Source organism: Cervus elaphus, chromosome 7 (assembly GCF_910594005.1).
Source record: "Cervus elaphus chromosome 7, mCerEla1.1, whole genome shotgun sequence".
NCBI classification, from domain to species: domain Eukaryota; kingdom Metazoa; phylum Chordata; class Mammalia; order Artiodactyla; family Cervidae; genus Cervus; species Cervus elaphus.
The window spans coordinates 9,630,435-9,917,956 of record NC_057821.1 but is presented as its reverse complement, the minus strand read 5'-3'; the positions used below and the strand labels follow the sequence as shown (position 1 = coordinate 9,917,956).

Below are 287,522 nucleotides of genomic sequence, written 5' to 3'. Positions count from 1 at the left end.
AACCAAGACTGAAAGTCTACAAGACTAAACAAGTCCAACAAGACTAAATAATAATCGTTTAGGCTTTAAGCAAAGTCAAAATCATATAGCTCCCCCTCAAGGGCTATAGATAACACTCTGAGCCATATCCTGTGAGCTGTCTTATAGACACTCACTGCAGCCATGACCTAAGCTGCCGCAATTCCAAGAGCTGGCCTCGAAGAAATGGGAATAACCTGACCCTGGTACTGAAGATTAATTGTACTTAAAACAATCAAGATGACAGTGATCAGACCACCACATGACCAACTTCAAGATGACTGTCAGAGCTGCCTGTGTTGTTTCTGCAAGCAGCCCCCTCCTTGCACCTATAAAAGCTCTTCCCCACTGACTGTCAGGGAGTAAGGAGTCAGCCTTTGGATAGGAGTCTGCCCTCCCTGCCAGTCTGCCGGCTCTGAAATACGGCAACCTTTCCTTTCCACCAATCTTGCCTCTTTCCTGTCTTTAGAGCAGCAAGCAGCCAGACCCCTACGTTTGACAACAGTTTTTGGCACCCACTGCGGGGCCGCTGCACTCACAGTGCCTGGCTCCCGGGGGGTCCTCCCACGACCACATGCTGGGGCGGCTGTGAGGAGCCCGCTGCTTGTGGTCAGCTGGCCCCAGGAGGTGGGTTTGGGGGGACATTCCTAGCAGCTGCCGAAACCATTTGTTTCGGGGATCTGCCCTATTTCTCCCCTGCTCGGCATAACTGGCTGCCAATGTACGTTTTTCCTTGGTGGAACGGAAACAGGCATCTAGACCCGCTGACAGGCTCCAAGACTGAGTAAGTCCACCAGTATGCACCCAGGCAAACTTCTCTTTTCAGCTCGAAGTGCTATTTGGACATTTTGCCAATTGGTTCTGACATGTGTCTGAAGCTGAGGACAATTTGTGTTGGGAAAGTATTTATTTGGGACTCCATGCCATCCTCTTGGAAGATTTGTGAAGTTCTGGTGTGTGAGTGCATATTCCATGTGTGTGAACAGAAAAGTTTTAGCAATGAGGTCACTAAAAGAAAAAGGTAACTTTTTTTGTTCATTTTAATTTGTATTTTTAGGAAAAAGATAAATTATTTGGCCACACCGTGTGGCATGTGGGATCCCAGTTCCCCAGTGAGGAATCAAACCTGTACCCCTGTAGTGGAAGCACAGAATCTCAACCACTGGACCACCAGTAAAGTCTCAGAATCGTTCAAGAGATGGGAATACCAGACCACCTTACCTGCCTCCTGTGAAACCTGTATGCAGGTCAAGAAGCAACAGTTAGAACCGGACATGCAACAACAGACTGGTTCCAATTTGGAAAAGGAGCACATCAAGGCTGTATATTGTCACCCTGCTTATTTAGCTTATATGCAGAGTACATCATGAGAAGTGCCAGGCTGGATGAAGCACAAGCTGGAATCAAGATTGCCGTGAGAAATATTAATAATCTCAGACACGCAGATGACACCACCCTTATGGCAGAAAGCGAAGAACTAAAGAGCCTCTTGATGAAAGTGAAAGAGGAGAGTGAAAAAGTTGGCTTAAAACTCAACATTCAGAAAACGAAGATCATGGCATCCAGTCCCATTACTTCATGGCAAATAGATGGGGAAAAAATGGAAACAGTGGCAGACTTTATTTTCTTGGGCTCCAAAATCACTGCAGATGGTGACTGCAGCCATGAAATTAAAAGACGCTTCATAGAAGAAAAGCTATGACCAACCTAGACAGCATATTAAAAAGCAGAGACATTACTTTGCTGACAAAGGTCCCTCTAATCAAAGCTACCGTTTTTCTAGTAGTCATGTATGGATGTGAGAGTTGGACCATAAAGAAAGCTGAGTGCTGAAGATTTGGTGCTTTTGAACTGTGGTGTTGGAGAAGACTCTTGAGAGTCCCTTTGACTGCAAGGAGATCAAACCCATCAATCCTAAAGGAAATCAGTCCTGAATATTCATTGGAAGTATGGATGCTGAAGCCAAAACTCCAATACTTTGGCCACCTGATGTGAAGAACTGACTCCTTGGAAAAGACCCTGATGCTGGGAAAGAATGAGGAGGGAGGAGAAGGGGATGACAGAGGATGAGATGGTTGGATGGCATCACTGACTCGATGGACATGAGTTTGAGCAGGATCTGGGAGCTGGTGATGGACAGGGAGGCCTGGCGTGCTGCAGTCCATGGGGTCGCAAAGAGTGAGACTGAGAGTCAGACTGAGAGACTGAACTGAACTGAAAGTCTCAAAGCTAATTTTTTAAACAATATATGACAATAGTATTCTTTAGACTCTGGAGAAAATTGGTTGAGATGAAACTCTTCTGAAATTCCAAAAGAATTTTGAAATTCTTCTTGTTCTTTTTGCATATGTAGTTAGAAAAAGCTAGCTTGGTAAAATACTGTTTTCAGAATTCTGACAAAATTCTGAGAGAACAAAAATACGCCTGGGAGAAAACTTGAAGTTAACTCTCATCATGTCCTTGAAATACAAACAAAGTCCACTTTGCCTGAGACTTCAGCCTTGGGTTAATTAGCAGAACTTCAAAAGATGTTGGGTTTATTAAACATGCATCTTGTACCATATTAAAGAGAAATTAGGTTATGAGAAAAATGTAAGTTGTTAGAGGTTATGGAATATGTTCTTAAGTTTGCCAATCAGTAAATGCTGGCCTAACAGTTCAATTACTTGTTTCTTGGCTTTGTTAAATTTTTTATGGGTTAAAAATTGAAATATGTGATGAAAGCTACTAAAAATGAAGCATTTCAGTCTGTAAAGCAAATAGGATATCTGTTGTCAATGAGAAAAAGTATAAAGAATGCAGATATTTTTGTTGAAGAAAAAATTATGATAATAGTTTTGTCCTAGAGCTAGTTGTTTTCAGATGGAGAAAAATAAGGGATGAATCATATGGATACAAAAAGTGATGAAAGATTTGCAGAAAAAAGTGGAGGGGGGACTCTGAGAAAAGAATTTTGTATGCTGTCAGGAGTGATTTAAGATTAGATTGGATTTAAATAAATCTTTGTTATTAATAGTAAGCTGGTATAAGACTAGAATTTGGTTTTTGTTCTCCCCCAAAGTTTCCTAGAATATCGAGCTGCTTTGGATAACAGACTTCAAGTTTCTTTCTCGAGCTAACTTTGCGTATTCCAAAGGGCTCCCAGACACTCAGAAGAAATAGTGAAGTAACTAGGATTTGTCTTGCTTAGTTGCTCAGTCAGGTTCAATTCTTTGCAACCCCATAGACTGTAGCCCACTAGGCTCCTCTGTCCATGGGATTTTTCAGACAAGAACCCAAGAATGTCCATGGGTTGCCATTTCCTCCTCCAGGGGATCTTCCTGACCCAGGGATCGAACCCATGTCTCCTGCGTCTTCTGCACTGCATGTTCTTTACCTGCTGAGCTATCAGGGAAGCTCTAACTAGGATTATTTGGTAAGTTAAATAATATGGACAACATTTAATAACTCTCAGATCCTACTGCTGAACTAGGTAAGAAATTTAAAAAATTCTAATGGAAAGCTGGGATTCCCGGATGGCTCAGTGGTAAAGAATCCGCCTGCCAATGCAGGAGACACAGGTTCAATCCCTGGGTCAGGAAGATTCCCTGGAGTAGGAAATGGCAAATCACCCCAGTATTCTTGCTGGGACAGAAGACAGAGGAGACTGGAGGGCTACAGTCTGTGGGGTTGCAGAGAGTCGGACACTACTGAGCACGCACAATGGAAAGTTATTGTTTTGCTTCAAACCATATTTTTGACCCCAATGCTTAGGATGGAAAGAATTTTCTAGTGAAGTTATCATAGAGTACAATTATTTATGATGTGTATCACTGCTGGCTTTAAGTTCAAACTACCACATAATCACACTCATTTCACATGCTAGCAAAGTAAAGCTCAAAATCCTTCAAGCTAGATTTCAACAGTATGTGAACCAAGAACTTCCATATGTTCAACCTAGATTTAGAAAAGGCAGAACCAGAAATCAAATTGCCAACATCCACTATATAATAGGAAAAGCTAGAGAATTCCATAAAAACATCTACTTCTACCTCACTGACTATGCTAAAGCCTTTGACTGTGTAGAATCACAACAAACTGTGGAAAATTCTTAGAGATGGGAATACCAGACCACCTTACCTGACTCCTGTGAAACCTGTATGCAGGTCAAAAAGCAACAGTTAGAAATGGACATGGAACAATGGACTGGTTCCAAATGGGGAAAGGAATACATCAAAGCTATATATTGTCACTCTGCTTATTTAACTTATATGCAGAGTACATGATGAGAAATGCCGGACTGGATGAAGCACAAGCTGGAATCAAGATTGCTGGGAGAAATATCAATAACCTCAGATATGCAGATAACACTACCCTAATGGCAGAAGGCGAAGAGGAATTAAAGGGCCTCTTGATGAAGGTGAAAGAGGAGAGTGAAAAAGCTGGCTTAAAACTCAACATTCGAAAACAGAAGATCATGGCATTTGATCCCATCACTTCGTGGCAAATAGATGGGGAAACAATGGAAACAGTGAGACACTTTATTTTTCGGGGCTTCAAAATCACTGCAGATGGTGACTGCAGCCATTAAATTAAAAGACACTTGCTCCTTGGAAGAAAAGCCATCACAAACCTAGACAGTGTATTAAAAAGCAGAGATATCACCTTGCCTACGAAGGTCCATCTAGTCAAAGCTATGATTTTTCCAGTAGTCATGTACAGATGTGAGAGTTGGACAATAAAAAAGACTGAGTGCTGAAGAACTGATGCCTTCAAACGGTGGTGCAGAAGACTCTCGAGAGTCCCTTGGATGCAAGGAGATCAAACCAATCAATCCTAAAGAAAATCAACCCTGAATATTTATTGGAAGGGCTGATATTGAAGCTGAAGCTTCAGTACTTTGGCCACCTGATATGAAAAGCCGACTCACTGGAAAAGACCCTGATGCTGGGAAAGATTTTTGAAGGCAGGAGGAGAAGGAGATGACAGAGGATGAGATGGTTGGATGGCATTATTGACTCAATGGACATGAGTCTGAGCAAACTCCAGGAGATGGTGAGGGACGGAGGCCTGGCATACTGCAGTTCATGGGGTTGCAAAGAGTCAGACATGACTGAGTGACTGAACAACAAAAAAAAACTAAAAGCATATGTACAATGCTTGTGTTACAATTGAGTATTAGTGCTAAAATGGATAGCCTATCAAATGTTTCCCCGTGAGCACACCTCTGTTCTTGTTTGTTGGATCTGATTAGTTTCCCCTATCATGGAAAACTAGGCCAATAAACAAAAAATAGGCCTAGCACCGAGGGACCTGACAGGAGCCAGTGCAGGCAACTGAGCAACAGCTGGCAATGCTGGAAAAATATATTGATTATCAGTGCTTTCTATGGAAAGATTTGTCATTAAAGGGGGAAACATACATTGTATGTCTTGCAAACAAACACTGTATATATGTTTGATATACAAACAAACATTGTATATCTGCTTTAACCACTAAGGGGGAAACAACACATTCAAAGAATAATACAAGATGCATTTTGATTATTATCCTCATTGTAATATGTCTACTGATTTTCAAATGTTTGTCCAGGTATTATGACCAAGTAATCAAAGAGAGAGGTAATGTTTTCACAATACAAAATGTTGATGCTAAGTTTGGAAGTTGAGATTATTTCCAACTTTGTGTCCATTCCCAAAATTATGGAGGACTATGCCTCACTATGCCACTCCAGTACTCCTGCCTGGAAAATCCCATGGGCGGAGGAGCCTGGTAGGCTACAGTCCATGGGATCGCAGAGTCGGACATGATGGAGCGACTAATGCTTTTACTTTCACAATGCCCCACTTCAGTAGAAAGTTTCCATAGCAGATGTTGGCCCATTCCCTCAAAGCTTTGGGGAAAACTGGAACAGAAATGGAACTAAAACAGGGTTCCTCTACCAAGTCTGTGATTAACCTCTTTGTCCAAAACTTTATTCTCTTCTTCTGTACCTGTCCCTCCTCAAGACTGAGGAGTATCAAGGAAAAGGGGGTACTGAAATGGAGCAGAAACCTGTGGTCTTTGTCCCTCATGTCCTCAGCCTGCCTTTTGTCTTCGGAAAAACTTCCAATGAGTAAGTTTAATCAGAGAAATAAATGAGAAAATGCAGAAACAACGGAAAACAGTCAACAAGACTAAATAATAATGGTTAAGTCATTAAACATAGTCAAGGACCATTAGTTCCTCCTCAAGGACTATAGATAATATTCTGAGCCGTATCCTGTGAGCTGTCTTATAGACGCTTACAAATAAAACCCCCACCAGGTGGGAGAAGTTAACTACATGGTGACTGACTATAGCCATGACAAGCTGCCACAGTTCCAAGAGCTGGCCTCAAAGAGAGGGGAACAAACTGATGCTGGAACTAAAGATGAACTGTGCTTAAAACGATCAAGATGCTCTATGTCAAAAAACAAACAACCCAGTCAAACAATGGGCAGAAGATTAAAATAGATATTTCTCCGAAGAAGGCATACACATGGCCAAAAAGAACACAAAAAGATGGTCTACATCACTAATTATCAGACAAATGCAAACCAAAACCACAATGAGGCGTCATCTCATACCGGCCAGAATGACATCATCGGAAAGTCTACAAACAATAAATGCTGGAGAGGGTGTGGAGAAAAGGGAACCCTCCTACACTGCTGCTGGGAATTGATACAACCACTAAAGAGTGTGGAGGGTCCTTAAAAAAGCTAAAAACAGAACTACCATATGGCCCAGAAATCCCACTCCTGGGCATATATCCAAAGAAAACCATACTTCAGACAGATACACGCACCCCTGTGTATCTGTATCACAGCACAACGTACAGTAGTCAGGACATGTAAGCAAACTGAATGTCCATCAACAGGTGAATGGATAAAGAAGACGTGGTCCATATATACAGTGGAATACTACTCAGCCATAAAAAGAATGAAATAATGCCATTTGCAGCAATATGGATAGACCCAGAGATTTTCTTACTATGTAAAATATATAACTCATATGTGGGATCTAATTTTTAAAAAATGATACACATGAACTTATTTATAAAACAGAAGCATACTCACAGACTTCTAAAATAAACTGAAGGTTAACAAAGGGGTAACATGAGAGGGAAGGATAAATTAGGAGCTTGGGATTAACATACACACACTACTATACATAAAATAGACAACCAGATTCTGGCAGTCCAGGGGTTAAGAATCCACTTGCCAATGCAGGGGACACAGATTGGAACCCTGGTCCGGGAAGACCCCACACGCTGTGTAGCAACTAAGTCTGTGCGCCAGAACTGTGGAGCCCGTGTGCCCCAGAGCCTGAACGCTGCAAGGAGGGTCGTGCCCGCTCGCCACAACTAGAGAAAAGCCCGCCTGCAGCAATGAAGACCCAGAACAGCCAACAAGTAAAACAGAATCAAATTTTTAAAAAATAAAATAAAAAATCATTATTTAAAAAAAAACAACCAACAAGGACCTACCATAGAGCATAGGAAACTATACTCAACATTCTGTAATATGAGTGAAGAATCTGAAACAGAATAAATATATGTATAACTGGAGCACTGTGTTGCACACCTAAAGCTTGCACAACACGACAGTAAATCAACTATACTCCAACAGAAAATCAAAAAATTTTAAAAAACCAAGATGACGCTGATTAGACCACCGAACGACCAGTTTCAAGATGACCGTCAGAGCGGACTGCACTGTTTCTGTGTGTAGTCCCCTCCCTCCGTCTATAAAAGCTCTTGCCCCCCTGATTGTCGGTGGCGGGGAGTTGGCCTTTGGACAAGCGTCTGCCCTCCCATCAAGGTTGCCAGCCTCCAAAATAAAGCAAACCTTGGGCCAACCTTGCCTCTTTAGTGGCTTTAGAGTGGCAAGCAGCTGGACCCCCCCCCCTTTTGGTAACAACCATATTAGCAGCTGTGAACCTCGAGCCGGGCACACCTCCGACACTAGGAGCCTTGGCCAGTGAGGACGCGGGCAGCGCGGGCAGGGCGAGGCCAGTCTCTACAGGCTTCAGCGCTGGGTGGCCCTCCCCTTCCGGGGCCTCAGCCTCCCCATCTGTCCAGAGCTGGGTGCTCTTTTCCCAGTAACCACCCAGTACTGCCTCCCCACTCCTCGCAGGCACTAAATATATCTTGTTCCTCTCACCTTGGCAAAGCCTCAGACACACTTTCCCACACTCATGCACAGCAGTGGTGGGTGGGCGGGAAGGCAGCTGAATTCATCAAGGGAGAAAGAAATGAGTCTGAATTTTTTTTTTCTTAATTTGGCACTTTTCAGTTAGAAAGCAATACTTGCTTCGTAAAGAACATTTTGAATTTAGGTTTGGAGCAGTAAAGGGCAGGGATGTTTAATGAAGGACCCCCAAGGGGGTAGGTAAATAAGTATCCTGGGGTCAGAGCCCACCCAGAACCCTTGGAGTCAGCAGCTGGAGGTGGGGGCAGGGACATCCCCATCACAGGAGCGGTTGGACCCACCCCTGGTGGTGGGGAAGGGACTCAATACAACCTTGTTGGAGGGAAATGCACCACCCCTGGGAATTTTACCTTCCAGCTAGCTAGGTGACCTGATGCCGCTCAATTTTGTTTACTGCAGCCCTGCTTATAGGAACCAAAGGCTGGAAACAATGCAAATGCCTGGCCACAGGGGACCGGTTAAGTAAATCACGACGCAGGCCTGCAACGGAATGCTCTGGTATTGAATGGAAGGAACCCTCCAAGCCATGTCACTAAAGCGAAACGAGCCTGGTTCGGCACCGTGCGCCTGGATGCTTCCATTTCTATGGGGGGAAATACAGGAGCAGAGAGTATTTTTGGAAAGCTGAGTAATGGTGGTTGCCTTCGGGGAACTGGGTGGCTGGGGGATGGGAGTGGGCTTTTTCACCATGGGTCTTCTTGTGCCTTTTAGGTTTTGCCTTGCATAAACTGCATGTTCTTTTTAAAAAGCCTCCAGCCTTGCAAGGGAGGTGCAGACATAGAGAACAGACGTGTGGACGCAGGAGGGGAAGGAGAGGGTGAGACGAACGGAGAGTAGCATGGAAACATACACTACAAACGTAAAACAGACAGCCAGTGAGAATGTGCCGTATGACTCAAGGAGCTCTGTGACAACCTAGAGGGGCGGGATGGGTGGGAGGGAGGTCCAGGAGGGAGGGGACATATATATATACCTATGGTCGATTCATGTTGATGTATGGCAAAAAACCAACACAGTATTGTAAAGCAATTATCCTGCAATTAAAAAAAAAAAAAAGCCTCCAGGCTCCAGGTGTTGGAGGAGCGCTGAGTAAGCTGGAAGCCAAGACGAGGTTGTACTTGAAGTGTGGAGGGAGGGGACAGCAGTCAAGACTTGGCAAGTCAAGCTAGGAGGGAATGAATGAGAGCAAAGGCCACTCTCCACCCTGTCCAATCCAGGGAGGGTGGAACTGGCTGTGGTCCCACCCTGGATGCAGGCAGGGTCTCCTGGCTCCCGGCTGAGGCAGAATGTGCAGTGGAAATAGCTCTAGCCTTGGGATTCCTGCTCTGCCACCAAGATGCTGTGTGATGCCGGGCAATTCACATGGCCTTGCTGGGCCTTGCTGTCAAATGGGAGTGATGCAACCAGACTGAAGGATTAGATGAGACAGAGGAGAGGGCCCAGCCCACTCTCACCCTGGGACGGACGCGCAGAGGTGGCCCAGGAGGCCAGGCAGGCAGCATCGGGATGGGGAAGTGGGAGGAGGCATGGGAGCCTCCAGCACCGCGTGGCCAGACACACCACCCCAACTCACCCCTGCCTCCTCCAAATGGCCTCATGCCCCCACCCAGGGTGCAGGCGGGCGGCCTCACTCTGGCAAATGCCGGGGCCTCCCTGAACGGCGATCAGGGGCTGCCGTCACGGAGCGTGGCTTCTCTCAGGTCAGGAAGCCAGTGTGGCCGGAATCCACTGCTCCCGGTGGGTGAGCCCCATCCGCGCTCAGCGCTCCTCAGCCCATCAAACGGGCACAGCGCCCATCTGACCTTCCTCGATGTGGCTGTAAAGCTGTGAGGCCCAGAAAGCCCTTTATCCCTAATGACAACAGTTGGCATTTGTGGAGCGCAGACTTGGGGCCAAGGCCTGTTCGCACGTCTTGACGGCTCTAACCCCCACCGCAGCCCTGGAAGGCGGGGGCCGTCGTCGCCCCGACAGCACAGAGGAGCGCCCAGGGGCTGAGACCCGACCCAAGGAGACTGCCAGCTCTCACTAGGGATTTGTCACCTCTGTTGCTGGAATGGGGGTGGGGGTCCCTTTTCAGCGTGGACCCTCTCTATCTGCATTGCAGGAGACCCGGGTTTGATCCCTGGGTCAAGAAGATCCCCTGGAGAAGGGCATGGCAAACCACTCCAGGAATTCTGCCTGGAGAATCCCACGGACAGAGGAGCCTGGCAGGCTGTGATCCACGGGGTCACAAAGAGTCGGACATGACTGAGAAGCTAACACCAACACTAACCTCTCTGTGGAGCCAGGGGAGGTGCCAGGCCTTTCCGGCCCGTAAGGATGGTGCAGCCCTTGGCACAGGTGTGGCATCAGCGGTGCGGAGCTCTGGCCCCAGCTTGAGTGCTGACCAATCAGATCTAAGCAGCTTGCACCTTGGGGGTCCCAGTTTTCCAACTCGTATGATGAGAAAACAATACCTGAGCCTTCAAAGATCTAATAATAAAAGGGCAGTAAGCTCTTTTTGAAAAACACAGACCCCTCCGAAAATCTGAAGTTTCAATGCTGGCCTTGACCTTGCCTTTAGAGAGAAAGGAGCCCCAGCGTGAAAGGTGTCCCCCCTCAGGCCCCAAGCCCACTGCTAGCTGCCTTTAAAAGACCTTGAGGGCAGAGGCTGTGGTCATGTTCCCTCAACCCCTGACCTGGAGAAGGGACAGAAGAGTTAGGAACATGAGCCTCAGGGGTGGAACGGGGAGGGCAGGCCCGGTGTGGACGGCACGGTGTGGGCTTGCACGGCTTTAGCCACTAAAAACCACAGGCCTCGGAGTCATCCAGCTCCGCTTTCTCCTCCCACCCTCTACCCAGCCCATCAGCAGGTCCCGAGCTTTACCCTCGGCCACGCTGGCCCCAGCGCCCCCACCTCCCCTCAGTAGCCTGGTCCTCCTGCCTCTGACCTTGTTTGTCTCTCCCCAACCCTGGTCTGTTCCCCAGGCAGCAGCCAGGAGGAAACTGGTAAAAGCTAAATCTGACTCTTCCAGCGCACTACTCACATTCCTCCCATGGCTCCCCATTTCTGCTGAGGAGTCCAGTTCCTTGCCAGGAGGCCCTGCATGACCTGCTGGCCCTCCCCTCGCCCCTCTGGCCTCACCTCCTACCATTCTTTATCTCCTCCAGCTCCACTGACTTCCTTGCTGTTCTAACCCCAGGGCCTTTGCACCTGCTAGGAATGGTTCCCCACCCCCCACCCCCAGATTTCCAGTTCTGCTCCAATGTCCTGACCTCCCCCCATTTCAACTCTCAACTCTTTTTCCGCCCCAGCTCTCCTCCTTTCTCCCTTTCCTCCTCACTTTTGCAATCTGCATAACACTTGTCACCATGCGACAGTCTCTCAACACAGTAGTCATCATGCTTGCTGTCTTCCTCTCCCACTTAAAACATCAACTCTGTAAGCCTAGCGATTTTGTCTGACTCTCTGCTTATTTTATCAACATCCAGAGCAGTGCCTGGCACATAGTAAGTGCACAAGACTTATTTATTGAATGAATGAAAAAAATGTCAACCTTTTGGAACATTCATTCAGTAAATAGCAGAAACACTGAATTCTGTACTCTAGAGTCAAACACAGTCACCTGCACAGTCGATGTCCAATAAATGCTGATAAAGACAGAACCAAGAGCCAGCATCCCAGAAGAGTGGGGATCCCAGATTCCTCCTGTCCTCTGTCTCTGGGCCCCTTCCTCTCCTCCTGGTCAACCCTTAGGGTCCAGTTCCACGGTCTCTTCCTCCATGACTCCCCGTGATGTTTCTGCCCTTGGGGAGGTGCCCTCCCTCCTCAGGGACCCGAAGTACAGACAAAATAGGTGTCAACAGCCTCGGCCTGTCACCCCCCTGCTTCACTCTCCCTTCACATCAACCACAACCATTTCTGAGTACCCACTGTGTGCCAATCTCTTCATACACTCTATTTCTAATCCTCATAACAACCCATTAAATATATAAATGAATCATAACAACCCCAAAATATACACAATGGAATATTACTCAGTTATGAAAAAGGATGCATTTGAGTCAGTTCTAATGAGGTGGACGAAACCGGAGCCTATTATACAGAGTGAAGTAAGTCAGAGAAACACAGTATAAATAGAGTATATTAACACATATATATGGAATTTAGAAAGATGGTAACAACGACCCTATATTCAAGACAGCAAAAGAGACACCATTTTAAAGAACAGACTTTTAGACTCTGTGGGAGAAGGCGAGGGTGTGACGAGATGAGAGAATAGCAGTGAAACATGTATATCACCGTATGTAAAACAGATGACCAGTACAAGTTCAATGCATGAAGCAGGACACTCAAAGCCGGTGCTCTGGGGTGACCCAGAGGAGTGGGGTGGGGAGGGAGGTGGGAGGGGCGTTCAGGATGGGGGGCACATGTACACCCATGGCTGGTTCATGTCGAAGTATGGAAAAACCACCACAATAATGTAAAGTTAACTAGCCTCCAATTAAAATAAATAAATAAATTTTAAAAAAACCACATTGAAATAGGTGGTGACTTCTCTGCCTTCTCTGAGACTCAAACACGTTAAATAACACGTCCAAGGTCACACAGCAGGGGGGAGGCAGGGTCAGAGGCAGACCCAGGGGTGAGTCCCTCCCCTGCTCCGGTGCCCAGAGTCATTCCACGGGTGTCACCCTAGCCCTCCTGGCCGAAAGGACCAGCTCAGCTCAAACCTGGACGGGGCCCCGGGAAGCCAGAGCTGCGTGCCCTCACCCAGGGCGGGCCTCAGCTTCCACAAACGTTCCCACAGCTCCCCAATCCTCAGGTCACCCAGACATGAATGAGTTCACTGTGCCTGGCCTGGGGCCACACAAGGACCCTCACCAGCCCCTGCTGGGGCTTCCGAGGCAGCAGGAAGGGTCCAGGTCAGCTGGAACACACTGTCCTCTCGGCCCTCCCTGTGACATACCGCCAAGCTGACTCCGGGTTCTGTTCACACATTCCCTGCGGCCTGGGGTGCACGCCGTCCTCCTTCCCACGGATCGCCTCTCCCCAAAACTGCCCTGCTTCCCTTCGAGGGCCAGCTCAGTGCCCCCAAGACGCCCACTTCACCCCACACCCTGGTGCAGCTCCTCAGCACGCCCGCCTTCAACCACGCCTCGCTGTCTCAGGAGGCAGCCTGCTCTCCCCCAGGTCAGCCCTAAGAGCAGCCGGTTACGGCCCTGCCGTGGGGCCGGACAGGGCAACCAGGTTCGAATCCCAGCTTTGCCACTTTACGGGTGGTGTGACTTTGGCAAATGGCTTAAATGCTCTGTGCCTCAGTTTCCTTATCTGCAGAATAGAGGTAATGCTACCCCCAACCCCACGGAGTTGGTGTGAGTTCACCGTTATTATTACCGTGGGTATTATTACACACACTCCCCAGAGCTTCAGAGCTTTCAAAACAGGAGGCTGTCTGGGTGATCTCCCTGGTGTTAGTCCTGCAGCTGTGTCCGACTTTTTGTGATTTCATGAACTGTAGCCCGCCAGGCTCCTCTGTCCATGGAATTCTCCAGGCCAGAATATTGGAGTGGGTTGCCTTTCCCTTCTCCAAGCGATCCTCCCCACCCAGGGACAGAACCCGAGTCTCCTGCATTGCAGGCAGATTCTTTACCCTCTGAGCCACCAAGGAAGCATCTCCCTGGATGCCCTCACATCTCCTTCTCCCCTCTATGGACCAACATTCCCGCAGATGTTTGCTAAGGACCGAACCGTGTCCCCTCAAGTTTATACAGTGATGCTCTATCCCCGCGAAGTGACTGCATTTGGAGACAGGCTTTCAGGAGGTGATTAAAGTTAAATGAGTTCACAGGGTGAGGTCCAATCCAACAGGATCAGCGTCCATGTTAAGAGGAGGAAGGGAGGGACGCGCCTTCTCCCCAGGCTCCAGCAGATGGGGGCGCCGGGTGAGGACACAGCAGGGCCGCTGTCGACAAGCCCGGAAGGCGGGTCTCACCAGGGCCCCAACAGGCCCTCGATGTCGGACTCCCAGCCTCCACACTGTGAGAAATCAGTGTCTGCTGTTTAAACCGCCCAATCTGTGGCGATCTGTTACAGCACCCCAGCTAGGACCGCTTTCCATGAGATGGCTGGGCTTCATCTAGAACCCCAGGTCTCCAGGTACCCTGGAAAGAGAAAGTCCCAGACCTGGCTTCATCTTGCCTTCTTCTCACTGGATCTAAAAACCAGACTACCCAATCTCCATCTCCTGTGAGGTGGGTGACCCGGACAGTCCCCAGAGGCCCTGCCTCCAGAAACTATAAACCCCAAGGCAGGGAGGCAGCAAAGGGATGGAAGCAAATGGGGAGATTGAGCAAGGCAGACCTCCGAGAGACACAGAGCTGAAGGAAATGGGTGGGCCCATCCCAGGAGGAAAGGGTGGAAGGGACCCTCCCCTCCCCTCCTCCCAGCCGCTCCTCAGACCCCAGACTTCAGCTCCTCACCCTCCCCAGCCTTTCCCCTCTTCCTCCAGCTCCACCAGGCCCCAGGCCCTCCCTTCTGCTCTGCGCTACCCCGTTCCCAGGCCAAGCGGGTGGGGTGACATCTCATTAGGCCCACCCACCTCTAGGGAGCCTGGAAGCCCGTTCTGGGTGCTGCAGGCTGAGCAGGGAAGGAGACCAGGCTTCCCCCACGGGGCCTACACTGCAGCGCAAGCAGGAAACCAAGCAGTGGATAATATCACTCATTAGATGATAAACGTTAACAACAGCTAAAGAAAATCAAGCCGGGAAGAGGGAAGTTGGGGCAGCCTCAGGTAACGACCAGCTGACCTGGTGGACACACACCCCGGCTCCCCACCTTCCTGGGGGCTCATCTGGGGCGTGTCCTACACTGCTTCTCTGAGGGGCCCGCTGGATGGAGACGCCGCTGCCCACAGCGGGAACCTGCTTAATCAAGAACGCTTCCTGCCTCACCTCCACACGCTCAGTGTTTCCAGGGACCACCTCCCAGTGACCCACTCTAACCACAGCCCCGTCTCAGGCTCCACAGACGGGGTGGGAGCTGGTGGGAAGACAGGGCCCTGTCCTCTCTGCTGTGGGTACGTCTCCTCGAGACCACTCATCCCACAGGCGGATGCTCTGTCCTGACAAGGTGTGTCCTGTCCCGAGCCCTCTGCATCTCCAGTCTGGAGGGGCAGGAACCAGGTCTGCCTGCCCTGGGGGCGATGCTCCTGGGGCGTGCACCGCAGGTTTTCCCGAAGGCACAGAACTCTGAGCAGGGAGGAGGGGCCCCCCCACCCCGAGCAGCACTCACTCTCTGCCCCTTCCTGGCTGAGGAGACCTCTGGGGCCACGGCTAGGCAGAGAAAGGCAAGAAGCACGCACTCGGTCTTTGAAGGACATCTTGTCCCACTAGATGCCCTGGGGCAACTGCACAGTCCGGGGTTGGCGGGGAGAGTGGGCACTGCATCCCTTCCCTTGTGAGGCTGAAACCCACCTGCCCGTTACCCTGCAGAGGCAGGGGGGGCAGCCACTGAGCCAGACACTCCTGGCTTTAATTGCAGCCCTGATCCTTCCAGTGCAGCTCCGTGCTACAGTGTGAACAAGCCAGAAAGCTCTCTACCTCGAGGAGCTGACACTCTAAAAGGCTGGCAAGACAAGAAACTGGCCAAAAAAGTAAATGATCAAGTGTGTTAGAAGGTGACAAAGGCTCTGGGGAAGAACAGGGAAGCGGGGGGAACAGGGAGGGATGGTGGGGGCTGAGGAGTGGTTTTGTTTTACACAGGCTGGTCGGAGAAGGCCGTTCTCAGAAGGTGGGATTTGAGCAGAGTCCTGAAGGAGGTAAGGAAGGGAGCCATGCAGATATCTGGAGGAAGAGTGTTCAGGCCACGGGAACAGCCGGTGCAAAGGCCCTGGGGTGAAGCCCAGCTGCCAGGGTTGAGGAACAAGGGGGCCGCGTGGCTGGAGCAGGGGGAGTGAGGGGGAAGGCTGAAGTCAGGGAGGCTGACTGGGAGGTAATGCAGACACGTGGCAGCTTGTAGGTCAGAGGGGGGCCTGTGACTTCCCCCCGCCCCCCATCGAGTGAGTCAGGAGCCACTGCAGGGTGTGAGAAGAGGTAGGGTGTGACCTGACTTAGGTTTCAAAAGATTCCTGGCTGCTGGGGGAGGTGAAGGGGAGCGTGTATTACAGGGGGCACCTACTGGCAGGCAGCTGCAGCCCCCGCCCTCCCCCCCAACTGAGGGAAGATGGGAACTCGGAGCAAGGCACTAATGCCGGAAGCTGGTGAGAGGTGCTTAGAGTTGGAAGATACTGACTTTGGGGCCAAGAGGATTGGCTGATGGTTTGGATGTGAAAGCGAGGAGTCCAGGTGGTGCTGGGGTTTGGGCCTGAGAGCCTGACACGGGGGTGCTGCTTCCCGAGATGAGGAGCACAGCAGAAGGACCAATTTAAGGAAGCCCGGAACTCAGCTTTGGAGCCCTGAGAGACAAGTGGAGATGCTGCTTCCTCTCCCCAGACCTCCTACACCAGGGGCACGCGGGGAGGGCCAGCCCAGGCCAAACTGCTCTAGTCCTGGGGCCTCTGATGCTCCTGCAGCCGCCCTTCAGCTCCAGCCGATGCAGGGAAGGCTGCGGGGGGTGGGGCCCAGGTGCCCTGGGCTGTGAGCCCACTGGTGGGGCTTCCGTTCTGGTGCAATGACTGCCCCAGAGTCTGGGGGTAACAGAGGAGACAGAGCGAGCAAACGCAGAGCCCAGGACGCGTGGGACGGAGAAAATGGTGGAGAGGGGGACTGTGGCCTAGAGAAGGCCAAACAGGAGCAGGAGTTCTGGGGAAGGGTCTGCTCTTTCCAGCTTCTGCCAAAAGAGTCTGCCCTCCAGGCCTCACTGGCCCCTGTCCTGGTGGGGATGGGATGGACGCTGGTCGGAAGGAGAGTGCCAGGACTCGGAGACAAGGGGGCGGTGCACACCGGTTACTGGGTTGCTGGCTTCTGAGCAAATCTGCACCTCCCCACCCAGTTCCTGCCACCCCCAGGCCCACCTTCTCACCTGGGCCCTTAACCTCGAAGTAGGAGACCTCCGTACCTATATTCAGCAAGTGCAACTACGGCTTGCAGAAATGAATGAACGGAGCTACGTCAGCTTCTCAGCACGCATCCCCTGACCCCATCACCTCGGCCCTATACCAGGGCCCCCGAGTGCCCAGGGAAGGGGGAGCTCCAGTGTGGTGCCGAGACCCAGCCAAGGAGCCAGCCCAGCTCTCAGGGGCTGCTGGGGATGGAGGGCAGGTGGGAGAATGGGGCAGACCCTTCGGGTCCTAAGCCCCCTGGGCAGGCTGGAGGTTGACACACCACCCCCTGTCCCCCTGGGCTGGGATCTCCCCCCACGCTGGCCGAGGCCCTTCAGCTGTGGCCCAGGGGCCCCCGGGCCGGTGCTCTGCGCCCACTGCTCTGCCACAGGCCCTCATGCCCGCTCTGTGCCCACAGCCAGGCAGTGCTGCCCAGCTCCTCCCCAGGCCCGGCCCCACCCCCTCCCGGGCAGCAGCACAGTCTCCTCTGCAGTGCCCTAGCTCCCCCAGCAGCGTCTGAGTCCATCCCGGGGGCCACGCTGCAGAGGGACAGAGAGGGGAAGGGAGGGCCTTGGGCACCCCACCCCATCAGGGCGGGCCCCCACCCAGCATGGAGACCCTGGGCTTGCGAATGGGCCAGGTGGGACAGGGCCCTTTGGGAGATCTGGGGGAACTGGGTCTACCGGGAGAGCAAGGAGGGGAAGGGCCAGAGCCTGGGGGAGAAGAGAGAGGTCTCCTCCCTGACCTGGGGTCTAAGCCCAGGCCCTGAGACCACAGGGGGGCCAAGCTGGTGTGGGGGTAGGAGGTGGGCCTGCTGGTTCCCGATGGCCAGGGCCTGGGACTGCCCCTAGCGGGGGTGGGCGACATCCTCCCCCCCCCATCCCCACTGCCACCCCCCTCAGCCTGGGGAGCAGCAGTACCACGGGCTCCTGGAAGCTCTGGCCCCTGGGGCCCACTCTGCGAGGGAAGGGTCACTTCTCTGGTAAGGACCTGTGGCAGGAGTGCAGAAAGGGACGGAAGCGCAGAGGGGCAGTAACGGGGACAGTCCTGATGGGGAGGACCCAGCTTCTGCAGAGGGCCTCTGGGGACTCAGGCTGCGTCCCACCAGGCCCACTGGTCCCAGGGCTTGCTGCCGGGTCCTGCCGGTAGGAAGGCAGGAGCGGACGCCGGCCGCAGTCTCCGGACAGCCTCTTCCGGCTGTCCCCACCGAGATGCCTACCTGGGCCCGTCTGGGCACCAAGCCCCGGGCACGGAGGCGCGCGCGGCCCCCGCTGGGCCAGGCCGGGGCCGAGGGGCCGGCTGCCCTCCTCCTGCTCCGTGGCGGCGGGCGGGGAGAGGGCCTGGCGCCCGGGCCAGGGGCTCTGTCCTTCTGGGTTCCCTCCACCACTCGCTCGCGAACGCAGCGGCTCCAGGGCTGCAGACGCCGGCTCCCCGCCCGCCGCCCGCCGCCCGCCGCCCGCCGCCCGCCGCCCGCCGCCGCCTCCTCCCCGTCCCTCCTCCCGACCCGCCTCCTTCTCCCGCCTCCCACCTCCGTCTGCTCGTTTCCATGGCAACTGGGCAATGCTGGCTCAGACAGCCTCCCTCCCGCGGACACCAGGGGACGCCCGCCTCCCGCGCGGTGCCCGCACCTCCAGGCGGGCACGCGCACGCTTCACCTTGCCGGGCTCCGGCAGCCACGCCCCACGGCGGGGCGGGGCAGGGGTCCCCAAGACCCTGCCTCCCAAAATGCCTTCAAGAATTTGGAAGTTGCATCTTTCCACATGCTTCCCTCAGGTCCTTAAAATGTTACCATGTGTCGCTCTGCAAAACATTTCTACTTGCTTAATCACTTATTATCATTCAGTCACTCCTCAATTTCAGACTTGATTTTTCTGGGTCAGGCCAAGTGTGAGATGCTCCTCTACGATCTCATTCCAAGAGATTCCATACCCATTTTACAGATTGGAAACTGAGGCCCATAGTAGTAAAACAACCTGTCTGGGCATCCAAGGCTCCTGGGCTCCTTATTGGCAGCGAGGCCTTGTGATTCTAATTCTGGTGTTGCTCCCAAGGCCAGAGCTGTCCCACACACCCCACAGCAAACATGTACTCCACATGTATGACCCATCCACACCAATACTTGTCCATGCACATGTGCATGCCAATGACATATTTACACATACAAACACTCATTATATGTATTTGCACATGTGCATTTCCACAAGTCTGTGTACTTACCTATATGTGTACAGATAACACACACATACATATAACTGTAACACTAATATCAATGTACACCTATCTTTGACATGTGTACACCCATCTACATGAATCCGGAACACAGAATGCACAAACTCTTCCCCCACAAAATCGCAGCTGTACACACAAGTCCCCAACCTTGGCCTCGTGGGAGGGGATTGGTGACACAAATGAGTGTCCCAACCAGGGGACTGAACAATGAGCTCCTTCCTAGGAGGCTCTGTCTGCTCCTCTGGACACTAATCTGCCTGTGGTCTCTCAGTCTGCTGCTGGGGGGCCTGGAGGGGACTGTGGGAGGGTGGGGAGACGGGTCCGCCTCCCCCACTCCCTCTCCCTCATTCTGAAAGTCCTCTGTCTGGTCCAGACTAGATCCCATCTACAGCCCCTCAGCCTAGGCAGCTCACAGATACCCCCCACCCCCTAGTTGCTGTCCAGTCCTGGTACCTGGAATTAAGACAGGATTGAACAAAATAGACCCCCTTCCCCAAAAAGAATCCCAGACTTCAGAGAGCCCTGCCACCAACCAAGAAGGATAGATAACATCCAGTGGGGGCCAGGGGAGGGGGTCTTTAGGCCAAGAAGGGTCTTTAGGTCAGTGTTCCCCACGGGATGCGCTACCCTCAGCCCAGGACAGCCTCAGAAAGACCTCAGGCAGGGTCACTGAAGGCCCTGTGCCCCAGGGCAATACTCAGGGATCCCGCACAGCCAGAGAGGGCACATGCAATCAGAAAGAAGCGGAGGCCCATCAAAAATTAAGCCAATGCCCATCAGCAGATGAATGGATAAGGAAGCTGTGGTACATATACACCATGGAATATTACTCAGCCGTCAAAAAGAATTCATTTGAATCAGTCCTAATGAGATGGATGAAACTGGAGCCCCTTATACAGAGTGAAGTAAGCCAGAAAGATAAAGAACATTACAGCATACTAACACATATATATGGAATTTAGAAAGATGGTAACGATAACCCTATATGCAAAACAGAAAAAGAGACACAGAAATACAGAACAGACTTTTGAACTCTGTGGGAGAAGGTGAGGGTGGGATGTTTCAAAAGAACAGCATGTATACTATCTATGGTGAAACAGATCACCAGCCCAGGTGGGATGCATGAGACAAGTGCTCGGGCCTGGTGCACTGGGAAGACCCAGAGGAATCGGGTGGAGAGGGAGGTGGGAGGGGGGATCGGGATGGGGAATAAGTGTAAATCTATGGCTGATTCATATCAATGTATGACAAAACCCACTGAAATGTTGTGAAGTAATTAGCCTCCAACTAATAAAAAAAATTAAAAAAAAAAATTAAGCCAAAAAGTGCCTGTTAATACAGTGACAGCCTCTTCCACAGTTCATCCCATCTACAACCCTCTCGGTCATAAGACTGCTGCCAATTAAACCAAGACATGCTATTAATAAAGAGCGTATGTAGCATTCTAATATCAGTGATGTCAAATGTGAGGGGGAAATCATCTTGGAACAGATGAAATGGGGCACTTCATTCATTCACCGGATATTGACTAGGCACCCACTATGTGCCTGGGGTTCTACATGCTGGGATGCGGGCCACCAGCAAAACAAAGTCTCTGCCCTCAGGGGTGACGGGCTAGTGGATTTACTGGACCCTTGTTCTCTTGCAGCATCTCTGTGAGGCTCCAGGACTGATGAGGAAAGAGGCTCTGAGTGGTTAAGCAATTTCCCCAAGAGGACAAAGGCAGAAAATGCCTGGGCTGGGATTTGAACTCCCTGCCTGCCAAGCTTATTCCATGGGTTCCATTAGGAAAGATCTGATTGGGCAACATGGTGACAGCCACCCATTTTCTAAAAGGATGCTTCTCATCCTTAGATCAAGGCAGGACAGGGTCACATGTACTCGAAGTCAAATAGTGGGCATGAGTGAGGATCCCCCCAAACGACCTCAGAGGTGACTTCCAGCCTGGCCTCCTTGGTCCAGAAGCCTGATGTTGTGTGTCCCCAAACCTGGAGGTCCTCAACAGTCAGTGAGGTCCACACCCAGGCCAAGAGTGTGGGGATGCCTGGTGCCTGAGAGCAGAGGCTCCCAGGAGAGCTAGGGGGCAGGGAGGGATTGAGTTCCCAGGAGGCCCTGTAAGCAAAGCCCCCGGCCCGCCTGCCAGCCCCCAGGCTCGGATCATCTTTCTCCTAAACAGCCAACTCCATCCAGGGATATCAAAGACAGCCGCCCCCCCCCCCCCACCTCCATCAGCCTGATCCAGCCCCATCTGCTGTTGGGAGGGTCCCCAAGAGAGGTTCATGAGGGAAGAAGACAACAAGATTGGACAGACTTAGTTTCTGTCAAAGTTGACATTGATAAGACACCCCCTAAACCAGCAAAAATACCGGTAACAGGTTACACCTGTCAGCCTGTGCCCTTCAAAACTACTCCATCTTTATCTCCTACCTTCCTCGTCTCCTTCTTCCCATGTGGACCCCCATTCAGGGGAAAATCGTCCTCTGCCAACTTTTTTGTCTTTTGGTGTTTTTTTTTTTTTTTGGCCTGTGGGATCTTAGTTCCCCAACCAGGGATCGAATCTGAACTCCCTGCAGTAGAAGAATGGAGTCTTAACACCTGGACTGCTGGGGAAGTCTCCTCTGCCAGTTCTGTGGCAACTTTCCTCTGCATGTTACTTGAGCTAGAAAAACATCAAGGAGTTGCCATCTGCAACTTGTAGGCCCCAGACAGGCCCAGGGACACTCCCTAATCCACACACACACACACACACACACACACACACACCCCCTGTGCCCGACCTCCTGGACCTTAATCGTGTTCCAGTCCCACAGGTTGGATCAGTCTACAAATAAGGAGGGGGCCTCGCCCAGGCCACAGGGCAGCTGCTCTCGTGGCCCCCAGAGAAGCCAATCCCTTTTGTCACTGCCTCCTTCCCCAACCCAAAGAGCATCATGGTCCCTATCCCCCACCCCAGCCCGGCAGTAATCCTCCGCGTTCCCCAGTGCTGCGCAAACACAATCAGGGCTTATTAACTGCTGCTTTGCATCTCATTTGCATAATTCCCCACGACTGTCAAAGTACCAGAATCCTCCCCAGGCCCCTGCCCATGACAGGTGGGGCTGGCCAGCAACGGAGACATAACCTGGACAAGGCTCTGCTGAGGGTCAGTGGAGGGGACCAAACAAGGGGGAATGGAGAGGATCAGAGGGAGAAATTCAACAGCTGCTTCAAGGTTCAGACCCTGAAAGCCCCCAGAGGAGGGGCAGTTGAAACTTACTGAGAGTGTGCTAAGGCCAGGCACCGTGCACCGTGATTTACACACATCACCACTTGCTTTCCACAACGAACAGGTGTGGAAACCAGTTTAGAGCAGTAACGGCCTCACTATTCAAAGTCTGGGTCTCAGAACCCACAGCCTGGGCATCCCCTGGGAGCTGGGACGACAGCCAGCATCTCGGGTCCCAACCCAGACCTCCAGATCAGAGTCTGCCTTGTCACAAGATCCCAGGAGATTAGAGTCGTGGGGACTCGCCCTGTGATGGAGCCTGAAGATCACGCTGGTGTCAGAACTGAGGCGTCCGCCCAGATCCCGTCTTAGTGTCTTTAACATGTTTAACAAACATTTCCTGAGCACCTACTATATACAGCACAGAACCACGGGATAACCCCGTGGATGTTTCATGCCAGAGTGGGAGACGCACAATAAATACAGTAAGAGCTCAAGTGGCTCTGGGTACCATCAAGAAAAGTAATGTGGGTAAAGGAATAGAGGATGAGTGGGGACCATTTCAGAATCCTTTTTTTGTAATACTTGACTTTTAATTTTTTTATCTTTTAATTTTTTATTTTTTGGCCATGCCATATGGCATATGGGGTCTTCGTTCCCTGACCAGGGCTCAAACCCATGCCCCCTGCCGTGGAAGAGTGGAGTCTTAACCACTGGACCACCAGGGAAGTCCCTAGAATCCCTCTTTGAAAAGGTAACATCTGGACAGAGACCTGTATAAAAGGGAAAGGGGGGTATGTGATGATTTGGGGGAAGAGTGTCTCTGGCAGAGGGAACAACACGGGCACATTGTCCTGAAGTGGGAGTGAGCTCAGCACAGTGAATGGATGGGTGGACGGGTGGGAGGGCAGGGGCAGGAAAGAGAACATGGTCCACAAGGCCCATGGTGAGGATGGATCTGGATTTTATTCTAAGCAAGAGAGGAAGCCACTGGTAAAGCAAGGGTGGGGAAGAGATCCCGTTAATGTTTTCAGAAGATCACTGTGGCTTTGACGTGGAAAACTGACTAGAAGGAGGCAACAGCTGAAATGAAGAGACCAGTTGAGAAGCTTTTGCAATATTTATTCCCAACAGAAATGAGTGTTTGTGGCCACTGAAACCTACGACCAAGAGCACTTGTAGCAGCGTTGCTCATAATAGCTCCAAACTGGAAGCAACCCAGATGCCCATCCACAGAGGGACTGATCAATAAATCATGGGGTTATTGCATGCAGTTGAGATCATTTGCTTTTTCACTGCTGTCTAGGACTCCACAGTGCAAATTCTACTGTGCGGTTTGCTCGCACAGTTGAATATTATACAGCAATGAAAAACATCCAGCTACACACAATTACATGAAAAACATCTCAAGACATTATGATGAGCAAGAGAAGCCAAACTTTACAGAGCATACTAAACGGATTCTATTTATATGAAGCTCAAGAACAGGCAAATCTAGATTTCTGGTTCCTGGCAAGATGGAGTAAATGTGCTTGTCCCTCCAAAGTCCAGCTAAAAGTCCTGGACATAAACAAATATAAGACGACTCTAAAAGGGGAGAAAAGATGACCGGCTGACTACTAGAGACCTCAGAACCCAAAGAATGACAGGGCAAAGAGTTCTCTGGGTTTTCTTTTCACCTGATATACCCCAGGTGTGTGGCTGGAGAAGTCAGCAACCCAGAAAGACCAACGACTATGAACAATGACAGCTCTTAAAAAAGCCTCTTCTCTTTAGCCAAAGGACTAGAGGAGGTGCAGTTTAGCAAGATAAAAACTTTTAAAACAAGAAATGCCCTACTGTAGCCAAACACCGTGGGAAAAAACTGCAGCCCTAGCCCTTCCCACCCCCCATGAGCAGGGGTCAAGTGGGGAGCCTTGCCTGGCAGTAACCAGCACCCCAGCCCCTGACAGGCTGGGGTCCGGGACCGTTTGCTGCGGCGCTGCAGTGCTTGCACCTGGACACACCTCTCCTTGGGCGACAAAATACAATGAAACTGTATGGGACTTGGGGCAAATTCTGGGCCCAAAAGATACAAAGAGACCAAAAACCCACCTGTGACTTTTGAAGAGCCTGAAGCAAAAACAGGGTGTTGGGAGCAAAAGCAGTTACTATGCATGCTCCCTGCACACACCACCACCTAAGGGTGGGCAAAACACCTAAGTGACCCCTCTGGCCAGACCCCTGGACACACCCCCACCCTCACCCCACATAAGGAACAAGCTCGCCGCCCTCAGGAAGCAAACAAGCGAGGAACCTGCTGTTTGTTCTTGCTGCCCCTCTCTGCTGCAGCAGAGGTCCCCATGAAAGCCTTGTCTGAATTTCTTGTCTGGTCGCTCGTCAATTTCCATTGGTTGGGGAAGGTCAAGAACCCTGGTCATTAACACCCCACCACCAGGGTGTGGGTTGGCTGGGTTCTGCTGGGTGGTTCATTTCCATATGCCTCAGCTGGGACTGGAATGTCCAAAGCAGCTTCTTCATTCACAGGACTGGGATGCTGGGGTGGCTGGCAGCTGGCTGAGTACCTGTCCCTCCCCCTCGCCCCCTCCCCTCCCTGCCCTTATCCCCACGTGGTCTCTCCAGCCGAGTACCTGGCCCTACTTAATGTGGTAGCTCAGGGTTCCAAGAGCATACAGTCCAAAAGGACAAGTTCCAATGTGCGTGTGTGTCGTGTCCGACTCTTTGTGACCCCATGGACTGTAGCCCGCCAGGCTCCCCTGTCCATGGAACTTTCCAGGCAAGAATGCTGGAATGAGTTGCTGTTTCCTACCCCAGGGAATATTCCCCACCCAGGGATCGAACCCGAGTCTCTTGCATCTCCTGCACTGGCAGGTGGATTCTTTACCACTGAGCCACCTGGGAAGTCCTCCAAGGTGTGAGCATTTAGCTCTCAAGCCTCTGCTTCCATCCTGCTGGCCAACATCTCACTGGCCAAAGCAAGTCAATGGCCAAGCCCAGGGCCCATGCAAGGAGGCTGACGAGGGTTACACCAGGGTGTGAGTAACAAGAGCTGGGGTTTCCAGATGGGGGTAGGGAGCACCAGGGCACCAGGATAGGTCTATGATGGGACCCAAGACTTCGCATTTTTTTTTATGACCTTCTTTCCAGGTAGTTCCCCACTGTGATACAATCAGCCCAGGGAGCACACCTGGAGCACTGCTCCTAGCCCGTAATACCTACTCTATGACACTGTGATCAAAGAGGCTGTTAATCTCCCTAATGTCTGCGCAGCCATCAGAGGGAATGCCACACAGTCACAATCACTGTTCGGGGGCAGACAGCCCAGGGCAGACACACACACACACTGGGCCACAGGAAGGCTGCTCAGACACTGGCCTCTCCCATCAATCTCAAGCTACAGCTTTTAGTCCTAACTTGGCCCCATTCCACCTGGGTCTCCCTTCTCTCCTTCAAAGTGAGGGTGCTGGACTATATTAGCAACATCTAACCTCTACACCACTCCGGGACCTTTTACGTATTTTTTGACCAAGGAAATCCCCGTTTTAGAAAGATTTTTATCTATCAAACAGACTGCACATGTTTTTCAATTGGAAAACAAATTTACTTTTTACTCAGTTATCAGGTCGAGTTCCTGACGGGCGTGGTATAATCAACAATTCCATGCTAAACTGAGAAAATTCTCACCAGAAGCAAAGAGCTCTGAAGTACTGGATGGGCTGGGTTGCCTCAGCTGGGAAATGCTCAACAAGGTGACAGGTTTTTGCAACATTTAAAACACTGGAGCCTCAGGAGTTCCCTGACGGTTTAGTAGCTAGGACTCCGCGCTTTCACTGGCAAGGGCCCGGGTTCAATCCCAAGTTGAGGGAACTAAGACCCCACAAGACTCACTGCAAGGAAAAAAAAAAAAAAAAAAACCCAAAATAACCAAGCCTCAGGACTTCCCTTGTGGTCCAGCGGTTAAGAATCCGCCTTCCAATGAAGGGGACGTGGGTCCCATCCCTGGTCAGGAAAGTAGAGCCCGCGTGCCGCAGGGTAACTAGGCCCACATGTGGCAACAAGAGAAAGCTCGAACACCACCATGAAGACCCAGCACAGCCAAGATGATAATAACTTTTTTAAAAAGAATTATGTTTAAAAAAAATAACCAAGCCTCTCTCTGGAACCTGGGGCTGGGGGGCGGAGTGCCAGCTGAGATGGGCTGGATGGGAGCCCTCTAAGTACGAACCCGTCCAACTCCAAGCAAGCTGTATGCTCAGTACCTCTTGGAGCCGCCACGAGCCAGCACACTGCTGAGCACCATGGGGACAGCTCAGGGCATCTAAGGTAACACGGCTCATGACAGTGGTCACTGGTGCCATTTGACTATTCAAATTTAAGTTAAATGGAATGAAATACATTTGAAAATACTATTCCTAAAGCAACAACAAAAAAATAATTCCTTAGCTGTACCAGCCACATCTCATGTGTTCAACAGCCGCATGTGGCTAACAGCTACCGCCTTAGTGCAGAAACTGATCACTTGCACCATTACAGAAAATTCAGACAGAGCTAGAAGGTCTGATTCATACAAAATCAGGGGTGTCCAGTGTCACACACTTGATTGAGGCCCCCCCAAAAGGAATTCTCTACACATTACAGTCTAGTTGCTCCCCTGCTCCTATGACACAATGGGGCTGCATTTCTCCGACAGAAAAAAATAAAATTGGCTCCAAAGTACTGCAAAAATCACACTCAGGGATGCAGCCAACCTTTAAAATCATGTGCTACGTTTAGAGAGAGATGATTAATCTCCTGACAAAACTGCATTACCAATAATATTTGGAGTAAACCACCAAGCATGATCCCTGTCAACATCCCTCCACCAGGATTCTCTACCTCCCCCCAAAAAAAGGAAGGGAAGGAGGGGCTGGGTGTTTGCTCACCCTGACATATGGAAACCTCTTTGACCCTGCCAGCCCCATACTTGGCATTCTGTAGTATCTCTCTATTTCTAAAGATCGAGCCTCTCCACAAGGGGGTAGGGTGGGAAAGATGGAGGGGATGTCTGATTTATTGTGAAAGTAATTTCCAGGAGCAGACACTGTTGGTTGTCTAACTAACAGCCATTCTTCTTTGGCTCATGCTGACCAGAGTCCTGATTACATAACAAGTGACTCAGAAGAAATGATGATCGGCCCAAGGCAGGGGCCCTCAACTTCAACACTATTGACATTTGGGGCTGGATCATTCTTTGCTGGGAGCTGTCATATACATTGTAGATGCTGGGTAACATCCCTGGCCTCCACCCACTAGACATAAGTAGCGTCTACACTCCCCCCACCCCACCCCCGGCCATTATAACCACCAAAAACCTCTACAGACATTGCTGAATGCCCTCTGGGAAGCAAAATCAACCCAGACTGAGAACCACTGGTCCAAGATATAAACTCTAAGCCAGTGGTTCTCAGTCTTGAACATTCATCAGAATCACCTGAAAGACTCATTAAAACACACATTGCTGGGCCTCACCCCCAGAGTTTCTTTCTCATTCATTATGTCCGTGGTGGGGCTCAAGAATGTGCCTTTCTATTGAGTGCTGAGGTGAGACTGATGCCCTTGGTCTAGGGACCCCACTTGAACAACCACTGGTCTGGGACTTCCCTGGTGGTCCAGTAGTTAAAGACTTCACTTTCCAATGCTGGCAGTGTGGGTTCAATCCCTTGTCAGGAAGCTAAAATCCCACATGCCTTGTGGCCGAAAAACCCAAACATAAGACAGAAGTAATACTGTAACAGATCCCAACAAGACTTTAAAAATGGCCCACATGAAAAAAAAAAAAAACTTTAAAGGTAAAATAACTCCCCACTTCCCGCCTTCCCTCCAGACCCTGGCCACCACCATTCCACCTTCTACATCTATCAATTTGCCTAGTCTAGGCACCTTGTATTAAGTGGAATCTCCAATGCTCGTCCGTTTGTGCCTAGCTTCTTTCACTCAGCATGATTTCCATGTTCATCCATGATGCAGCATGTATGAGAATTTCATCCTGTTTTTTGTTTGTAGGGCTATGCTGGGTCTTTGTTGAAAGCTCAGGCTTCCGTAGTTGCGGAGAGCAGGGGCTCCTCTTTGCTGCGGTGCGCAGGCCTCTCACTGCGGTGGCTTCTCGTTGCGGAGCACGGGCTCTAGGAGCATGGGCTTTGGTAGTTGCAGCAGGTGGGCTCAGTAGTTGGGGCACATGGGCTTAGTTTCCCCGAGGCATGTGGAATCTTCCCCGATCAGGGATCAAACCCATGTCCCCTTGCATCGGCAGGCAGATTCTCATCCACTGTACCACCAAGGAAGTCCTTCATTCCTTTCTAAGGCTGAATAATTTCTTGTCACATGGATTTACCACACTTTGTCTATCCATTCATCCATCAATGGACACTTGGGTTGTTCCCACCTTTTGGCTGTGGTTAATAATGCTGCTATGAACACTGGCGTTTCAGTATCTGTTTCAGCCCCTGCTTTCAATTCTTTTGAGTAGAGACCTAGAAGTGGGAATTTTTTTTATTATATTTTGTGTTTAATTTTTGATGAACCATCAAATTGTTTTCCACAGCAGCTGTACCATTTTATATTCCCATCAACAATGCAGAAGGGTTCCAATTTCTCCACATCCTCACCAACACTTGTTATTTTCTGCTTTTTTTGATAATGGCCATCCTAATGGGTATGAAGTGATATCTCATTGTAGTTTTGATTTGCATTTCCCTAATGATTAATTGGGGAATTACTGAACATCTTTTCATGTGCTTATTAGCCATCTGTATATCTCCTTTAGAGAAATGTCTATTCAAGCCCTTTGCTTATTTTTTAAATTGGTTGTTTGGTTCTTTATTGTTGAGTTGTAGGAGTTCTTCATACATTCTGAATATTAATCCCTGATCAGATATATCATTTGCAAATATTTTCTCTCCTGCTGTATGTTGTCTTTTCACTCTCTTGATAGAGTTTTAAATTTTGATGAAGTCCAATTTGTGTATTACCACCCTGGTAGCTTAGCTAGTAAAGAAACTGCCTGCAATGCAGGAGACCCGGCTTTGATCCCTGGATTGGAAAGAGCCTCTGGAGAAGGAAATGGCAACCCACTCCAGTCTTGCCTAGAGAATCCCATGGACAATCCATGGGGTTGCAAAGATTGGACTGAGCGACTAACACTTTCACTTTATGTATTTATTTTTTCTTTGGTTGCCTGTGTTTTTGGTATCATATCCAAGCAATCACTGCCAAATCCCATGTCATGAAGACTTCCCCCTACATTTTCTTTCAAGACTTTTATCACTTTAGTTCTTACATTTATGCCTTTGATCCATTTTTGTACATGGTGTAAGGTAAGGGTCCAACTTTATTCTTTTGCACGTGATGTCCAACTTTCTTACCTAGGACACTTTTAAAACTCGTCAAGTCCAGCCTCACCCTAGACTCTGTGGTGGGGCCCAGGCATCAGCAATCCCAAGGTCCTCAGGTGGTGCCCAAGGGCATCCCAGGCTGACAGCCATGGTCCTAAGGCTGAGAGCTCCTTAGTCCTTCTTAGTCCCAGGTCATCTCGTATTGGTCTTTCTTCCCACTTTCTAGCACAAGGCATGGCCCATGAGGTATTCAATGGGGTTTATGCTGGGCCTGGTATGGGAGATCATAGCCTTGGAACTTTTCAGACACATGGGTTCCATTCCCAGGGCTGTGACAGGTACATCTGAGGAGATGAAGCAGAATCAGCCGGAGGCTCAGCCTCAGGGAGCGTGGGTGGCCTTGGGAGAGGTTACAGAGTCTGATAGTAACTGACTGCTGGACAATGCGGGACAGGCCGTCCAGGCTACGAAATCAGAGAAGTCTGGCTGCTGTGGGGTGGGCTGTTGGGGACAGGGCTGGGAGGGCCCAGGAGGAAAGGGTGCTCGGAGGAGGAAAAGCCTGACTGGAGGTGCAGAGGTGAGCACACACGGAGCAAATGGGGGAGCCTCGCTGGAGAAGCCTCCCAAGGAGCATAGAAGGAGCACCCTTAGGGGAATTCCCTGGCGGTCCAGTGGTTAGGACTCCACACTTTCAGTGCCAAGGGCACAGGTTCAGTCCCTGGTCAGGGAACTAAGAGTCTGCAAGCTATATGGTGTGGCATCAAAAATTTAAAAAATAACAAAGAAAAAGTTTTTGAAAAGCAGTAAGCTTAGCAGCTGCGGAAGATAGAAGGCAGAAGGAGAAGGGGATGACAGAGGATGAGATGGTTCAATGGCATCACCGACTAGATGGACACGAGTTTGAACAAGCTCCAGGAAATAGTGAAGGACAGGAAAGCCTAGCATGATGCAGTCCATGGGGTCACTAAGAATCAGACATGACTGAGTGACTGAACAACAAAAAGGCTTAGCAGAAGCCTATGGCTATTAAAAACACGTGTCTGCTTTCCATTACGTTTACTCATCTTAAACTGGGGATGAGGGCAGCAGCGACCTCACAGGGCAGCTGAGGGGGAAAGAAAGTCCCTGGAACCATACCAGACACAGAGGAAGCACTCGGTTATGTCAGAATCCATTGCCACAATAGTCTTTAATCTCAAAAATAACACTAAGAGACATCTACCATTACCTCCATTTTTTTTTTTAAAGAGGAAAACTGGGGGTCAGAGGAGTGAAGTGAGCAGTCCAATGTCACACAGCAGGAATGAGCCACGATTCAAACTCCAAAGCCCATGCACAAATCTTCCATAAACCTAGGGGTTTTGGCCAAAGGCTAGATTCCTGGGATCCAGATCTAAGAGGGCCTCCCAAGGCCATTGTGCCTGGCCCAACTCCTTTGTTCTGCAGAGAAAGACAACCAGAGCAGGGAGGTGACAGCACAAAGCCCCACGGCATGTCAGGGCAGAGGGGTCTGGCTGATAAACCGATGGGCAGAACGGGTCGCAGAGGCCTACAGCAGTCACTGCTCAGCAGGTCAACGAGTTCTGCGTGCCCGTTCCCAGCCAGCTCAGCGGGAGAGCGCCGGGGAGCTGGAGCACCAGCCGGGGGTGGATGGGGGAGGCTGCCACCTCCTGCCTCTCCCCTCGGGCTGGCAGAGATCACCCGAGTGGCTCTCAGCCCCCAACCCCCTCAGTGCGGGCCCAGAGCCCAGAAACCCCCTGACAGGCCCCCACTGCAGCCTCGTACCCACCACAGAGAGGAAACCAGGCAATTATAGATGACCTTTGCAGGGAGCAGAATGCAAACTGGAATACATTTGCCTGAGCAGTCTTTATCATTACCACAGTAATTATTCACAAGCCTTTGTGAGCAAGGCTTCAGCACAGGTACTGAGCCCCCAACATGCTCTGGCCCCTGGCATCCCCCTCCCAGGCTGTCCTTTGTCCCACGGCATAATCTCCTGCATCTGCATAACCTGCTGCCTCTCCACTCTCCAGTTACAACCGTAGAGTGGGCGAGCAGTCAATCATTGACCCAGGTTTGGGAAACGTTAAGGGGTACAGTAAAGAATTCCTGAATATTTCCTGTTCATTCCCTCATTGCCAACTTTTCCAACAACTAACAGCTCCTCCCCCCACCCCCACATCTAAATAACCACTGGAAGAGTTAAGGGATGAGATGTGAGTCATTCACACTTTAGTATAAATATGTTTACTCAACCAGCTTTCTGCCTGATGCCTAGCTGAGATCCTGCCCATTTCGGGGTTGGGTGGGAATTAGGAGTGTTGATAGAAGAGGAAAGAAAAGAGAGCAGGAAGAGGGAGGGGGAAGAGGTGCTCCCGAGAGAGGTGTTAAGAGTAAGGGACTGTGAACTAGCCAAATGGCTTGAATGGTACATCTCATAACAAGAACTGGAGAGAGGCTTGAACTTGTAGTAACTAACACTCATACCAGAATCCAGACAGTAATGAACCAGTGTTTGCCCGAGTTCCATGGGACGTATCAAGCACAGCAGAGAGACCTGCCTATACAGCCCTCAGCTGGGTATCGGTCTGAATCCTCACTACTCAAAGTGTGGTCCATGGACCAGTAGCACTGGCATAACTGGGAGTTGATGAGAAATGCAGAATTTGGGCCCATAAGGCTTCTTAACTCAGAATCTTCAAGCAAGGTCCCCAGAAGACTGCTGAGCCCATCAAGGTTGGAAAAGTTAGGCCCAGAGAGTCCCTGGAATACCTGCTTCTAAGAGTACTTTGATGGACAGCAGGCTGGGGGCCGGGGTGCTGAGGTGCTGGTCCTGAGGTGCTTTCTAAAGGAAGGGAGGAGCCACAGGCCAATGAAACTAAAGTAAACTGGGGGCCCTGGACTTGGAATCCACCACTGGGTTCATGGTCACTTTGCACTAACTTGCTGCATGACTTGGAAGAAGTGACTGGCCTTGATTTCCCCTTCTGTCCTGGGGAGCTGATACTATGTTCTCTTGCTGTCTTTGGGGGCAGCAGTGAAGCCCAGAGGAGTTCAGATGAGAAGAATTTTGGAAACCGTGAAACACTGGACAGGGTGCATCCCTGCGGCTGCTTCCAGCTGTCCTCATAAGATTCGCAGAAGGTGGCCTCGTGGGCAGCAAAATGAACCTGTTTCCTTCCACAGGCCTTTGGAGCTGGTCTCTCATGCTGAAAGGAAATGGCTAAACCAAGTCACATGAGGATGTTACTGTCTGATAACCTTCCAATGTATCCACCAGGATTTGGTTTTGGCAAAGACCCTTGGAAATGGATATCAGGTACAGTCAAGCAGGGGTGATCCCAGGATTCCCCAAATCTCACATCTACCCACATACCATGGAGCAGCGGTTTCCCACCCTGACTGCACAAAAGAATCACTGATGTTTCTGGTAAAGCTATGAATTTATATTGCCATAAAATACTTCCATAAAAACAACACTATGTTCATTTGAAAAAAATAAAACAACAACAAAAGACTATATACCTAGGCAAGGAACAAGATTTTAAAAATAAAAAAGTCTGAGAAAGGAAAAAAGAAAAAAAGAATCACTGATGCCTGGACCACCAGAATGGCTAAAATAAAAGGAAAGACAATATCAAGTGTTGCTGAGGCTGCAGAGCAACCAGAACTCTGGAACACTGCTGGTGGGACTATAAAAAGTGCAGCCACTTTGGGAAACTATTTGGCAATAGCTACTAAAGTTCACCAACCCTGCCACTCTCAAGCGGACCCCCAACAGTAAGGAGTGCTCACGGCCACCAAACGGCATGTACATAAGGGGCTTCCCTGGGGGTCCAGGGATTAAGACTCAGTACTTCCACTGCAAGAGAGGGAGCGCTGGTTCGTTAGATCCAAAAAAAAAATAAAACGGGGGGAGGCATGTACATGAATGCACAAGGCAGTGGGATTCACACTAGCCCCCAGACAACCCAAATGTCCACCAGTACGTGAAAAACTAAATAAATCGTGTGCTGGGCTGTGTGCTACACAACCCAGAAGCCCTGCCTCAAGACAAAGGTGTGCCCAAGCTGTGGGGAATATTTACTGCTGACAAGTCTGAGTCCATCCCCAAGGACTGTCCTCTACCTCACAGCCCCCTCGCAGGGGAAGCTCACATCCAATAACTGGTTCATACAGGCCTGGATCCCTGGATCTTTAATGCAGGACAACCCTGACATGCCATCTCAGCCTTAGCACTCCTCAGGGGATCAAGTGAAGCCGGTGTTAAAAGTGCACTGTCAGGGACTTCCTTGGCGGTCCCGTGGTTAAGATTCCACACTTTCAATGCAAGGGGCATGGGTTCAAACCCTGATTGGGGGAACTAAGCCCCCAAGTGGTAAGACCAAAAAATAAATAAAGGAAAAACCTAGGAGCACTTAAAAAAGAAAAAGTGCACCATCGATTCAACCCCTCCTTCTCCCTGCCCTGTTCTGCTTCCCTCACCTCATACAAGGAGAACAAGACCCTGAGACCTTCCTGCACAAAAACCATTTCAGAGCCTGTCACCCCAGGAACCCACCCTGAATCAGCAACAGGAGCGGCTCTCTCGGAAGCAGCCCCTGAGCCCGGGGATGGAGCTGGGTCACCCACTGCGGGCCGGCAGTGAGGACCACAGCTGGGGCAGCACTGGCCACCGGCTAGCACAAGCAGTGAAGGTGCGAACCCCTTTCCAGGTTGGACGGGCGGGGAGCACACTGCGGGGCTGGGCAGTCTCTCCAGAGTTTGAGACTTGAGGGAGAGGGGTGGTGATTAATGATAAAGCCCACGGAATGGGCCGGCACTGGAGAAAGACGATTCTAAAAGGCTGAGAATGATTAATCACTAATTTAAGGCCAAGTGTGGAAGCCAAGGGCCTCCTTAGCTGCATATAAATCCTCCTCTCCTGCAGCTGGAGGGGAGGGGAAAGCTAAGGAGCCGGCGCGGAGCTGAATTATAAGCAGGGCAGAATGTCAGGGAAGGCGGAAGTCTCAGCCCAGGATGAGTCTTCAGCACCAAGGTCAGGTCCTGCTCTTTCCTTGAGCAGTGACCCCTTGGAGTGCAGAATGCGCCGTGCTGGAGGATGACGCTGGGATCCTGCCTTAGAGCTAGCTTGTTCCTCTCCTGACCACCGGAGCAATAGCTAAGATAAGTCACACCTCAGAGGGCTGCCGGAAGGAGCCCGGTGCTGGCAGAACCAGGAGAACACAGCAGATGCCATTGGGGGGGGGGGGCGGGGCGTAGAGTCCGATAAGGGAGAGTTAATTCCACACACACACACTGACAAGGACCCCGAAAGATGGTACCGGCATGGTGCTTGGAGAAAGCGGTATCACAGGCAACTCCCTGGTGGTCCAGTCGTTAGGACTCGGAGCTTTCACTGCCAGGGGCCCCAGGTTCAATCCCTGGTCAGGGAACTAAGATTCCAGAAGCTGCATGGCTCAGCCAAAAGAAAGTGATATCCTGGCACAAGAAGTAGAAATGCCCGGGCTGCAGGCAGTGGAAGAGAAGTCAAAAGGCTCAGAGAGGGGAGCACGTCGGGTGAATACGGCTGGAGAACCCACCAGGTGTCCGTCTTCTGCAGGACAGCCTGACGGAATCTCTGTTTGCCAAAGCTGTAGGAACGTGCTGGCCACGGCAGCCTGACAAGCTCAGGGGTGTGTCCTCTGAGGACCTGAGACTAGGAGCCGCCGGGACAGAACTGGGTACCCTGACGCAGTGAAGGTGAGAGGGTCCCCAAATAAGAGGCCAGGTGATAGCACTGACTGGTCAGAACAAGGTGGGTGCTGTTATTACAGCTCTTGGGCAGGTCAGAGGGCAGCTGGGAGGGCCTGACCCGCAGAGCTTTGGAAATGGGAGATGGTTAGCAGAACCAGGTGCCTCAAGGGGCAGCCAGGACATGGCCCACTCTCTGTAACCAAAAGAAACTAAGGTGTGATGACCCCCAGGTTGCACCCCAATAAAACGTCATGATCTCTTGCCCAGTTTCCAGACTTGAGCAAGGTTTCAGGTCCAGCTGATGGAAGGAGAGGCCAGGTGCCTGGGAGCAAGTGCCCTGCGGCCCCAGAACAAGTATATACGGTAATGCTCCCACCAGACCCTCCCCAGAGGAGCTGACACAGCCATTCATCAGGGAAAGAGAACTGGGCAAAGAGGAATCCACAAATACCCAGGCATCTCAAGGACTATGAGACACAGGGGCCCCGACAGTCATCACAGCCCCCCCGTTAGAAAAGGACCATATGGGAACCACGAGATAAATGGATTCCTGGCCCAGGTCTGGCTCCCAGGGTGTCCCGTGGGTCCACGTCTGTATGACGTGGGGGCAGTTACCTCCCTGTCTGGCTGGTGTGTGCCCTGCAGGTGAAAGGCTGCCCTGGGCGAGGAGGCCAGGGGAGCAGAACATAGACACATCCTGAGATCCAGGCTGCCCTGTGAACACCCAGAGTGTCCTCGGAATCCACCAGACCCCGCTCGAAATCCCAGTCACTTGCCCCTCGGCGGCAGGTGAGAGTTGGGCCCATTTCCTCATCTGCTCCACACAGAACGGCAGCGAAGAGCAGGGCTTCACTCGCTCTGTTGATGATGCTGAGAAAACAGGAGCCTAAAGAGACGGGTCCACCCGGCCCCACGCCTGCCTGCTCCCCACCCCCAGGCTCCACTTCCCTCCCACTGGCACCAGCTCCTGCCCCCCAGCTCCCCAACTGCATCACCCCAACAAACAGTTCTCTCCCTCCCCCACGTGACCCGGTTTTCCCTCCATATGGGACCTTTCCCATATGGAGAAAGGGCACTGTTTCTGTCACTAAAAAAAAAAGAAAGTCCCATGCTGCATGCATGCTGCCCCCAGCTCCTGCCTGCTTGGCTTCTCCCTGGCTTGTCGAGGACACCCACTGCCTCCTGAAGCCCTCCAATCCAGCCTCCCCCGTCCAAAGCCCCCAGTCCCCGCCCCCTCCTCAGCCACCTGTCGTCAGCCCTGACACACGTGGCCCCCAGCTTCTCTGACACCACGCACCCCCCGCCCCCGCCATCACTGCTTGGTCTCTCCAAGCAAGAGAGAGAGAGGCAGCTGGGGGGCTGCCTGCACCCCCAGCCCAGCCTGGAGTCCCTCCTCTTCCCCACCTATGCCTACTCTCAAGGGGCATTCATCCAGCCTGTGGCTTTAACACCTCCCTCCAGTTTCAGCCCCAGCTCTGCCACTGAATTCTAGCCTGTAAACCCAACCACCTCCTCAACGGCTCCTCCGTTTGGATGTTAAACAGGTAGGTAGACATGTCCCAGCAGAACTCTTGATTGCTCTGCTCTCTTCTCCATCTCAGAAAAGGACACCTCTGTTCACCCACATGCTCCAACCAAAGTCCTACATTCCTCTCCTTCCCTCACCCCCAAATCCCACTGGTTCTCCCCTCACCAGACCCAGAATCCAGCCACCCTGCACCCCTGCCGTGGGCGGTGGGTCCACACCATAGTCTGTCTCACCTGGAAGACGTGTCGTTTCCTATAAGGTCTCCCTGCTTCCATCCTTGCCCCTTCAGTCCGCTTGCCTGACACTCATCTTAAAATATAATTTTGATGTGTCCCACCCCTGCTGAAACCCCCTAGGGACTCATGTTTCACTGAGAACAAGCTGCCCGGGACCTCCAGGCCTACAGGCCAACATGGAGGGTTCCACCCCGTCTGTCTGTCTTTACCGCCAACCTCTTCCCCCGCCCCTCGCTCCCCTCCTGCCAGTTTGTCCTTGCTGCGTCCCTGACACAAATTAGGCTCTTGGCTGCCTCAGGGCCTTTGCGTCTGCTGCTGGACAGCTCTTCCCGCGATGTCCACAGGCTGGTTTCCTGCCTCATTTAGGTCTCTGATCAATGTCCCTGACCCCCGCCTCATCTAAAACCTAGCCATCACTCCCTAGTCCCTACCCCTGTTCCACTTTTCCACTGTAACACTTATCACTCCCTGATGTTACTTTTTTTTTTTTAATTTATTTATTTGGCTGTGTAGGGTCTTACACATGGGCTCTTTTGTTGCTCCTCATAGTATGTGGACTTCCTTGTTCTGGGGCATGTAGGATCTTACTTCCCCAACCAGGGATTGAACCCACATCCTCTGCATTGCAAGGCAGATTCTTAACCACTAGACCACCAGGGAAGTCCCCTGATGTTACTTTTTTAAATTAACAGACTATTTTTTCGGAGCAGTTTCAGGTTCAGGAAGAACTGAGCAGAAAATAGAATTCCCACACAGCACCCTTCCCCTCTGACACACACACATATACTGCCCCACCCTCAACATCCCTCATCAGCGTGGTTCATTTGGTGCAATCAATGAATCAACACTGACACACATTATCATCAACCAAAATCCATCACTTACACCAGGGTTCCCTCTTGTTGTGCAGTCTATGGATTTTGGCAAATGTATAATGGCACGTAGTAACTACCACTTTAAGCGCATATAGAATAGTTTCATTGCCCTAAAAATCCCTGTGCTCCATTTATTCGTCCTTTTCTCTCTCCAAACCCCTCGCAACCATGATCTTTTTATTGTCTCTGTAGTTCTGCCTTCTCCAGAATGTCATATAGTTGCAACCACATCGTAAGTAGCCTGTTCAGATTGGCTTCTTTCATTTAGTAATATGTCTTTGAAGTTTCCTCCATGTCTTTCATGGTTTGATAGCTCATTTCTTTTCACCATGGAATAACATTCCATTGTCTGGGTGAACCACAGTTTGTTTATTCATTCACCTGTTGCAGGTCATCCTGGTTGCTTCTAGGTTTTGGCAATTAAATTCCTTAATGTTCACAATACACAGTAGCAAGCTAAAGGCACGGATGAATCCGGCAATAAAGAAAAAACTCTTTCCCTTGGTTGAATTTGCTTTTCCCCAAATTGAGGCTTTCAAACTGTGGTGTTGGAGAAAACCCTTGAGAGTCCCTTGGACTGCAAGGAGATCAAACCAGTCAATCCTAAAGGAAATCAATCCTGAATATGCATTGGCAGGACTGATGCTGAAGCTCCAAAACTTTGGCCACCTGATGTGAACAGCTGACTCATTGGAAAAGACCCCGATGAAGGCAGGAGGAGAAGGAGATGACAGAGGACGAGATGGTTTGATGGCATTGTCAACTCAATGGACATGAGTTTGAGCAAACTCCGAGAGATAGAATGTGAAGGACAGGGAAGCCTGACGTGCTGTCTATGGGGTCCAAAGAGTTGGACACGACTGAGCGACTGAACAACAATAACGTGTCCAAGTGCAGCTTCCCGCCTCCTGGAGCTCACCCCAGAGGGACCCTCTGGGCTGGGGCAGCCAGGAAGGGTTTCCTTGAAGGAGAGGAACTGGGAGCAACGAAACAGTGGGAGGTACCCAGGCAAAGCGAAAAGTTGAGTTTGGGGGCTGGAGGATGTGGACTGAGCTGGAATGAAGACCCCAAGAGAAGCTATGGGAACTAAACCGGGGCCCTGACTCTGGGCCCCACAGCCGCACAGCAGCCGGTATCCCTGGGCAGGCCAGCTCCCTCTTCTGTGTCTCAGGACCACTGGGAGACGAGGCCCTATCCCCTAGAGCTGCTGAGGCTGTAAGTGGGGCCTTAGGTTGGTTTCTAGAACTCAAACAGCCTAATGCTTCCAACACCCAGAATGAGTCTCTAAAGACCATTCCCTATTCAATGGGTCCACAGGGAAAAGACAACCCATAGAAATGGGGAAAAAAATATTTGCAAATCATCTATACGATGAGGGTCCAGTATCTGAATACATAAAGAACTCTAAAAACTCAACAATAAAAAGGAAGTTTACCCAATTTAAAAATGGGCAAGGGTATGAAAAGACATTTCTCCAAAGAAGATACGAAAGTCCAATAAGCACAGGAAAAGATGCTCAGTATTATCAGTCATTAGAGAATGTAAATCAGGCCCACATTAAGGTGTTACTTCCCATGCACTAGGGTGGCTATGATTTAAAAAAAAAAAGGACAATAACAAGTGTTGGTGAAAATGAAGAGTAACTGGAACTTTCAAACGTTGCAAGGAGGGAATGTATATGTCTAGAAACAGTCTGGCAATTCCTCAAAAAGTTAAATATAGAGTTACCATATGATCCAACAATTCCATTCCTAAGTATATATCCAAGAAAAATGAGAACATCTCTACATAAAAGCTTGTACATAAATGCTCATAGAAGCATTATTAATAATAACCAAACAGTGAAAACAACTTAAATATCCATCAATGACTGAATGTATAAACAAAAAGTGTAATCCACACAATGTGATACTATGCAGTCACAAAAAGGAATAGAGTACTGTTCAGTTCAGTCACTCAGTCATGTCCAACTCTTTGCAACCCCATGGACTGCAGCACACCAGGCCTCCCTGTCCATCACAAACTCCCGGAGTTGACTCAAACTCATGTCCGTTGAGTTGGTGATGCCATCCAACCATCTCATCCTCTGTCATACCCTTCTCCTCCTGCCCTCAATCCCTCCCAGCATCAAGGTCTTTTCCAGTGAGTCAACTCTTCACATCAGGTGGCCAAAGTATTGGAGTTTCAGCTTCAGCATCAGTCCTTCCAATGAACACCCAGGACTGATCTCCTTTAGGATGGACTGGTTGGATCTCCTTGCAGTCCAAGGGACTCTCAAGAGTCTTCTCCAACACCACAGTTCAAAAGCATCAAATTCTTTGGCGCTCAGCTTTCTTTATAGTCCAACTCTCACATCCATACATGACCATATATACTGTTACACGCTACATATAACATGGATGAACCTTATAAACATTGTGCTAAGTTAAAGGAGCCAGACACAAAAGATATAATTCATTTATATGAAATATCCAGAATAGGCAAATTGATAGAGACAGAGAACAGATGGGTGGTTGCCAGTAGCTTGAGGAAGCAGGAATTGAGCAGTGACTGCTAATAGGTTTCTTTTCCGAGAGAAGATGTTCTGGAGTTAGACAGTGGTGGTGATTGTGATAGTGGTGATTAGAAGCAGTTATTCACAACTTTGTGAATGTGCTAAAAGCTGCTGAATTATACATTTTAAGAAGGTGAAAATTATGGTGGATGAATTATATCTCAAATTTGTAAATGTATATCTGTGTATTGGGTTGGCCAAAAAGTTCCTTCAGGTTCTTCTGTAAGATGTTACGGAAAAACTTGAATGAGTTTTTTGGCCAACCCAATTTAATTGTATGTATATCTCCACATATAATGTGTTTTCCGGCTCCTCAGAGATGCAGTCAGTCATTTCGCCAGATCGCTGAGCCCCACCCTACGCCTCCTTGGACCCCTTGACTGCCCCACCCACAGGCTGCATCGCTCAGCTGAGCTGGGAGACCTGTGTTCCCAGCAGCGGCCGGGAGGCAGGAGAGCCCTGAGAGCCGAGGCCGTCCCACCTCTGCTGCAAGTTAACGCCAGCTTTCCATCACATTTTTCTCCCCGACCAGATGGTGAGTTTTCTAATTTGATCATTTTGTTTGCCAGACTTTTATAAAGAAAATTTCCTCTTCACCTATTCTGTTATTCTGAAATCTGGCATATATAGTAGGATAAAGGCTTGATTCCTTCCCTTGATCATTTTTCTAGAGAAATGAGTTGGTGCTCTAGCAACCTCCACAGGTGACCAATGAGTATTTTTTCTAGTTTTAAAGTATCTAAGTATATAAAATAGGTTATGCATTTTAACAAATTAATATAAAACCAACAGTTCAGTTCAGTCACTCAGTCGTGTCTGACTCTTTGCGACCCCATGGAGGCACGCCAGGCCTCCCTGTCCATCACCAACTCCCAGAGTTTACTCAAACTCATGTCCATTGAGTTGGTGATGCCATCCAACCATCTCATCCTCTGTCGTCCCCTTCTCCTCCTGCCTTCAATCTTTCCCAGCATCAGGGTCTTTTCAAATGAGTCAGTTCTTCACATCAGATGGCCAAAGTATTGGAGTTTCAGCTTCAGTATCAGTCCTTCCAGTGAATATTCAGGATTGATTTCCTTTAGGATGGACTGGTTAAATCTCCTTGCTGTCCAAGAGTGTTCCCAACACCACAGTTCAAAAGCATCAAATTCTTTGGTGCTCAGCTTTCTTTACAGTCCAACTCTCACATCCATTCATGACTGCTGGAAAAACCATAGCTTTGACTAGACGGGCCTTTGTTGGCAAAGTAATGTCTCTGCTTTTTAATATGCTGTCTACGTTGGTCATAACTTTATAGAAGAAAAGTTATAAAGCCAACAGCCACCATTAATATAAAGTCACCACCATCTAGGTCAAAAATAGAGAATTGCCAGGGCTCCAAAAGACCCCCATGGACACTTCCCTACCACAAGCCCTTCTTGTGGGTTTGTGGGAGAGGGACCAACCATTCTAAATAGCTGGGGTTATTAGCTGCTTAGTTTTGGGTTTTACCACAAAGTATGCATCCAAAACCAAATAGTTCTGTCTCTTCTTGAATTTTAATTAATGGAATGATGTATTATTTTATGCCTGTCTTTTTTGTTTTGTTTGCAAAATCAGCGTTTTCTTTTCACCATGCAATTAGGTTATTCTTTGCAGCAGTAGTCCTTTAGTTTTTTTAATCTTTGCACAGTGTTCTGATATGTGAATATATCGTGATTTACTTATCCAGTTTACAGTTTGCAGACATCAATGTTGTTTTCTTGTGAAAAATGATGCTTGGGACATTCTCATCCATGTCTTGGGATAAATGATCCCAGGGTGTATTCCCAGGAGCAGAACTGCTGGATCACCGGGAATGTTTACTAGCATTACTAGATAATGCAGCTCACAAGCAGTGCGGGCAGGAGCCCAGGCTCCACGTTCTTGCAGATAGTTGGTTATTAGCAGACTTTTCTGTTGTTCGGAGTTTGTATTTTTTTTTTTAACGTTTTGATCATCATTATGGGTTTTTATACATTTGATGAGTCCCAGTCATTCTCAGTGATGCTCAGATTGTCCTCTCTTTGGCCAGTGGGAACCTCTTGAAGTTGACTCCGGCATCATTCATACGGTTTTGGAAGTGTCCTTGCTTCCTGGAATGATGTTTCCCGGCTCCTCAGAGCTGCAATCTGTCATTTCTCCAAAGAGCTAGAGGAGCAGGGGGCAGGCAACTCAGATCTCTGGAGCTGATGCAGGCTGGGGTGCTCACTCCCAGTCTACTGTTCCAGGGCAGTCTAGGGGGGGGTCCCTCCCCACCCTTACCCTCCTCAGGTGGAAATGTTGTGACTTGATTTCTCCCTGCTGGGCTTGTCTTGGCCCTGTGTGGGGAAGCGTGAGGAGGGAAGGAAGCCCGCTCTGATCTGCCCTCCGCCCCCCACTCTTTCAGGGGCGCCTGAGCCAGCTTTGCAGCTTACTAGGCCAGCTGGTGTGAGGGTGGAGGGGCCCCCAATGCCCAGGCCCAGCTAGGGCTGCCAGAAGGTCCCACCCGGCCAGCTGGGGCCAGTGAGAAAAGTGGTGGGAAGGGGTGCGGAGGCAGGGATCCTGGCCCCTGGAGGGTGCGGAGGCCTCCCATCAGAAGCGCCCCACCTGGGACAGGGCCAAGTGGGGCAGGCGAGACGGCAGCCGGTCACCCAACACCCGGTGAGTAGGCGGCAGCGGCAGCCTGGCGTCCGATGGAGCTGCTGATAGAGGCGACACCAGATACCCTGCAGCGGGGGGCCGGGCAGGGGAGGCAGAAGCGGAGAGAGCGGTGCTCAGGGGTGGTTTGCATCCCAGATCATGGAAGGACCTGGGCTTGGAGCCTTAGGGCCCTCTGCAGCCTCAGCTTGCCCATCCAAAAATGGGGTGCTGGGAAGGTGAAGCGAGCTCATCAACACAACGAGCCTGGCATGGTGCCAGCACATAGTAAGTTCTCAACGAACATCACATGCTCTCATTACCAAAGTCGGGGCTGCTGAGGGCTCAGAAGTGGTCAGCAGGGTGGGGGGTCAGCTAAATGCAGGGAGAGGCACAGAGCAAAACCTCCACGGGGCAAGGACGGGGTGGGTTTCATTCACCACTGAATGGTCGGTGCCCCGTTCAACCTGGGCACACAGCACTCAATATATACTTGTCGAATGAATACATGAGAGTAAAACAGTGACCCAGTAGCCACTAAGACACTTAACTCATCAGGGGATCCCAAGTAAGAATCCAAAATCGAATCCCAGGTCTACTCCGATGGCTGTGCAACCCCAGGCAAGTCATCCCCACCCCAACCTCAGCTTCCTTATTTATCAAAACAGCAGTAATGGTAACTAATAAATACCTTCCTCATCAGCTTATGGCAGGGCTCAAAGCAGAAACTGGATGTGAAGGTGAAGGTGGTGCTGTCAGAACCCTTCATCAGACAGGGTACCCATCCCGAGCCAGACGCCCCCGTCTCTTGAGAGTTGTTTCTATTTTTTATTGTAGTTGATTTACAATGTTAAGTTTCAGGTGTACGGCACAGGGTTTCAGTATTTTCACAATTTACACTCCGCTAAAAGACATATCAAGATAATGGCTGTAATTCCCTGTGCTACATACTATATCCTCGTTGCTTATCTATTTTATACATAGCAACCTTTCTCTCTTAACCCCGTGCCTCTCTTGCCCCTCCCCTGTCCCACACAAACTCGCACGCACACATACACTCACACTAGTTTGGTAACCGCTAGTTTGTCCTCTATATCTGTGAGTCTGCTTCTGTTTTCCTTATACATTTGTCTGTTTTCCACATATAAGTGATTTTATACAGTATTTGTCTTTCTGACTTTATTTCACAAACCATAATGTTCTCTAGGTTCATCCACGTGGCTGCAAATGGCAGAATTTCATTCTCTGCTGTGGTTGAGTAATATTCCAGTGTGTCTGTGTGTGAGTATGTGTGCATACGTGTGTGTTGACATACCACATCTTCTTCAGCCATCTGTTGGTGGGCACCAGGGTGGCCTCCACATTTTGGCTATGGTGAGTAATGCTGCTATGACACTGGGGTGCATGTGGCTTTTTGAATTGGTGTTTGGACCGCAGCTTTAGGTGGGCAGCCTCAGCTAGGGGTGTCTTGGGGGTCACGCTCTCCCCTAGGCCTGAGAAGAGGCTCCAAAGGCCTGGCCCCTTGCTCCCACTCCAGGGTTCCCTACAGGACCGGAGCTGGACTCAGCTGGAAGCACCTTTCCCCGGCTCCTTCCCGACCCCATCAGATGCTCTTTCTCTCTCCCTCCCTCCTATGCGCATGCCTGCAGGAAACCACGGTCCAGGAATCTCCATCTTAGGTAAGGCTTCAAGGGACTCTGACCTAAGACAGGAAGAATGTTATAAACTCCGAAGAGCCACACGCAAGTACAGGGTTGTTTTGCTTTCCAGAAAATGCTGGAAGGAGACGAGCTGACAGGCAGGGAATCTAAGTGGCAGAGGAGGTCTGCTCCTTGGGCAGAGTCGCGCTGCCCTGCTCTCAGGGAACTCAAAGACAGATAGGGGAGACAGCCCAGAAACAACGAGACAAATATGAGGGATGCCTGAGTGCTATGAAGGAAAACAGAGAAGGCTGGCGGTGGAGGACAGGGGCTGTCTTAGATGTGGTGCTCTGGGAAGGCCTCTCTGAGGAGGTGATGTGGGCAGAGATGTGAACATCATGAGACATGTGGACCTCTGCGGCCAGGCACGGGGAAGGGCAGTGCAAAGGCCCTGAGGCAGGAGGATATCTGATATGCCTGGGAAATGGCCAGGAGCCCAGCGAAGAGGGGAAGGCATGAGATGAGGTCAGCAGGACCTGACAGCCAAATCACACAGGGCCTTGTAAACAGGACTTTTTACAGGACTTGAGATTTTATTCCAAGTAAGAGGGAGCCATTAAAGTTTTGAGCAGAGGAGGAAGATGATTTCATTTAGGTTTTAAAAGGATATCGTTGGCTGCTGGGGCAAGGGGGACGCGGGGAGACCAGGAAGAGGCTGCTGCAGTAATCCGGGAGAGCGATGGAGGGGCTCAGAGATGGGGCAGCAGTGTAGGTGGTGAGAAGTCGTGGGACTCTGGGGATCTTGACGACAGAGCCTGGTGACTGCATGAGGAGGGGTCAGAAGATGAACTCAACTACCAAGTTACAGAGGGGACTGAGGAACATGTTAAGCTACACCACAGGGATGCAATCCACAAAATCCACACTGCAGGAAATCCTACAAGACAAATAACCCGGATTCTCCAACAGGTAAATTGCCAAGGACAAAGAAAAAGATAGAGGGGGGAAGTATGGATTAAAAGAGACTAAGACTTATCAATCAATCACAATGTGTGTGGATCTTATTTGGATCTTGAGTCAAATTAGATGTGAAAAAAAAAAAAAGACATCTGTGACAACCAGGAATGTGAATGCTGAGTGGACATTTGATGATATAAAGAAAATGACTTCTTCATAAGTGTGATGATGGTATTATGATTATGTTAGGAAAAATCCTGATCTTTTAGAGACACATCTTGATATATTTGTGATGAAACCATGCCTGGGATTTGCCTGAATTATTATGGGGGAGAGGGGTATAGAACTGAAACATGAGTTTGGCCATGAGTTGACAGCATTTGAAGCTGAATGCTATGGACAATGATGGTTCATTATACTATTCTACTTTTGTAAATGCTTATATTTTTCCATGATAAAAAGTTTAAAAAGAAAAGGGAGGAAAATCAAGTCCAAGGGGAGGCGCTGAATGGCATAAGGCTCCTCCATACGTGTCAGACCTGAACCTCAGCAGGGGCGTCCCAAAGCCCAGCCCTTGGCCCTGCCCCACTTCGGCTGCCTTTCTGCTCTGGAGGTCAGTCAAGGCTGGACCCAGGCAGGCGAGGGATAGAATGTGTGGCCCAGAGAAAGCCCAGGTGGGACAGAGTCGGGCTGGGGCGGCTGGGCCCAGGAGACCCTCTGAGGAACAGGGAGAGCACTGGGCCACCTGTCCCAGCCAGTTCCATGAGGCCAGTCATCTAAACAGTCCAGCAGCTGGATCTCCTACCAGTCTCACCTCCTGCTTCTTCGTCTGGGTTCCTGAACTGATTTCCTCCCCTGCCCCTGTGCCCACCTCTCTGAATCTCCCATCCTTTCCTTCCAGGTCTGCTTCTACAGAAGACCATCCACAATCACCCCCAGCCTTTGGGAGCACACCTGCGAAGGACTCTCTTCACTGGGAGGAAGGGTCATCTCCTCTGCATCCAGACCGCACAGACGTGAATCCTGCCTCCGCCACTCACTTGCCAGGGTGACCTTAGGCAAGTCACTTGACCTCAGTTTCCACATCTGTAAAATGGGATAACCTCATAATGTTACTGAGAAGACTAAATGAGTTGATAAATGGGATAAATAGAACAGCGCCTGGCCTATGCCAGAGGATCTCAGACCCCCTCAGGACCCCTGGCACTGCTGTCCAGGGCCTGCCTCACTTCTCTGTGCCCTCCTGACACCACAGTTACCTCCTCTCCCATCCCAGCAAGTTTCTTTTTTTTTAATTTCCGTTTTTTATTTATTTCTGTCACACTGCATAGCATGCGGATCTTAGTTCCCCAACCAGGGATCAAACCTGTGCCCTTGCAATGAGTGGAAGCACACACTCTCAACCATTGGACAACCAGTGAAGTGCCTAGCAGGTTTAGTCCACCCCAGGATTGGGAGGAGGAAGGAGAGGAGACAACAAACTCATGAAGAGACCAGTTAGAAACCAGTCACACATGAAAGCAACTTAGATGTCCATTGACAGGTGAGTGGGTAAAGAAGTTGTGATACATATATACAATGGAATATTACTCAGCTATAAAAAGGAATGCATTTGAGTCAATTCTAATGAGGTGGGTGAACCTAGAGCCTATTACATGGTAAGTCAGAAAGAGAAAAACAAATGTTGTATATTAACACATATATATGGAATCTAGAAAGCTGATACTGAAGAACCTATTTGCCGGGCAGCAATAGAGGCGCAGACAGAGAGAACAGGCCTGTGGCCACAGTGGGGGAAGGAGAGGGTGGGACAAATGGAGAGAGGAGCATGGAAACATATACGTTACCACATGGAAAACAGACAGCAGTGAGACTATGCTGCATGACCAGGGAACTCAAGCCAGTGCTTATAACAACCTAGAGGGGCGGGAAGAGGTGGGCAGTGGAAGGGAGGGTCAAGAGGGAGGGGACACATGTATGCCTACGGTGATTCTTGTTGATGTATGGCAGAAACCAACACAACGTTGTAAAGCAATTATCTTTCAATTAAAAATTAAAAAAAAAAAAAGCCAGTTACAAATAAAAACTCTTCAAACCAAAAGTAAGCAGCATCTGATTCCAATGGCATCGAATCTGCATTGGAGGGGAGTACAATTTAAATGCTCATTTTTTTGAGACTTCTAAGAACAACCCCAGGTATCATGAAGTGGAGTTTATGTTTTGTAAACTATGTTTTGTACGAGTAATGACAATTGTGGTATAAATGCGAAGAGCACAGGGTGCCAAAAAGCAAACATTGCCCCTCCTGCCTGGCACCTGACCTCCCAGTACTTGCCCAAGAGATAAACCATCAGATGTGCAGCTTTGGGGACATTTTTATACAAATGTGCACACAAGATACATATGTATATTTTTATTTATTTCTGGCTGAGCTGCATGGCTTTGGGGATCATCTAAAGGTGCCCCCCAGCAGTGGAAGTGATGAGTCCTAACCACTGGACCATCAGCAAAGTCCCCCTATGCATTTTTTGAATGGATCATACTACACATGTTGATCCACAAAGTCATTTTGTTTGACTTGCCAGTACAGTCTGGCCATCTTTCCACCCTAATATTAAGCTCTGCCCAGTTCTCTTCTCTGGTTTTCAGCAGCTAAAACAGTGCCCGGCACACAGAAGACATTCAGTGCACATTCACTGACCAAATGAAAGAACGAACAGCTACCTAAAATCACAGCATCTCATCAGGTCCTAATTATGTCATCAGCCCTCCTGATGGACATTTAGCTTTGCCACATGGACCATTCCACCCGGCTCTCATGCCTAGAGGGCACCTATAGGAGGAGCCCTGGGGCATGGAACCGCCCCATTAAAACCTCACGCGTGTATTCTATTGTACAAACAGTTTCTTGAATCACAGTATATTTCAACAACAGTTTCTGAAACATAGCAAGCTCTCAGCAAGTACTTGCTACTATTATTTGTAAACATACAAATATTTCCATATTTCCTAATTTATACCTTCTCCGTCCTAGAACTGTTTATTTGCACTTCTCTTCTTTTTTAACTTGCTGCGGTGGGCCTTAGATGTGCCATGCGAGATCTTTCACTGCAGTGCTCGGACCCTCTCGTGACACGTGGGCTCAGGAGTTAAGGCATGTGTGTTCAGTTGCCCTGCTGCATGGAGGGTCTTAGTTCCCTGACCAGTTCCCGGCACTGCAAGACGGATTCCTCAGCACGGGGCCACCAGGAAAGTCTCTCTCTTCTTATTTTAATGTAAAAAATTCTAGAACCATGTGTATTTGAAAGAATAAATGCTGGCTTTAAAAAAAAAACGTGCAGCTATTGCCAAAAGAGGTCGAGCCAACCTCAGCTGATGGGAGAGTTCCAGCTTCCCACACCCTCTGCCACCTAAGAGCTTTCTTACGATGAAGACTTTTATTTCTCAAATGGATTATTCTTCTTTAGCAACTCCACCTTTGATCATCAAACCTCCTGAATAAATAATAGGATGGATCATTTTATTTCTAACAGCACGAGGGAACCAAAACTCACAAATGGAGAATTACTTTCTAGACAGCGAACAGAAACAAATGCAAAAATTTTTTCAACCGACATCTTAATTTTTTCAAACTGTCAACTTCAAACAAGTGTCCCTCAATACAAAACAAGAGAAAACTAGGAGCCCTAAGCGCCCTCCCCGCCTCTCTCCCCTCCTCTCCCCCCACATCTCAGCCCAGTCCAGGGGACCCAGATTTAACAAATGAAAATACAGGACACTGAGTTAAATCTGATGTTCAGACAAACAACGTACAAAATTTTTAGTAAAAGTATGTCCCATGCAATATTTGGGACATACATATACCAAAAAACAAACCAACCAAAGCCTACCAATGTGTTGTTTCATCTGAAAGTCAGATTTAACTGGGCGTCCTAGGGTTTATCTGGCAAGCAGACCATCGCCCCCACCCAGTGTCTAAAGATCAAGTGATTTTTAAACAGGAGCCAAGACCCTCTTTGTCCTCCCAGTCTTTGGTCAACCTACCCCAAGCTCGAGGTCTGAAGGCATGCACCCCACCCTCACAGAAATGCTCCCCACCCAGAGACGCCCCACCAGCTTCCCTGGGATTGGAGTCTCTGTCCCCTCAGAGCATCTGGGGTCACATTCCTGATGGTCTTCTCCCTTCAGCCCGTCTCCCACCTGCTCACCCATCCTTTCTGTTGACTGGCAGTCCCTTCGGGATGGTGCCTGCTTCGGAGCCGCCTGCCCAAGGGCACGTCCTGGGCCATACCCAGTGTCAGAGGGACGCAGAGGTCCTCAGGCCCAGCTATTCCACTGCACCTCTGATGGGCCCCTCCAGCTCCAGAGCGCCCGAGCAGTTGTGGGAGGGGGGGGGCTCTCTGCTGGGCCTGCACCAGAGCTCCACTTTTAAGTCTATTTTTCATTCATTTATTGTGGCTGTGCCACACAGCATGCAGGATTCATCTTAGTTCCCGGACCAGGGATCGAACCCGTGCCCCCTGCAGTGGATGCAGGGAGTCCCAACCACTGGACCACCGGGGAATTCCCAGGGTTCCGCTTCTCCCTCCACTCACCCTGCTCCCCTCCCCTGCTGTGCACAGGCCGATTGTTCCCCTCCAGCCCCCCCCAGACCCATCCCCTACCTCCCCGCCCTGGTCCACAGGCCCCTGATCGGAAACCAGCCACTAAGTGTCCACAGTGGCTCGGTCTGGGGCTGGCTAATATTTTTTTTTTTAATTTGGGCTTTCCAGTACATTCTAGATTTTTCCACACAGGTACATATTACTTCAGCAATACAATAATAAAAATAATAATAGAAGTTTTTTTTTCTTTAAGAAAAATGTAAAACCAACCCAGCAGCCCTCCTCCTCTCTGACCTGCCCACTCCTCCCCACTCCCTCCCACCTGCTTCCCCAGGGAGGACTCCCCCCAAATCAGCGAACTCCCACCCTAAATGCCTCCCCAGTCCTGCCAGACCCACAGGTGGTTTCACTTCTCCACCGAAGGCTTTCCACCACCAGCTCGTCCTTGCTGGGGGGCTATATGCAAATTCTGGAGGAGTTCTTAGCGCTGGTTGGGAGGAGGAGGCTAAGTCCTGAGATTGGAGAGAAAGTGTAAGAGGGGAACCAGCATTTGCTAACTCCGCTGGGGTCCTCTGCGCTGGGGGCCAAGGGAACAGGACGCAGACCCTGCCTCCGAGGGCTCCACAGCTGGTGGGGTGGGGGCAATGGAAAGTCAGAGAGGACAGTGTGTGAGGTGAAGTGGGCCAGGTGTGGGAGGAGGAATTTGTGGAAGCTTCTGGAAGAAGGAAAAGTCTCAGCAGATCCCGAGGGTGAGAAGGAGCGGGTAGGGAGGAGGGAGGGGAGCCTGGCTCGAGGCAGGGGATCAGTCTTTGCAAAGGCCTGCAGGTGAGAGGAGGGTGGTTTATTTGAGGAACTGAAAGCAGTTCAGAGCAGCTGGAAGGCAGAGGAGGCGGTGAGGAGGGAGAGGAAGCCCAGGTTTTGGGAGGGCAGCGGGGCCACGTGAGGGAGACTGCGCTCTGTCCTCAAAGAAATGGGGAAAAAAAAAAAATTTAAAAAAAAAAAAATTAACAAAAAAAAAAATTAAAAAAAAAAAAAAAAAGAAATGGGGAGCCGCCGAAGGACGCAGAGTAGGGGAGGGACAGACTCGGGTGGGCATCCTATAAAGATCTCCGCCTGCCACACAGCAGGAGCTCAAGGAGTTTTCATCCTGAGCCTCTGAAACCATCACAGTCCCACCTAATCAAGCACACACTATCTGCCACGTGGGGACTTGAGCCACGGAGTACCTAAAACCTGTGTCTCCATGGAGACGAGCCCCCAGGCCCGAGGCTCCCAGCCCTGCTGCTCTAGCGTTAAGGAATATGCTACCTTAGGGAATAATGGACTCTGGAGCTCGGTTCAAATCCGAGCTCCTCCGGTTTCAAACCGTGTAACCTTGGACAGATGACCTCTCGGTGCCTCAGTCTCCTCATGTGTAAAATGGGGATAATAATGGTATCCAATTGGGCTGAAGTGAAGATTGAGTGACTCAATACTGAAAAAGTGGCTGCCTCCTGGCTCCTGGCAGATGCTGCGCACTGTTGGTTTCTACTGTTTTTCCTGCAGCCCTCCCCTGGGCCAACCACTTGCAGACACTAACCAAACCATCCTCCATATCCTCCCCCAGCCCTGAAGCATCACACCCTTCCTTTCTCCTTCGCTGGGGGTGGGACAGAGCCAGACGGGATTTAGGACAGCCCACTGACCTGGGCCTGGGGCCTCGCCCCAGCTCCCTCGAGTGCAGTGGACAGAACACTGGACCTGGAGCCAGGAACTGTGTCCCAGGCTGGGCTCTGCCGCTGACCCTCAGACTCTTCCTCTGTGAGATGAGGACAAGGACATCTTACTGCTGTCTTATCAGCAGGGCTGTCAAAGGAGCAATGAGGGCTGGAGATGACCTGAGAATGTCCATGTCACAGGCACGGCCTGTGGCTGGGCCAGAACTCTTGCTGGCAGCCTCCTCTTCTGGCCTACAGTGGCTCCTCCACGTAAGATCTGTTCAGAGCTCACTGTGAGGACCCCAGAGGCTGAGGATGGCCTGCCTCGGGCCTTCCCAGATGCGCTGATGCTGACCAGGACCCTCCTAAGGGCTGGGGCAGAGACAGAGAGCCTGGTATGGGCTCAGCACCCTGGGAGGCAAGTACCAACCCAAAGGCCTGAGGCAAGTCAGACCTTCACCAGGGCCTTCCAGCAAGCCTGGACCAGCCAGGGACTCAAGCCTGGGGCCCAAAAGACCCCCTAGAGCCATTAGGACCCCAGTGTCTATCTCTAAATGCCACAGCTGCTCATCACCTCTAGACCAAGGAAGGGCAGGAATGGGAGAGTCTGTTTTCAGTAGCTCTTTGGTCCTGGGGGATGGGAGGAGAGCCCAAGATGGGTCTCACCCCCCTCCTTCAGGGTGCCAGCTATTTCTCAGAGTTCAAGTGGATTCATTCACTCATTCCACGAACATGTACTTGGTGCCAGACCCGGGTCAGGTGCAGGGGCGATGACAGATGAATCATACAGACTCCTGTGCTAAAGCACTTCCAGTCTATGGGCCACGGGCAAGGCATTACCAACCAAGGCACAAGGAGGCTAGGCTGGAGAAGGCAGGGCAGGCGGCATGGACCTCACCTGGGGTAGCAGGAAGCTACCCAGAGGGAGGCTCGTCAGTGGCTTATGGACCTGTGATGGGAAGGCCGGGAGGGTGAGGGATAGAACCTTCAAGACCATTGACAGACAGTTCCGTTTGCACCCCCGCCAGGCCAGAGCCAGGACAACGTGAGTTATTTATGGTTGTGCCCAGAGAAAAGCGGCCACATGTGTCACTGCACGTGGGGTGCAGAGCTGGGCAGTAGAGGGTGGGGGGCCGCTGGGGCTTGAAGCTGGGTCCGGGCAAGCTCTGTGGTTTGCCACTGTGTCCCTCACACCCTGATGACCTTTTAAGCTTTTCAAGGCCTCCCATAAGAGAAAACTAAGGAGGAGAGAGAATTCAAACGGGCAGCAAGTGGCCTGGGAGGGGTGGGGAAGAGAGCAGGGCCAGACAGACCTTGGCCTCTGCGGTCTGTGCGGGCCATTTATCCTCACCTTCTCCCCCTCTCCCCCCTCCCATCTCAGCAGTGGGGGAAAAGGGCAGACAAGCCAGAAGAAAATATTTTTCTCTGTAAACCAGACAGGACCTAGGGTGGGCATCAGCTGCTGGATTTCTCCCCAGCCCACTCTGGACCACAAACAGCCTACGCACCAAGCCGGCACCAGCCTACCCACCCTGTTGGGACCGGAACAAGCCAGGCCAGAGCCTCGGATGGGACCCGGGGCCTGGGTCCCACCTTCCCAAGGCACCTATTTCCTGCGTTTCCTCCCCAAGCCCCCGTTCCCGGGTGAAGGCCTCCGCCAGGTCCGTCTCCCAGGGGGCCCAGCTCAGGGACATCGTGACACTGCCCCGGTGATGCTCAAGAACCCCGGCGCTTGCAAAGCGCCCGCAGTCGCGCGCTCACCTCTCTGCAGGTAGCTCTCCGATCCTCCCCCTGTCCGCCCCTGCGCCCGCCGCCAGCACGTATCCCTAGACTGGAGCGCTCCCTCCCTACCCCCGTATCCAAGGGCCAGACCCCCTACCTGGGGGCAGGCGCGCCCGGCACCATCGGCGGCGCCGCGGGGCCAAGCGGGCGTCTGGGGGACCCGGCCTCAAGCCCGGTCGACTTCCCGGGGGGCAAGAGAGGCTGCGCCACCGCGTCCCTCCGGACCTCGCCCGGGGCTGCGGGAAGGAGGAAGGTCAGAGCCGAGGAGGAGGGGAGGCGGCGGGCGGAGGCGCGCAGATGGGCGCAGATTAGCGAGGCATTTTTAGCGAGCCAATGGCGGCGCGGCGCCGGGCGGAGCGCTGGCTGCGCAGGTGGAGACGCCGCGCTGCTGAGGCGGCAGCTGCCGGCTTAGGAGGTGCGGGGGGGCGGGGGGCGGGCAGCACCCCCAGCGCCCTGCTCCTCCTCCCAGGGGGTGCTCCGTGGCGCCCGGCCGAGGGGCTCTGTCTGCGGCGGGCGGGCGCCGAGAGGGCGCGGAGAGCGTCTCCCGTGCGCCCCCCGCCCCGGCCCCCGGCGGGAGCCCCGTGAACCCCGGGGTGTCGCTCCCCTCCCCCTCTCCGCCCTTTTCTCACTTTTTTAGGACGTTCCTCCCGCCGCGTTTGTTTCTGGCCTGGCGGAATCCTGCGTCTTCTTGCACATGCGGGGGCGTGTGCGGTGGGCAGGTCTGGAGTCTGTGTGTGTATGGGGGGGTGGTCTCTGGAGTGAGGACCCCTCCTCCCCCAGCACCGCACCCATAACCCCCGCACCCCGCACCAGCTTCTCCCAGAAATGCCCAAACTGGCCCCATGGGGAAGTCACCCAGGCCACCTCCTGGGGGCTGTCTGAGCGACTCGTTGGGACCCCCGATGCACTCTTCCTGTCTTAAACCCTGCACGCTTCCGGAAACCTAGACGCGGCGAGGGGCGCTGGAGCAGCTCTCTTCACTGCAGACTTGCAAGCAGACGTCTTGGAGTTATAAGGAGGGTTTATTCGACACCTATCTACTGAGAACCTGCTTCATGCAGGGCAGTGAGGAGCGGCTGGACTGCAGCAGAGTGCAAAACAGACCAAACTGGGGTGGGGATAAACTGGGAGACTGGGATTGACTTATCACACTACTATACATAAAATAGAGAGCTAATAAACACCCCCTGCATAGCACAGGGAAGTCTACTCAATACTCTCTAATGCCCTGTATGGGAATAGAGGATGTGTGTATATGTAATGGGGATATGTATTTGCACAACTGATTCACTTTGCTGTACATCAGAAACTAACACCAGTGTAAATCAGCTATACTCCAATAAAAATTAATTTAAAATAATTTATTGCTAAAAAAAAAAGCTAACCATAAAAAAAAACACACACACAAATAGACAAAATCTCTGCCCTAAGTTACTCATGTTGTGAGGGACAACAGATGTTAAACATAATAAATAGTACATAGAGTATGCTTTAGGGACTTCCTTGGTCATCCAGTGGTTAAGAATCTGACTTCCAATGCAGTGGATGGGGGTTCAATCCCTGGTTGGGGAACTAAGATCCACTTGCCAAGGGGCAACTCAGTCTGCATGCTGCAACTAGAGAAGCCAGTGCCACAACTAAGACTCAATGCAGCCAAATAAATAAATATTTAAGATAAAATAAAATAAATTCCTTTAAAAATAAAGTGATATGCACAAAGTAGAAAAATAAAGCTTGAGAAAGGGAAAGAAAGTGAGGGACGTCAGGGTGAGAATAGGCCCCAGCCATTTGTGGGGAGCAGGCATGAGTGAATTTGATGGTAAGCCCCTCAGGTAAGCATGCAGACTCTGGTTTGCCGCAGACCTCACCACTCCCTGATGTTGGCACCTGAACGCGTCACACATTTGTATTTCCTGCCCTCCCTCACCTTTCCCCCTCACCACAGGCACTGAAATCCATGACCCCAGTGACCCAGGGGAACGCCCAAGTGCAGCTCCTGTTCCTTCAGAAAGAATTCTCTGACCAGTTATCACACATAAGGTGTTAGAGCCTAAAGGAACTCAACACCTGGTTGGAAGTCCAGTTGACAGTACCTACCCCAAGGATGAACAGGACAGCCAGGTGAGTGGACAATGTTCCAGAGAAGGTCAGATGGCTCTGGGTTAAAGGAATCCAGGAAGCTTCCTGGAGGAGGCAGCATTCCAAGGAGGTGCTGAACGACGGCTGAAATTCTGAACAACAGCTGGAACGATCAGATGGGGCAGGAGCCAAGGAAGGATTACTAGGAGAGGCTCACAAAACCAGAGGACTTTTGGCAGGTGTCTGGAGCTGGGGTCCTGAAACATTCCTGGACACCGTCCATGCCAGGGGTATGAGCTGACAAAGTACCCCTCCCATCTCCACCCTAGCAGTTCCTGGTCCCCAGCTGCCCTCACCTCAACCTGGAATTTTCTCTTGCTACAGGAGGAGGCATGATGAGCATATAAGGGAAAAACACACTTTCCTCAATCGCTTGTTTGCTGGGTAATGATGGGCATGTCACTTAACCTGTGTTTCAACCTCCTCATCTTAATAGCTGTGTGACAAGTTACTTAACTGGTTGATGGCTTGGTTCCTTCATTTAGAAAATGCAACTATGACAGTTCTTATGTCAAGGGTTGTGTATTACACAAGACAATCCAGGTGAACTGCTTGGCGTGTAAGTACTTAGTTAATTTTATTTTCTTTATTATAATTACACTTGTCTCACTGGTCGAATTGGAATTCAATATTGGAATTGGATATTCGATATCCAGTTGGAATTGGAATTCGATAAAGAAGGTGAAGCATCTCACATAAGTGCCTAGAACCAAACAGTTGTGTAATAATTGGTGTCTCTTATATTGTCTCTAACTACATGCACCCTCAAATCTCTCCCTTTTGGTCTCCTCCAGAGCTATGCAATTCCTGTTAGACAGAACTTTCATAATGTGAGAGGCTAATTCCCCAAGAGGGTCTTAAAGTGCAACCAGGATGGAAAGATTAGAACATCTGCCCCCTCCCCTACTGTACACGTGTCATCAGGGGATCTGGTGTAGATGGAGCCCAGAGGGGTAAGTTTTGGAAAGGCAGTGAAGTCCGGAGCATGGAACACTCAATGTCCCTTGGCAGCTGGGCATTTGGTGGAGGATGGCAAGAGTGGAAGGGGCACTGGCATTCAGGAGAGGTGTGCTCAGAGACGCTGGAGGGTTACGGAAGCTGAACCAGCTTGGAGCAGTCATGGGGAGGGTTATGGAGGGGGAGACCCGATCAGGCAGATTATGGGGGGTGGGGAGATATTGTGGAGAGGCGATGACAGAGCAGATGAGCTGGGCTTACTCCATTTGAAGTTAAAAGTATGCATTAAATGAAGACCTTAGCAGCATTAAATGAAGATCTTAGCAGCCCCAAGCCCTGAAAAAAATGAGTGGAAAACACACACACACACACATATACACACACATGCATGAATGCACACACACTACATCCCTTGCTCACATGTAATCAAAAATAAAATGTTATTTTGGAAACTGACACAGAACTTCCATGCTTCCTAAAATTAAACTAGGTTCCTTCTAGATCTTCTGATTGCAAAACTTAGGTTCATCAAAGTTAAACTAACCCCCTCCCCATCTTCCTCTCTTATTGTTTTGTGCCCCATCCAGAGACTAAGACTTTCTCTCATTTTCATAGTTCTTTTCAGTTTTATTTTTCTTTTTCTGTTTTGGTCCTGCTGTAAGACTTGCAGGATCTTAGTTTCCTGACAAGGGCTCTCAACAATGAGAGCCCAGAGTCATAACCACTGGACCACCAGGGAATTCCCTCTTTTCACTTTTCAGAGTGTTTTTTCTAAAGAGCTTTTCTCTGATCTTCCCCAAAACTTGCTATTTTCAGTCTCATTAACTTCTGATCCATCTGGGATTCCATGGGACCGTCATTTCCCACCCAGAGCCCCAAACCATCCCTCAGAGGCTTCCTCTGCTAGACTCTTCATTTGGAGCAAGGAGGCAGGCATGGTGCACTGCAGAGGTGTTTTGCAAGCAAAACAGAAAGGACACGTAGACAGGAAGGCTGACCAGCCCTGAACATGAATGTGGAACTCCATGCATGAGCAAACTGGTGGTTAATAACACATGTTTAGCCTGGAAAAGATGGAGGGACGTGGGGAGGATTTGAATTCCCTTTCGTTCCGTCCGTTATGGAAGGCTTCCAGGAGGAGGTGATGTTTTGAGGAGTTCCTCTGTTCTCACCACATCTCTGGTTAGAAAGGAAGGGCAGAAAGTGTGTCCCAGTTTTGGCAGAGCAGGACTCTGAAGCCCAGAGAGGAAACATGACTTGTTCAAGGTCACACAGCACATCAGTGACAGAGCTGGGCTAAAAACAGGTCTGACTTCTGGTCAGGTGCTGTGGTCACCAGATTCCTCTACCTGCCCTGCAGATCTGCATGGAGGTGGGTCCCATGGATCTGGGAAAGTGATTGGCCCAGTAGCCCCAGGGTGTTTTATTTTCTGAGCTGCCCCCCAACAATAGACAGAGGTGAGCAGGACACCCCCAAGGGACAAAAATCCTCCCCTCCTTATCTTCCCACCAGCTGGCTTCACACTTGCAAACCGATTTCCATCACCTGCCTGGTGGACAGAGGCTGTTGTCAGCTGTGTCTTTTTTTTTTTTTTTTTCAGCTGTGTCTTAAATCCAGAGACCAGGGTGTCAGGAGTCTTGGAATTGTGGCTTTCTCTGTCCGTGACTCATGCTAGGAGAGTTAAAAACATCCTGAAGACATATGATCTTGACAAGGCACTCAATCTTAGGAGGTGCCCATTGTTAGACTATGCTTGAGAGGGTAAACCCTCTCTCAAGGGTGAGTATGTGTCTCCCCCTTAGTATGTGTCTATGTTCACGTACATGGACAATGGCAAACTCAGAGTACATTTTTTGGACCACAGGCACTTCTAAACACCTGACACACATCACATATAAACTACCAGGGGTAGGTACAATTAATAACCCCATTTACCAACAAGGAACTAAAGCCCAGAGAGGCTAGATAATTTGCCCAAGGTCACACAGCTGGTAAGTAGTGGAGCTGAGATTCAAACCCAGGCAAAGTGGTTTCAAAAGGCAGGCTCATAATCACTCAGCTACGAAAGAAGCAAAGTAACCGAGTGTCTTACTATGCACAGGAATATTTTACATGATCTTAGTACTATTATCTCATTTTACCAATGAGGAAACTGATGCTCAGTGGGTCCTTTGGTGAGGCAGCTCTAAGTAGAAAAAGCAAGGACATTTGAGATGATCCTTAGTGAATCTGCTCTGGAAGGGACCTCAGGATCTTCACACCGTTGCCACCTAGTGGCATTATACCTTAAATGCGGGCAGAATACCTAAACAAGTGCTGGGTGCCAAGTTCAACATCATTGAGATAATATTTTCTGGAGTAAATGGTATTAAGACAAGATCATCTCTGGAGCAATTTTCTATTGCATGGGGTAGAAAATTCTCCTAGTCTCTCCTTGTCCTGATGGCCTGGTGGCATCATCAGCACCACTTCTGGTCAGGCTGACCACATGCCCTCTGCCCCTAAGCTGTTGTTGTTCTTCGTCACTAAGCCATGTCTGACTCTTTGCGACCCCATGGACTGCATCGTGCCAGGCTTCCCTGGCCTTCACCATCTCCCCGGGTGTGCCCAAACTCATGTCCATTGAGTCGGTGATGTCATCCAACCACCTCATCCTCTGTCCGCTCCTTCTTCGCCTGTGTTACAGGTTTACAATATAGTGATTCACAATTTTTTTAAGTTATAGTCCATTTATAGCTATTATAAAATATTGGCCATGTTGTACAATATATCCTTGTAGCTTATTTTATACCTAATAGTTTGTACCTCATAATCCCCTCCCCTCATTGCCTCTCCCTTCCATACTCTCTTGATAGTGTCATTTGGTGCACAAAAGTTTTTAATTTTTATTCATTTATTTGGCTGTACTGCACAGCTTGTAGGATCTCAGTTCCCCAAACAGGGATTGAACCTGGGCCCCATGGCAGTGAAAATGCAAAGTCCTAACCTTTGGACTGCCAGGGAATTCCCAAAAGTTTTTAATTTTGATGAAGTCCAATATACCTTTTTTTTCCCTCTTCTGTTGCCTGTGTTTTTGATGTCATAGCCAAGAAATGATTGCCAAGTCCAATGTCATGAAGATTTTCCCCTTTGTTTTTCTTCTAAGAGTTTTCTAGTTTTAGCTCCTATGTTTAGGTCTTTGATGCATTTTGAGTTAACTTTTGTATATGGTGTCAGGTAGAGGTCCAGCTTCATTCTTTGGTGTGTGGATATCCAGTTTTCCCACCCCACTTGTTAAAGAGACTGTCCTTTCTCCACTGTGCAGTCTTGGTAGCCTTGTCAGAAATCATTTGATCATATCTACAAGTGTTCATTTCTGGGCTCTCTACTCTGTTCCATTTGGCTCTATGTCTTCATGCCAGTGGACTTCTTAGGTGGTGCTAGTGGTAAAGAACCTGCCTCCCTATGCAGGAGACCTAAAGAGACGTGGATTTGATCACTGGGTCAGGAAGACCCCCTAGAGGAGGGCATGGCAACCCACTCCAGCGTTCTTGCCTGGAGAATCCCAGGGACGGGGGAGCCTGGTGGGCTGCCGTCTATGGGGTCGCACAGAGTCGGACACGACTGAAGCGACTTAGCAGCAGCAGCAGCTCCAGGATAAGCCTACACATCTTTGGGCCCAGGCAGTTCTGAGCCCTCACCCCAATTCTGCCACGGGCTGACTGCATGAGAGGAAGCCTGGGCCCCAGTGGATCCCCCCCAGGCTCAGCCTTCCCATCTGAAAAATGGACCAAACAGGGTCACTTCATTGTGTTGTCAGAAGGATGAGCAATCCTCCGAGGACAGAGTTGGAGCTCCACAAACAGTGGGTGGAGGCACCTCCACCTCCTGAAGGGAAGGATTTTTCTCCTGGAAACTTGGGGTCTGGTCTAGGAAGGAGAGTGTGGCACTTCCTTCTCTCCGCTCTGCCTCTGGGGTCCTGATCCCAGATGGCCGAAGCTGCAGCGGCCCTGCAGCTGGGCAGGACATGGAGTGGCTGAGGCCCATCTGTCCCCTTCGCCCCACATGCAATGGAGCGAGTCAAGGAAGGAGCTGAGGACCCCCGACCCTGGGCCTGGCCCCCTGGGACCGAGGCGCCCGTGACTGTGGCCCGGGAGGCGGCTCCTCCTGACGCTGGCACTGCACGGAGGAGAGAGCTTAGACAGGACACCTCCCTGGCCTCAGTTCCATTCAGGCAAAAGGGGGCACTTGATTTGGATAGCCATGATATACACATGGATCAGAAGCCTTGTGATTATTAACTAACTGAATCTTCACAACACTCCCGTGAACCCCATTAGGCAGATGAGAAAACCAAAGCACAGGGAGAGCAAGGTGTTTCTCCAGGGTTGCTTTGGTTGCCTGACAGTTTGAGTTCAAGCCTGTTTTCTTTTTTCTTTTGTTTAAATATATACTTATTTTATTTATTTGGCTGCACCAGGTCTTAGCTGTGGGACCTTAAGTTGCAGCATGCAGGATCTATTTCCCCTCACCAGGAATCAAACCCTGGCCCCCTGCACCAGGAGCATGGAGGCTTAGCCACTGGACCATGAGGGAAGCTCCCTTCAGAGCCAGTTTTCTTAAGCATGACCTCTAAGACAAGAAATATTAGTGGGCTTAAGAATTACTTGAGGATTTGTTTAAAAGGCAGCTTCTTAAGGCTCTTCTATAGGGATTATGATTCTGAAGATCTGGCAAAGCCCAGGAATCTGCTCCCCGCGCCCCGTTCCTTTTTTAATATTTGTATTTCCAAATGGAAATTAGCTCCCTTTAAAGAAGAGGAAAAAAAAAAAAAACAAGCCATTGTGGTAAAAAAACACACACAACATTAAATTTGCCATCTTCATTAAGTGTTAAGTTCAGTAGTGTTAAGTATGTTGACATTGTTGCGCAATAAATCTCGAGAACTCTTCCATCTTCCAAAACTGAAACTCTGTACCTATGCATGTGGACTCAGTCATGTCTGACTCTTTGTGACCCCGTGGGCTGCAGCCCACCAGGCTCCTCTGTCCACCGGATTCTCCAGGCAAGAATGCTGGAGTGGGTTGGGTTGCCATTTCCTTCTCCAGGGGATACTCCCAACCCAGGGATCGAACCCAAGTCTCCTACATTGGCAGGTGGGTTTTTTACCAACTGCGCCACCGGGGAAGCCCTTGGCAATCACCATTTCTATTTTCTGTTTCTATAATTTTGACTACTCCAGGTACTTCCTATGAGAGGAATCATACAGTATTTGTCCTTTTGTGACTGGCCTAATGTCCTTGAGGTTCATCTGTGCTGTGGCACGTGACAGAATTTCCTTCTTTTTAAAGCTGCGTGATATCCCATCACATACATACGTACCACTTTTTCTTTAGCCATTCATCCACTGATGAACATATGGGTTGCTTCCACTTCTTGGCTACTGTGAATAATACTGGAATGAAGATGGGTGTACAAATGTCTCTTTGAGAGCCTACTTTCAATTCTTTTGGGTATATGCCCAAGAATAAGATTGCTAAATCATAGGGTAATTCTATTTTTAATATTTCAAAAGAACTCTATACTGTTTTTCCAGAGTGACTGCCCCATTTTACATCATCACCAACAATGCACCAGGGTTCCCACTACTCCACACACATCGTTTTCTGTTATTTTTCTTATAATAGTAACCATCCTAATGGGTGTCAGGTGGTATCTCATGGTGAAAGCACAGACCTCACACAGGGACTCGAACCCAGCCAAAACTCGGATTGGGACTTGAACTCATGATCTTTTCATTGGAATCACTCACCTGATGTCTGCACTGACGGAAACTCAGGTTCTTTGTGTCTCAGTGCAGAAGGAACTCAGCAAGAGGCAAAGTGACAGGCAAAAGTAGATTTATTAGTATAAGACTCACGAGAGAGATGCAAGCAGGCGGGCTAGGGAGCTCTGCTCCGAGGATTATGTGGGCTGCAATTTTATAGTAAAAGGAACGTGGGGGAGGGGGGAAAGACTACTTCTGTTGAGTAGACATCAAGCCTACATAGGGCTTGCCAGGTGCGCTAGTGGTAAAGAACCTGCCTGCCGATGCAGCAGACCCAAGAGATGTGGGTTTGACCCCTGGGTCTGGAAGATCCCCTGGAGGAGGGTATGGCAACCCACTCCAGTATTTTTGCCTGGAGAATCTCATGGACAAAGGCACATGGCAGGCTACATAGGGTGGCAAAGAATGGTGCATGCCTGAAGCAGCTTAACACCCAGGCATGCAGGCTTATATCACTATCTCCTCCTTTGCGTTGGGCAGGAGAGTGTCTGACCTTAGGTCAAACTAGGATTATTATAGCACTTATTCAAATCAGTAGAAGGGTGGTGACATTTTTCTTTCACCTAATGGGACTTACCTAGTGGCTTAGTGGTAAAAAATCTGGTTGCAAATGCAGGAGACACCAATTTGATCCCTGGGTTGGGCAGATCCCCTGGAGAAGGGAATGGCAACCCACTCCAGGATGCTTGCCTGGAGAATCCCAGAGACAGAGGAGCCTGACGGGCCCCAGTCCACGGGGTCCCAAAAGAATTGGAAATAACTTTGAGATGAAAGAACAAAAAATATGTGCTCAGTCGCTCACCGTTGCTCAGCTGTGTCCGACTCTTTGCAACTATAGACCATCAGACTCCTCTGTCCATGGGATTCTCCAGGCAAGAATATTGGCGTGAGTTGCCAAGCCCTTCTCCAGGGGATCTTCCCAACCTAGGAGTCGAACCCAGGTCTACCACATTGCAGGTGGATTCTCTACTGTCTGAGCCACCAGGAAGTCACCTGGGAAGCCCCAAACAACAACAAATGGCCTGGGGCATATCTCGTGCTTTTATTTATGGCTTTATATTATAGTTTAGCAAGCCTGCTTCATTCCACAACATTCCTATGGCTTTCTTTAAGAGACCATTAACTCAGAGCGGTCTTCCGAAGTTCCCTAGGTCTCTCCTAGTCCCCTACTGGGACTTCTACAGCTATCTGTGCTCTATCCCCTTCATTGGTGGTTTTGATTTGGAAACTGACATTTTGTAAAGCTCCCCACGTGATCCCCTGGTGACACCTAGGTTACACTGTGAGAATCAGAGCTGTAAGATGTTTCCCTGTTCAAAACAACTCAATGACATCTAGTGGGGGGGTGGGCAGGGAACAAGCCCCATGAGATGACATGCACAGGGAGCAAGGAGGCTCCACAGTTCACGGGGCTCATCCACGCTCATCTTTGCATCCTCAGATCCTCCTGACATTGGCAAAGCTATCTGGGGAATTCTGGCAGGCGGAACTCCCTGTTTCTGCTTCTTAAGGATGAGAAACACAGCCTGTGGAATTTGCCTGGAGGCAGAAAGTCAAATCTTCACCTTGAAGGCAAGGAAGACAGCTGGAATGGCTCTCCAATTTGCTGACATCCACTTCTATCGTGGAGGACGAGGAACTCAAACGGCAGGAGGCTGGCGGGCACTCCCAGCCAGCCACAGAAAAAACGCTGAGGCATCAGAGGGGAAAATGCCCTGCCTTCTGTCCATCACAATGTCAGGGCTCCAGGCTGACTTGTTTGCAAACTCAGCCAGGAGGCTCAGCCCCATGCGGGGAGAGGAGCAAGGTGGGGACAGAATCGTGACTGTTGGAGTGGCCCTAACCGGTCGCTGAGTCATCTGCCTTCCCCTTCAGCTGTCCTGGCCCTGCAGACCGCAAGAGGCTATTCTGCCAGGCGGCCTGGGCAAGGGAGGGGGCCCAGTGTGGACGCTCCAAGACCAGTGGAACGGGCCCGCAGACCTGCAATGCCACCCGGGAACCTTAGCTGCAGGGTTGATCTGTATCTTCTTCCTGCTCCATCTGGCCATCCCTGGCAGGACTCCCGGCTCGATTTACCACTGGCAGGGCCATATGTCCTGCCAGCCCTCCAGGGCCTGCAAGTGACAGGGGCAGGGCGGAAAGATGAAAAAGCTAATTCCTTTTCTTTCCACAGCTCCAACCCTGAGGGCAAAGGAGGGCACCACCCATCCCCCTGTGCCCTGCAGCCCCAGGTGGAAACTCTAAATACTGGGTGGAGTTCCGCAGAGTCGAACACTGGAATTCCTTCCTGAGACTGGAGGCTACTCCCCCGTACCCCCTGCTCCACCCCACCGCTCAGCGGCTGGTGCAGACTTCAGTTGGTCCCAGTCTCCTAAGGCATCAGCTTGGGCTCCAGTTCAGACCAGCCTGAGTCGGAATCTCCAAAGATGGCCCCACCCATTCCTCCCTAAAGACACCTCCCATCGGGGGTAGGGCCTGTCTCCCTCCCCTGAGATGTGGGCATGTCTTGGAACTTGCTTTGATCCAGCTTTTGGGATGGGAGTGACCTTTAGGAGACCTAGCAGCTTCTGCTTCTGTGCTCTCTGGGAAGCCACTACGATGCTTTAAAGAAGCTTAAATGACTGAATGTGAGCCGCCACGTGGGAGAAATGCCACGGGGGGCCCTCTGGACCTTCCAGGCTAGCCCAGCTACCAGTTGAGCGAGTGACTCTAGCTGTGGCCCAAAACCACAGGCAAAGTTCACAACACATTGGGTGACAAGCTATCTCCATGAAGCTTAAAATACAAAGGCAAAGACAACACAGAGACAGCTGCAAGACTTGCATCTGTGAGGGCAGAAGCAAAAAAAAATCAAGGCGGGTGGTGGGGGGTGATTCTGGTGACCTGAGAACAGGAAAACCCCAAAATAAGCAACAGATATTCCTGGTAAGGCATGGTGGCACGCTTGGGAAGAGCAGGTGACTCTGGGGTGTGCCTCAGAGCTAGGGGTTTGGAGGGGCTGAGCCGTCCAGCTGCTATAAACTCCTGAAAGAGCCCCTCCAAGGCTCCCTGCCCCACGGAGAAACTGCTGACTGTGGAATAAAATGGAGCTGCAGAAATGAAGGAAAGGGAAGGGCCAGAAAATCATGGATGTGCCAGTGATTAATTGATTGCCTCTCAGGTCCCACACGCCAGCTTTCTCTCCCCACACCTGAGGAGCTCACAAGGGATTCTATACCTTTGCGAGTTCTGGCTGCCAGAAAGCAAGATACAATGATCAACTCTACAGCAATGAGCACCCCAGAACCCAAACTGTGGTTTTGAAGTAACATTTCCTATGAAAAGAAGTCAGGGGAAATTTTATTTTTAAAAAAAGAAAGAAGAAAAGGGGAATTCCTTATTGGCCCAGTGATTAAAACTTCTTGCAAAAAAAAAAAAAAAAAAAAACTTCTTGCAGCACAGGGGATGTGGGTTTGATCCCTGGTCGAGCAACTAAGCCCGCATGGGCTGGAGCCCAGCACTGCAACTAGAGTATCCATCCACCATGACCAAAGATCCTGCCTGACGTGAAGAAAATCCCAAGTGCCGCAACTAAGACCCAACACAGTCAAAGAAATAAAATTTTTTTTAAGAAATAAATATTTTTAAAGAAGAAAGAAGAAACTTTTTTTTTTTAAAGTCAGGGCTTCTTGGAAAAATGCCTGATTTCAAGTCTAGAACAGGAAGGTTTAAAGGACAAGGGAAGACTGGACTACCTTGATGTAGCAGCTAGCAGGAAGTTCTCCAAGACTAATAGGATGTCATAAAGACTCAGAAACCAGTTTGAAGAGACTCCCACTGGCCCCTGTGAGCTTTAATTATGATAACAATGGCAATGGATTCAAATCCATCAAATATGTTTTAATCTATAGGTTCTTGCCGGTGGTGCTTTAGTCTCCAAGTTGTGGCTAACTGTTTGTGAGCCCATGGACTGTAGCCCACCAGGCTTTTCCATCTATGGGAGAATACTGAAGTGGGTTGCCATTCCCTTCTCCAGGGCATCTTCACTGGCATCTGCTGCATTGCAACAGATTCTTTACGGACTGAGCCACCAGGGAAGCCCATAAGTTCATAATGCTATTAAAAATTAATTTGGTCCTCTTGATAGGAAAGCTATTTATTATCTTAGAAACTGGTAAATAATAGAAATGAATCAAGCATTTATCCTGTCTTCCCTATATGACCTATGCCACTGGGTAACCAAATGAAGATGAGAGGAAGCTTTGCTTTAAAAATTATTTCAACCAATAAATGAAATAATAGAATCATCATTTTGCTACCCTCTGTGAATTAACTGGTATAAGCATTGAGCAGCCACGACTGCTAGCATCCCAAAAAAAGAGACAGCCAGACATGATGTGCCTACTGAGGGAAGACCACACTGCCACCTGGAATGTTGCCTAAAGGATCCAACCAGAGTCCAGTCAGCACTCTGGGTCCAGTTGCCAGTTTGCCAGAGATCCAGGTGACGAAGGAGCAGGTTGAACTGCACTGTGTGTGCAATCAGCAAAATCTAGACCGAGGGGGACTCCACCGGTCAAACAGCCCAGATATTCCAACAAATTAACTGTAAAGGGGGGACATGGAGAGAATGGTCAACATACCCTAACTGACGCCCCAATGAGTTGTACCCTTATATACTCCCTTCCCCCGAGTGTAGGTATAACCTGCAACTTGCAGGTCATAGAATATGGCAGAGGTGATGGGATGGTACCCCCATAACCATGTTTTGTTATCTAAAACTCCATCTTAGCAGATGCAAGGGGATATGCCTCTATTGGTCGTTTTACAAAATATTTGTTTATTTATTTTAAAAATATTTATTTACTTGACTCTGCTGGTGGGTCTTGGTTGCAACATGTGGGCTCTTAGTTGTGGCATGCAAGATCTAGTTCCCTGACCCGGGATTGAACCTGGGCCCCCTGCATTGGGAGCATGGAGTCTTAACTGCTGGACCACCAAGGAAAGTCCTTCCCTTATTAGCCTTAAATAAGAAAACAGCCAGGCTGTGAACAACCTATGGAGAGAGCCACATGACAAGAAATTTGGGGTAGCTTCTAGAATTTAAAGGCCATCTCCAGCAATGGCCAGGAAATATCTTGGGCCCACAGTTTTGCAGCTGCAAGGAAATGAGTTCTGCCAACAACCAGAATGAACTTGGGAGTAGATTCTTCCCTAGTTGAGCCTCCAGACAAAAATGCAGCCTGACAATATGAAGATCAGCTCAGTGGTGCCCAGGCCTCTGACCTATGGAAGCTCAGAGATAATACATGTGTGTTGTTTTCGCCCACTACATTTGTGATAACATGTTACCCAGCATAGAAAAACTAGGAAATTCCCTGGTGGTCCAGTGGCTAGGACTCTGTGCTCCCAGCACAGGGGACCCAGATTTGATTCCTGGTCAGGGAACTAGGTCCTACATGCCACAAGTGTGGGTTCGAGTGCTGCAGCTAAAGATGCCATGTACCCCAACTAAGACATGGCACAGCCAAATAAATAATAAAAAGTAAATATCTTTTAAATTTTATTTTAAAAAAAGATGGTACACTTTATGGTGTATATATTTTACCACAACTTAAAGTTTAAATGGGCAAAAGATTTGAAAAGACCTTTCAGAGAAGATACCAAACCATCAGGCCACAAACCTTAAATTTATACAATGTTTGTTTGTCAATCATACCTCATTAAAACAAAGGGGAAAGTTTATTTTCTATTTAAAACAATACTTGTTGATGCTTGGTAGAAACCAACACAAGGCTGTAAACCAAATAGCCTTCAGTTAAGTTTTTTTTAAAAAGCTAAAAAAAGTAATATTGATAAGTAACTTTTCTTGAGCATCTGCCATGTGCAAAAGGCATAGCTCCAAATGCATCATTTATACAGACTCTTTTAGTCTTCCCCACAACTCCACCATTAGTACCATTGTTATTTCCAGCAGAGAGAGGATGAAACCAAGGCCCCACTGCTACAAAATGGCAGAGGCTGCACCAGGCGTTGTAGCTTTGGAGTCTGTGCTCTCAGTTGCAGAGATAAAGAGGCTCTTACGGGCCATGGGGAGGAAAGTGTGGCTGCCCTGTTGGTCCTGATGGACTGTGCTGAGGAAGGAAGTCCAGCAGGAAGAGGATATTGATTTTACTTTCTGGGTTTTTTTGGCCTTACGCGCAGCAGGCAGAACTTTCTCGACCAGGGATTGAACCTGTGCCCCCTGCATTGGAAGCGCAGCGTCTTAGCCGCTGGACCACCAGGGAAGTCCAGGAAGAGGATACTGAGACAGGCATTTCCAAACCAAAATGCATCACAAGCTCCATTCGTTTCCTTCAGAAATCTTTACCAAGCCTCTCCTGCGGGCCATGCACTGTCCCAGGCTGCTGGGGCTCCAGCCGCGAGCACCTCAGGCAGAAATCCCTGCCCTTGTGGAGCTGAGATTCCAAAGCTTCCCACGCCTCTGCTTTTCCAGCTGCAAAATGGATACTCAAAGACAAAAAGAAAACAAGGGAGCATAAGAAATGCTCAGAGGTTTATAGGTGACGATGGATAAAGCAGACCCTGACAGCAGCGTGGATCACCTCCGCAGGCCACAGATCCAGCAGGCTGTCAACAGGTGGCATTCCCCAAACCCTGTGCGCTGTTTTTACCTCCACACTGCTCATTATAAAATAATGCAGGAAATGTAATCACGGCAGCTTTGGGCGAGTGAGGTCAGAGGAGCTGTCCCAACAATGACAGGCAAAGAGGTGGCAGGCGCTGCGGGAGAGTTTTGCCCGGGTGGAGGGGAGGGTTGGGCTCCACTTAGAGGAGAAATCACACCCTCAGCCTCATGGCAACAGATGTGGGTGACGTGAGTGTGTGTGTCCAGAAATGTGTCAGCAGCCATCTAGTCACAGATCACAAACTCACACATGCTGTGGGAGCTATAAATGAAAACTCGCAGCACAGATGGCTCTTTTGAGGAGGTTTCTTCTGGAGTGGGAGGTGCCATGCTACAGGATTAGGAAGCTATTCTAGACGGTGTCTGCTGAGGATGTCTGGCTCACTGTCGTCGCAGCCAGGGCCTCACCGTCCTGGTGCCTGGGCCCTGAGAGGGTGCCCTCTACTGTTTCCAGAGCCACAGAAATAGAGGCCACCACGCTTCCCTGGTGGTTCAGATGGTAAAGAATCTGGGTTGGGAAGATCACCTGGAGAAGGAAATGGCAACCCACTCCAAAATTCTCGCCTGGGAAATCCAATGGACAGAGGAGCCTGGTAGGCTGCAGTCCATGGGATCGCAAGAGTTGGGCGCTACTGAAGCGATTTAGTATACTAACCACAGAGGCACCTGCTCCCCAGGACTCCCTCTCTCCCCTCTGACCCAGGAGATTTTATTCAAGGCTCTGGAGTCTCAAAAGGAAAAGAACAGCAACTAGAAAATCTCTACAAGCCATGGTTTATTATTTTCCAGTCTGGGGGAACTCCAGGGGGCCCCGGGGGACCTAGACCCTGACTTCCATCTCTTGCAGCAGCCCTCAGGATTTTACAGCTTCCTCAGAGTCGGTGGATCTCAACATTGGTGGCTTTAAAACTGCTGCTGCCCAGGGACCAGGAAACATGTCTAAGAATATCCTTAGCAGCTTTATTTATAAACACTGGAAACCACTTTGATGTCCATCAACTGGTAAATGGATGAACAAGTTGTGTTCAGATGACTGTGATGGGGATTCTCACAGACTTGACGATGGAGGGGGCAAGGAACCAGACACAAACCAAAACGTCGTGTGGTGACATCAGTCAGAACATCTGGGAGTGGGCGTGGGGCATCGACAGAAAAGGAGACTTCTGGGGTAGTGGTCGTATTCTCCCTATTAATCTGGATGGTAGTTAACCTGGATTTACACACACATGTAAAAATACATAGAGTTGAAACTTAAGATTTGTACCCTGTACTGTTAAGTATGTGCTGTGTATGTGCTTAGTTGCTCGGTCATGTCTGACTCTTTGCAACCCCATGGACAGTAGCCTGCCAGGCACCTCTGTTCATGGGGCTCCTCCAGACAAGAACACTGGAGTGGGTTGCCATGCCCTCCTCCAGGAGATCTGCCCAACCCAGGGATCAAACCCAGGTCTCCGCATTGCAGGTGGATTTTTTTTACCATCTGAGCCACGAGGGAAGCCCACTGTGAAGTATACCACACATCAAGAAAAATTAAGAAGCAAAATACTAATGCCTTCCCCCTCACCCCTTGACTGAGTGTCTGACTTAATAGATCTGGGGTGTGGCCTGGGTAAATAGATTTTTGAAAGCCTCTCAAAGCATTCTAACAGGCTGCAGTGTGTGCTAAGTCGCTTCAGTCGTGTCTGACCCTATGGACTGTAGCCCACCGGGCTCCTCTGTCCATGAGATTCTCTGGGCAAGAATACAGGGGTGGAGTGGGGGGAGCCAGAGCCCTGCCTCTCACTGCTCTGAATCCAGGGCTCTGGCTTCCTGCCCCCGACTTTGGCCCCAGCGGGAAGATTCCAGTTCAGAGGGCAGCCTGAGATGGCAGGAAGGCTTTAGGCTCTGCAGAGAGTCCAGTCCCACTGAAATGGAGCAAGACCCTATGGTCCTTGTCCTCCATGTCCTCTGCCTGCCTTGTCTGTGGAAAACTTTAACCAAAGAACAGGTTTAATCTGAGAAGTGAGCAAATGCAGAAACAAAGAAAGAGAGTCAAAGGAGACCAAGTAATAATACTTTAGTCATTAAGCATGGTCAAGAAGCTTTAATTTCTTCTCCACGGCTATAGATAATATTCTGAGCCGTATCCTGTGAGCTGTCTTATAGATGCTGAAGCCCCCACCAGGTGGAAAACTTAGCTACATGATGACCAGGCTCATCATGTGGTAGCCATGACATAAGCTGCCACAGTTCTGAGAACTGGCCTCAAAGAAATCGAAACAGACCGACCCTGGAACTGAAGATTAACTACTTAAAACAATCAAGATGGCCAATTTTAAGATGATAGAGCTGACTGTTTCTGCAAGTAGTCCCCTCGCTCAGCCTATAAAAGCTATTGCCCACTGATTGCCGGGGGACAGGTGCCTAGAGTTGGCCTTTGGACAGGTGCACAATTACCCATCCAAAATAAAGCAAACTTTCCTTTCCACCAACCTGGCCTCTTTAATGGCTTTTAAGTGGCCTTGAGTGGCAAGCAAGCAGGACCCACTTTTGGTTACATCATCACTTCCTACCTCTGTGTCCTGTGACCTTGAACAAGAAACATGTATTTCTCTAAGCCTGTTTTTTGGGGGGGTTGTGTGTGCGTGTGTCATCAACATGGGGCAAGTGATAGTTCTATATCCTTATGCACAACACAGCATAGGAGGGGTAAAAATGGCATTGGTATTGATAAAGGTAATCTTGGCCTTTCCTGGTAGCTCAGCTGGTAAAGAATCTGTCTGCAATGCAGGAGACCCCAGTTCGATTCTGAGGTCGGGAAGAACCCCTGGAGAAGGGATAGGCTACCCACTCCAGTATTCATGGGCTCACTGGTGGCTCAGATGGTAAAGAATCCGCCTGCAATGCAGGAGACCTGGGTTCGATCCCTGGGTTGAGAAAATCCCCTGGAGGAGGGCATGGCAACCCACTCCAGCATTCTGGAGAATCCCCATAGACAGAGGAGCCTGGTGGGCCACAGTCCATGGGATAGCAAAGAGTTGGACATGACTGAGCGACTAAACCCACACACACAAAGGTAATCTCTTTAGAATATCCATCTGATCCTGTCGTGACTGCCTGGAACCTTTCTGCAGCTCTTCATTGCACTTGGAAGAAAGTCCTACCTCCTTCCTGAGGCCAGTGTGGTTGTCTGGGTTCATCGTGCTCACCACATGGCCATGCTGGCTGCCTTGCAGTTCAAGCCCTCCTCTGAAGCAGGGCTTTTCACTGTTCCTCCAGGCTTTTCTCAATCCAAGTTCTGGATCACCACACCCTGATCCTCTCTTCATAGCGCCCAGCACGTAACAGAGGCATTTGTTGCCTGGTGGATCGGAGTATGTCTCTGCCCCCATTCCTGCCCCATCACCTGACCCAGGACCAGGTGCTCAGAGCCTTACTGCTGAATGAAATTCAGTGAACTCAAGGATCCGCTGTCATCTGAGAAATCTTCTCTAAGTGTCAGAGGGTATTATTATTCGTCCTCCTTCCTGACTCACTAAACTCTCATCTCCTCTGCTTACCATGAGGTTGCTGTTTATTCCTGGAACGTTTATTAAGTACCCCAGTCACGTGGGAGACACTGTGCTAACTGCTGGAGAGGATGCAGAGAGGAGCAAGGCATGGCCCCTGCCCCCGAGAAGGCTGCATCCAGGGATGGAGACACCATGGGAACAAGGGTTAGCGGGGGGGTGCTTTGGGGTCCCTCCACATCCTCGTCTCACTCCATATCCTCTCTAGGTGATCTCAGAACCTCATAGGGTCTTAGATGTTTCCCTGACCTAATCTAACCCAGCTCTCTCTCACAGGACAAATTCTGAGTGCTTTATCTAAAATAATCCTGGATTTTTTTCACCAATGTGTCTCACAGGCACAAATGCAACAAAATCTAAAACTGAATCCACCTCTCATAAACAACTTAGTGAGATTTCAGATAAAAATTGCTTATTGAGAAAATGATGCTGAGAGACCAGCTAACCCTTTGGAGGGAAAATTTTTATATCAAAAGACATGCTGAGAAAATAAAATACACAGGTGGTGGTGCTCAGTCGGGTCTGACTCTGTGACCCCCACGGACTGTAGCCCACTGCTCCTCTGTCCATGGGATTTCCCAGGCAAGAATACCGGAGTGGGTTGCCGTTTCCTTCTCCAGGGGATCTTCCTGACCCAGGGATTGAACCCGCATCTCCTGCTTTGGCAGGCATATTTGAAACCATTCACCTCAGACTGAGACTTGAATACAGACAAAACCCACAGTCTTCCAACGGAGATCACACCTGGTTTCAGGACCTAATGAAACTCAGATTCTTGATGTCTCATCTCAGGAAGAATTCAGTGAAAGACAAAGTGACAGGTAAGAAGTGGATTTATTCAGAGAGAAACACACTCCAGAGTGTGGGCCATCTCAGAGGGTGAGTGCAGCCTCAAAATGTGGTGTGGCTAGCCTTTATGGGTTGGGTAATTTCATAGGCTAATGAGTAGCAGGTTTATTTCAACTATTTTGGGGAAGAGGCAGATTATTTCCAGGAAGCAGGTCACTGCCCACCTTTTGATCTTTAATGGTCGGCCTTGGACAGAGGAGTTGGGTGGGTTACAGTCCATGGGGTTGCAAGAGTTGGACACAACTTAGCAACTAAACCACAACCTTAGAACTGTAAGGGAGCCTCTGGGTGTCCTTTAGCTTGCTGATATGTTACAATATGTGCCTTGGTAGTTCAGAGAGTAAAGAATCTGCCTGCAATGCAGGAGACCTGGGTTCAATCCCTGAGTTGGGAAGATCTCCTGGAGAATGAAAAGGCAACCCATTTCAGTATTCTTGCTTAGGGACAGAGGAGCCTGGTGGGCTGCAGTCCATGGGATCATTAAGATTCAGACACGACTGAGCAGTAACACTTTAACTATGTTACAATGAGCGTATACTGAAGATCAAAGTTTAGTTGAAGTTGACTTGTCTGCCATCTTGGAAAGGGCAATGCCAAGAAATGTTCAAACTACCATACAACTGTGCTCATTTCACCTGCTAGCAAGGTAATGCTCAAAATTCTTCAAGCTAGCCATCAACAGTATGTGAAACGAGAACTTCTAGATGTAAAAACTAGATTTAGAAAAGGTTGAAGAACCAAAGTTGAAATTGCCAACATCCGTTGGATCATATAAAATGCAAGATAATTCCAGAAAAAGATCTACTTCTGCTTCATTGACTATGCTACAGCCTTTGACTGTGTTGGTCACAACAAACTGTGGAAAATTCTTCAAGAGATGGAAATACCAGACCACCTTACCTGTCTCCTGAGAAATCCCTATGCAGGCCAAGAGGCAACAGTTACAACCAAACTTGGGGTAACAGACTGGTTCAAAATTGGGAAAAGAGTACATCAAGGCTGTATATTGTCACCCTGCTTATTTAACTTAAATGCAGAGTACATCATGAGAGACGCTGGGCTGGAGGAAGCACAAGCTGGAATCAAGATTGCCAGGAGAAATATCAATAACCTCAGATATGCAGATGCCACCACCCTAATGGCAGAAAGTGAAGAGGAACTAAAGAGCCTCTTGATGAAGGTGAAAGAGTAAAGTGAAAAAGTTGACTTAAAACTCAACATTCAAAAAATGAAGACCATGGCATCCAGTCCCATCACTTCGTGACAAATAGATGGGGGAAAAATGGAAACAGTGGCAGACTTTATTTTCTTGGGCTCCAAAATCACTGCAGATATTGACTGCAGCCATGAAATTAAAAGACACTCGCTCCTTGGGAAAAACGCTATCACCAACCTAGACAGTGTATTAAAAAGCAAAGACATCACTTTGCTGACAAAGGTCCATCTAGTCAAAGCTATGGTTTTTCCAGTAATCATGTATGGATGTGAGAGCTGGACCATAAAGAAGGCTGAGAGCTGAAGAATTGATGCTTTCGAATTGATGCTTTAGAGAAGACTGTAAAGAATCCTTTGGACAGCAAGGAAATCAAACCAGTCAATCCTAAATGAAATCAGCCCTGAATATTCACTGGAAGGACTGATGCTGAAGATGAAGCTCCAAAACTTTGGCCACCTGATGTGAAGAGCTGACTCATTGGAAAAGACTGATTCTGAGAAAGATTGAGGACAGGAGAAGGGGTGACAGAGGGTGGATGGCATCACTGACTCAATGGACGTGAGTTTGAGCAAACTCTGGGAGATAGTGAAGGACAGGGAAGACTGGCATGTTGCAGTCCATGAGGTCACAAAGAGCTGGACATGACTTGGACTTCGCTGGTGGCTCAGACGGTAAAATGGCTGCCTACAATGCAGAAGACCGGGGTTTGATCCCCGGGTCGGGAAGATCCCCTGGAGAAGGAAATGGCAACCCATTCCAGTGTTCTTGCCTGGAAAATCCCATGGACGGAGGATCCTGTTAGGCTACAGTCCATGGGGCTGCAAAGGGACGGACGTGATTGAACAACTTCACTTAGCAACTGAACAGCAGTAAAGACTTTTAAATGAACTGGGAGTCCTTGGAGGATTTTAAGTCGAGGAATGACCTGATCTGATGTAGTAGCAGCATCACTCTAGCTCTGGTAAGAGAAGAGACCTGTGAGGCTGTATTTCAGTAAAATGCATTCCAGTGCTGCTGCTGGGAAGTGAGCCATCACCCGTCTCCTCCTGCTGGCTGGTTACAACATCTTCTCTTTATCTCTGATGTTCTGCATCTTCATTATGACATGTTTAGGCATGGATCTGTTTTTATTTATCCAACATGGGATTTGAAGACAGCAGTACATCTGAAGTGTGCTGTTTTCCAAAAATTCTGGAGGATTAAGACAGGGTCTCTTTCCCATGTTCTCTATCATTTCCTTACGTGATTACACATAGACATACATTAGACTTTCCCTCTTGATCCTTCCCACCTCAAATCCTTTCTTTCAACTATTCCATCTCCTTTATTTTTTCCCATTTTATATTTTTTATTTTATTAAAAAAATTGTATTGGGAATTCCTTGGTGGTTCAGGTGGTCAAGATTCTACTGCAGGGGCACTGGTTTGATCCCTGGTCAAGGAACTAAGAGTCCTCATGCCTTGCCCCATGACCCCCCAAATTTTACTGAAACATAGTTGATTTAAAATATCGTGTCAGTTTCAAGGGCACAGAAGTGATTCAGTTATATGTTCTTTTCCAGATTCTTTTCCTTTATAGGTTATTACATAATACTGAGTAGAGTTTCCTGTGCCATATACAGTAGGTCCTTGCTGTTTACCTATTTTATACATAGTAGTGTGTATATGTTAACTCCAGACTCCTAATTTATCCATGCCTGCCCTCACTTATTCTGTCTCTTTTAATCTCTGGACTACATGGTGAATGCTTTTTGCTTTTGTTCTTGTTTTACTTCTGTCTTCTATTTCATGATTTTTCTATTCAAGTGTATCAAATCTGTTGTTTATTTTTTAAAATTAACTTTCAAATCTCAATCATTTTAGTTTTTATTGCTAGGAATTCTATGGTATTCTTTTCCAAATCTGCTTGACCAGTCCTTAGATTATGTTGTTCTTTGTCCAAATGTTCAAGATATTAAAAAATATATATCTGTAAACATGTTTGAATCTTATTTTTTTAAAATTGTGATAAAATATACATAACATTGGAAAAGGAAATGACAACCCATTCCAGTATTCTTGCCTGAGAAATCCTATGGACAGAGGAGCCTGGTGGGCTACAGTCCATGGGGTTGAAAGCACTGGACACAACTTAGCAACTAAACCAACATCACCAAGATACATAACATAAAATTTACTATGTTAACCATTTTAAGTATACAATTCAGTAGTGTTAAGTAATTCACATTGTTGTTCAACCAATCTCCAGAATTCTTTCCATCTTGCAAATTTATTTTTATTTTTTTTTGCAAATTTATTTTTAAACTGTGAGAGGACAGAAACACTTGAAAAAACTATAGGTGAATATTTATATTATGTACCAGAGCCTGAAACTGTAACAATTTGAATAGAAAAGTGTGAAACTTCTTTAAAATACCATGGAAACTGAGACAAACTAAAAAAACTGGGAGAAGTTCTTGAAAAATATGTGAGAAAGGGTTAATAGCTTTAATACATAGAGAATAATTTCAAATCAGTAAGAAAATGTTAATAACTGCTGACCAGAATGTAACTGATAATGCCTTCCCGAAGTCAATGTGGCATGTGTCAAAAACCTAAAAGTGTGTGCTAACATTATAACTCAACAATTACACTGCCAGGGCTTTGTCCTAAAGAAACTATCTGAAAAGTGTGCAGATAAGAATTTGTACAAGTATGACTTTGTTCTCCTGTATTTTTGTTTAAAACAACAACAACAAAAACTAAAAAATAAAAAAAAAAAAGTTGATTCCAATGGTAGTGTATTAAGAAGACCACATAAATCCTTCAATGTTATAACTAATAATGCCGCACACTTATCTGCACTCTATGATTGATATATCCAATCATAGAGTGTTGATTAAATAATACATTAGTGGACTACCACCTAGTCATTAAAATTGTAGGTATTAATTACGTCGACGAGAGATTCATGATATAGCTGTAAACGAAAAAAAAAACAAACAGGTTTCCAAACACCATACCACAACATACGTACAAATCATCCCATTTTGGTTAAAAAATACATTTCCTATTACCCACGTTTGATCCCTGGATCCGGAAAATGCCCTGGAGAAGGGAATGACAACCCGCTCCCGTGTTCTTGCCTGGAGAACCCCACGGACAGAGGAGCCTGGCGGGCTACACAGCCCATGCGGTCGCAAAGAGCCGGACTCGACTGAGCTGGGCAACTAACACTTTTCTTTTACTTCATACCAAAACGTTAATAGCGACTCATCGGTTGATGGAATTCTATTTTTTGGTTGCTGTTCAGTCGCTAAGTCGAGTCAGACTCTCTGCGACTCCATGGACTGTCTTTTTTATTCTTTCATTATTGGTACTGCCGTCACTGTTATTTTGTAGGCAGGGTATCTCCTTTTCCCTGCTCAAAGAGCATATATTCCTTACATAATAATAAGTTAAGTTAACCGGCGGGAAACGGAGAAAATAAACGTAGCGTGGACCGGCCAGGCATGAAGGTGATCATTTCTTGATAAGGCACGCCGGCTCCCACTCCCGCGCTTCCTCAAGCCGGCCGGGGTTCGCGGCCGCCCATGTCTGAGGCACCGCCGGGGCCGCCCGTCGCTCAGGCACCGCCGAGGCCGCCTCAGGCAGCTCGCGGGTCCTGACAGGGGGCGGGGCCCGGCAGCCCGGAAGAGGCCCCGCGCCGCGCACGCCCCTTCCTTTCCAGCGCCGGCCCCGGACACAGCAGCCGTCGCGGTGAGTTCCTCCGGTGCCGTGGTGCCATCGGCCCCCATCCTGGCCCTGTCTCCGCTGCCGCCGTCGTGCCTTGCCGGGTTTAGGGTGGCGGGGGCCCTCTCCGGCTCCCCGCACTTCCATTTCCGAGCAGGCAGGGCCCAGAAGCGCATTTCTTGAGAGGGGGGGGCATGCGGAGAGCAGTGGGGCCCTGATAGGCGAAGATTGGTGTCCGAATGGAGGAGGGGAAGATGAAGCCCTAGCGTGGCGGGAACCGTCCGGGCGAGACTGGGGAGACTACGTCCCTTCCGCACGCTTTTTTGTTTTTTTTCGGGTCAGCACCCTCACTCGGAGCTGCCTCCCTACTCGGCCATGGAGCTCTGGTTTAGGAGTAAAGATGTGGGCTGTGGGAGCCTCAGCCTTTTGCTTTGGGGTCAGAGGCCCGTCGACAGGCTTTCTTCTGGCCCCTTCTCCCTCGCCAGAAGGCACCGCCGCGCGCGTTCCGCATTAGGTACAGTTGCTGATGCGCCTCAAACAGTCGGGGTGTAGGGTCTGAGGGGCTTCCCTGACAGCTCAGTTGGTAAATAATCCGCCTGCAATGCAGGAGACCGCGGTTCGATTCCTGGGTCGGGAAGATCCGCTGGAGAAGGGATAGGCGACCCACTCCAGTATTCTTGGGCTTCCCTGGTGGCTCAGCTGGCAAAGATTCCGCCTGCAATGCGGGAGACCTGGGTTGGGAAGATCCCCTGGAGAAGGGAAAGGCTACCCACTCCAGTATTTGGCCTGGAGAGTTCCATGGACTGTATAGTCCATGGGTTCTCAAAGAGTCGGACAGGACTGAGTGACTTTCACTGTAAGGGTCTGACCCCCGCCCGGTTTATACTTGCGTTGTGAAAGTGACAATCTGGGGCGGGAATGTCCCCCTAGTCCCACCCTCGTTTTATCTTAACGTCCTGGCAACTCCTCACATGTTTTTGAGGGTGGAGGAGGGAACTAGTGATTGTTGGGCTTAAGTTTGCAGGGGTTTAAATTCCTGTTCCCTGCATGTTTTTCGGTATGTTTGAGACTTGTACCCGTTGGTGACTCTTTGTGTGTTCAGTCTTCGGGGGTGATGAACTGGATTATGGCCTCTGGCCACAGTGCTCAGAAGTACTCTTGCTGATTTCTTCCTTCTTGCAGATGTTGATGCCCAAAAAGAACCGGATTGCCATTTATGAACTCCTTTTTAAGGAGGGGGTGATGGTGGCCAAGAAGGATGTCCACATGCCCAAGCACCCGGAGCTGGCAGACAAGAATGTGCCCAATCTTCATGTCATGAAAGCCATGCAGGTAGCCGGGGCGCTGCTGGAGTGGGGTGCAGTTAGAGGGGGGCTTTTCCACTGGTGTTCAAGGCAAATTCCAAGGCGAGGTCAGGACTCCCAATGCTGCTTGCTACCTTAAAGGGCCGTAAGGCAGATAGACCGTGGAAGCTTGTCTGCTGTGCGGTTTAGCTTCCCATTTGCACTGCCTTCCTAGCTTCAAGCCTCTAGTTCTGTCTTAACAGTGGTTTTCCGTCTTATAGTCTCTCAAGTCACGAGGCTACGTGAAGGAACAGTTTGCCTGGAGACACTTCTACTGGTACCTCACCAACGAGGGCATCCAGTATCTCCGCGATTACCTCCACCTGCCCCCTGAGATTGTGCCCGCCACCCTGCGCCGCAGCCGTCCGGAGACTGGCCGGCCACGGCCCAAAGGTATAGTGCTCACATAATGTCTGCAAGGGCATCCTCTGAAGTTCTTTCTGCGGGGAGAGATGAAATGGTGAGGTTTTGTGTGAGCAAGGAGGTGGTCTTCTTAATACACTACCATTGGAATCAACTTTTTTTTTTTAGTTGGAGTTTTTTTGTTGTTTTTTTTTTTTTTAAACAAAAATACAGGAGAACAAAGTCATACTTGTACAGATTCTTAAAGATGACCTTAGCAGGAAGACTGCTTTGAAATTTGGCACGAATCATGCCACTGTTCTCCATGAGCGCAGGTTGTCTTTTCCCAGGTAACTCTGGTCTTGTTGGCTTTTTCTCCAGGAGTTGGTGTCGTTCTTTGCTTTGTACACATAAGCACATCTCTTGCCTGGATAGAATTCAATTTCATCTCAAGCATATACACCTTCAGTTTTCAGGCGAGCTGTGTGCTCCCTCTGGTTTTGTAGATGCTGCTTATAACCAGCAAAAATGGCCTTGGACCACAGACTTGTAGACGTATCTGTCATCTTAGAAGTCCCTGTTTGCAGCAGGCCCCTCTTGTTTGCTCTCGAAGTTCAGCTGCATGAGCTCCACAGGATCCAGGATGGGTGAAAGAGTGAAATCAGCTTTTGGGGTACTCTGGCATGCAAGATCTAAGTCAAGTCCTAGAACCTTGAATGGAATTGAACACAGGTCTTCAGGCCATCCATCCCAAGAAGTGGTATTCAACACAGGCCAGATACATGTGGTAGGGTGTTGAGAGTTCAAATTCAAGTAGACCAAGGTGTTTATTCCCCAAGAAGTCCAGAGCAAAGCTGTTTACCACATGTGAAATGAAAAGAGTTTCTTGGTAATGGGAGGAAAATAATAAAAAGCCAAATAGGACAGAATGGATGTAGAGAGAGTGTGTATGTATATATACATATATATCTGTATATATACACACACATGTATACACAAATAGCACTGTGAAAGGAGCCTGTTTCCAGGGAGTTACCTTCTGACTTGAGATCATTGCTGGCTCACAATTGGCATTTATCAAGTCTATGGTTCCCTTATTTTCTTTAAAAAAAAAAAAAAAAAGACCACCCTGTACCAGAGGAGCAGTTTATGAGTTTGAGTAATGAAATGCAGAGATCACTAAAAACATGATCATCAGACTTTCTAGGTTCCCTGGAAAGACGTCATGGAGCTCAGGAATTTGTATTCTTAATGAAAACTCACGAGGGTATTCTACTAGTTAGTTAGGATTACATATGTTTAGAGCAAAGCTTCTTCATTGCACCTTGGAATCAGTCTTTTATTTAAAGAATCATATAAACGCTATAGATAATTTTGTGGAGTAACAAGGTAGAATGCTAGATTAACCTTCCAGTGTTAGAATGTTAAGGTAGCTTTTAAAATCTGCCTTAATACATACGTTTCACAGCCTAGTGAGGTATAAGGCAAAGCCTGAGCAGAATGAAAGGATTCTTGATAGCTTCTATTTATATACTTACATTGGAGGTAAGGCTTGCCGCTTATGGTGACTCCTTTCCTGTTTGCACTAAAAATTTTCCATTTCAGAGATGGGTCAAGTTCAAAATTTTGGCTATTCAAATGTTTATAGAAATGACTGGGTTTCTTTATTTGCCAGATATTTGGGAAATCTATGTTGAGAAATAAAATAGAAGAAAGCAGACCTTTTGCAGGTGTGGTGGTGGTGTAGTTGCTAAGTCATGTCTAACTCTTGCAACCCCAATGGACTAGCCTGCCAGGCTCCTCTGTCCATGGGATTCTCCAGGCAAGAATACTGGAGTGGGTTGCCATGTATAACATTTTAATAGGATGTGCATTTTCCTAGGTCTTTGAGGGGTCAGAATGTCAGTGATGGCAGGTATCTAGCTGACAGTTCTGGGTGTAGGAGTTCCTGTCCCATTAACGTGTCATAACCAAGTTTTTGCAAAGCGAAATTGGAGAGCAGTTTTTAATTTTGCTGGCCTGAAAGGAACAGAGTTGCCATGTTGTCCTGTGTTCATACTGTGGTTTAATCTGTGCAGGTCTGGAGGGAGAGCGACCTGCAAGACTCACGCGAGGGGAAGCCGACAGAGACACCTACAGACGAAGTGCCGTGCCCCGTGAGTATCAGCGTGTGGATCTGGTGTTGGGGTGGAGTCTGGGTATTCTCCCCTGCCTGGGGCTCGGCCCTTGAAGATGCCAAGGTGACCCAGTGAAGATCCTTGGGTTCATCTCAGATCATTCCATCTGGAGTCCATTGTGTATCTTGCCTTCTGCAGGGGTGGGAGTTAGAAGGGACACTCTGAGCTGGGGACACAAAACACTTTAAAGACCTTTAACTAGAACAAAACTGAAAACTTTCAGGAATGCAACATGCTTTTCTTTGTTGTGTGTTCCTGTGTTGTAAGTTACTCGAGGGCAGGGCCCACTTACATCACATTTGTTTCTTTTTATTGCAAAAATAATGCAAAATCTTGTTTTTAAATAGCAGATATTTGCATTGATGGGAACCACAGATGTCTGTTCATTCAATAGATAACATTGAGTGCCTATGGTTTATGCCAGACGTGATTCTAGGAGCTAAGGGGTAGTAATGTACATAAAAAGATAAGATGCTTTTCTCGTTGAGCTTGCATTTTGGTACTAGGAGAGAATAAGCAAAAATAAAGGGTATAATCATGTTCATGATGGGTGCCACAGGGGAAAATTAAAGCAGGGGAGTAAGTATAGAAATTTCCAGTAGGTTTTGCAGGGAAAGTCCTGTCAAAGTGAAATAGAAGCAAACATCTGGAGGTAGGGAGGCTACTGGGGGAAGGTGTCTGGCTTGTCTAAACAGAATATGGCAGGAGTGTTAGAGGAGGATGTCTTGTAGCTGTGGGCCATGGTAGGACTTGAGGTTTTACTCGGAAATAAGATGGGGAGCCATTCGGCTTGTCTTTTTTGTTTGTTTGTTTTTATTCAGCTTGTTAGAGACTGTCCTTGTTGCAGAAATAGTAATTTGTGATATAAAGGCAATGTATAAAAGGGAATTTATACTTTTACTACTCCTGCTTGGTGGCTCAGATGGTAAAGAATCTGCTTGGAATGTAGGAGACCTGGAGAAGGAAATGACAGCCAACTCCAGTATTCTTGCCTGGAGAATTCCATGGACAGAGGAGCCTGGCAGGCTACAGTCTGTGGGGTCGCAGAGAGTCAGACACAACTGAATGACTCACTTCACTTCACTCTTTCCTCCTCCTCGTGGTACCTGATTCTTCAGATGTGAAATACTGATAGAAGTGAGCACTTTAACTAAATACTTCTAAGAAAGAATTCCTCCAGCAGACAGGCTGTCGGTTCAGAAAAAGTTCGTGTTTGCTCTTTTTAGAAGTCAGGGTACACTGGAAATGGGTCAGAGGATGTGACAGTTGGTCCTGAAGTTGAGGGTGGGGAAGTGAGCATTTCAGGGAGAGATGGGCATGATCAAGGTATGAAGATGGGAAGATACAGTGGCTTGCTGATTGGGGGTGCTGCTGAGTAGGCAGCAGCCTGTAGTGGGTGTGGTCGGACTTGGGCCAAAGGTAGGGTTGATTTGAGCAGAATTTACTGATTTAGCGCGACCAGTACTACCACCCTGCTCCTCAAATGTGAATTGTAAAATTTCCTAGTCGTCACACTTAAATAGAAAGTTTATGTGGATATTATTTTTTTTTAATTCCAGTATATTTTAAAATGTTATCTTAATTTTTAAAATTATTTATTTATGGCTGTGCTGGGTCTTCATTGCTGTGTGGACGTGTCTCTAGTTGCAGCTACTCCAGTAGCTCTCCAGTCATCGTGTGCTGGCTTCTCATTGCAGTGGCTTCTCATTGTGGAACATGGGCTCTTGGGCACAGGCTCAGTAGTTGTGGCGCTAAGTTCTGAGGCATGTGGGATCTTCCCGGATTAGGGATTGAACCCATGTCTCCTGCATTGGCAGGTGGATTCTCTACCAGCCACCAGGAAAGCCCTGAACTGTTATTTAATATGTACATTAGTGAGATACTTTGCATTCTCTTAAGTCTTGAAGTCTCATGGGTGTTTTGCACACATCTCTGTTTGGACTGGTGGCTGCTGTTGAGGGCAGAGCAATACTAGGTCTTTCATCTTGTTTGTCACTTTCCCTTGGTGATAATAGAGTTGCTTTTTGTTTCTGTCGGCCCTTTGCCTCTTAGTTCTCCCTCCACTGAGCTCCTTCTGTGAGCTGGGTGCTGGTCTGAAGCATGGAAGTAACTCAGTGATAGGAAGTATATATAGAAAGGGCACATAGTCCAGACTTTGTGGTCAAGGTGGCCTTCCTGGAGGAGGCAATAGTCTGGGCTATGAGTTGAGAAAGATGTCTTGCTCAGGAAAAGGTGGGAGCAAAGGTGGCTCAGAAGATGTTTCCCCACTGCAGGGTGTAATTTGCTCGCACTTCATCCTTTGCTGACATGACTTTTCTTGCAAGATGGGCTTGGGTGATTTGTCTGCCCTTGTTCTGTAGTAGATCAGACCATATGACGAATCTAAATCTGTTTTTCATTCCAGCTGGTGCCGACAAGAAAGCCGAGGCTGGGGCTGGGTCAGCAACTGAGTTCCAGTTTGTAAGTGTCCCCTTTTTGGATCTGTGTATTCAGGGATGTCCCAACCACAAATTCCAAACAGGTTTTTACATTCAGGCTGTTTTTACACAGCCTGCAGACTTCTGTAAAGAAAGAAATTACTGAAACAAGTCTCACAAATCACCACTCCATGAGGAACAGTGGTAGTTTCTAGTTCGGTAATGGTCAGCATTACCCACTGGGTTAGTTTCGTGAACAAAGCTGAGAATTGGACACTGGAGATTGAGCAGGCTGTAGATCCCAGATGCTGTGATCTTCAGCAGGTGCCTGTTTGCCCATCTGTAAAATAGAGCTGGTGGTCATACCTATCTCAAGCTAATTGTGAGATTAATTAATCCAAGTGAAGTGTTCTGCCCTGACATGCTGTATCACTGTCAGGACAGCTGCTGCCCCTGAGCAGCTCTTGTCGGGACATGATCATTCTCTGCGGTCTCCTTTGTGAAAGGAGTATATGGCAGACACAGGAGCGTGTCCTGTTGCTAGGTGCTTCCGTGTGTGTGTATGGAAGTGTATCCTGTTCCGTGGGTGTCCTTACTCCCAGTTTACGAAGGTGACCCCAGAGTCGAAGAGGCAGGGCTGGATCCCCTGAGCCCTTACATCTGGGAGCCTCTCCAGTGATGATGAGGCCTGGAGCCCGGCACACCACTGATGCTGATACGTACTTTCTCTTGCAGAGAGGCGGATTTGGTCGTGGACGTGGTCAGCCACCTCAGTAAAGTTGTAAGAGGTTGTTTTGTGTTGAATAAACCTGTAAAGAGAAGAAACTAACCCTGCGTGCCCTGTTTTGTTTGCATTATGTAGCCTAAACAGGAATGGTGCAGGTTTAAGGGTTAGAGTGTAAGTGGGGCAGGACCGGGTTGGTTTGGGGAGTTGTCGTTTTCCAGGGTGACATCACTTGTTGCCGTGCGAGCTGCAGTGCTTGGCTCTGACCCGGGCACTTGCTCCCTGTAGAGTCCTGTCCCGTGTGGTCACCATTGTGGGAGGCTGTGGGAAAGTTGAGTGTCCAGACCGATGGCGCTGGCTCGGCTCTGTCTGCTGGGAAAGCTGCTGTTCAGTTGGTGCTGGAATTACTAATCTTCAAAGCTCGGGGTTTATAAGAAACAGAAAAACACACAAAAGCATCCCAAAGGGACTGCCCAGCAATCTGAAGGCCCCTTACCCCACCCTGGGATTTTTTATCTCTGTATAATCAGAAAAATAACAGACAACTGGAGTTCTTGCTGTCCCAAGGCTCCTGCAAAACAGGAAATGCACTGTTTTCCTGAAGTTTGGTGGTGGTGACCTAGCATAAGACAACATGAGTGAATGGTGTTTATTCTTGGTGAGGCCAGATGTCACCTTTTCCCGTTTTGACCACACTGCCTGGCTTGCAGGAAATTCATTCCCCCACCAGGGAATGAACCCGCGCCTAGGGCAATGAAAGTGCAGCGTCCTCTGACCACAGAGTGCCATCTTGTAACCAGAGAGGATTGATGGGACAATTGCTGTGGTCCCGCACGACAAGCACCGTATGCCTGGCACAGTGCCAGGAAGCAAGTCTTGAAGGTGCAGCCCCTTCAGAGCCCAGGGGCATAGGCTTGCAGGCAAGTTTGTTGGGTGAGATGCCAACTTCGGTTTGCAGATCAAATGACTGCTGATGGTTATAATCGGCACTTCCTGCACAGGGGTCCGCTTTTGAGGAGCAACTCTGAGTCAGCCAGCAGGCCCACCAAGGTAAGGAAAGACTAGCTAGAAGTGGCTTTTAAGGGATATGGGAACTTGGGGATCATTTGTGGGGTACTGTAGCTTTATATGGAGAGGGAGAGTAATAACCAGGTGAAACTGGTAGCAGAAATTCTAAACTGCCTAAGTGGTTTTGCGCTGGTAACCACAAAACCATACTGGTTCACCTATTGGCTGAAGCTCCAATACTTAGGCCACCTGATGCCAAGAACTGACTCATCAGAAAAGACCCTGATGCTGTGAAAGACTGAAGGCAGGAGAAGGGGACAACAGGATGAGATGGTTGGATGGCATCACTGACCCGATGGACAGGGAAGCCTGGCGTGCTGCATTCCATGGGGTTGCAAAGAGTTGGACACAACTGAGCGACATGAACTGAACTAAAAACCACCACCTACTTCAGTCTGGACAGGCTGTTGTAATTTAGACCACAAGGTGGCAGCCGACAGCAACCCTGAGTGTGCACTTGGTCCTGGGAGGTGAACTTTGTATTCTGAACCACCAATGAGTAGAAGCTTGCCTTGGCAGAGAGGCAGTGTTGGGGGAAGCTGTTTCAGAGCAGCCTTGGCTGCCTTGCCAAAGATTGCTCTTTATCCAATTTTTCTGCTGGCTCGAGCGATGTCAAGTGGTTGCCTGTGTTCACACGCCTTGTGATTGTTTAACCTGGATTCTGCTGTGAAATGTTAGCTCTCAGCTTTACTATTTCCCACCGAGGCCAGCAAGGGAGCAGATGGGTTTCCTCTATAGCCTTGGTGATTTTCTGGCCTAAAATGTCACTTTCTCAGCTAGGGCTCTTTGCCAACCCTTTCCCTCGTGATTTAAATTCATTCCAGAATGTGTTCTCCAGGATCACCCATGCACTCTGGGAAAACCCGAGGCATCTACAGGGTAGAGTCAGAGACTACAGATAAAAATATACAGTTGGAGGTGGTTCTTGCTGCCTGCCAATCTCCCTCCCTCCCCCTATGTTGGGAAATTGAATGACCCCTGCCTATCAGTAATCACTGATTAGCTGCTTGGGGATCGATGCTGATAGGTGCTCTGGGAAGGCTTGAAATTTTCCTTTAAGGACCTCACTGTTCAGTTAGGAAAGCAAAACCAAAGCTCTACATCGAGACCATAATAGCAAATACTCTATTGGTGGCAGATCGTTAGTCCAGACTGAAGGGAAATGGGAGGGCAGAGGCAGTGGTGGGTGAGGGGGCTGGTGGTGAGACCAATCAGGATTGGAGAACAAATAAGTTTGGGAAAAACAAATACTTGCCTGAAGATCACTTGAGGTGGATGGAGTACAAAGGGCGCAGGCCCCCTGGGCACATCCATCACTGGTGGAAGCTGTGGAGAAGATTGAGCCTTTCTTCCAGGGTTGGTTTTGAGGCCCATGAAAGCCTGGCACCTGCCCACCAGCCCCATATTTGGCTCACCAGCTAATCCCCACCACCGCTACCACCAAAACAGGCTCCAGAGGATTTTTAAGGGATTTTTGAAGCTGACAGCTGAAGGCACATTTTCCTAATACAAACTTCCCTATATGGACACAAATCCCCTTTCCCTGAAAACTACAGTCCCCTTACAGGGAGTGCCAATAACAGCTTTAAGCGTCTGTGTTTCTCTAGAACTCCAGACTTTGGTTTGATTAAGAAATAGACCTTCGAGAAGCAGCTGCCACATACCTATGTTAGATGCTGGGAGATGAAGATGTTTTTGAGAAGGATACATCCTCGCCCTGAAGACATGAGGGCCCACCTGGACCCTCCCTATGTGAGTGCCTGGCCTGGCCTTCAGCAGGGCAGTGTGGGCCCTAGGAATTCCCCAACTCTCGTCGTCTCCAGAAGCCAGACCGGCTAAGTGAGGACTGAGAGACAAGGGGCACAGCTGTGCCCAGACTCTCCAAGCTTTGGGAACGCAGCCTCACAGGCTCCTCCTTGTCTGCCTCGGAATGCAGTCATCGTTCTAGGACCTGGGAGAAAGGAGTCTCGCTGAGAGCACTACTAGAGCAATTGTTTCAAAGCCCATAGATGGAGACCTGGTTTAATCTGTCCTGGGACCTGGTCTGCCTGTTTCCAACGAACATACGGTACTCTTGGCGCTCAGAGGATGGATCAGTGACGTTTTTAGATTGGGCTTTCTGGACAAAGTCTCGGGATTATTTGGTGGTCTACTGGCAGTAGCTGATGAGGCTGGGTGTGGAGGCAGGACTGCAAGACAGCCTGCAGCCCCAGCCCTTTCTCCTTGCTCGGTGCTGCTGAGAACCTCCCCCAGAAGCAGTACAATGCCCCAAGAGGTCCCTGGCCTGTAGCTCTGCTCTGAGTTCAACTACTCTCCTCACCCTACTCACAGTTAGTTTTGACAGACACATGTAAACAAAGGTACTCTTCATCTTAAAATCCTTCCAAAGTTCCATGTTGCCTTCCAGAGCCTTCTAGAATCTAGGCAATGGCAGGCTCCGTGCATGGCCTAACAGGTTCATCTGTCGACCAAAACAAAGCTCCAAATTCTAGAATCCAGCTACACTGACGCCCTTTCTCAACTTCAGGCTTTTTTGCTTGTGGTATTCCATGTAGGGGGAAATTCTCCCACCCCTGTCCACTCAGGGATCTTGTTCATTCTTCAGATTAAATTATGTCCTCTGAGAAGCCTTTCCTGGTAGAACCCACCCTACTGCAAAGTCCAGTTAGGGGTTTCTCCTGGTATGCCCTGGGCGCCGAAGTTCTCCAGGCTGTGTGGAAGCTGCTCGGATGCTGGACCATCTCTGTGACACAGCCTTGTCCAGGGCTGTAGCCCAGGGTCTCATACATAGTGGTAGCTACTTTGTAATTATTTGCTGCATGAATGATGCCCTGGCAGAGGTGGCCTCCGAAGGGCTATCTCCTGCTGTAGAAAGGACACTGGTGAAAAAAAAACTATCTCTGTGGAAGGGACTTCCTGGCTGTCCAGTAGTTAAGGCTCCACGCTTCTAATACAGGGGGCTCAGATTCAGTCCCTGATTGGGGAACTAAGATCCCACATTCCTGCTGTGTGTGTGTGTGTGTGTGTGTGTGTGTGTGTGTGTGCGCGCGTGTTAGTCACTCAGTCGTGCCCCACTCTTTGCGATTCCATGCACTGTAGCCTGCCAGGCCCCTCTGTCCATGGAATCCTCCAGGCAAGAATACTGGAATGGGTTGCCATTTCCTTATCCTGCTGTGTGATGCAGCCAAATAAAAAAAAGCCTCTGCAGGAGCCTAGATTGGGCGTGCAGAAGCAACTGTGACACTGATACATGTGACCGTGGAGGGACTGCCAGCATCGGGGAGGCAGGCCTAGAAAAATATACACTAAGTGGCCCCGTGGCTGGGGTTGGAAATGAACTGGTGGCTTCCGGGGATGAGGGGAACGAACATTATCAAGAGAAAGGCCTCCCACAGTGGGCCACTGTGACCATCTGAGCTCAATCAAACAGTTTAAAGTAGATGAGACTAGCCTAGGCGTGGATCCACAGAGTAACCAGAGAAGCAGCCTGGGGCTCCCTTCCCCAAGTCTAGGAGTTTGTATTCTTTTTATTCCTTTTTTCTTCTTATTTTTGGCTACATTGAGTGGCATGTGGGGTCTTAGTTTACCAACCAAGGATGGAACCTGCGCCCCCTGCATTGGAAGGTGAAGTCTTAACCATTGGACTGCCGGGAAAGTCCCTATTTTTATTATTATTTTTTTTTCAGCTTTATTGAGGTATAATTGACATAAAGTACATATACAGGCAGACCTTGGAGATATGGCTGATTCAGTTTCAGACCTCTGCAGTAAAGTGAATTGCAGTAAAATGAGTCAACACAAATTTTTTTATTTCCCGGTGCGTATAAGTTATGATGCACTGTTGTGCGTAACAGCATTATGTCTGAAAAACAATATACATATTCTTAATTTAAAAATGCTTTATTGCTGAGACATGCTAACTACCATCTGAACCTTCAGTGAGTCATAGTAGTAACATCAAAGATCACCGATCAGCGTAACAAATAATAATGAAGAAGTCTGAAATATCGCAAGAATTAACAAAATATAACAGACATGAAGTGAGCAAATGCTGTTGGAAAATGGTAGATGACAGATGATCTTATGCACAAAACAGAAATAGAGACACAGACATAGAGAATAAGTGTGTGGACACTGAGGGAGGAAGGGAGAGGTTTGGATGAGTTGGGAGATTGGGATTGATGTGTATATACTACTGATATTATGTCTAAAATAACTAATGAGAACCTGTTGTAGAGCACAGGGAACTCAGTGCTCTGTGGTAACCTAAATGGGAAGGAAACCTGAAAGAGAATGGTTATATGTGTACATACGGCTGATTCACTTTGCTGTACAATGGAAGCTAACACAACTACTGTAAAGCAACTGTACTCCAATAAAAATTAATTTTAAAAAATGGCACTGTGACTTCCCTGGTGGTCCACTGGCTAAGACGTGACGCTCCCAATGCAAGGGGCCCAGGTTCAATCCTTGGACAGGGAACTAGCTCCCTCATGCCACAACTGAGTGCCATAACTAAGTTATGGCTGCATGCCATAACTGGTGCAGCCAAATAAATATTTTTTCAAAATAATAATAAAAATTTTAAATGGCACATATAGACTTGCTTGATGCAGAGTTGCCACCAACCCTCAATTTATTTAAAAAAAAAAAAAACACAGTATCTGTGAAGGGGTATAAATGAGATATGCCTCTATTTAGAGTGTACAGTCTGATAAATTTTGACATATGTGTAAGCCCATGAAATCAAAATAATGACTGGCAATCCCACGCCCCATCCCCAGCCTTTGTGCCTGATCTGCTTTCTGTCAATATAGGTTAGTTTGCATTTTCTAGAGTTTTATAAAGATGGGATTATACAGTATGCACTTTTTTATAGGCTGGCTTCTTGGCCACAATGAGATTCATCACAGTCATTGCTTGGTATCAAGTTCCTTTTTGTTGCAAGTAGTATTCCATTGTAGGGATACAGCACCATTTTTAATCCATTTACCTATTAGTGGGCATTTGGGAATTGTGACTAATGCTACAGTGAACATTCATGTTCATTTGTGAGGACACGTAGTTTGACATTTCTTGGGTACATACTTAGGAATGGAGCTGCTAGATCATACAGCAATTTTGTAACATTTTGAAGAATGGCTAAACTATTTTCCCAAGTGGCTGCACCATTTTACATTTCCCACTGGTAGCATATGACTTTGAATTGCTTTCATCTTCACCGAAACTTGGGCTGTTTGGTCTTTTTATTTTAGCCACTCTAATAGGTGTGAGAGTTGGGATATCCTGTAGATTGATAGTGAGTAGTTAACAACGTAATGGTGAGGATTGGTGTAGCCAGGAGTGCTGGATGCTTGGCAAATATTAATACTTGAAACCCCACTGCAGGAAATTGTGAACTGAATCTAGGTCTGTGCAGTGACCACACTGGGGCACTGAGTGGTCATGGGTAAACCACTCAGTCAATAGTGACCACAATACACATTCAACTTGCTAACGGGAAAGGGAAGGGGGGGAAATCCATCATTTGATTGCTCAGTTTTAGAAAGGGAAACTAGGACAGAATGAGGGCATTAGCAGGGGGAGAAATGAAAGGAATTGTTGAAAAAGTTACAGCCCATAGAAAGCCTGGAGCCCATTTCTATTAAAAGTGCTTTATTGGAAGCCCGTGATAAATGCATGGCACAAATCCAAAAGAACAGCCACTTAAAAAAAATAAGCCCTGCATGGTTTACTGACATATCAAAGAGGCCATTGTGAGGAGAAGCATCTTTAAAAATACATATTAGAGGAAAAATAATAAATAAAAATACATATTAAATGGGAGAGGATCCCCAAGCTGAGGGAATTAAGAGACCTCAAAATGGAGCAAAACTTAAGTCACAAATCAAATGGTATTAAAACTTTCTGAAGAGTACCAGCAAGAAATGTCAGTAAATTGTTCTAGTTCATTTCAGTGCATGAGAGGCAGGAGGTCAGTTTGAGAATCTAGGGTCACCGGCTCATTAATATGCAAAGAGTGTACAGGAAGGGAGGCTGGAGGGGGGAGGGACGAACAATCAAATGACTCTGAACATCTCTGCCGTCATCACACAGAGATTTCCCTTTCCATGTGGAAAATTTCAAAGATAAACATAAAAGTGTAATAAGCTACCATATACCCACCACCAAGCTTCAACAGTCAACAATCTGCCACACTTATTACATGGATCCCTATACCCACTTACCCCTAACTTGGTAATTTTTTAGTCAAGTTTACAGGCAGTAAAATTCACCCTTTTCAGGGATACAGTTCTGAGTTTTGATAAACATAGGCATGTAACCAGGCTTCCCAGGTAGCTCAGCAGGTAATGAATCCACCTGCAATGCAGGAGACCCCGGTTCAATCCCTGGGTCGCGAAGTTTCCCCGGAGAAGGGAAAGGCTACCCACTCCAGTATTCTTGGGCTTCCCTGGTGGCTCAGATGGTAAAGAATCCGCCTGCAATGCTGGGGACCTGGGTTCGATTGCTGGGTTGGGAAGATCCCCTGGAGGAGGGCATGGCAACCCATTTCAGTATTCTTGCCTGGAGAATCCCCACGGACAGAGGAGCCTTGTGGGCTCCAGTCTAGAGGGTCGAAAAGGGTCGGACACGACTGAGCGACTAGGCACAGGCATGTCACCACCACCACAGCAAAGCCACAGTACCTTTCCATCACCCTAAAAAGGTCCGCTGTGCTGCCCCTGTGTGGGCAACACTTTCTTCAGAATTGTGTCTTCCCCAGAATATCAGGAAACGGAACCAGAGCACTGCCCTGGTGGTCCAGTGGCTAAGACTTCATGCTCCCACTGCAGAGGGCCTGGGTTCAATCCCTGGTCAGGGAACTGGAACCCACATGCTGCAACTAAGACCTGGTGCAGTCATATATATATATACACACACACAAATATATATTAAAGAACACTGGAACCATACAGTATGTCCTCCTTTGTTTCTGACTTATTTTGCTCAGCATATGGCTCTGAGATTCATCTGTGATGGTGCCTGTATAGGTAATTTATTCCTTTCTATTGCTGAGTAGTATTCGACTGTGTGGATGTACTACAATTTATTCATTTTTATTTTCTTTGTAGAGGCATTTGGGGATCAACTGACAATGTAATTTACAAATCCTAACCCTACCTTTTTGACAAATGGATCCAACCATGTAACTCACTTGCCTGAGAAAGAGAAAAGCAGCCCCTGAGGTCCAGGAACTGGCCTGACCCTTACAAGCAGGCTTTGGCATTGCTGGAAGGTGCCTGGCGCTCACAGTGAGGTCAAGTCACTCTCCTGTTGGACATAAACAAGGTCATCAAACATCAGCATCAGAGAAGGTGACACTGTGACTCAAAGTCACAAAACTTTATAATCTTGTCTGTGGTGGTGGTGGTTTAGTCACTAAGTCGTGTCCGACTCTTGCGACCCCATGGACCGTAGTCTGCCAGGTTCCTCTGTCCATGGGATTTTCCAGGCAAGAATACTGGAGTGGATTGCCATTTCCTTCTCCAGGGGATCTTCCCGACCCAGGAATCGAACCCGGGTCTTCTGCCTTGCAGGCAGATTCTTTACTGACTGAGCTATGAGGGAAGCCCTTATAATCTTGTCTAAGCACAGAAAAGAACAAGTTCGCAGTAAACCAGTAAATATAAAACACACCTCTCTCCTAGCTGATATGAGAAACAGCTTCTCTATCAGTTATGACTTTAGCCATGTTCATTCCTCCCTCCTTCTAGGGAAGATTTTTTAAGATACCCAATCATAGAATTACCCTGCTTCCTGACAACATCCAATCCAGAACAAAGCCCTGTTTCTTTAAAACTTGCCCCAAATCACCTAAGTCGTTTTTAACACCTGAGACACCCTCTGCTCCTCTCTGGTACGTGTTCTCCATCATTGCAAGAAGCAAAAATCCCAACTTGTTCAACTACTGGTAAATGCTTGGTTTTTGCCTGGAGGGCACTGACACCCCTATCAAGATGTAGAACTTTTCACTTTCCTGTAAAATTCTCTTATGTCTCTTTTTAGTTAATCCACCTCCCCACCCCTTCCCACACCACCCCCCAACGCCCCTGCATCACAGACAGACATCTGTGTTCTTTGGCTATTATGAACTAAAGCTGCTGTGAACATTTTGTACAAGTCTTTTTGTGGACATATGTTTTCATTTTTTGCCAGGTGTATTCATTTCCTATTGCTGCTGTAACAAATCCATACATATTTAGGGGTCTAAAACAACACAAATTTAGGGACTTCCCTGGTGGTCCAGGGGTTAAGATTCCACGCTCCCAAAGTAGGGGAGAATCCCTGGTGAGGGAACTAAGATTCCATATGCACAGGGGATAGCCAGAAAAAGAAAAACAACAACAACACAAATTTCTCGTTAATATCTTAACTGTTCAGGGGTCAGAAGTCCTAAATGGGTCAGGAGAGTTGTTCCTCTGGCTGCTTTGGGGACAATCTCTTTTCTTGTTGTCTCTAGCTTCTGGAGGCCACTTGCATTCTATGGCCCCTTCCAACATCTTAAAACCAGCATCTTTAACTCTCTCTCCCTTGGACCTCTACTGCTGTCTTCACCTCATTTTCTCTGGCCTCTGACTCTCCTGTCTCCTTCCTTCCCATCTAAGGACACTTTCAATTACTCTGGAGCCACCCAGATAATGCAGGCTAATACATCTCGAGATCCTTAATCACATCTGGAAGGTCCCCTTTTCTATGTAAGCTAAGTTATTCATGGGTTCTGGGGATTACAATGTAGGCATGACTTTGATTGGGACTGCTTTGAATATACAGATCAAGTTGGGGAGGATTAACTTCTTAACACTCGCAAATCTTTCAGTCGATTAATGCGGTTTATCTCCCCATTCATTTAGATCTTCTTCAGTCTCTCTCTACAATGTTTTATACTGTTTAGTGCAAAATGTTTTGTTAAATTTATTCCTAAGGATTCTTATGGCATTTTAAATGGAATTGTATTTTAATTTGATTTTCTCATTGTTTTCTCCTGGGATACGAAAAAGCACTGATTTTTAACCTTTTAAATGAAAACATAATGAACATACAATAAAATGCAGATTTTAGATACTCAGTTCAATGAGTTTTGACAATTGCATACTCCTGTATAATCGCTGCCTAAAATAGGACATAAAACATTTTTATACCCCCAGGATGTTTTTTCCGCCCTTTTCCAGACAATTCCTTCCTCAGCCCTCCTACAACCACTATCAGATTTCTATCATCACAGATTAGTTTAGTCTGTATTTATATTTTATAGAAATGGATATATATATAATATACACTTTTTTTTTTTTTTGGCCATACTGCATGGCTTGTGGGACCCTGGTTTCCAAGCAGGGATCAAAACCTGTGCCCCCTGCAGTGAAAGCCCAGAGTCCTAACCACTGGACTGACTGCCAAGGAGTTCCCAACATACACTTTTAAAAATGAGTAGCTTCTTTCACTCATAATGTTTTTGGAATTCATCCATATTGTTGCATGTGTCAGTAATCTGTTTTATGATTGAGTAGTATTCAGTTGCACGAATATACCATCATTTATCTATTTTCCTTATGACACGTGGGCTACTTCCAGTTTGGGGTTATTACGAATAAGGCTACCATAAACATTCTTATATAAGTTTTTGTGGACATTTATCTTCACTTCTATCGAGTAAACACCTAGGAATGGAATTGCTGGGTCATAGGCTAGGTCTTGGAGAAGGCAATGGCACCCCACTCCAGTACTCTTGCCTGGAAAATCCCATGGACAGAGGAGCCTGGTAGGCTGCAGTCCATGGTATTGCGACTGAGCGACTGAGCAACTTCACTTTCACTTTTCACTTTTATGCATTGGAGAAGGAAATGGCAACCCACTCCAGTGTTCTTGCCTGGAGAATTCCAGGGATGGGGTCGCACAGAGTCGGACATGACTGAAGTGACTTAGCAGTAGCAGCAGGCTAGGTCTAACTTAGTAAGAATTTTCTAAAAGTTTCTTCAGAGTGGTGTTTCATCGTACAACTGGCACACAACCATTGTATCAGAGTTTCAGTTGCTCACATCCTAGCCAACATTTAGTGTTGCAAGTCTTTTTTATTTTATTTATTTTTATTTATTTAATTTTATTTTATTGTATCTCATTGTAGTTTTATAGTTACCTAATAATAATGATCTTAAGCACTTTTCTGTGTGTTCCTTGGGCATTTTTGGGTCTTATTTTGTGAACTATCTGTTCAATTACATGTTCCATTTTTAAAAATTGGGGTGTTTGGGACTTCCCTCATGGTCCCATGGTTAAGAATCTGCCTTCTAATGCAGGAGACATGGGTTTGATTCCTGGTCAGGTTCAAACCCTGGTCAGGGAACTAAGATCTCTCATGCCATGGGGCAACTAAGCTGCATGCCACAAACTACTGAACCGATACACCACAATGAGAAGCCCACATGTTACCTGAGGCACCCAAATAAATAAATATTTTAAAAATAAATTAGAGACATAATGGCAGAGGAGGAAGCTAGAAAGACAACCAAAATGACCAGGATTTGGGGAATTCTGTCATGTGAAGATTAACTACAACTAACTGAAATTCCATATCTTCTGTGTCCAGGGCTTAGTGAAATGCCAATAACATTACAGGCATACCTCGGAGATATTGCTGGTTCAGCTCCAGGCCATGCAATAAAGCAATTTTTCAAGATTGCAAATATTGCAAAAGTCACAGGAACTTTTGTTTTCCTAGGGCAAATGTTTATACTATAGTATAATCTATTAAGTGTGTAATAGCATTATGTCTAAAAAACAATGCATATACCTTAATTTAAAGGTACTTCATGGGCTTCCCTGGTGGCCCAGTGGTTAAGAATCCACCTTGCAATGCAAGGGACATCGACCAGGTTCGATCCCTCCTCCAGGAAGATCCCACATGCCACAGGGTAACTAAGCCCGTGAGCCACAACTACTGAGCCTCAGCTCTAGAGCCTGTGCTGTGCAACAAGAAAAAGTGAAAGTCGCTCAATCATGTCTGATTCTTTGCGACCCCATGGACTATACAGTCCATGGAATTCTCCAGGCCAAAAAACTGGAGTGAGTAGCCATTCTCTTCTCCAGGGGATCTTCCCAACCCAAGGATCAAACCCAGGTCTCCCACATTGCTGGCAGATTCTTTACCTTCTGAGCCACCAGGCTCGCACTGTGCTCTGCAACAGGAGAAGCCACTGCAATAAGAAGCCCAGACACCGCAGCATGCGAGTAGCCCCTGCTCACTGCAACTGGAGAAAGCCTGTGAGCAGCAATGAAGACCCAATGCAACCAAAAAAAAAAAGAAAAACCTTATTACTAAAAAATGCAAACCATCATCTGAGCGTTCAGCAAGTTATGACAGTAACTTCAAAGATCAATGATCATAGTATAATGAAAAGCTTGCAGTATTTTAAGAATTACCAAAATGTGACACAGAGACAAGTGAGCAAATACTGTTGGAAAAAAGTTGCTCAATGCAGGATTGCCACAGTCCATCAATTTGTAAAAAGACAAAAACAAAGTAAAATAAATCGAGGTATGTTTGTAGTTACAATGTATTGTGTGACTACTATGTGCCAGGTGTCAAATGCATTTATTTCTATTTTAGAGGGGTATAAATTATGTAAATGAATTCCAACTTAGGTTTGTTTGGCTTCAAATCCTGATCTTTTTGGACTATGCTGCTGCTGCTGCTAAGTCACGTCAGTCGGGTCCGACTCTGTGCGACCCCATTGACGGCAGCCCACCAGGCTCCTGTCCTTGGGATTCTCCAGGCAAAAACACTGGAGTGGGTTGACATTTCCTTCTCCAGTGCATGAAAGTGAAAAGTGAAAGTGAAGTCGCTCAGTCGTGTCTTCAAATCCTGATGGTGGCTTCAAATCCTGATCTTTTTGGACTATGCTGCTGCTGCTGCTAAGTCACGTCAGTCGTGTCCGACTCTTCGCGACCCCATGGATTGCAGCCTACCAGGCTCCTCCGTCCATGGGATTTCCCAGGCAAGAGTACTGGAGTGGGTTGCCACTGCCTTCTCCGTTGGACTATGCTAAATACACACAAATTAAAAAAAAAGGGAGGTGGGTAATAAGCAATTCACAAACAAATCCCGCACAGGATTTTCAGAACCTCCGGGGCATCCACATGGACTACTTTCGGTGTGGGCTATTAAGAACTTTCACAAGTCACACTCCTTTCATCTTGCTGGAGGGCGTCTGGCGGTTTGTCTTTCTCTGGAGAATCTATTTGACATCCACAATATATCCTCCTCTTTTACAGCCCAAATGATGATGCCTTATGATTTGCACACTTTCTCACTCCTTTCTGGCCCTCCTGTATACCTAAAGAGGAAGCATTTGCCTTTTTGCACGATAAAGAGATGTAAGATAAAACATCTGTCCTTTTAATGAACTACATGACCCAGCCCATAGACTGTCAGAGATCTTGGATGTCAATGAAATGTGCACCACCTTTTGCCTCGTTTCTGTGCAGTGCTTAATCCCAGGCATCTCGGGTTGCACGCTCCATTGCGTTTAAGTGCATCCTACTTTCTACCTCTAGACCTTCCGTCTCACCCGCTCCCTGATGGATGGGCAAGGCCAAAGACCAGGCGGCGTGACCTTGGGCAAATTCTTGCTTCCGCCTCTTTAGTTGAGCCGGGCAGCCCAGCACCCGCACCTTTTCCCCCTCCGCTTCCTCGCAGAGCGGCTCCTCGTCCCCGCCCTTACGCTCTTGGCGTAGAGGCCGCGTCCAGCCGCGGCGCCCTCTCATCCCAGACGCTCGTTTACGCCGCGCGGACTGGGAGGGCGCGATTCCCGAACGCGGCCGGCGCTGCGAGCGCGCGGCCGTCCCGCAGGCCGGCGCGGCCTTACGCCGCTGACGCAGCGCGCCCAAGATGGCGGCGCGGTCGTCGTCGGGGGTGGCGGCGGCAGAGGGGGCGGCGGCCGCGGCGGCGGCGACGGCAGCCGTGACGGCGGCGGCGGAGCGGGGCCTCGGCCGGGGGGAATGAGGCGGCCGCGGCGAGCCAGCGGCGGAGCCGTGTAGCGGAGTAGCGGCCCCCCCTCCCTGCTTCCCTTGGCTGAGCCGGGGGCGCGCGCGCGCGCGCGGCCGTCCGGAGCGGGCTCCCCACCCTCGACTCCCGAGACCCGCGCCGCACCCCCCAACCTGGGCCCGGAGGATGATGAAGCTCAAGTCGAACCAGACCCGCACCTATGACGGCGACGGCTACAAGAAGCGGGCCGCATGCCTGTGTTTCCGCAGCGAGAGTGAGGAGGAGGTGAGGCGCGGGGCCGGCCGGGGGTCTCCGGGGTCGGTGGTCACTTCGGACTGAGGCGCGGGGCTGGGGGAGGCGGGAGGCGCGGCCCGGGCCCGGCCGCTCGGTTCGGCCCGAATGAAGTTCCGACGGAATTTCCTGAGGCGAGGGGGAAAGGGAAGAGGACGGTGGGCGGAGGGGAAGTGGGTCTGAGGTTCGGGCCGATGGGGACGGCAGCTCGCGGCCGGGGCACTCGCGAGCGGGCCTCCTGTCACTGAGGAGAGAGGGGCGGCGGGCAGAAGGCGGTGGCCGCGGAGAGCGCGCGGCGTTCGGGCCGGGCCTGCGGCTTGGGGTCCGGGGCGGGCAGCCCCGCGCTTGTGTCAGGCCAGCCCGGCACATGTGTGTGTGCAGGAGCCGCCGTGCACGCGGCGCGGGGCCGGCCCTTTGTGGCGGAGAAAGCATCCACTTCATTGGCAGGTTCGGGGTTTGCCGAGGGATTATGTACGTCTGGGAGCCCGAGGCGGTGGGGGGAGCCTTAGGAAGATTTAGGGCGTTGTGCAAAAGCCAAAGCCAGTTGTTTGTTTTCCACTGCGCTGGGTAGTCCATATGGTGTAAGCCTGAGAAGAAAGGACAATTTGATAAGATAATCTTTGTGGGTTGAAAATTTTTTCATTTTAATTGGGAAAGCCAAAATCGGTCTTTTAAGATTCTTTGCTCCGACATTCCTCCATTGCCCTGGGGAGATCTTTAGGATTAAATTTGCTTGCAAAATAGAAATGCTTAGAATCTGCACAGGGTACTTAAAAAAAAAATCTCTAAACTCCTCAAAGCCGTTTCTCTGGTGATAAAGGGAATTCAGAGAAGGCGAACGTTTTTTTGTAAATCCTCAAAGAATAGCTGCTTTGGAAATTCATAAGATGCTTGTGGGAACGCGTTCCTCTCGTGTGTATGGTGATAAAATGGCAGTTAAACTGGGAACAATGAAGGGCAGTGAAATTCAATATGCTGTATTCCAGCATTCAGCAGTGGGCTATCGTGGCAGGGCTGCAAGTACAGTACATCGTGTTGAAATGGAGAGAAAAGAACTTGACCCGTTAGTTATGAAAAGAAGCTGTGATGAAAGACAGATGGGTTGCCAGAAGTTGCTGTCCAAAGATATTTAGGAGGAAGTGGAAATTTATTGCCTGGGAAAAAAAAGTTGATAAAAGCACTGTAATTGTACTGTTGAGAGATTTTGTGTGTTCCTTTCAGTGAAACAGTAGGAAACTAGATTTGGAAATGTATACTTTGTGTCCAAGAATATATTGTAAAAGTCCTCAAAACAGATGCAGTGTAATAACTGCTAGGCAGTGCCTTGCTGTAAATTGTGTACTGTTTTGGAATACATACTTGCATAAAGTAAAATGACTGGTGATGTTTACTGCCCCAGAGGCTTTGTTCTCCCCATTATCATGTCGTATTATGGGAAATCAGATGGGATCACAGGCTGTTAATTGGAGGGAAAACTAATTAGCATAATAACATGTCTTACTGCAGTAATATGGTTAAATCTGTGGGAACCACAATTATAAGTAGAAGGGTATATAATTGTATGAATGATGCAAGACTTTACATGTTAAATAAATCATACTAGGAATTGAGAACATGTGAATATTTTGGATAAATTGGAAACCCTTTATGGATCATAAGCAAAGTAATGAAGACTTGATTTTCTATTTTCTGTTGAAGGTTTATTATATATCGGTACAAGCAGCATTGATGTTAAAAAACATTTGACTGATCATGAAGTTTCCTCTACTGAATTTCTTTTTGAACATTGGTTAATGAGCAGAAGATTCATGCAAATCTTTAATTACAGATTCAGTAGATAATACAGCTAAAGCCTAGGAAGAATAAAATTAATGAAATGGGTGTATTTTAGATTTGTTTAAACTTACATGTGTTAAGAGCCTACTATATTGGTGCAGCATTCTGTAACATGGGATTTAAAGATAAACATGCCTCCTTGTCCCAAAAAGTTGAGTGGTTTTTTATTGGAACCCTTAATTGGGAGGGATTTTGGACCACAGAATAATCTCTAGGGTGCCATTCAATTCTCAGATTATATAATTGTGTTGGAAGGGAAGTAATTTGTTAGTTCCAGGAGAACTTTTATGTTCTCAATAATAGTGCCAGAAACTGGAAGCATTAGCTGCCATGCATTGCGGGAATGTGAAATTCAAACTCAATAGGACATTCAACCCAATTTTATTTTTTAATGAGCACTAATGGCTTTAATCAAGATAGAATAATTTGCAGAATACTGTCAATATTAGCATTAAAACAATAATAATGTGAGTATGAATAGGACCCTGATTTATAAATTTAGTTAACCAGTGTCAGGAAGCATACTTAAAATGTAAAGAAAAAGAGATGGAAAATACTAGCAGATAATAGACCATGAGTCAAACCTTCTAGCATTCCATTTTTCCAGCCCCAGAAAATTTTATTTATAGGCCAGCAGTGATAGCAGCTGAGATACTGATCCAGGTTGGGGTGTGTGAACATATTCAGCAAGTTTACTGAGCAGCTTTATTGAGCACTCATCAAATGTCAGGTTCTGTGATACAGTTACAAAGGAGACAGGCAGGCAAGAAGCCTAGAGGGGCAGACTCAACAACATGATGAAAATGAGTTCTCTTTCCTTCAAATCTCTGTTTGCTTTTCCTGTTGATAAACAAGCATCAATAGCAGGAAAGTTCCCCTCCTTAGATGTTTTGCTAATTATGGTGACATTCTGATAAATTAAGACCTTTAGGTTGGGGAGTTGGTGATGATTAGCGTTTCTTACAGTGAACCTGGTGTAAGTGGACAGTCTCTTGCCCAGCCTCTGCTGTAACCACTTGGTACACTTGCCTCTACTCTGTGAGGGGCTGGTCCTGACAGGTTCCAGACCATGTGGCCTCCCAACCGGTTGTATTGATCCCTGTATTTGTTTATGTTTTTTGTAATTATTCATTGTATTTATCTCTACATCTGTGTGTATTTGTTGTAATACACTGAAAATTGTAATCATGCAGTGTAATTAAATATGACGTCAGTTGGTGAAATGTGAGTTCAAAAAGAATGGTTTTGTGAAAAATATTTCAAATGCTTTGGAATGATCCAATAATTTCAAGTTATTAAAAAAAATTGCTCGATTAATATGGATTCGAAAACTAAAAAAGATGGAGAAGAAGTCTTAGAAGTCTAGATGGACTCTGCATATAGATCACTTCATGAATATTTTCAGGTTTTTGTTTTTCTTCTTAAAAAACTGAAAATTACAGGTCACACATGGTGGGCATAGTGTATGAAAGACAGCTTGCATTTCAACAGTAGACCCACAGTCAAGATATGGACTGACTACATCATGACTGACAAAGATTAGCAAATAAATATACTTTATTTGTTTACTTACTTATTTAAGCTGTGCAGCATGGTGGATTCTTAGTTCCCTGACCTGGGATGGAACCTGTGCCCTATGAAGTGGGAGCATGGAGTCCTAACCACTGGACTGCCAGAAAGTTTCTGCATTTATATTTTTAATCTGCCATATCTTCCAATTAATATTTTATCATAAACATTACAGAATACTGAAACATTTCTTGAGTAAGATTTTATTACACTAAATTGGGTATAATGACATTCATCTTTGTCATGGTGTTCACCTTGGGCCTTCCTAAAGCACTTCCAGTGAAATCATCTCTCTTACTTCCTTTCCTTTCCTACTTTGGAGCCTCTGTGATTACAAAAAGGGAGAGATACAGAAAGAGAGAGCAAGGGGTGGGCTTGCTTGTACTCTGCCCTCCTGGCCTGGGGTAGGGGAGTGTGACACAGGCGTTTTAGACAGTTGAAATATCTAGCAATGTGAAATACTCTCCTGGAAAGACTAGTGATACTGACTATACGTGGGGTGACATCACAGTGTTTGGGAAAGTTGAAGTTACTCCTCAGGGGTCTTTTTTTAACTGAGGCAGAAAGGTAAGTATTGACTGGATCATCTCAGATTTCCTTGTGCATTAAAACTGTTTTTATTAAAAAAAAAAAATCTTTTTAAAAACAAAGAACAAAACTGTCCTTAAAGGTCTTAGTTTTGCTTGTTGAGTTTTTCCGTCAGGAGCCTGCCTCTTGGCATGGGGTTCCTGGTTCTCATTTCCTCAGATCCTTGAGCTCACTAGGTTGGGTGAAGGGATGACTGACATTGAAGACCCTCAGTGAGTGGAGACTCTGGTAGCCTGAGTGTTTGTCAGTAAAAATGCCCCCAGGGAGCAGGTGAAAAGACCTTCCCCCAGGCTCCAGAGTGGGGAGTAAGGCTGAGGTGGCACTCCCAGGGGTGACAACCATGGTGAAGAGCCTCCAGTGGAGCCCAGGCCGGTTGGGGAGTCCTTTTGTAGCATATCTCGGGGATTGTACAGTATTACATTACTCTAGAGTCACCACGAGTGCATGGATCCAGCTAACTGGACTTTTTTTTTTTTTTTTTCATTTATTTTTATTAGTTGGAGGCTAATTACTTTACAATATTGTAGTGGTTTTTGCCATACATTGACATGAATCAGCCATGGATTTACATGTATTCCCCATCCTGAACCCCCCCCCCCCCACCTCCCTCCCCATCCCATCCCTCTGGGTCTTCCCAGTGCACCAGCCCCGAGCACTTGTCTCATGCATCCATTCTGGACTGGCGATCTGTTTCACACTTGATAATATACATGTTCCGATGCTGTTCTCTTAGATCATCCCACCCTCGCCTTCTCCCACAGAGTCCAAAAGTCTGTTCTATACATCTGTATCTCTTTTTCTGTCTTGCATATAGGGTTATCGTTACCATCTTTCTAAATTCCATGTATGTGCGTTAGTATACTGTATTGGTCTTTATCTTTCTGGCTTACTTCACTCTGTATAATGGGCTCCAGTTTCATCCATCTCATTAGAACTGATTCATATGTATTCTTTTTAATGGCTGAGTAATATTCCATGGTGTATATGTACCACAGCTTCCTTATCCATTCGTCTGCTGATGGGCATCTAGGTTGCTTCCATGTCCTGGCTATTGTAAACAGTGCTGCGATGAACGTTGGGGTGCATGTGTCTCTTTCAGTTCTGGTGTGATTGCTGGGTCATATGGTGACTGGACATTTCTGATCCTTGTTTTTCTACATCTTTCCTGAGGCTTTGTGTGTGTGAGAGAGAGAGAAGAGGGGGGCGAGAGAGTGTGTGTGTGTGTGTGTGCGTGTGCACACACACACACGCACGCATGCCCGTCCCCATACTTTTTCCCTTGTGCCTGCCTAGTAAATACAGGTGTCAGTTAGATGTTTCTCCCATTACCTCCTTTTTTACCTGCTTCCCAAGTTGTGGATTCTAGTCTGAAATTGTACTGTGATCTTCATTATTCTTTCCTACTTCTTGTCCTAATCTTTTGCTTTTGGGTGAGTCTCATTTTTCAATAAATAGAGTATTGTGTATCTACTTTAGTAGAAACAGTAGTGGAAATAGTAGCAAAAGGCAAGGCTCTTATTCAAGAACACTTTTTTTTTTCTGTGCTGCGCTGCTTACTTGATCTTTGATTTCAAACCAGGGATTTGAACCCCTGCCTCTTGCGGTGGAAACACAGCGGCCTAACCACAGGACTGCCAGGGAATTCCCTCCACTGCACGATTTTGGCCTAACCCTGTATTGCCTCTCGCCTGGATTATGACTTTATTCTCCTGACTGGTCTCCCTGCTTGTCCCCTCACCCCTCTAGTCTTCACTGCTAGAGTGGTAGAGTGATTTCTTCTGACACAGAAGTCAGATTCTCTCATTCCTCTGCTCCAGTGGTGGCCTGTCTCAGCAAATCCAAAGTCTTAAACCGCGCTCTGGTGATCTGGTCCCCTGCCATAGCTCTGACCTCATCTCTTAGCACCCTCCCTCTCTCTCACCCCACTCTTCCAGCCCTCTAGCTTCTGTGCTGATTCTCCCCCGTGGTATCTGCATGGCTCCGTCCTTCATCTGAGGTCTTTGTTAAATTTATCAGACAGGTCTTTAACGATCACCCTGTTTAAAATAACACCAGTCCGTTGTGCATCTGTTAACACTTTTTTTCTTGACAGCACATGTCACCATTGAGACATATTGTGTGTTCATTCTATGTATTGTCTGTTTCCTCACCTGAATGCAGGCTAGTCCCTGAGGATAGGAATGAATGTCTCTTTTATCTTGTTTATTCACTCCTGTGTCCTCAGTGCTTAGAATGGTAGTAGATGCTCAATATTGTTTGTTGACTGTGTGAATGAATGAGTGAGTGAACATGTAGTCCCTACTTTCAGGAAGCTTGCAGTCTTAGTGGAGGAACTGAAAATAACCAAAATATACCAAATGCTAGTGTCTGCCAGTAAAGTGCTGATAGATAGGTCTCAGAGAAGTCGCGCAGCTCTTTTTTTATTTCCAGTCTTAGTGACAAGGTGTCTGATAGTCTTGAGTATCAGCTTATAGCAGGTGTGTGTGTATTTGGTTGTAAATCCTTTCAGAATCTCTCTGCATGGTTCTGTCATAGGACATTTAGGATTTCCTTCAGATGTTGGACTTGAAAGTCTGTACCATCTCACAGGATTTGTGTTGGGTACTTGATATGCTATGCTGATCCCCAACCCTAGTGATGCCTAGGGAAAACCTGAGGGAAAAGGGTTTTCATTTTGCTGATAGCCTGGAAAGTTTTATTAGCAATTAAGTAAACACACCAACAAACTATAATCAAGTAGTGATATAATGACTTGTCGATAGTGGTTCATTGTCAAAAATATATGTCAAATTTGGATTCTAAAGTTTTGTTAATATTAATTTGAAGATAAAGATTAATAGGGATGCTCATAAAATTTTTCTGTCATCATCACTTTTTTCTTTATATAGGTCAGAGTAATAGAAACAAGGTGTAAAGTTTATGGGTGCTGAATCTAAAGGATTTGGTTGATGGTGGTTAACATGAAACAAAACAAAGGAACCATCATGGCAAAAAAAGATAACATATGGATAAAAGAAGCATAAGGAATTGAATTTGGAAATAAAGTTCAGACTTAAAATTTAGTAATAAAACATATACACCTGAGTTTCTGAGTAAAATCCTCTCACCACTCACGAAAACTTGAATCCATCTTGAGAATTTTTGTGTTGAGGTAACATAGATCCTCAAGAGTGTTCAGGCTTTTTCCCAGCCTTTTTGAAGCCTTTTCTTCCTAACCTTTTGAATAGGAAAAGGTGTTCATTAAAAAAAAAATTAATTAATTAACCTTTGGTTGCGCTGGGTCTTCGTTGCTGTGGGCAGGCTTTCTCTAGTTGCAGAGTGGGGGGCTGCTCTTTGTTCGGGTGTGTGGGCTTCTCATTGCGGTGGCTTCTCTTGTTGCAGATGGGCTCTAGGCTAACGGGCTTTAGTAGTTGGGGCTCTTGGGCTTAGTTGCTCTGTGGCATGTGGAATCTTCCCAGACCAGGGATTGAGCCTGTGTCCCCTGCATTGGCAGGCGGATTCTTATCCACTGTATCACCAGGTAAATCCAAGTGTTCCGTCTTAGATTTATTCATTCATTTATTCATTTGTCCTACAAACTTTTACTGAGTGCCTACTTCCAGGTTGGATACTGTTCATGAACAAGGCAGAATGGAAGCCATTGCTTTTGTGAAGCATCTGATGTAAATGCCAGTGAATGAGCAAAAATACCAGTGTATTTAAGTATTGTACAGGTAGAGATAAAATACTGTAGTCTTTTCAAGAGACAGGTCTAAAAGGATGTGAAGTAGAGACCCTAGTTTCTTTACACTCTTTTTAGGATAACTTATTCAGAAAGACTACCTTGAGTAGGTAATACATATGCTGCACACAGTACAAAATTCAAAATGTGTGAAAGATACGGAGTGAAAGGTAAATCTCTTTCCCACTCATCTTTAGCCACCCTGTTTCTCACTCTTGATTCTTCTTTCAGAGGTTTTCTGTGTGCACGTGTGTGTGTGTGTGTGTATGTATAGTAGGCTGTTGCACACAAGTCAGGTAATTAGCTTATACAGGTTAGTACTGCAGTGCGTTGCAAGTAAAAGGTTGGAGGACATTTTTTGTTTAATAGAGCAAAAGCTTGGGAGTTTTTCCTGGAAATGTATTTGAACCCAGGCCATTAGAATACCTATGATTTTTGAATACTTGCCTAGTTTTATTGAGGTTTGTTTACGTTAAATGCCAGAGGTCCTTTTAGAGTGGGGAACTTCTCGGAATGGAGTGGTTGTCTGTGTGTGTGTGTGTGTGTGTGTGTGTGTATGTGTGTGAGATCAGTTCTTTCGAGAGGGGGATGTGTTGTCAGTGGGCTGTGTGTCAGGAGAGTGCTGTCATATGGAAGCTACTTGCCGTCAAGCTTCTTAAAAGCAGCTCAGCAGTCATCTGGGTCAGAGTGTATTTTCTGACTTCTGGATTGTCATTCTTTAGACTACTCAGAGTTGACCTACTGAGCCATAGTATCTTCTTCTTTCTTTCTTTCTTTATTTATTGTCATACATTGATATGAATCAGCCATAGATTTACACGTATTCCCCATCCCGATCCCCCCTCCCACCTCCCTCTCCACCCGATTCCTCTGGTATCTTCTTCTCAGGATGGTGTACGGTAGGCAGCTGTTCACTTTAGCCTTGTGCCTTTATCCCTAGCTGTGGAGTGGGGAGGAGGTAGAATTCTGGGTGGAGTTGTGGCTTTTCAGTTCCTCCTGAGACAGACTGTGAGATAATAGAAAATATATGTTGATCTCTGATCCCTGGTCCCTGGCATAGACTCCTTAAACTCTTCTAATTTCCAAAGTGACAAGAACACTAGGAATGTCTCTTGTTCTAATATTGGTCCTTGATCTCTGTTCCTGACACAGGGCTCCTGAAACATGTAATTACCTGTGTGATAGGAGTGTTTTTTTCTAACAGAGCAACCCTGGGTGGGCTCCTGAATGGTTCTTGGATGAGGACTGGTCACCAGAAAGACCATGCCATGATTTTTTTTTTTCCATTTATTTTTATTAGTTGGAGGCTAATTACTTTACAATATTGTAGTGGTTTTTGTCATATATTGACATGAATCAGCCATGGATTTACATGTATTCCCCATCCCGATCCCCCCTCCCACCTCCCTCTCTACCCAATCCCTCTGGGTCTTCCCAGTGCACCAGCCCCGAGCACTTGTCTCATGCATCCAACCTGGGCTGGTGATCTGTTTCACCCTAGATAATATACATGTTTCGATGCAGTTCTCTCAAAACATCCCACCCTCACCTTCTCCCACAGAGTCCAAAGGTCTGTTCTATACATCTGTGTCTCTTTTTCTGTTTTGCATATAGGGTTATCGTTACCATCTTTCTAAGTTCCATATATATCTGTTAGTATACTGTAATGGTCTTTATCTTTCTGGCTTACTTCACTCTGTATGATGGGCTCCAGTTTCATCCATCTCATTAGAACAGATTCAAATGAATTCTTTTTAATGGCTGAGTAATATTCCATGGTGTATATGTACCACAGCTTCCTTATCCATTCGTCTGCTGATGGGCATCTAGGTTGCTTCCATGTCCTGGCTATTATAAACAGTGCTGCGATGAACATTGGGGTGCACGTGTCTCTTTCAGATCTGGTTTCCTCAGTGTGTATGCCCAGAAGTGGGATTGCTGGGTCATATGGCAGTTCTATTTCCAGTTTTTTAAGAAATCTCCACACTGTTCTCCATAGCGGCTATACTAGTCTGCATTCCCACCAACAGTGTAAGAGGGTTCCCTTTTCTCCACACCCTCTCCAGCATTTATTGCTTGTAGACTTTTGGATAGCAGCCATCCTGACTGGCGTGTAATGGTACCTCATTGTGGTTTTGACTTGCATTTCTCTGATAATGAGTGATGTATAGCATCTTTTCATGTGTTTGTTAGCCATCTGTATGTCTTCTTTGGAGAAATGTCTGTTTAGTTCTTTGGCCCATTTTTTGATTGGGTCATTTATTTTTCTGGAATTGAGCTGCAGGAGTTGCTTGTATATTTTTGAGATTAATCCTTTGTCTGTTTCTTCATTTGCTATTATTTTCTCCCAATCTGAGGGCTGTCTTTTCACCTTGCTTATAGTTTCCTTTGTTATGCAAAAGCATTTAAGTTTAATTAGGTCCCATTTGTTTATTTTTGCTTTTATTTCCAATATTCTGGGAGGTGGGTCATAGAGGATCCTGCTGTGATTCATGTCGGAGAGTGTTTTGCCTATGTTCTCCTCTAGGAGTTTTACAGTTTCTGGTCTTACATTTAGATCTTTAATCCATTTTGAGTTTATTTTTGTGTATGGTGTTAGAAAGTGTTCTAGTTTCATTCTTTTACAAGTGGTTGACCAATTTCCCCAGCACCACTTGTTAAAGAGGTTGTCTTTTTTCCATTGTATATCCTTGCCTCCTTTGTCGAAGGTAAGGTGTCCATCGGTTCGTGGATTTATCTCTGGGCTTTCTGTTCTGTTCCATTGATCTATATTTCTGTCTTTGTGCCAGTACCATACTGTCTTGGTGACTGTGGCTTTGTAGTATAGTCTGAAGTCAGGCAGGTTGATTCTTCCAGTTCCATTCTTCTTTCTCAAGATTACTTTGGCTATTCGAGGTTTTTTGTATTTCCCTACAAATTTTGTGACATTATTTGTTCTAGTACTGTGAAAAATACCGTTGGTAGCTTGATAGGGATTGCATTGAATCTATAGATTGCTTTGGGTAGTATAGCCATTTTGACAATATTGATTCTTCCAATCCATGAACATGGTATATTTCTCCATCTGTTTGTGTCCTCTTTGATTTCTTTCATCAGTGTTTTATAGTTTTCTATGTATAGGCCTTTTGTTTCTTTAGGTCCAAGCCATGATTTGAAGCTTGAAATTTTCAGCAAACTCCTCCCCCTGCCCCCCCCCCCCCCCCTTCTCTTGAGAAGGGAGAAAATCTGAAAATGGAGTTAAATGTTTGATCATGCCTATATAGTGAAGCCTCTGTGGGGTTTGGAGAACTTCCAGTGGGCAGACACATCCACACGGGGAGGGTGATGCGCCCAGACTCCATGCAAGCAGAGCCTCCTGCACGCAGGACTCTTTCTGACTGGACAGGACCTTTCTTCACCGGGCTGTTCACCTGTGTCCTTTCATAAACTGGTAAATGTAAGGAAATGTTTCCCTGAGGCCTGGGAGGAACCCAAGGAGAGGGGTCATTGGCACCTTGATCTGTAGCTGATTGGTCAGAAGCACAGGTTATAATCTGTGCTGGAGACCACCATCTGAAGGGGGACACGGACGGTCTTGTAGGATTGAGACCTTAACCTGTAGGATCTCCAGGTGGACACTTTCTCTGGGAAGATAGTGGCAGAATTGAGTTAAATTGTGGGACACCCAGCTGGCGTTGCAGAGACTTGGCTTGGTGTGGAAAACCCCATACACATTTGCTCATCAGAAGTCTTAGAAGTCAGAGCCAAGTATTAGTGGTCAGAAGCCTTCTGTGTGAGCAGTGGAGACTCACAGGGAAGAAGCACACAGTAGGGAAGAGCTGGGTTTTTCCTACTCAGGAGGAAAGAAAACTGTTTTTTTCCCTTCTCACAGACCAGGCCTCAAACTTCTCTCTCTCTAACACTCCCTCACAGGGAGAACTGGGTGTGGGAAGATACGACTGAAAAAGGTCACTGCCCGTGTAACCTCCTGATTTAATTTGACATAGAAACAAGTTTCTAGAATGAAACACCCGTATTCAAATGTGAGTACCAAAAGTATTCGCAAAACAAACATGAAGTGATTTTTAAAATTTCTTTTTGACATCTTACTGTTCAAATTGTGTTCTGCTGCTGCTTTCTTAATGCAGTTAACCAAAAGTGGGCTGTTTCTGTGAATCTGGTTATGTATCTGAGGCACAGTAAGAGCATATTTTTTTGTGTGCTTTGTCCGAATGCACTTAATAAAACAAATTGTAGGCAGTGCGGGATGTTTTTTAACCCCCTTTAAAATGGGAAATTAGTAATTCATGTGTCGTAAAGCATTATCTTATGTTGTGGTATTTTGTGAGCACTTCCAAAAGGAGATAAAGAGAGTGAATTTCTACTCCAGGAAAAAGCTTATTACAAAAAGAATAAAAATTTAAAGCAAAATGTTATAAAGAGAAAAAGAAAAGAGTATTATAAACATAAAAAAGAAATGATTCCTTAGGTAGACTTTCTTTGTATATAGTTAGTTGATCTCTTTGTTCGTAAGAGAGGAAAGAAAAAAGTCCTTTTAAAGAACTGCCTGGAAGTCTGTTATTTAACACTTCTCATTTGCTTTATGAGAGCAGCTTAGCAATGATGAACAGAAATGGATAGGAACTCATACATACAGTGCTGCTACTTCTATAAAAAGGAAGGGTGGTGATCTTTCTTGGAATATTTAAGAATCCTAGTAAAATATGCCATAAGAAAAGTTATATGCTTTTGTAAAACACTTTTTATAATGAATACCATGAGCTAATATATTTTTAGTAATTGGAACTTTTGACTATTTACTAAGTGACTTATTTACTAGACTTATATTCAGTCATCATTTACTGAGCATGCTGAGCCCTGACTCAGGGTTTTTACACTTATCATTGCAATGGTGATTTCTTCCCTGGAGATTTTGTAGTTTGGATAGACTGTGTTTAGTAATAGTAAGATGAAACCTTTAGATTTTATTGGTAAAATGAGTTAGTCTTTGTATGTAATAACTATATTTCTATGGTATTTTCATCGGTTTGACAACTGTTTAATAAGGAACTAACTTGGTATCATCCTTCAGCTAGGCACTCTTGAGTGATTTTTTCTTTCAAAAAGGATTTTTTAAGTACAGAAGTAATGGTGGTGTCTGTAAAGAATACTTCAAACTGAGGGGTGTAAGCTGTGCAGAATGACACAGTAGGGAGAGAGAAGGTGGGATGATTTGCGAGAGTAGCACTGAAACATATACATTACCATATGTAAAGTAGATAGCCAGTGGGAATTTTCTGTATGACACGGGGAGTCCAAAGCTCTGTGACAACCTAGAGTGGGGGTTGGGGAGGGAGGTGGGAGGGAACTTTAAGAGGGAGGGGGCCTGTGGCTGATTCATGTTGATGTATGGCAGAAATCATCACAATATTGTAAAGTAAGTATCCTCAAATTAAAAAAGAGAGATGTGTAGAATACAGAATCTGAGCTCTTGAGGAGCTTTAAACTGTTGCAGGATGCAGATTAGAGTGTAAAATTAGAGAAGCGATGGAGAGGAATTTGAAGGAGACTGTGAAAATGATCTGGAATATTAGGGACAGTTGTTTGGGGTGTGTGACACTACACCTGAATGTCTTGGTTGGATTTGGGTAGCCAATGAAAATATTCCAGGTGGGAGACATTGGGCTAGGTAGGTCATGGAAGGTCATGCCTGGATGTATAGCTCTTGAAAGCCTGTTTGTCCTGAAACATTTTGAGGACCACAGACTGTTGGTCATGGCTGTGTTTGGGCTGCAAGATGATTAAGAATTTAAAAAATATTAGTATCCAACATACTAATATTGAAAATTTTCAAATAAGGAATCTGGTCTTTTATCTCTGTGATACCAGGGCCCAGGGTCAGCTCCCATTTATTGTGGTGGCTAAGATGTTCTTGCCTTTTGAAGGTAGAGTTAGGGGAAATGTTCCTTGTACCCTTGTACATTTCTCTCAAAAATGGAAAAGATAGAAGAGAAAAAGGGTTCCATGTTTCAAGAAAAATGGAAGAGTGCCTATTTCATTGTGGAGATGAAAATGTTATTACCTCTTTACTTTGGAAACATGATGTATCTCTGTCAGAATGATCTGATGGACTTCACAAACCTAGGCGCTGCCCAGGCCCCTTGGGTGGCGTTTGAGGTTTGATGTCTGAGGTGGTGAAGAGCTTGGGCCCCAGGGTCAGTCAGGGAGGGAGCCCTGGCTTTTACACTCACCAGTCTCTGACCTTCAGCAAATTACTTTACACCTCATCTTCTCCTATTTCATTGTACTGTGGGAAGGTCAAGTGAAATTATTTATTATATATAACACTTAGTCCAGGGACTGGCACAAGTCAGTATTCAGTGTCAGCTGTGTAAATATATAACCCAGAAAAAGGCAGTTTCTACTTCATTGCAACTTGAGGTTGGAGAAAATTGTAGTAAGAAGGTGGTTTGGGGAAATTCCTGAACCTTAGTTGTTTGCTTATTAATTCAGCTAGTGAGCTGTAGGCAGTGTGCTGTGTTCAGTGAATAAGGAAGGCCCCGACTTTCATAAGGTCTGGCATGGAGTTAGAGAACTAAGGCAGGAATTGCAATACAGTGCAATATTTGAAGTAGAAGACCTTAAAATAGTGTGACCCCATGGTTTAGTCGTCTGTGGCAGTTTAGTGTTAGGAGAGGCACCAGGCGGCCAGGGAGACGGAGCGCTGGTGACGGTGGCCCTGTACGTGGCCCGCCCTCTCTCCCTCTCCCCTCAGACCGTCCTTGTGGAGCAGCTCCCGTTGATAAAGCAGAAGAAAAGGAGAGAGAAGCCTTTCTCTGGGTAAAGACAGTTCTTATCCTCTCCCTCTCTCCCTGCTCTGCCCCCACCCCAGTCTGTGCTGGGAAAAAGAAAGTTAAGAGGGGAGACCAACCCAACCAGTGTCTGAGGGAGGAAAAAGGATATGTTTCCTCCTCATTCCCATGGACTTGAAAACAAAAAAACTCAACAGAGAACCCTACCGGTTTTGAACTTGGGGCTTTCACTGGAACCAGAAAAATCCTTCAAGGTCCGACTTTCATTTTTTATTTCATGATATAAGTACTATGTACCATTTTAAAAATTAGTACTTTATTGCATATTGAGGAAATTATTTTAAATGCATAAAAGAAAACTATTGAGGCAACTTATATTTATTTAAAAAATAATCCCTGTTAATTGCTCTGCTTTGATGCTAAAACTTTTTTTTTTTTTTAAGTAGAAATATAGTGCTGTGGGAGAAAGAGTAAGGGAGGTGAATTCTTGCATTTGAAAAGGTGTGAGGCTTGGAAGGATTTGGCAGAGGACTTGATCAGGGGACTTGGGGAGAGTATGCCGTGGTTGGACTGAGCAGGAGTGGCCAAGGGCCGTTGAGGCAGCAGTGTTCACAGTAGAGTGTCTGGAGAAGAACTTCGCACTGTGGTGCAGGGATTCGGAGTATCCTGAAGGATTGACTTTTCAGGCAGAAAATCAGAGTATGGATTAATATTTGCGTCGTTCTGTGAATAATTTTGGAAGTGGGTGTCTGTGGAGAGAGGGGTAGGTGTTTATTATTTTTAGGATCTCTGGCCAGCTCCTCCTTCCTCAGAGCATTCTCTTCTTTCTGGAGAAAGCCCCTCTTGGAGAGGAGGAGGCGGCCACTCAACAGCCCAGAAACCAAATGGGCCCGTGTGCCCTTCCCCTTCTCTGACGGGCCTGTGGGTGCAGGACTCGGGCGCCGCAGGTCAGCCGCTCAGCCCTTGGGGCTGGTTCTGAGGAGGCTGCTGAGGGAGGAGAGGAGCGGAGTAGCTGTATGCTGAGCCAATGTCCGTGTTGTTGGCCAGGCCGTGCCTCTTGCTGCGGTATGAGCCCATCTTCCAGGCCTGGCCCTGTCACTCCAGTTTTCTGACCCTTTGATGTTTCTTCCAGTACATTCCTTGTGGCTACAGATAGCCAGACTTGGTTTCTGTTCTAGCAACACCTCCTGGGTCATTTTTTAAGTTAACCTTACTAATCCAGTGCTCTGGAAGCGACGTCTATGTGTTGAGTCAGAATCTGTATTTATTATGGAGCAGATTTTAATATCCCCACCTTTTGTGTGTGTGTGTGTGTGGTAACATTTTTTTGATGCTAAAGTTTGTAAAATTTATTTTAAGTGGCCGAAAAATAATCTAGTCAAATTAGAGCAGGTGTAACTAACACTGATCTGAACTGATATTTTTATGAAATGCTTACCAGCTTCATCATACCCTCCTACCCTTGATGCCTATGGTTTCTTTTTTTAGAATTAACCTAAAGAATATTTGAGAATGTGTGAATTTTTATATTTTAAACCTTTTTGGGTGTCAAGGAACAGATGAAAACTGAATTTTAAAAATGAAAGCTTATGAAAACTGTAGGATGCTTCTTAAAATGCATGTAGTCTTCAGGTTCTGTCTTGGTTAACAAGAATTTATTGCGTCTTTATACAAAGTATTCTAGGTGCAGGGATGATTTTTAAAACTGTGGACGTGTTCCCTGGTCTCCAGGAATATGCTTTTCTAAACTGATGAATTAAATTTCTTTTAGCCGTGTCAGTATGGTTGAACAAATGGCTACTGTGTATTCTGGGTGGAATCAGATAGAGAAACTGAAAAGGCAGAACTTAAAGTACTTGGAGCAAATAGAAAAAGAAGTAGGGACTTTGCTGGCAGTCTGCCTGCAGTGGAATGGAATCTGCTTGCAATGCAGGAGACCTCGGTTCCATTCCTCGGTCAGGAAGATCTGCTGGAGAAGGGATAGGCTACCCACTCCAATATTCTTGGGTTTCCCTTGTGGCTCAACTGGTAAAGAATCCGCCTGCAGTGCGGGAGACCTGGGTTGGGAAGATCCCCTGGAGAAGGGAAAGGCTACCCCCTCCAGTATTCTGGCCTGGAGAATCCCACGGACGTACAGTCTGTGGGGTCGCAGAGTCGAACACAACTGAGCACCTTTCATTTTCGTTTTTCCTGGTGGTCCAGTGGCTAGAGGACTCGGCACTTTCACTGCTGGGACCCAGATTCAGTCCGTGGTTGGGGAACTAAGATTCCACAGGCCATGGGGGTACGGCCAAAACAAAAAAGAAAAACCCAGACTGTGCTTTGCAAGTACCTCAGGTTGGAGGCAAAATACTGAAAGAGTCAATCTTGGGCTTTAAGAGATGGATGGAATTTAGACAGACAGGAAGGCAGGGAAAGGGTATGTTAGGAGAAGGGGGCCTACCATGATTGAGGGTCGGAATGAGCTGCTTGTGTGCCTGAGTCTCAGGTGGGACTGGTGGTGAGGAAGGGGGGAGGTTGAGGGTATGGAACCTTGACTTCAGAGGATTAGGACTTTGGTTTGGGGACTTTGGGGAACCATAACTGTCCTTCAAAGAGTGGTTGTGGAAAGTCTTGAGATTGGAATGCTGGACTTTTCACCAAAAGGTTGTTGGGAGAATGCTTCTCTCTCCTAGAATTGAGAGCCATGGCAGCAGGCAATGAAGTGAAGGAATGAAGTAAGAGGTGTTGCAGTCAAAGGAATGGACAGATTTTAATGATGGTATGTTAAAGATGAAGGGTGTTTTGGTTAAAAGTCACTTTTAAATTTTGATCTGGGTGACAGGAAAAACGGAAATTTAGAAGAGCAGTTGTTTTTGGAGAGAAGATGGAACTTTGGTGTTTGTCGTGTCAGATCTGAAGTAATGCAGTGTACTGATGCCGTGGGATTAGAGGTGGAATGAGAAGTCAGGACTGTGGGTAGAGAGCTGAGTGTTAGGGACAGAGATGGGGAGAATGGAGAGCCAGCATGAGAGAAGATGCATAGAGAGAAAAGCTGAGGGCAGGCCTGAGCTCAGGCCTCACTGCAGCCAGAGAGGCAGCAGGACATTTCAGGAGGGAACGGTAGGCAATAGTGGCAGACCTGGAGCAGGCAGAGTGAACGTGAGATGGAGTGAACAGTGTCTGTAGAAAGCGGTTCCAGTAAAACAGTGAGATGGGACTTGTAGATTTGGCTGATTAGGACAGGTTTTAGAAAAGAAATGTACTTTCTTCTGAGATTGTGGTTGGATAAAAGACAAAACCTAGAGCCTGAATTGTACTGGTGGGAATTTGAGGAAACTCCTTCCAGATGACCCCATTCTTCTGAGAAAGAGAAGTGAAGTGTATTTACTGAAAGTGGTCTGGTGATAAGAATTCGAGAGGCAAGAAGAAGTTTGGAAGAGTTGCTGTGGTTTGGTTTTGATTGAAATTATAGTTTTTAAGGTTGGTGGTTGGATGGTATGTATCCTCACAAACAGTTGGTGGGCCTCACAGTGTATAGAGCCCCACAGAGGATAAACTGTGAACAGGAGAGACACTTGTAGAGCTCTGGTGATTTATAATCTAGTGGGATCAAAAGAGGATAAAATATATGGTGTTTGGTTTGTACATTTCCTCATCCCTTTTCAAAGAGGAGCTAGAGAGAGGAAAGGGAACAGTGGAGATGTTCCAAGATTGGGGACTGATTTGGGAGTATATTGTATAGGATCTTAAGAGTGGGAAGCTGACTTAAGAGTCAGTCTTATCATCTGTAAAATGGGAATAAACAGTGCCTAATTCCTGTAGTTGTTTTGAAACCTAAGTGAAGAAAGATAAAGTGCCCCCTAGGGCCATTTTGAACATTCAGGAATTGTTAGCCATTGTCACTAAGGCCAAAACCACTGAAGGAATCACAATGATCAACATACAGTAGTTGTGTTGTAAAAGAACCTTGTCCAGAATGTTTTAGGAACAGAGGGGTGACTGTTGCTGAAGTTAGAAGTGACTGTTGGGAAGTTGGAAATAATGAGAAAGAAATAAATCTGGGTATTGAAGGGTGAGTAGAAGTTTGCTGTCACTACTTTAATACAAATTGTACAGGCATTAAAAAAAAGACTCTGATTGTAACAGCCTAACCCAACTGTGTAAGGATAGACTTCAGTGTGTAATGTGATCCAAAAATACAGGAGCCGGGAAAGAAAGTACTTAATCCAGAAATGGAGCTGCGAGGGTTTACTTTGAAAGGGTTTTATATGGAAAGAGGTAGGACCTAAGGTTATATTAGTTAGGTGAAAAAGTAATGGTGGTTTCAGATTATGAATTTTATTTTATTTTATTTTTTCATTTATTTTTATTAGTTGGAGGCTAATTACTTTACAATATTGTAGTGGTTTTTGCCATACACTGACATGAATCAGCCATGGATTTACATGTGTTCCCCATCCCGATCCCCCCTCCCGCCTCCCTCCCCAAGATTGTGAATTTTAAAATCATTATAACTAGGCTCAAATACATCTTTTTAAATTAAAATATGAACTATTACAATCAACACATTTTGACAACAAGAAATAAGTTTGTTTATTCCTGTAGCGTAAAAATCCATGCGTTGGGATTTGACACTCTTGGAAAGCATTTGCTGCCTCCTGCTGGTTGTGGGAGTGTTTTGCCTGCAAAAAGTTGAGATGCTTGAAGAAGAGGAAGTTGGTTGGTGAGAGGTCAGGTGAATGTGACAGATGAGGCAAAACTTCATAGTTCAGTTCGTTCAACTTTGAAGTATTGGTCGTATGACATGTGGGGTGTTTCTGTGGAGAAGAATTGGGCCCATTCTGTTGACCAGTGCCGGCTGCAGGTGTTGCATCTCATTCATTTGCTGGGCATAATTCTCAGATGTAATGGTTTCGCCAGGATTCAGAAAGCTGTAGTGGACCAGATGGGCAGCAGACCACCAAACAGTGACCGTGATTGTTTTTTGGTGCAAGTTTGGCTTTGGGAGGTGCTTTGGAGCTTCTCAGTCCAGCCAACCACTGAACTATTGCTGGTTGTCTTATAAAATCCACTTTTCATTGCATGTCACAGTCCAATGGAGAAATGGTTCCTTGTTGCATCAAATAAGAGATGATAACACTTCAAAATGACAATTTTTTGAATGTTCGATCAGGTCATGAGGCACTCACTTAATCAGACATTTTCACCTTTCTGATTCGCTTCAAACGCTGAATGACCGTAGAATCGTTGACATTGAGTTTTTCAGCAACTTCTCACGTAGTTAGAAGAGGATCAGCTTCAGTGATGCTCTCAATTGGTGGTTGTCAGCCTCTGATGGCTGGCCACTATGCTCCTCCTCATCTTCAAGGTCCTCATCTCCTTTGCAAAACTTCTTGGACCATCACTGCACTGTAAGTTCATTAGCAGTTCCTGGGCCAAATGCGTGGGTTGATGTTGCAAGTTGTTTCCATTGCTTTATGACCCATCTTGAATAAAAAAATTGCTCAAATTTGCTTTTTGACTAACATCATTTCTGTAGTCTAAAATATAAAATATAAAATAGTAATGTCATTAGCAAAAAATAAAAGAGAAATGTGCATTAAAATGATGTATAATGTAGACACATTTATTTAAGAATGTATTACGATATCAAATGGCCAAGTTCAGCAATGCAAAATTGCAATAAACTTTTGCACCAACCAAGTAGAATATTTAAATTTGTGGACATAGAGGTAACCTAAGACTGTGTGGATCACAATAAACTGTGGAAAATTCTGAGAGAGATGGGAATACCAGACCACCTGACCTGCCTCTTGAGAAACCTATATGCAGGTCAGGAAGCAACAGTTAGAACTGGACATGGAGCAACAGACTGGTTCCAAATAGGAAAAGGAGTATGTCAAGGCTGTATATTGTCACCCCACTTATTTTTAACTTATATGCAGAGTACATCATGAGAAATGCTGGGCTGGAAGAAGCACAAGCTGGAATCAAGATTGCTGGGAGAAATGTCAATAACCTCAGATATGCAGATGACACCACCCTTATGGCAGAAAGTGAAGAGGAACTAAAGAGCCTCTTGATGAAAGTAAAAGAGGAGAGTGAAAAAATTGGCATAAAGCTCAACATTCAGAAACTAAGATCATGGCATCTGTTCCCATCACTTCATGGGAAATAGATGGGGAAGCAGTGGAAACAGTGTCAGACTTTATTTTTTTGGGCTCCAAAATCACTGCAGATAGTGATTACAGCCATGAAATTAAAAGACGCTTGCTCCTTGGACAGAAAGTTATGACCAACCTAGATAGCATATTAAAAAGCAGAGACATTACTTTGCCAACAAAGGTCCGTCTAGTCAAGGCTATGGTTTTTCCAGTGGTCATGTATGGATGTGAGAGTTGGACTGTGAAGAAAGCTGAGCGCCAAAGAATTGAAGCTTTTGGATTGTGGTGTTGGAGAAGACTCTTGAGAGTCCCTTGGACCACAAGGAGATCCAACCAGTCCATCCTGAAGGAGATCCGTCCTGGGTGTTCATTGGAAGGACTGATGCTGGAGCTGAAACTCCAGTATTTTGGCCACCTGATGGGAAGAGTTGACTCATTGGAAAAGACCCTGAGGCTGGGAGGGATTGAGGGCAGGAAGAGAAGGGGACGACAGAGGATGAGATGGCTGGATGGCATCACCAACTCGATGGACCTGAGCTTGAGTAAACTCCGGGAGTTGGTGATGGACAGGGAGGGCTGGCGTGCTGTGATTCATGGGGTCACAAAGAGTTGGACACGACTGAGCGACTGAACTGAACTGAAGACATGGTCTATCCAGTCACTTCAGGGAGATAAGGGGCCTGAAACCAGAAGGGTGTTCGTATCTGTCTACTGTGTTATTTCTGGTAAAATATGTACAAAGGTAGAAATAATACAAATTATGTGACAGATCCACAAAAGGAGTTAAATGGGTGGAATGGGAAATTTGAATAAAAATAAGTTTCTAAAACTGACTCCTCACACCAGCATTCAAATCAAAACAAAGCCGGTGGAATGAGAGGTTGTAATACAGTTACAGGAGCACAGTCTGCACCAGATTCAGCAGTGTCTATTGCTCATTGTCTCCCTCAGCTGCCGCTGATCATGCGTCCTGGAGCTAGCACGTGTGTTGTGGGAAGAATCTGAGTTTATCAGAAGCATAGATATTTTGGGCAAATTCTGAATACCAAAACCAAATATTTTTGAAAGCAGTTTTATTAGGTTTCTTCCATTATAAAGATATTTCACATTCGCCATAGCAAATGTGGGAAAAACATCCCCTGTTTTGAACCCACTAGATTATAATTAGAGTTTAATGTGTTTCTCAGAGTTTATCTTCCATGGTACCTGCATGTTGCTCTTCACATAGTAGGCCTACAGTTGTTGTGAGGATAAATACCATTCAACTGCCAAATAATTTCCTCTAAAACATAAGGAGGAAGTTATTTTCTGTTAATCATTATGGTTTTTAGTTTCTATAACATTATGACTTATTTAAATACAATTTTATAATCTGTTTTTTCCTAATAAACATTTTTAATAATCTGAACTCTGTATACACATTTTAATGTCTGTGTACCCACTGAGGGGATGGAAAAGTTACGTAAATGTTGCACTGTTGTTGTAAATGACATGTTAGATCATAAAAGAAGGTAGTATTGGCAACCACAGTAATGATTGGGTTATCTGTCTCCAGTCGCATTAATACAACTAACTATCTTAAAGGATGACCACCCTCCATTTACCACCTCTTCCCCCGGTGCTCATTATTGAGAAGCAAATATGAGAGCAAATATGAGATTTAGTGAAAAGAGTGGTGGTATTTTACAAATCCCTTTAATGTCTGGATAAATTGAAGATAGCTGGGTTTTCATTTACTGCTTCTGTGTTCAGAATCTTTCAGTATTTTGTTTTGAAGTATCTGAAGAAAATTGAGTCTCACATAGAGTATGTAGTGAGTTATTTTGCAGAATGTTCCTTCACTTGGGTCTGATGGGGGTTTCTCCTGATTAGATTGAGGTCATGCATTTGTGGCAGTAATATCACAGAAGTGATGTGCCCTGCTCATTGCAGCATATCAAAGGGCCCATGATGTCTGTGTGTCTTAGTACTGGTGGACATCAGTGTTGATGTTATTGATGACTTGATAATCGTGAGGTCTTTCTGGTTTCTCCACTGTAACATAGTCATACTTGTTTTTTCTTGTAATGAGAACTTTTAAGATTTACTGTCTCAGAACTTTCAAATCCATAATACAATATTGTTAACTGTAGCCACCATCCTGTACATGATATCCCTAGAACGTCTCTTAAGACAGAAAGTTTATGGAGTTCCCTGATAGCCTCGTGGTTAGAATCCCAGGCTTTCCTTGCCGTGGCCCGGGTTCAGTTACAGGTTGGGGAACTGAGATCCCACAAGCCAGGTGGCGTGGCCAAAAAACCCCTAAAACAAAAAACTGAAAACTTGTGCCTTTTGGCCATAGTCACACTCCACCCCCACCTCTGTCAGCCACCAATCTGTTCTGCTTTTACGAGCTCAGTTCTTCTAGATTTCACAGATAAGTGGGATCATACAGTATTTGTCTCAGACTTATTTCACAAAGCATAATTCCCTTAAGCTCCATCAGTGTTACAGAGAACAGCGTTTCCTTTTTGTGGCTGGATGATAGTCCTGTGTGTTTGTGTTTTACCTTTTTTTCCTGTTCATGCATTCATGGACTCTTAGTTTGTTTCTGTGTCTTGGCCATTGTAAATAATGCTGCATTGAACACAGGTGTGCAGGTGTCTCTTCAAGATCGTGAGTTTGGTTACTTGGGATAAATACCCAGAAGTGGGATTGGTGGATCATATGGTAGTTTTATTTTTAATTTTTTGAGGAACCTTCATACTGTTTTCGTTAGTGCTAAACCATTTATATTCCCACAAACAGTGCACAGATTTCCCTTTTCTCCACACCCAGTACTTGCCATCTCTTGTCTGTTTAATGATAGCTGTTCTAACAGAACTGAACTGGTATCTTGTGGTTTTGATTTGCGTTTTCCTGGTTAGTGACATTCATTGATGATTAGCACCTTTTCCTGTATCTTTTGGCCATTTGGATGTCATCTTGAAAAAAAAATGCTCGTTTTTAAAATCAGATTTTTTATTGCTGTTGAGTTGTATGAGTTCTTTATGTATTTTGGATATTACCGCTTATCAGATACATGATTTACAAATATTTTCTCCCATTGAATAGATTGCCTTTTTATTTTATTGATTTTCCTTGCTGAGCAGAAGCTTTTTAGTTTGGTACAGTTACATTTGTTTATTTTTGCATTTGTTGCCTTTGCTTTTGATATCAGATTTAAAAACTCATCAGTAAGATCAATGCCAAGGAGCTATCTTCTGTGTTTTCTTTGAGGAGTTTTATGGTTTCAGATTTTTAATCTGTTTTGAGTTGATTTTCATGTGTGGGATAAGATGGTGTCTCAGTTTTATTCTTTTGCATGTGACTATCCAGTTTTCCCAGTACCATTTATTGAAGAGACTGTCCTTTCCTCATTTTACGTTCTTGGCTCCTTTGTCATAAATTAATTGGCCATAAATGCATGGGTTTATTTCTGGACTTACTTTCTTTCCTGTTGATCTGTGTCTCTTTTGATGCCTGTACCATACTCTTTTGATCACTGTAGCTTTGTCATATAGTTTGAAAATGGAAGCTCGATGCCTTCAGTTTTGTTCTTCTTTCTCAAGATTGCTTTGGCTATTTGGAGTCTTCTGTGGTTTCATGTACATTTAGGATTGTTGTTTTCTATTTCTGTGAAAAATGACATTGGAATTTTAATAGACATTGCATTGAGTCTGTAGATGCTTAGGTAGAATGGACATTTTAACATTGTTCTTCTAATCCATGAATGTGGGATAACTGTCCATTTATTTGGGTCTTCTTCAGTTTCTTACAGTTTTTGGTTTCCAGATCTTTCACCTCCTTAGTTAAATTTATTCCTAGATATTTATTCTTTTTGATGCAATTGTAAATGGTGTTTCTGATTGTTATGCAGTTGTATAGAAATGCAACTGATTTTTATATATTGATTTTGTACTTTATAATTTTACTGAATTTGTTGAACTTTGTTGGTGTTTTTAGAGTTCTATAACTTTATAGAACTTTTATAGAGTGTTTATAGTGTTTAGAATGCAGATAGTCACAGTTTTACTTCTTTCTGACATGGATACCTTTTATTTCTTTTCTTGCTTAATTGCCTAAAAGACTTACAGTAGTATCTTGAATAAAAATGGTCGGAGTAGGCATTCTTCTCTTGTTTCTGTTCTTAGAAGATAAGCTTTCAATTTTTTGGCATTTAGTATGATGTTAGCCGTGGGTTTGTCATATATGCCTTTATTATGTTGAGGTACATTCCATCTATGTCCACTTTGTTGAGAGTTTTTATCATAAATGTTGAATTTTGTCAAGTGTGTTTTCTTCATCTATTGAGATGATTATATAAATTTTTATCCTTCATTTTGTTAATGTGGTATATCACATTGATTGATACGCAGATGTTGTGCCATCCTTTCATCCTTGGAATAAATCCCACTTGACCATGGTGTGTAAACTACTATTTTTTAAAAAAAACTTTGAATGATTAGTCCCAGAATGTTGCCTCAGTAATACTACTAGAAAATGTCTTGTTGCATAAGGCATAATAAGATAAATAATTAATATCTATCAAGTCATCGTATTTTTGTTTCTTATTTCAGTTTCATCCAGTTTTCTCGGCATAGACTTCTCTTTCTTGAATCAGACAACTCCCTGATATGGTCAGTTTCATCTTTTTCAGCGTCTTTAGACATGAATGGTACAGCTGTGGTTTGAGAAATTGAATCTTATAACCTTCCTTTTTTAAGGAAACAATTCATTCTTAAATCTAGAAAAGTTATTATAGATACATTTTCTCTGTTTTGGAATAAAATGTTCCTGGCATAAAGTGTTAGCAGTTTTAGATAAAATTTTAAAATTTATAAAAGTTTAAAAATTTTAAAAACGTTGCAAAATAAAAAAGCAAAATGTACCACTTGTGTTTTTGTGTAGGCATAAGCAAAGCTTCTGAATTTGAAATTAATGACATGTTAGACAATATTCACTTTATAGGAATTATAGTATGTGTAAGTGATGATAGCTGGTAAGAGTGGAGAACTGAGATTAAACTGAGCTAATCTCTGAAAACCGTATTTATACCCTTAACCTGTTATCTTAGAAAATCCCAGATAACACAAGACTATACAAGCACACTTTCCATTAGTTGTCAGAGTGATGGTATCTTTGCCAGTCATGTAGCCCCTGGAAAACCCCACGGTGTCCACATGAGAGAATAAGAGTGGAAAAGGCAGATGACATCCCAGTGTTAATAGAAAATAGCGACGGCTCCTCGGAGGCCTGTGGCCCTCAGGAGTCTTTGAGAACTGCTGCTGTCAGTGATTCTAAGTGTAGTCTGCTGTGAAGCCCCGGTGGCTTCAGGAATGGCATTGTTATTAGTCAGGTGCTTTTTTAGCCAAGTGTTGTGTTCGGAGCTGCACAAGATACGATGTCATTTAACCAAGTCTGTGTAAGGACTTTGGCCATGAAATATGAGGACTTGGATCTGGAGTCAGATGGGAAATTATTGGAGGGTTTTGAGCAGAGGAAGGATATGGTCTGAGTTTAAAGGGGGCACCCCTTGTTTCTGTGTTGGGAATAGCTTTATGTGGGCAAAGCAGCAGTGATAGGAGCAGGGAGACCAGTTCGGGGCTGTTGCTTTAATCAAAGTAAGAGCTCAGGATTGCTTAGATCAGGATGCGGGCAGTGGAGGTGGTATGAGGTCACAATTGGATTATATTTGAAAGTGAGATTTTGTTAATTGGTTGAGTGTGAGATCTGAGTTGGGTCAAGGATGGCTCTAAGATTTTTGACCAGAGTAACTAAAGGGTGGAGGTGCCTTTCTTGATATGGAGAAGATTACTGAAGAAGCAGGTTTGGGATGGGGAGAAGATCAGCTTGACATAGAAACTGGTATTCAGAGAAGTATGGGTTGGAGATACAAATTTAGAAGTTGTCAGCCTATCTGTTGTGTTTTAAGTCACAATGCTGGACAAGATCACAAAGAGAGTGAGTGTAGGTATAGAAGAGAAGACAACTTGAGGACCAAGTCCAGCAGCACTGCATGATTTAGAGGCGAGGAGTTACAGAAAGAGTAGCAAGCAAGGGAGCAAGAAAATCAGAAGAGTATGTGTTCTGAAAGCCAAGAAAGATTGATTCAGTGCAGAGCCAGTGTTACCATGACAGGGCTACTGATGAGGCAAATGGGATGAAGATTGACAGTTGACCTTGGAGGCCGTTAATTGGTGACCTTGATAAGGGAATGAAGTTCTGTTTATAGTGGGTTCAAGGGGAGAGTGGGTAAAGAATATAAACCAGTTATTATATAGACAATTTTTTTTTCTTCATTTGTTTTTACTAATTGGAGGCTAATTACAACATTGTAGTGGTTTTTGCCATACATTGACATGAATCAGCCATGGATTTACATGTGTTCCCCATCCTGATCCCCCCTCCCACCTCCCTCCCTACCCCATCCCTCTGGGTCTTCCCAGTGCACCAGCCCCGAGCACTTGTCTCATGCATCCAACCTGGGCTGGTGATCTGTTTCACCCTTGACAATATACATGTTTTGATGCTGTTCTCTCTAAACATACCACCCTCGCCTTGCGCCCGCCCTCCTGCTCCTCCGTTCCCCGTGCCTCGGCTCCCGTCTCAGTGGCCGCCAAAGCCGGATCTCCCGGGCCGGGCCAGGCCGCGGCCAGGCCCTATTATAGACAATTTTATTGAATAATTTTGCTATAAAGAGGAGCAGTAGATAGATGGGGGATGTAGAGTCAAGGGAGGGTTTTGTTTTATTTTTCCTTAAGGGAGAAATTAAAGCATGTTTTATGATGATGGAAATGATCTGATCTGGGAGAGAAGTGAAATACGCAGACGAGAATGGGGAGAATTGTTGGAGCAGTGTTCTTAAGTAGGGCACAGAGAAGATCTCATGCACAGATGAAGGGGCTGGAGCGCAGACATTGCCTCTGTAGACCAGGAGGAGAGGCAGGGTGTGTGGGCATGGATGCTAGAAGGTAGGTGAACGTAGGGATGGAAACACGTGGATGTTCTATATTCTCAGCAAAACACATCAAGAGATTGAGGGTTGTGTAGTTAAGGGTAACACACAACGTCAGGTATAGTTGTGAAATGGCAAAGCAGCTTCAAAGGGACAGTCTGGGCTAACGTAGTGCAGCAGCAAATTAGGCTACTTGTGAATTTCACATCTGGTTATCTCAAGTGAATTCTAGGGCTAATCATTACAGAGCTTCCATTTTTGTTCAAGATTCTCAATGAATGAGATATACTTAAATTTCTTTAAGTTTATTTAAATTTATAACATCTTATCCTCCATGTCAAGGAACATCTTTAAATGTACTCTCTGATTAGGGTGTTACGTTTTATATGTGCTGGAATGATTAGGTTTCACGACAGGTTTTACCTTAGAATTATCCTTGTTTTAATGGTCGTATTATACCTTACAGGTTTTTTTTTTTTTCCTTAAGTAATGTATAAAGGTATTAGAAAATTTTATTAACAGGAAATCTAAAGGGTAAAACCAGTTGATTACATCAAGTGTTTTATATGGTAATAACACTAATGAAATCAGCAACCATCAATTATATACAATGTGTTTTTTAACTTTGATATAAAATGCGAATCTGTAAAAACAAAGACGAAATAATTTCTTTTTTTTTTTTTGGCTGAGTTGTGGAGCTTGTAGAATCTCAGTTACTGACCAGTAATTGAACCTGAGTCACAGCAGTGAAAGCCCTGAATACTAACCACTAGAACACCATGGAACTCCCTCAAGTGATTGCTAAATAAGGAAGAAATGCAAACAGATTCATAACTCACATTTTTGTCAAGTCATCCATTCCTGGAAGTGTTTAAGAACTTTGCCTAATCCATGATTTTTTAAATACATTTGAAATTATGTTACTTAATATTTACTCTTTTGAATGAAGCCCAAATTTATCTCCATTATTAAAGTGTAGAATCAATGCAGAAGCCTTCAAACAGTTAACTGTAGGAGAAGCAGTAAAATAAGATGGAAACCAGTGCTGCACCTTCCGCGCTTTTGCAGTTCTTTCTTTGCCCTTGAGCCTCAGCATGCCGTGCATACATCATGTTTTCTTTTTGTGTTTACAAATGACGCTGTAGACTTGTGTTTTTGTTTTTTATTTTATTGGTGCGCAGTTGCCTTACAATGTTGTGTTTCTGCTGTACAGTAGAGTGACTCAGTTTGCTGGTCTTAGTCCATGTGTCAGTTTGAGAAGACGACACACAGGTGATGACCCCTTCCCTCACTCTCACAGGGAGGGAGCTTTCCCGCATGGCCGAGTTGGGATTTGTGGAGCTCTTCCTAGTTGGTGTCACCTCTAATAGGCAGGCAGTGACCACGCTTGGAAGGAGCTGCCTAGCCCTGCTGGAGTGATCAGACCGATCAGCTCACTGTTGCAGTTGCTTCCCTGCCTGTCCCAGCTCTTAAATTCTTGTAGGTTGAGCTCTAGTGTCCTTAGCCTGTTCCTTTTGCATCCTGGATTGATAATGGAACTTTCTGGTAATGATAATTGTCTTGGTTGTGCACAGGAAGAACACAGCCCATTCTACAGAATTGGCACTGCATTTTGAACTAATAATTCTGAAGATGGCTGGGGTTAAAGCTCAGACTTTACCAGAAAAGCCACTTGTGTAAGCAAAGCTTTTCCCTGGGAGTACAGAAGAACTGGAAGGTGTCACTTAATTCCACTTACAGGCCATATGCTGACAGATAAAGAAGTAGATGACTGATTTTTTTTTTTTTTTTAAGTCTATACACATTTTAAGATATTGGCAGGCAAATTACACAATGAATTTGACACCAAGGTCTCTACCAAAGGAAAGTTGGCTGTATGGAATGACAGACATGAAAGCCTTCTTGAGGCTACTGTAGACATGCTGAATGACTTATTTAAACATTTGGTCAGTGTCACCATGCATATGATTATTGACAGTACCACCTTACATCTTCTAGTAACTGCCAGGTAAAGCGCCACAGAAGAGGGATTACTTAATAGGTGGTCTGGTATATGTAGGCAGGTTGCTCAACATTCGATAAACACGAGAATGGGGCTAATGGTAGCAGGGGAATTAGTTAAATACAAGGGCAAACATCTGACACCAGTGACAGTCGGCAGATAAACACTGTAATAGGCTATCAAGTCTTTCCTTAAAGATGGGCTCCATCTGTCTAAAATTGAATTGCACCCTTTCCTGCAGGTAGAGAATGATCTAGTTTTCAGAGTCTCCCCTCTGGCCCTGGTTTTATAATTAGCAAATGATAAAGGAGTCTTAAGAACTTGCCTTACTAGATTAAAAAGTAATTCCTGTTAAATCTTTCTTTAGTTGAACTTGGCAATTTCAGTGCCCTTATTCAGCTTTTGGGTAGATAGTCTTATTCTTATGATTTTAGTAATTAATTTATGAAGAATAGTTACCGCAAATAAATTCCTTAAAAGGAATTTTAAGATTTGTTTACTTTCCTGCTCTGGTGTTAGTGGCCAACTTTATGTTTAAAAATATTATTTAAAAGTATAGTAGGACCTCTTTTTTTTTTCTGAAGAAGAACCTTCTTAATTCAGGGTTATCTGCCAGTAATGATGCCAGTTGTCAGTTGGAACAACATATCATGGGGCTTTCTCGATTCACAGGTACATATTTATGCAGCATTAAGAGTATTTCCTGGTTGGGGGGGGGTCCTCCCTGTTCCCGCTTTACCTGACAGGAGTAATCTGTAGTTAACACAGATTATTTTCATATGAACAAGTGCTTGAGGGTGTTCACTGTTTTTTGTTTTTGTTTTTGTTTTTAACTCTGCTGTTGATTTACTTAGCAGGGCATAGAATAAAAGCTAATTTTTTACTTGGCTCCTCAGTTATAAACTTGGATTAATGATGTCTGAATAATTCATGGAGCCTGTGCCAAGTGCTTCATGTGCTTTTTTGCTTAGAAGATATTTTGATAAATTTAGTCTCCTTGCTGACCATTTGTTTCTTAATGACGTTCTAAGAGATACTGAACGAATGTTCGAGTTGTCACTCTCTAGTTACGTGAATTGTTAAACAATGATAAACAATGTTTAATGTTATCATTTAAATCAGATTTAATTTCTAGTTTCTGCTTTATGCCTGTCACCGAGAAGTTTTGATAAAATAAAAAGATAAGCTCTTTTAATGTCAATTTACCACATGATACAAAGTGAATGGCTCTGTGGTGATGCCTGGAATACACTGCAGAAGGAATGCTCATGGTGATCACAAGGGAAGCAGAGTGGAGCGAAGTCCTGGGGCCTCTGCTGAGGCATCCCTAATAGAAATCCACTTGCCTGCCATCTGGAGCAGGAACTGAAAGGAAGTTCCTGGGATTGGCAGGGAATTTATCCCCAAGTGTCTTCCAGTCGTTTGATGTTGATTTGGGGGAGGGAGGAGGAGAAGCAACCGTTAAAGAAGAGTGAGACAGGACCAGGGTGTGGATTTATGTGGTTATTTTTGGTTGGTAATTGTGATACTTCCATCATAGGAATGTTGAGTACTCCAATATCTCAAAGGAAAGACTCTCTAAAAGGGAATAAATAAGAATGATTTCTCTGTAGCAACTTATAGGGAACTAAGACTAAAATAACACAATTTTCTTTTTAATTTATAATGTGTTTTATAGTAAGAATTTGAAAACAATTCCCCTGGTAGTCTTAGATAGTAATCATTCAACAACCACTTTTTTTTTTTTTCCCAACAACCATTTTGAAAATGCTGGCTCCCTGCCAGGTGCTGTACAGAATGCTTAGTGTCCACTTGATAAGCAGAAATATGGACTCCACTCTAATGAAGTTTATAGTTAGTCACATTCAGAAATGTTTGACCGCAGACTTGGTGTCATTATCTAGGAAAAGAACATCAGTTAACAGGCACCATTTGACAAAAGACCTTGATATGGGGATGGTAAGCAGGGGTGTCTTAGGAAGGTTGCCCTGATCTTTGAGTCAGAGTTGATGAGGGCATTCCAGACTGAGGGAACAGCATGTGTGAACACTCTGTAGTGAGAAGGCGCATAGAGTGGTTGAAGAATGAAATTAAGTCAGTGCTTCAGAGGTGCAGAGTACAAGGATGAAGCGAGCTCGGCGGGGCCAGGCCATGGAATCTTTGTCAGCCATGGTCTGTCTGTGTGTGTTTTTTTTTTTTAGGTTGTTAATTATTTTTTAACTTTATTGTGGAAAATTTCAGAGACACAAAGAAGAGAGACACTTGGTGTACTTAGCTAGCTTTCATCAGTACTTGGTCAGTCCTGTTTCATCTGTAGTTTCACCTGTCTGATTATAGCTGTAATTTTAAAAGTAAAAAGGGCATTTGAAGGGGTTTAATAAGAGCAGGGATAGGTGGGAAGCTTGACTAGATTTTGTTTTAAAAGATAATTTGGACTACAGAAGAGTGAGCAGTTTGGACGGGGAAAGTACATATGTTGGGAGATGAGTTAGGCAGTTACTGTAGTACTGTCCAAGTAAACGCCTAGAGTCAACTTAGAGGAGCTGAGAAAGGTGGACAGATTTCAGAGATGTAGAGAGGAAGACCCCAGACCTGGTAACAGATCAGATATGAGCAGAGATGGAGAAGTTGGCTCTGGTGACTTCTAGGTTTCCGACTTGAACCTAGGATGACTGAAGGATCTTGAACTGGAAGGATGTTTGGTGGTACCACAGTGTGAAGACGGCATGGGAAGAAGCAAGGCAACCAGTTTTACAATCCTACCAGCTCCGCAGACTTCTGTGCCTTTTTCCAGGCTGAATGACAGCATGGCTTCTCACCCTGAGGCCAAAGAACTAAGCTGAATTTGAAACGTGCTCTCTTATCCCTTCTTCAGAGCAAAGGTTATGTTTGGGTTCAAAGAACATCCTGAAGATGTCTCCTACAGTGGTACCAAGAAGGCAGCCAAGTCTGTCCTAATGGACAGGCGCAGGCAGTGAGAAACATTTTCTTTGGACTTTGAGTAACACTTGCCATGTTCTTGGAGGAGTCACCAATTCTTTAAAATAAACCAGAAAAAAATATAATTCTTTCTAAATATTGTTTTGGGGCCTTATTCAATCATTATTCCTTTTCTTTTTAATCTTGCAGGTAAAAGACTTAGAATAAACTGCCTCTAGGAAATCTTGGATTTGTCTCCGAGATTATGAGTATTATGTATCTTAGCACAGGCGCGTGAGTTAGTCCTTCCAGGAATAAGTCAGGATTAGTCTCCTATCTTTGGATCCTCTACCAGCTAGCTGCTTGATGCTGCTTACACTTCCTGAGAAGACCCTCTGGGCCTGTGCCCAGTTCATGGCTAGCTGTAATCGTCTTTAGAAATTAAAAAAATATGTTTACCATTCTGAGGTGGCATGTGATAAATATTTTAAGTAAAAAAGATGAGTCACTTTAGATCAGTGTATTGGTTTTTCTCAGAGAGGTCTTCCCTGGCTCCCTTTAACATAGCTGTTCGATTCGCATGCTGTCACACCAGGCTCTGTCATCTTCTTCTAGCACCTCTTGCTGTCTGATGTTACCATGTTTCCCTTTACGGGGCTTCCTCCCTTAACGCAGAGTCCCTGAGAGCAGCCATCTCCTCTGTCTCGCTTGCAGTGTGGCCCAGTGCCTGGACAGGAGTCTGACACATACACATTCTCAAGAGAGAGTTTTTTAATGAATCAGTGAATGTCAATATGTATTTCTCCCTTTCTTTCATTTACCAGCTAATTCACATAGTTTTAAATAATTGCCTAAGAAAAGCATGATTTGTCAACAAATTGTTTGGTACCAATGCATATTAAAATGCACAATGAGATGTAATTATGCATTATGGTTTACAAAATAGACAAAAGTTGCTTATATGGCATGATGTTTGGAAAAATTTTTTAAAAACTACTAGTTTATTTCATTATTTTAGAGTAATTTCTTTTCTAAGTGCTGAAAGTCAGTAGATTTCAGGATACTTTCTGTGTCTTTCCGTATATAACGATGAAGATATGAGTAACCTTTAATTCCCACTAATAAAAAGTTAAGATGGAACTTGATTTATTATTTTTTTATTATCATTCATCGTTACATTTTTCTTTTTGCTATTAGCTTTTTTTGGGAGGCAGTCATGATAGTTAACTTCTGAATATATTAAATATAATGAAAGCAAGTATAACAGTTTTATTTTCAAAACTCTTTTGAGGTATCAATCATTAAAAGATAGAGGTTTTGTAAAAAAAAAAGAAAACAGTGGCTTGTTGAATACTTAGAGCGTTTACACCTTCAACATTAATTTGAATATTCGCTTTTGAAGTATGGGGACAATATGTTACGTACAGATTTTCATCAGTTGAATGCAATGTGCAAATCTGATAGAAATAATTTTTAAAATTTATTTGTGACTGCCCAGAGTCCTCGTTGCTTTGTGTGGGCTTTCTCTAGCTGCAGTGGGTGGGGGCTGCTCTCTACTTGTGGCGCCCGGGCATCTCTTGTTGCGGAGCGTGGACTCGAGAGCACAGGCTCAGTGGTTGTGGCACATGGACTTAGTTGCCCTGAGGCATGTGGAATCTTCCTGGACCAGAGATCAAACCCATGTCCCCTGCATCGGCAAGTGGATTCTTAACCACTGGACCATCAGGGACGTCCAGGTAGAAATAATTTTGAAATAAATTTGCAGAGATATGCTTATGTTCCTTGTAAACTTATATTTTTATACTGGTATTCTTTCTCTACCCTGTATTCAACTAATGATCTGTTACAGGGTGTGACATGATAATCATTTGTGTTGATGGATAGGATCTCAGACAATGGGTCAGATTTACATACTGTTTTTGTTACTTAGATTTATACAGTCAGCAAATTTGATATTGTTATTAGTAAAAATACATATTTAAAAATATAAGTGCTTATGTTTTTAAAAGCTGCTACAGAAGGGAAAGAACAGGTTAAACTCCTGTTGGAAGTATTGAAAATTACGCAGGAGTTTTTTCAGCGCTGGAGAACAAAGCCTGAGCTGCTGGGTGAGAGCAAAACCTTAGTTCACTTAAATTCAGTTATATTTGCAATGACTGACAATAAAGACAACTTAAGAGCTATTACAGTTTCCTATGCCAGTCTTGTTTTCTGAGTTTTTACATGTTTTCTGTCATCTAAACTTGTTAATTGATGTCCAGCAGAGATAGATAAAATCAGCCTTGGTAATATAGTAATTTTACAGTCATCTAAACTTGTTAATTGATGTCCAACAGAGATAGGTAAAATCAGCCTTGGTAATATAGTAATTTGACAGCAATAGAAAACACCCTCAGAGAAATTTGTGACCTGAAATAAGGTGTGGTCAAGTTTAGTCTTTCTTGAGAACTTGACTCCATCTGGTTAGTTAGCAAATGGATCCTTGTGTAGCTTCCCAAGGATGAAGCTGGAAAGAGATATTGGGAGACAGTCAGGAGTCTCTGCCACTTTTCCCTTCTTCCTGCTTTCTCTGGGCTACTGTCCCATTACCCCCACCCACAAATCAAGCAAGGAGTGTGAAGCAAGTTCCTTTTGCCTGGAGGCATGGGTGCAGGGTGAGTGAAGGTGAGTGTGACAGCTGTAACTATCAAGATGGGTTGTAGGGTTCCATCCAGTGCAACGGCAGAATCGGTGCTGGTCTTTGACTGCATTATTTTTTTCCTTTGTGAGGGTGATTGTGGGATAGGGATCATTTTACTGGCCTTTCAAGAGACTGATAGCTAGACTAATTTTGAACTGGACACGTGAAAGTTATAAATGTGCAATTACTAAAAATATGTGCTGGTCAGAACGCTCACCTCGTCGTGTTTAATGCATCTATTTTGGGCCCACTTCCCACTGCCAAGACTCCCTAATCTCCCGCAACTGCTGAGTTTGCTGCTTACCCTTATGTGATGAGCCTGCTTCCCTCTGTCCCTCCTTTTAATGGGCTAGGATGAAACTTCAGTTCTTTACCAGTGCTGTGAGTGAATGAGGAGTTATGTCTGCCCTTTATCTTTTTATTTCCCTTTGCCTATTTGTCACTTTTGCAAAGATATCTTGCATAGCTACCTTCCTCTTGTGGAAGTGACTAAATGCCAGTACTTGTTAGCTTGCAAAGGGGCCCAGGTAACCCCTTCCCCTTCTTGAGGTGAGTGTGTGGATCTGGAGGACTCCCGGGCCAGGCTGCCTTGGCATCGAATGAACCTTGGCACGCCTGCTGCTACGTAATGCAGGCTCAAAGACCATAAACCAGTTATAAACATCTGTTGGCTTTTAATTACCCAAAAGAGTGGAGAGGAAGATGATATTTTTGCTGATTTTGAATGTTGTGATTGTTCCTGTGTATATTGAGCTTGTTTTGCAAACTTAAACCACTTGCTCTAGAATTGAAGCTGCACAAGTGTAGTTTGCCCTTTATTCAGCTGCAGACTGCTGGACTTTCATGAATGTGAGCTAATGGTGGATAGCGCTATAGCAGTCAGACGGAGTTGAGTGTGGAGGAAAGAACATGGTTTTAGAGTCACATCTGTAGTTCATGTCTGAGTTACCCTCTTGAAGCCACAGTTCATTGAAATGTAAAATAGAAATCTGTCCACTAACATCATCTCATTCCTTGGGTCATTGTGAGATGTAAGTTAGATTATATTTGCATGCATAGCACTTGAGACATTCTAAATTACAATAGAAATATTTGTGATGACTGTTACTAATAATTCTGTGAGTTCAGGTTGAGCTTTAACTGGTCCTTTAAAGGAATCCAGCAATAGCATTTTAAAATATATCTAATACCTTAAAAAATATTTTAATGCTGACTTTTTTGTGGGGGGGATTGTACTGTCAGGGCGGTACTGACATATTGTGCAGCATGTTGGATCTTAGTTCCCTGACCAGGGATCACACCTGTGCCCCCTGCAGTGGAAGTGCGGAGTGTTGACCACTGGACCAAGTACAGAGTACCCATATACCCTTTGCCACCACACATTTACAGCCTTGTGTTCACATGTTTTCAGCCCCTTTGGGTAGACACAAAGGAGCATGATTGGTGAATCCTTTGGTAAGAGTATGCTAAGTTTTTAAAGAAACCACCAAACTGTCTTCCAAAGTGGCTGCACAGTTTGCATTCCCACCAGCATTGAATGAGAATTCCTGTTTTTGCTCGCCATTCTCAACCAGCCTTTGGTGTTTTCAGTGTTCTGGATTTTGGCTTTTCTAATAGGCGGGTCATGGTATCTCTCTCTCTCTCTCTTTTTTTAACTTGTAGTTCCCTAATGACAGATGAGGTTGAGCATCTTTCATGTGTTTTGTTTGTTATCTGTGTGTCTTCTTTGGTGAGGCGACTGTTCAGGTCTTTCACACGTTTTTAATTAGGTTGCTCTTTTTCTTATGTTAGGAGTTCTTGGTATATTTTGTATAGGTTCTTTATCAAATACGTCTTTTGCAGATGTTGTCTTCCAGTCTGTGCCTTGTCTTGTCATTCTCTTGATACCCAATATTTTTTACTTATTTTCTGGGAGAAAGAGTGCAGTTAGTTGCGGTTTTTCTTGGGGGGAAGGAGTGGGACTGAGTTTACTGTTTCCCATTCTTATTGGTCAGGTGTTATGCCTTCCTTCAGAAGTTAGGTAATTATTAGGACATTCTTAAAACTAGTTTTCCACCTCATACCCACTTTAAAAAATGGAAAATAGCAAATGTTAGTGAGGATGTGGAGAAATTGGATACCTGTATATTGTTGATGGGAATGTAAAATAGTTCAGACACTATGGAAACAGTTTGGTGGTTCTTGAAAGCTAAACAAAATTATGTTTGACCCTGCAATTCCACTGCTAGTGTACACCCAAAACAACTGAAAACAGGTTCTCAAATATTTGTACATGGGTGTTTAACACTATTCACAATAGCCAAAGTTAGAAAGAACAAAATGTCCATCACTGAATGGATAATTCAGTAGTAGTATATGCATATAATGGACTGTTACTAACCATAGAAAGGAATGAAGTACTGATACTTGCTACACTGAGGATGAACCTCAGAATCATGCTCAGTAAATGAAGCCTGACCTCTGATCACGTATTGTATGATTCCGTTTATGTGAAATATGCAAAATAGGCAAATCCATAGATGCAGAAAGCAGGTTGATGGTTAACAGAAGCTGAAGGTCTGGGGTCTGGGATGAAGAGTAACTTGTTAATTGCTTCAGTTCAGTTCAGTCACTCAGTTATGTCCGAGTCTTTGCGACCCCATGGACTGCAGCACACCAGGCTTCCCTGTCCATCACCAACTCCTGGAGCTTGCTCAAACTCATGTCCATCGAGTTGGCAGTGTTCCTGTTTATGTTGTTCATGCTTACGAGGTTTTATTTTGGGGTGACAAGAATCTTTTGGAGCTAGAGTTCATGGTTTCACAACATTGTAAATGTACTAAATGCCACCTAATTGTTCATTTTAAAATGGTTAATTTTGTTACATGTATTTCAGTTTTTTAAAAACTAGCTTTAAGGCTAGTAATTTTTTTAAGTTTTCTCTTAAAAATTTTCCTTTTTGAGTTGTCTGTTTTAAATAGCAAATGAATTATAATTCATTATGATTTCATGAATAAAAAGACTTTGTTTTCTACATACTTCATTGGGTGGGTGTTGGGAGGCCATTTCATTCTTCAAATGCTTTGAAGTCGAACTGAGAGACAAATTTAGGATCAGGTTGTTAAAGTAAAAGTTTTGGAGGCACTGTAGAAATGTGGCCAAATTAGTTGTTCAGGAATGATGATTTTCCAAAGTTGGGCAGAGTAATTTTTGACTTGGCCTTTTTTTAATGGTTGAAAAAAGGAATGTCAAGATTAATTTATAATTTTGATTTTCTTTGTATTTAAGAGAATTCTTTAGATTTAAGAGAACTTTCATTAAAAATATATGGAACAGAGACTTCCCTGGTGGTCCAGCAGTTAAGACTCTGAGCTTCTACTACAGGGGGCAAGGGTTCAATCCCTGGTTGGGGAACTGAGATCCTGAATGTGACCAAAAAAATAAATCTTTTTTAATTTAAAAAATATGTAAAACAGATCAGTTAAAAATTAAGAAAAATCTGTGACCTCATCTTTGGCGAGGAGAGAGGCTGGAGAGTGAGTTCAGTCACCAACAGCCAGTGATTTACTCCATCATGCCTGTGTAATGAAGCCTCCATAAACACCCCAAAAGAGAGGGTTCGGAAAACTTCCGGACTGACCTGGAAGCTTGTGCCCTTTTCCCATAGCTTACCCTATGCTGTCTCTTTCATCTGGCTGTCTCTGAGTTATATCCTTTTATAATAAATCAGTAGTCTAGTAACTAAAAAAACAAAGATCTCTGGAAGAGATATTTCAAGAAGGGGCAGTTGGCTGCTAAATCTAGCTCTTTTATGGGTTAGCCAAAAAAAAAAAAAAAGAGAAGATGGTAGGAGTAATGGCTCTTTAATGACTGATAAAAGAATACATATAAGTTCATACAGAAATAGACTTTTCCTGACATTACATTTTAAGGTGCATTTATAGAGCAAGTTATCATATGTAGGAAATTTGAGTGTATAATGGCAATGCCTTTAAATGTGGTTTGTAGAAGATTCAGAGATTTGTTCTTCATTTGTTTATATATAATGTTTAAGGAGCTCTTAAGTTAAATTTATTTTTGAATAAGTAATATACTTGCATGGTTGAAAATTCAACAGGTGTAAGTGGGATCCAGTGAAACGCACTCTTCTGTACTTATCCCCCCAGGTGCTCAGTTTCTTTCCTCATAAGACAGCCTGTGTTATCAGTTTCTTATGACTCTTAGAATAGATGTTTGATTATGTTAGATTTATTTATACTCATTTTCTATAGATTTGGAGTAATTAAAACATCTTGGGTCTGTAATGAACCCCTTCTCTCCACATTTACTTCTGTTTATTCTGAGTTTTTTTTTTTTTTTTAATATTTTATTTATTTATTTAGCTGCACCAGGTCTGAATTGTAGCACTCAGGAACTTTGATCTTTGTTGTGGCATGCGGGATCTTTAGTTGTAGCATGTGGGATCTGGTTCCCTGACCAGGGATGGAACCCCGAACCTCCTGCATTGGGAGCATGGAGTCTTAGCCACTGGACCACCAGGGAAGTCCTATTCTGAGTTTTAGAGCATTAGATTGTCTTCAAGTAAAGGACTCTTAGCTGAGAATTCTCAGTCTTAATGAAGTCGATGCCTAGTTTTCCTCTGTGATTTCTAGTGATAACACTCTGATCTTCCTAAATAGAGTAAATAAAGTGTAAGTTGTAGTAAAATGAAAGTTTAAGAGTTAAATTTAGTTCAATTAGGAACATAAAACTTTGTGAAATATAGTACATGAAATTATATAAAACTATTTTCCTTTTAAAAATTATCTTTCCATCTTAACTCTTGTATAGTTAAATGTTTGTTTTGTTCCTGGTGTACCATGTATATCTGGCCCCTTTTTGTTCTCATTTTTGTAAGAATGAGAAGTTAAAATTCACACACATGTAGTCACAATTGCAAAAGAACAGTTGCTGTGACCTGCCTGCCCCTGCTTACTGCTCTTCTGGCCCTGCTGAAAGTCATGTCTTCCCTGCCCATCTATTCATGCCTCTGTCTGGGCAGTATAGTTTATCTGGGCAAGATACGGCCATGAAATGAACCGTCACAATTTACAATAATTAGTGTAAAGTAAAAATTTCTTTTTTGTTTTTAAAAATAATTTCTTAGTCCTGTGATTGTGTTTATGTGTGGAATTAATGTTCTTTTAGTAGTAACCAACCGGTAAGAAATTGACTTTTTCAAAAATAATAAGCAATAAACACGCATGCTCACTCAGTCATGTCCGACTCTTTTGTGACCCCATGGGCTATAGCCCGCCAGGCTCCTCTGTCCATGGGATTCTCCAGGCAAGAATACTGGAGTGGATTGCCATTCCCTTCTCCAGAGAATCTTCTTGACCTAGGGATTGAACCTGCATCTCCTGCATCGGTAGGTGGATTCTTTCCCACTGAGCCACTTAGGAAGCCCAAGTGATAGGATAGAGTTATATCAATAACAGGAAAGAATAACCTTTAGAAATGGGCAGGATCTGTGCAAAGAAAATAAAAGTGTTATTGAGAGGATTTGAACAAATATTCTTAAGTAGGAAGGTTCAATACCATAAGATGTAAATTCTTGGTGAGTTAATCTATAAATTTAACTTGATTTTTGTAGAAATTACAAGTAGTTTTCTTTAAACCACAAGAGCAATTTCTAAAGTTCAAATGGATAAGCAAACATAGAGGAATAGCCAGTAAAATTCTGAAAAAGAAAAGTGAAGGTTGAGAGTAGTGATGTCTAGTTCATTTAAACCATATTGCAAAGTTCTAATAGTTAAATAGAATGCTAGGACTTCCCTGATGATCCTTGGCAAAGACTCCGAGCTCCTAGCATAGGGGGACCCACGTCAGGGAAAGTGAAAGTTGCTCAGTCATGTCTGACTCTTTGTGACCCCATGGACTGTAGCCCGCCAGGCTCCTCTGTCCGTGGACTTCTCCAGGCCAGAAGCCTGGTTGCCATGCTCTTTTCCAGAGGATCTTCCAAACCCAGGTCTCTCCTTCATTGCAGGTCAGGGAATTGGATCCTATATGCTGAAAGTATAAGATCCCACATGCTGCAGTGAAGATTGAAGATCTCATGTGCCCCAACTAAGACCTGGTACAGCCAAATTAAAAAAAATATGTATATATATAAAACTGTTGAACTGGATCATGAGTAGACAGACAAATCAACAGAACAGAATGCATGTAGGAGCAACTGGTCATCTAGAAAAATATGAAATTGGATTCTTCACTATCAGGATAATTTCCATTATGGATAGGAAGTATACACATTTAAAAGACCATAAATTGCTAGAAGAAAGCATGAGATAATTTCATTGCAATCTTGGACTGGGCTGGGGCCTTTTAATTATGCTATCTAATTCAAGTCATAAAAGGAACGATTTAGGGGGAAGGATGGGTCGGGACTCAGGGAAAAAAATTTTAAAAAAAGGAACAATTTGAAGGAACTAGGTATGTGGAAAGCTACACCTTGTTCATGGAGTAGAAGATGTTGCAGTTCTCCCCAGATTAATCTATTAGATTGTATGTTCCACAAGAGCAGGGTCTTTGTTTTGCTCGTTGCTCTACCCACAGTGCCTCAGTGATTGGCACTGAGTAGGTACCAAGTGAATATTCATTGAATGAAAGTGGATGAATGGATGAATTCTGCCTGTGTATTCACATATGGAAAATGGTAGGGCTATTTATTGTAGCATTTAAAAAATAATTTTATTTATTTATGACTGTGCTGGGTATTTGTTGCTGCACCAGCTTTAGTTGTGGCAAGTAAGGGTTATGTGGTGCACAGGCTTCTCATTGCGGTGGCTTCTCTTGTTGAGGAACACTGGTTCTAGGGTGCATGGGCTTCCGTAGTTGCAGCTCCAGGCTCTAGAACACAGGCTCAATAGTTCTGGTGCTTGGGCTTAGTTACTCTGCAGCATGTGGGATAGTCCTAGATGAGGATCCAAGACCCGTGTTTCTTGCATTGGCAGGTGAATACTTTACCACTGAGCCTACCAGGGAAGCCCTGTAGCATTGTTTTAACAGCAGAAACTGGAAATGCCCAAAATGTCTGTCAAGAGGGCTGGTTAAATAAATTATGGTACATCTGTATACTATAAAATTCTCCAGTGGCTTCTGTGGGATATCATTTACATGAAGGATCAGAACAAACAAAACTATCTGTGATAGTATAATTCGCAATAGTGACTGTCTTTGAGTCAGGAATATAGACAGGAAAGAGGCACATGGAACTTTCTTGGGAGATGGAAACATGCATCTTAGTAGGTGTGTGGGTTCAAGTCTTGTATAAGTCAGAGTCATCATACTGTACCCTGATGATCTATACATTCCAGTGTTCATGAATTATATGTCTTGCAACAAAACACACAGTGTTAATAATCAAAATGACAGAAATAAATGAATTTGACTGTCTATCAATTTAGTGGCATCATTTTACAGAGACTCTTTCATGTGACTTTAAAACAGTATTTTGGTCAACCATATGTAGTGGGATCTATCCTTAGGCTAAGAAGAACTACAGAGAAATCTTAAATTGTACTTAGTAGTTTTATGGTTAATAGTACTGTTAATTTGAAACTATTATAGGACAACTCAAGTAGATAATTATCTTGTTATTTTCAGCATAAAACACAAAAGCATAAAATACAAGAAGTTAAAAAGCTTGTGCTAAGTCACTTCAGTTGTGTCCAACTCTTTGTGACCCCATGAACTGGGGCCTGCCAGGCTCCTCTGTCCGTGGGATTTCCCAGACAAGGATATTGAAGTGGGTTGCTATTTCCTCCTCCAGTGGATCTTCCTGACCCAGAGATTAAACCCAGGTCTGTTAGGTCTCCTGCATTGGCAGGTGGGTTCTTTACCACTAGCACCACCTGGGAAGCCCTTTAAAAACCTTAGTAGGCTTTGATTTTGGGGGGGCTTCAAAATCACTGCAGATGTTGACTGCAGCCATGAAATTAAAAGATGCTTGTTCCTTGGAAGAAAAGCTATGACCAACCCAGACAGCATATTGAAAAGCAGAGACATTACTTTGCCAACAAAGATCCATCTAGTCAAAGCTATGGTTTTTCCAATAGTCATGTATGGTTGTGAGAGTTGGACTATAAAGAAAGCTGAGCACCAAAGAATTGATGCTTTTGAACTGTGGTGTTGGCGAAGACTCTTGAGAGTCCCTTGGACTGCAAGGAGATCCAGCCTGTCCATCCTAAAGGAAATCGGTCCTGAATAGTCACTGGAAGGACTGATGCTGAGGCTGATATTCCAATATTTTGGCTACCTGATGCAAAGAACTGACTCACTGGAAAAGACCCCAATGCTGGGAAAGATTGAAGGCAGGAGCAGAAGGGGACAACAGAGGATGAGATGGTTGGATGGCATCACCAACTTGATGGACTTGAGTTTGGGTAAGCTTTGGGAGTTGGTGATGGACAGGGAATCCTGGTGTGCTGCAGTCCATGGGGTCGCAAAGAGTCGGACATGTCTGAGCAACTGAACTGAGGCTTTAAATTTGAAATGGAAATATTCGTATGACCTGTAATTTATTTTTCTTTTCAATTATTACTCTTTTATTTTTTTAAAATAATATGTATTTCCTGTCTTATTGAAAAACCTAAGGAACAGTGACAACACAGTGGCAGCAATTACTCAAATCCAGGTCTCTAAATATCATTTCCCACTACAAGGAACCAAGGCTTCTTAGAGAAATAGCTGAATTCAAATCTGGAACAAGAAATACTTAACATGAGCCTGAGATATCTTACAATGACAAAAAAGCAAGAAAACTAAGGTTAAAGATTTATATCAAAAAGATATGAGATAAAATTTATAAAGCATTACTGGTAGAATCTCAGTGATGGGCACATGAGTGGTTACTGTATAATTCTTAAAACTGAGTTGTATGTTTAAAAACTTTCATAATGAAGTACTAAATACTATTTTGCCCCTCCTACCATCTTATTGGGGCTTCTCCTTTGCCCTTGGATGCCAAGTATTTATTTTTGGTGGGATCCATCATTCTGCTGTTGATGGTTGTTCAGCAGCTAGTTGTGGACCTTGATGTTCTCACAGGAGAAGATGAGCGCCTGTCCTATTCTGCCATCTTTCATGTAAGGCCAAACTATAGGGAGGGAACACAGCCCCACCCATCGGCAGAAAATTAGGTTAAAGATTTACTGAGCATGGCCCTGCCCACCAGAGCAGAGCAAGACCCAATTTTAGTCACAGCCAGTCTTTCACACAAGGAGGCCTCCACAAGCCTCTTAGCCTCATCCATCAGAGGACAGACAGAATGAAAGCCACAATCACAGAAAACTAACCAAATTGATCACATGGATCACAGCCTTGTCTAACTCAATGAAACTATAGGTCATGCCGTGTAGGGCCACCCAAAATGGACGAGTCATGGTAGAGAGGTCTGACAGAATGTGGTCCACCTGAGAAGGGAATGGCAAACCACTTCAGTATTCTTGCCTTGAGAACCCCATGAACAGCATGAAAAGGCACATGGATATGACACTGAAAGACGAACTCCCCAGGTCAGCAGGTGCCCAAAATGCTACTGGAGAAGAGCAGAGCAATACCTCCAGAAGAAATGAGGAGCCTGAGTCAAAGTGGAAGCAACGCCCAGTTGTAGATGTATTTGGTGGTGAAAGTAAAGTCTGATGCCATGAAGAACAGTATTGCATAGGAACCTACAGTGTTAGGTCCATGAAACAAGATAAATTGGAAGTGGTCAAACAGGAGACGGCAAGAGTGAACATCAGTATTTTAGGAATCAGTGAACTGAAATGGATTGGAATGGGTGACTTTACTCAGATGACTGTTATATCTACTACTGTGGGCAAAAATCCCTTAGAAGAAATGGATTAGACCTCATAGTCAACAAAAAGGTCCAAAATGCAGTACTTGGGTATAATCTCAAAAACAACAAAATGATCTCTGTTTGTTTCCAAGGCAAACCATTCAGTATCTCAATCATCCAAGTCTGTGCCCCAACCACTAATGCTGAAGAAGCTGAAGTTGAACGGTTCTATTTAGACCTATAAGAACTTCTAGAAATAACACCCCCAAAAGATGTCCTTTTCATTATAGGGGACTGGAATGCAAAAGTAGGAAGTCAAGAGCTACCTGAAGTAACAGGCAAATTTAGCCTTGGAGTACAAAACGAAGCAGGTCAAAGGCTAACATATTTTGCCAAGAGAACACACTGGTCATAGCAAGCACCCTCTTCCAACAATACAAAAGAAGACTGTACACGTGGATATCATCAGATGGTCAGCACTGAAATCAGATTGATTATATTCTTTGCAGCTGAAGATGGAGAAGCTCTATACAGTCAGCAAAAACATGACTGGGAGCTGACTGTGGCTCAGATCATGAACTCGTTATTGCCAAATTCAGACTTACATTGAAGAAAGTAGGGAAAAACACTAGACCATTCAGGTATGACCTAAATCAAATCTCTTATGACTATACAGTGGAAGTGACAAATAGATTCAAGGACTTAGATCTGATAGAGTGCCTGAAGAACTATGGACAGAGGTTTGTGACATTGTACAGGAGGCAGTGATCAAGACCATCCCCAAGAAAAAGAAATGCAGAAAGGCAAAATGGTTGTCTGAGGAGGCCTTATAAATGGCTATGAAAAGACGAGAAGCTAAAGGCAAGGGAGAAAAGGAAACATACACCCATTTGAATGCAGAGTTACAAAGATTAGCAAGGAGAGAAAGCAAGCCTTCCTCAATGCAAAGAAACAGAGGAAAACAACAGAATCGGAAAAACTAGAGATCTCTTCAAGAAAAGCAGAGCTACCAAGGGAACATTCCATGCAAAGATGAGCACAGTAAAGGACAGAAATGGTATGGACCTGACAGAAGCAGAAGATATTAAGAAGAGGTGGCAAGAATACACAGAAGGACTTATACAAAAAAGATCTTCATGACCCAAATAGCCACGATGGTGTGATCACTCACCTAGAGCCAGAGATACTGGAATGTGAAGTCAAATGGGCCTTAGGAAGCATCACTATGAACAAAGCTAGCGGAGGTGATGGAATTGGAGCTATTTCAACTCCTAAAAGATGATGCTGTGAAAGTGCTGCACTCAATATGCCAGCAAATCTAGATAACTCAGCAGTGACCACAGGCCTGGAAAAGGTCAGTTTTCATTCCAGTCCCAAAGAAGGGCCATGCCGAAGAATGCTGAAACTACTGCACAATTGCACTCATCTCACACGCTAGCAAAGTAATGCTCAAAATTCTCCAAGCCAGACTTCAATAGTACATGAACCATGAACTTTCAGATGTTCAAGCTGGATTTAGAAAAGGCAGAGGAACCAGAGGTCAAACTGCCAACATTGGCTGGATCATCGAAAAAGCAAGAGAATTCCAGAAAAACATCTGCTTCATTGATGCTAAAGCCTTTGACTGTGTGGATCACAACAAACTGTGGAACATTCTTAAAGAGATGGGAATACCAGACCACCTGACCTGTCTCCTGAGAAACCTGTATGCAGGTCAAGAAGCAATAGTTAGAACTGGACATGGAACAACAGACTGGTTCCAAATTGGGAAAGGAGTACGTCAAGGCTATATATTGTCACCCTGCTTATTAACTTATATGCAGAGTACATCATGCAAAATGCTGGGCTGGATGAAGCACAAGATTGCAGGGAGAAATATCAATAACCTCAGATATGCAGATGATACCACCCTTATGGCAGAGAGTGAAGAGGAACTAAAGAACCTCTTGATGAAGGTAAAAGAGGAAAGTGAAAAAGTTGGCTTAAAACTCAACATTCGAAAAATGAAGACCGTGGCATCCGGTCCCATCACTTCATGACAAATAGATGGGGGGTAAAGGTAAACAGTGGCCGACTTTATTTTCTTGGGCTCCAAAATCACTGCATATGGTGACTGCAGCCATGAAATTAAAAGACACTTGCTACTTGGAATAAAATCTTTGACAAACCTAGACAGCATATTAAAAAGCAGAGACATTACTTTGCTGACAAAAGTCCCTCTAATCAAAGCTATGGTTTTTCCAGTAGTCATGTATTGATGTGAGAGCTGGACTATAAAGAAGGTTGACCATTGAAGAATTGATGCTTTTGAACTGTGGTGTTGGAGAAGACTCTTGAGAGTCTCTTGGACTTCAAGGAGATCAAACCAGTCAATCCTAAAGGAAATCAGTCCTGAATATTCATTGGAAGGACTGATGCTGAAGCTGAAGCTCCACTACCTTGGCCACCTGCTGCAAAGAGCTGACTCATTAGAAACGACCTGACTCATTAGAAAAGACCCTGATGCTAGGAAAGATTGAATGCAGGAGAAGGGGACAACAGAGGATGAAATGGTTGGAATACATCCCTGACTCAAGGGACATGAGTTTGAGCAAACTCCAGGAGATGGTGAAGGACAGAGAAGCCTGGCGTGTGCAGTCTATGGGGTCGCAAAGAATGGGACATGACTGAGCAACTTAACAACAGTGATGAAACGCTGGAGGTAAAAGGGGACAGGAATCACTCTGGAGTAGCTCTTGCTAGTTAAAGATGAGAGCATCAAGATTTTAATGACTGCAGTTGGTTGAAACACATGAATTGAAAAAAGTCTAGTTAATGATGCAACAATAACAGTGTTTGGGGGTATTTTTGGGACAGTATCTTGTTATTCTGAAAATTAGTAAATGAGAAAAAAAATCAAGCATTTACTTTGCCTTCCCTATATTTACCTGTAATCAAACAGTTGATAAAGAATTTTATTTGTAGAATTTCAGCTAATCAATATATACAAAAGGGGCAGTACAGTTAGAAAATTGCCACTTGCATTCCCTAAAGATATCATAGGTACAGATGACTGTCATTAATAGATGCTAACACCATTAAATGGAAGGCTGGTGGTGAGCTCTGTAATGTACAAATCATGTGACAGCACTTTTAAAACCACAGTTTCATCCTCTCATCACTAAAAGTAATGTCACATATTCTGTAACTCACAATATAGGGAAGTATTTAGCACTTCCACAAAGTTTCCTTGCCAAAACACCAAATCTAAAACTGGCCAAGCTTCAAGATCTAATGACCTGGGGCAGGACATATGGGGTCTAGAGGAGCAAGTTGAAGGTTACCACAAGGGATGGCACTAGCAAGTGTTGAAAAGTGGGAAACAGTACAGAATGAATGATCTGTTTACTTCAATAAATAAATGGCTTGAAAACAAAGGGCCAGGAGAGGGGACTGCTTTAGAGTAAGTCTTAAGTCATATCAACCAAATGCAGTGTATGAACCTAGTTTGGGTCTTCATTTAAATAAGCAAGTTGTAAAATAGCATTTTTGAAGCAATTGGAAATAGTTGAATATGGCCTGTTCATTAGATGATTATAACAAATTGTTAATTTTGCTGGGTATAATAGTGATGTTGTGGTATATTTTTTTAAAGCCCTACCTCCTGCATACATGGTATTTACCATCGTGACCTGGAAGCTCTCCTAGCCTTTCCATCAGTTCTCAAGCCCCCTTTTTTTTTAATCTCAGAATCCTTTTACACTCTTAAACATTATTGAAGATCCCCCCAAAAGCTTTTGTTTGGTAAATTTTATCATCAGTATTTATTAAATTGCTTCCCGGGTGGCGGCTCAGGGTGAAGAATCCACCTGCCAATGCAGGAGACGCTGATTCTATCCCTGGGTCAGGAAGATCCCTTGGAGAAGGAAATGAAAACCCGCTTCGTTTATTCTTGCCTGGAGAGTCCCATGGACAGAGTAGCCTGGTGGGTTACAGTCCATGGGGTTGCAAAGAGTTGGACATGATTGAGTGACTAAGCACACAAACAGTGATTACCTGGAGGTCCATTGTATTTTCTTCTCTACTTTTGTGTATGTTTGGAATTTTTTAAAATAAGTTTTTAAAAAAACCACATGGTCATTAGAAAAAAGGCTCTTTGGTATGTAGTGATGAAATGATCTCCATGGTTTATGTGAAAAAAGGTGGAACTGTGGTGATGAGTTACTATTTGTGTTAATAAAGAGGGGAGCAAATATTTAAGAAAGTTTCATTAAGAAGCAATTTGGAGATGGAGGTAGGAAAGAAGGCCGGAAATGAAAGAGAAGACTTGCTTTTCAACTGTCTGTTCTCTTGTACTTTTTTTGTTAGCTTGTGTATCATTGAAAAAAAGTGGAATTGGAAACTACAATTTTAGACACACTACTGTGTACATTTAGAATAATAGAATGTTAATGCTGGGAGGGGTTTAGGAATTAATTGGAGTACCTCATTTTAAAACTGAGAAAGGTGAAGTATAGCTTTTATTTTTTCCAGTTGTGTGGCTGATTGGTATAAAGCACACCTGTGATCCATGTCTCCTTACTGCCCTCCTCTAAAAAGTAGACAGCATACAACTGGTTTAAACTTCTACATTCTATATTAGGTGGAAATTTGATTAATATGTTGATGCTACTTTGAGGACATAATACCTGCTTTTTTACACTGTATTTATATAGTCCTGAGACTGTGTGTGGGAAAATAATGTAGTTTTTGGATGTCAGGAATGCTGTTCCTGTGGCTTTATTTGTTTTTAATGAACTCAAGAAACTCAAGCATTCTAAATATTTCATTCACTCCATTTGGCTGTCAGAAATTTCCTTGGGAATAATGCTTGGCATTCTTCTTGTCCAATTATAAAAGTCTGAAATGCTTGTTCTAAAATATTCAAGCTATACACAAGGTTTTAATGTGAAATGCCTCCTCCTCCTTAGTGTTGCCAAGTGTACTGTACAGAGGCAGCCATTGTTTCTCAGATGAATGCTTTCAAATTAACGTTTAAGTTGAGGTTTTAGAAATTCCCATAGTATAGAGAGAGTGTAGGAAGCTTAACTTTTCCTGTAATATCTCAGACTATTTCTCCCTTTCCTACCTGCTTCTCTTCTGTATTTCTCTCTTCTGAAAAATGAGTATCGATTTCCACCTACTGACCTCAGTTAGAAGTCATAGCCTCTGCATCCCTTTTACAGCACTGTAATTTCTGGTTAGCTACCAGTTGTCCTAGCTGTCTCCTAAATATGACTTGTATCAGTCTCTTCTTCTCCCGGGACCTTGGTTACGTCCAGCTCCCTTATCCTCTCTAACTGAACTTATCCCACCCCCACCCAGCATTCATTCAGCTTCCAGATTCAAGCTTCTGAAACACAAGTGAGATCGCCATCTCTCTTCTCAAAAACCAAGGAGGACTCCCAGTTGCATTCAGTTATTGTAACTCTTTTATGTGCTTCCTGTATGAACTTTTTATACTAGACTCAGTTAATTTATCAGCTTCCTCTGTTGCCCTCTTCCTCCTTCCCATCTTGCACCTTTCACCATATTAAACTGCTTGAGTTTCTCAGCATTCTCTGGCTATAATATACTGTTTGCTGCATGTGTGGCTGTGTGATTGCAGTGCCCCTTGCCTGGAACCCTCTCCTTTCCGGGCTCAGTAAATTTCTCCTCTAGGTTTAGTTCAAGTGTTCCCTCTTGAGAAGTATTCTGGGATCCTCTCGTAATCTTCATTCCCTCATAATAGTCCTTACTAACATGATGCTGTGGCTGCTTGGGCCCTTTGTTAGATCAAGGGTTGGCAAACTTCTTCCGTAAAGGACTAGATAGTAAATATTTTTGGCTTTGTGGATCATATGATCTCTGTGAGAACTGCTCAGTTGTCTGGCGGTCAGAGTCAGGCATATACACTGGTTTGAATCCTGGCTCAGTGCTCACCCTTTCTGTACCCCTCACCACATCACCAAATCATCTAAAGCTTGGTTTCCTCATCACTATAATGGTAAAGATTACATAATGCCTGCCTTGTATGATGGTTTGAATATTAGGGATAGTATAGTGAAAGTAGAATGTAAAATGGCAGCACCTAGGCCAAAATGGGCACTGAAGAAATACTAGTAGCTGCTGTTGTATTCCCCCTAGTGTTAGTCTCCCTTAGCCCCCCGCAGCTTTTTCAGTATTTCTAAGAGTTACGGGGAGGAGTTAAGGTTTACAGGAACAACTCAATCATTCCGGTAGGTTATGTTCATACAGTGTGATCCAGCAACTTTAAGTCTTCTTTATATAACTTGCAAATACAGCCAAGTTAACTGCGTTTCTTTAGTCATCTTTTTCAAAATTAAAAAAAGTCATTGCATACCAGGTAATGTACAGTGCAGTGTGTTAACCTTTGGACATTCATTTGGAAAGGCAGGGCAGGACACTCGGTCACTTAGGACTCTAGCAGTATACTCCATACCTGGGACACATACTGAGGAGCGATACCTGTTCTTGAAATACCTTGTTCCTCCCAAAGTAAAAATTGCATAATATCTGTTCATAGCACAGTCCTTGTACTTGGCAGGGAATTTCCTCTTTTGTTAAATAAGCAACCTGGTTAGCTAGAAAATGAAGGGATTTTGTAAACTGTTTTCATTTATTTGTTCTTCCTTTATAGCAGTATTTTGAGCTGTGCGGGGGTGGGGTGGGGTGGGGAATGACCTTAAGGGTAAATGACTCTAAAACTCAAGGAACTTGAAACTACTAGGGCTTGGCCTTGTGATAATTTATTGACTTAATTTGAACAAGTTATTTCACCTCATACTCAGCTTTACTCATCTTTTAAACCTTTTATAGGGTCCTTGTGTCCAAGAACTTGTTCTTTAAAACATTCTGTAAAAAATAGTAAATTTATTTGGAATCCAGACAAGTGCAGGTAACATTCACTGTTATGTTGATCTTATTTTTGTGAAGGGACACATGAATGGTTAGAATGGGCTTGACTGTGAAAGCAGTTTGCAGGGCATGTCACGGATTTGATAAGGTGCAGCCCTTGTGCCATCTGGGCGACCAGCAGAGCTGTCTGGTGGTAATGACATTGTTGAGGGGCTGTCAAATGCCAGGGGCATTGCGTTGTTGGAAATTATATTATGTTAAGTGCATTATTGCCTGCTCAGTTTTCTGGAAATTAGTAATACATCTAAAATATATAGCTTGCCAGTCAGTATTTTCCATGTTGTAGATTATCACCAAAGATAATTGATTTTTTTAAGAAAATTATTTCCAGGGAATTTCCTGGCAGTTCAGTAATGGTTAGGATTCTACTTTCATGGAGCATATAGAGTGATTTTTCCATTGTTGAAGGCCCAGGTTTTATTCCTGGTTGGGGAACTAAGATCCCACAAGTCATGCAGTGTGGCCAAAAAAAAAAAAAAAAAGTTTCCAGAACTTTAACATGGAATAGGATTTAGAAAAGGCAGAGGAACCAGAGATCAAATTGCCAACATCTGCTGGATCATCAAAAAAGCACAAGAGTTCCAGAAAAAATCTCCTTTATTGATTACGCCAAAGCCTTTGACTATGTGGATCACAACAATCTATGGAAAATTTTTAAAAGAGATGGGAATACCAGACCACCTTACCTGCATCCTGAGAAATCTGTATGCAGGTCAAAAAGCAACAGTTAGAACTGGACATGGAGTAACAGACTGGTTCCAATTTGGAAAAGAAGTACAGCAAGGCTGTATATTGTCACCCTGCTTATTTAACTTACATGCAGAGTACATTATTTGAAATGCCAGGCTGGATGAAGCACAAGCTGGAATTAAGATTGCCGGGAGAAATATCAATAACCTCAGATATGCAGATGACACCACCCTTATGGCAGAAAGCAAAAAGGAACTAAAGAGCCTCTTGATGAAAGTGAAAGGGGAGAATGAAAAAGTTGACTTAAAACTCAACATTCAGAAAACTAAGATCATGGCATACGGTCCCATCACTTCATGGCAGATAGATGGGGAAACAGTGAGAGACTATGTTTTTGGGCTCCAAAATCACTGCAGATGTTGACTGTAGCCATGAAATTAAAAGACGCTTGCTCCTTGGAAGAAAAGTTACGATCAACCTAGGCAGCATATTAAAAAGCAAGACATTACTTTGCCGACAAAGGTCCATGTAGTCAAGGCTATGGTTTTTCCAGTAGTCATGTATGAATGTGAGAGTTGGACTATAAAGAAAGCTGAAAGCCGAAGAATTGCTTTCGAACTGTGGTGTTGGCAAAGACTCTTGAGAGTCCCTTGGACTGTAAGAAGATCCAACCTGTCCATCCTAAAGGAAGTCAGTCCTGAATAGTCATTGGAAGGACTGATGCTGAAGCTGAAACTCCAATACTTTGGCCACCTGATTCGAAGAACTGACTCATTGGAAAAGACCTTGATGCTGGGAAAGATTGAAGGCGGGAGGAGAAGGGGCCGACAGGATGAGATGGTTGGATGGCATCACCGACTCAGGACATGAGTTTGAGTAAGCTCTGGGAGTTGGTGATGGACAGGGAGGCCTGGTGTGCTGCAGTCCGTGGGGTCTCAAAGAGTTGAACACAACTGAGTGGCTGAACTAAACTGAACTGAACCTAGAACAAATCTACCCCTACTATGCTATTGGCTGTGGGAATGGAACCTTAGCAGAGACCAAAGGGAGTGGAATATGGATAGCTTCTCCAGCTAGAGCTCCTGGTATTAGTCTCATCCTGGCTGGAAAAGACTGGGAACATTGTTTCTCAAGTTTCTCTTTCCCTCTCTTTTAGCTCCACTCCAACATTTATATGATTATCTTCTAGAATTATCCATTAGATATTTCATTGAACCCTCAAATTCATGTTCAGAGGACAGTTTCCTTGTGGTTCCCTCCTCCACCCACCGTTTCACATTCTCTAGGAGGGCAGTTCCCCCATTGACCTGGCCCACATCCTGTCAGTCACTGGCCCTGTGGACTCTTCCTTCTGTATTTCTGGAAATGTGTCACTTCCTTCCAACTCCCACTTTGATCCTCCTTCTTTCTCAGCCTGAATTAACTGCAGAAGTGAATTCTCTTACCAAGTTTGCCCATATCCAGCCCAAGTCAGAGTGATCTTTCTAAAATCTAAATTGGGTTATGTCATTTCCTTATTCTAAAAACCTCAGTGACTTACTCATTGCCTTCAGGTTTCAGTCCAAACTCTTTATAATTAGACCCCTGCTTTTTTGTTCAACCTCTCTAACCTCATCTGTATGCTGTCTTCATTCCTTTTTTAAAAGCAGTTGTTTGTTCCCTTAGTTACTGGTCCATTCTTTCATTTGCTCATCAAACATTTTTTGGCCACCTGTATATATGGGTCAGGGGCTGTACTTAGGGATTGGGTGTGAGGCAATCAACTGCACTGGTCCTTAGACCTTTCACTGACCTTTCGTACCATTAATCAGGATAGACTAGGTTATGTTGCCTATCAGCCATGGGCTTTCAAAGGCTCTCCTCCACACAGGAACTCTCTTCTGTTCAAGGGGCTCAGGCTTGTATCTACACCAACTGGAACTCACCACGTTCTTGGTGAGGAGGAGAGGAGACTACATTGACTTCTCCGTGTCTCAGCCGAAAAGTGACACATGTCTCTTCTGCTCATATTTCATTATGCAAAACTAGTCAAATGGTCCCACCTAACAGCAAAGGGAGGCTGGATACTGTAGGCAAGAGCATCAAATATTTACTGAGCATTATGGTGTGTAGTCACTGAAATATAATCAGTCACCTGACTTCTTGTTGACCTTTAAATTTCTCAAGAGCTGGAGCTGTATCTGCCTTGCTTTGTATCCTAAGCACAGGGCCATATGGTAGGCTTCTGGTGGTTTTTGTTGTTGTTGAATGAGTGTCCTTTTTTTTCCAGATTTGTTTATTCTATTTATTTATTTTTGGTTCTGCTGGGTCTTGGTTGCTGCATAAGTTTTTCTCTAGTTGCCGTGTGTGGGCTTCTCATTGTAGCTCTTATTGTGGAGCAGGGGGTCTGGGGCTGCAGTCGCTGTGGCTCCTGGGCTCTTGAGCACAGCCTCAGTATTTGTGGTGCTGGGTTTAGTTGCTCCATGGGATGTGGGATCTTTCCAGATTGGGGATCGAACCCGTGTCTCCTGTGTTGGCAGGTGGATCCTTTACCACTGAGCCACCAGGGAAGCCCCAAGTGTCCTTCTTTAACTTGAATTCAACTCAAATCACTTCCTTTAAAAAGCTTCCCCTTACCACCCCCCACCATCTCCCTGCAACCTGACTTTTCAGTGTGATTGTGATTTTCTCTGCATACCTCAAACAAAGCACTCCTCACTGTATTGTATTCTTTTGGAAAGTTGTATTAAACAATTTAAAACTTAAGAAATAAAACATTACCGTTTTAGCTGCATCCCTTTATGTAAATCTCTCCAGATTAGGTTTATCATTCCCACCTTTTTCACTGCACACTTGTCCCTAGTCAACACAGTGATTTTTTTCTGTGTCCTTGAGGATACTAAGTTGTCATGAATCCAAGAATTCATATATGGGTGGGTGTGTTCTGTGGGTTTGTTTATCCGTTTCTGCCTGAATATCATTTGTCTCAATGCAGAGAGCTTCACAAAAGGCCTGGTACTTGGTTGGCCGGTCCCCCACTTTGATCTGCCTCAGAGTTGCAGAGGTTCTAATCTGCATCTCCAGTTCCTGGCTTCTTACAGTGCTTAATGAATATTTGTTGAATAAATGGTGATTTTTTTTCTCCCTTAGAGCGTCATTTTCAGAATCTTTTAGGAGCTTTGCCATTCAATTTCTTTTTAGATAATTTGTATTTAAAAGTCAAGCTTCAGAATAAGAATTTACTGAGCAAAACACTTACTGTAAGGCAGGAAGGAGTAAAGTCTCTGGTGAAAATAAAGAATATTTTGTTTTCAGTTTTTGCAATAAATTTTCAATGGGTTGTCAAGGAAACTTTCTGAGGAGAAGAACTATTTGCTGGTAATAGTGTTTGCTTTGAAGTATGACTACAAAGGAATGCGGCTGGCTTTCTTCAGCCTCAGTGTTGTAGTCTTACCTCATAGAGTCGTGCTTTGAATGTAAAAAGCACTCAACTAGATTTACTAGCTAATATTTTACATTAATTGATATTTAGACATTAAATTATACTCTATGGTACAGTTTCTTTTTCATTGCTTTAACTTTGAAATGTCCCTATAAAGTTCTTTCATTTCAACTGAAACCTAATTGGATGGCCCTAGTCAGCCTTTGAAGTGAATGATTAGGTTTAGAATGGTTGATAAACACTGCCAAGAAGTGGGAGAACTGTAGGAAGAAAGACTACATGTTGTTATTTATATACCAAATCAGTGAAGGATTAACCCATTTTTCTACTTTTCCTTCTGGAATCTCCCTTGCAGATTAAATGTATGATATTACCTAAAAGTCTTTGGAGGACTTTTTTTTTTTTTTAGCTTTTTGGCTTGAATCAATAAATGTGTTTATATTTGGGTTGATTTTTTTAATCAGAAATTTTTCAAAATGTATAATTGGGCAGTTTTTGAGAAGAATGGGTATGGCAGTGATCCCCTTTATCTTTTATGGGAATGATTTGAGATAATAACGAAACTAAGGATAACCTTCTGGAAGGCCACTCCTCTGGAGTGTAGACTCTGAACAAGATAGTGGTGGCACTATTTAAGCTTTTAAAAAATTGCTGTGATTTTAAAACTAGTTTTATTTTATTGAGCTGAAGTTCACATAGCATTAACCATTGTAAAGTGAATAAGTTGGTAGCATTTAGCAACTACTGCTTCTATCTAGTTTCAAAACAGTCAGCATTCCAAAATAAAACCCTGTACCCATTAATCAGTTACTCCCTATTCTTCCCTTCCTTCAGTCCCTGGCGTCCACCAGTCTCCTTTCTGTCTCTGTGTATTTACCTATTCTGCATATTTTATATAAATGGAATTATACATTATGTGACTTTTTTTTTGAGTTTGGCTTTCACTTAACCATAATGGTGTCAAGGTTCATCCACTGTGTAACATTTATCAGAATGTTATTTCTCTTTATGACTGAAAACTAATCCTTTTATGTACATGCCACATTTTGTTTATACACTCATGCATTGGTGGACATTTGAGTTATTTCTCCTGTTTGGTTATTATGAATAATACTGCCATGAGCATTTGTGTCTGAGGGTTAGAGTACCTGTTTTCAGTTCAGTTCTTTGGGGTATGGTATATACCTGGGAGCAGAATTGCTAGATCAGATGGTAATTTCATGTTTAACTTTTGGAGGAACCACCTGTTTTCTGCAGTGCCTAAACTGTTTTACATTCCTACCAGCAGTGTATGAAGATTCCAATTTCTCTGCATCCTTGTCAGTACTTGTTACTTTAAAAATTATAACCATTCTAGTAGGTGTAAAGTGGTATCTCGTGATGGGTTTACTTTGTACTTTTCTAGTGACTAATGATGTTGATCACATCTTTTCACATGCTTGTCAGCTCTTTGTATATCTTCTTTGGAGAAATGCTGTTGGTCATTTTTTCCTTGAGTTGTAAGAGTTGCTTATATATTTTGGATACCAGACCCTTATCAGATAATTTCCAAGAATTTTCTCCCATTCCGTAGATCATCTTTTCACATTTTTGATAATGTCATTTGATGCACAGAAGATCGTAATTTTGATGATGTCTAACTCATTCATTTTTTGTTTTGTATCTCAGGTTTTTGTTGTCATGTCTTAAGAATTTGGCCTGTGTTAGCAAATCCAGGATCATTAAGCTTTACCCCTGTTTATAGATTTAGCTCTTAGGTTTAAGTTCCATTTGGAGTTAATTTTTGTATATGATATGAAGTAGGAGTCCAGTGAGGACTCTTATTTTAAAGCATAATTTCGTGAAACTGCCACATTGTACTTCCTTCCTTCTTTCTTCCATCCTCCTGTCCTCTTATCCTCCTGTCCTACCTTCCTTCTTATTTTGGCCATGCTGCAGGGCTTGCAGAATCTTCGTTACCTGACCAGGGATTGAACCTGAGCCCTAACCACTGGGCCACCAGGGAATTGCCTCACGTTGTACTTTTAACATCCCTTGATTAAACATACATACACACCAACCAAGAACTATTACGGATTTTCTTTTCTTTTTTCTTTTTTGGCTGTTTCTTGGCAGCCCTTGGGATCTTAATTCCCCAACTAGGGGTCAAACCTGCGCCCCCTGCAGTGGAAGTGCAGAGTCTTAACCACTGGACTGCCAGAGACGTCCCAATTTTATATTATTTTAAGTTATTCCAAGTTGTATTAATCAAAGCAGAGTTTATATGCATTAAAATAAATGGTGCTTGTAAATTTAAGACAGTATTTTCTCAGTCCATGGGCTGTATAGTGGTGACTGTATATAGATTCATGGATTTCCCTCTTATCTTGTGATCCCCTCTTAGTCTGCAGATCATGGATTTTGTAGAGGAGCATCAGGAGAATCTTATCATGACAAGAAGAAAGGGATTAAAGATGAAGAAAAAGGTAGTTTCCAAGGGCTGATGGTTGCAGAGAACTTAAATGGGAGAGGACTGGAGGAAAGTTAACTAGCAGTCAGTCACGGGACCCATGAGGGCCAGAGAGGAAGGAGTGGTTTCTTTTAGGCAGGAAAGGTGACTGCAGAGTAGAAGTTAAGTACTGGGGCGTGGAAGGGTAGATAGGGAATATAGTTTGGAATAGGGCCTGAGGCTCAGAAGACATCATCAGAAGTGATTGTTTGGGAGCAGTTGAGGATTCCTTTAGTTCTGGAAATAATACCAACCCAACTCCATCTCCAAATGAGGAGTAAAGCTAACTCTGTTTAATATCTGTCCTGGAGAGGTTAAGGGAAAGGAACTAGGGAAGTTCTAGATTTTATTTTAACCATGATTAGAATTCTGGTTAAGTTTGAATTAGTAACCTGTGTTCTATATCAATATTTTGTGTTTGTTTGGTTTCTTTTCACTTCTTTTTTAAAAAATTAATTTTATTGAAGTATAGTTGATGTGCAGTGCTGCGTTAGTTTCTGCTGTAGAGCAAAGTGACTCGGTTATACATGTGTCTATTCTTTTCCATTATGGTTTATCACAGGATATTGAATATAGTTTCCTGTGCTATACAGTAGGAGCTTGTTGTTTATCCACCCTATATACAATAGTTTGCATTTGCTAATCCCAAACTCCCAATCCTTCCCTTCCACACCGATGACCTCCCCACCCCCCCACAACCACAAGTCTGTTTTCTATGTCTGTGAGTCTGTTTCTGATAGGTTCATTTTTGTCATATTTTAGATTCCACATACAAGTGATATCATATGGTATTTGTCTTCCTTTTTTGACTTACTTCACTTAGTATGATAATCTTCGGGTCCATCCATGTCACACAAATGACATCACTTCATTCTGTTTTTAGGACTGAATAACATTCCACTATATGCACGTATATGTGTATACATGTGCACACACACCCTGCGTCTTCTCTACCCGTTCATCTGTTGATGGACATTTAGGTTGTTTCTGTCTTGGCTAATGTCAGTAGTGTTGCTGTGAACATAGGGGTGCGTGTCTTTTTGAAGTGTAGTTTTGTCTGAGTATATGCCCAAGAGAGGGATTGCTGGATTATAATATGGCAACACTACTTTTAGTTTTTTAAGGAGCCTCCATACTGTTTTTCCTAGTGGCTGCCCTCATTTACATTCCCACCAATCGTGTAGGAGAGTTCCCTTTTCTCCACATCCTCTTCAGCATTCATTTATTTATTATTAAACTGTTTTTTGGTTGCGCCAGGTCTTTGTTGCTGCCTACAGTCTTTATCCAGTTGCAGAGCACAGGGGCTACTCTCCAGTTGTGGTGTGTGGACTTCTCATTGCAGTGACTTCTCTTGGTGCCGGGCACATGCTCTAGAGCGCAAGGGCTTCAGTAGTTGTGGCGCATGGGCTTAGTTGCTCCTTGGATCTTCCCGGATCAGGGATCAAACCCAGGTCTCTTTACCGAGCCAGCAAGGAAGCCCTATTTGTAGACTTTTTAGTGATGACCATTAAGTGTCATTTCTTGATAAAAAGTTTCCTAGTAAAAGAATTCCAGTTTTACCTCAGCTGAAAGCATGACAACAAGAAATCTTCCTAGGTCTTATGTTGGTGAGAGAATCAGGTTCTCAGCGCACGCTTAGAGCTTCGGGTTATGTGTAGTGTTGGCCTGTGGCCGTCAGATGGAGCAGGAACTGGGAGACACAGGGGTGAGAACCTTGGAGGGAAGGTTGGGACTTCACAGGGCTCACAAGCTCATCAGTGCATCAGTGACAGTCTCTGTTTGGTTTTGTTTGGAGTGTTTTTGTCAGTTGCATGTTCAAAGGGCTAAAGAGAAAGGAACAAAGGAAAGGATCGACAAGACAAGTGACTGAGAATCTGAGGGGTACACCTAATGGCCACTGGTTCAGATGCCGTTCTGCTGTTACTGGACAGGTTGTCTGCTTTTTCAAACAGAAACGGAAGCTACCTTACAAGTGATTTGGAGAGGCATCAACAAAGAATGGGTCCTAGGTACTTCTCTTTGTGTGGCATTTAAACTCCGAACGTGTATGAGTGTGGCTTTTTGAGAGTCTAACGGCCCGTTTGACCTCTGACTTTCAGGTGCTACTTGTGAGCAGCAGTCGTCATCCAGACCGGTGGATCGTCCCTGGAGGGGGCATGGAGCCGGAGGAGGAGCCGGGCGTGGCCGCAGTCCGTGAAGTCTGTGAGGAGGTACGCGCCGAGAGCCGTGTGGCCGCACCGCGCACCCACCACGGCCTGTAGTTCCTCACTTTATCCCCGCTCGCTGTGTGAACGGGCTCAGGGGCACAGAGCGAAGGTGCTTAGCACCCGCCACATGCCTCCTTGATCAGAGAGGTAGTGAGGTTGTGACATGGTGGTGTCTACCAGGCTCTCTCTGCAAGGGGCGATCATGGTAGTGAATGTGTGCAATTATACCAGACAGTTCTTTCTGATTGCCCTTGGATCTCTGCCTGCTCTACCTCTGTTTCCTGTGGCAGAAGGTTGAGAATCAGGTGGTTCATCAGCCCTAAGAAATAAGAGAAGTAGGCAGTATTGATGTAAGCAACTTATTCTCGTTAACCTTTGCTTGAGGCCAAGGTAGCACTTGTTCTCCTTTGCTCCTGGGTCCTGGTAGCAGAGCACTGGCAAAGCAGAAGTTCAGTTTGCCGGAAGCTGTTACAGGTGCAACTTGAGAGACATTAGTATCTTGTTTTTTATTTGGTCACATGATACTCACCATATATGTTTTGAGTTCTTGGGCCGTGCCCAGTGTATCTTACTGGATACTCTAGAATTAACAGTCAGAAGTCAGATCTTGGTGCTCTTATTTCAAGGGCTTACAGTTTTGTTGGTGAAACTGAGAAGCAAATTGCAGTTCAAAACCAGGAGGAAGGAACTAATGTTTCTCCATGGCCTCTTGTGGCAACACCACACCTGCTCTGCTTACGTTATCTTGTCTAGGAGTCCTGACTCAGTGATGTGAGTTTTACCAGCCCCATTGACTTGCCTTGGCCACATAGTGCTTTTTATAGGTCCATTTCCATGTTCCAGAAGGGACTTAAGACTGATTCTAAGAACATATAAAATAGAGCTTAGAAAAGGTCTGAGTTCTGCATTTCTTTTGAGTCCAGCCCTTGCTGTTCTTCTTAAACTAATTTTACTTTAGAATACTCAAGGAATTCTTTCCTTGCTCTGAAGTCCTGCAGAGTTATGTTGGCTCATGACACTATTATTTTATCATATATCTGAGTATCTTTAACTATATTGTAACCTCTGAGGACTAAGATCATGTTTCCTATTTTAAATCCTCCCTTCTTGTGCCTAGTACACAGCTGGATGAATAGAAAGTAATTAATACAAGTGTCTATGACAAATGGAACATAAAAATCCTGAAGAAATATCCCCGTTGGAAATTACCAGAGTTCTTTCTGGAGGATCTCAAAGGTTTGACTATTCAAATAAAGTGTGGTAGGGCCAGCTGGTGAATCTAAGCTACATAGTTTTGGTTTCAATCCAGTTGGTTCCTGTGGGTTCCGAGGCACCCACCCAAGGCAAAAGTGATGTTTGACAGAGTTATTGCAGCTCTGTAGGTTGTTGGAAGACATGAAGTAGACTATGGCTCTAGAATAGAGAGGAAGAAAAAAATTCCGAGACCTTGGGCAAACCTTGCTACTTGGTTTTAGAAGTTGTGGGGAGACGAGTTGACAGCTTTACCTCTGTAGAGCACATTTGGATTTGGCATCTTTCTCAGGAAAGGGTGTATCAGTTGCTACCGTGGTTGTTTTGTTTCTGAGTACCACGGTTGAAATGTCCCTCGGTTATACAAGTGCAACTAAGGTGTAGAAAACCAGATGATTGCAAAAGGAAATGCAGTGAGGGAGTTGGAAAGGATATACAGCACCCTTTTGTTTCCTGGAGATTGCATACCAGCCTTCAGTAGGCAAAGGAGGGAGAGAGTGGAGAATGAAGTGGAGTTGGGGAACTAGAAGGTAAACAGTGTAGCGCAGATAATTAAACTATACTTTTCACATGTTCATCACTTACCTACCTCCTGTCTTGAAGGGAATCCCAAGCTCGAAATTAAACCCTGGTTGCCATTCTCAGCCCTGAGGAGTCCTGCTTGACCTTGAGCAGATTTCCCCCCAGGCAAGAGTCGCGCCATGCCCTGTCCTTACTCCAGCGTTGCTGAGAGGGTGAAGAGCAGTGTGCTAGTCACTCAGGCATGTCTGGCTCTGCGACCCCATGGACGGCAGCCCTCCAGGCTCCTCTGTCCACGGGACTCTCCAGGCAGCAACACTGGAGTGGGTAGCCATTTCCTTCTCCAGGGGCCCTTCCTGATCCAGGGATTGAATCGGGGTCTCCTGCACTGCAGGCAGATTCTTTACCATCTGAGCCACCAGGGAAGCCCATAAATAAAATAAAGTACCAAATAAATCAAATAGTGAATATAAATTAGTGAAACGTATCATTACAGAGACAAACATTTCAGTGGCTTACGTCAAAATAAAATGGAGGGACTGACTTTTCCAATTCTATGTCTGCTAACAGAGAATAAAACTTGGAATCAGTGAGGATGTAGGTAGATGTTTTTGATTGTTCTTGAAGGGTAGTTTTGTAAGCAGAAATCACTATTCAGGGATTTATTTAGTTTTCAAAATGTCATGACTTTGTAAAAGCAAACATTCAAAAACTTAGTTCTTTCCTAATGCTTATAAATCTGATTGCTGTATTGTAAGCATAGGAGATTTTACTAGTCATTTTTAAGGGGCCTTTGGATAATACCTAGGCCAGTTCATTGAAAACTTTCAGATGTTTCAGGTTGCATTTATAAATTTAATTAACTGGATTGCTTTTTAAAGTTGTCTGACTTTTAAAAAAATGAAAATCTAATGAGGTTCCTCATCAGTAAAGTCCTGTGAATGTCATGTATTAAACTTACAGCTAAGATGAGTCTTAAATAGTGCCACAGTGCAGAGGTCCCCAACCTCTGGGATGTATGTAATGCCTGATAATCTGAGGTGGAGCTGATGTAATAATAATAGAAATAAAGTGTATAATAAATGTAGTGTTCTTAAATCATCCCCTACTCCTGGTTCATGGAAAATTGTCTTCCATGAAAACAGTCCCTGATGCCAAAAAGGTTGGGGACCACTGCCATAGTGTACATAAATTTACTAAGATTTTCAACTTAAAATTACCAGTCAGAAATAAGGTATTCAATTATACTTTCAAAATTGAGGTTACCATCAAATAAGCCAAATTATTTTAAACATTATAAAATCATAAAATATGTTTGGCCTCCTTCACCTTTCCTGTTAAATGAGGCCAGGACTCAGAGTGTCCTGAAGGGAAAAGCTGGTCCAGTTACTATAGCTCAGTCAAGACTGTCACTTCACTGGACTCCCCTGGTGGTTCAGTGGTTAAGACACTGTAGGGACATGGGTTTGATCCCTGGTCAGGAAACTAGGATTCCACATGCCACTCAGTGTGGACAAAAAAAAGGACTGTAATTGAACAGAGATGAATGATCATCATGCAGTCCACCTGGTGGTGGTGGGTATCGAGTAAGCCATCTGAAGTATCTGGCAAACCAGGCTAATTTTGTGCTTCACCCTGAAGGTATTCCTCCATGCAGTCTTTGTGATTCCGTCTTGTTCTCCCTGTGTGTTCCATTGCAGTGTATTTCTAGCATCTTTTTTTTTTCTTTTGCCTCACCATGCAGCATGTGGGATCTTAGTTCCCTGACCAGGGATCAAACCTGTACCCCCTGCATTGGAAGTCAGAGTCTTAACTGCTGGACCACCGGGGAAGACCCTATCCAGCATCATCTTTATCATGTTTTATTCATATCTTTTGTCTAGTTGTCTTCTATGCTAGATTTTACATTCTGTGTAGCCAGATACTATTCCTTTTCAGTCACTGTTTAATCCCCAGTGCTTAACACATAGCAAGTGCTTAAGAAAGGAAGTGCTACAGTTTTTGGGGTGACCGCTAGAGCAGCCACATAAATGCGGCTGCTGCTGCTGCTCAGTCGCTTCAGTCGTGTCTGCCTTTGTGCGACCCCAATGCGGTTGAGGTAGGCCCTTTTGGATTGGCAGGAGTAGACATATATCTACAGGTCCCCCGGTTAATTGAGGGACAAGAATATGACAGTATCACAGCCGCTGCCCAGTCAGACTGTGCAGAGCTGGAAACTTAGGTCCTGATGCCCAGGCAGGCCTTTTCACAGTAGCTGGATGGACGGTGGGGACGCAGGGCAGCTATCAAGCCTGGTCACCATCCCTCTCTTCCACTGTGGAGGCTGCCTTTCTATGCTCTTCTCAGCCTTGGCTTCTGCTTACCACTTTTTGTTTGGTGCTTTTCCTGCCTTGTCTATCACTAACCTATCTGTTGACTCACTCTGTGTGTCTCATACTCAGCTTTCCTGAGAAGAGTACTTGATTGGTTATAATCTTCAGGTATAGTTGCCAGGTCACATCCATTTCTAGCCATTTGAAGATGTCTGATTTCTTATTCCTCCAACTGAGCTCAGAACGGCGAGGTCATGTGCTTTAAAAGCCTGGCAGCCTGTGCTTAAGTACTGCCTGCAGCAGTGGACCAGCAGTTCTGTGTGTGTAATAAGAATATATTTATTAACACAGGAAAATATTTGCAGCAAATTCCCTAGTGATTAAAGTAGGTTATGAATCAGCATTTATGATAGAAAACCATTTAGTGAAGAATAAATATGTGTCTACTTGTATAGAAAGAACAATAATATTGCAGGTGCCAAGCTCTGTTTAAGCGTTTTGCATTTGTTGCCTCATTTCTTCACCATACCTGATGAGGTAGTAACTGTTATCATCTACATTTTATAGGTGAGAAAAAAGTGAGATTGAGTAATTTGTGCAAACTAACCGTGCCCAGCTAGATGTGCTCAATGTGAAGTTTGAATCCAAAACATCTAGTCTTAGCACCCATACTCTTAATGCCTTGAAAGAACGTCCACCAGATGTTCACAGTGGTTATCATTGGGTTAGCTCTTAGATTATCAAGTTTTTTTGCATTAAACATATATTTGTTCATGGAAAAATTTTCTGAATAAACATGAATGTAATGAGGTTATTAAGTCAGTTTTAGGTACGGTAAAACTCAACCTGCTCTGAAACTTGGTTCAACTCAGCTTAAAATTTTTAGCATATTGCCTGAATCTCAGAAACAGATAAATCTGTAGCACTTCAATCATTACCAATCACCACATTTAAAGGACTGAACTCTTCCCTTTTGGAAACTTGCCTTCATTTTTCAGTTGTTTTTAAAGTCCTGCTAGAGTGATCCCTCAAAGGGTTGGAAGGATGAGGCTTTCTCCCAGGGCTGGCCACGGGCCTTGGTCACAGTGCATCTCTAGCAGAGGCTTGTATGAGCCAGCCATGTGATGCTCTCTCTGGAATAAAAAGGAAAAGCAGTTCTTTGTGTGGTTTTCAGAGCTATTCTTTCTTGTTAATTCAATGGGAAAGGTAAAACTGCTGGCTGACAGGGAAGAAAGAGAAGCTGGATCTGAAACTGTTCTGTCTTCTGTGCAGCTGTTAAATTTCCATCTCTTTCACTCATTGTCACCTCAGCCAAACCAAGAGGTTATCACAAAGATATAGAACATGTGAAAACAGAAACAGAAAAATTATGTGCATAGCTGCAGCTGTATTCTCTTCAAGGGTAACAAAGATGTGTACCTTCTGCCTGTAGAGAAATGTAGCCCGCGGTAACGGAGAGTGTGGTCAAACGCCAGTTCCTTCTGTCCACTGCCTCATGTCTGGTCAAGGCCCACATCCATCTTCATTTCTAGCATATAATCTATAAAGTTTCTGTAGGTAGCCTGATAATTAACCTTTGGCACAGACCTAGGTTTAAAAAGAAAAAAACAAACTTGTTCTCCGACTTCCTCACCTCTGTCCTTGTATCTCACCTCTCTTCTGTACCTTCAGGCTCTAACCATCTGTTGTTTTGCCACACAAACTCACCGTCTTGGAAAATTCTTAGTGTCAGTGATGTCACCTTAAACTTTCTTGTACCTTGCTGCCCTTCTTCAGGTTTTTGTTTTTGTCTGTGCCGCCCATGCAGCTTGTGATCTCTTAGTTCCCCAGCCAGGGATCGAACCCATACCTCCTGCACGAATGTACGGTTTTAACCCCTGGATCACCAGGATAGAATTCCCTCAAATTTTTGATACACTGTCTTACGTAAACATTTCACAGCATATTTGATTTAATTCACCTTCATTTAAGATAGTTTTTTGAACATCTAGATGCCTTAATATGGTATCAAGGATCATGATTGCAAAGCTGTTTCTTGATTATCTCAGCCTTACTTAAGTCAGCCCATCGAGAATTTATCATAATCTTTCTTGATCTCATTTTATTTTCAGATAAGAACATGGAAAATGAATTAGTGAACTTTATTTTAAAAATCTATGTCTTTTTATCCTAATTCCTGTATTATGTGTTCCCTTTCCTTGCAAAGGAAAAAAAGGTTATATGCTCTTATATATGTAACATAGCAACCAGAAGGCTCCCTATGGTATCTTAGAACTGTTTGATAGAGAAGCAGTGTTTCATGTCTCTTGTTATATACAAGTAGAACATTTAAAAAGCCTGTGACTACTGGGGAATAATTTGAAACACTGTTTTTTTCAACTTTATGAACTGACAGTGTTTGACTCTGTGGAGTGGAGAGAAAAGGGAAGGCTCTCTGTGACTGCTGTGTTTTGACCTTTACTTTCTGGCAGCCTAAGCAGTTGTAAATGGAAAGGGGGCATATGGTATCACAGAATCTATTAGGGAAATAGCATTAAATTTTTTTTAAATGTCAGAACTTTAACCATAAAATATATATCATAACATATTAAGAATATTTTCAGCCATCTCAGCATGGTAAATGAAGCAGGGTAAAGGGATCTCTAGCTCATAAGCCCACAGGGAAGCAGACAGGTGGTTGACAGTGGGTATAGCTCTGATAAAGTGGGGAGAGCCTACCAAGGCCAGAGGCGGCTTCTCTCAGGCCCAGCCAGTAGTTTTCATGTGGCGATTAAGACCCAGTGTGACTCTGCTGTTTTAAGAGAAGCATGAAAACTGGATTCTTATGTGAGATTTCCTGATCTTTCAATGTAGACAGCTAATTTTTAAAAATTGTTTTTAAAATGTTAAATAATATATGCATAGTAGATTAAAACAGCAGTAGTAGTACTAAAAGGCTCATAATGGAAAACAACCAAAAGACGTGTTCTTAATTAGGTGTGTGATCTGTGTTACAGATTTTTACTTTATTTTGAACTGTAAACTGGTAAGCTTCCAAACTTTTGGAAGAAGATAGTTTTATTTTTTAGTCTCCTACATGATGAATGACCTGGAGAAGGAAATGGCAACCCACTCCAGTAATCTTACCTGGAAGATTCCATGGACAGAGGAGCCTGGCAGGCTACAGCCCATGGGGTCGCAAAAGAGTCGGACATGACTGAGTGACTAAGCAACAGGAACAACATGATGAATGAAGGCAAGAAAAGGTCTTTAACCTTGGGAATATTGCGTTGTTTAATAGAAGCGTCAACACAAGAAACTATACCCGGATGTAAGTTCCTGTACATCTCAAGAGTGATCACAAACCAACCCTGTTTATTTGTTGAAAACTAGGCTTTATTTAGATAGCATTTTCTGAATTTCTATTACTTAATTTTTAAGGAACTTAAAATCACATGAATATGAATCATTAATAATAATGTTCTGTGTGCTGTGCTTAGTCACTCAGTCATGTCCGACTCTTTGCAACCCCATGGACTGTAGCCTGCCAGGCTCCTCTCCTTGGGATTCTCCAGGCAAGAACACTGGAGTGGATTGCCATGCTCTCCTCCAGGAGATCTTCCCAACCCAGGGATGAAGCCCAGGTCTCCCACACTGCAGGCAGATTCTTTACTGTCTGAGCCACCAGGGAAGCCCAAGAATACTGGAGTGGGTGACCTCTCTCTTCTCCAGGGGATCTTCCCAATAATAATGGACTTGTATGGCTATGTGCTATGTGTGCTAAGTCACTTCAGTCGTGTCTGACTCTTTGTGACCCTTAGACTGTAGCCCACCAGGCTCCTCTGTCCATGGGATTCTCCAGGCAAGAATGGGAGTGGGCTGCCATGCCCTTCTCCAGTGTATGGCTATGTGCACCTATAGATTTATCTTTAAAATTGATTTAAGAGAATTCCCTGGCAGTCGAGTGGTTCAGATTCCACAATTCCACTGCAGGGGACCCAGGTTCAATCCCTGGTCTGGGAGCTAGGATCCCACAAGCCATTTGGCCAAAAATAAATAAATAGATTAAAATATAGGCAAAAGATCTTTCTATATGTTTGAAATTTTTCAAAATAAAAAGTTAGGAAGAAAGTAGACATATATATCACTTGCCAACTATACTCAGAAGCTTCAGGAGGAAACCATGAAGGACAGCAATATGATGGATGTCACTTTGCCCAAGAAAATATGTTCTATAAGTACTACCATGTCTTTGTTTTTACTTTGTAAGAAGGTAGTTCTTTTTAGCTTCTTTGGTCAAAGCATTATAAAATATAAGAATCATGTCTATTAATGCATTGTATATAATTATCTTATTATAATTTATTCTTCTCCAAGAATTTAGTGGGAAATGTGGTTCAGTGATAAAACATTTCAGGGAAGCCTTTGTTCACCTGACATGTGCATACGTGTTTGTGTGTGGGAACATATTTATTCTGCCCTCCTAGAAAATCATACACACAAGAATATAGCAAAAGAAGTTAAGAGCTTTTCCTTAGAAAAAATCATTTAGAATATATAAAACGAACAGAGAAAACATACCATGTCTTAGATGGAAGCTGGGGTGAGGCCGTTTTATGTTAGAGGGCAGATTGAATCCCGCAGATCTCTGGCAAAGGCCCTGAAGTAAATCCGTGTTGAATCTCCTGTTTCTGGCAGCTGAGAACTTAGCAAGGGCCTTTCCCCAGTTAGGGCTCAGGGATGGAAGGAGACCCTGGCATGGACGCCGCCTCCAGTGAGGGCTTGGCCGAGGCAGCTGTGATAATCCCTCTGCTCAGTTTTGCTCTGTGCTCACGTGACCAGTAGTCGAATTCAGCTCTGGCCCCAGAGCAAGGAATGCCTCTCTCTCCTTTCAGAGGAGGGCGCCTCTCTGCTCCCAGGCAACTAAGAAATGGTAAATAGCTACTCCTAGGTTACTTCCATAATGATTTCTGGATTCAGCCTTAAAACGGTTGAGAATTTTTAGTGACTGTCAGTTTGGCGTTTGCAAAGCTATTTAATAGATACTCTTGACTTTATGAAAATTGATTCAATATTACATTTTTTTGTTAGTGACTGTGTTAGTTTAAATACACAGATGCTTTTGACTAGGAATTTCCATTGGAATGATTTGTAGACATTTTAATCTTAAGAACAGAAACAGTATAATCTGAACCGAACTCTTGCTATGGGGGCTTTTAAGTGCACCCTCTAGCATTCTGTGGTGTGTTAGTGTAGCCAGTTTACTTGATTTAGTAATTGAGCTTGGTGACCACTTCAGCTTCCCATTTTTCTAATTCTAAAAGTAATACATGTTCCTAGCAGAATGAAAAACCTGTAAGGACAAAAATGACAGTATGTTACTTTAGTTCTGTGGCTGATTTTTTTTTCTGCAGCTGTTTAATTATGAAATTTAACAAACATGTAAGTATAATTTTAAAATAGTGAAACAAACAGTGTATCCCTTCTTCTAGATATAATATCTGTTGACTTGTTGCATATTTGCCTTATTTCTCTGTGTTTATATCAATACCCATTTTTTGACTCTGCCATTTGAAAATAAGCTGTAGCTGTCATGGCACATTACCTCAAAATTCTGTTTTTTATTTAGCATGCATCTCTTTAAGGCCAGTCCCTTACATTACTACATACCATTGTTGCACCTGAGAATTCTTAATAATTCCATAATGTCATCTAATATTTACTCCATATTCAAATGTCCCCAGTTATCGTGAAATGTCTATTACACCTGTTTGTTTTCTCACACATTGCAGTTGGTGGTGTGCCTTTTCAGGCTCTATGCTATGATAGAGAGATGTTTATACGATAAGTAGAACCATACACTAAGCCCTTCCACACCCTGCTCACCGTAATGGTGACTTTTTAACAGTCTAGGAACATTGTCTAATAGAATGTCTCACATTCTGGTTTTGTTTGATCGTTTCTTTCAGGTGTCTTTTAATTTATTTCCTTTTCTTCTGTATTTCCAGCAACTTAGTCAAGAGCAGTGTTATCTGGTAAAATTTTCTGAAGTGATCCATATCTGCAATGTTCGGTGTGGTAGCCACTAGCCATATATGCCTATGTAAACCAATAAAAATTAAAATTCAATTCCTTAGTCACACGCACATTTCAAGTTCAGTAGCTACATGTGGATCGTGGCTACCATGTTGAGTAGCACACAGACAGAGGCTTGATGAGATTGAGGAGAAGCATTTTTGACAAGTTGCCACTTAGGTGGTGTCATGTGCTTCCTAATACTTAAGTCAGGAGGCACATCATATCAGGCTGCCTTGCCATTAATGATAAAATGTTTGATCAGGTAATAATTGACAATTTGTTGTAGAAGTAGATTTCTTCTTATGCAGCAAAACTGGTAAGTAATCTGTTGAACAATTCTTCCAGGCTATATGAATGTCCTCTTGTCTCCCAACAGCCCAACAGTCTTGCTAATAGTTTCAGCATCTACTGCTGAACCTTACCAAATCAGATATTATAGCAGAGACTGAAGAACAGTGGTTTTCTAATTCTTTTTTTCTAAGGTTAAATTCTTCTTTAAAGGAAAGTTCTGTTCTTCCTCCCTCCCCGCTTTTTCCTTATTTTAAATAACCCCACTGAACTAATGGATTTTCCTATTTTTTTCCATTATGTTACAAGCAGTTGCTGTCTTTATTCTCTTTAATTACCCCAGATTTGACCAGCGTGCACCCTTTCAGGCCGCCTCCTGTGTCCTTCTGGCACGGCCCTTGCGTTGTTTGAGCACTCCTTGCACTGTGATGTCAGGCCGCCTCCTGTGTCCTTCTGGCACGGCCCTTGCATTGTCTGAGTGCTCCTTGCACTGTGATGTCAGGTCGCCTCCTGTGTCCTGGCACGGCCCTTGCGTTGTTTGAGCACTCCTTGCACTGTGATGTCAGGCCGCCTCCTGTGTCCTTCTGACATGCCCTTGCGTTGTTTGAGTGCTCCTTGCACTGTGATGTCAGGCCGCCTCCTGTGTCCTTCTGGCACGGCCCTTGCATTGTTTGAGTGCTCCTTGCACTGTGATGCAGTAAGGCATTCCAGGCTCTCCTTTCTGTTGTCGCTGTTATTTGTTGTTTGGGGGACTTCTAAATTGTTTTGTTTTTATTCTTCCAGGCTCACCTTGAATTTTCCTGTCCCAGACTTGTCAGCCATTTCTCCAGAGAATTCCCTTTTAGTGGAGAATGTTCTTTAGAAACCAAGGTTACGGTGCTGGGTGTGTTCACTGCTACTAGGGTGTCATTGCTGCTAGGCTCTTTTAGTAGACAGTAATAAAAAAACATATTTAAAAAGAATCATAATTTACATTTCAAATTTAACAACTTTTTTCTTAATTTCTTTTATATTTATTTATATTTTCCCTTAAGATACTGTTTCTTAACAGTGTTCTGATAACATTGTTATTGGTTTCTAATAACATAATTTGCTTTATCATATTATAAATGATGTGTTAGTTGCATTATTGATATTATCAGGAGAAGCTTTATAGAGACTGAGAATGTATTCTAGCTGTGTGATGTGAACCTTCTGGTTTCAGGAAGAGTACTGGTATGGGTAGAAGAGAATAGCTTTTGGTACAATTTGGATTATTTAGGGATTGACTCTGTGTTGATTTGATTTGGTGGTAAATGAATGACAAGACCATATTAAAGAGGAAGTAATTGGCACCAGCAAGAGAGTGTTACTTATTTTTTCTTTGTAAACCTAGATTATAGTTTGATTTACAGTGTACCTAATGTACTTTTTCTTTGCCCTGTTTTGGGGAACTACTTTAAGACATAGAAGCAGTAAAATGAATTAAGGAACATAACCGAAGAACTGGGTAGGGAGGTTTTCATGCTGCTTCTGTGTAATCTTTGGCCTGTAGGTGCCCTTTATTGTGTGGGTCAGTGGGCATTCTATGGGTGGCCCCTTATATGGACAGGTAGCCATTTTCTAACTCTCTTTGTACCTTTGCAAATGACCGCTTAAATCAGAGTGCTTCTCAACCTTGTCAGACTCAACACTTCCTTTCTATAGTAGATAAGTGTTTTCCTACTTATGTATGTTTGTGTGTGTATGTATGTGTGTGTACCTCCTCTATTAGTGTTCATAGACTAGAATTGAATTCTAGGCTCAAATAGTTAAAAAGAGATTTCCCACCCACATAACTGTGTGGCAAGACTTTGAAAAGTCATGTAGGGCAGCTCTTGGGCAAGATCAGTCCTCCCGTTAGAGGGTGTCTGGCTTTCCTGCTTTCTTCCTGTTGGTTCTCTTCCATCCTTGTGACAAGCGAAACACCCTCATTCGGCCCCATAGTGCCCCGGGGGCCGTTTTGCTTGTGGAGAAAGTCTTATTTTGAATGGTCTGGACGTTCTTTTGTCCCTGCCACCACCCCCAGATGCTAGTTACTCACTCATCCTTAATTGGTAACTGTTGGTCAGGCTGTCACCGTCAGTCTGGTTAGGTTTGGGACTGGTGTCCTGAACACCACAGATGGAGTAAAGGGAAAGAACAGACTGTGAAGATAGCAGCATGGCAGAGGGCCTTGACAGCCTGGTAGAGAGGCATTCAAGGTTGAGGAGGGTATAGGACCTGGGTGCCTTGGTGAGCGTGGATTGCAGCTCAGTGACTTGTGAACTCCTGGAACAGACAGGGGAAGAAACTGACTGTTGTTCTTCCCTGGGCTTTCCCACTTCTTAGTGGAAAGGAAATAATAATGAGCGGGGGGAAATATAGCTTGCTGGTCATCAAATAAATGCAAATTAAAATAAGCCAGAAAATTAAAATAACCCAGTATCTTGATCTTATCGAGTTAGACAAGATTTTAAAAATTTATTCTATTGATGATGATTAAGGAATAGGCAATATGTTTTAACAGTCAAAAATGTCTGTCTATACTATTTGGAAACTGTACACCAATCATTCCAGCTGCTTTCCATTTCAGGACATGCCACAGATGTGCATGTCATGTGCACATGACCGTGCATGTGGTTCCCTCCAGCTGGAGAACCTGCCCTGTCCCCTTGCTACCTGGGCACATCTTTTTGAGTTTTCTGCTCAGCTACTACATTTTATGAATGCTTTCATGACTTTTATAAATGTTTTTTCCATCATCCCATTATAAGTTTTAAGTATATTTTCCCCATATATTCTCAGTGTGGACATTTTGAAAAACAGAAAAATAAAAAGAACAAAATTAAAAAAGAGTTTTCTAACTTTTATCTTCGCTGTCATTTTTGGTTATCCCAGCCCTTCTTCCTCTTCTCTTATCACAGGCTTGGAAGCCTTGACCGAGTCTTAACAACTCTCTTGTTGTGCCTCTTGGTGTATATCTGAGCCAAGCATGTTGACTTCTAAGTATATGTAAAGGAATACTTATGCACGGGCACAAAGAAGCATGTACTAAATGTTCATTTAGCCTTTTATATAATAGCAAAAACTGGAAACAGTAAATGTCCCTCAGTAGGAGAATGATTATATCAGTCATGGCAGTTCATATTATGTATTATCCAGCAGCAGTTTAAAGAAGATAAAGGAAGTCTGTATAACCCAACTTGGAAAGTCCTCTGAGACGCTTAGTTAAATGAAATTTTAGTTACCTTGGGGCAGGGACTTCTCTGACGGTCCAGTGGTTGAGACTCCATGCTTCCACTGCAGGGAGCATCGGTTTGATGCCTGGTCAGGAAGTCCTGCATGCTGCGTGGTGTGGCAAAAAAATAAATAAAGTCACTGGAGAGGGGATGATCATATAAGAAAATAAATAACTGTTGGGGAAGGAAGTTGGACTGGGGGGAAGCCCCTGGAAATTTTCTTTTATCTAACTCTCTTTTTTTTTTTTAATTTTAGTTTTTTACAACCCCAGAGTCTGGGGAGAAATGTGAAGAGATCAAGTAGTTGTAAAAGTCAGTATTTAATGACTTTAGTCATAAAATATTTAGTGCTTAATGGCATAGCCATGATCCCCCATGGAATTCTAAGGGGATATATTTGGGTTCAGAAAGATTAAAGTTAGAACTGCTAAAGTTTTGTTCTGTATTGTCTTCTCCTTGAGTCCAAGGAAATGAAAGCAAAGCCATCTCTGGGGGGCAGATGGCAAGACTTCAGTTACATTCTTTGTTTTTATTTTCATTTTTGATGCAAGCTTATTTTTAGCTTTGAAACAATCTTAGCATTCAAAGAATTTTTTTTTTAATTGGAATTATGGTGAAGATAACATTATTGGGGCAAGGGATGGTTCACATGGAGATCATCAAGACCATTTACTGTTTTCCAGATGACTCAATTAATCGTTAAAGAAGTATGACTAGAAGTAATCCATGAAGAATCATCAAATGCGCTAATCTCCTTGAGAGTATTGCAACTGGGTAGATTTATGTGAACTCTTTTATTGGTGATGCTGACACACTTGTGTATTTGGAAACTGTTACATTGCTGCTTCACAAAATTTAAAACAATAATCATGCTCTCTCATAGTTTCCATGAGACATGAATTCAGACAAAGTGCAACAGGGATGACTTATCCATGGTGTCTAGCACCTCAGCGGGAAGAATCAAAGACTAGGAACAGAACGCTATTGGAAAAAAGCTTAAATAACTTTTTCTATTAGGCTTCCAGTACTCCACTCTTTTTTGACTTTTGTCCTCCGTCTGAGTGTCTGCTGATCCTCCCTGAAGGTTGAATGTCCTGAAGTTTGGTTCTTCCTTTTCTTTCTTTGTTTCTCATCTACTTCTTGTTGATCTTATCCAGTCTCAAGGATTTAAATACAGTAGGTGAGTGGGTGGGTAGGTTGGTAGGTGGATGGATGACCCATTTATCCCTAACCATTAAGATCTCCCTAATCTGCTTACTTGGCATTTCCATTGGGATGTCCAATAGGCATCTGAAACTTAAGATGTATAAAACTAAACCTGTGAGCCAGTTATCTTCTCCATCTCAGTAAAGGTCCACTTCATCTCCTTCCAGTTGCCTAACTCAAAAAACTGAGTCATCCTCGATTTCTTTTTCTCACACCCAAGTTTAGTTCATTAGTCAATTCTGTTGGCCCTACCTTCAAAATACATATATACAGAATCCTGCCACTTCTCAGCCATCTGTCTCTCTACCACCTTGGTCCAAGCCACCATCACCTCTCACCTCAGTTCCTCTGCTCCCCCTTGCACTCTTACCCCTGTAAGTTTATTTTTAGCACAGCATACAAAATGATTCTGTTTTAAAAACCTGGTCAGATGATGTCACTTGAAGGCCTTTCAAGCTGAAGCCTTAGAGTGGCCCGCGGCCTGGCTCCTCTGGCACTTCACCTCCACTCCTCTCTCTTGCCCACTTGCTTCACCCCTCGCCATAGCACCCTTGCTGCTCCTCTAGCAGCAGACTTGCTGTTCCCTCTGCCTCATCACCATATACACATGTGCAGTCTTAGACAGTGAATCGAGAGGAGAGAGATCCATCCTCCTGGTTTTTCCCTTCCCAGTGGTTTATATAGTAATTGCCTTTTATTGGTGAAGAAATGCCATAGTATTGAAGATGGGAGAGTAACAGTTTCAAAATCAGCTATAAAGTGTTTGTACTTAACCAGAAGGTCTATACATTTATATCTGTGCCAAATGAAATATTCTCCCCATCAGTCTACCTGCCATAACGCTCATTTAGAGCTCTTCCATACTAAGCAGCCCTGTCCTTTAGATGAAGTGGCAGTTATTCCTTTCATTTGGCTTGGTTTTTCTTTTTCTTTACTCTGTTTCGGGGTTGAGGAGTGACTTGAGGGCATAAGCAGGCAGACTAGGATGCTATCTAGACAGTCTCTTGTATCACTCAAGAGCTAAAGGGCTCTGTGGCAGGTTCCAGAACAGATAGAGTTTTGGTTTCAAAGTAGTCATAAAATCACTGAAAAGGGCTGAGCTTTTGAAGTGGTTTTTTAGAATGGAGAGTAAGGCAGTTAAAGAAGGGAAGAGTATTATTTTCAACCAAGAGTTCCTCCATGACATACTTTCACTGAGATTTACGAGAGCTGAAAGAAAGATGATCAACTATTTATGGCTGTATGACCAGCAAAGTTCTGGGTGCGAAACTGAATGAGGACCTCGCAGAGAAGGTCTTTAGGTAGCAAATGTGCCTGTCTGTGTAGGGACTATGATGTTAGGTGGAATTTATTTTTATAGGGTTGTAGAATCACATTGTTGAAAAGAACATCAAGAGGTTATCTGATTTAAATACGCGCTTCTGGTGAAACAGGGCTAGACCTTTACACCTTTCAAGCCTTCATTTTTTTTTTTAATGTGTTTTTGAAAGATACTAACTCTTATAACTTTATCTAAAAGATACTGACTCTTGTACTTTATCTAAATTTACCTTTAATGCCATCCAACAATGAATTAACTACCATACACCTATTAGAATGGCTAAAATTTTAAAATGCATGCCATTTCAACAGTAGACTGAGAGTAAGAATTGCAGTTATGGTTTCTTGCTGCTTTCAAATAAACTGTTCATCTCTGTTGAGTCAATTAACTATATGTAGTTTTAAATGTTTCAGGAAGAGCAAGATCCCCTTTATAGTGATACTTGGAAACATGAAGGTTTTTTTTGTCATTTCAAACTGAAATTGCCAGTTCTGCCTTTAAAACCTAGATTACTGTTAAGAAAATTGAGGTGTCAGGCAAAGGATCACTTAAAATTGCTAGACCAGCTTTTCTTAACCCTCTCCTTTTTAAAGCTGGTCCTTCACACTGTTTTTTCCCCCCCAAGATTCTCAGGTAGTTTAGAGGGCAGATTTATGTAAAATACCTCAGTTATTGCAAAACAAAAAATAACTCAAGATCCCATTTATCTTGCCTGCCCTCCAAAAGGTGTCCTAATTTATTCTCTCATTGGCAGAGATGGGGAGGGCATTAGTATGGTGGGTGTACGGACTGTGGAGTCAAAGACACTTACGTCCAAATTCTGGTGCTGCTGCTTAACTGCATGGCATTGGCAGATTATTTATCATCTCTAAGTATCAGATTTCTTTTCTGGAACATAGGAAGCATGATAATACCTGCTTCATAGGTAGACATTTAAGTAAGAACTCAAATACTAGGTCTTACTATCACTGGAAAAGATGAGTGATTTGACCTGAATCAGACAGAAGAGCTGGAGAAGGAAATGGCAAACCACTCCACTACTCTTGCCTAGAAAATTCCATGGATGGAGAAGCCTGGTAGGCTACAGTCCGTGGGGTTGGCTACAGTCCGTGGGGTTGCAAAGAGTCGGACAAGACTGAGCAACTAACACACACACACACACACACACAATTCCATGGATGGAGAAGCCTGGTAGGCTACAGTCGGACAAGACTGAGCAACACACACACACACACACACACACACACAAAATTCCATGGATGGAGAAGCCTGGTAGGCTACAGTCGGACAAGACTGAGCAACACACACACACACACACACACACACACACACACACAAAATTCCATGGATGGAGAAGCCTGGTAGGCTACAGTCCGTGGGGTTGCAAAGAGTTGGACAAGACTGAGCAACTAACACACACACACACACACACACACACACAATTCCATGGATGGAGAAGCCTGGTAGGCTACAGTCCGTGGGGTTGCAAAGAGTTGGACAAGACTGAGCAACTAACACACACACACACACACACACACACAAGAGCATAACCTGACCATTCAGAAGTGTTGGATTCCAAAGCCTGTGCGACTTCCAGCCACATTAAAGCCCTCACCTCTTCCCCTCCCTCTCCCGCTGCTCTCATTGGGAGGATGCTAGTGAGGTAGTTGAACTATATGAGCATTTTAGGTTGCTTTAAGTATATATTTAGGAAAGAAACTTGATTTATATTTTTGGCATTGGGTTTGTTGTTGCTTTTTTAAAAAATGCTCACCTGATTGAAAATATGCTGCCACCACCACCACCTTATGGAGTTTTCTGTGTTTCTTGAGGTGTCATATCAAAACAGAAAGGGGGATGTTTTATTTTTCAGTTTTACTTATTACTTTTACATTTTATTTATTTATTTGTGGCTATGCTGGGTATTCATTGCTGCACATGAACTTTCATTGAGGTCTCAGGCTTCTTCTTATGGGGTTCTTCTTGTAGAGCTTGGGCTCAAAGGTTGTGGCTTATGGGCTTAGTGGCCCCAAGGCATATGGCCCTTCCCAGACTAGGGATCAAGCGTGTGTCCCCTGCATTAGGCAGATTCTTATCCTCTGGACCACCAGGGAAGCCCCTCCACTATATTATTACAACATATTGCCACAGAAAGAATTTTATTGTAAGCATCCATATTCCAATCCCAAAGAAAGGCAGTGCCAAAGAATACTCAACATACCGCACAACTGCACTCATCTCACACGCTAGTAGAGTAATTCTCAAAATTCTCCAAGCCAGGCTTCAGCAATACGTGAACTTCCGTGATGTTCAAGCTGGTTTTAGAAAAGGCAGAGGAACCAGAGATCAAATTGCCAACATCCTCTGGATCATCAAAAAAGCAAGAGAGTTCCAGAAAAACATCTATTTCTGCTTTATTGACTATGCCAAAGATCTGTCTAGTCAAGGCTATGGTTTTTCCAGTAGTCATGTATAGATGTGAGAGTTGGACTATAAAGAAAGCTGAGCGCTGAAGAATTGATGCTTTTGAACTGCGGTGTTGCAGAAGATTCTTGGGAGTCCCTGGACTGCATGGAGATCCAACCAGTCCATCCTAAAGATCAGTTCTGAGTGTTCATTGGAAGGACTGATGTTGAAGCTGAAACTCCAATACTTTGGCCACCTGATGCGAAGAATTGACTCATTTGAAAAGACCCTGATGCTGGGAAAGATTGAAGGTGGGAGGAAAAGGGGATGACAGAGGATGAGATGGTTGGATGGCATCACCAACTCAATGGACATGAGTTTGAGTAAACTCTGGGAGTTGGTGATGGACAGGGAGGCCTGGCGTACTGCGGTCCATGGGGTTGCAAAGAGTTGGACACGACTGAGTGACTGAACTGAACTGGTATACTCACTACAAGAAGCTACTTGGATACAATCTCAAAAATGACAGAATGATCTCTGTTCGTTTCCAAGGCAAACCATTCAGTATCTCAAGTCATCCAAGTCTATGCCCCAACCACTAATGCTGAAGAAGCTGAACGGTTCTATGAAGACCTATAAGAACTTATAGAACTAACATCCAAAAAAGATGTCCTCTTCATTATAGGGGACTGGGATGCAATAGTAGGAAGTCAAGAAACACCTGGAATAACAGGCAAATTTGGCTTTGGAGTACAAAACGAAGCAGGTCAAAGATTTTGCCAAGAGAACGCACTGGTCATAGCAAGCACCCTCTTCCAACAACACAAGAGAAGACTCTACACATGGACATCACCAGATGGTCAATACTAAAATCAGATTGATTATATTCTTTGCAGCCAAAGATGGAGAAGCTCTATACAGTCAGCAAAAACATGACCGGGAGCTGACTGTGACTCAGATCATGAATTCCTTATTGCCAAATTCAGACTTACATTGAAGAAAGTAGGGAAAAACACTAGACCATTCAGGTATGACCTAAATCAAATCCCTTACAATTATACAGTGGAAGTGACAAGTAGATTCAAGGGATTATATCTGATAGACAGAGTGCTTGAAGAACTATGGACGGAGGTTTGTGACATTGTACAGGAGACAGTGATCAAGACCATCCCCAAGAAAAAGAAATGCAGAAAGGCAAAATGGTTTTCTGAGGAGGCCTTATAAATGGCTATGAAAAGACGAGAAGCTAAAGGCAAGGGAGAAAAGGAAACATACACCCATTTGAATGCAGAGTTACAAAGATTAGCAAGGAGAGAAAGCAAGCCTTCCTCAATGCAAAGAAACAGAGGAAAACAACAGAATCGGAAAGACTAGAGATCTCTTCAAGAAAAGCAGAGCTACCAAGGGAACATTCCATGCAAACATGAGCACAGTAAAGGACGGAAATGGTATGGACCTGACAGAAGCAGAAGATATTAAGAAGAGGTGGCAAGAATACACAGAAGGACTTATACAAAAAAGATCTTCATGACCCAGATAGCCACGATGGTGTGATCACTCACCTAGAGCCAGACATACTGGAATGTGAAGTCAAATGGGCCTTAGGAAGCATCACTATGAACAAAGCTAGCGGAGGTGATGGAATTGCAGCTGAGCTATTTCAACTCCTAAAAGATGATGCTGTGAAAGTGCTGCACTCAATATGCCAGCAAATCTGGATAACTCAGCAGTGACCACAGGCCTGGAAAAGGTCAGTTTTCATTCCAGTCCCAAAGAAGGGCCATGCCGAAGAATGCTGAAACTACTGCACAATTGCACTCATCTCACACGCTAGCAAAGTAATGCTCAAAATTCTCCAAGCCAGACTTCAATAGTACATGAACCATGAACTTTCAGATGTTCAAGCTGGATTTAGAAAAGGCAGAGGAACCAGAGGTCAAACTGCCAACATCGGCTGGATCATCGAAAAAGCAAGAGAGTTTCAGAAAAACATCTACTTTTGCTTTATTGAGTAAGCTAAAGCCTTTGACTGTGTGGATCACAACAAACTGTGGAACGTTCTTAAAGAGATGGGAATACCAGACCACCTGACCTGTCTCCTGAGAAATCTGTATGCAGGTCAAGAAGCAATAGTTAGAACTGGACATGGAACAACAGACTGGTTCCAAATCGGGAAAGGAGTACATCAAGGCTGTATATTGTCACCCTGCTTATTTAACTATATGCAGAGTACATCATGAGAAATGCCAGGCTGAGTGAAGCACAAGCTGGAATCAAGATTGCCAAGAGAAATATCAATAACCTCAGATACGCAGATGACACCACCCTTATGGCAGAAAGTGAAGAGGAACTAAAGAACCTCTTGATGAAAGTGAAAGAGGAGAATGAAGAAGTTGACTTAAAGCTCAACATTCAGAAAACTAAGATCATGGCATCTGGTCCCTTCACTTCATGGGAAATAAATGGGGAAACAGTGGAAACAGTGACAGTCTTTATTTTTGGGGACTCCAAAATCACTGTTGGTGACTGCAGCCATGAAATTAAAAGACGCTTGCTCCTTGGAAGAAAATCTGTGACAACCCTAGACAGCATATTAAAAAGCAGAGACATTACTTTTAACAAAGTGCCAACAAAAACCATAGTCAAAGCTATGGTTTTTCCAGTAGTCATGTGTGGATATGAGAGTTGGACCGTAACGAAAGCGGAGCGCCAAAGAATTGATGTTTTTGAACTGTGGTGTTGGGAAAATTCTTGAGAGTCCCTTGGACTGCATGGAGATCCATCCAGTCAATCTTAAAGGAAATCAGTCCTGAATAGTCATTGGAAGGACTGATGCTGAAGCTGAAACTCCAATACTTTGGCCACATGATGAGAAGAACCGACTCATTGGAAAAGACCTGATGCTGGAAAAGATTGAAGGTGGGAAGAGAAGGGGATGACAGAGGATGGGGTGGTTGGATGGCATCACCAATGGGATGAGTTTGAGTAGGCTTCCAGAGTTGTTGATGGACAGGGAAGCCTCGTGTGCTGCAGTCCATGGGGTTGCAAAGAGTCGGACACGATGGAGCAGCTGAACTGACTGACTGACTGACCAGTAGCACCGTACTTGCTTTGTCACATAACTTATCTCTGTTATTGAAACCCTAACAAATAACCAGTACAAAACAACAAAAAGTCTTTTATATTTCCATCACCTAAAGATAGCCTTTGTTAACATTTTAATAATTTTCATACATGATTATGCATCTATAAATATGTGTTTATCTTTTAAAAAATAATATTGAAGTTTACCCATTTCATTAGCTCATTATATTGTGGACATTTTTTTGTGGTAATATATATACATGTGAGTAATTACTGAAAGACAGTATATAATACATGTGAGCATTTAGTTTGATTCTAATTTTTCATTATTCTGGACTTTATTCCAGTACTTCCAATAAAATGTTGAAGAGGGATGGTGGGAGGGAGCCTTCTTGCCTTGTTGCTGATCTTAGTGGGAAGACGTTTAGTTTCTCACCGTTCATTTTGATATTAAGTGTAGATTTTTTAAGATGCCTTTATCAAGTTTTGTCAAGTTTATTTACTGAGAGATTTTTTAATCATAAATAGGTGAACTTTTCCATGTGGTTTTTCTGCGTCTGTTGGTAAGTTTATGTGATTTTTCTTCCTTTAGCCCGTTGATGTGGTGGATTACATTAATTGATTTTTGTATGGAACAAGCCCTGCATACATGGGGTAAATCCCACTTGTTTGTGGTATGTACTTTTTAAAAAAAATACATTGTTAGATATCACTTTCTAATATTTAGAGGATTTTTATTACACCTGTGTTCATGAGAGATATTGCCTATAAGTTTTCTTTTCTTGTAATGTCTTTGGTTTTGTTACTAGGGTAGTGATGGCTTCATAGAATGCGTTTGGAAGTATTTTCTCTGCTTCTATCCTCTGGAAGAGAATTGATACAATTTCCTTCTTAAATGTTTGGTAGAATTCATCAGTGTATCCATCTAGGCCTGATGCTTTCTGTGTTGAAAGGTTATTAATTATTCAGTTTCTCTTATAGGCCTAGGTAGGTTGTCTGTTGTGTGAGTTTTTGCAGATTGTGTCTTTCAACGAATTGGTCTATTTCATGTAGGTTATTGAATTGTGGATATAGTATTTCTTGATTTATTCCTTTATTATCCTTTTGATGTCCATGGGATTTGTAGTGATGTCCTCAATTTAATTTTTGATATTAGTAATTTGTCTTCTTTTTCTTTGGTTACCCCTGTTAGAAACTTGTTGATTGTATTGCTCTTTCCAAAGAATGAGCTTTTAGTTTTGTTGTTTTTTTCTCCATTGATCTTCTGTTTTAAAATTCATTGATTTTAAATGTTTTAAAATCTTCTGTTTTAAAATTCTGCTCTGATTTTGTTGCTTATTTTCTTTTGCTTTCTTTGGATTTTATTTGCTCTTCATTTTCTAGTTCCTAAAGTGAAAGCTTCCCTGGTGGCTCAGAGGGTAAAGCTTCTGCCCACAGTGTGAGAGACCCGGGTTCGATCCCTGGGTTGGGAAGATCCCCAGGAGAAGGAAATGGCAACCCACTCCAGTATCCTTGCCTGGAGAATCCCATGGATGGAGGAGCCTGGTAGGCTCTAGTCCATGGGTTGGCAAAGAGTTGGACACGACTGAGCAACTTCACTTTCTAGTTCCTAAAGTGAAAGCTTAGATTATTGGTTTTAGATCTAATACACACATTCAGTGCTATAAAGTACCCTTTATACACTACCCGTTGCATCCCACAAGTTTTTATAAGTTGTATGTTTATGTTCGTTTAATTCAGAGTTTTAAAAAATTTCCTTGTGATTTCTTCTTTGTCCGGTGTGTTACTTAGAATTGTATTGTTTAATCTCCAAGTATTTTTGATTTTCCGACAGTCTTTCCTGTTACTGATTTCTCATATAATCCTATTGTGATCTGAAAGCATACATTGTATAATTTACATACTTTTAAATTTGTTAAGATGTCAATTATGGCCCATAGTGTTGTCTATCTTGGTAATGTACTGTGTTAAATTTAGAAGAATGTATTCTGCAATTATTGGATTAAGTGGTCTGTAAGTATCAATTATATCTGGTTGCCCCTCTGCCTGCTGATCTGTCCATTTCTGGAAGAGGAGTATTGAAGTCTCCCAACAGTAATAGTGGATTCATCTACTTCTTGCAGTACTGTCAGTTTCTGCCTTGCATATGTTGATGCTTTATTGTTAGATGCATGTACTTTAAGGATCATTCTGCCTTCTTCTTGAAGAGTTGACCCTTTTATCATTACGTAAATAATTTCCCTTGCTCTGAAGTTTGCTGTCTCTGAAATTAGTATAGCTACTTATATTTTCTTTTGATTTATGTTAGCATAGTATATGGTCTTTCTTCATCTGTTTACTTTTATTTATTTATTTATTTTTAAAAAATTTTTTTCCATTTATTTTTGTTAGTTGGAGGCTGATTACTTTACAATATGGTAGTGGTTTTTGTCATACATTGACATGAATCAGCCATGGATTTACATGTGTTCCCCATCCCGATCCCCCCTCCCACCTCCCTCTCCACCCGATCCCTCTGGGTCTTCCCAGTGCACCAGACCCGAGCACTTGTCTCGTGCATCCAACCTGGGCTGGTGATCTGTTTCACCCTAGATAATATACATGTTTTGATGCTGTTCTCTCGAAACATCCCACCCTTGCCTTCTCCCACAGAGTCCAAAAGTCTGTTCTATACATCTGTGTCTCTTTTTCTGTTTTGCATATAGGGTTATCATTACCATCTTTCTAAATTCCATATATATGTGTTAGTATACTGTAATGTTCTTTATCTTTCTGGCTTACTTCACTCTGTATAATGGGCTCCAGTTTCATCCATCTCATTAGAACTGATTCAAATGAATTCTTTTTAATGGCTGAGTAATATTCCATGGTGTATATGTACCACAGCTTCCTTATCCATTTGTCTGCTGATGGGCATCTAGGTTGCTTCCATGTCCTGGCTATTATAAACAGTGCTGCTATGAACATTTGGGTGCACGTGTCTCTTTCAGATCTGGTTTCCTCGGTGTGTATGCCCAGGAGTGGGATTGCTGGGTCATATGGCAGTTCTACTTCCAGTTTTTAAAGAAATCTCCACACTGTTCTCCATAGCGGCTGTACTAGCTTGCATCCCACCAACAGTGTAAAAGGGTTCCCTTTTCTCCACACCCTCTCCAGCATTTATTGTTTGTAGACTTTGTTTTTTGTTTGTTTTTTTTTTTATTAGTTGGAGGCTAATTGCTTCACAACATTTCAGTGGGTTTTGTCATACATTGATATGAATCAGCCATAGAGTTACACGTATTCCCCATCCCGATCCCCCCTCCACCAATTTATTGCTTGTAGACTTTGGATCACAGCCATCCTGACTGCTGCTAAACCATCGTTGTGGTTTTGACTTGCATTTCTCTGATAATGAGTGATGTTGAGCATCTTTGATGTGTTTGTTAGCCATCTGTATGTCTTCTTTGGAGAAATGTCTGTTTAATTCTTTGGCCCATTTTTTGATTGAGTCATTTATTTTTCTGGAATTGAGCTGCAGGAGTTGCTTGTATATTTTTTAGATTAGTCCTTTGTCTGTTGCTTCATTTGCTATTATTTTCTCCCAATCTGAGGGCTGTCTTTTCACCTTGCTTATAGTTTCCTTTGTTGTGCAAAAGCATTTAAGTTTAATTAGGTCCCATTTGTTTATTTTTGCTTTTATTTCCAATATTCTGGGAGGTGGGTCATAGAGGATCCTGCTGTGATTCATGTCGGAGAGTGTTTTGCCTATGTTCTCCTCTAGGAGTTCTACAGTTTCTGGTCTTACATTTAGATGTTTAATCCATTTTGAGTTTATTTTTGTGTATGGTGTTAGAAAGCGTTCTAGTTTCATTCTTTTACAAGTGGTTGACCAATTTTCCCAGCACCACTTGTTAAAGAGGTTGTCTTTTTTCCATTGTATATTCTTGCCTCCTTTGTCGAAGATAAGGTGTCCATAGGTTCGTGGGTTTAAAAATATGGAACACTTCACGAATTTGCGTGTCATCCTTGCACAGGGGCCATGCTAATCTTCTCTGTATTGTTCCAATTTTAGTGTATGTGCTGCCGAAGCGAGCACCATCTGTTTACTTTTAATCTGTATATGTGTTTATATTTAAAGTGGGTTTCTTGGAGACAGCATACTGTTTTTTGGTCTGCCCTGATAGCCAGTCTTTTAATTGATATATTTAGGGCATTGATGTTTAAAGTGATTATTGATATACTTGAATTAACAGCTGGTATGTTTGAGACTGTTTTCTATTTGTTGCCCGTATTCTCTTGTTTATATCTTTGTTGTCCACTCTTTTTCTGCCTTTTCTGGTTCCAGTTGAGCTCTTAATAATGAATTATTCCATTTTCTCTTCTTTCCTAACATAACAGTTCTGCTTCTTTTTTAGTGATTGCCCTAGAGCTTGCAATACACCACTAATCCCAGTCCACTTTCTCTTCTTTCTTTGTTTAATTTGGCTCGCTGGTCTCTGTTGGGGTGCGCGGACTTCTCTTGCTGCAGGCCGTGGCCTGTAGCGCTCATGCGCTTGGGAGCTGCAGCACACGGGCTCTCCAGTGGTGGCGCGTGGGCCTAGTTGCTCTGCAACACGTGGGATCTTAGTTCCCTGACCAGGGATCAGACCCCGTGTCCCCTGCATTAGAAGGCGGATTCTTAACCACTGGACCACCAGGGAAGTCCCCCAAGTCCACTTTGAAATAACACTGTACCACGGTTCATGTTGGGCACGCGCCTTGTAAGAGGCCTCCTTCCCCGTCCTGTCATTGCTGTCACCCATCTCTCTCATCCTTTTGCATGTGCATCCGTAGGTGAGTACAGTATTGCTTTTACTATTTTTAACAATCCGTTAGCTCAACTGAGTAAGAAAAATAAAGATTTTATTTTGCTTGTTCTGTCTCTAATATTCTTCCTTTCTTTATGTGGGTCAGAGTTTCTGATCTCTGTCATTTTCCTTCTTGCCAGAGAACTCCTTTTAACATTTCTTTCAAGGCAGGCCTATTGGCAACAAATTCAACTTTGGTTTGTTTGAGAAACCCTTTATTTCACCTTCACTTTAAAGAATATCATATCTAGGTTGATGGTATTTTTCCCTTTCAACATGTTAAATATTCCACTCCTCTCTCGTCGTTTGCATGGTTTCTGAGAAGTTGAAATAATTCTTAATTTTATTCCTCTATAGGTAAGCTGTTTCCCATTCTCCTTTGGCTTCTTTTGAGGCCTTTTCTCCTTTGATTTTCTACAGTTTGTATATAATATGTCCAGCTAGGTATAGCTTTTTGTATACTTGTTTCAGTTTTCTAGTTCTCTGGTTTTGTGTCTGACATTAATTTCGGGAAATTCTCAGTCCTTATTGCTTCAAATATTGCTTTTTTTCCTTTATCTTTCTTCTTCTGGTATTCCCATTTTAAGTGTTACATGCTTTATAGTTGTCCCACAGTTCTTGGATATTCTTTCTGTTCTGGGTGCTTTTTTCCCCAGTATTTTTTCTCTTTGCATTTCAGTTTTGAAAGTTTCTATTGAGGTATCCTCAAGTTCAAGGTTTCTTTTTTCGGCCATGTCTAGGCTGCTAATGAGCCCATCAGTGATATTCTTCCTTTCTATTGACAGTGTGTTTGATCTAGAGCATTACTTTTTTATTCATTCTTAGAATTTCTGCCTCTCTGCTTGTGTTACCCATTGTTTCTTACTTTTTCCATTAGAATCTTTGGCATATTAATCATGGTTGTTTTTTCATGGCCTGATAATTTAGCATCCTTGCCATATCTGAGTCTGCTTCTAATGCTTTTATGTGTCTTCAAAATGTTTTTACCTTTTAGTAAGATTAATTTTTTGTTGAAAGCTGAGCATGATGACTAGATCCTGGGAACTGTAGTAATGGGCCTTTAGTAGCACATGTGAGATGTGCATTCTGCAGCCCTGTGATCAGGCCTCAGTCTTTCAGGGAGCCTGTGTGCCTGGGCTGTGAGCTTCACAAGTGCTTCTCAGTAGTTCCAGCTCCTTGCCCCCCGGCCAGCTCCTTGCCCCCCGGCTTCCTCTTAAGATGAGACAGGATGGATGAAGGAACTGGAATTGAGTATTTCACTTCTCCCAGGTTGGATAGACTCTGATAAAACCCCAATAGGTTACATAAAATAGTTTCTTCAGAAGGCAGTCTTTGTTAAGAAGAACAGAATGTTATGGAGTATTTTTGTTGTTGTTGTTATGGAGTATTTAAAATTGGCTATTTTTCTTCTCTCCAGAAGCAGGAGGGAATTTTTTTCCAGTATTCACTATGAAAACTGGGTAGAGCTCCTGGAGTTAAAACCACAAATATGTGGTTGCCCCCCACCTCCTCCCTGCCCCCGCCCGCCCACCGCCACCACCCCAGAAGATTTTAGGCTTGTCCTTGAACCTTCAATGGCTCATCAGTTACAGTTCAGGTTTCTTCCACCCGACCCTCACTCCCTTCCCTTGGTGGTTTCTGCTTTGGTAAGTTGAGATTCTCTGATCTGTCTCGCTAATCTGAGGGCAGTGACTTGCCCTGTGGCCTCACTTTTCTAATAAACCTAAGAAGCGTTTGTTCAGCTTTTTATTTGTTGTTGTGACAGCATGGGACCTTCTAGGCTCCTTATATATGCTGGACCAGAAACTAGAAGTCTCCTTTACTTTTAAACAACATATTTGAACAGATACTTATTTTTCCAACCAAACAAAACAGTCTACTCAACACACACATACCCCAGTCTAAAATGTATATCCACTTACTGCCCAATTCTCATTTGTTTCAATTTGTAACTTTATGTATAGATTATCATTATTGATAAGATACTGCTCTTGAAAATACAAAAAGTTATCATTTGTTATATTGATAACAGTCATATCAACAATATTTCCATTTAAGACCAGTAATTTTTATTGCTTTCATTAATCACAGCAATATTTTCCCTTTCTCTCCCCACTGCACGCACCGTAAATGTATTATTTCGTGTGTCCTTTTTTCTCATGCGTTATTGGTTGACTGATTACTTATTGGCCAGTGACAATGCTCCAGAGCATGCTTTGAGACCAGGTTTCTTGTCTACCTTTGCCCTTGCAAAGACCAAGAGAGCAAACTTGGACTTTCAAAAAATGAAAGTATCATTTGTTACTATAACACCTACCAAATATTTCAGTTCAATCTTTTACCTTTGGTGGTGAATTATAATGAAGACTGTAGGCAACCAATGGGTAATTATTTAGAAGAAAAGTACAAGAGTGATTACATGTTTGAAAAAAATTTTTTTCTTCACACATGAATGGTTAAGAAATTATTAGACTCCTTGAATAATCCTTTTCCTCAAGACTCTCGACTTAGGTGTTGGGTATTACAGAGGAAAAGTCTAGTATCACAAAAATATTCCCCCCATGTCAACACTTGAAAACTTTTCTCCTTTTTGCTGGAACTCAGAAATATCTCCTATTTGGTGAACCCTTTTGGTAAGAAGTGGGTTTATTTATAATTTATATTAAACACTAGCAGCTTTTTTAAAGAATCACTTTTTAATCAAATCACTTTTTAATCAAGGAATTGATATTTTATTTATTATTTATTTTTTTAGGCTTACTAGGAGAGCCTGATGTAAAGGTTAGCTCTCTTACTGCTAATAACTACTCCTAAATTATCCTTCAACCACTGTTTTTAAAAGTTGGAATTAAAAAAATATATCTTTTTACTCAATTTATATGTCTACATTGTCACACATAATTGAATTCTACTCATTGATGAATAGTTAATTCAGTGGTTTGATGTAGAGATGAGAATCTGCCAAGTTAGAGAACACAGCACTGTATTTGAGCAGGTCTGTGTTGGAACCTTAATGGAGAGTGAATTACTGGGATAAGAGCCAGTTGCCTTCTGCTAAATGAATTAATTCCAGATGACTCTTCCAAAACAGTTGTATTTGCTTTCCCATCCAGCTCCACATTCCAGGAAAGGATTTTTAGCCATTAGGAAGTATGTACCGTTGACTCCAATACAATTCATAGCGGCTTCAGCAAATACTAAATGCAATCATTGCCTCTCGAGACTCCGCAGTCTTTAAACTAACAGCCACGGGACCTGGACAGGTCTGACTTATCTGACTAAAGTGCCATTTAACAGCTTCCTCTTAATTCAGTGAACTTGACAAATGCACACTGCCTAATGCAAAGGAAGTAAATTTAAAGATTCTGCATTACTACATAGGAAGTAAATTTAAAGATTTGAACTCATCTCTGAGAGACCGCATGTGGCTCAGTATTAAAGCTAAATTTCCAGGTTAAATCACAATGCTGCTGCTGCTAAGTCTCTTCAGTCATGTCCGACCCTGTGCAACCCCATAGATAGCAGCCCACCAGGCTCCTCTGTCCCTGGGACTCTCCAGGCAAGAACACTGGAGTGGGTTGCCATTTCTGTCTCCAATGCATGAAAGTGAAAAGTGAAAGTGGAGTCGCTGAGTCGTGTCCGACTCTTCCAGAGCCCCTGGACTATAGCCTACCAGGCTCCTGCATCCATGGGACTCTCCAGGCAAGAGTGCTGGAGTGGGTTGCCATTTCCTTCTCCATAAATCACAATAAATGTAACTTAATAGACACCTTAATAGACACATACTTCAATTAAAAAGAAAATAAAACTTGCCATATGTTGTTTTCAAACATAGTGATACTGAATGACTAAGAATGAAGGGCTGGAGAAAGGTATATTAGGCAAATACTAACCAAAAGAAAACTGGGATAGTAATTGTAATATCAGACAAAATAAAATTTAGGTGAAAAACATTAAAGGGACAAGAGGAACCTTTAATTATAAAAGGAACAATTTATCAAGACAAGATAGCAATCATGAACTTGTGTGCACCTGGCAAACTCTTCATCTGCATAAAGCAGAATTGACAGTTATGAGGAAAAGCTGACAAATCTATAGCCATATTGAAGACTTTAAAACATCTTTAGTAACTGATAGAAAAAGCAACCAAAAAAGGATTGAGTAACACAGTTAACAAGGTTGATCAAATGCCATATATTGAGGAATAACCTTGTATCCAACAAAGATTTTGTAAGTTTTTAAGCACACGTGAAAGAATTATTTTAAAAACAAACCAACCTTATGTTAAACCATAAAAAAAAGTATTGAAAATCCCACAACATCAATAATACAGACTGTATATACTGTGATATAGTGCAGTAAAATTAGAAATCAACAACAGAACCAGCTTAACAGAAACATTTGGAAACAGGGGGAAAAAAATGTCCTAAATAATCTTTGGAAAAAAAAAAAATAATCCTTGAGTTAAAGCACAAATCACAGTTCAAAACTAGTAAGCAAATAGAGCTAAACAGTTATGAAAGTACTTCCTATCATTACTTACAGGATGCAACTCATTCACTTTGAACCCTAGGTGATTTTATTAAAAAACAAAATAGACATTAAATAAGCTAAGCAGTCAGTTCAAGAAACTAGCAGAAAAACAACAGGGTACTCTCAAAATAAAAGGATGAAAATAACAAGGAAAAGGGCAGAAATTAGCAGGGGAAAAGAAAAATGATCAACAGAACCAAAAGTAGGTCATTTTTACTTATCTAATAGACGAACCTCTCACTGAACCCATAAAGGATACAAGAGAGAAGGCAACAAATATATAAGGAATAAAAAAGAAAATAACCACAGATATAACAGAGACTTTTAAATTAAGAGAATGCCATGAAAAGCTGCAAATAAAAAATTTTGAAAACCTTAATAAAAATTTTCTAGGGAAAACAGCTCAGATTTACCTAAGAAAAATTAGAAAACCTATATGTAGATCATTAATGCTTATAGAAATTAAGCAGTAATCACCCCCTGTCTCCAATAGAAAGATCCCAAGATTAGATGGATTTTACCAAAATTTCCAAAAATATATATTCTTATCTTGAACTGTTCTAGAGGAAGGATAACTACACACCTCTTGTAAGGTCAGTATAATCTTATTTCAGCAAACAGCACACTTTTTCTATAAAGGGCCAGATAATAACTACTTCAGTTATAAAAGCCATATGGTCTCTCTCACAAATATGACTCTGCTGTTACAATGTGAACACTCTCATAGACAGTACTTAAATGAATTAACATGGCTATGTTCCAGTAAAACTTAATTTACAGAAACCAGTGGTAGGACAGATTTGGCCTGTGGGCCATAGTTTGCTATGGCCTGAGGAAAGTTATGACCAACCTAGACAGCATATTAAAAAGCAGAGACATTACTTGGTCAACAAAGGTACGTCTAGTCAAGGCTATGGTTTTTCCAGTAGTCATGTATGGATGTGAGAGTTAGACTATAAAGAAAGCTGAGCGCTGAAGAATGATGCTTTTGAACTGTGGTGTTGGAGAAGACTCTTGAGAGAGTCCCTTGGACTGGAAGGAGATCCAATCAGTCCATCTTAAAGGAGCTCAGCCCTGGGTGTTTATTGGAAGGACTGATTTTGAAGCTGAAACTCCAATACTTTGGCCACCTGATGCGAAGAGCTGACTCATTGGAAAAGACCATGATGCTGGCGGGAAATACTGAAGGCGAGAGGAGAAGGGGATGACGGAGGATGAGATGGTTGGATGGCATCACCGACTCAATGGACATGGGTTTGGGTAGACTCCGGGAGTTGGTGATGGACAGGGAGGCCTGGCGTGCTGCGGTTCATGGGTCGCAAAGAGTCGGACGACTGAGCGACTGAACTGGAACTGAACTCCTGATCTTGATACTTAGAAAGAAGAGTCAGTTCTCACCTATGAACATGGATGTGAAAATCCTAAGTGAAATAACTGCAGATAGAATCTAATGCTTTGTGAAAGTATCACACAACTCGGTTATCCCAAGAGTACAAGGATAGTTCAGGCTTGGGAAGTATGTTTCTGTGATTTATTTCATTGAGATTAAAATAGATAAAATCACCATACCAGTCAATGAAGAAAAATTGTTTATTAAAATTCAGTACCCTTTCATCTTAAAAGCTGTAAGCAAACATAAAAGGAATTTCCTTAACTTGATAGAGTAATAAAACCTCCAGCAAACATCGTATTTTTGAAATTTTCAAAGCATCCCCAATGGCAGACAGGAATAAGACAATTATGATTGCTATCATGCTGCCATTTATTATTGAACTGTGGTCCTAGCCACTGCAGTAAGACAAAAGTAAAGAGTCAAAAGGAGGAAGCAAATTACCATTATTTGCAGATGGTCTGATCATTAATTATCAAAAACCAAAGAAACACAACAGAAACTAGTAGAACTAATAAAAGCATTTTTAAAAGTTTCAAGACAGGAGAAGGAAATGGCAACCCATTCCAGTATTTTTGCCTGGAAAATTCCTTGGACAGAAAAGCCTGGTGGGCTGCAGTCCATAGGGTCACATGACTGAGTACGCATGTGTGAGGGGGCTGGAGGTAGATGGGTTGGTAGTAATAAACAGGTAGAACCCCCCCAAAAAAAGTTTCAAGACCAAAGATCAATATGCAGAAACCAGCAGTGTTTCTTTAAACAAGTGGTAATCAACTGGAAAATATGTAACTTGTAAAGACATGTATTACTCACAATAGCAACAGAACTATACTAAAACTGAAATACCTTGCTAATAGAGTGCAGGATCTTTACAATAAAAATAATAAATCGGGGGTGGAGGGCGGAGGCGGGGCCTCCTCCTTCACCTCCTAAAAAAAAAAAAAAAAAAAAATCTTCGTTAAAGGATTTTAAAAGGCACGAATAAATGGATAGAGATAGTCTATTCTTGAATGAAGAAACTAAATATTGTAAAGATGTGTTTTTCTCAAATTAAGCCAAAAATAAAAATAAATATCCCCCAAGAATTTTTCAAAAGATCTGAGAAACTGGTTTTTGAAATTTATGTAGCAGAATAAAGGTACAACTACCTGAATGTTTGTTTCATTATTTTCTTTACTTTTTTGATATTTGAAGTATTTCATTTAGAAGCAAAATTTAAAAATGGGTTGAAATATCACTGGACTTATACTGGCTTCTCATCTACTTCATCTGTCTTCACTGTGTTTCTTTTCTTCTGTACTTGCTAAGTCTCGTGGATACCAGAAAGTTATAGGTATTGAAGACCATATATTTTTTTCATAGGTTTCCTCATGCAGACATTTGCATTAGAGTTGTTGCCCTGAACTCCGTTTAGGCCTGGGCTTATTGCTTTTGATAGAGAAAGATTTTATACTACAGCTCCCTGAGAGTTCAGAAGTTTTCTTTGGAAATATGCAGTTTTCCTCAGAGAACTGCCTTTGAAATCAAGGAGAGTAGCAGAAAGCTTTCGGATACAGGTTCTAGCACACCTGACTAAAAGTGGCTTTAAGAGCAACAGTTATTTTCCTGACGTAAGAAGTCTAGGGGTTGGCTATTACCCTGTTGCTCCAGAAGCTCGGGGATCAGGACTTTGGTTCACTTCTCATTGATTTTCTAGTCCTTTCCCTTAGAATCACAAGATGACGGTTGCAGCTCCAAGTTTCAGATCCGCTCCTGACAAGCAGGGAGGTATAGGGTTTCTTTTTGTACAGCTCTTCTTATCATGATGGGGAATCCTTCCGAGACGCCTCTGAGAAACGTTCCTCTCAGGAACCATTGACCCGGAATTGGGTCACACACAGTACCCCTAAACCTGTCACTGCAGAGGGCGGCAGACCTCCCTTTGTGGTTCAGGTGTGCCAAAGTTCTCACCTGAACAGAATCTGGGTCTTACTGGCAGCAGGGAGGAAGGGAGAATGCTTGTGGGCTAGATAGCCATCTGTCTGCCACAGTGTCCACCTGAGTGTGAAAAATTGGTTTCAGAAGGTGATGGTACACTTTATGCCCATCCAAACTAAGCACAAAGCCAGGAATCTTTGTGATGGGCCACCATTTTAGGGGAGGTTCAAAGGCCCATCGAGGGGAACTTCTCAATGGCTCTGTGGTAAAGAATCCACCTGCAACGCAGGAGACATAGAAGATGCCAGTTCGATCCCTGGGTCGGGAAAATCCCCTGGAGGAGGAAATGGCAACCCACTCCAATGTTCTTGCCTGGAGAGTCCCATGGACAGAGAAACCTGGAGGGCTGCAGTCCAGGGGATCACGGAGAGTCAGTCACGACTGAGTGTGCGCACGCAGAATGTAGACTTCAGAGGCCCAGTATATCAGTTCCTCTGCCGGGGCCTCAAGTACACCCCCTGGAGACTGAGGGAAGGACAAGACACTGAAGTGTCCCTTGCCATTCCAGCCCTTTCCAGTAAGTACTTCCAATCCCAGTAACACACTGCCAAAGGAAAAAATACATTTGCATTTTTTTCCTTTTTAAAAAGTAGACAGTTGCTCAATTAATTTATGTTAACTAGAGCTCAAAAGTGTTAGAATTGATATTGTATACTTTGAAGTTCGAGAGACCACTCACCTGCATGTGGTTGGTTGAATAATAAAGGGCAGAGGTTACTTTATTTGAAATTCTTACTACTGGCTAAGATGGACTTCTAAATAAAGACTTCTCTGGATTAGGGGCTTTTGACAGTACTGATTGAAATAGTAACTGCTTTCATATGATTATGAGAAAAACAGGCTATACCAGCACTGTGACTGGACCAAGCTTACATATACCCTGAATCAAGTCTTAGCCCCAAATGTCTGAGCCAAATATCTGTCAGATGTGATCCTGACACCTATCCTGACCTGCATGCAAGAATCATGTGAGAGATAAAAATATCTCTGTCCAGTTGCTTGTGGCAGCATTTGAGAGAGCTAGGATATGAAAGTGGGACTGTGGAAGGTTGTTGAAAAAGTAAAATGGTTACAGTAAATGCTGCCTCTAAGAACCTTTGCCTCTGCGGAATCTTCCTTTTCCCAGCACTGTGGTTTTGAAGAACCAAAATCCTATTCTTACAAAAGAAGAGCCTCCTCTTGAGAAAACTGCTAAAGCCAGATTTTAAAAACTGATAAATATAGGAACATTTCTTTGCTTTTAATGTAGATAATACTGTAGATAAGGTTGAATCACCTTAGATGGAATTCCCCCAAGTAGATCTCCTGAGTATTAGAATAAAACTTGAAAGAAACATTTAAGGAACAAATAAAACTATTGTTGATTTGAAGTAGTTAATTAGACTAATTAGAAGTGAAAATATATGCCACTGAATTTCATTGTACAGATGACAGCATTATTTGATTTGCATTAGACTATAAAAATGCATCTATTTCATTAAGAAAAAAAATGCTTTTATATTTTTTCCTAACTGCCTCTAACACAGAGTAAATAAATCATAGAAACATGTTGGTGTTGAATGCAGAAATTACTATAATTAAAAGTTTTAAATAAATTGTATGTATTATCATAATATTAAGATGATTTATGCCCTTAAAATTTGGAGAGTATTTCCTTTTCTGTACTTTGTTTTCGTTAAGAAGAATAAATAATTGAACAGTGACTGCTGAAAAGACCTCTTTTCCACTTTGCAGAAGAGAAATGTGCATGATGTTCTGTGAACCTCTAGCTTGAGCTGCCCCCTTCCCAGCCTGCATTGGGCCTGCCTCCCCTGTGGCCTGGCAGCTCTGCTCCCGGGCCCTGTCAGGGGAGGCCTGTGGCAGGTGACAGATGACTCCTCTCAGGAGCTGATCTGAGTGCGTTCAGGTGGCCCCAGACCAGAGACCAGCGCTGGCTTTCCAGATGAGCATGGCCTACCCGCTCGTCCCACTTGTCCAGGCAGCTACACTGGTTAGTTCATGCAGTCCAGCCTAGCTAGTCTTAGCTGGCTGTGGAGTGCAATTATTTCTGAAAATGTAGAAAAGCAGTTTAAATAAGAAAACGTACACATTTGCATTCAAGTAGACCAAAAGCCACATGGGGAAAGAATGGATAAAGAAACAAGCATGTTGGCAAGAGAAAGGAAAATAATTTGTTGACAGATAATTAGCAAAAATTAATTTAAAAATATAGCTAACCCAGGAATCTAGGCCTTTGAATTGGCTTCTATTGTTTCTATTATTAAATATCTCTAAAGAACTTCTGGAGAACATATTCAAAATTTTTGTTCATTCTGTACAAACATACTGAGCACCTGCTGTCTTTAGAAAGTATATTTGCCTTACTTTTTTTAATGTACAAAATAACATGGCAGTTGTAGTAAAAAACAAGTTACTGCATCCCCCATGCATTTCCAAAAAGCTAAAAAGACATAGCCTGACCCAAAAGCAAAGTGGATGCCTCTATAGATCAGAAACAGAGCAGAATTGCAGAAGAGCAGAGGAAAGTTGCAGCCTGCATGGCCTTGGTTGGCTGGTGGTTGACGCCCTTGGAGTAAAGGGGAGGTCAGGTGCCTGATGGGAAGGCCACGAGGAGCTGAGACTTGGCCAGGTATGGGCCCAGCTAGGGAGAGGACACAGCCCCAGCACGCAGTGAGGGTGGGGCCGTCTCTGCAGCGCCCCCTGTATTCCCTTGGAGTAGGAGCCCTACCCTGTCACTCTGGAGAGCCTCTGACAGCAACACCACAAATAAGCCCTTCACCAGTTGGAACGTGAATTATTTACTAACTTCAGGTGAAGTGAATGTTATAGCATGACCTGATAAAGAACTTAAATATGTTCAGGATGCTCAAAAAAATAAAGCAATAACTTCTATTTTAAAAGAACAAAAAAAATAATGGAAACAAAGGTGTCCATAATGGAAACAGGTAGATATACATAAATATGAAAAATATCAAATAAAAAATGGACTAGAAATAGATAACTTTATCCAGGATATGGTTGAAAAGTAAATTAGTAAATTGGAATATATCGAAAAGTTCAGCTATAATGCATCAGAAAGACACAGATCTTAAAATAAAAATACCAGAAGACTGATGGGATCAACACTGTATTTACTACAGAAGCCTGGTCACTGTGTAAAGTTGCCCTCTCCCCGTCATTCTCTATCACATGCTTTGTGCACTCCTGTCACAGGGCTGGTGATTTAGCAGGATTACCAGGACTGTGTTTCGCTGACTCCCCTCTCTGCTCTGCTCCTGCTGGGCGCTGGGCTCTTCTCGGGACGTGCAGTGTACAGACAGCCAAGAACAAGTCAGATAAGGGTCTTAGTCTCATGCAACTGGAGTTCTCGCCTGTTCATCACTGTACCTCTGGCATCTGCACCACTGTTTGGCTCAGATTAGGCATTCCGTTTATATTGGTGAATGAATGGGTAAATGACCGAAGTCCTTCCCACCTCAGAGTATCTTTGGTATGGCTGTGGCCTCGATCGTTGTGCTCTGTTTGGCCAGCTGTGCAGCGGTGAGAGACCTGGAGAGGAGAGGAGGGCTTTCTCCCCAAGCATACCCTGCTCTTTCCAGTCTGTTACCAGAGAACACGCTGTTAGGACTCCCACAGACCTGGAGTCCACCTGAGCTGTGTCCTCTTGCTTCTTACTTCTGTTGTACAATTTACTTCTGTTTTACAGATTAGTATAGAAGATTCAGAATGAGACCAGCACTGTAAGCAATGTCAATGCACACATTTTTCTTTTTTCTTTTTCAGGCTGGAGTAAAAGGGACATTGGGAAGATTAGTTGGAGTTTTTGAGGTGAGTCTGTTAAAATCTTTGGTGCAATTGGTATTATATTAATAACCACATATATCTTGACCTTAGACCATTCAGACTTCTGTAACAAAGATACCAGAAATCGGGTGGTTTATAAACAATAGAAATTGATTCCTAGGAAGTCCAAGATAAAGGTGCGCGCAGGTTCAGTGTCTGGTGAGGACCCCCTTCCTGGTTGATAGACAGCTGTTTCTCTATGTTTTTGCATGGCAGAGAAGGGACCAAACATCTCTAGGGTTTCTTTTATAAGAACACTAATTCCATTCATGAGGGTCATCTGTCATAACCCAGTCACCTCCCTCTGTCCCCACTTTCTGATACCATTACCTTGGGGGTTAGGATTTCAACATGAAATTGGGGTGGGGTTAGCAGGGACATAAACACTGTCCATTGCTGTCCTTTTTTTTTTTGGCCATGTGGGATCTTAGTTCCCTGATCAGGGATCAAGCCTGTACCCCCTGCACTGGGAATTCAGAGTCTTAACCACTGGACCGCCACAGAAGTCCCCATTACAGCCTTCATCTGGGAAAGATGCCATCTTTGTTTCGCCAAGTTTTCAAAACAGTGCAGCACCAGGAGAGAATACTGTGCTTTCTTTTTTAAAATCCCATTAATCTCTTCGTACAGCTAGAATTATTTGTAAAGAATTGTTTTCCCCATCTCTACCTCTCTTCCTCTCCTCCCAAGATGTGAGAAGGGGTGGATAAGTGAGGAGGAGACAGGAGAAATAGGAGATGAGCAGCTGCAGAAGAGACTGACAAGCACTTACACTGGAGTAGGCATTTGGAGAAAGTCGGAAATCAGGGGATAAAGATGAGCAGGGCTGATAGGAGGAGGGGCCATGTGAGGTAATCCGCTCGCTTGCGTGAATGGGCCCTCCGCCCATCACAGTCTCTTATTTTTCCTGCTGTGCTAGCTAGTTAAATGGGCTTCATATCTTTATCTCAAGAGGTCCCCGATCCTTTTCTCAGTATTTTTGAGAAGTTGCTCTTTAGGGAAGAAGAAGGAAAAACCAGGGTAAAGCCTTGGCTTTGGAAGCCCAGCCAAAGAGCTCACCCTCTGATTCAAGTGTGGCATGTTTTAAGTAGGCCAGCTGGCGCTATTCCATATCTGATTGTCGGATGACAAAAGTAAAAGGAGTCCTTGGATCTGAGCTCTCTGGACATATGCAGTAGAGTGTTTCATTTATGTAATCTCAGCTCTCTAAGGAAAAACTCTCTGTCCCTCTCTTTTTGCCCTTCAGAACCAGGAGAGGAAGCATAGAACGTATGTCTATGTGCTCATTGTCACAGAAGTGCTGGAAGACTGGGAAGACTCAGTCAGCATTGGTAAGTTGTCCCCAGATGGCCTCTCAAGAGCTTTCACGACCAGCCTTGGCCACACTGCAGCTCTTTACCCAGAACCACAGACGAGAGCCTGATAAAGAAATAACAGCAGGATGTGTTTAAATAAGCATGTCTGTTTTTGAACTTGTGAAAAGTACTATTATATTTTTAAAATGTTTAAAAGGAAACTGAAGTTGGATGCATAGTCAACAATTAGAGACAAGGCCCATAAAAATAAAACCAGAATTGGATTTTTCTAAAACCAAATTGGATCCTCCCAAGCAGATGTTAATCATGGCCTCTACGTTGCTAGGCCTGCTGCTGGGCCACCGACCCCCAGCAGGACTGCAGCTGTTCATACTGTTGGAGGGAACTGTGACTTCAGTGGTGTGAGCCCTCCCTGCAGAGCTGTGTAGTAGGGGCAGGGTGGTGGGAGTAGCTGGGAACTGCTGGTTGCATTCGTGTTACCCTTGAGGTAAACGCGCCTTTTCTCCTAAGAAGCCATTTTCAGTGATCCCAGGTCAGTTGTGTGTATATATATCTTTTGACCTAAAAAGTGAGATGATTTAATGATTAGTTCATGGTTTTAATCTTTGTGCTCTGAAGGGAAAGCGTAGAAAAACATAAAATTAATTTAATTTCTGTTATAAATTTGGCAAATAGAATTTACTTATCAGAACCTCTCGATTGTTAGTATGTGCTTCGTCATCGTACCTCTCAGCACTGTTGATCTGTACATTTCACGGCCTTTCAGTTTTTAGTTGCTTTGTATTTGATAAGAGTGCAGTAAGCTTAAGTATAAATTTGGTGAGGGGGTATTAAAAATAGACTCCTTGATAGGTGGTGCTGGGGCCAGAGATGAGTGTGGTGTGGCAGGCCCTGTCCTCAGACTGCTCTGTTGGGTCAGAGTTGTACACTTGTGATGCTGATTTTTAAGGTGCCATTGCTCTGTTAACATCCAAACAAGCCCGTCACCTGTACTCCTACTGCTGAGAATTGACCCTAATGAAACTATCTAAAATATGTTTTAGATAGCTAACAGGGAATAAGCCTGTTAGCTTTCTTCACATAAGCCATTTTCAGGTGAAAATTTGGGTCTTAAAATATACAGGTCAGTGAATGACAAGTGATCCAAGGTCCATTCATCTGATGGAATGTTAGGCAGGTCTTAAACACATACTTAAGAAAGCTGTGTACCATGGAGAAGTGCTTATGAGATTGAGTAGGTGAATGAAAACAGGATATAGAATTATGTGTATACTAATTAAGACTACATCAAAACAGGAATTTGAAATGAAAACAAAGATGAGGTACTGGTTTTCACCTAAAGAATCGGCAGTGACAGACAACAGTTAACAGTGCTGGCAGGAATGTGGTGAAACGGACATTCCAGCACAGAAGCAGGATTGTGGGTCAGCACATCCTTTCTGGAAGGCTGCTTGGCAGTGCATATCACTAGCCATATAAGGTTCAGATTTTTAAAATTGTAGCATTCTTTATAATAATTAAAATAGCAGGCTATTGATGTCCAGTGGCGGAGAAATCGTTAAGTGAATAATGTTACATCCATGCTAGACGGTGTAACACAACCACTATGTGTCCTGCTAAGAATGCTTAAGCAGCAGTGTGAAGCGGAAAAGCAGCTGCCACAACAACAATGCATTGTCTTACAGCAGGTACTCTGTGCCAAGTGTTGTTCAAATGCTTGACGTGTTACCCTCACAACAGACTTGTGATATAAGTCCTGTTTACTGTGTCTGTTTTAGAGAGGAGGAACGAGGGGCGCAGAGAGGTTCAGTAATTTGCCCAAGCCTGCGTAGCTTATTAGAGCCTTTGACGTGCCTGGAGCCCAGCAGATTAGCATCAGTGTCCATGTTCCCAACAGCAGCACTCTGTCAGGGCCTCCGAGGAATTCGGAGCACCTTAAAGCATGATCCCAATTATAATTGTTGAGATAGCTGTGTCTTTTTCAAATAAGGTGAAAGATAAGCAAATGCACTAAGGTATTAAGAATAGTTACTTCTAGTTTGTAAGATTACAGGTAATTATCTTGTTCTTTATGCTTGCTTCTGTTTTTCCCAGTTTTAACCAGTGATCTTTTGTTAGCTTTGTCAGAGAAAAAATAATAAAGGATTTTAAAACATGCATTTGAAAAAATTTTTGAAATACACTGAAAAGTTAATAGTGATTGTGTTGAGATTATATTTTCCTCTTTTTAGGAAAATATTTTCTTTACTGCAGATACATCGCTCTTTTTATTTATTTTTGGCCGCTCTGGGTCTTTGCTGCTGCGCCCAGGCTTTTTCTGGTTGCAGCGAGCGGGGACTCCTCTGCGTTGCTGTGCTTGGGCATCTCACTGTGGTGTCTCCTCTTGTTGTGAGCATAGGCTTCAGGCACTTGGGCTTAGTAGTTGTGGCTCACAGGCTTAGTTGCTTTGCGGCATGTGGAATCTTCCTGGACCAGGTATCAAACCTGTATTCCCCTCATTGGGAGGCAATTCTTACCCTCTGTACTACCAAGAAAGTCCACCCCCCCCTTTTTTTTCCCCAACTACCCTTTTAGCATCTTTTTTTTTTTTTTCTTTTAGTTATTTCTACTTGGCTGTGTCGAGTCTTAGTTGCATCAGTTGGGATCTTTATTGTGGCACCCAGGCGCTCTGGTTGTGGTGCTTGGGCTCAGTTGCTCCTTGGCGTGTGGGATCTTAGTTCCCCTATCAGGGATCACACTCGTGTCCCTTGCATTGCAAGGTGGATTCTTTTTTTTTTTTTTTGCAAGGTGGATTCTTAACCAGTAGACGATCACAGAAACCCCAGATGTATCACTACTAGACGGGATTTTTAAAATAAATACCTGGTTACAGGTCAGCCATCCCAGTAATTCTGGAAGCTGCATCAGCTTCATGTCTATATTTGCGGGAGATGGGAATGCTGGCTGGGCTTCAGGCACGTATGTGTCAGCCACGGAAGGTCAGAGGCCCAGGAGCTGGAGAAGAAACAGCTAGCAGTGGTTCTTTCACACTTTCACAAGTTTCACACCGATACTCTCAGTTCTTCAGTTTTCAGATTTCTTACCTATTTTCTGCATTAGGCATTTGTATAGTATTTGACACATACAAAGTGTGCTTCCATCACCCTTGTTAGAAAAGAATATAAGAAAAATATATTTATTAAATGTTGATAACTATCGTGGCTATTTTGTCCTGTGTAGAAATATCAGTCAATGATAAAGAAAATGAACACTAAAAAAAAAAAGAAAAGAAAATGAACACTAAACATTCATGGGAAGGACTGAAGTTGAAGCTGAAGCTCCAATACTTCGGCCACCTGATGGTGGTGGTGGTGGTTGGTGGTGGTTTAGTTGCTAAGTCGTGTCCGACTCTTGTGACCCCATGGACTGTAACCCACCAGGGTCCTCTGTCCATGGGATTTTCCAGGCAAGAATACTGGAGTGGATTGCCATTTCCTTCTCCAGGGGATCTTCCTGACCAAGGAGTCGATCCTGGGTCTCCTGCATTGTAGGTAGATTCTTTACTGACTGAGCTATGATGGAGGTTACCTGATGAGAAGAGCTGCTGCTGCTGCTAAGTCACTTCAGTCATGTCTGACTCTGTGCGACCCCATAGATGGCAGCCCACCAGGCTCCCCTGTCTCTGGGATTCTCCAGGCAAGAACACTGGAGTGGGTTGCCATTTCCTTCTCCAGGGGATCTTCCCGACCCAGGAATCAATCCCAGGTCTCCTGCATTGCAGGCAGATTCTTAACCTACTGAGCTGTGATGGAGGTCACCTGATGAGAAGAGGTCATTTCATTGGAAATGACCCTGCTGCTGGGAAAGATCGAAGGCACGAGGAGAAGGGAGCAACAGGATGAGATACGGTTGGATGGCGTCACCGACTGAATGGACATGAGTTTGAGCGAGCTCTAGGAAGTGGTGAAATACAGAGCAGCCTGGCATGCTGCCGTTCGTGGGGCCACAGAGTTGTGCACGACTTAGCACCTGAACGGCAGCAACAACAGAAACATCGAATCACTGTGCTGTGTGCCTGGAACCCCTCTGCCGTGCTGTGGGTCATTTACACTTCAGTTTAGAAAAGGAAGGAAGGGCTTTGCTGGTGGTCTAGCAGTTAGGAATCTGCCTGCCAGTGCAGGCAACATGGGTTTGATCCCTGGTCCAGGAAGATCTCACATACCTTGGAACAGCTAAGTCCATGCGGCACAACTACCGAAGCGTGCATGCCCGAGAGCTCCTGCCGCAAGAGAACTGGCCGCAACGAGAAGCCTGCGCACTGCAGTAGAGTATTGCCCCCGCTGTCTGCACCTAGAGACAGCCCTTACACAGCAACGAGACCCAGTGCAGCCATAAATAAAGAAATAACTTTTTAAAAAGAAAAGAAAGACATTAACAACAGTAGTTCCTGTGGGTTGTTTTCCTGTGTTTTCTCAAAAGTTACAGGATCAGAAACCTGCTGCTGCTTCCCTTTTGTACTAATTTCTTTTACTCTCTGCCTCCACAGGAAGGAAGCGGGAATGGTTTAAAATAGAAGATGCGATAAAAGTGCTGCAGTGTCACAAACCGGTGCAGGCGTCATATTTTGAAACGTTGAGGCAAGGCTACTCAGCCAACAACGGCACCCCGCTCGTGGCCCCTACATACTCAGTGTCTGCTCAGAGCTCGATGCAGGGCATCAGATGACTGAAGATTCCTGTAAGAGAAGTGAAGATTGGAAAGGAGACTGAAGTGCAGGTCTTCCCTCTCACCCTTGCTCTTTCACCTCTCCTCACAGGCCTCCTCTTTCAAATAAGGCGTGACGGGCAGCAGAGAAAGGGTTTATTGATAATGTTGCTGTTTGGTGTTAAGTGATGGGGCTTTTTCTTCTCTTTTTATTGAGGGGGTGGGGGTTGGGTATGTAATTTGTAAGTACTTTTGTGCATGATCTGTCTCTCCCTTTTCACACCCCTACAACTCTCTAAAGAGGCAAACAGCCTTCCCTCTGCCTTGGATTCTGAAGTGTTCCTGTTTGTCTCATCCCAGCCCTGGCCAGATTTTTTTTTTTTTTTAAATTAAAAGATATCCAATATGAGATGAAACCTTTCAAGAATTTGTCCCATGACGTGCTGTTCAGTCCAGTAGGTTGGTCACTTTCACTGCAGGATGCATTTATCTACACATTATATACTGGACATATAATATGTAAATAAATGACTTTTAGAAAAGGCATTTGTTTTAACTTTTCAAGGTTTTGTTTTTCAAATTTGGGGTGTTTCTAAGTGGAGAGCCTCACAATTCATTTGCTTTTTCATTTTTGATGCTAGTGGCTAGGTGAGTTTCCCCACCCTCTCCTATACCTCTCCTCACCGGTGTAGTTACCTACCGTCTGGGAAGGGTTTAGCTACTTCATAGTGCTCCCAGGACTCATGCCTTCTCTTCTCAAAGCTGTGTTTCCACGCCAAGAAAGAAACAGGAAGAAACCTATTTTCTTTTTTATTACCAAGCCAGGAGCAAATGGCCTCAGCTCAGACCCGGAGAAACAATGCTAGAAATTGAATTCCTCCCTACGTGTCGACAATAGGGATTTGAACTGGATTCTTGGGATTACTATCAAAAAAACTGGAGCGTCGAGCACTGTTTCTCTCCTGCTGGTTTGGAGTGTTTTCCATAATGCTACTCACCGCCGACAGCGGCCCCTCCCCGTGCGTCCATGCCTTACAGCGCGGAGCTGGGCCTCGTCCTGCGCCCCGAAGCGCCCGGCTGTGCTCAGCAGCTGCGGCTGCGCAGTCCTGTCCCGTTCTGGGCAACCACGTTACGTTCCTGAGAAGTACACAGGAGGGAAATGCAGATGTTTGCTTGTCTTTGTAATGTTATAGCACTTGTAATTGCACCATGGAGCATGCTCAGAAATATTAAATTTATCTCCCACCAGGATGTGAAAGGTCCATCGTCTGCTGAGAAGTGGTACAGGAGAATGCTTAATCATTTACTAGAACGGCTACATAATGCATTGGCTCACTGCAGACTGTCTTGTTGGTTTTTGATACTGGTTGGATGCTGGCTTCATTTGCCAATTGTGTTGTTTAGCAGATAAGTGCACAGAAAAGGGTCTAGAGACTGGGGGTGGAGCGGGGGGACCCTGATCAATCCCTGGCTTTGGGACAGGAGTTTGTTGCTAAACTGTTAGTGGCATCTCCTTTGTCAAAACACAGCCGAGATGTGAAATTAAAATCGTAGTTCTCTTTATTTAAAAAGTCTAATAAATACTCAAACTTTGAAAAACTTTTGCTCTTCCCTCCCGCTAAAAGAAATGTGTGTATCTGGTAGGCCTGGTCATTTAATGTTCAATGTTTTGGGGAATGTCAGTTGAACTTTAATTTGCTATCAATTCTTGGTTTGCATCTTCTCTCCCAGTCTTAAAACACAGAGCCAAAAAGCGGGGCTGGCGGTTTCCTTAGCACCACTCTACCTCTGGGAAAGGAATCCTGTCCCCACGGAAGGGTCCCAGTGGATAGAAAGCACTATGGGATTTGAGTCTAAATGCCAACTCACTGTCCACGTGTTCTACTTGAAATGAACACACTGCTGCTTATCACCTGATTTAGAGCAGTCTGGGGTTCTGTCCAAATAAATAAAGGGGACTGTGAAATAAATTCAACTAAGCACTAAATGGAATCCCCAAAACACAGTCTTCCAAATAAGTTCTGCCTTTATGATACAGAAGTGCTTTGCAGGAAAACAATCAGTACTCCTGAAATAGGAACTGCCGTGTTAGTATTAATAATAATTTGTGCGTTTTTAGTGATCTGAAGTTTTCACTGGGCTGGTGTAATAATACACTACCCTACAAAATCCGGTTTGGATTGTTGTTGGTGTCTTTGGGTCAGGAACATGAACTGTGCCAAGAAGTATTTTTCAGTCATGAATGGATCCCATTAATGCAGTTAACTGGAGAGATTGTGCTGCTGCTTCCTCAACTGACAAAAGGAGGCTTTGTCCAACACCAGAATTGTTGAAACTGGTGCTTTTGTCTGTTGCACTGGGACTCTGATGATAGGGGCTTGGTGTTTTTCCCTCCCTGGCACCGTCAGCACCATGGCTGTCTCCTGATGTGTAGTTACAGCCCTGTCGTGAGAGATCACTTGGACGCATGGTTGCAGGAGCCTTTCTGTCTCCCCCAAGAAAACTGAAAACAGAGAAAAGCTCCAGGTTTACCTTACTTGCAGAATGTTCCAACAACACTGATTTGCCATTAATTCTGCAAGTACTCACCTTCTTCAGGCTTGGCAGAAACAGGTTCCTTTCTGTGTTCAGGGCAGACATAAAGTCTTTTTCTTACAGTGAACGGACATGTCTTAGAGTCTGGCTACTACTGGAGTGTCCATTGGAGTCCACCATACTCAAGATGGAGAAAGATAGTGATAGAATTTTTAAAATTTAAATTTGTTCATAATTTGAAGCCCTTGGGGAAACATCAGTGAGACCATGACATTTTTTTTTTTTTTTTTCCATTTGGAACAAGACTCTGTGTCTGTGTGTGTAAGAGAGAAAGAGAAGGACTACCAGGGGTCAGCCACGTTGGGTTTTCTGTAGCCTCTAGGACAGTGCAGCCCATGAAACAGAAGTCTTGATTTTTCTCACTGCAAACATCACAGGATGGAAAAGTTGCAGGATTGACTGCGGTTTTTACAAATGTCTGCTGCCCTATCCGCCCTGTGTGAAGAGGGCTCCCGCACTGCGGGGTCTGAGCCAAGGCCATCTGGAGGGGTCAGAGGTGGGGGAGTATCACCTGCTGGAGGCTCAGCAAGGCCTGGGAGGTAGCTTGGCCACAGGGCTTCCGCCCCATGCATTTCATTGTGAGAGCTGCGGGAAGGGAGGCCCCAAGTCCTCGCTGCCGGCAGCCTCAGGTGAGTAGAGAGGGTCGCTGCCCTCTGAGAGTGTTTGCAGTTTTTTGTACTCCTGTTGCTACATAGTCAAGTTGCTTCATGGCAGAGAAATAGTTTCTGTTTCTATGTTAGGAGTCAGCCCATGTAAAGTCTCTCAGACTTGCTTAGAAGAAGACACCCTGAATTCTAGAAGGAAAAGTTCCCCACAAAACCACGCTTCCTCTTCCCCTTTCTCTTCTCCAGTACAGTGCTCACTGGGGGCTGCTTCTAAACCTCCTCAGCCAGAGGGGTCTTCTGTTGAACCTGGGTGTGCGTTTCACATTTAGCATGTTTGTCATTCCCATCCAGTGCTGTGTTAACACCTTTGTTCATCTCCCCTCCTGATCTTTTTTTCTTAAACAGCTTAGCCTGAGCCATATTTTGTTTGTTTAGTTTAGTTTACAAAAAGGATTTAATAACCACAATGTAATTTTTGTCACCACTGTATGATTTTTTAATATTTCCGAAGTGTTCTCGAAGCCCATCCTAGTTAACAGTGGATTAAGAACTAGAAGAAATAACCTGGAGAAATCTCCACATTGGGGTAAATTTTTGCTTAGAGAGAAGAGTTAGATAGTATAGCTTCATCTTGACCCCAAATACAGGCACATCCACTTCTTTTCAAAAATTAGGAGACATGCAGGACAGTCAACTCATGCAGTTCTAGGGAGAGGAGATTGTTTGGGATTCAGTGATGCAGGTGGCTCCTTGGGTTCTTGTTCTTGAACACTCTAAAAGAAGTCAGTCCTGAGGCTGTGCGGTGCGTACTGCCCAATTGGGGTGGGAGTTGTTGCTTCCGAGCCCTGATGGGTCGGAGCCTATTTCCACAAGGCTGTGCAGCCTTTGACCTTAGTGGTCCCAGCCTTGCTCCATCAGGGCACCCGCTTCACCTGGCATAGGTGGGAAAGTTCCCCAGAGTCAGTCTCTGTGCTCTGGGGTGAGCTTGTCACAGAGTCCACACCATCCCCAAGAGCTGTGTTTTCCGTGTCACCTTAGATGTCACCTAAAGCAGTGAGACATTCTAGATTTTCAAGTAAATTGTTAATTGCCAAACACTGCAGTCTTTAGACTATACTACATCCTGTGAGGTCATCACAAGTCCTGGGAATCTGGAGATTTTAGGCAGACTCTCCTTGGGAGGCCAGGAGCCTTCCACTTCTGCCTCTGAAAGGGCAGCTTCACACTCTGACAATGTTTTTGCATTAGTTTGATAACCTTTCAGGATGGGGAATGCCTAGTCAGGTCATCTGAAAAAATGATACCTCCCACCTTCAGATTAGTGCAATTGTTGTCCTCCTACTGCTACTGCTAAGTCACTTGAGTCGTGTCCGACTCTGTGTGACCCCATCCCTTAAAAATTAATAAATACAGAAAGAATCCCAATTGGTGTTGATTCTAACAGACTACTTGAGCTGAGGCCAGCAGTCACATGATTGATCTCACGTGTCCCTGCAACATGAAGCTTTGGAGTGAAAAGACATGTCTCTCCCCTAAAGCTTTGTTTATCGTGAGGATTTGTGAGCCTGAGCTTGTCTTAGAGAATGAGACTGTCCATATGGCAAGGGGAGCGCACAGGAAAGCCGCCTTGACTCAGAACTGAGCACCCCAGGAGGGCCTCTGCAGAAGAGGGAAGTGCGTTTGGCTGAAAAAGCAAGGTTAATATCTAGGAGGTGGCGAGTCACTGCTTCTGTTCCTCTCATCAGGTGTTTAGTTAAATAGGTTTCCTTCGGTTTACATTCCCAGTTCTTAACCTCAAACAGGGGCCAATAGAACAGCAAAAAAAGGCATTTAACCCCCTGGAGATAGGCTCTAAAAGATACAGAGGCAGCTGTCTTGTCATTTCCAGGTTCATCTCCATTTCAATGTGCTACCCATCCTCCCACCACTACTGCCGCCAGGCCAGAGGTGAAATTCTATTAATCCTTGAGTTGGGGAACATAAATTCTGGTCTGGAACACTTACCTACTAAATGGCTCACCATCTGTGAACTGTTATCTGTAGGATGAATCTTTCAGGGAGCTTTCCAACAACACAGTAACATCGCCCTTCCTGCCTCCTCCAAGCAGGCATTAAGATCAAAACCGTAAGGCTTTGGAACTCCTCAGGAAAAAGGCAAGATGCCCCAGTCCTGATGCTGGGCCTTGAGACCGGACTCTCGACTGTAGAGTGGGGTAAGTGGCTCACCTTTAGGAAGTCATTTCTCCAGTGAGGTTGACTGTAGGTTCCTGCAGGAAGTGATACTGACATGAGCCCAGCCTTCTGAACACCCTTGTGCTAATTAGAGCAGCAGTAGATGCATGTAGCCTCTTGCACCTCATTTCTGTCCCACTGGGTAGAAAACAGCGTTTCAGGGTTAAGGCTTGGTCTTGCATAACAGATATAACTTATGCCAGGGAACATACAGGCTGACTATGGAGACGCCCAGAACCAGAACAGGTAGGCCTGCTCCACCTAGGGTCACCACGGGGGCCTGGCTGACGTTAGGGTCTTGGGGAGCTTCCAGAGCTCTGAGGGGCGGCGAGGACATTGAGGGCCTTCTCTTGGCCAGCAGGCAGCTCGTGCTCCTGCCGAGGATGAGAAGGATGTGGAAGGGAGGGGCAGGTGTCTCAGCCACGTGCACGGACACAGACTTGCCTCTTGGCCTCCTCCCACATGACTCAGAACCCAAAGGGACTTTCTCCAAAACCTCCGTTAGCCAGATCCTCTGCTGCTCTGTCAGCCTCTGAGAACCTGCTCCTGTCACTCACCTGTGCGTGGACACAGGTGTGCTGCCCAGGCACAGATGCACAAGGCTATTCAGGGCCCAGCAGCCGCATAGTGTTGCATTTCATAGTTAGAAAAACTGGGTCCACTCTGTTGTAAAAGAGACACAGTGTGGGGTGCAGTTTTATACATCAAGTCTGCTTTTATTGTTTCATAGTCTGAAAACATTCAGACTGGTTTATAATTGAACAAAAAGTTGGTGGTTAGAATAAGTAAACTGTCAATACATCTGTCTTAAGAAAGATAACTACCAGTTTGCCATGTGTTTAAGGAGGTAGTAGCATCTAAGGATGTTGTCACAGAAAAGCAGGCATCTCTGACCACCCATTAGTAGCATCTTTATACTTGCTTCTGTGTAAAGAGCCCAGTCTTTAGTTCAGGGACCTTTCTCACATCCTGCCCATTGGCCCCGGCAGGGGATGGGCTTGGAGGAAGCAGTGAGGCCTCAGCCCTATTCTCTGAGCCGCAGAGTATGATCTCAAGCAGCATAAGGCTCATTTGAGGGTTTTCCTAACCATGCTCACCTCCACTCCACTCTTGCTCCCCTTTCGTTGGAAGTGTGCAGTCTAGGTCCAGGTCCAGGTGCAGTCTCCCTTTGGCCAAGTTCAACAGGTATTTCCAAGGAACCCTTTGGATGGAGGCAAAGTAGCCAAGATGTGTTGAGTTTAACTTTTTCTGAAGGACAAAGTGTTTGTCCCTCCCTACTCATGCTTACATATGTTTCATCTGAAGCTTAAATGACCAAGGCTCCAGAACTGAGACAGAGAGCCAGGGACCCCCACACCCAAACCAGACTGTTCTGACCCCACCAGAAGTCTGCTTTTGTCCCCTTCCATCAGGACCACACAGAAAAGCAGACAACTTAGCCTTCCCGGTGATCACTGGTTCCTCAGTGGCCGTTCTGCAGAGTGAGAATGCGTCACCTGCTGAGGAGTGTGCTGAGTATTTGTAGAAGGGGTAGAGAGTGGAAGGACCAATGAGCTGAGCCTCACGTCCTGGGGAAAGGTGGCAGAATAATCTCGAACAAGCCCAACAGAACTGGGGGATCCAAGGAAAGGCGCCTGTTTGGGAGGAGGTTGGTTATAGTCCCTTAACCTCCAGGGACCTGGTGCTGCGTTGTGGAACCGGGCTGTGGGAATATTGCCCTTACCACAATCCCAGTGCGCTCCGGCACCTTGGCGCTCCTGACCCACGGGGGCATGGTCTTGTTTTCCATTTTTTTCATTTCCAAAACAACCTTGCTTGGTATTGTACGGAAAATCACGTTTTCCTCTATACCCGCTCAGAGCTGCCAGGCCAGACATGGCCTCCTCCCAGTCTTTCCACAGCACTTGTGAGGAAGGCCCTCTCAGTGCTCTTAGGGGCCGAGGGGAGGGGGACAGTCCAGAGGAGGTGGAAGGAAACTGAGTTTGCCTGCTTCCCTTTCTCTCGGAGGCCGTTCTTCAGCTTTCTTCACACCTATTTCCTGTGGGTGCAGGCAGTTGCGGAGGAGGGCTGAACAGAGAGTCCAGGTTTGGGTCCAAGACAGGTACTCTGAGATTCGAGTCCCACTCCCCACCCCCTCAGTTAATAACTGGCAAGCCGTGTGTAACCGCCCCCTTACTAAAGTATCCCCCTTGTAATGCCAGCAGCAGAGGACAGCAAAGCCCTCCCCCATAGTCTAGATGGAGCCGTGGTATTACCCCTAAAACCCCACCCCCCACCCCACTCCTTTTGTAAAAACAAATGCTTTAACCTGTGAGTGTGCTGTTCCTTTCTATGTGTTAATCTGTTTTCTTTCCACTTGAACTGTGTGGGAGGGAAGGGCATTGGAATTGTAGGTTGTAATATTGTGCCAATCAATAAAAACCAGTATTTCACACACATCCCTGCTTAATGTCTGGTCTCTTCTTTCTAGAAGTTTTCCTTGAGTCCTTCTCATCAGTCTCATTTTGATCCCCACTCCCCCCTCTGCTGGATTCTTGAGAGTTGCCCCAGAGATCAGAGGTGGTCCCGTGGAAGATTTGCTGTTGAGGGAATTCAAGTGAGGAATGAAGTGAAGCCTGGGCAGGCAGAGAGAGTCAGTGCCAGGGAGTCCCCGGCAGATGCTGTGAGGGGCGTGAGGGGACAGAGGTGAGCCACACCCAGAGGTGTTATCCTGTGTGGAAGCAGGAGTGGTGTGGTGGAGTCAGGAAGGGCTGAAACAGCGTTTTGAAGATGCACGCTGGTAGAACTTGCAGAGAACAGACAGGGTGTTGCCAGGGAGAGAGCAGCATGAAGTGAGCTTTGTCCCCCAGGTCAAAGACAGATGATGGGCATTCAGTTCAGTTCAGTTGCACAGTCGTGTCCGACTCTCTGCGACCCCATGAACCGCAGCACGCCAGGCCTCCCTGTCCATCACCAACTCCCGGAGTTTACCCAAACTCATCTCCATTGTGTCAGTGATGCCATCTAACCATCTCATCCTCTGTCGTCCCCTTCTGCTCCCACCTTCAATCTTTCCTAACATCAGGGTCTTTTTAAATGAGTCAGCTCTTTGCATCAGATGGCCAAAATTTGGAGTTTCAGCTTCAACATCAGTCCTTCCAAGGCATTAGGGGGCCATAATGAAAAATAAAGCATGACGAGACCAAATTAGGGAAAACCCCCAAAAGCCAGGTCTAGGAGTTTGGCTACAGACATGTGAAGTGCTCCTAAGCAGGGCAGTCATGTAGAACCAGCTGTGTTTGAAGAGGCAGCAGGAGAGGTTGGAAAGGAGCTGCCGGAAGCTTATGATGATGCCAGGCCATGCAGACTCGGGGTGGGCCTGGGGATGGGGAAAGGGCTGGTGAAGCAAGAACAAGCCGCATGTCACCATCAGATAAACCCGTTTATCTGCTGAGGGCAGCTGGCGTCTCCGGAAATCTGGTAGCATCACCACTGGCCAAGGTTTGTAAGCCAAGAAACTTGATGTCTGTGTACCCAGAGAGTCACTACCAGGACAAGACTCACATGAATCTAACTCGTAAGAGACTGAGGTGTTGGTGCCTGGATGCCAGTTGGCTCGTTTATATGATGATAAATGTCAAACCAAGTTACCTGAATGCACCAGCTATCTGTAGGTAGCCAGTAATTTGGTTGCTGAATAGTTGTAATCTGATTACTTCATTCAACCACAGGGCAAATTTCCTAACAACTGGTCAGGGTACGTTTTCCTCCTCAGATCCTGATTCTGCAGGCCGCCTTTATCCCATGATGATCACCCTCCCTTCCCCTATCAAAGGAGCCCTTGTTTTGCCAGATTCAGTGTGTGCAGTGAGGGTATGAACTATGAACCACTGATGCAAGTGATAAATGCAGGCAACCACCAAGAGGCCGCCTCTGCTTGGGATCTGGGGAAACACTCCACTTGGCCCACGTCAGGTCTTTTTTTTTTTTTTTTTGCTACAGCAGGTCTTAGTTGTGACATAATGGAATCTTCGTTGTAGCACATGGGCTTGTGCACTGCCCTGCAGTATGTGGGATCTTAGTTCCCTGACCAGGGATCAAACCTGGGTACCCTGCATTGGGAGGTGGATTCTTAACTAGTGGGCCACCGGGGAAGTCCCACGATGGGCCATTCTAAAGGTGACTTGTCCCCATCACATTCACTGCTTGTTGACTGTTCTCTTCATTTTCAGGGTAAATACAAACTTTGGGATTATTTTACTCCAGCCCAGTCTCCTAATAGCCTGCAGGAAAGAGGGCAAGTGAGAGAGGAATCTCAGGAGGCCCCCAAACCTTGAGCATGAGTGACGAGAGGAAATTAACCCAAAGAACACGAACGCAGCTCTGACATCGCTGGAACCAGCACTGGGGATAGCACTGCCCAATGCATCACACTTCTTACGTGCTTTGTTATTGTGAGGTAGCAGCTTTGACCATCCAAGCCAGATTGAGTTGGCAGAATTCCTGACCAAACCCCAGTCAGGCTAGCTCCCATTCTTTCTGGAGACCTGGTAATTGTGCCCAAGAAACTCTGTTGTTATAAACCGTAGAATTGTTTGCTTTCTGGTTTCAGACACATTTGAGATGTGAAAGGTTTATTTTATCTCCTTGGTCTTGTGACACCCAGCTAAGGAGATACGTTAGCATCTGCGGATGCAGCCACGAGGCTCCATGTTCTGTGGCCTGAATACCAGCAATGTGCCCAAGCCAGGACACGCAGTCCTCACGGAGACAGTGGCTTGGGTGACAGATGGCATGAAGTGGAAGAGATGACAGCCTAGGGAGGTAAGCATTTGGGGGTACGGTAAGAGGGGCTGATGGAGAGAGTTTAGGCAGGAGGACCATGGAAGCATGGGATGAGTGAGAGACTCAGGAAAGAGAGACGAGAGGGAAGGCTGTTGGCTGTGACAGAAGGTGTGAGCGTTGAAATTAGACCAGGGGGAGACCTCAGTTCAGCTGTTGACAAGCTCTGTGATCTTGGGTAAGTTACCGTTCCCATTTTTTCCTGTTCAGTTGGGGAGAAGTCTACTTTGTGGGGTTGTCATAAGCATTACATAAGTGAAGGAGTGGGGACTTCTCTGGTGGCCCAGTGGCTGGGACTCCATGCTCCCAATGCAGGGTGCGTGGGTTCGATCCCTGGTCAGGGAACTAAGATCCCATATGCCACAACTAAGACCACGTACAGCCAAATAAATTAATTAAATAATTAAAAGAAATAATGAAGGTATGTATGTGACACCAGAGTTGATATGTGATCATTAGATAGTGGCTGAGAGTGAACACCTCTTTGGGAAATGCCAAGGGCTGTGCTGAGTTCACTAAATAAGACACAGTCACAGTGTAAAGTGACAAATGCAATAGAAGGCAGAGAGAGTGACTAACTCCATCAGAAGAGCCACAATCTGAGAGGATTCACGTGGGGTGAAGGAATTCTCACCAAGAGGACAGCGTGTGCAAGGACACGGCGCTAGGGTAACAGCGAGTTTTCTGGGGCTGGAACGTGATAGCAGTTGTGGGGAGGGAGGGGGGAGGCAGAGGGTGCCATGGGAAAGGTCAGCTGGGGTCAGGTGGCTTGGCTGACAGTTTGGACTTGCCTCCGCATGACTGGGAAGCCAACAAAGGTTTTGAAACAGCAGTGACTGTGTGGGGTTGGGCATTTGGGGAAGATGACACTACTATGTACTGATGCTCCCGGGTTGTGTTCCAGGCCTTCGTGCCAGGCGATGTGTTCACTGCTTCACGTTTCGTCTTTGCTGTCCTTGCACATAGGAGCTTTGATCACCACCTGTGTGTGGTAAAGGAAACGGAGGCCTAGGGACAGTTGGGTTTTTTTAACTTTTTATTCTGTGTTGGGGTATAGCCGATTAAGTGATAGTTTCAGATGAACAGCAAGGTAACTCAGCCAGGCATACACATGTGTCCATTCTCCCCCAAACTCCCCTCCCGTCCAGGCTGCCAGGAAGCATTGAGGAGAGTTCCATGTGCTCTACAGTAGATCCTTGTTGGTTACTTATTTTAAATATAGCAGTGTGTACCTGTCCATTCCCAGCTCCCTAACTATCCCCTCCCCCCATCCTTCCCCCTGGCAACCGTTAAGTTCATTCTCTGTGAGTCTGTTTCTGTTTTGTGAACAAGTTCATTTGAATCATTTCTTTTTAGATTCCACATATAAAGGATGTCATCGGGTATTTCTCTTCCTCTGACTTAACTTCACTCAGTCTGACAATGTCTAGGTCCATCCATGTTGCTACAAATGGCATTATTTCATCCTTTATAATGGCTGAGTAATATCCATTGTGTATGTGTACCACGTCTTCTTTATCCATTCCTCTGTCGGTGGACATTGAGGCTGCTTCCGTGTCTTGTCTGTTGTAAACAGTGCTGTGACAAACATCAGGGTGCGTGTATCCTTTCAGATCATGTTCTTCTCCGGATATATGCCCAGGAGTGGGATTGCAGGGTCGTATATGGTAGCTCGCTCTCTTTTTTTTTTTTTTTTTTGGGCAAACTGCTTTTTAGAAGAACTGGACAAACTAATTCTAAAAATCACAATGTAAAGTGCCAAGGATGTCTAAGACAGTTTTGAAAAACTACAAGGAAAAACAGAACTATAGGGAAGCCCTGTGTTCTATCAGTGTCAAGACTTAATATAAAGATATAGTAACTGAAACAAGGTGATAAATGGGAATAACCAGACAGAGAAGTGAATTAGGAAACTAAATAGAAATAGACCTAGATGTGTATGTGGGAATATAGTGAGAGCCAGAGAAAACATGCACCTGAGTAGGAAAAGGATTGGTCCTTCAGTAAGTGGTGTTGCAATAATTGGCTAACCAAGTGGGAAAAAGACAAATTTAGATCCCTACCTCACACCATACAATGAAAATAAACTCACAAATGTGTCAGTCAGTTCATTTGCTCAGTTGTATCTGACTCTTTGCAACCCCATGGACTGCAGCACACCAGGCTTCCCTGTCCCTCACCAATTCCGAGAGTTTGCTCAAACTCATGTCCATCAAGTTGGTGATGCCATCCAAGCATCTCATCCTCTGTCATCCCCTTCTGCTCCTGCCTTCCATCTTTCCCAGCATCAGGGTCTTTTCCAGTGAATCAGTCCTTCGCATCAGGTGGCCAAAGTTTAGAGTTTCAGCTTCAGCATCAGTCCTTCCAATGAATATTTATAACTGATTTCCTTTAGGATTGATGGGTTTGATTTCCTTGCAGTCCAAGGGACTCTCAAGAGTCTTTTCCAATATCACAGTTCAAAAGCGTCAATTCTTTGGTGCCCAGCTTTCTTTATGGTCCAACTCTCATATCCATACATGACTACTGGAAAAACCATAGTTTTGACTCGACAGACCTTTGTTGGCACAGTAATGTCTCTTCTTTTTAATATGCTGTCTAGGTTTGTCATAGCTTTTCTTCCAAGGAACAAGTGTCTCTTAATTTTTTTGGCTTTATACAAATGTGTAAAATGAGTCAAAGCTTTTAGGAGAAAATACAGAAGCCAAGTAACATATACAGGGTCACACAAGTAATCCATGGGATAACTGTAGTCAAACCCAAGGGGTCTGATTCCGGAACCTGCCTTCTCGCCCACTCAGTAGTACTTTCTCCTGGTCACTTTAGTGTGTAAGTTGGATCGGAGCTAGGAGAAACTGAAGTCAGGAAGTGGTGAATGAATTTGCACCTGAGGACTTCCTTGTGGAATCACCGTCACTCAGCCAACAGATCGGGCACTGTACAGTGCCAGTACACGGCCACGTGTCTGTGTGACAGAGACCATCAGGACCTCAGTGAACATGCACTGAGAGCCAGTGTACGGGTAGTCGTAACACTTGGGTAGGTGAGAAAAGGATAAAAATAAGGCAACAGTGAACAGCGGTGAATCATTGTGCGGCGGGGTAGAAGGATATTAGGGAATCATCCAGTCTAATCCTCTCACTTTACAGATTGGGAAATAGACAAAGTGGGAAGGGACTTTTCACCAGGATTGGAGTCTGAAACCCTAAGCAGAGAATACACATCTCTGGCCATGCTGTAAAGAACCAGCTATTCCAACTCTGTGGACATGAAAATATCTTTTTTTTTTTTTAATGGTTATCCCACTCTGGATACCAAACACTGTCCAGCCAGTGCCGAGTCTAACCCCCCGTCCATCACTTCCTCTCTCATTCATTCACCATTATTTATTTAGTCTTTCTTGTGCCCATCTTCTCCCACTGCAGCCCCCCTACAGAATCCCAGTCCTGAATTCACCCCTTTGATGGAAGAGCTGAGCCTGTCCAAAGAAAACCACGTCCTGTGGGGTCACTGTGGGTTCGTGCGTCCCCTCTAGAAAGCCTGCAGTGCCACCTGTCAATGGCTAGTGACTGTCACATTGACAAGTGCAAAGGCCACTTGTTTTCTCCCTGACTTCACTCCCCGCTCCCCTCCCTGCTCCCCCCACCCCCTACACTGTCCTGGCTACACTTCTGGTTCTCCCAGCCACAGCTTTCAGAGTAAAGTTCTAATACCCTGGAATGTAAGTCACTCAGTCGTGTCTAACTCTCTGCAACTGCATGGACTGTAACCCGCCAGACTCTTCTGTCCACGGAATTCTCCAGGCAAGAAGACTGGAGTGGGTTGCCTTCCCTTGGGGATCTTCCCAACCCAGGGATTGAACCAGGTCTCCCGAATTGTAGGCCGACTCTTTATCAGCTGAGCTACCAAGGAAGCCAGTACCTTAGAGTACCCAAAATGTTTTGTGATTTAACTCCTGCCTACTTCTCCTGATTCATTTCTGCCACCTGCCTTGCCCTTTTTCTCCCCTGGCCTCATAGAACTTTCTGCAGTTCTCCAAATGCACCATTTATCACTGCACTGTTTCAGAATTCACACGTGTTGTGCTCTCCCCAGTTCCTTCTACTCCCCTGACCTCTCAGCCCAGTATCCTGTGAACTTTCCCAGACTGAGGGCAGGGGCTCATGGAGGACTGACTGGTCACTTCCAGCAGGGCTGTCTGAGACAGGCAAGGAAGGCCAAGATAGGTTGAAACTGGAGAAAGGCCATTGTGGATGTTTGCAGTTTGGAGGTGGAGTCGAGGGGAATTTATTTTACTTGGAGGGAACTTGATCTGAGAAAATTGAGTGGACCAATTATAACAACTAATATTATTTGATGAGTGCTCTCCACTGTACCAAGTACTCTCCCATCAGTTCAGACAGTTCCTTGGTCGCTTACTGCTTGTACAGGGCCAAGGGCCAGGGCCCTGACCTTCACATCTACCCTGAGAGGCAGGTACTTTGATCCCTGACTCACTGTTGATGGAACTGAAGCCTGGAGGCTAGAGGACAGGGGAAAGTAGGTTGGGTGTAGGTCAGAGAAAGCTGGAGGGAGGCAAGTACCTTGAAGTCAGGTTTCTGGTGCTGTCCGGGGGTGACCAGTAGGAACCCTGAAGTGGAGAGAGTCCCAAACCTCCCCTGCTCAGGCTGCCAGTAATGTCACAATGTCTGGGGCGGGGTCTGTGGGATCTCTCTGCCTCCACCCGATGGACTGTGGGGTGAGGGCCGCTCCACTCAGCAGTGTCTCAGAAGCTTGTCTTCCACTCCTGGAACAGCCCCCTGCTCCACCCTCCCAAAAGAGGCCCATGGATCTCTGGAAGCAGTGGAAGAATAGCTGAAGCACAGGTATGGAGGTGGGAAAACAGGGAAGACACACGCAGAACACCGGGTAGCTGCACAGAAAGAAGTGAGCCAGTGTAAGAAAGAGCCAGGGGGCTTCCCCTGTGGTGCAGTGGCTAAGACTCCACAGCCCTGGGGCAGGGGCCTGGTGTCAATCCCTGGTCGAGGAACTGGGTTCCACATGCTGCAACTAAAGATACTGCATGCTGCAAATAAGACCCAGCACAGCCAGATGAATAAGTTTTTAAAAATAACCAGTAAGGGAATTCCCTGGTGGTCCAGTGGCTAAGACTGTGCTCCTGATACAGAGGGGCTGGGTTCGATCCCCGGTCAGGGAACTAGATCCCACATGCCACAACTAAGACTCTATGCAGCCAAATAAATAAAAATAAATATTAAAAATAACTAGTCAGATTGTTTTGTAGTCCTTTACATTTATGGAGCAGGTTATTATTTACCTAATGTTTAATCCCCCCCCTTTTTTTGGACTTTGCCATGCATGGCTTGTGGGATCTTATTTTTCCTGACCAGGGATTGAACCTGGGCCCTCAGCAATCAAAGTGCAGAGACCTAACCACTGGACTGCCAGGGAATTCCCCCATAAATGTCATTTCTTTCAGTCAACAATAAGCTTATTTATGAGGTGGGTATTATTAGTTACATTTTGGAGTCAGGGACTCTGAGATTCCAAGGTGTTGAGTGACTCAGTTGAAGCCACAAGACTGGCTAGTTGTGGGGTCAGGGCAGTTGGGGCCAGTCTGGAAAGGTTAAGCCTGGGCAACGTGATGGTGGCCAGCAAGATTCTGTACAGTCGTGGTCCCTTTCTCTTTGTGTAGTCTCCCCCTTCCCAATCCCTGGGCATTGGCCAACTAACTCACCTCTCATTAACTCGTTTATAAAATAAACATGCACTTGTCCGTATTTATTGAGGCATTCTTTTATTTTTTATTTATTTGGCCAGGCCAGGTCTTAGTTGCAGCATGTGGGATCTAGTTCCCCTACGAGGGATGGAACCTGGGCCCCCTGCATTGAGAGCACAGAGTCTTAGCCACTGGACCACCAGAGAAGTCCCTGTTGAGGCATTCTTTACTCTTCATATTTTTAAAACTGTATTGAGCTATAATTAACATAAAGTAAGCTGCACATAAAGTGTATAATTTAATACGTCTTGACAGATGCGTTCAAAGGAAACTATGATAACCAAGGTAATAGATCTATCCCTCACTCCCCAAGATTCCTTTGTGCCTCTTTGTGATCCCTCTCACCCAACTCTCGCACTTTCTGATCTGCTTTCTGTCAGTATAGTTTGTGTTTGCTAGAGTTTCATATAATAGAATTATGCATCAGAATCTGTATATATTGCAAGCTGTGAATTCAAGTTGGTAATTTTTGCATACAGATATCCAGTCGTTCCAGCACCATTTGCTGAAAAGGCTATCCTTCTATTTATAGATTGCTGTGTTTTTGTTTTTTGCTTTGGCCATGCAATGTGTAACGTGGGATCTTGGTTCCCCCACCAGGGATCAAACTTGTGCTCACTGCACTAGGCATGCCAAGTCCTAACTATTGGACTCCTAGGGAAGTCCCAGTGTTTTTGCTTTTTTCGCTGCACTAGGTCTTCGTTGCTTTGCATGGGCTTGCTCTGGTTGAGGTGAGTGGGGACTTCTTGTTGTGGAGCATGGGCTCTAGGCACATGGGCTCAGTAGTTGCGGTCGTGGGCTCTAGAGCCTGGTAGCTGTGGTGCCCGGGCTTAGTGGGATCAAACTTGGGTCAGGCTTCTTGGGCCAGGGATCGAACCAGTGTCCCCTGCGTTGCAAGGCAGATTCTTAACCACTGGACCACCAGAGAAGCCCCTAGTTGTGTTTTTATCATGAAAGGATGTTGATTTTTTTTTTTTTGTCACATGCTTTTTTGTATCTATTGAATTGATTATGTGGTTGTTTTCCTTTGTCCTATTAATGTGCTATATGACATTGATTTTCCTATAGTTGAAACCCCCCTTGCCTTCCTAGGATAAATCCCATTTGGTCATTGTGTGTAATCTTTTTTAATGTGCCATTGGATTTGGTCTGCTAGTATTTTATTGAAGATTTTTGTACCTATGTCATTAGGAGTATTGGTCTATAGTTTTCTTATGGAATCTTTTTCTGGCTTTGGTATCAGGATAATGTTGTCCTCACAGAAACTGTTCCCCTACTCTAGTTTTTGGAAAAGTTGGAATAAGATTAATGTTAATCCTTCTTCAAATGTTTGGTAGAATTGGCAAATGAGGATATCTAGTCCTGATTTTTCTTTGTCAGGATGTTTTTGATTACTGAGCCAATCTTCTTACTATAGGTCTGTAGAGAATTTCTATTTGTTCTTGAATCAGTTTTAATAATTTAGGAATTTGTCAATTTCATCCAGATTACCTTGTTTGCATATAATAGTTCATAATGTTCCTTTATAATCCTTTTCATTTCTGCTTTCATTTCTGATTTGTTATTTTCATCTTGTATTTTTTTTAGTCTAACTAAAGTCTTTTCAACTTTTTTATATTTTCAAAGAACTAACTTTTGATTTTTTCAATTCTCTGTTGTTCCCCACTTCCCATATTTATTTGTGCTGTATCTTATTTCCTTCTTTCCTTTAATTTGCTTTTCTTTTTCTGGTTCCTTAAGGTTTAAAGGCAGGTTGTTGATCTGAGATCTTCTATTAATATAAGCATTTACAACTATAAATTTCCCACTGCGTACTGCTTTTACTGTATCTTGTAAGTTTGGGTATGTCTTCATTTGTCTCAAAGTATTTTCTAATTTCCTTAGTGATTTCTTCTTTAACCCATTGGTTTTTAAGTGAGTGTGTTGTTTACTCTCTGCATATTTGCTAATTTTCCAGTTGTCCTTCTGTTACTGCTTTCTAAATTCAATCCACTTCATTCAGAGAACATACTTTGTATGATTTCAATTCTCTTAAATTTATTCAGAATTCTTTTATTGCCTTACATCTATATTAATGAGATACTGATCTGTAGTTTTGTGTGTTTGTCTGGCTTTGGTAAGTGAACTGAAGTGAAATGAAAGTCGCTCAGTTGTGTCTGACTCTTTGCGACCCCATGGAATTCTCTAAGCCAGAATACTGAAGTGGGTAGCCTTTCCCTTCTCCAGGGGATCTTCCCAACCCAGGGATCGAACCCAGGTCTACCACATTGCAGGCGGATACTTTTTTTTTTTTTTTAATTTATATTTTGTCTTTATTAAAAAAAATTTTTCCCCAATTATTTTTATTAGTTGGAGGCTAATTACTTTACAATATTGTAGTGGTTTTTGCCATACATTAACATGAATCAAACATGGATTTACATGCGTTCCCCATTCTGAACCGCCCTCCCACCTCCCTCCCCACCCCTTTACCAGCTGAGCCACAAGGGGACTTTAGTAAGAGGGCAATGCTAAGTTAGGAGTTAGGAAGTGGTCCCTTTTGTTCAAGTTTTTGGAAGAGTTTGAGAAGGATTGATGTGGATTCTTCTTTAGATTTTTGGTATAATTCATCAGTGAAGCCATCAGGTCCTGAGTCTTTCTTTGATAGGTTTTAAAATTTATTAAAATTTGTTTTGTGGCCTAACATATGATCTATCCAGGAGAAAGCTCCTTGTGTACTTGAGAACAATGCATATTCTTTGGAAGAAGTGTTCTGTATGTATGTCTGTAAGGTCTAGTTGATTTACAGTGGGATTTTTTTTTTTTAATTCAATTAGTTTTATTTTTGGCTACACTGGGTCTTTGTTGCTGCACATGGGCTTTTCTGTAGTTATGGCAAGCTGGGGCTGCTCTCTAGTTGCTCTCTGTGGGCTTCTTGTTGCAGTGGCTTCTCTTGTTGCAGAGCATGGACTCTTAAGCACACAAGTTTCAGTAGTTGTGGCTCAAGGCTCTAGAGTGTGTGCGTTCTCTAGTTGTGGCACATGGGCTTAGTTGCTCTGAGATGTGTGGGATCTTCCTGGTCCAGGGATCAAACCAGTATCCACTGCATTGCAAGGAGGATTCTTAACCTCTGGGCCACCAAAGAAGCCCTATAATGTTTTTCAAGTACTCTATTTCCTAATTTATTTTCTGTATAGGATCAGTTCAGTCAGTTCAGTTGCTCAGTCATGTCTGACTCTTTGCAACCCCATGGACTGCAGCACGCCAGGCCTCCCTGTCCATCACCAACTCCCAGAGCTTGCTCAAACTCATATCCATCAAGTCAGGGATGCCATCCAACCAATCTCATCCTCTGTCATCTCCTTCTCTTCCTGCCTTCAATCTTTCCCAGCATCAGGGTCTTTCCCAAGGAGTCAGTTCTTCGCATCAGGTGGCCAAAGTATTGGAGTTTCAGCTTCAGCATCAGTCCTTCCAGTGAACATTCAGGACTGATCTCCTTTAGGATGGACTGGTTGGATCTCCTTGCAGTCCAAGGGACTCTCAAGAGTCTTCTCCAACACCACAGTTCAAAAGCATCATTCTTCGGCACTCAGCTTTCTTTATATATATATATATATATATATATATATATATATTCTTTATATATATATATATATATATATTCTATATAACTCTCACATCCATACATAACTACTGGAAAAACCATAGCTTTGACTAGATGGACCTCTGTTGGCAAAGTAATGTCTCTGCTTTTTCATATGCTGTCTAGGTTGGTCATAACTTTTCTTCCAAGGAGTAAGCTACTGTTTCCCCATCTACTTGCCATGAAGTGATGACCCCCAATGCCATGATCTTAGTTTTCTGAATGTTGAGCTTTAAGCCAACTTTTTCTACTCTCCTCTTTCACTTTCATCAAGAGGCTCTTTAGTTCTTCTTCACTTTCTGCCATAAGGGTGAGGTCCTCTGCATATCTGAGATTATTGATATTTCTCCCAGCAGCCTTGATTCCAGCTTGTGCTTCATCCAGCCCAGCATTTCTCATGATGTACTCTGCGTGTTGCTCCATGTCAACTTCTAACTGTTGCTTCCTGACCTGCATACAGATTTCTCAAGAGGCAGGTCAGGTGGTCTGGTATTCCCATCTCTTGCAGAATTTTCCACAGTTTGTGGTGATCCACACAGTCAAAGGCTTTGGCCTAGTCAATAAAGCAGAAGTAGATGTTTTTCTGAAACTCTTTTGCTTTTTTGATGGTCCAGGGGATGTTGGCAATTTGATCTCTGGTTCCTCTGCCTTTTCTAAAACCAGCTTGAACATCTGGAAGTTCACAGTTCATGTACTGCTGAAGCCTGGCTTGGAGAATTTTGAGCACTACTTACTAGCGTGTACAGGAGACAGGGATCAAGACCATCCCCATGGAAAAGAAATGCAAAAAGGCAAAATGGTTGTCTGAGGAGGCCTTACAAATAGCTGTGAAAAGAAGAGAAGTGAAAAGCAAAGGAGAAAAGGAAAGATATTCCCATTTGAATGCAGAGTTCCAAAGAATAGCCAGGAGAGATAAGAAAGCCTTCCTCAGCGATCAATGCAAAGAAGTAGAGGAAAACAACAGAATGGGAAAGACTAGAGATCTCTTCAAGAAAATTAGAGATATCAAGGGAACATTTCAGGCAAAGATGGGTTCGATAAAGGACAGAAATGGTATGGACCTAACAGAAGTAGAAGATATTAAGAAGAGGTGGCAAGAATACACAGAAGAACTGTACAAAAAAGATCTTCACGAGCCAGATAATCACAATGGTGTGATCACTCACCTAGAGCCAGACATCCTGGAATGTGAAGTCAAGTGGGCCTTAGAAAGCATCACTACGAACAAAGCTAGTGGATGTGATGGAATTCCAGTTGAGCTATTTCAAATCCTGAAAGATGATGCTGTGAAAGTGCTGCACTCAATATGCCAGCAAATTTGGAAAACTCAGCAGTGGCCACAGGACTGGAGGTCAGCTTTCATTCGAATCCCTAAGAAAGGCAATCCCAAAGAATGCTCAAACTACCGCACAGTTGCACTCATCTCACACCCTAGTAAAGTAATGCTCAAAATTCTCCAAGCCAGGCTTCAGCAATATATGAACCGAGAACTTCCAGATGTTCAAGCTGGTTTTAGAAAAGGCAGAGGAACCAGAGATCAAATTGCCAATATCTGCTGGATCATCGAAAAAGCAAAAGAGTTCCAGAAAAACATCTACTTCTGCTTTATTGACTACGCCAAAGCCTTTGACTGTGTGGATCACAATAAACTGTGGAAAATTCTGCAAGTGATGGGAATACCAGACCACCTGACCTGCCTCTTGAGAAACCTGTATGCAGGTCAGGAAGCAACAGTTGGAACTGGAGATGGAACAACAGACTGGTTCCAAATAGGAAAAGGAGTATGTCAAGGCTGTATATTGTCACCCTGCTTATTTAACTTATATGCAGAGTACATCATGAGAAATGCTGGGTTGGAAGAAGCACAAGCTGAAATCAAGATTGCTGGGAGAAATATCAATAATCTCAGATATGCAGATGACACCACCCTTATGGCAGAGAGTGAAGAGGAACTGAAAAGCCTCTTGATGAAAGTGAAAGAGGAGAGTAAAAAAGTTGGCTTAAAGCTTAACATTCAGAAAACTAAGATCATGGCATCTGTTCCCATCACTTCATGGGAAATAGATGGGGAGACAGTGGAAACAGTGTCAGACTTTATTTTTGGGGGCTCCAAAATCACTGCAGATGGTGATTGCAGCCATGAAATTAAAAGATGCTTGCTCCTTGGAAGGAAAGTTATGACCAACCTAGATAGCACATTAAAAAGCAGAGACATTACTTTGCAACAAAGGTCCATCTGGTCAAGGCTATGGTTTTTCCAGTGGTCATGTATGGATGTGAGAGTTGGACTGTGAAGAAAGCTGAGTGCCAAAGAATTGATGCTTTTGAACTGTGGTGTTGGAGAAGACTCTTGAGAGTCCCTTGGACTGCAAGGAGATCCAACCAGTCCATCCTGAAGGAGATCAGTCCTGGGTGTTCACTGGAAGGACTGATGCTGAAGCTGAAACTCCAGTACTTTGGCCACCTCATGCAAAGAGTTGACTCATTGGAAAAGACCCTGATGCTGGAAGGGATTGGGGGCAGGAGGAGAAAGGGACGACAGAGGATGAGATGGCTGGATGGCATCACCGACTCGATGGGCATGAGTTTGAGTAAACTCCGGGAGTTGGTGCTGGACAGGGAAGCCTGGCGTGCTGCGATTCACGGGGTCACAAAGAGTCGGACACGACTGAGCGACTGAACTGAACTACTAGCGTGTGAGATGAGTGCAAAGTACAGTAGTTTGAGCATTCTTTGGCATTGCCTTTCTTTGGGATTGGAATGAAAACTGACCTTTTCCAGTCCTGCGGTCATTGCTGAGTTTTCCAGATTTGCTGGCATATTGAGTGCAGCACATTCACAGCATCGTCTTTTAGACGATATCGGGCGCGTTAAGGGTGGTATGGCCGTAGATAGCATCGTCTTTTAGGATTTGAAATAGCTCAACTGTAATTCCATCACCTCTATTAGCTTTGTTCGTAGTGATGCTTCCTAAGGCCCACTTGACTTCACATTCCAGGATGTCTGGCTCTAGGTGAGTGATCACACCATTGTGATTATCTGGGTCATGAAGATCTTTTTTTATGGTTCTTCTGCGTATTCTTGCCACCTCTTCTTAATATCTTCTGCTTCTGTTAGGTCCATACTATTTCTGTTCTTTATTGAGTCCATCTTTGCATGAAATGTCCCCTTGGTATCTCTGATTTTCTTGACGAGATCTCTAGTCTTTCCCATTCTATTGTTTTCCTCTATTTCTTTGCACTGATCACTGAGGAAGGCTTTCTTATCTCTCCTTGCTATTCTTTGGAAGTCTGCATTCAAATTGGTATATATTCCCTTTTCTCCTTTGCTTTTCACTTCTCTTCTTTTCACAGCTATTTGTAAGGCCTCCTCAGACAGCCATTTTGCTTTTTCGCATTTCTTTTTCTTGGGGATGGTCTTGATCCCTGTCTCCTGTACAGTGTCACGAACCTCCATCCATAGTTCATCAAGCAGTTTATTAGATCTAGTCACTTAAATCTATTTCTCACTTCTACTGTATAATCATAAGGGGTTTGATTTAGATCATACCTGAATGGTCTAGTGATTTTCCCTACTTTCTTCAATTTAAGTCTGAATTTGGCAATAAGGTATTCATAATCTGAGCCATAGTCAGGTCCCAGTCTAGTTTTTGCTAACTGTATAGGATACTCCTTCCATTATTGAAATTAAGGTATTGAAATCTCCAGCTGTTAGTGTAGAGCTGTCTGTTTCTCCCTTCTGTCAATGTTTGCTTCATCTATCTTGGGACTCTGTTGTTGGTGTATGCATGCATGCCAACTTGCTTCAGTCGTGTCTGACTCTCTGTAGCCCACCAGGCTCCTCTGTCCATGGGATTCTCCAGGTAAGAATACTGGAATGGGTTGCCATGCCCTCCTCCAGCAGATCATCCCGACACAGGGATCGAACCCCTGTCTCTTGTCTCCTGCATTGACAGGCGGGTTCTTCAGCCCTGGTGCCACCCGGGGAGCTCTGTTCTGTGTATACGTAACTGTTAAAGCTTCTTCATGAATTGACCTTGGTATCAATATAAATGCCCTCCTTTGTCTCTAGTAACAGTTTCTGACTTAAAATCTATTTTGTGATGAGTATAGCCACTCTGGGTCTCTTTTGATTATTCTTTACATAGAATATCTTTCCATTCTTTCACTTTCAACTTATTTGTGTCTTTGGGTCTAAAGTCTCTTGACTGCAGCATATACTTGGATCCTTCCCCACCTCTTTTCATTCCAATCCCAAAGAAAGGCAATGTCAAAGAATGTTCAAACTACTGCACAATTGTACTCATTTCACATGCTAGCAAATTAATGCTCAAAATTCTCCAAACTAGGCTTCAATAGTACATGAACTGTGAACTTCCAGATGTTCAAGCTGGATTTAGAAAAGGCAGAGGACCCAGGGATCAAATTGCCAACATCCGCTGGATCATAGAAAAAGCAAGAGAATTCCAGATAAAAACATCTTCTGCTTCATTGACTGCGCCAAAGCCTTTGACTGTAGATCACAAACTGGAAAATCCTTCAAGAGATGGGGAATACCAGACCTCCTTACCTGCATCCTGAGAAATCTGTATGCAGGTCAAGAAGCAACAGTTAGAACCGGATATGGAACAACGGATTGGGTCCCAAATAGGGAAAGGAGTACATCAAGGCTGTATATTGTCAACCTGCTGCCAGACTGGATGAAGCACAAGTTGGAATCAAGATTGCGGGGAGAAATATCAATTACCTCAGATATGCAAATGACAACACCCTTACGGCAGAAAGTGAAGAGGAACTAAAGAGCCTCTTGATGAAAGTAAAAGAGGAGAGTGAAAAAGTTGGCTTAAAGCTCAACATTCAGAAAACTAAGATCATGGCGTCTGGTCCATCCCTTCATGGCAAATAGATGGGGAAACAATGGAAACAGTGACAGAGTTTATTTTCTTGGGCTCCAAAATCACTGAGGATGGTGACTGCAGCCATGAAACTGAAAGACGCTTGCTTCTTGGAAGAAAAGCTATGACCAACCTAGACAGCATATGAAAAAGCAGAGACATTACTTTGCTGACAAAGGTTCATATAGTCAAAGCGATGTTCTTTCCAGTAGTATACATGGATGTGAGATTGGGACCATAAGGATAGCTGAGCGCCAAAGAATTGATGCTTTTGAACTGTGGTGTTGGAGAAGACTCTTGACAGTCCCTTGGACAGCAAGGAGATCCAACCAGTCCATCCTAAAGGAAATCAGTCCTGAATAGTCATTGGAAGGACTGATGCTGAAACTGAAGCTCCAATACTTTGGCCACCTGATGCCACTCACTCATTGGGAAAGATCCTGATGCTGGGAAAGATTGAGAAAGTAGGAGGAGAAAGGGACGACAGAGGATGAGATGGTTGGATGGCATCACTGACTCAATGGACATGAGTTTGAGCAAGCTCTGGGAGTTGGTGATGGACAGGGAAGACTGGCGTTCCACAGTCCATGGGGCGCAAAGAGTCAGACATGACTGAGTGCCTGAACTGAACTGAGCTGAATGATTAGTGATGTTGAACATCTTTTCATGTACTTACTTGGCCATTTGCATGTTGTCTTTGGGGAAATGTTTATTCAAATCTTGCTAGATCATTTAAAAATCCATTCTGCTTTTTTTGGTGAGTGATAAAATATACATAAAATTTACCATTTTAATAATTTCAAACATATAATTGAGTGGCATAAATTCATTCAGAAATTATGCACTGTAACCAATCTCTGTCTTTTAATTAGTGAGTTTAGTCTATTTTCATTTAAAGTGACTACTGATATTGAGGGACTTACTTCTGCCATAGTACTGTTTTCTATATTGTCATCTTTTTTGTTCCTCAGTCCTCCCAGTACTGCCTTCTTTTGTGTTTGATTTCCTCTTCATTTCCTTTTCTATGTATTTCCTACTTATTTTTTATTGGTTACCATGGTGATTACAATTACTATCCTAAGATTAAGAGTTGATTTATCATCAGAAACCATGAAGGCCAGAAACTAGTAGAATGGTATGTTTAAAGAACTGACAGGAAAAGAGAAAATCCTGTCAACCAGTAATTCTATATCCATAAAAACTGTTAAGGAGAAGTTCAGACATTCCTGGATAAAAAAAGCTGTTGTTGTTAGTAGACCTGCCCTACAAGAAATGCTGTGCATATATGCTCAGTCACGTCTGACTCCGTGACCCTGTGGACTGTAGCCCACCAGGCACCTCTGTCCATGGGATTCCACTGGAGTGGGTTACTATTTCCTCCTCCAGGGGATCTTGGTGTCCCAGGGATTGAACTGGCGTCTCCTGCATTGGCAGGCAGATTCTTCCACCAATAAGCCACCTGGGAAGCCCGAGGGGAGTCATTCTGACTAAAACCAAAAGTCACTGGATAATTCAAAGTCATATAAAGAAAAAAAGTTCACTGATAAAGGTAACTACAAAGTAAAATAAAAGCTAGTATTATTGTATTTTGGGTATGTAACTCCTCTTTAATTCGTATATGGTTTAAAAGAGAGATGCATAAAACCATAATTATGGATGTGTTAATATGCATGCAATATATAAAGATGCATTTGTAACAATACCAACTTAAAGGGGGACGTGGAATTGAATAGGAGGAGTTAATGTATGCCATTGAAGTTAAGATGGTATAAATTCAACCTAAAGTCCTATACATTTATCTATCTCTTAAGTGTGGTTTGATAATTTGTCTTTGTTTCCATGTATTTTCCATTTCAGCTAAGTTACTGAATTTATTTGCAAAATGTTGTTCCCAATATTCCCTTATTATTCTTCTATGATCTGTAGAATCTGTTGTGATGTAGAATCTTTCATTCCTAATACTGGTGATTTGTGTTTTCTTTTTTCCTGACCAATCTGGCTAGAGGTTTATCAATCTTGTTGATTTTCTCAAGAAGCAGCTTTCGGTTTCATCGATTCTCTGTTTTTCTGTTTTCTATTTCATGGATTTCTGCACTGCTGCTGCTGCTGCTGCTAAGTTGCTTCAGTCGTATCCGACTCTGTGCGACCCCACAGACGGCAGCCCACCAGGCTCCCCCGTCCCTGGGATTCTCCAGGCAAGAACAGTGGAGTGGGTTGCCATTTCCTTCTCCAATGCATGAAAGTGAAAAGTGAAAGGGAAGTCGCTCAGTTGTGTCTGACTCTTAGCAACTCCATGGACTGCAGCCTACCAGGCTCCACCGTCCATGGGGGTTTCCAGGCAAGAGTACTGGAGTGCCATTGCCTTCTCCAGGATTTCTGCACTAATCTTTGTTATTTTCTTCTGTATACTTTGGTTTCAGGTGGAAGCTGAGGTCATTGACATCTTTTTTTAAATAGATATTTAGTGCTAGAGATTTCTGTCTCTAATAGAGATGTCCCACAAATTCTGATACATTGCATTTCCATTTAGCTCAAAATAGTTCCTAATTATTCTTTGATCCAGAGGTGTGTTATTCATTTTCTAAGTATTTATGAATTTTACAAGGATCTTTTTGTTAACGATTTCTAATATAATTCCACTGTGATCAGAAAACATATTTTGTATGACTTGAATCCTTTTTATCGAGACTTGTTTTATGGCCAAGAATATGATCTTAAGACTATGTATCCTCCTAGTGTTACGTGGAATATTCTGTAAATGTCAATATTCTATAAATGTCAAGTTGGTTGATAGTGTTGTTCCAGTTTAATTCTGGCTGATTATTTCTCTGCTTGTTTTATCAATTATTCACAGTAGTATTGAAATCTTTGACTAAAACTGTGATTGTTTTTTCTTACAGTTGTATCCATTTTTGTTTCATGTATTTTGAAGCTGTCTTATTGGGCACGTGAACATTTAGAATTGGTCTATCCTCAATTAATCGTGTCATTATGAATTGACCTTTTTTTTAATCTCTGGTAATATTTTCTGCTCTGCAATCAAATTTATCTGATTTTATTACAGCCCTCCCAGCTTTCTTTTGACAAGCATAAACAAGGTGTGTCTTTTTGCTTTTATCCTGTTAGAGTCTTTGTAGTCAAAGTACATTTCTTATGGGCAGCATATAATTGGGTCTTACTTTTTTATCCATTCTGACAATCTCAGCCTTTTCATTGGTTGTTCATTTTATTATTTTTTGGCTATTCGTGGCATGCAGGATATTAGTTCCTTGACCAGGGGTCAAGCTCATGTCCCCTGTGGTGGAAGTGGGGAGTTTAAATCACTGGATCACCAAGGAAGTACCTTAACTGTGCTGTTTAGACCATTTACCTTTACTGTGATTGACAGAGTTAGGTTTCAGTTTATCATCCTATTTGTTTTCTGGTTCTCTCATCTGTTCTTTGTTACCCTTTCCTCTTTTTCTGCCTTTTTTTGGATTACTTGAGAATTTTTTATTGTATTTTATGTTTTGTTGGCTTATTAACTTATTAGTATTAATAAAAATGATTAATTTTATGGTTTACATTATATGGATTTAACCTACCACAGTTCATCTCATCACAGGAACAAACCAGGCCTCACACACAATCCCAGAGCAGCTGCCAGCACAGAGCTGTCCAGGAAGAGGGCCCCCTCACTGGGGCCCACTCTGCTTTCCCCTTGCGGATCACACCAAGGGCCTTGGGAGGTCATCACACCACGCAGAACCTCGGCTTGCTCCTTTGTAAACTGAGGTCATCCCACCTGCCCTGCCTACCTTGGAATGGTGTTCTGTCCTAGGAATAAAGACCCCATGCCTTTCCACACACTAGTCTAGCTAATGCAACCACTAGGGCTGCTCCTAGGACCACTAGACTCTCAAGATGTGTGGGTGGAAATACTGAGAATGGGAACAAAGGTTGAGTGTGTGGGCAGCCAAGGGCCCCTGGGTTCTAAAACCTACCGCTTGACCCCTACTTCCCTGGAAGGTGGGGGAGGCCCTGCCTGGGGAGGTGCCTCCTCCCTCTGCCCTCCTCACAGAAGCCTGATGGGCGGTCTCCCTACTCTCCAGACCCAAAACCCGGAGAATACCAGGAAATCTGCCTGGAGGCAGACCCAAGCTTTTCTCTCATTCTTTCCCTTTATCTGATTCTCCATCACAGTCAGATGGTGGTATCTGGAGGCAAGAGGCGAGCTTCCACCTGTCTTCTGGTTCCTAATCTGGTCATCTCTGCACCAGATCTGCTCTCATCTAACCACTTCTGGAAGGACTTGAGAAGACTGAGGCCTGACCAGACCAAGTAGCTCAACCACATCTGGGCCATTGGCTGTCTCTGGCAAGCACAGGGTGACCCAGGGAATTCCCTGGCAGTCCAGTGGTTAGGACTCTCTGCTTCCACAGCCAGCGGCACAGGTTCCATCACTGGTGGAGGAACTAAGACTCGGTGTGCATCCTCCGACTGTCAAAAAAGAATAGGGGGAGGCACACCGCCCTGAGGACCTAGGAGGATCTCAACCTAGCTCAGCTGCCACAACTTTTATGTTCTGGGTGTTTTCTATTACCCGCCAATCTGGAGTTTTCCCAATTGCATGTGATTCTGATGAGGGAGAGAGAACTGTAGGTTTACCTACGGTTGTAAGAAATAAGGGATATAGAGCCCTTCTACACTTGGCCTAGCTTCCCCCCAATGCTAACTTTTGCAAAACTATAACATGATTCACCATTAGGATACTGACATTGCTAAAATTCACCGATCTTACTCAAATTTCCCCAGTTAAGTGTGTGACATTTTAATGATCAGCCCACGGAAGCTTCGACCTAATCTTAACCTACTTGGCAAACCTATTGTGACGCAGAGGGACATCACCCCACTGGTCCCTTTTTTTTTTTTTTTTTTGGTGCCCCAGAAAACCGGAAAGAGGTTAACAGGGAAATTTAAAATTCAGGGCATGCTATGTGTGTGCTAGGCCCCACTCATGCCATCGTTTGCTGCCTGCAGCAGCCTGTTTTACCAACACGAAGAGTAATAAGTAAGGCGCAGGGAGGGAGGGTGGCTGGGCGCGAGGTTCGAGGCCGGGCAGGGGCTAACCTAGGCCCACCTACACACTCTGAGCACAGCACAGACGGGCAGTCACGCCGCGAGGAGACCTAGAGGGCTCCACAGACATTAACGGAGGCCCCACGGGGCCTGCGATGCACATTAGAGCAGCACCCAGATCCGACCAGCAGGGCGAGGGGCGCGCGCGCGCCACGCCCCGGCCCTGCACGCGAGCTCCGGAGCGCGGCCGCCCCGGGGCCGCCCCGCGGGACGCCGGGAAGCCGCACGCCCCGCCCCGCCCCGCGCCGCCGCGCAGCCCGCGGCTGCCCCCTGCCGCCGCGGCGTGGGCGCTGCAGCCCCGGTTGTCTCCGCCTCCAGATTGGCAGCTCCGGCAGTCTCCGGGGCCGGCTGCCTGCGGCCATCGGATTGGCTGCACCCCGATACCGCGGCCCCGCCCGTTTCCCCGGGTCCTTTGATCACGCGCCTGCTGGTTCTTCCGGGGCCCGGGAGCCAAACGAGGGCGTTCCTTTCCGGGCTGCAGCGGCGGGAGGTAAGGCATGGCCGGGTTGCATGGGCTGCAGAGCGCCGGTACAAGTCCACGCCTCGGGGTGTCGGGATTCCAGGATACTCGGGTCGCTGTGCGCCCCCCTCACGTTCTCCTCCCCTGGCTTGAGCCTCCCAGCGCCATGGGAACTACCTCCCGCTCTCCCTTGCTGGTCCGCATCCTAGGGTCGGCCTGTCACCCTCCCTACCTCGGAATGTCCCCTCGACCACGGGACGGGCGTGCGACTGGGAGAGTTCGGAGCCCCCATGGGCACCGAGACAGGCGGCTCAGCCCTTAACCTCCGATGGAAACCCAGGCGAACCGGGGTCACGGACCTCGGGGCATCTGCGTGCAGCCACCCGTGAAGAATCTCCTTGCATCTGTCATGGGAGCTGACCCTCTCCACTTCCGCCTGTCATCCCAGACCAGGAGGGGAGGGACCCGGGCGGAGCCCCGAGTGAGGACCAGGGGGAGGTGACATCACCTCGCAGATGCAGCCCAGCCCTGCCCACTGGTGTCCACCCTGGCACAAGACCAATGAGGGAGAAGGCGCCCAGGTTCTATGTCTGGAGTGACACCAGGGACAACGAAGGCCTGGGACCTATAGCCTGAAGTGTGGGCACTGGACTAGGATCGAGGCTGGGGGTAGGGGGGAGATGCTCCTGCCTCTCCCCTTGACTGCAGTGAGGACCCCATATTTTAACCTAATCTCTCCATTTTGCTTCAGTGGATAGCTTCTGGCAGCCCAGTGCTTCAGGAGGAGGGGGCAGGAGCTGGGGACCTCCACCTAACCTTCCTTCAGTAACTAGTATCTGCAAATGTTTGGCCAGCACCAGCACCTGAGTGACAGCCCCACCCTGGGCAGCACTCGGGCCTGGGTCTGGCCTCCCCTCCGTGCCCTTCACCCCCAGGATTTGCTGAGAGTCACTGGAAGGTTCAGCCCAGCACACTGACCTGGAAGATGCCCCCCTCCCCTTTCCGGACCTGACCTTAGTTTTCATGTATTATTACTATCTCAGGGAGGGATCCAGAGCCTGGCTGTCACCCTGGGTGGAATTGACAACCTCCTTTCCCCTCTTCGGGCTTCCCTCATAGCTCAGTTGGTAAAGAATCTGCCTGCAATGCGGGAGACCTGGGTTTGATCCCTGGGTTGGGAAGATCCCCTGGAGAAGGGAACGGCTACCCACTCCAGTATTCTGGCCTGGAGAATTCCATGGACTATACAGACCATGGGTTCGCAAAGAGTCGGACATGACTGAGCGACTTTCACCTTCACTTTCACTTTCCTCCTCTTCAGGGAGCCCAGGGGAGGCGCCCTCCCGAGGCAGTACTGCCCATGCTGACTACCCGGCCCTCCGGCTGCCGATGTCATGAGTAATACCACAGTGCCCAATGCCCCGCAGGCCAACAGCGACTCCATGGTGGGCTATGTGTTGGGGCCCTTCTTCCTCATCACCCTGGTCGGGGTGGTGGTGGCTGTGGTAAGAAGCCTCCACACTCGTACACACCCCCCAACACTCTGGCTAAGGCAGGGGCGCGTGGGCCCGGACCAGCCTGTACACAGCATCTGTCATGGGAGAGGAGGGTGTGGAGGTGGGTCCCTGTCCCCCCGTGGGCCATCCTGGGCTCAGCTGCCTCCGCAGTGCTGTGTCTCTGTTACAGGTGATGTACATCCAGAAGAGAAAACGGTGAGTGTCCCCGCCCTGAGTGCCACCCCCGCTGCATTCTGCTTAAAAGTCCTTCCCATACGATCTGAGACCCCCCTCAGTCATTCTTAGACAAACCTGGAGTTCCCTGCATGCCACTGTTAGCTTTTTTCCTACCCAGACGTGTGTCCTTAGAGCTCTAGCATACCCTGAACGGCACCCACTGGAGGTGCCCTGTCGGGGGAAACGGCTGAGCAGGGAGGTGGGGGGCCGTGGCTGAGCACCCCCGTGCCCCCCAGGGTGGACCGGCTTCGCCATCACCTGCTCCCCATGTACAGCTACGACCCTGCCGAGGAGCTGCACGAAGCCGAGCAGGAGCTGCTCTCAGACGTGGGGGACCCCAAGGTGAGCACTCGGGGTGGGGACAGAGAACCAGCAGGGGTGGGCCTGCTCTCCTCACAGCCCTGAAGCCAGAACCTGCTTCCGCCGGGGCCAGTCAGGCCCCTCCCTCCAAGCTGTGCTGTGGCCTGGTCTCCCCTGCCACAGGTGGTCCACGGCTGGCAGAGTGGCTACCAGCACAAGCGGATGCCCTTGCTGGATGTCAAGACGTGACCTGAGCCCTCCGACCCCGCCCCTCCCCGCAACCACGGGATCCTGATCCTCCAGGGCCCCGCAGTCTGCTGCTCCCCCAGCGCCCTTCCCTCCAGCCCGGCTCCTAAGCCCCGCAGAGCCGCCAGCCTCCATCGGACCCACCTCCTCACTCAGTCCTAGGCCTTCAGTCCTTTGTGGGATGAGCCTACCTATCACCCACTCCCAGGAACTAATGAGGATGTTTCTTCCTGGGGTAAAAGGGTGGCTGGAATTGGCAGGTAGGGATTTGCCCTCCCAGGCTTAGCTTTGGAGCGGTTCCCATGGTGACAGGGCCTAATGTATATTCAGTATATATATTTTGTAAATAAAATGTTTTGTGGCTAGGGGTGTAGTTGATGTCTTCAAGAGGGGCTTACCTCTTGTGCTTTCTCTTTTTCCCTCACTCACTAGAGAGCCTTGGTTTCTACCCTTCCCTATTCCAGGCACCCACCACAGAAAAGACTCAGTCCAGAAAAGGATATTTTTTTATTCAAGTAACTGCAAATAGGAAACCAGAGGGGAGCCCCAGGCTGGGACAAATAATGGCTACCTCCTCCCTGACAGAACAGGTGGAGAAGGTGGCCCCTACACCTGACAGTCAACACGGGCCCCCCCTCTCTGCTGCAGCATCCTAGGGGCAGGACCCCACCTTCCCTGGGACTGGGGGAGTCTGTACCCAGCCTGCTTTGCTCCAGGCCCCTTCCCCTAAGAGCTTCTTGGAGGAGGGGGACGTGGGCAGAGCAGGAGGCAATGAGGATGGACATTTGGCGCTGGTAGCAGCAGCAATGACGGATGTCTAAGAATGAAACATTTAACAAAAAACAACACAACTGTCCAGAGGTAGTTTGTGAACAGAGGAAAGATGGAACCAGAACCTTGGGGGGTGGGGAGGAGCAGGAGGGCGGGAGTGGGCAAGACTAGCTCCTTGTTATTAGTGCCCCGAGGCAAGGAAGGAGGGGAAACTGAGGCCTGGAGCGGAAGCAGACGGGGTGGGGAGTGGCTCCAGCTCGCCACAAGTGGCTGCTGCAGGGAGCCCAGGCCTCCTGGGCCTCACCTGGATAAAGGGGACTCTTTCCATCATTGCAACGGGATTCCCGGGTGAGGGCAAGGTGGGCTGGAGCCTGCCTAGAGCTGGGAGGGGGCTTACATTCCTACCTTCCTTCCTGAGCCCCCAAGAGGGTGGCCCCACCGAGTGTGGGGACGAGGCAAGGCGGGAAGGAGATGGGGTGTGAGCCACCCCTGGAGAGACACAGGTCGGTCGGGGATGGTGGGGGTCATCTCTGGGCGGTCACCCCTCTCCAGTGGCCGCACCTGCTGCCGCTAGTACAGTGGAGTGGGGCGTGTCCAAATGAGACGATGAGATGGGGCTTGGGCCCCTTTTAAGGCCAGGGGAGCCCTCTGAGGCCCCTTAATGGGAAGCCAGAGGCGAGAGGCAGAGGGGATCCCCAAACCGAGAGCCCAGCCAGCAAGGCCCCCACCACACAGGGAGCAGGGGTGCAGCAGTGCGGGAGCGGCTAAGTGGAAGTCAGCTTTGTCTGGGAGGGTGGATGTGGCAGGTGGGTGAGGGGTCGCTGGGACCTGAAATCAAAGGGAGCAGCTCCCCACTCAGGCCCAGGGACCCTGCAGCGGCTGGTGTGCGGTGTAGTGTGGCGGGGAGGGTGCAGGTGGGGGGCGGGGAGGGCCTGGGGGGGCGGGAGCAGAGCGGAGCTGTCCAGTCCCAGAAGGAAACTGCTCCTCTGGAGGGAGCGGGCGGCGGTCACTGCTCCTCCTCTGAGGACTCCTGCGAGATGCCCTCCTCTTCCTCCTTCTCCTGCGGGGCGGGCAGGGACATCAGGAGCATGCCAGGCCCGCCCCCTCCTCCGCTGCCGCCCCCAGAGGCCAAGCTCGCCCCCACCCGCCCCCCCTGCACGCCTGGCCTCTCCAGAAGGGGGATGAGTCAGGGCTGAGTGTGTGGGTGACTCAGCAACCTCTACGGCCCAGTTTCATTCATAAAAAAGGAAGAATTTAAAGGGAGGGAAAAAAAAAAAAAACCCGCACACACGCTGCTCTCACACACAGCCAGGCCCCTCAGCCCCCAGGCCCAGGGGGGCAGGGGGCTCCTGGCAGAGCCCAGGGCACGCCTGGGCTCCTGTTGGCGAGGAAGTGCCTGGTCCTGGGGAGGGAGATGGCGGCCAGGGAGAGGAGAGGGGAGGGCAGGGGTGGCTGCAGGCTGCTGAGCCCCCTCCCCGGGGGACCAGGTGGGAACCAGGTGGCCTCAGCGGCCTGCAGGGGCAGCTGCTGGGCGGTGGAGGGGCCACGGCCGCGGGCTGACCCCAGGCCAGGGCGGGGAGCAAGGGGAAGTGTGTGCCGGCCGGGGCTCACTCACTGGGCGGGAATGTCGGGACACCACACAGGGCCCCCGTGCCAGGCACAAACTCCAAAACAACCCGTTTCCTGTTACTCACTCTTGGGGCCCTGCCAGCACCCCAAGCCCCCCTCAGCCGGTGGTGGCTCAGCTCACACAGCTCGAGGAACGAGCCGCGGGAAGGACAGGTTGCGGGGAGGACAGGGTGGGAGGGCCCCGACTGCAGCGGCGCCCCGGAAGATCTCTGGGCTCAGCCCGCTGGCCGCCGCTCCCAGCTGTCTGGGGACCCAGACGGGGGTGGGGCCCCCGTGAGGAGCAGCGTCCACAGGGCATCGAGCCTCAGCTCCCACCCAACGGGCTGTGATCCACCCCCCTCCCAGAGTTAAGCTCCTCTACTGCTGCTGCTTAAACCTCCCTCCTCCTCCTCCATTACTACAATGGGCGGGGGTGGGGTGGGGGGGTGGGGTGGGGTGGGGTGGGTGGGTGGGTGGGTGGGTAACGATACCATGTGACCTCAAGGTGAACCAGAAGCAGGGGAAGGAAAAGATAAGAACCACCCCCAGTAAGGCAGGGCAGGGAGCCTGGCCTGGTTTGTACCCGGGACCCCGCACTTCTCATGGACACAGCTTTTCAGAAGCCCTGGGCTGAGGGCCAGGAGTGTGGGGGCCCTGGACAAACCCCTTCCCCTCCCCAGGCCTGGGTGAAAATGTGAAGTCACAGCGCTGCCGGCCCTGCAGGTCAGGGAGAGCTGTCTCCTCTGTGGGCACAGAGGATGGAGCATCACTCACTCTCTAACAAGTCTCCCCAGAAGAACTGAGCTGCCTCTGCCCCAATCACCTACCAGTTTTTTGGGTCTGCCCCTTGGTTTTCTCCCTGGAGTTGTGGTGGTTTTCTAGATGGTCAGAGAAAAGATCCACTAAGTCAAAAATGTCCCTGACGGAGCCCACCCCATAACCAGTGCCCTGGATGGTGAGGGAAGAGCAGGGAGGGGTGGACCCACCTTCACCGGCTCATGGTGGCCCGGGACTCCCACCCTGGCGGGCCCACCCGAGTCCAGCTGGTGATGACTGGCCAGCCACACAGCCCCCCCACCCCAACATACACACACGCCCCCCCCACTCCCTCCTCCACCCATGACTCAAGAGGATATGAGTCGTGTCTTAGAAAAAATAAAATAAAAAACAAAACAACTTCTCTGAAAGGCTGATGCCACTGTGAATCTGGCCTCCCTCCTCGTTCCTGCAGGAGCCAGGGGACCTCCCGCAGAGAAGGTGACAGTCTCAGCCCAGGGCGGAGTTGCCCCCTTGCTCCTCCCTCCCAGCTTGCCTCTGCAGACCAGGAAACCTGCTCGACACCTGACTTCCCCACTGTTCTGGGCGGGCCAAGGCCCATCACCACCCATATGCCAGAAGCAGGTGCAGAGAATGAGGAAAAGACCAGGCCTCCCACGGCTGCTGTTAGGGCCAAGGGACCCCCGCAGGCCTCACCCGGGTCTTGGCGGCACCCTTGTTTTTGCTCCCCTTCGGTCGGCCCCGAGGTCTCTTAGGTGTTGGCACTTCGCTGGGCTCCTTCTGTAAAGACAGATGGGAAGATGGGAAGATGCGGAAGCCCCTGCCCCGCCCCCTTCAGGACAGAGCCCTCTGCCCCAGCCCAGCAGCGGTCTGCCCCACCTCCGGAATCCACAGGAACCCTGGCAGGTGACCCTTGGGATTCAGGTTCTCCACCTGACTCTTTTGCAAAGCCTTTCTGCTAGCTTCTCTGTGACAGCAAAGACACCAGAAGGCCTCTGGGAAGGGTGTCATGGGGGCAGAAAGACGCAAGGCCGCTCTGTCCACACCCCAGCTCGGCCTCTGACCAGCTCTCGATCTTGGGCCAGACGCTTAATGAAAACAGGACAAGTCTCCAGCACTGGGTTGTGATCACTGCCCACCCCACCCCCACCCCCGCCAGAAGGCACGGATGCAGAAGAGGGGAAAGGATGCCCCCTTCCCCTAGAGGGAGCTTCCAGCTCTACCTGCAAACCAGACTCCCTCCAGGTTACCTCCTAGGGAGGAGTTATGTCCACATCTTCGAACCCCAGAGACCCCTGCCATTTGGGCCACTGAAACTTTAATAAGCCTGAGACTGAATAAAAAGCTGCTACATAATGCACAGAAGCCGGACAATAAAGGCCCATCAGCGGTGGTTTCCCAGGGCGGCTGCTCGTGGGCTGTTCATTGCCCAGTAACCCCACACCCCTTCTCTGACACCCCTCACTGAGAAGCCCACAGGCAGCAGGGGGAGGCAAAAGGAATCGGACTAAGGGGGTGACTTTTCCACACGTGAACAGGGCTCTGAAAGCAGCAGATGAATTCCACTGCCCGTGAGACTCCTCACAGCTCTTGAAGAGTTCAGAGATCCCCAATGGGGGCGGGGGGCGGGGGTGCCTGCTGGACGAGGATCAGCTTCAGTTCCTTTCCCTGTCTCTCCCCCAGGAAAGGGAAGGAACGGGGCTTCACCCACAGCTGCCTCTCAGAGAGAGACCAAGGTCTCCACCACATAACAGGTGGCCCACACAGCCTGACTGGTCAAGCTCCCTGGGGCGCCTGGAACCAGGAGTCTGCCACCAACTCCCCAACGTTTTAAACTTTCTGGGCTTTCACAGAACCAGGCAAAGTCCAATGCAGGGTCACTCAAGGAAGCCCACGAACAGGTGCTGGCCCAGAAACTACTACTGCCCCAGGATGAAGAACTACAGAAACGGATAGTAACTATTAAGTAAGTTAACAGAGTGCCATCATGCGCCCTGCTGGGCTTACACATGTAAACGTTCATGTTTCTATAATTCATCTTTATTGTTGTTTAGTTGCCAAGTCACGTCCAACTCTTTAACGACTCCAAGGACTGTAGCCTGCTAGGCTCCTCTGTCCATGGGATTTCCCAGGCAAGAATACTGGAGTGAGTTGCCGTTTACTCCTCCAGGAGATCTTCCTGACCCAGGGATCGAACCTGCATCTCCTGCTTGGCAGGCAGATAGATTCTTTACCACTGAGCCACCACACTTCAATTCACTGGTCCACAATGGACTGGAAATAAAGGGTGAATGGTTTACCAGTGTAAGCTCCGGCCTGCATGACTACAGGCTCACTCCTGGCTTGAACGTTCTGACCCAGGTTCGGCGCTCCCTTGGGCCACACTTCTCTCCTGGGGTCTCAGGCACCAGGGACGCCGTGTGGGGAGAACACATGTATACAGGAATGATGCCGCACCCTGCCAGTCCTGTTTTCACCTGCCAAGATGCCGGGTACCTCCCTAGCCCAAAGAGGTAAACCGAGGCGAAGGTTTGGACACCCACCTGACTCCCTACCAGCGCGGTCCCAGGACTCACCGGAGGCTGTTTGCGAGGCCGGCCCCGCCCTCGCTTCTCAGCACCGTCCTTTTCCTGCTTGGAGGCCAGGGGCTGGCTGGACTTCGAGCTCGACTCGCTCATCTTCCCTCGTCAGCAGAGCAGGTGAGGAGCGACGACTGGGATGCTGGGAGGCGGGAAAAGTGTTTCAGACGAAACTTCTTGCATTAGCCACCTCCAAACCCTCACCACTCCCGCCCGAGAAACGCCCGGCAGGAAATTGCCTGCTCCCAGGGATCCCCAGGACTCCCACCCTGGCCTAGGGTTGCCTGCCCAGCCCAGCATGCAGGCCGCAGGGTGGGGCTGGGCCGTTGGCCCTAATCAGCGCCTTATCTCCCGCTCAGAAGGGCTCTTTGTTGCCCTGCCACCCCCACTCTTGGCCGGGCTCAAGAGCGCAGCCAGCCCAGACCTGGCCGTGGGTGAGGCCGCCCTGGCTGAGGTGTGGGTGAGATGGTCCTCAGACTGCCAGGGCCCTCCCGTCCACCGTGCTGCCCCTTCTCTTTTAAAAGCAAGACAAGCCTGGGTAGCCCGCGGGGAACAAGGGAGGAAAGGTGAGCAGAAAATGAGCCCTGCACATCTATCTGGCAGCCATGCCATCAGTCCCTGGCCACCTTGTCCATAGCACTGCCCAGGGCCCCACCATTTCTCTCTGCTTCCCTCTCCCTGGGTTAAACCTTGGAGGGTCAAAGATGCGGACAATTTGGGAAATGGGGGCTAAAACTGCAGTGGGTGAGGTACGGGGAGGAAAAGAAACCACCCAGAGCTGAAAGGGAAGTCTCCTCTTCCCCACAGCCTGCGCCCACCCACCTGGAGTCAGACGGGATGCTTCTCTTTGATGCTTCCTCACATGAGGGGCAGGAACTTCTCCAACTGAGAGGGAGAAGATGCTAGCTGACCCCCTGAAGCCCTAGGAGGGCTGATCCTCAAAGCGCCCTGGTCCTTTTCTAGCATATTCCCTCTTCTTAAGAGAACTGTCTGGACTTAATCAGTCCTACAAATACAGAATTCATGTCAAACCGCTCTCTGCAAGGGGCACCTGCACCTGTGTTTGGGAGACTCTTCCAGAGGCTGAGAAAGGGCAGCAAGGGACCCCCACTCCTATCCTCCCAGTTATTATCCCCAAGTTACAGACAGATTTGTCCAGGGAGGCTGCCCTTGGCAAAGGGTGGGCCCAAGTGGCTCCACTTCCGGAAAAGCCCCTCAACCTATAAAATGGGGGTAATGATGCTCCTCCACCTGTCTTGCCTACGTCTGCAGACTGCAGCAAGAATCAAACCAGGTAAAAATTAAAAACACTTAAACAACTGAAAGGTTCATTCCAATCAAAATGAGAACTAGAACATTTGAAAACGACTCTCCCTTTTCAGATTCAGACTATTTCCAATTTTAACCCAAAGAGAGGAAAGCCTGGTTTTTTTTGCAAACTTCTGATTGTTAAGAGGGGCCTGAGGCCCCTGATCCTCAAGTATTGAAATGCTCCAGACGGCGAGACTTCGTCTGGTAATTATTCCATTTCATAATATTTCAGACTTGAAGACCCTTTTAAACAAGGTGGTTGGTGATTTATCCTGCTCCATCATTAGTGGCTTGGCCTGCTCTGTAATTACAGGCAGTGATTAGAATCTTACATTACACCACAGATCCCCCTTCAAAACTAAACATCAAAATTAATCAGCTAAATGAGCGCTGACCTCACATGAGGTTTGCTGGAGGCCCCCTCAGAGAGGGGGTTCTAGTTGGGCGAAGCCAGCCCCTAATCCCAGAAGGCCCAGCCCAGCCCAGCCTTCCTGCGGACCCTGTTGAGTGCTCTGGTGTTTCCCCCACTTCTTGCTGCTGGGGACCCTTTAATCCGCTCACCCCACCCCAGATCCAGGCCTCCATGAACTGCATTAAGGCCTGAGGCCCTCTCTGGTGAGACCAACAAATGCTTGTCTCTTCCACCTGTTTCTGAACATCAGGGAGGCCTGGCTTGGTGAAGCCACGTTTGAGGCCCAACTCAATCCTATCGTCGGTAATAAGCCTTTTCGGGCCTCAGACTAGTCCCCTCCACACAATGTGGGCTCCACAAACGCTAAGGTAATCCGTGGTCATGACTCTAGAAAATCACCATGGGACTGCCTCGTTTCCCCCAAAAAAGTAGCCTAGAGGAAGGGTTGATGAGGTGCCCAAGGTCACAGAGCAAGTTGGAGTGGGTTCCTGGCGACCCTTCTCGCCCGCCAGTTTCCTTACCCGCCTAGGGACTGGTAAAGCCCCTGTCGCCCCTACTCCAGACCCGGGCCCAGGGTGACTCTGCAAGTGTCTGCGCCCGGCCGTTGCAGGTCGGCCGGAGGGACGAGTGGCCGGAGCGCGCGGGGGGAGGGGCGCAGGCCGCGGGAGCAGGCGCGGGAAACCGGTGCACCCCGACCGCATGCACCGCCACGAGGGTGCACCCGGCCCCACTTCCTGCCAGAGGGGGCACCCAAGCCCGCCTTGGGGCAGGAAACCTGGCGCGCGCGGGGGAGAGGAAGAAAGCCGCCTCTCTCCGCGCCCTCCCCGCAAAATAAAAGCCCCAGTTGAAAAAAAAATGAAACGGGGAGTCAAAGGGACTAGTTCCAACAGAGCCCAGCAAAGCAGAGAAACCAGTTTGTGGGGGCGGAGGGCAGGCCGGGCCCCGGGGGCTGAAGAGGCGCAGGCTGGGCCAGAGGTGGGGTCGGGGTGAAGCCCCAAACCCAGGCCAGGGAGTCGGCCTCGGCTGCGGAGCGAACGCCCGGATAAAAGGCCGAGCCCGGAGTTCAGGCCGAATTGCGGGGTTCCCGCCCACCCACCCCCCCACTTAGAGAACTTCCCCAGGCTGCGGGGCCGCCGGGCCCCCGGCTCTCCCGCCGCGCCCCAGCCTGCCCCTCTCCCCGCCCCCACGGCACAGGCCCGGGCTCGGGCTCGGGCTCGGGCGGGAGCGGCGGCCGCGCGAGGTGCACCGAGAGCCGCCGGGTGCACGACTCGCGCTCGCCGCAGCCGCGCGCCCCCTCCCCCACCGCGCGCTTCTCCCGGGTCCCCGCCCCCCGCACGGCGCCCGCGGCGCGGGGGCAGGGGTGCGGGCGCCCTCCCCGCGCCGCCGGGCCCCGCCGCCCGCCCCCCGCGCCGCGCGGCCCTCCCCCGCCGGCGGCTCGCGCAGCCCCGGCCTGGGAATAAAGCCGGAGGCGCGCGCTGCAGCCCCGGGGCGGCTTGCAGGAGGGGGCGGCGTGCGGCCGCGGCGCGGGCGCCCCCCTCCGCCGCCGGCCCCGGGACGGACTCACCGCGAGCTCGGCTGCCGGCCTGCGGTGCGCGCTCCGAGCTGCCGGGAGCGACGGTGCTGGGCGCTGAGGACCGGCCTGGCTCCGCCGCCGCCGCCGCCGCCGCTGGTAGCAAATGCGGATCTGAAACCGGGAGAGAGAGCAGAAGCGCTCAGAGGCCGCCGCCGCCGCCGCGTGCTCGCCGCCCTGGCCCCCGCGGGGTATTTATATGTCACATCCAGGCCGGGGGGGGGGGGCCACAAAAATATTCCACCTCCCCCGAAGGATGGCGAGGGGCAGGAAGCTAGGCACGGCCCGTGCGCGGCCTCAATAAATAAATAATTTATTTAAATGATAGATATTTAAAAAAAAAAAAAAAGGAGCCACCGGAGGGGCCGCGAACTCACGCCTTCTTGGAGCCGCGCCAGGGCCAGAAATAGCCCGGGCTCGGAGTCCCAATTAGAGGAGCGCAGCCCCGGCTCAGGGGAGCTTAAAAAGAGCGACCCAGGGGCAGGGGGGACGGGCCCGCCCGCGCCAGCCGTGTCACCGGGGGGGGCGGGGCCATGCAAATGAGCCTGGGGATTTAAAAGGGCGGCCGCCCGCCGCCGCCGCCGCGCGGGTGGGTGCTGACGACGGCGAGGGCCGTGCGGAGACGGGCGTCTGGGGGCGGGCGCGCAGGGGGGCCGGGCCGGGGCCCAGAGGCTGCGGCCCCCTCCCCGCAGTCCCAGGCTGGCAGACGTGGGGAGCTAATGAGAGGGGTCGCCAGGAAGCCCTTCCCAGAGGGCGGGCGTCCTCTCTGCGTGGAGTGGGCCCGCGGGAGAGACGCCTCTTGGGCCTTCCGGGCGTTAGGCCTGGTGCCCGCGGGCGCGTGAATGTGCGCGGGCGCCGGTGCCTGCGGGGGTCTGCGCGGGCGCCGGTTGGAGAGTCCCGCGGCCTACCCGCCGCCCCCTCCGCCTAGATAACGCGGCTCCTTAGAGTTTCCCTTGGGCGGACAGGTGTCAGCGTGTGCATTTCGGTGCCAACCCATGTGTGGCTGACTGGTGAAATGTAAGGTCTTGTGAAACTCGAATGTGAAACTTGTGAGATCCAGAGTTTAGATTTAGTGGGTCCGAGTGAACTATAATCAAGGTGCGGCCTCCACGCGAGGCCAACGATTGGCTCCTCTAAAGGTAAACCTGAGGGGAGGGCGCATTCCTTTTAAATGACCCGGATGATGTTGTCGAGACCAACGGTCCCAGTGGGTGCCCTGGCCCCTTCCGCTGTGACTTTTTTTTTTTTTTAAATAAAGCGTGAGCCGGTGGTCGCCTGGAAGCACTCTGAGGGCAAGGAATGAGTCTGCGCACGCTGTACCCGCCATGCCTGGCGCCACAAAGACCTATTGCGCGAACGAGAAGGCAGCCCAAGCGGGAAGATGGCGGGGAGGGCGGTGGTGGGAGAAAGGGCGCTGTCAGGGGCGCGCCCTGCAGGCCGGGCTTGGGGCCTTCTCGGGCGCACTTCCTCGCCCGTGGTCCCCGAGGCGGCCTTCCCCATCTCTCCGTGATGCAGGGACTCGCAGTGCGGCCCAGTGACACACGGCTGTGACTCATGTTTCTCTATGCTCTCCTTCCTCCGGGGTCGGCGGAGGCCCCGGCTCAGCCCCCTCCTCAGAGGCGAACCGGCGCTGGAGGGTGGGGGCGGGTGGGGGGGGGACGCCTGGAAAACCCTGCGCCCAGAGTGGAGGCGGGGTGGGGAACCGGAGGGGCCGGGCCTCCTCGTTTCAGGAATGTCTCAGGAATGTTTCCGGTGGGGGTGGGGGGCAGGGCCGGGCCGGGGGCAGCACGTGCTCGGCTGGGTGGGGGCGGGGACGCCAGGGCGGGAAGGCGCAGGGGCCAGTGCAGCGGGCTCAGGGAGGAGGGCGCGGGCCGGGGCGGGGAGCGGGCCGGGAGGCCGCCCTCCGCGCGCCCGCCCCCCGCCCCGCGCTCAGGTGGAAGGCTGTTCCTGAGAAGTCCCTGGGCTGCCCCGGGAGGGGAGAGGAAGTCACCGAAGGGCGGCCTGAGGGAGAGGAGGGTGGAGGGGGAAGGCGAGGGCGAGGCTGGGGGAGGGGCGGCCTGCCCCTTTGTGTGGAGCGGGGGTGGGGGTGGGGCGGGGTGGAAGGCGCGCTGCTCCTTCCGTCTTTGTGCCCGGCGCGCCAAGCCAGCGCTTAGTAGGCCGCGACTCCATTTGGCTGGAGGGCCTTGAGTTGCCAGCTCAAGAACTTCTGCAGCGTTGAGTGGAAGAGCGAACCTTCAGCCCTTACCCTACCCGCCTGGGTCACAGGCCCCTGCCGGCCCCCCGGGCGCCCACACCTGGGCCTGGGAGAGCTCCCCTAGAGCCGGTCTGCCCCGACCCATAAGGCAGCCCAGGCTTCTAAGCCCGAGCTCCCAGGCTAGCCGCCCTTCGAGACCCCTCCCCTCGGCGCCGCTAACCTCGAGGCCGCTCTCCCTGGCCTGGGCGGCCAGTGGTGGCCCCTGAGAGGGAGGGAGGTGGGGAAAAGGAAGAGAGCCTTCCGCCTCGACAGGGCTGTGGGAAAACTTGGCCAACTTTTTGGCCCACTTCTAAACGAGCTGACTTGATCTTATTTTTCCTACTCTTATTTCCTCCTCATCCTGACTTCACCGACTTGTTACCTTGTGTTATGTCTGTGTGTTTTTGTAAGCCACCTCAAACCCTCTGAAAGGAGGCAGGCGTAAATAAATTTGTAGGCAAATATAGTAGCTTGTTCCTCTCCGGGATTACCCACACCCTTGAAATCCAAATAACTACCCACTGACCCCCACCTCCATTCTTTCTGGATTGCACATGCCCCAAATTGACTTCCTTTCTTTCCTCTTTCACTAAGTAGTTATTAAGCAGAAGGATGAGTGACAGGGATAAAGATGAATAAGACCAGTCATAGTCATTGCCCCAGAGAATTTCCTGGGCAGAGACATCTAGAGGAACACAATCCCAGAGGTGCTGTAAGGAGAAAGCATTCAGTCATTTATTCCATATTTATTGAAGGCCTACTGTGTACCGGGAACTAGTCCAAACTTTTAGGGTAGAACAATGAACAAAAAATGTTCCCTGCATTCTTGAAACCTGAAGTAAGGGGGTTAGGTGCTTAAAGAGACACTTAGTAGGTGCAACAGGAGGAAGGATGGGAGCTGAGGGCTTAGGGGGTAGGTGCCAGGGAAGCCTGGAGGAGATGGGCTTGGGTAGGCTTTGATGGGATTTGGTAGGTGGAGGGCCAAGGGGAGCAGGCTGGGAGAGGGAGCTGTTCTAGGCCTGGGGCCTCCACCTCTTTGGTCAAGGCCTGAAGTAGGCGTCCCGAGGGAATTGGTCATATCAGAACCAGTCTTCCCCACAGGAAGCATTTTCTTAACATCCGAGTTAGATTATATAGTTTTCACAAGGAAAACCCAATGAACTTCAGTGAACCCCAAAAAAATGTCCAGAGAATGGGGAATTTGGGTCAACGTTATTTTTCAGGACAGCTGAAGGTTAAGCTCATTTTCACCTGGGCTGTTGAAATTCTCCCTGACAAATGTTAGTTCTTGCCTTGCCTTACTGAGTAGCAGGGCCTGGTGACCTCTCAGTTGTGGCTTGGAAATGCAGGGGTTTTGGTAGGTTGGGGTGTCTCTTACTATCCTCCAGGTATTCATGGCTTAGTTCGTCTCTGCAGTTAGTATATTCCTGGAGAAGGGAAAGGCTACCCACTCCAGTATTCTGGCCTGGAGAATTCCATGGCCCAAATAGTCCATGGGGTCGCAAACAGACTCGACTGAGTGACTTTGACTTTACCTCTTGCTTCTGAGTCAACTGCAGCTCTTAGGAGAGTAGAGGAAAAGACAGGTGTGATCATTCCATTTAGTGACTGGGTCAGTGGAGATTTTCCAAAAGGCATGGGGATGAGATGTGATGTGATGATGACATATGTGTCCAGCCCTCCAAGGAAGATAAATGGGAGGAGGTGGGCAGAGGAGGAACAGGAATTACTATTGTTCAAACCAGGATACTTTTTAAAAGTAAACCTTTTCCTGATGAAAACTGTACATACAGAAAATACACAAATTCTTTATTCAGCTCAATATATTTTCATAAAGTTAGTACCCTTGTGTCCCCAGCACCCAGATAAAGAAACAGAAATCTCCAGCTCCCTCTTGTCACAGTCCCAACTTCTATTAGAATCCTTTGGTTTCACCTTCCAGGTGTATTGTATGGAAGAAATCATATGTTAGGTATTCCTCGTTTCCTTTACTCAACAGTTTGTCTGAGATTCATTCATGTCATTGCACACGTGGCTGGAGAAAGTTCATTATCACTGCTGCTAAGTTACATGATGTGAATGTGCCACAGTTTAGATATCCACTCTTGTTGAAGGACATCTGGATAGTTTCTGGTTTGGGGCTATTACAAGTAGTGCTATTGCAAATGTTCTAGTGTATGTCTTGGTGAATAGATGTGCAAACTTCTGTTGGGTCCACACCTAAGAGAGGAATTCCTGGATCATAGGATATGTATGCTCAGCTATTAGAGACAAGCAGAGCACTTAAGAGCAAAAGGAGGTACTATTAATAGTTGTGACTAGACTAGGGGTGTGAACCTGACCTAGCCCCTTTCAGCTGGGGTTGACCTCGACCATATCAACAGGAATGGCCTGGGTAAGCCTGATACCGGGTCACCCTAGTGCACAGTGACCACTCTCCTGGAGAGTCACCCAGCTACTAGTACATCTGGTCATCTGGCAGGATCCGGCCTCCAGGCCCTGCTGACCACAAGCTCTGCTGCCAGGAAGCCTGGCAGGCTGAGTGGGAGGAGGGCCTTCTCTGCTTCCAGCTTTCAAGGGAAAACTCTCCAGTGAACAGGAGGGCCCAGGAGACAGGCACCGCTCTGCCCCCTGCCCTGAGCCAGCAGCCTGCCCTGCATGGCCCCAGGACACCATGAACTTCATCACCTGCCTACTTCAGGGCCAGAGCCCAGGGAAGCCCAGCTCCTCTCCAGCCTTGGGAAAAACCCTAAGGAAAAGGGGGAGCTGATGAGAACATAGTAAACGTTTATGTTCTCTCAAAGCCCTCAACCCCTACCAGTTCAGTAATGCTAGTGCCCCCATTCTACAGGTGTTAAAACCAAGGCTGGAACTCTGCCACTTTCCTCTCCACTGCTTTTTCTCCCACACTGAATAGGCTTGCTACCTTCTCTCAGCCTGGCCAGACAGGAGATGTGGCCTTGAACAAGGTAGCTACATTCCCTGTCCTCAAGAGGTTTACTTTGAATGAGTTGGGGAGACAGACAAGTACATGGCTTCATCAGTGTGGTACCCGCTGTGATGGGGAACACAGGGGCCCAGAGTGTGGGTGGAGCATTCCAGGAGGCCTTGGAACCAGGTATGGGAGGGAGAAGGGCATCTGATATAAAGATGGGCTTCAGGCTCTGACATACATGGTGAACTGGCATTCAGCATCCATTCCCACACCCCTTTGAAGCTACAGTTTGGGATGTGAATTAGGTTCCCCTTTGCAAGAGTGAAATTGGACAGGAGGAAGCGAGGGGAGGGGAGTCTTGCTGTGTGGGTTGTGGAGATTTGGGGTTTTCAGCCTAGCATCCGGCTTCCTCACCAGCTTTGTGAGGTCAAAGGCAGGGGTAGTGGCAGAGGGGCCTTCTGCCCTAGATCAGAGCTCAGCCATTCAGGTGGGGCCTCCTGATTTCCTACCCCCATCCCCCAATCAGGATAGAGGCAGGCAGTTCAGTTTGTATTGTTCTAGGAGACTCAGCCCAGAGCTGGCTCCTCTAGTTCTTCCAATGATTTTGTAAACACCTAATTCCCAGCATTGAATATTAAATCTTTCTGCCTAAAATGTAAGGCATGTCCCTCCTCTGCTCAAATGCTCTAGGGACTCCTGTCTCACACAGTGAAAACAAAGTCCTCACAAAGGCCCTGCAATCTGTTACCTGCGTCCAACACCCCTGTGCCTCTCATCTCCTACCTGTGGTTCTGTTTCAGCCACACAAGCCTCCTCAATTGTTCCCCAGACCTGCCAGGCATAAGGTCACCTCAGGATCTTTGCACTTGCCACTCCCTCCATCTGACACGATCTTCTGCTATACATCCTCAAGGCCTGACCTCTCAGTGCCTCAGGTCTCTCCGTTCAATATTACCTGTCCATGCTATTTAAAATTGCACATCTCCCCCAGCAACCCCTCACCCACTTTACCATGTTTTTTTCTCTCCCCTCTAACACCAGTTTCTAACATGCTATCTAATTAACTTTTCTATTGAACTATTATCAATAAAAGTGATATGTATTGCATTTACTGTCAATTCTCTCCACTGCAAGGCCAACACCATGAAGGCAGGGAATTTTATCTTTTGTGTTCCCTGGTTATCCCCAGGGCCTAGCTCAGTATTCAAGCTCAAAAACTGTGTTGAATGAAGAATGATTAGAGGCCAAACCACAGGCCAGCAGTTTAGGAACCTGTCCTCAAACTTCAAGGCAAAGAAGAGGACAAGGAACCCAGCAAGTCATCATGGGAGTGATACAGCGGCCCAAAGGGAGTTAGACAGGGCTTCTCCACCTTACGGAGACACCTGGTTTTTATGAGTAGGTTAATGTTGCGGCATCATCATCATGTGATCTGAGCCCAGACTCATTTCTAGTGGAAATTACCTTCAGATTTTATAGTTTGCCACCAATCGTGGGAAATTGTTTTCTTTTTTTCCCCCTTTGGTCTCAGGTTTAGTCAGGAGCTGGCAGCTACCTGACAACCATCTTGGCCTTGTGGCTGGGCAGACTGGCCGGTTGCTTGTTGGTGACTGGGCAGTGGTGGCAGCTCACTGGCCTGGGCCCTGGGAGAGGGTAAGGTTTACCTTACCAGGAACAAAATGGTGGAAGGAAGTGTTAGAGCAGCGAGGGCAGGCCTGACTCCCTTATCTGTGGGCTGGACAAGTCTTTGAGGCCCTGGAATGGGTTTGTCTCCACCCCCACCCCACCCCCCACCGCCGCGGGGGTAGGTTGTCCTCTTCAGCTCCTTAACCAGCCGTGGACCTGAGAACTCACATCCTACGGCTTCAGCCACCTGTTCCCGCCCGTGTCATGCTTCTGGAACAGCCTCTAAGGTTTCAGGAGTCTCCTGTGGTCTTTGACTTCTGTTTGTCTTGTCTCTGTTTCTTGCCTGCTTTTCAGGTGGGGATGTGTTCTGGGCCGGGGAAGGGAACACTAACCCCTGGACCTTCAAAAGTAACTGTTCTCCATAACTAGCTGCGGGGAGGCTCCCTCCCGCGGGAAGTCTGGGGTTGAAGGAGTCCTGCCGGGTTCATTCCGCCTCTGCGGGGGGACGCTGCTGAGTGGGGAGATGTGTCCAGGGAGACAGAGTGCTTTGTCCACTCCAGGCCACTCTGAACCCTCACCCCCAACTTTTCTTGGGGTTGAGAGTGTGGCCCTGGGGTGGGGGTGGGTTCTCCATACTGCGCATGCCCAGGAGGGGCTGCTGCCTGCCTGAACCAAAAGCGCTTGGGACGCTGAGCGGGACTCAGACCCGCGGGCCAAGGGCCTGAGAAGACCGGGAAAGAAAAGCAGGGTGGAGGTCGAAGGGCGGGGGCCCGGGCTGAGGAGGAGGTGGGCTGGGGTGGGGGGGGAGGAGCCAACCCCAGCCCCGGGATTCGTTGGGATCCTCTAGGGCTTTGTTTGGTTCTCCTGCGCCCCGCGAAGCTCGCCCCAGGCCCGAGGGGGCCTCGGCGCGGAAGAAGTTTGGTGAATGAACAGATGAATAAGAGCGAAAGGGGCCGCGGGCGGGGCGGAGCACGCGGGGTGGGGGAGGGGCGGCGGCCACTGGCGGGAGACCCGGGAGGAGGGAGCCGGGCCTGCTAGTCTAGGATCCGACCCGGAGGCGGCGGGGAGGGGCCGAACGGCCGCCCGCCCCGACAGCCTGCCTTAGATCTCATTCCTCTCTGCACCCCGCCTCCAGGTCTCTCTACCTGGCGAGCCCCAGGGTCGTCAGTCCTCCAAGGGCTAGTCCTCGCTGTGAATTGGTGGCCAACTTCTTTTGCTTCCTTTCTTTATTACTTTCCAGCCACTAGGGGTCAGCGGCCTTGCCCTCCAGGACCTGAATTATCTGAGTGGCCCCGAGGAGTGGGCATCTTCCCTCTGTTGGCAAACCCAGGCTTGAACCCTCCCCCCCCCCCCCCCCCCCCCGCCTTATCTCTGATGCCTGGATGGTGGGAGATACTGGCTACTGGGATCCGGGCAGCGGGGATAGGTCTCTAGGCCTAGAGAAGTGAGTCCGTGAGCAGAGAGAACCCAAAGGCCTGCCTTGCTGGTAGCTGCCAGGGACTCCTGCCGAAAGCACTGGAGCCCAGTGTGGGCAGTGCCAGGCAGGAGCTGCTGACAGCCAGGTTTCTGGGTCACCATCCAGGGTGCCCTGCCAGTTCCCAGGCTTTGGGGGTGGAGTGGCGTGAGGGCAGGTCTGCATGCGGAGCCCAGACCCTGCTGCCTCCTTTGGGCACTGCTGGGCCCTGCTCCCATCCCCCACTTCCAGCCCCACTGGGGCCTCAGCAACCCTAGAGTTCCCCAGGAAGGGGCTGATTGTTGATCCTCAAACTCCCTTGGGGCCTGGGTGTCTGCTCTCCTGGAGGTGGGGTATAAAGGTGATCCAGAACCCCTCCCGCCCACTCTCCTCCACCCCTGTTCCCTGGGATCTGTCCACAGTTCCTATGCATCCCCCTTTCTGGCAGTTTTGCTTTTCGTGAGACTCTGGCATCAGGATAGCTTTCGTGGGCATAAATCCTTCTAGTTTCTAAAGAAGGAAGTCATCATCTCAGTATGGTAAGGTTGGCACCTGGTGCCCCACCATCTGGGCACTGTCCTGATTCAGCTTAAGGTGGTGGCTTGGTTCCCTGGAAGTCTTAGAATACTTTACTCTCAAGAGCTCAAGTACCCCTCACAGAGTGAAATTGAGGTTGAAAGACGTGAGCTGTGTTGAAAGATGTTGCTGTGGCAAGGGGGTAGAAATGGATAAAAAATAGAAGATCTGGGGGTGGGTGGGGGGAGCTGGGATGTCTTTGTGGCCATTAGGTGTTGGGAATGGAGGGGATGTGACTGTGATTGGGAGGCTCTGTGCTGGCTGCTGTTACAGACAGCTGGAGGAGGTGGGGGGGGCAGTAACAAAAGTAATCTAAAGAATGTACATTACTCCAATCCACACAGGAGGAATCATTTCCCCATTTCATAGGTGAGGAAACTGGGGCCATCCATGAGGTCAGAAGACTTGCCAAGCCCAGTGCAGAGCCAGGAATCAGAATATCTGCTGTCTCACTTTTCTGAATCCTGCTCCACCCACCGGGCTCTCCCTGCTACCCTGCTCTACTTTTAAAACATTCAAAGCCTTATCTGACATCTCGATTCTGCTGCCCACCATGTTACCAGTTGATAAAGGTGGCGGCTGAGCATTCCATATGCGATGAGTCCGAATTCAGATGTGATGGAAATACTATGATGTCCTCACTGGCTTTCCAAGCCTAAGTATTTTTTAAAATGTAGAAATAGTAGTATTCTGTATATGGTAATATTTGGGTGTATTGGCTTAAAGTAAATCTATCATTAAAATTAACTTCATGTGTTTCTTTTTACCATTGTATCTTACATTGTATGTGTGCCTTTCATTCTGGTTCTTTTGGACTGTGCTGGTCTAGATTATTTAGTTATTTATTATTTATTGTCTTCCCACCTCCCCAGAATGTCAGTTCTTGGAAGGCAGGAGTCCACATATTTTTGCTCACTGTTTTGTTCAGGGTGGTATTTCAGGTTTTCAGAGCCTGGCAGTGGTTTTTATTATTATAGGTGTTCAATAAATATTTGTTTAATTGAATGGACCAATCTAATTCCAGGTCAGTCTTGGAGGGTTAGTAGGGGAGCCTAAGGGAGCGGATCTTTCATCACTACAGGATCCCCCAGGTTGCCCATCTCCCATCTCCTGCCACCCCGCGGGCTTCCACAGGGTGATCTGGTCAAGCTGGAAGGGATCCTTCTTGACCTCGTGCCCCCCACTGCGTGTGGATAAATGAGTCTGGGGTCTGGCAGCAGACCAACAGTGCTGGGAGCTAGGAGAGGGTTTGCCCAGTGGAGGAAACAGACCGAAAGGGCCCCGGGACCCTAGACGCAGAGTCCCGGCCCGGAGCTGCGGGCCGGGCCCTCCCCTCGGTGGGCTGGGGGTGTGCGTGTTGTCTTCTGCGGAGAGGGTGTGGGGGTGTGTACGGCCGGGCTCACACAAGGTCACTGTGTCAGAGGCGCGTTCAGAACACTTTCTCTTTCCCTGCGATTCGATTGCGGCTCCGAAAGCCCCTTCCGTAGGGACTTCCCTCCGCGCCTGACTCACGCTGCCTCATGCGTGTGACTCAGGCCCGGCGCCGGGCCAGCCGCGCTCTCCCCGCCCCTCCCGCCGGCCCGGCCCCCGCGCCTGCCGCAGGGGCGGGCGGAGCGCCGGCGGCGGCGGCGGCGGGGCGGTGCGTCGGGGGCCGGGCCCGCCCGGAGAGCGGGGGCCCGAGGCTCGGGCAGAGGTGGGGGCGGAGGGGCACCGGGGTGTGTCCGGAGGGGGTGGTGGTTCAGAAACAGCTGGGGAAACGGGTGAGAGTCAGACCCCGCTGTAGAAGAGGGTGCCGGAGGGAGACCGAGGAGTGGGAGGAGAGAGTGGAGAAGGACAGAGACAGGAAAGAGAGAGCGAACGCCCTCCCGGGGCTCAGGCCGACCAAAGGTGGGAGCATGGACAAGTGAGAGGAAGGGAGGGAAAAAGGAGGGACCCAGAAGCGGTGGGAGCTGCCGCCCCGGGTCCTGGTAACCACCTGGGGGCCGGCCGCCTCTCCTGGGCGGCTGGGCGGAGGGACCACAGCCTTAGAGCCTCACTCTTCTCTCCCAGCCCCGCCTTCCCAGCTCTGTGCCAGCAGGCACGTTACTTCCTGTCTCTGGGCCTCCATCTTCTCATCCGCAAAATGGGAGGCGGTGGTGGAGCATAATCCTGCCCGCCTCCCCGCCCCCACCCTGTTATTGTTCATCCACCCCTGCTCCGACCAGCCCAATGCCTAGGAGGCTGACCGCTTGACCTGTGTCCCTGGGCCCACTCCTCAGCTGGCTCTCTGTTGGGCAGTACCCACTAGCAGGAGATGGGGGAGGAGAAGTGGGGAGTCCTTCTTCCTCTGCTTTGTCCCTGGTGCGGCTGCCCCTGCTTCTTGGAATAACCACAGCTCCAGGAACTAGCGTCTGGGCTTGCTCTTTCAGCCTTGGGAATCATAGGAATTCCTGCCATTGCTGGTCCTACTGTCACATCACCCTTCTCTGATCCCCTTCACCCGACAGCACCCTTGTAAAGAGCCCCTCTGCTGAAGTCTCTTGAAGCCCCTGGGTTGGGGTCCCCTTTCCTACCAGGGCCCCGACTGGTGCGTTGGAGGGTGAGCACTCAGTGAAGCAGCACAGTGCTTAACTGTCCTTAGTCGCTTAGTCGTGTCCGACTATTTGCGACCCCATGAACTGTAGCCCACCAGACTCCTCTGTCCATGGAGATTATCCAGAAAAGAATACTGGAGTGGGTTGCCATGCCCTTCTCCAGGGATATTCCCAACCCAGGGATCGAACCCAGATCTCCTGCGTTGCAGGCAGGTTCTTTACCTTGTGGACCACCAGGGAAGCCCGCAGTAAGTCATACCTCTTAGGTTTTTCTGTTCCTTCCTTCCACAGTGGGGGCAGCCAGAGGTGATAACCCTCATTAGAGTGGTGTGTGTGTGTGTGTGTGTGTGTGTGTGTGTGTGTGTGTGTGTGTGTGTGTGTGTGTGTGTGTGTGTGTGTGTGTGTGTGTGTGTGTGTGTGTGTGTGTGTGTGTGTGTGTGTGATTCACTCAGTCGTGTCCAACTTTTTGCAGCCCCATGGACTGTAGCCCACGTGTGTGTGTGTGTGTGTGTGTGTGTGTGTGTGATTCACTCAGTCGTGTCCAACTTTTTGCAGCCCCATGGACTGTAGCCCACGTGTGTGTGTGTGTGTGTGTGTGTGTGTGTGTGAGATTCACTCAGTCGTGTCCAACTTTTTGCAGCCCCATGGACTGTAGCCCACCAGGCTCCACTGTCCATGGGATTCTCCAGGCAGCCCCATGGACTGTAGCCCACCAGGCTCCACTGTCCATGGGATTCTCCAGGCAGGAATACTGCAGTGGGTGCCATTTCTCTCTCCAGGGATCTTCCCAACCCAGGGATTGAACCCAGGTCTCCCACATTGTGGGCAGATTCTTTACCATCTGAGTCACCAGGGAAGTGGACTGATACCCAATATTAAAAAGCGCTCAGCAAGAGGGAGGGGATGTATGTATATATATGGCTGATTCACTTCATTGTACAGCAGAAACTAACACAAATTTGTACAGCAATTCAGTTCAGTTCAGTCGCTCAGTGGCGTCTGACTCTTTGCAACCCCAGGCCTCCCTGTCCATCACCAACTCCCAGAGTCCACCCAAACCCATATCCATTGAGTTGGTGATGCCATCCAACCATCTCATCCTCTGTCGTCCCTTTCTCCTGCCCTCAATCTTTCCCAGCATCATGGTCTTTTCAAATGAGTCAGCTCTTCGCATCAGGTGGCCAAAGTATTCGAGTTTCAGCTTCAACATCAGTCCTTCCAATGAACACCCAGGACTGATCTCCTTTAGGATGGACTGGTTGGATCTCCTTGCAATCCAAGGGACTCTCAAGAGTCTTCAACACCACAGCTCAAAAGCATCAATTCTTTGGCGCTCAGCTTTCTTTATAGTCTAAATCTCACATCCATACATGACCACTGGAAAAACCATAGCCTTGACTAGATGGACCTTTGTTGACAAGGTGATGTCTCTGCTTTTTAATATGCTGTCTAGGTTGCTCATAACTTTTCTTCCAAGGAGTAAGCATCTTTTAATTTCATGGCTGCAACCACCATCTGCAGTGATTTTGGAGCCCAGAAAAATAAAGTCACCACTGTTTCCACTGTTTCCCCATCTATTTGCCATGAAGTGATGGGACCGGATGCCATGATCTTAGTTTTCTGAATGTTGAGCTTTAAGCCAACTTGTTCACTCTCCTCTTTCACTTTCATCAGGAGGCCCTTTAGTTCTTCTTCACTTTCTGCCATAAGGGTGGTGTCATCTATATATCTGAGGTTATTGATATTTCTCCTGGCAATCTTGATTGTAGCTTGTGCTTCCTCCAGCCCAGCGTTTCTCATGATGTACTCTGCATATAAGTTAAATAAGCAGGGTGACAGTACTTGACGTACTCCTTTTCCTATTTGGAACCAATCTGTTGTTCCGTGTCCAGTTCTAACTGTTGCTTCCTGACCTGCATACAGGTTTCTTAAGAGGCAGGTCAGGTAGTCTGGTATTCCCATCTCTGTCAGAATTTTCCACAGTTTATTGTGATCCACACAGCCAAAGGCTTTGGCATAGTCAATAAAGCAGAAATAGATGTTTTTCTGGAACTCTCTTTCTTTTTCGATGATCCAGCGGATGTTGGCAATTTGATCTCTGGTTCCTCTGCCTTTTCTGAAACCAGCTTGAACATCTGGAAGTTCACAGTTCATGTATTGCTGAAGCCTGGCTTGGAGAATTTCGAGCATTACTTTCCTAGCGTTTGAGATGAGTGCAATTGTGCGGTAGTTTGAGCATTCTTTGGGATTGCCTTTCTTTGGGATTGGAATGAAAACTGACCTTTTCCAGTCCTGTGGCCACTGCTGAGTTTTCCAAATTTGCTTATACTCCAATAATAAAATTTTTAAAAGATAAAAGAAAAATATAGCACTCAGGGGACTTCTCTGGTGGTCCAGCAGTTAAGGCTCTGTGCTTCCACTCCAGAGGACATGGTTTTGAGCCCTTGTCAGGGAACCATTATAATAGGATTTCACATACCTGAGGTGCGGCCAGAAGGTAAAAAAAAAAAGCACTCAGATACCTATTAGCTCTTTAAATCATTACCATGAGTCTGTGAAACAGGGGTGAGGTTATTAGCTTCATTCAGATGAGAAACATGCAGCTCATGCATTTAAGAAACAACACAATGGAATAAGAATAGTGGCAGTGAGCTGTTTCCTATGGATGATAGACCAGGTTAGGGAGGGGGCAGCTATGAATAACAATAATAATAGTAGTAGCTAAGATGTATTAATACTTCCCAAATGCCAGATAGAATTGATATACTCTTAATGAACTCATAATCCTTGCAACAACCTATGAGGTAGCTGCTTTCCTTACTGCCACTTTACTGTTGTGGTAATTGAGGCACAGAGAGGTTAAGTAGCTTTCCAAAGGTCACACAGCAGAGCTAGGCTGAAACACAGTCTGGTTCCAGATCTGCACTCTAAACTTCTCCTAGGTACCCCCTTGGTGAGGGGTAGGCAGGGCAAGCACACCTGCATTCCAGGTTGAGCAGACAACCTGGGCAAGGCATTGGAGGGGAACAAGCTTTTGTTGTGGGTTCTGGAAATAACCAGCCAAGCTGTAGTGCCTGGGGTAGAAGGAAGCAGTGAAATTTGACAATGAAGGGAGTGAATTGGAGCTAATTTGGGGAATCCACTTGCCAGCCTGGGACATGACTTTATTCTGAAGGTACTAGGGAGACATAGAGGGTTTTTGAGCAGGGATGGTACAGGTGGCATTTTATATTTTAAAATGCAAGGGAGATACTGTTTTTCTCCTGTCAAATGGCAATGAGCTTTAAAGTGATAGTTCCCGAAGTTGGCTGTGTTTCAGAGCATTGAGTGCTCACACGTGTAGCTGACGGGGAGCAGTTGGCTTGACCTTCCTGGAAAGCAGCTGAGTCCTACGTACACTTGAAGAGGGTTCAGCCCTTTGACCTGCTAATTCCATTTCTAGGAGTCTCACCTCTGACATAATTAGAAAAAGGTGTTAGAGATTTATGTCCCAGAATCTAAAATTCATTCCATTGTTGAAAATAATAGTAATAATAAAAGGAAACAATATAAATGTCCAACAGGAGGGAATTGCTAAAATAAGAATGAAATATCACTGAATGTTTTATAGCCATTACTATAATTTTTTGAAGAGCGTAAGCGCATCAGAAATGCTACAGATTTCTAAAACTCTTAGAAGTGATAACTGAGTTCATTGTGGCTGCAGGGTACAAGATTAACACACAAAAATCAATCATATTTCTATATGCTAGCAGTGAACAACTGGAAACAAAAAGACAGTAAATACTATTTATAATGGCTCCAAAAAGAAAAAACAACAATAAAGAAATACTTGGGTATAAATCTAGCAAAACATATGCAGGATGTGTATGCTGAAAACTGTAAAATGTTGATGAAATAAATCAAAGACGATCTAAATACACGGAGAAACATACTATGTTCATGGATTGGAAGACTCAACAGAGTAAGGATGTCATTTCTCCCTAAACCAATCATATTTGCTGTAACAAAGTACCATGAACTGGGTAGCTTAAAACAATGGAAATTTATTGTCTCACAGCTCTGGAAGCTGGAGGTCTGAAATCAAGGTGTCAAGGGAATCATTCTGTCTCGGAAGCCTCCAGGGGAGGATCTTTCCCTACAATCCTGGGTGACCCTCGGCTGGCAGCTGCAGCACTCAAACATCTGCCTCTGTGGTCAACATAGTGTTCACCCTGTGTCTGTCTCTCTTATGGGGGCCTCAGACTGAGGACTCACCCTCCTCCACTGTGACCTACCTTAATTAATTACATCTACAATGAGCCTATCCAAATGAATTCACATTCTGAGGTGATGTGTTGGGCCCCAGTTAGGACTTCAGTGGATCTTTTCAGGGGACACAATTCATAAAACTGATCTGTAGATTTAACACAGTTCCAATCAGATCCCAGCAGGAATTCTTATATATACAGACAAGCTGATTCTAAAGTTTACATGGAAAGGCCAAGAAACTAGAATAGCTAGAAACAATTCTGAAAAAGAATGAAGTTGGAGGAATGACATGATCTGATTTTAGGACAGAACAAGGCTTGCAGCGTTAATCAAGAGTGTAGTGTGGTCAGAGGAGAGGATATATTGATCAATGAAACAGAATAGAGAGCCCAGAAATAAATCCACGTAAATACAGTCAATGGATTTTGACAGAGGTGCAGAGCAATTCACTGGAGAAAGGACAGTCTTTTCAACAAATGGTGCTGGAACAGCTGGAAGTCTATGTGAGAGAAAAGGGAATGAATCTTGTCTTAAACTTCACACAGTATCCTAAAATTAACTTAAAATGAGTTATAGGTCTAAATATGAAACTATAAAATGCCTGGAAGAAAACATAGGAGAAAATCTTCATGACTTGGGATTAGTCAATGAGTTCCTAAATCATGACAATAAAACCGAGATTCATGAAAAAAAAACCCTGATAAATTGGACTTTATCAGTTTATCAAAAGTGTCTGTAAAAGACACTGTTAAAAGAACGAAAAGACAGAAAAAAAAAAACAAACACAAAACATTATAAAAGAGAACCAAAAGACAAATTATAGTCTGAGAGACAATATTTGTAAATCATATATTTGATGAAAGACGTATTCAAAATTCATTAAAAACTCTTAGAACTGAACAGTAAGAAAACAACCAACCAGTTTTAAACAGGCTAAAGATCTGAACAGACAGTTTACCCAAGAGGATATACAGATGGCAAAAATGCACACACAAAGATACTTAATGTCGTTGAGAGGGTAACAGGTAGGAAGGCCAGAGGTCCCCAAGCGGCAGGAGGAAAATACACTGCCAGTGACAGACATTCTTTTCCTTCTCCATACAAAATTAAAAGAGGCTTCTTTTAATGCTGTGTTGATGAAACTGCTTCTGCCTAAGACTAACCATTTTTTTTCTTTTCTCAAACCTTGGACTGATACTGGCTCAACAAACCAGTATTCATGTCAATTGTGTTATGGCTGGGGATGGCACACCTTGTGCCAGCCTATCTCACAAATGCATATTGTGGGAGAGGGGCCTGGCGAAACTCCCTCAGCCTTGAGGGGTCTCTCTAATCTGATTAGCAGCTTGCTAACAGACATAAAACACCTTGCTAAAAACTAGCAAGGGGGCACTCTTTCTGTCCCCTTCTGATGTTTATGTCAGAAGCTTTCCCTATCTCATATTTTAATAAAACTTTGCTGCACAAAGGCTCCAAGTGATCAAGTCTCTCTGGCTCCAGATCATATTCCTCTCCTCTGGAGGCCATGAATCCCAGCATAGCACACATCTCGCAGCAGCAACCTTTCATCATTAGGCATTGGGTAGGTGCAAATTGAAACATCAGTGACCCAGCAATTCCACTTCTAGATACTTACCCTAGAGAAACAAAAACTTACATTCACACAAACACCTATACAAGAATGTTGAGGACTTCCTGGTGGTCCAGTGGTTAAGAATCCACCTGCCAACGCAGGGGAAATGACTTGGATCCCCGGTCCAGGAAGATTCCACATGCCAAGGGGCAACTAAGCCTGTATACCACAACAACTGAGCCCATGCGCCTAGAGCCCAAGCCCCGAATCAAGAAAAGCCACCGCAGTGAGAAGTCTGTGCACTGCAGCTAGAGAGGAGCCCCCTCAAGCCACAACTAGAGAACACCCACGAACAGCAACGAAGAACCAGTGCAGACAAAATAAATAAATAAAATAAAGAAAAAAAACCTCAAACAATCTCAATCTCAAACAACACGTGCTATATGCTCCAATTTATGTGATGTTCTAGAAAAGACAAAACAATGGTGATGAGAATAGATCAGTGGTTCCCAGGCTAGGGATGGGGAAAGGTGTGCCCACTTAGGGATGGTGAGAGGGAGTGTATTGGGGATGATGGCACTGTTCTGAATCCTGATTGTGGTGGTAACATGCATCTGTACATGTAAAATTCATAGACATGCACACCAAAACAGGTCTTTGTTTGAAAAGATAATTTGAAAAACTATATCTAGTTGGATATTTTATATGATGATTTTTATGTGATAAAGCAAGTATAGTACACTGTCAGTGGGAGAATCTGGGTGGTGGGTATGGGTTTTCACTGAACAATTCTTCTAGCTTTGCCGTCTGTTTGAAAATTTTCATAATACAATCTTGGAAAAAACTGTATTCAGAATGATCCTAAGTTTGTTTTTAGAATGTGTCTACCTATCTGTCTATCTGGTTTATCTCACATATCCAAATGTATGAAGAAGATTGACGGCATCATATCAAAATATTAATGAGGTTCTCTCTGAAGGGTAAAATTACTAAACTGGTCTTAGAAAATTAAAAAAAAAAACTGGTCTTAGTTATTGGAAATTCCCTGGTGGTTGAGTGGTTAGGAATGGAGTCTTTCATTGCTGGGAGCCTGGGTTCAATCCCTGGTCAGGGAACTAAAATACCACAAGTCGCACGGTATGGCCAGAAAAAAATACTTTTTTAATTGTCTGTATAGTTCTGAGCACATACTGTTTTTATTCAGGGAGAGTATAGACTATATCTATTTTAAATGCCTTTTTTTCAATTACGTGTGCAATTCTGATTTATTGTAAAGTTCAAATGGTACAGAAATATGTAACCCCACAGGGAAAGTCCCTCATACGCACTCCCAGCACTGCTAACATTCCATGTATATCCAAAAGGCTAAATCTTAAATTCAAGTTCATTTTTTTCAGATTATGTCATCTTTAAAAAATTAAGCAACTCTATGGTTGCCAGGGGGAAGGGTAGGGGGAAGGGAGAGTTAGGGAGTTTGGGATGGACAGTTACACACTGCTATATTTAAAATGGATAACAGCAAGGACCTACTATAGCACATGGAACTTGCTCAATGTTATGTGGCAGCCTGGATGGGCAGGGAGTTTAGGGGAGAATGTATACATGTGTATGTAGCTTTGAGTCCCTTCAGGGTTCACCTGAAACCACCACCACATTATTAATTAGCTATACCTCAATACAAAATAAAAAGTGACACTCCCAAAGTGGCCCAGTGCTAAGAATCCTCCTGCCAGTTCAGGGGACATGGGTTTGGTCCCTGGTCCAGGAAGATTCCACAAGTCAAAGAGTAACTAAGTCTGTGGGCCTTAATTACTGAGCCTGAGTGGTGCAACTACTGAGCCCACGCCTAGAGCCTGTGCCTCACAGCAAGAGAGGCCACCACAATGAGACGCTCACGCACCACAATCCCCCGCCTGAGCACAGCAAGGAAGACCCAGCGCAGCCAAGACTAAATGCTTTTTAAAAGTAGTAGTAAAACCTTATTACTGGGCAGCAGAGGGGAGAGTGCTGCAAAGACTGCTGGCTGTCTCACATGCCTGATTCCCCCTTCTTCCTTAGGATTAAACTTTTATGTTTTTAGCAGAGCACATGGTTACCCTCAGAAGGGACTGTTTCCTTGCCTTCCTTGCTAGATGTGATCAATAGAAAATAAGCAAAATGTCTTTAAAGAGAAGGGATGTTTTCTTTGTCTCCATTACTCCTTTCTAATGGCTAGAATGTGGACTTGATGACTGGAGCACAGCAGCTGTTTTGGACCATGAGGAAACCGTGAATGAAAGCCACACACTGAAGAGCAACCAGTTAGAAAGAGGCCGGGTTCCTGGCACTGGTGCACTAGGCTAACTTTCCACTGCCTGCCACTGGACTTCTTGAATATGAGAGAGAAATGTACTTCTGTCTAGTAGAATTCACTGGTATCTTTTTTAATTCAATTATAATTGACAAACAATATTATGTTAGTTTCAGGCATACAACATAGTGATTCGCTATTTTCATATATTATAATCACCATTTTAAGTCTAGTTACCATTTGTCATCATACAGAGTTATTACAGCATTACTGACTGTATTCCCTATGTTGTACATTACATCTCAATGATTTATTTTATAGCCGGAAATTTGTACCTTTTAATCCCCTTCACCTATTTCACCTGTGCGCCTAACTTACCTCCCATCCATTGGTATTGGGATTTTGTTATTTGCAGCCTTATATGCACAAGACAGGAGAACCAGTGAGGTGAATTTCTAGTTATTGAAGGGAGAGACAATGAGGACCTGAACCATGGTGGGAAGTGGATTTGAGAGACATTTTTCAGACTTCCGTGGTGGTCCAATGGATAAGAATCTGCCTGCCAATGCAGGGGACCTGGGTTGGACCCTGGTCAGAGAAGATCCCACATGCTTTGGAGCCACTAAGCCTGTGCCACAACTACTGAAGCTAGCCTGAACGCCCTGGAGCCTATGCTCAGCAGCAAGAGAAGCCCGTGCACCGCAACAAAGTGTAGCCTCACTCACTGCAACTAGAGAAAGCCATCCAGAGAGAGCCCACACAGTGAAGACCCAGCACAGCCAAAAATTTTTTTTTAAAGATATTCATCTAGGACATGCCCAAGTTCATGTGGCAAATTTTGGGATGGTGAGGGACAGGGAAGCCTGGCATGCTGCAGTCTACGGGGTCACAAAGAGTCGGACATGACTTGGCAACTGAACAGCAATAACTAGGATATGCCAAGTTCCCATGCCTGAGAGAGGGGGCATTTAAAGGAGGCTGCGGACTGCGCTGATCGGGAGTCGAGCAGAGAAGTATGACCTGCAGGAGCCTTAGAGTCAGAGAGATGAAGACGCCCAGGTCACACGGCTGGGAGGGCCCTGAGTGGAGTGTGAACTAGTTATGTATGGATGAGAAAAAATCACTCCACAGCTTAGCAAGAGGGAGACGGAGGGTTTGGGAGCTGGGTGGTTCTAGCTTGGGATCTGTCTCATCTGAGATTGCAGTTAAGTCATTGACCAGGGCTGCAGTCCCCTGAAGGCTTGATGAGGCTGGCGGAGCCATTTCCAAGGTGGCTGGTCTATGCTGAGGGTCTGCCCTGTGCCCACCCTTTGTGGGAAATATTACCTGAACAAAGATGACCTCACTGTTGGGGGTGGAGGAGAGAGGCAGTGTGGCATAGTGGTGGTCTCTGGTAAGTTCCAACGAAGGCAGTGGGTATGAATAAGAGACATGCTGTCTAGAGGCTCATGGCCATAGCAAGAGCTCATCACACCCTAGCTCCTGGAGGGTCTGGGGCCAGAAAAACTGCGATTCAAGTCCCAGCTTTACCATCTAGTAGTTGTGGTGCCTAGAGTCCTCAGCCCTCAGATGGGATGCTAATATCCTATAGAGGGTTGTCATGAGGACTGAAGCTAGGGCCCGGCACATCATAATTGCTCAATTAAAGCTTTATGATGGCTAATTTTCCTGCTCAGAATTCTCCCAGGGCTCGCCCATGCCACAGCACCAAAGCCACCCAGTTCCTCCTCCATCAAGCCTTGCCAGCTGAGTTTCAGCCCCGCGCCCAGGGTCTGGTCTCTGTCTTCCTTCGCCCCGGACACCCCGTGCCTCCACATGCCACCACCATGCCCAGCGCTTTCCTTCTGTTCATCTCCCTGTTTCTTCCTTCCTCAAATCTATCCTGTCGGAAGCTCCCAAATGGGCCTTGCCCTCCCCGGTGCTGTGCAGGGCACCCCCCCTGCCTTGATGCCTGTGCCTGACGTGGTGCTGGGCACAGCCTGGGTGGAGGAAGATCCGCAACGCAACAGTTCCGTGAGAGGAGTGGCCAACTCAGCTGAGGTGGAGGGTGTCCAGGGGGCCGACTGATGGGAGCAGGGGCGACAAGGGGTGGGCAGTGGGGAGGATACTCTGAGCTCAGAGGGCTGCCCTCTCCAGGAGGTCAGGCCCCGGTGGGTGGCGGCTGTGGCTTTATCATCTGCGCACTCTAGGTGCTAAGAGTTGCTTTTAGAGTTAACTGGAAGGAGTGCCATCTGAGGATTTGAAAGCTGATAAAATCCCTGCCTTTCCCCCAAACACCTTCTATCAGTTTGTTCAAGGTACCTGAGAGTTTTCCATTAGAATCATGTTTGACTTGAAAGGCAGTGTCTCCAGGAGCTCCCACTGAAATCTGCACCCTGCGTGTTCCGTGGGCGGGCAACAGAGTGGCCCATTAGTCCTGATGAACCAATCTGACAGACCATCTGTCACCCACAGCCTTGAGCTACACGGTGAAACCACCGAATGTGTCACCCCAATTTGTTCCTCCTCATGGCCCCCCTAATGCCCGTCACACCCTGGTGGTCTGGACTCCCTTTGAGCAACCCCATCGCCCAAGGTTGTACAGCCACCTTCGTCAAAACTTCCCCCTTTGAGACCATGCTCAGGTCCTTGCTGGGCTTCCCTTGGTGAGGAATGTGAGGCAAAATAAGCTCCCAGGGGAGCCTGCAGGGGAGGTGGCCCCTGCCTCCCTCCCTCTCCCCATGGGAGGGTCCCTCCCTTGAGCCTTTTCGCACGGAGTGTAGGAGCAGCTGTGCCAGGGCGGAGTGAGATGGCATCACACAGTCGCAGAGCTCAGGGCTGGAAGGGACCCCAGTGAGCCACCTGGCCCAGTCCTCTGCTGGTAGGCAGGCAGGGTTCGCCATGGTTTTACGTACAGAAAACTCCTAGCAGCTATTTCACCCCATCCACTGTTCTCCATGGTTTTAGATACAGAAAACTCCTAACTGAGCTATTTCACCCCATCTGCTGGATCTGGCCAGCTCTGTCTCTCATGGGGAAGCACTTTCCACCTGTGTTTTTGCAAAGGAGGATCTCACAACACTTCTAAGAGGGAGAGGTGTACCGTGCTGGAGCAAGATTCAGGATGCCTCAACCTGACACCTCCTTCAAATGGCTTCAACAGTGAGGACAGTTCTGCTGTCGGTAACAAGGTGACCAAAGGTGAAGTGGATCCAGTGCTGGCTAACTGAGGGACTCAGCAATGTCACCCACCACAGAGCTTGGTTTCAACCTTCATCTCTCTGCCGTTGCCAAAGGGTTGGCCATGTTTTTCCTCATTGTCACAAGATGGCTGCCTATCACCAAGCATCATGTCTAGACGTGACAAAGGTATAGTCAAAGAAGAGAACTCTCCTGGAAGCTGCCAACAATTCATCTTTGTATCTCAGTGGCCATAATTACACCATTGCTCATTCAAAATCCAATATTAGTGCAACGTTGGGAGACAGTTCACGGGCTGCTCGTGTTTCTTCACAACTCTCAAAGAGGCTTATGTTGTGAACAGCCTTTAAAAACAGTACTTCATCCGGATCAAAGGGCAGATTTGCTTAGTTACTATTTGAAAAGATTCAGGTTCCCTAAGCTCAGGGTTCCTCTCAGTAACACAGGTCATGTTCAGTAACACGACCACACCTTGCTGCAAAGGAGGCTGGGAAATGTAGTCTTTAGCCAGATAGTCAAGTGCTCAGCTGAAATTTCCATTTCTGTGGAAGAAGGGGAGAAGGCAATGGCACCCCACTCCAGTACTCTTGCCTGGAAAATCCCATAGATGGAGGAGTCTGGTGGGCTACAGTCCATGGGGTTGCAAAGAGTCGGACGCAACTGAGCGACTTCACTTTGACTTTTCACTTTCATGCATTGGAGAAGGAAATGGCAACCACTCCAGTGTTCTTGCCTGGAGAATCCCAGGACAGGGGAGCCTGGTGGGCTGCCGTCTATGGGGTTGCACAGAGTCGAACACGACTGAAGCGACGCAGCAGCAGCAGCAGCAGCAGTGGAAGAAGGGAGAATAGATATTGGGCACTTGGCAGACTTTGCCCTAGTGACTCCAATAAACTGAAGTTCTTTTAGGGAGTTGAGAGGAAAGTGCTGGAGAAGTGACAATACTAGCATAGTAAGTGATGTCTTGGTCCTATTTTACAAACGAGGAATTGAGCTCCTGTAAGGGAGGTGTCAGTGACTTAAGGTGTTCCCATCCTTTTTCTGCTCCTTCATCTGTATGACCAGGTTAGGCTGGGGGCCTTCTCTTTCTTCTCAATCACTCAGTTCCCCTGGCTTCCATAATCCTCTCCCTCCTGCTGTTTGTCTCTAGTGTTTCTGTCCCCTTCTCCACCTTCTCCTCTTCCTAGCCCATCACGGCCGAGTTCCCAGGCTCGGCTTTCCCATTTGTGCATGCGTGTGTCCACCTGGCCCATGGCATTAAATAGTGACTCCTTGCCAAGACACTCTTACTCCTGTCTGCATTTAGGACTGCTCTTTGTGATTTCTTTCTTTCTTTTTTTAAAAAATATTTATTTGGCTGCTCTCTCATTGCAGTGCGCAGGCTTAGTTGCCCTGCGGCATATGAGATCTCAGTTCCTAAGCCAGGGATTGAATCCGTGTCCCCTGCACTGGAAGGCAGATTCTTAACCATTGGACCTCCAGGGATATACAAGTGCTTTGGACTTGTATATCCAGCTGCCTGCCAACACCCCCATTTGAGCGCCTTGCAGGCACCTCCAACATCACAATCCAAAACTGAACTCATGACATCACCCACAGACTTGCTTCTCTTACATTCTGGCCAATCTCAGTAACTGTCCTTCCCACCAGCCAGCACTCTTGGCTTCTTTGCGACCTTCTTCTACTTCTTCTGCACACATTCCACCTGCATAGCCATGCTTGGATCATTGCTGGAGCCTCCTCCTGCCGCCCTCAAGACACCTCGGCTCACTCTAGCCATTTCTTACATCTTGAAATGGAGGTATATTCACACCATTCTTGTTCTTAAAAACTTCAGTGGCTCACCATTGCTTTTAGGATAAAGACCAAAATTCTTTTCTAGTGGGGCAGAGGTTCTTGCCCCTCCCCCAATATCCATTATTTTCTTCTTTAGAAAGACAACTCGCTATTTGTAGCTGGATACTTAAATCGTGGTCAGTTGGATGCAGACAGGTGTTGTGTTGTGTTTTTATGTGGAGGCGGGGTGGAGCTTTCCTTGCCTTTCCTCATTTCTGCTGACAAGAATGCAGACATGATGGCTGACACTCAGGCAGCCATCTTGGGAGGCAGCCATCTTGGGAGGCAGCCATCTTGGGAGGCAGCCATCTTGGGAGGCAGCCATCTTGGGCCATGAGGAAGAAGCCCCTGCAAAGTTCAGCAGAGCAATGAGACAGAATGGGCCTGGTCACTGACACTGATGCACACGTCTGCTTGCCTTTGGGCTTCTTTTCTTATGGGAAACAGAAATAAGCTGTGATCTAGTTTGTTACTACTTCTGCATTTTCTCACACCCCAATCACATGACTCCTGCTGCCTCTGGAGTCTCAGCTTGTGGTCCTTATCTGGGCTCATTCCACTGGAGCCACAATATTACTGTTGAGTTACTCTTTCATCCCAAGCTCAGCCCTGACTCATGGCCTTTGCATGTGCTCTCCTCTGCTTGGAGCACCTTTTTCCTGACTTCCTACCTAGAGTATTTAATACCCAATGAAAACAGTTATTCTTAAAAAAAAAGAAATACTCCTCCTCTACACATTGCTTTCAATAATAATCATGAGTCACCATAGTAAAAGTATCCAACAAAATATACAGTGAAATTTTTTAATTGAATTTCATATATATACTCATTATGGTAAAAAATAAAGTAAAACAAATATTATGGTAAAAAAAGAAATGGGTGGCGCCAGGTCTTGGTGCCAGAATAGTGGCTTCCAGGAGAGCTCCTGCTGATGACTATTCCCCAGGACCTCTGCCACTAGTGTCCTTGTCCCCAAGTGGGCCACAGCTGCTCGCCCCCACCTCCTCAGGAGACCCTGCAAGACCAACAGCTGAAGCACTGAATGCAGTTCATGGATTCACTGCAGAAAAAATTTGAGAAATACCCCCCAAATGTGGCCAAGACAGAACCATTCTAGAAGCTCAGACCACCATCAACCCAGATCCGATAAAATAAACATTGACATCTTCCCTAGCTACTACCAAGTCCTCTCCATCTGACGCCATGATCACTTCCAGAGCCAATCAGGTCCAGTATCATTCCGTTATCTACACCGTACTTTTCACGAGTGATTGCCTGCACACTGGAGAGAGAGAAACTGGTTGATTAAGGAGGTATTCATTCATTCACATATATGCACCATCATAAGACTCCTGAGAAAGAAGTATAAATTATTCCTAAAAATGTATATGCATTTTTACCTTTAGATAACAAAAATATATTCAGACAGTAGACTACTAGAATTTTGGATGTTCCCCTTAAAATTATGACTTTGTAGAGCTTTGAGGGTTATTTGTTGAGCTGATGTTTATAATTTCCCTTATTGTTTTTCCTCTAGGATTCTTTGTATGTAAGTTAAGGATATAATATATGTAAAAAGTGTATAAATATGACTTACTAAGTAAAGGTATATCTATAAATGTGAATGCATTTTTCTTTGCTTTTTTATTTCAAATATGCCTTATTGTGTAACAATTTTAAACATTTGATGAAGAGTATTTCTAGCAATCTTAAAGTAACTGGAAATTGCTATTTGTGATAATTTTAATGCTGTTTAACAACTCAGGAAATGGTACTTTCTTAGAGTTTAATATCATTTTATTTGCTGGAGAGGCAAACTTTGCAATTAGAAATATATCTTAGTTTGACTTGATTGTTTTGGTACTGAATATTTGTAAGACATTCTTAAAAAATGCAGCTGTTTTGGGCACATTTAAGGAAATAATCTAAAATATTTTGTGTAATTCACAGCCTTATGGTACTTTAACATGACAAATGTTGAAAAGTATATTTATTTAAATGATTAACACAAAAAAGAAATAAAAGAGTCAAAGATTAATACTTTTAAATTACATTACATACTTTTTTTGACAAAAGAGAAAAATGCATGCCTATATCGATGGCAGTAATGAATAATGTTATACTTTCTGTTTTCCACCCTTCTGCATGTCTGCCAATGACTTTGTCAAAATTATCTTGCATATTCATGTTCGAGAAATATCTTAGGAAGATTTGTTAATTTATCTTTGATCATAACTGACCAATGAATATTTTCATTAATTTTTATTTGGAAAATTTTTTTCTCGAATGAAGAAACAGATGCACAAATAGTTAGGGAAAGCCTTAACCATAAGGATAAGTTTGGCAGAAATTTTGAAAAAATCCATGTCACAATAAATGGGAACCACAGTCCAGTTGACATGTATTTCTTCAGGACTGATTCTAGCAGCTTTCAAATATCTTCTCAGTTGAAAAGTTTTCGATAAATAAAAAGTCCAAATGATCACATAGAACTAGGCTACCAATGTTTATTTCAAACCCACCGTTTAAATGAAGGACAGTACAACAGGTATTCTAGACACAACCTTCCTCTGAAGTGAACAAGAACCATTCTGAGCCCACATGACCGCGGTTAGCTGGTTGCCCATGTGTTGGGCGTGGTGCTGAACAACTGGGAATTCTCCCAAGTAACTTCCAAATGGAATACAATGCTCCTTAAAGGATAAGTTATAAAAATGTGCTAATTTGAAACTTACATATATATTATAAAAAGTCAACAGCAAGTGAAGCAATGGTTGAGGTCTTAAACCACAAGAAGAATTTTGGGGGAGGGCGTCACTTAGAATGGCTGGTACACAGTGATAATAAAAAGCAGACGGACTTTTAGTGGTTTCTGATTGTTTAACAGTTTGTTACTGAGGATACCCCCTCTTGCCTACATCAGGGCACATGCTCCTACCACCCCACCCTCAGCACACCCTCCTTGCTACCAACTCTGTATATGTCCCATGAGGCTCTTACCTTGATGACGGGTGTCTCTGTGTCGTGACTTCTTTGTCATCTTTCCCCCAGTAACGTGTCTGCTCTGTGTGGTGGTCGCTGCTCTGCTCACACTTTGTGCCCCAGCTCCCAGCAGAGTACCCGGCACCTACTAGGTCCACAGTACTTATCTGTTGAATAAGTGCAGGTGAAGAACTTGGCACACAGTATGCACTCACTAAAAGGGAGCCGTCATCACTGATGTCTGCAGCATGTTTATAGTCTGAAATGTAAGGAACTTTGGAATGCCTCCACATTTAAATCGGCAAAATGCTGCCTGAATTTTGAAGCATGAATTTTTATCTTTCCCAAAGATCATTCCTGAAGGTCAGCAGTCCCATCTCGTTCATCTCTGGGGTCCCTTGAACCCCAATAGAGGACCTGGCACAAAACGGGGGCCAGTAAATATTCAATAGCCAGAGTTTACTGAGCATCCATTACCCACCAGGAATTTTCTTTCATGTACATGGTTTCTCCAGGGTGAGTATGAGCACATTCATTTTACAGATGAGGAAAGTGAAACCCAGAAAGACTCGATGGCTTGCCCAAGACAGATCACAGAACCAGTCAGTGCAGACAGCTTTTTAATTTTTTTTGGTCTGCCCCAGGGCATGGCATGTTACTGAAGATATCCCTGTTGGGATTTCAGTTCCCAAATCAGAGATAGAAACCCAAGTCTCCTTAACCACTGGACCACCAGCAAAGCCCTCAGATGGGCTTTAATTCAGGTCTGCGTGGTTCCAAAGCCCCTCAGATCTTTCCAGGACTCCAAGCTGCTCCCCCTGTGGGGTGTTGGGGAGATGACTCCAGTTCAGGGTGGGACTGGGTAAGGGTCGGAAGCCTGTCCTTGGGCCCCAGTTTCCTTAGGCTGGGGGGACCTGGGCTTCGCGTTAGGCACGTGTCAGGCTCCTGGGCTGATGCAGACTGGTCAGCACCTGTGCACTTGCATGGGGTTGAAGCGCCCAGGTGTGGAGGGGAGGCCTGGGGGTGGGGGTGGCAGACATGAGTTCCAGGGCAGGCAAGCTCCCACCACCAAGAGCCGTGCAGCCTGCAAGGCACGGAACCTCTCCAAGCGGTGGAGAACGCCTGGTGACGAGAGCATCCTCATGGGGGTGAGAGACAGTGACCCGGGCTGGCCCAGGGCTGGGGCCCGGCAAGCTTCTTTTCTTCCCCGCCGCTCCCTCTTACAATCCAGGAGTAGCACGGTTCACTGCGGGGGGCCTTGCAGGGAGGGGGCGCTGCACATCCGACAGGGCACCTCCAGGACCCCGATGATGCTACCGCGGTCCAGCCTCCAGGTCGCGCTAGATGCAAGCGCTCCCGAGGTTCCTTCCAGAAGGATGTCCCGGCGGTCGCACCGCTGCGCTGATAGCTCCCCGGGCAGCCGCCCACAGCCTGTTCCCCTGTGAACGAGGGCCCCGCGCGGGCAGGGGCCTGAGCGGGGACGGGCCTGCGGCCGCGGGCGGCTCGAAAGAGGAGGACGGGTCGGGGGTCCAGGTGGTCTGGGTCTGGGTGTCTCGGACGATGTCCCGGCGCCGCCACGTGGCTGTGCCTGGCCTTGCCGCGCCTGCTCCGAAAGGGGCGGCGGGCGAGGGCGCGGGGGCTTGGGGCTGGGCCAGTTTGGACCCCTGGGCTGTGACGGTGCGACTAACCTCCCGCCCCTGTTCCTGTCTTTGGAGGGAAAACCAAAGCTTGAGGGACCCTGAAGCCTAGGGCAGTGGGAAAGGCGGGGAAGGACGTGCCGAGAGGGACCCGTTCAGGGAGGTCGGGATGAGGGTGAGGACCCCTCCCGAAGCTCAGGAAGAGAAAACCCCTCGAGTTTCCACACCACGGCTTTTTTTACGGCGCCCGAGTCCCGCGGCCATTCCAGATGTTCACCCGTGGTCAGAAGTGCCCATAGCATCATCCCCTCTCTCCTGATTATTGAGGACGGATGGCGCCAGCTGACGATCGGGGGCGACCTGGAACCTGAGTTTCCGTCTCAGAGAGGAGCTTCTCGGGCCAGCCCGGCTCACCCCGGGGCCTCCGGCTTCCGGGCAGCTCACCTGTGAGCCGTGGGCTGTCTGTCCATCGCCCTGAGATCCCTCCAGGCCAGGCAACCAAGGGCAGCAGACAGCAGCATGGGGGACTCTGGGCCCCTCGGGATTCCCCAGGAGGCCCCACGACCCTCACCGGCAGTGTCCGAGGCCGCGCTGGTCCCTGTTGGAGGGAGAGGACTGTCTAGGCCTGTGCTGGGGGGTCACACAGCCAAGAGGTGGCAGAACTATCGCTGGAACACAGGTCTTCTGGATTTGAATACTACATACTCGGATCAACGGGATGTGAATCCAGTAAGAGTATGTGGAGGGCAGGGGAGGGGCTGGGGTGGCAAGGAAGTAGGTCTTTCAGCAGGAAACCAGGAGCAGGTGACCTCCAGGGATCCAGGCGGTGCCAACAAGGCCTATGGTCAGGTCAGGGCGGGGGGAGGGGCAGCTGAGGCCTCAGGACAGTTGCTGGGGAGGGCAGGGGAGGTGTATCAGGGAGATAGAAGTCCCGGCAGGGATGCAAACAGTCACCTCTCAATGCCATTCACCCCCCTCCCTGGCATCACTACACTATCATAGCACTCTTTTTGTTTTGCTTTAATCATACTTATCCCTGGTGGCGCAGTCAGTAAAGAGTCTGCATGCAATGCAGGAGACCCAGGTTCAATTCCTGGGTCAGGAAGATCCCCTGGAGAAGGGCATGGCAACCCACTCCATTCTTCTTGCCTGGAGAACCCCCTTGGACAGAGGAGCCTGGTGGACTACAGTCCGTGGGGTTCCAAAGTGTCGGACACAACTGAACGACTAACACATACATAACACACGCACATTTAAAAGCATTTGAAGCACACAGAAAAATGCAGAAAATGATGTAACAATTACCTATAACCCTCCAACAAGTTTATTTTGTTTGAAATATTTTATTTGTTTCAGAATATATATAATTTTTTTTCACCCTTGGCCTCCCTCTTTCTCCCTTCCCTGAAGTCTTTTTTCACTCCTGAACACATTTTAAAGTTTTTATCAAATAGCTATCTATCCATAAATAATAAGTGGCATTGTTTTGTGTTCAAAATTCTACATAAATGGTATCATAACATTAAATATCATTTTGCAAATTGCTTTATCTCAACATTGTGCTTTTGAGGTCTATAAGGGCTGATCCATGCAGATCTAATCCACTCATTGTAACCTCTGCATGTCTTTTATCTGATGCCACCCACAATTTATCTCCCCTCCTGCTAAGAATATTTCATGATTATGATCCATAGGCACACAGAACTTTCTTGAACATGTCTCCTTGGGCATGCACAGAAGAGTTTGTCGGCAGTTGTCAGCCAGGAGTGGAAATTCTGGATCATAATGTTTACACATCTTGAACTTTACTAAGTACTGTCAAATCTTTCTCCAAAGTGGTAACACCAATTCCCAGTCCCACAAACAAACCATACATACAACTCAAGTTTCTTCAAGTGCTCCGTTGAGGCCTATTACTTCTTGCCAATCTGTTGAGTGTGAAATGGTTTTCCATTCTTGTTTGAATTTGCATTTCCCTACTTGTGAGACTAAACAGCTTCTCTTGGCCATGGGCGGCTGCTCTTCTTTAAAAGGTCAGTTTATCTTTTTCTTTCTGATTGTTGGTTGCACTGACTGCCAACACTGTCCCAGCCTTTCTGCCGTCTGATCCTGGACGCGGATTGAGGACCAGTGCTGGGATGGATTAGTGATGTCTGCCACAGGTGTCTGGGCAGCCCCAAGGCTTTGTTAAGGCTGCAATACTGAGGTTGCAGTAGGGAGGCCCAGTAATGAGACCGGGACCAGTGAGGAAACTACATCACAGGCACAAAGTTCAGTAATGAGGCCACAGTAGGTCTAGGCAAGTCAGGTCAGCAGGTGAGGCCTGGTCCCCAAATTAGACCTCTTAAAATTGTTGTGAGAGACCTCTGAGAAGCCCAGGGGGGTTTTGGCCCTGCTTGGATTTCTCTAGTTGAATTGTAGAATTATGAGTATCCCTAGCAAGGGACACTGCAGGAGACGTCATTACAGGCTGTGTGTTCAGCACCCACCTGGGCCCCTGCACATGGCCCCCTGGGACCTGTCGGACAAGAGGAAAAATGCAGACTCATGCAGCTCACAGAGCTCCGAGTACTAAATTCTTCTCTCTGACAGAAGCTCTCACCTCTTCTGCCGAAACCTGTGAAATGGTGACCAGGTAGCTTGTTAACGTTCAAGTAGGGCAAAACCTGGGACTCTTCACAGCCTTTCCCAGGGTCCTTACTAATACCATCTGTAGTGGCCCTTTGACGTGTCTTGTGGCTGCTACAGCATTAAAAAATAGTTTGAAAATTGTGGCTAAAAAAAAAAAATCCATATTTTCTATGATAGGGTTTGTTTGCGTCTCCTCACATCTTTACCATTTAACTTGCTTGCTATTTCTTCAGGCATTTCAGACTCCCCTTCTGTGATTGTTTGCCCTCCTCCTCAAGTCTGTCTTCTAGTGCAGGACTGATAGTGGTATGCTCCCCAGCTTTGTTTTATTTGTAACTTGCAAATAATTATAAACTATAACACATGTGTAGAAAAGTGTGTAAGACACAAATAAATGGAATGAGGACTTCCCTGGAGATCCAATGGTTAAGACTCTGAGCTTTCAAGGCAGAGGGTGTGATCTCTGGTCTGGGAACTAAGATCTTGCATGCCACACTCTGTGGTCAAAAATTAAAAAAAAAAAAATGGACAGAGTTATTATAAAACGGACGCTAGACCCCCGAATTGTTCCTTTTTCAGTCATGCCTCAGAAACTATCCTTTTATGTTAATTACATCCTTGCTTCTTTTTTAATTCTACCTATATCTTTTTCAAACTCTTAATTTCCCCGTCAGTACTATTTGCCAGATAATTTGAATATAGCTTGAGCTCACTAATTTTCTCTTCTACTGTGTCTAATGTGCCTTCATAAGGTTTTTAATGTCAGCCGTTAAATTTTTTATTTCTTGAATCCTATTTTATCTATTTTTAGCTGTGTGGATGCTGGGAACTTAGTTCCCTGACCAGGGATCGAAACTGTGTCCTTTGCAGTGAAAGTGAGAGTCCTAGCCACTGGATGGCCAGGGAATTCTCTTGAATTCTATTTTAAAATCTATCTGTTCATTCTTAATAGCCTTTTGTTGAGTGGTTTCTTTATGACTACACCTTTTATTCAAGTATTTCATAAATATATGTCCCATATTTTGTATCTGAAACCCTCCGATCTCTGTCCTTAGGGATTTAAACCTGCAGTTCATTTTTTCTGCTGCCTCACAGACACAGGAGCTGCCTCCCATGTGCTCGTCACCTCTGCGTGTTCACTGTTTAAAATCGGTAGGAGTCTTGAGGGCCTTGGGGGAGTCTTGGGGAAGCAGTATTACAGGCAGCCTTTGCTTTTCCACTTGTGCTTGTATCAGAAGCACCACTGAGCTGAAGTAACTTCATCTCACCTTGAATGAGGGGCCCCAAGGCTGCCCTTTCTCCACTGGGACTGGCTTGAGCTTCAGTTTCCCAGTGCACGTGTGCGTGCTAAGTTGCTCAGTTGTGTCCGACTCTTTGTGACCCTATGGACTGCAGCCCACCACGCTCCTCTGTCCATGGGGTTCTCCAGGCAAGAAATAACTGGTGTGGGTTGCCATGCCCTCCTCTGGGGGATCTTCCCGACCCAGGGACTGAACCCTCATCTCTTGTGTCCCCTGCACTGGCAGGCGGGCTCTTCCAGAGCACCACGGGAAGCCCTCAGTTTCCCAGTAATGGAGGGGAATTTGTCAGCTGCCTATTGCCCCAGCCCTGCCAGGTCCTGGCCCCTCTTCCAGGATTGGCTTTCCTTGAGGATGTCCCGTATCTTTCATCAGATCAGCCACATCACAAGTAAATATGTTTTTCCGAGTTTGGCTGTTCTCCTCAGCCATGATGCCTTAATTCTTGAAGCAGAAGACCATTTATATTTTCTAATCATTTCCTTCCTACTTAAGCCATCGTGCTTGGCAGTAAAGACCAAATGTGAGGGTGGGGGTGCATGTGGAAAGGGGAGCTGGGACCTCATCCCCTGGCTAGGCTGATCTCCCCAATGACCACCGAAGCAGTGGAGAGAGGAGAGGAGGGCAGGCGGGGCGGGAGCAGCAGAGGGCCTAACTTGAGGGTTAATGGCAAATAGACGGGGAAATGATGGAGACAGTGAGAGTCTTTATTTTGGGGGGGCTCTAAAATCACTGCATACGGTGGCTGCAGCCATTAAATTAAAAGATGCTTGCTCCTTGGAAGAAAAGTTATGACCAACCTAGACAGCATATTGAAAAGTAGAGACATTACTTTGCCAACAAAAGTTCATCTAATCAAAGCTGTGGTTTTTCCAGTAGTCATCTATGGATGTGAGAGTTGGACCATAAAGAAAGCTGAATGCTGAAGAACTGATGCTTTTGAACTGTGGTGTTGGAGAAGACTCTTGAGAGTCCCCTGGATTGCAAGGAGGTCCAACCAGTCACTCCTAAAGGAAGTCAGTCCTGAATATTCATTGGAAGGACTGATGCTGAACCTGAAGCTTCAGTAATTTGGCCACCTGATGAGAAGAACTGACTCACTGGAAAAGACCCTGATGCTGGGAAAGATTGAAGGCAGGGGGAGAAGGGGACGACAGAGGATGAGATGGTACGATGGCATCACCGACTTAATGGACATGAATTTGAGCAAGCTCCAGGAGTTGATGGACAGGGCGGCCTGGAGTGCTGTGGTCCATGGGGTCGCAAAGAGTTAGACACGACTGAACTGAACTGAACTAGGGGTCCCTGGGGGAAGGGCTGGCCACTGGGCAAGGGACCCTCAGCAACAGCAAAGGTGGGGTGGACCCTAGGGACGGCGCTGAGGGGTGGTGGGATGGGTGGAATCTCACAGGGCGCTGATAGGCAGGGGACCCTGCTGGCCCACTGCCTACCCCATGAGATGTCATTCACAGCAGGGAGATGCTGACGCCCCAGGGAGGTGATGTGGGCAGCTCCTCATCTCTGCCTTCCTCCTGCTTGGCAGGGACGCGACCCTAATGCGGAGGGAGTGACCACTGTGAGGTGAGTTTCAGTTGGCTCTGGGCCTGTTTGTACATGAACATCGCCAGAAAGCTGAGATGGTGGGAAGGAATGGGCAGGAGAGGACAAAAGCTGGATTTGGGGGAGAGAAACAGAGCGACTTGTGATAGAGCCCCCCTGAACTGAGCCGTCCTAGGGTCCGGGGACCAGTGCAGCCTCCAGGCAGGTACCCACTCTGTGCCCCAGTGGCCTGCTCGGGGGGGGGGCCCTTGCTGGGGGGCAGCACGAGGTGCCCCTGGAGTGTATGGCTCTGCTCTTGCTGGGCACGGTGTGGCCACAGCTGGTTTCCAGGGGAGGGGGCTCTTCCGGGTTGTCAATCCCACCCAGGAAGCCCCATCCCAGGGGCCGGTAGACTGAACCCTTGCTCTCTAGGGAGCAGGCTCAGGCCAGGATCAGCTGATGGCAGAGGGCCCTGGAGGCCCAGAGGAGTGACGCCCCTGGATGCTGGGCACAGGCTGAGACCCCGGCTGGGGCTGAGAGACAAGGCGGGGCTCCTGGGGTCCCTGAGCCCAGACCTGGCTGTGGGCTTGGTCAGCGGGCAGCGGTGGGTGGGCTGCCTTGAGCCCTGATGCCCCAAGGGGACAAAGCTGGAAGGACCAGGACCGTGCCTGTGCCTGGGACCAGCTGACAGCAGGCTAGAGTGAAGGGGGTCCCAGACCTGGTTTCCTCGTTTCCAGCCCTTCGGTTGGTGCGGTTCCCTTACCACTGAATTTGTAAGGAAGGCCTTTAGTTTAAGCCTCCAGTTTGCTGAGTGAATGATGGGCCCAGGTGTGTCCACCTGGTGGAAAATGCTTCCAAACACAACCTTTTGGAGCCCCAGCTCCCTTCCCTGTAAAGGGGATGATGCTATCTACCTGGAGGGGTCGTCGTGAGGGTCCGGGACTAGTGTGAAGGGCCCTGCCTAGGGCCCGGCCGCAGCAGGTCCTCGGTCAATGGCCGGTGGTCATTCCCGCTCCCTTCACGCCTGCCCGGGGCCTCAGCGCACCTAGGAAGGAAGAGCGGGTGCGGAGAAATGCACAAAAGGGGTGTCGGCGCGCCCTCTGCTGGCCAACATCGGCCAGCGGCCGAGCTGGAAACGAAGGCCAGGAGAGGGGCCGCGCCCCCAGGGGGAGAAGCTGACCCCAGACCCCCAGGGCCCCGCGTGGGGGCCGGCGGAGGATAGGGCTGCCTGGAGCGCCGTCCTGAGACACCCTCACGGGGCGGAGGGGGCAGCTTCCGTCCCTGGAGATGCCTGTGTACCTCTGCGCCGGCGGGGACACCCAGCCCCCAAAGCTGACCCTGAGGGTCTTGTGGCTGCCAACACTCACCGCGCTGTGGCTGGAGGGAGGGGGCTCTGCGCAGGCCTGGCGCTCCCGGTCCCCTGTCTCAGGCCCACGGCTTCCCTCTCAGGTCGCTTCCTGCCCCGCGGGCCAGACGCTGCCCGCCCCACTGATGCGAAGGGTTTACCCTCAGCCTCTCACTCCATCCTTGGCAGCCAAGTGAGAGATTTTCATTGCTGCCCAATGGCCACTTTTCATAGAGGTCAAGTGACCGGGCCAAAGCCAGCTTTGTGGAGGAGTCCGGGATCCCCTCTCACCGAGACCCGCCCCTCTGCCCACCGCCTGCCAGCCATCCTGGTCTTGAGACCTCCTGAGCCCCTCCTCCTGCTCAGTTTGGCTCTGCCCTCTTTGCTCTGCAAAGGTGAGGACCTGGGCTGGAAGGAACAGAGCCCCCTTCAGAGGGCATAAAGGCGCACTGTGGTGAGCGGCAGGGGGGACCCCGCCAGGCTGCAGAAAGCCTCATTTTCTTCATCTGTCTATGGCTGGGGGGGTTTCCTTCTCACCCAGGCCAGGGGCAGTTTGTGATTTGCTTAAAAAAAAAGTTTTGTTTTTTTTTTTTTTTGCCATGGCACACAGCATGTGGGATCCTAGCTCCCCAACGAGGGGGTGAACCTGTACCCACTGCACTGGAAACATGGGGCTTTAACCACTGAACTGCCAGGGAAGTCCCCCAGTTTGTGATTTTCCATCCAGGCACATTGTCATCTCTCTTTTTTTCTTGTGCAAGATCCTGGGGGGTGGAAAACATCGGGCTGGGTGTGCACCCAGTGCTGTGTGGGGCAGGGGTAAGGTGAGAGCCCCAAAGTGCCCACCACAGTAGGCTTCTCTGAGATCTGGAAGACGCCTTCCTTGCTGTCTGTCTGGGCAACTCCCCGCTACCTCCAGCTCCTAACTTCCCTGACTTACTTTAAGCCTGGTTCTTTTCCTCTAGGTCCCCAGAGTATTCTGAGTTCACCCTGTGCAGTGGTCAAGGTCTACTCGGAACCCCCTTCTCTAGGAAGTCCCCCCATAATGTATATAGCAACCATATTCTTGTATGGCCTCAGATCCTTGGCCATGGCTGATGGGATGAGGAGGAATCATGTGATTGGGATGGGGCCAATAGTATTACCACAACCCTGGCCAGAGCCAACTGGATCAAGGAAAAGAGAATTAATCCCTTCCCTGCGGATTTTTTGAAACTGGAATCCAAGGAGTAGCGGTGAATCCTTTTCTCATGTGGAAAGCAGCATGATTTCAAATTCAGACTCTGGAGGCCCTGGGGATAGAACATTTGTGCTTTTCCCCCCTCATCCCTAAATGATAGCCTCCTGATTTTCTTTTGGGAAGCACCCTCCTCCCTGTGGTCTGATAGGGCAGACGAAGGGGTGGGCCCATCTACTGGGCTGGACCAGTGGGATTCTCTCCTGGGGTTTGGACCTTGTGCAGAAATTCACAGGGAAGTGAGATGGTTGGGGCTTGGCTTCCACCACAAGTCCTGGAAGAGGAGGATCGCTGAAGCTCTGCTTTCACTCTTGGCCTCCCTGGTTAGTATTTAGTGTTAGTTGCTCAGTCGCGTCCGACACTTTGCGACCTGGTTAGTCAACTGTGTTTTTTCCCAGTTCTATAAGCTGGGCATTTCCAGTAAATTCTCCCTCTCTTTCTGTTCTCCAATGCCCCCACCCCACCATGTGCACACTGGAAATTTTAGAAAGTTGCAAAGTTGGAAGAATAGTGCAATGAAATTATTCCCTTCATTTAGGTTCACATATTTTGCCACTTTGATCACATACATCCTTAAACTTTTTTTTCTTTTTGTCTGCACTTTGCAGCCTGTGGGATCTTAGTTCTCTGACAAGGGACGGAACCTGTGCCCCTGCAGTGGAAGTGTGGACCCCTAACCACTGGACCGCCAGGGAATTGCGAAGCCCCATTTCTTGATTGGAGGAGTGTCTAGGAGTTTGGGGGAATATTTTAAAAACTAACACACAAGCACACAAGTGACTTCCCTGGTTCTTTTCCTCTAGGTCTCCCTGGTGGTTCAGTGGTTAAGAATTTGCCTTCCAGCACTGGGGATGCAGGTTTGAATCCTGGTGAGGGGACTAAGATCCCACATGCCACAGGGCAACTAAGTCTGAGCACCACAATTACTGAGCCAAAATGCTCTAAAGTCCATGCATCACAACTAGAGAGAAGTCTGCATGCCCTGACTAAGACCTGGTATAGCCAAATAAATAAATTAATTAGTTAAAAAATGAACAAACAGAAAAAGCTAACACACAACCCCATAAATTCAATGCTGACACAATGTCGTTCAGTCGCTTAGTTGTGTCCCACTCTTTGTGATGCCATGGGTTGCAGCACACCAGGCTTCCCTGCCCATCACCAACTCCTGGAGTTGGCTCAAACTCATGTCCATTGAGTTGGTGATGCCATCCAACCATCTCATCCTCTGTCGTCCCCTTCTCCTCCAGCCTCAATCTTTCCCAGCATCAGGGTCTTTTCCAATGAGTCAGTTCTTTGCATCAGGTGGCCAAAGTATTGGAGCTTCAGGTTCAGCATCAGTCCTTCCAATGAATATTCAGGATTGATTTCCTTTAGGATTGACACAGAATCAATAATATTATCTAAAACACAGTCAACACTTAAACTTGTCCCAGTGATGTCCTTGATACCTGTTTAAACAAATCCAGGATTCAATCCAAGTTATACACTGCATTTAACTGTCATGATTCTTTAGTATCCTAGAACAATCCCCCTGTATGTTGTCTTTCAGGACATTGCCATCTTTAATGGAGTCCAGTTGTCTTGCAGAATATCCTACAATTCATATTTGCCTGGTGGTGTCTGCATGATTTGATTCAACATTTTTGGCAAGAATACTACTGAGATGGCATTGTATACTTTCTGCAGCACATTTGGGCCACCTATCATCAAATCAAAAGACATATAAACTCTCTCCCCAGAAAACATGTCATTCATTGATTTATTAAAAGCTTCACCACTCTACCAATAGAACAGGGTGCTCTAGCACTAAGAACTCTAATAAAAGTCACCCAAACCTCTCATCCTATCCACAAATGCCTATTATTGCTGGTCAAGGGAAACAGAAGATAGTTCAAAATAAATGAAAAAAATCAGACAATATACAGTCAAAGAAAAAAAGATGGAAGATGAGAATCAAAACATTTCAGCTGCTGAAGATTCTCCTCCATAAGAACACTAGCAGGCAGAGGAAAAGTTGAACACAACACTCCAAACTGCACTAAATATTCTTTTTTTTTTTTTCAAACTGCACTAAATATTCTTAAACAAGCCTTTGTAGATATGAAAAAAACCACTGTAAATCAGAAATTTTAAGATATCATACAGAAATGGACCTAAAAATGAGAAACAGGAAATGAGAGTTAGCAAAAATCAAGAAAGAAATAGAAGAAAAAGTCAACATCATCTAACAAGCAAAGATTAAATTGCAATGTACTCAACTGAAAATATCATGAGAGGTAGTCATGTCATAAAAGGAATGAAAAAAATCCAAGAGAACAGAAAATCAATCTCAAAGTAAAAATGTGTCATAGAGAAAGACATGGCTAAAGATAAGCAAAGAGGGACTTCCCTGGTGGTCCAGGGGCTAAGACTCTGCACTCCCAATGCAGGGAGGCCTGGGTTCAATCCCTGCTCAGAGAGCTAGATCCCACGTGTGGCAACTAAAGGTCTTGTGCACTGCAATGAAGAGCAAAGACCTCACGTGCTGCAACTTAGACCCAACACAGCCACATAAACAAATATTTTTTAAAAAGATAAGCAATGATGACCCAACATACCCATAACTGGAGTGCCCAAAGACCAAAAAAACCAAAACAATAGAAAAAAACTGAGATCACACAAAAGTGTAACTCCCCACAGAAAAAAACTTTCCAGGAAAAGCAGTATGAACATGAAAGGGCCTATCAAGTACTCAGAAAAACTGTCCTGAAACGGTCAACTCTGAAAAAATTTGGTAAACCTAGAAAAAAAAGAAGGGTGTCTTGATCATGCTGATGGTGGGGGTGGGGGCGGGGGGCATGGTAGTGTTGTTTACTCTCCCTGTCGTCCTGAATGGCTTTGGGAGGATATGTGGAGAGATTTGGATTTTGGCAGCTGCCATTATCTTAAGGGAACCTGGAACCCAGCTTGGGTCCTCCTGATGACCTGGCAGAGACCACTGGGAAGTTACACATGAGTTGTCAATTCAGTTCCTGTTACTTAAAAAAAAATTTTTGCTTAAGTTGGCCAGAGTCATCTTGTTGCTTCCACCCAAAGGTTCCCATCATGTTTCGTGCTTTCTGGATGAGCTGGGTGGCAGAGAGAAGTAGATGTGATCTGGAGAGAAAGGTGAAGGAGCTTTGGAGCCCTCATTTCAACCCATTCAGAATTCTGTGTATTTATTGAAATTTTTGCTGCAGAAAAACTGACTCTCACAGAATGAACACAGCCATGTTGTTAGCATCCAGATAAAAGGGGGAACATACAAACCTGAG

At 45.9% G+C, this 287,522-nt stretch overlaps 5 protein-coding genes, 1 long non-coding RNA gene and 1 other non-coding gene across 11 annotated transcripts in view; 3 read left to right on the top strand and 4 right to left on the bottom strand.

The window, feature by feature from the left end:
- PACSIN1 (protein kinase C and casein kinase substrate in neurons 1) overlaps window positions 1-54,567 on the bottom strand; it is a 64,425-nt gene extending 9,858 nt beyond the window's left edge. The window contains exon 1 of one of the 3 annotated variants that reach the window (XM_043907211.1): window positions 54,399-54,567. The gene's annotated coding sequence lies outside the window, so the exon portion shown is untranslated. Of the gene's footprint in view, window positions 1-18,467; window positions 18,714-18,776; window positions 18,800-54,398 lie in introns of those variants that run through there. The other 2 variants (XM_043907213.1, XM_043907212.1) reach the window with 2 other exon arrangements.
- Window positions 54,568-79,119: 24,552 nt separating this feature from the next.
- Window positions 79,120-86,302, top strand: RPS10 (ribosomal protein S10). The gene is made up of 6 exons (XM_043907210.1): window positions 79,120-79,221; window positions 80,377-80,526; window positions 80,759-80,930; window positions 82,958-83,035; window positions 85,461-85,516; window positions 86,209-86,302. The coding sequence occupies exons 2-6, from the start codon at window positions 80,377-80,379 to the stop codon at window positions 86,248-86,250; spliced, it is 498 nt and encodes a 165-aa protein (XP_043763145.1). The 5' UTR covers window positions 79,120-79,221; the 3' UTR covers window positions 86,251-86,302.
- A 13,870-nt stretch (window positions 86,303-100,172) lies between these two features.
- On the top strand, window positions 100,173-213,467 carry NUDT3 (nudix hydrolase 3). Its single transcript, XM_043907209.1, has 5 exons — window positions 100,173-100,568; window positions 161,236-161,346; window positions 199,539-199,583; window positions 200,845-200,929; window positions 205,440-213,467. The coding sequence occupies exons 1-5, from the start codon at window positions 100,470-100,472 to the stop codon at window positions 205,616-205,618; spliced, it is 519 nt and encodes a 172-aa protein (XP_043763144.1). The 5' UTR covers window positions 100,173-100,469; the 3' UTR covers window positions 205,619-213,467.
- LOC122696960 lies at window positions 166,419-170,114 on the bottom strand. Its single transcript, XR_006341964.1, has 3 exons — window positions 169,986-170,114; window positions 166,845-167,012; window positions 166,419-166,558 (listed from the first exon to the last, which is right to left on the bottom strand). It is a non-coding gene; the product is annotated as an uncharacterized LOC122696960 (long non-coding RNA).
- Window positions 186,998-187,104, bottom strand: LOC122697942. Its single transcript, XR_006342263.1, has one exon. It is a non-coding gene; the product is annotated as a U6 spliceosomal RNA (small nuclear RNA).
- Window positions 213,468-235,616: 22,149 nt separating the features above from the next.
- SMIM29 (small integral membrane protein 29) lies at window positions 235,617-238,367 on the top strand. Its single transcript, XM_043907207.1, has 5 exons — window positions 235,617-235,753; window positions 237,045-237,228; window positions 237,410-237,435; window positions 237,693-237,798; window positions 237,940-238,367. The coding sequence occupies exons 2-5, from the start codon at window positions 237,118-237,120 to the stop codon at window positions 238,003-238,005; spliced, it is 309 nt and encodes a 102-aa protein (XP_043763142.1). The 5' UTR covers window positions 235,617-235,753; window positions 237,045-237,117; the 3' UTR covers window positions 238,006-238,367.
- A 123-nt stretch (window positions 238,368-238,490) lies between these two features.
- Window positions 238,491-247,564, bottom strand: HMGA1 (high mobility group AT-hook 1). 3 transcript variants are annotated; one of them, XM_043907204.1, is made up of 6 exons: window positions 247,408-247,564; window positions 247,025-247,144; window positions 243,702-243,879; window positions 241,855-241,938; window positions 241,209-241,259; window positions 238,491-239,833 (listed from the first exon to the last, which is right to left on the bottom strand). In XM_043907204.1, the coding sequence occupies exons 3-6, from the start codon at window positions 243,834-243,836 to the stop codon at window positions 239,780-239,782; spliced, it is 324 nt and encodes a 107-aa protein (XP_043763139.1). In that variant the 5' UTR covers window positions 243,837-243,879; window positions 247,025-247,144; window positions 247,408-247,564; the 3' UTR covers window positions 238,491-239,779. The 3 variants fall into 3 exon arrangements, with proteins under 3 accessions (XP_043763139.1, XP_043763141.1, XP_043763140.1); XM_043907206.1 differs by having other exon boundaries at window positions 243,735-243,879; window positions 247,408-247,563; XM_043907205.1 differs by lacking the exons at window positions 247,025-247,144; window positions 247,408-247,564 and adding an exon at window positions 245,982-246,118.
- Window positions 247,565-287,522: the final 39,958 nt, after the last annotated feature.

What these genes read in the sequence shown, in the direction of transcription:
- RPS10 (XM_043907210.1), top strand. Translation starts at nt 80,377, where the DNA reads ATGTTGATGCCCAAAAAGAACCGGATTGCCATTTATGAACTCCTTTTT. An exon ending in CAGACGAAGTGCCGTGCCCC is followed by an intron (nt 83,036 to 85,460) that starts GTGAGTATCAGC and finishes TTTTCATTCCAG; the next exon opens with CTGGTGCCGACAAGAAAGCC. An exon ending in CAGCAACTGAGTTCCAGTTT is followed by an intron (nt 85,517 to 86,208) that starts GTAAGTGTCCCC and finishes TTTCTCTTGCAG; the next exon opens with AGAGGCGGATTTGGTCGTGG.
- NUDT3 (XM_043907209.1), top strand. Translation starts at nt 100,470, where the DNA reads ATGATGAAGCTCAAGTCGAACCAGACCCGCACCTATGACGGCGACGGC. An exon ending in TCCGTGAAGTCTGTGAGGAG is followed by an intron (nt 161,347 to 199,538) that starts GTACGCGCCGAG and finishes TTTCTTTTTCAG; the next exon opens with GCTGGAGTAAAAGGGACATT. An exon ending in GATTAGTTGGAGTTTTTGAG is followed by an intron (nt 199,584 to 200,844) that starts GTGAGTCTGTTA and finishes TTTGCCCTTCAG; the next exon opens with AACCAGGAGAGGAAGCATAG.
- SMIM29 (XM_043907207.1), top strand. Translation starts at nt 237,118, where the DNA reads ATGAGTAATACCACAGTGCCCAATGCCCCGCAGGCCAACAGCGACTCC. An exon ending in TCGGGGTGGTGGTGGCTGTG is followed by an intron (nt 237,229 to 237,409) that starts GTAAGAAGCCTC and finishes TCTCTGTTACAG; the next exon opens with GTGATGTACATCCAGAAGAG. An exon ending in CAGACGTGGGGGACCCCAAG is followed by an intron (nt 237,799 to 237,939) that starts GTGAGCACTCGG and finishes CCCCTGCCACAG; the next exon opens with GTGGTCCACGGCTGGCAGAG.
- HMGA1 (XM_043907204.1), bottom strand. Translation starts at nt 243,836, where the DNA reads ATGAGCGAGTCGAGCTCGAAGTCCAGCCAGCCCCTGGCCTCCAAGCAG. An exon ending in CCGCGCTGGTAGGGAGTCAG is followed by an intron (nt 241,939 to 243,701) that starts GTGGGTGTCCAA and finishes CTGTCTTTACAG; the next exon opens with AAGGAGCCCAGCGAAGTGCC. An exon ending in GGGGCAGACCCAAAAAACTG is followed by an intron (nt 239,834 to 241,208) that starts GTAGGTGATTGG and finishes CCCGCCCCGCAG; the next exon opens with GAGAAGGAGGAAGAGGAGGG.